Source organism: Astatotilapia calliptera, chromosome 4 (assembly GCF_964374335.1).
Source record: "Astatotilapia calliptera chromosome 4, fAstCal68.1, whole genome shotgun sequence".
Taxonomy (NCBI): Eukaryota; Metazoa; Chordata; class Actinopteri; order Cichliformes; family Cichlidae; genus Astatotilapia; species Astatotilapia calliptera.
This window is the reverse complement of record NC_137425.1, coordinates 2053009-2286040: the sequence shown is the minus strand read 5'-3', so window position 1 is coordinate 2286040 and position 233032 is coordinate 2053009. Positions and strand designations below refer to the sequence as shown.

Below are 233032 nucleotides of genomic sequence, written 5' to 3'. Positions count from 1 at the left end.
TTCAACCACTTTTTAAGCAGAGTGATTCTGGGACGTTGCATCACTCAGCGTGTTTCACAGCTTCAGTTCACACACAGAGGCAAAAACCTCTCTGCTGTTGCACAGATACAGGGATGTCTCAAAAGTAGAATATTGGGTTTGTACGACCTCCGTATCCAGTATTATGCATTATCATTATGATGTTCATTTTGTAAACTTTGGCCCCATTAGAGTAAACAAGCATGATAAAGCAGGGTATCCTGTAGCATTTATGGGGGGAAACACCCTGTAAATGACCGTAAGCTTTTCAGAATAAAAGCACAGCTGTTGAAGACGCATAGAAGACTGTTCAGTCAGTGTTTATTTCCACTGCATGAAAAGTATAAATATGATCCATCCCAGATGTAAATACAATTTAATCTCTATTTTATCTTAGATTGCCTCATTCAAGCTGTTGCTGCCAGAACACTTCATTAATTATGCGTGTAGGTGTTCTTCCTCAGGAGGCTGAGGCGAGAGATGAGTCATGGTGCTATAAAAACAGGCCTGACACACATAATCAAACACACTCTCAGCCCACTACTGTACATCACATTTCATAATATTATTCCTACCGTGGTTACACAACATGAATTATATTCTGGGAAATGGTCCAAATGTATTTTGCTCCCCTACGACAGTGAAAACTGAAAAATGATCAGTAACAGGGCAGATTATGACACTCTCCACAAACATTTCCCTTTCAGTTGTTATTGTTTTAAATACTCTTTGTTTATAGGAAATGTAAAAAACTGCGTGTTTTATGAACAGTCCAGCATTTCAGGGAGTTTTGTCTGATGAGTCACATGAAAGATTTGATGCAGTTTTTCATGTCTTTTAATCTGAGTTTAGCCTGTTTTGTCCGAAAATAATCAGAGATTAAACTGAGCCGATTGTCTTTTTTCATACAGACTGCAAGAAGGCAAACGGGATTTCCCCAAATCCCCCCATAAAAATGATCTTACACAAACATACGGAGGCCCTAAAGTGCCAATCAAATACCTAATGAATAAAAAAACAGAAAAGGATGTGAATTTTGGTGCATAAACCCAGCAACACATGATGGTGGCAGAATTACAACACATGTTATTAAATGCAGCAAGATGAACATTAACTATAAGTTACTGGATTAATTTTCCTATTTATTTACTTTGGTGTTTTTCTATTTGACCCCATTCATTTATTTGATTTTCTATTCTAAGTAACAAAACACAATAAATACACAATAAATAATATAATACTTTAAATATCTAGTGGTAGTGTCTGTTCTTATCAGACACATTTCACTGTGTGTTGTGCTTGTATGACTATGCATGTGAGAAATAAAGAATCTTGAATCTATATAATATTCCACCTTCCACTTTGTAAAAAAAATCACTTTCTGTTAAAAATATCTTATATATCTTCTCTTTATAGTTTTGCTGAACTGAATAAACAAAGAAATAAGTGGTGGAATGAATAAGAGAAAATATTAATACATAAATAAGTAAGTGGTACGGTGTTATTTATGCATTCATATATTTGTTTATATATTGTTTTACTCTTTAACCTAATTTCGTCCATATTCATTTTCCTATCGATTTCTTTTTCATACTGCAGTCTGCACGCACTGAAAAGAATACAGAAGTATACCGTTTATGCATGTATTTATTTCTCGTCCTTCTGCTTGTTTCCTCGGTTATTTTCTGTTTTTCTCACTGACGGGGCGCAGCTTTGATTTGATCCAGTTTGTCCCACGTGATGAGAATTTTCTGCCTTTGTTCTGTTTACACTCACAGAGAAATGAATCATCTTTGTTGTGCACATTCTCTCAGCGCCATCTGCGCGGCGTTGACAGCACGCGTTGATGGGTATTTCCATTGTCCAATGGAAGCCGCGGCTCGTGTCGGCGCGGACCCAATGGGCGGGGCGATGTTGTAGGTGGGCGGGGACAGCAGAGAGCACGGATCTGTCAGCGCTGAACTCGGTCAGTCGTCGCTGTATCCGTGAGCAGCACTGAGGGGCTTTATGTGTGGTTATGACTGAGGATAATGGAGAAAAATGGAAACAGCACGGACTGAGATCACTCACAGAGATTTGGACTGGACGTAGATGCTCCGCGGCCTTTTGATTCCGCCACAGATGTGGGAATTTTCTGGATTACAGTGAAGTTACTGGAATCTTTGTCATCTCGGTCTGAAGAAAGCCATCCAGGCGGCCTGAAATCACTCGGACTCCAGCTGAAGCCCAGCCGCGGTTAGCTGCCTGTTACAAAGCAACATCGTTGTTTTATTCTGTAGAAAGTTATTCAATAAGCTAAACCTGTGCATGGCTAAAATTAGCGCTTTGGTGTCGTTATATGATTACTGTTTTAGCAGTCTGGGATAGCAGCAGCAGGGATAATAGCTAAGCTAGCTAGCGGGGCTGAGGCTAGTCTGTTGTTAGCCGGAAAGCTGCGCTGAAATGACAACAAAAAGACACCCTCCAGGTTTGAGAGTTTGATGTGTCACAAAAAAGATCTGCTTTAAAAATAAGCAACAGCTGCTAGACTTAGTTTAAAGTAAGAGCAGACAGTAATCATATTTTCTTGCAACTACAACAATCATTCCACAGCTCCAGTTACACTTTAAATATGTGCTTTAATCTTTAATCTCGCAAAGAAAAGTCTTTTGTTTTTTTTTTTTAACATAATTTTAAGTTGTCAGTGCCAGTTTTTCTTCCCTCCCAAAACTATTATTGCTCTTATCTTTAAACAATGTTTTACTTTCCACAACCACATTTTTGGCAGCCAAACAGGACATTCCTCTGAGACTGTGACCCCCTTTTTCCTATTTTTTTTCTTTGCCTGAAATTAAACTACCTACAGTTTTGAAGACTGTTAGCAGGCAAAACAAAGACTCCCAGACCCGCATGCGGGACATTCATGGCATAACAGACTGTGTATCAGGGAATAGCAACGCGTAAGGGTGCTGTTTGGTTTCCCCTTCAGCTTCTTGGAGACTACTCCCTCGACCTCCATGTGAGACAGGATGGGCAGCCAGGGCAGCCCAGTGAAAAGCTACGACTACCTGCTGAAGTTCCTCCTGGTAGGAGACAGCGACGTGGGCAAAGGCGAGATCCTGGACAGCCTGCAGGATGGATCTGCAGAGTCCCCTTACGCTTACAGTAGTGGTGAGTCACTCCCACCTCAGCTGATCGGGCTCCTGCTGGCTCATCACTGAAGTCCTGAACATACAAGCTGCGCACGCCACCACCGCTGCTGCTGTGGAGAGCGTACAATGACACATTCACATACACTGAACTTCACAACACAGCAGTGAGTCAGGCGGTCATGGATGTGTGTGCGCATTGTTGTTGCACATAGTGGATAAACAATGCTTTCTCTGATGTCAGTGTAAAAACAGGTTATTATTCAGTGAGCGTAGTTCCTCTTCTTATTCCTAAACACCTTCAGCGGCGGCCAACTGTGGGGGAAAAAACAGAGCCGGCCGTGTTTTAGTTTAACAACATCATCTGTTTTTGAGCTGCTATGGAGGTCAGAAGGTCTCACCTTCAGTGTAGGAGTTCAGTGAGGTGTAACTGAAATAAATGTCTCTCTAATAGATCTCTGATCAACTAACTGCAGCTCCAGAAGTGTGAAACAGACTAAACATGAAAACATTTTTATGACTCATTCATCACCAACAGCATACATGCAAATTCCCGACACAGTGGGAAGCATTTTCAGCTGGAACTTTGCTGCACAGCTTCATCTGATGGCATTAATAAAATATAACTGAACAGGTTTCATGTATAAAATGTATTCCTAACTCTCTGTTGCACTTAGAGCATACTGTCAGACGAGTCAGTGGAAACCAGGAGTCTTTAAACAGAAACTCACAGAACGTAACCTGGGATGAAGCTAAGGTCATGACAGTGGCGCCTGTTATACTCACCTTTTTCATCCTTGTCACTGCCACAAGGCGCACTTTGGTGTCATTTTGGCCACTCGTGCCACCACAAAATACAACTTCACAACTTTACTAGTGCAAAAAAACCATCCATTTATTTTCACTTAAACAAGCTGCTGTTTTTTATGTGCATTAAAGTTATATAAACATTTAACAGTGCAAATGCAAATTCCTTGATGAAAGTTTAACCAAAAGGCATCTCCAGTAGAAATGTGCTGACATATCCTGAGTTAACCATGTATAATATCCACTGAAGTTAAAAAGAGGAGCTTTGCAACATTAAACTGCAGTGTGCAGTACATATTTTTCGGACCATAAGGTGCACGGGATTATAAGGCACATTAAGCAAAACAAAGCAGTCAGATAAATCAAACTTTATTCAGCTCATTCTTCTTGCTTCCTCCACTTCTGTACCATTGATTCATTAATGTTGAATTCTATCACAGCGGCTCTGTTCCCATGTTGTTGCAGTATATTAATGACTAACCTCGTATTGTGGATGGATTATCTCAGTTGTTCTGACTGAAGTTTGGTCCGTTTACAGCATCCTGCCATGCGATTGCATTTGTCCCTAACCATCAGGAACCTTCACGTTAACTTTTATCGAGGGGAAAAAAGTTTCACTGTTTATGTTATGCTAACATAGCTGTGTAGCTAGCGATCACGTAGCACATCGTTATATAGCAGTTAGCCCAACTTCAGTAACCCTACAAATGTCACTGCTGTTTAGTTTTCTGTCTTCATTTATGTTGGAAGTGATAACAGAGCTGTATGTTTATTTTTTTCAGAAATCTCTCAGTCAGAACATGCTATATCATGTTTAGGTAACTAGCGAAACTAGCGAGCTAACTTCCGCTAACGTCTAACTCCGTTAGAAGTATAGCGGGAAGGAGCGCTCAGCCGTCGGGTCTCCAGCTGTCCGTCTGTAATCAAGGTATTATACTTTTTGTGGACATGGTCAGCTGAGGGATGAGCAGTCATTCCTGTTATCCTTCTTTGAAGAGTGCCACCTGGGGCGTATACATAGTTGGTGCACTGATCCAATTTATTCTGTTTCCGATACAATGCCAGCGGCTTTGCTTCAGTATCTGCAGACACCAATTCAATACCAGGGTACATTCAATAAGCTGGTATTTCAGTCAGAAGAAGAAGAAAATGGGAGTCACGTTTTTGTCATTAGAGTCAACTTGATGTTTATTAATGAAATAAATGATAACAAGTAAAGTGAAAAATGCACTCATCTCAGTGTGAGAGTATCCCTGTTGTTATTTTTGGCCTCATTAGTTTCACGGCTCTCAGTCTCACTGCGAGTGCACCTCCTCGCACACAGAGTGGAGCAGATGGAGACTGGAGGAGTAAACTAGTATGAATCCAGCTGACGACAGCCTGTTCTGTTAATATAGGTGCTATAAAAGCTTTAAACCACCTTTAAAAACAGACAAAGTGACAAACTTTTACATTTAAAAAATCACGACCATCAAAATGCTTTAAAGCTTCAGATGGAAACGAGCATTAATTATGACTAATTACCCGGTGAGAGTGCGTCTCCGGCACTGTGTCAGTCTGTTAGTCCAGCTTCAACTTTTCATTTACCTTCCAGTTCTTTGTTCCTCGCGCTAAACCCGCCGTCACTTTAGAAGATAAGGAGGAAGAGAATGAGCCGGCCTGCAAGCAGCAGCAGTGATGCTGTCAAGTGAACCAGTCCATCATAATAACAACACAATGGAGGGCTGAGCTTGGTCGAGTCCTTGGGGGATATTTCATTGTTGTGCACTGAAATAAGAAAGGTTTAAGAGCCTCATTTGTCTAACTGATGCGCTGAGATGTCTTTTCAGCTTTTTTTAATTGTCTTCTCTGCTAAAGCCTGCTGTTATCAGCCATGAAGCATATCTCAGATCAGGGGAAATTATTTGAAATCCTCTTAGAAATTATTAATGCACAGCAGCTGTGCCGCTAACTAGAACTAACGTCAGCCATGTTTTGCTTCTCTTTATTGCCTCAAAATGAAATCATTTTAAAATGTCGTTAATTACCCGACACGGCTCGAGCTTGCAAAGCAGCCTCTCTGAGACCGTGTTCCAGCAGTCTGATCATCAGGTTAACTCGTCTAGCTGCTTTTGAGGCTCCTAAACGCTGGAACAGCCTCCTCCTTCTGGCTGGTCGGCTTAAACGCAGTTCTTCCAGCATCACTGGGATATAGTTCAAAGAAATTAGACTAATGACATCCAGCAAGGATGGAAGTCATTTTGATGAATAAAAAGATTTACTTCATTTATCCCCAGATGTTTGGAAATTCCCAGATCTGGTTTTAATGTGCTCGTCACTGTTGTGACCTTCTGTCTTCTGCTTTGTTTGAACGAGAATAAGTTTAAAAAAGGGTTAAACCCTAATTCCTTATTATTCCTTGTTATCATTCAGTTCATAAGGATTGTTTGTAGAGACCCTCAGCATGAACACATGCATAGATTTGTGAACTCCAGTTATCCTCACCAGAGAAGAAGGTTGCGGTATGGATGAAACGGTGGGTTTGTGAACTGTTCGATCTATAATCGGTTTGATAATGAAAACAGTCGCCGTCTTCTCGTGCATCGCAGACATGTCTTTGTATCTTCTGTGCCGTTGATGGACGTCTGATTTGGGATCGATAAAGCACACAAACTCTAATGACAGAGCAGGAAATGTGACAGACCGGTCTATCCAGCTGGCACCCCCAAACCCGACAGCCAGCTAATCACAGCCTGAGGACAGCGTTATCCAATCAAAATCTGTCCTGATTTTCCCTTCTGAAATATTCAGGGTCCTCGCAGGCACTCTAGCCTGCCTTTGCCAGAGGGATGGAAATCAATAGCAGCGCTTCCGTCGGCACAAACATCCCCATCGAAGCTGCGATCCACTCTGCACTCCATATTTAATGAAGCTCTTTGAATTCTTTTGATCTTCCTCTCATCAAATGGGGCTGCTTCCTCTTTTACAGACTGTTTAGGAGCTGGCCTGACAGCGGGGCAGCAACAAACATTTCATCTGTCATCTGATCAGCTAGCAACAGTCCTGAGTGGATTTTTTTTGTTGTTTTTTAATGCAAAAACTGCTTCCTTCTCTAAGAAGTTGGTCCAAAACCTCAAAGCTGTTTCCTCTCTGATGGTAGAAACAGTTATGATATATACCAGGGTAGGCGTCTGTTCTTTAGTCCGTGGTCCTCCGTGTTAATTAGTTCCCAGTCCTGCAATAGGACGGGCATCGACTGCAGCTGGCGAGGGCAGCTCTGATCTGTAAGATGGAGAGAATCTCCAACTAGCAGGTGGAGAACTGGTTTATGTGCTGCTACACCGAGCTCACACTGAGCCAGCAGAGCAGACTCCACCAGCTTCAGTCCACAGTGGGACTTGGAGTTTGTCTGATTTATTTATTCTATGCTCACTGTTGTTGTTTCTGGGAAACGTCTGTTTTTCAAACTGGCTGGAAGTGAAGGGATCAAGTGGAGGAGAGGACCCCCGTCACAGCCAGGGTTTTATCACCTGCAGCTGTTGCAGTGAAACATTTAATCTGGCTTAGAGAGGCTGAAGTGTACCCATCTCCAAACACACACACGAACTGAGGGAGGGTCTCCGTGATGCTGCTTCGTCCTGTGGCACGATTCCTGAGACGCTGGGAGATGCAGTATTTATGATCACTCTCTGATGGTGTAAAACGGAAGAAGGTTCAGGTGAAAGCAGCTGATGAACTGCGCAGCTGGTCCATCAGTGTTTTCCTGCAGTATGGTCAGGGCTGGTAATGTGATATGTCTGCAGGTTTTATAAATGACAGATGGAAGTGCGCATTAAACTGAAATATGATGCATCAAGCTGCATTTTCATTGTGTTGGACTTGTGAATGAGACAGGAGCAGTCTGCAGCATGTCGGCTTGTGTTTAGTTTCTGGTGGAAAGAGTTTAACTGCGCAGCGCTTTTAGATGAGGCGCACTCATTTGCGACCATGTCAAAGCCTCTTCGACGCGGTCTGAGCAAAAGCTGAAAGCCTGAAGCTTCACACGTCTCTCCCACAAAGTGAGTCCGTTCCCAGAATAGAAGCAGTTTTCAGCTGAGACATTAGAGAAGCTATTGATTATCTGGGATGTCCTAAGTGCACCCTGGATATGAGGGGGAAGGAAGCGCTCGCTACGAAGCCCTGCACTCGCTCCGATTCAATTAGGCCAGCCTGAGCTCAGCACTTTAGCCCGGCAGCAGCTTGATGTTGCCGGGAAAATTGGAAGATCTTAGTAATGTGGTCCTGCTAACCGCCGGAGGCTGACACAGTAACATTTGATAGAGCTATTGTCTCTTTCATTAGTGTTAATAATGGCTGTGGATTGAAGATTCGCTGAGCTTTGCCTTAAAGGGCAGCGAGGAAAAGTGAAACTGTGGGAATGTAACGCAGGACTTGTCTGTGTGAATACTTTTACATGTTTCTGTGGTACAGTGAAGAACATTCATGAGAATTTCATGAGTTTCAAAGAGTTTTACTGAGAAACAAAGAGTCCTTATTTACAGTGTTCGCCCTTCTTATCAGAGCTCCAGGCTGACCCGTTTGTGTGCTTCTGCTCTTTAAAGGCTGAACATACCAAACACAAATAACTTCTTCCAGGAGAAGTTTGGTGGCGGTGTCTGAAGTGAGAACTTTCATTATCAAATAACCTTATAGATCCACAGTCAGGAAACATCCCTGATCATAATCCAGTCTGTGGTCAGCCTTTAGGATTATTTTAAACTGTGAATCATGCAAAGCTAATTAGACTCCAGGATAAAAACACAAAAACCATTTAGTGACACGAGAACCTGTTGAGCGAAAAGATAAACATCTTATCAGAGGTGAGAATCGGAGTATTCAGTGGCTCACCTGTGAGGCCTCAGGTGGAAGCAGGCTCAGTGCAAACCTCAGGAACATGTCCAGACGTGGCGCGGTGGGGTGGCAGGTGTAGCGGTCTGACAGGTTTGTCAGAGCAGAGCTGAACAACAAGGACAGAACAGAACGAGCTGTTAGCTGTGTGTGGCGCCGCGCCACAGTCCGCCTCCATCACAATGGCTAAACGGTAAACGTGGTGTGTAAAGGCTCGTTACAGGTCACACGCAAAAGTTTGTCACGGCATTTTGTGATGGACGGATGAAGGTGTAATGGCTAAAACGGAAACTCAGCTGAAGGATCAGGTGAAGCTTTCAGTCCCAACGTTATGGCAGCACAGCAAAGCGTTAAACTGCCACCTGATTATTTAGGAGTTGATATTTTCTGTTATGCAACTGAAGCCATATGAAATACACTGTTTAGATATAGAATCAGAGCCATGAAAGAGCGGCGTTGTGTTTGTTATCATTCCTAAACACGTGGTTGGGACATTTTTAAAGAACGTCACGGTCGTCTGCGTCGTGTTTCAAGTGTTCATGGTGATGATGAGTCACTTCCTCCAGCCTCTCTCTGACTGAGTATTGTACTTGATTGATTTTTATCGTTTTCTGTGCTTCTATCTCCCTAATGTCCATCTCTCGCTCTCCTCTTGTCCAGGTATCGACTACAAAACCACCACTATTCTCCTGGACGGCAGGAGAGTGAAGCTGGAGCTGTGGTAAGGACACGGTTTTATTTTTGTATTTTTTCTTGCATCCACTCTAAAATCCTGCAGTATGTGTCTGTGGCCTGAAGCCAGAGTTTGGTCACATTAAAGCAGAAATGGAGCATGCCTTTGGTTTAGTGAGGAATGGGAAAAGTTTTTATTGATAGCAGTTTTTTTTTCTTTCTGTTTTCTGTGTTTGGAAAAACAGTTTTATTGTCTCTAAGTCTGAACACAGAGTTGGAGGGAATGAAGAGAAGAAGTGAGGCATGTGACTCAGTTACTGTTTATGTAGCTCGTTTAAAAGCAACAGGAGATGAGCCGAAGTGAGGGGAGCAAAGGCAGATTAACATTTAAGGGAATGTTTTTAAATTTGTAAAAATGAACAAATAGAAGAAGATTATATTAAACAGATTAAGTTTAAACTGGAGTAAAAACAGACTTTAACGATGGGTCTGAAAGTAAAGACTCTAAACTTACAACAGCAGGGACGAGGCCAAACATCACCTGTACAAACTGTGAGTCGTCTGTGGCGCTCCACACCATGCAAAGCATCACACGCTGTGTGGCTAGCATCATCACGCCTGTACAGAGAGTGGGTCAGTAATAAGTGGACTGGATTACAGCTTCTGTGTCAAAGTACTGCAGAACCGTCTTCCACCTCGCTTTGTTTACAACAGCACAGAAACTAGCAGACCACAGAGAACGGGCGCTAACGTGAAGCTGCACAATCAAACCAAAGCCAATGAATAGCTAGCAGCCTCCAGGAGAGAGGCAGTTCAGGAGGAAACCAGCTCGCATCAACTCCCATACAGGTGAAGTCATTTCCTTAGGAGGAAGTAAACAGCACCTCCACCTGCCAGTAGATGGTCCAGTAGATGTTTCTGAAGATAAAGAGGAATCTCACTGCAATGAAGACAGCTTTACTGGCACTACAGTCAGATCTGTTTCCCACGCTGAGTTTTTTCTTATCATCTTCCGTGTCTCAGCCCTTCTGTCACGTGCCCGTACTTTCAGCTCACAGCTTTCATAACTGCCATGATTTTAAAGCTGCGAGGTGCACGTGCACGGTCTCTTTGCACGCTGTCATGCCGGTGACGTAATCCTGTATCTGTGGAGTCGCAGCAGATTCACGTATTTGTCTGCAGTGCTAGGCGAGGCCTGTTTGGTGGAAGTAGGGCAAGGAATTCGACTCCTGAGGGGGGAACCGACGCCTCGTCTTCTGTGTGAAGAAAGAAGTTTGAAGGCAGCTGCGTGATGCAGGATCTTTATTTTGCTGCCTCAGTCTCGCCTCCTCTCCTCGCTGTTTTACAGTGTCAATATCCCGCTCTTCCTCTTCCTCTTTTTTTTTCCTTCATCCTCAGCGTCCTTTTTTTTCCTGTGTGGTGACTCGGGCTCCTCTGAGTCTCTGGGTTGGAAAACAGCAGATGCTGAAAACTTCTGGGATTATTATTACCATCAAATCCACGATAAGACCAAAAGCACAACATGAAATTGTTTCACCTAACAAGAATCACTTTGTTATTCTGAGGCTCCATGTTGTCCATTGTTTACATGTCCCCTCATTAGTTTACTGTGACTCAAGCCCACATACGCCGTCCTGGTGCCACGAATGCTCACCGGAGCACCAGACGTGGATTAATCTGCTGCTGAAAATAGTCCCCAACAAGCACAGGGACTATTTTCCTTGGGAAAACCATCAGCATGCAGCTGTTTTATGAACATTTGGGATTTTTTTAGAAGCACTTCAGTAAGGATGCAGTTCGTGAAGTTGGAGGTGTGCAGGCGTAAAGAAGCCAGAAAATGTTTGTTTTCTGGTACGCTGCACAACAGATGATCCTCTCAGACGGCAGCGCGTAGATGGACTGATGCTGCTTGGAAAAGCAGAGCAGCTGTTTTTTAAACCTGAAAAAAGAGATTTTATTCTCATTCCATGTGTCAATCCGGTTTGCATAAATCTGAGAATCATGAGTTCTCTGGTGTGTACAGCTCTGTGTGAGACTCACGTCTGACCTGCAGAGTATCTGAATAAATAAGTTACTGTGTTGGAGAATAAACCAGTCAGAACTATAAAGTGATTCTGAGTTTGAGCCAAACCCACAGCCTGCACTGATTATATGTAATTTAAACTGCCTTGAGTCTATTGTTATCTTGTGCCCACGGCTCAGACGTCCTTAGATTTACCATATTTTAAGTCTGTGTGCATGCAGTTGTAGGAATGTGCAGTCCTGCTGCCGCTCGCTGTAGTAGGAACTTCCTCACAGACACTTCACACAGTGGTGGGTTGGAAATGCAGTGTGTGAGATACAGCGAACGTCACAGGTTTAGATGCAAACAAAGACCCAGTCTGACCACAGACTGGGTCTAAACACTGAAGCCCCCACCACCATCGTCGTTACCGTCTGGCTGTCTTTTATTTATATATTGAACCCATGTTTGGATGACAGGGAGCCGTAAATGCACTGATAGTTTTATTATGCTTTTCTACTTTTACTGCTTCTGCACTACAAGCCACGTTCAAGAGCTCACACACACCTTAATGCAGCACTTTCTTCCCTGCTTTTAAGAGCCTGTTCTGTGTCACTCACACTTCAAATCGGCGCATCAGGAGCAATTTAGGATTGATCGTCTTGCCCGGGGACGCGTCTGTATGAGGACTGAGAGAGCTGGAGGTCGGATCTGACCTTCCTGCCGGCATCGGCTCGTTGAGCAGTCTGTTAGCACAGTACAGCCGTGTTATTTGTTAGATAATGAGTATAGTTAACCAGGTGGATTCATCCCCAGTGTAGTTGTTATTGAAGCATTAAATTTGCTTCTGATTTCCAGCTGAAGTTTGGGAGCTGTTTTATAATGCGTCCCTGTGGAAGTCTTGTTGGGCACGCACTCCATTCTGGGGTTTGTGTCATAACAGTAACTCCTTTCTAACATCAGGTGAAAGAGGAGAAAAATGCTGGCGCGTCGATGTAGAACTCGTGCTTGTGGAGGGGAAGGGTCCGGGCGTGAAACAATGGGAAAGACATTTTTTCCCCCAGAGTAATCTCCAGGCAGAGAACTTGGAGTGGATGTCATCACCCTGGAATGCAGAGTGAAGGGAAAACTCGAATCTTCTCAAAACTTAAAGTGCAATTGTGAAAAAGCCTGAGAGAGATCCAAACAGCCGTTCCCTCAGAGCTCCGTGACCCATTTAAACTTTGGTGCGCTCAGAAGTATTTTACCAGGAAACCATCAAAGTAGGCGGGACCTTTCACTCTTTAAGATGGTTTCAAAATCACTTCAGTGGTGGAAAAAAGTGCAGTCGTTTACTCATTTTATAAAAAATACTTAAAGCGACTCACAACCAAAGACCAAAGCACTCTTATCTTTGATCAAGTTGCACGTTTTGATATAAATTTGTGGCATTTGCGGCAGATCATGGAGGGTTTGGGTCAGAGCGCGAGCAGGCTGAAAGTGTTGTAGATAGAGGGATGAAGGGGATTGAGTTGCATGTTTTTGCCTCAGTTTGGAGGACCATCGCTGGCTCTGCTGAATCTGAAACCCCCAAAAAGAAGTCGGCTCAGATTTCCGTCCTGTTGGCTGAAGCCTGCTGCTTTGTGCTGTTTACCCCGAAAGCAGAAGAAGGATTTATCTGCTTGCAGCTGCACAGACCTGAGTGTTTAATGTGCTGCCTTTCCTCAGGGACACCTCGGGACAGGGCAGGTTCTGCACCATCTTTCGCTCGTACTCCCGCGGAGCTCAGGTGAGGAGCAAACAGCTGCATTCATTTAAATGCTGCTGGAGTTTGCACGCTGACATCGTTTGTCTCTCTTCAGGGGATCCTGCTGGTGTATGACATCACCAACAGGTGGTCCTTCGACGGCATCGACAGGTGGATCAGAGAGATCGATGAGGTGAGCGTTTGAGAGTTTGGCTTTGTTTCTAATGAATCCAGTCTGACCATGTGACCTACACCTGAGTTATTCTCTGCATTAGCATAAAGAGTTTGCACACACTTTGAGCCTGGTTTCTTTTCTACATCATGTCCTGCTGTGTTTAAAATGATTATTTAGTTTTAATTGATGCTCTTACTTTGATTTCAGATGTAAACAGGTGAGTTATAAAAACATTCTCCTCCTGTACTGTTGTTATGAAGGAGAAATTATCTGTAGAGACAAAACCGTTTCTGTGTCAGGCTGTAAACATGTTTATTTCTGTCGGGAGTCTCTGGGGAGTGACTAACTGCTGGAGCCTCTGCTGGACGTTAGAGGAACTGCAGCCTTTCTTGGCCGAGTCCTTTATAGAGATTCCTATAAACAAGCCGTAACACAAACCAGTGAACATCAGAGGAAAAAGGATAAAAAATAATATATGAACATCTAAACATATATTCAGGCAAATCTGGTGCAACATTTGTTGCAGAAAATTAGTGATCAAATATTTGAATCAGTTTACAGCCAGCAAACTGTCATCAGTTGTCATCTGTTTATGTTTCACCTTCCAGAGATTCTTGAGTCGACTATCTCGTTTTTATTTCTGTCCTTAAAAGTGTTTAATTCTGTGGAGGTGGAGCAGGAAAGGCCAAACGGGAACGCACATTCCAAAGGCCAAAATTACCAACACACACACACACACACAGACAAAGAGGACATCCTCTTTGTTTCCAAATCAGCAGGAAGGACACACACATACAAAGTAACTCACTGCTTACTCATATATGTTTTCTCAGCATCGAAGTTAAAGTGTAAGATCAAACTAATCTAAGATAATCCCTGCAAGATGAAAGATAAAATCTAATGCTGCAGGAACAGAAGAGGAAAGAAAAAACTGTAACACAGCAAAGTGTGCAGGGATGATGATGCAGCAGGTCCCTAATGACGGACGTTCAGCTTTAAAAAGTTTGAAATATTCAGATTTCCTGAAAGTCTGCAGTGCGTCTAATGCAAGTCCTGAAACCCCCAAATCTGTGATGCCTACAGCTACCAGAGTAGTTATGATAACGTTGTAGACCAATCAGCTCCTGTGCTGTGTGGATTTGCAACTTCTGGGTATGAAAAACAAAAACAAGCTTCTGTTCTGGCTCAGTCAGTCAGCATTTCCTGTTTGAAGCTTTAAATGTTTATATACATAAATCAGTACATATTAAAGACAGGAAATACTTTTAACAGTTCATCTGAGTGCTGTTTGAGTCTCATTTGCACCAAAAAGCACCGGGTCTAATGAAAAGTCACAGCCTTTAACTTTTGGCCGTGACCACATTCTTAAGAACTGCACAACAGATGCTGACACATAATTTTTCTGAATCCTCTGCTGTGCTTCTGTCTCCTTACAACAGTATTGTCATTTCATCTCATTTTCCCTTTTTTAAAAACTGATCTCAGATTAGAGGTGATGACTCACATTTCTGTCCTTCTTCTCCTGTTGATTAATGAGAACCGTTCTGGTCAAATAACCTCATCAATGAAATTTAAATCCTGCTGCTGTGAGGATACTAATACTATTACTAAATTGCACACATCATGATTTGCACAGCCAGCAGAAAATCTGTGAATTCAGCCGCAAGACGAGACACGATCAGCCTGCGAGGATGAATCCGATGCATCTGCCACTAAATGTGGTTAAAGAGCGGAGAAAAGTCCCAGAAGGTTTCAATGTGATTGTATTTGCAACGATAGGGCAAAATGAGATAATCTCACAATGGTAAAGAGTCCTTCTAAGATGGTTATCACTCCTGAGTCAGTTTGATTTTAAAATTTTCAAGCATAATGTTTTGAGCTGTCCAGCTAACAAACAGAGAAACTGAACCAATCACCTTCTTCTTCTTTTTCTCTGTAGTAGTAGTGTTCTTTATTTTAACAGGTCAGTTTTGAGATCTAATTTTAAGGGACACCGACACTTAAGAAAAGGATGTGCAAAAGGGGAAAGACAAATACATGTTCCAGTGTTTTTGTTGCTCACTTATAGGTTTGCAAAGTATTTAAATCCAGTTTTCAGTGTGAGTAAAACGTCCAACTAATGTTAGAAGTGTCCTGTGACCAGACAGTGTTATTATATTTAAACGCAACAGCAGGGGCTCAGATGTAAGATGAAGTAGTCTTATAAATAAACATCATGCAGTGCTGCTAAGCAGGACCATCTGGCTTCTTCATATACAGTACAGTAATAATATCACCATCACAGAGAAATTTGTAGGTTGCAAATTTATCGTGCGGGATCATTGGAAGAGCCGGTGGCATATGAGATGGTGTTTCTAATAGTGGAAAACACCTAAAGACGATGGCGACAGGATGTGCCAAACATGAATACAAACATCATCGCCACAATCAAGTCCAGATAAATTTTAGATTGTGGAATGATCTTACAACCTCGGAAAAGGGGAAAAAGATGTATTTCTTTAGCAAAATCCAACTTAATCTTCAGTTTTCTTGGTAGGTGTTCCACATGAGTCAGTGTGGTATCGACTCTGAGTCCGAGGTCTTTACACCAATCAAATTTTTACATTTTAATACCATGAAGGGTTTGAGTATAGACCAAATTATGGTTTTTAGTGACCTCACCAATAACGTGATTAGTTTTATCGTAGTTTAGAATACATTTACATTTGCTGAAATATTTCTTTAATGTATCAGCAGGCTGTAGTTTTGCAGTCATCAGGATAAGGGAAGATCCAGTGGTATATAACGCAGTGTCATCTGCGTAAAAATGTGCATTCGTTTTTGAGTCAAAGATGTAATAGAGTAAATAAAAGGTCCAAGAATACTTCCCTGTGTTCCACAGGGAAGTTCCACCTGCACTAATGACATCCATCCAGAGTCTGAAATAGTTACAGAAGTTTTATATACGTGAATAGCTGAGTACTTTTAAATAATATGATAAATAAAAGAGGACCAAGAATAGGTCCCTGTGGAACACCTGTACCAATGGCAAAGGTAGATGACGTCATTGGAGGTGGTCTGAGTGTGAAAAGTGAGCAGAAACTCTGAGAAGAAACAGATTAGTGGTGACGGTCACTGCAGTCATGTTTCATTCAGTTTGCAGAACAGACTGGGATGAATTAGAGAGAGGTACGCGCTGCATGCTGACGTCCTGTGCTTAACTTGCAAAACCCCTTTTTACTTTCAGGGACTTAAAGTTGCAAAAAGCACCAATAATCCAATTCAAACATCATCTCACTTTTTTTTCTCCCAGCATGCCCCAGGCGTGCCTCGGATCCTCGTGGGTAACCGTTTACATCTGGCTTTCAAGCGGCAAGTTCCCACCGAGCAGGCGAGGGCGTACGCCGAGAAGAATGGCATGACCTTCTTTGAAGTGAGCCCGCTGTGCAACTTCAACGTCATCGAGTCGTTCACGGAGCTGTCGCGCATCGTCCTCATGAGGCATGGCATGGAGAAGTTCTGGAGGCCCAACAGAGGTGGGTGGATGTGGAGCTGGGGTCATCAAAGTGAGGAAAGATGGGTTGTTAAACTGCACTTAAACTGGATTTTCACTACCGCCGAGAGCAAGAGAAAATGAGTCTGTGAAGCACTGTGGAGCCCATCAGCAGATGGATGTCATATCGCCACACAAGCTCAAACTAATTAATTTGAGCTCATTCCTGTCATCGCTCTGTCTCCTTCGTGTGTAATTACAGTATAAAGCAGTGGGAAGTGATGTCCTGCACGTCCTTTGAGACTTTATAGAGAACAGAGTCGGGCTCAGTGTGCTGAAACTCGCCTCTTTCAGTCTGAGCTTCCTCCTGTGTGTCAGTCCTCAGTTTATTTGAGGCAATAAGAGTCGAAAGAGGTCTGATTTCTCTAGTTTTGTTACAATCTGTTCATAAATCGGTAATAAAAAGCATTTATCTAAAACCTGACATTTTCCCTTAACGGATGTTTGACGGTAACCTCGTCTCTGTGCCCTCCCTCTCTGCAGTCTTCAGCCTGCAGGACCTCTGCTGCAGAGCCATCGTGTCCTGCACGCCGGTCCACCTCATCGATAAGCTCCCGCTGCCCGTCGCAATCAAGTCCCACCTCAAGTCCTTCTCCATGGCCAACGGAATGAATGCCGTCATGATGCACGGACGCTCCTACTCGCTGGCCAACCCAGCCGGCGGCTCCAAAGGCAACAGCCTGAAGCGCTCAAAGTCTATCCGTCCGCCGCAGAGCCCGCCGCAGAACTGCACCCGCAGCAACTGTAAGATCTCCTAACAAGCGCCGCTCCCCGGATCGCAGCTTGGAGCGGGCGTGGGATCAGGAGACAGATGTGCAGGGTGTCGTTAGCTGGAGGAAATCCCTGAACCCGAAGAGCAGGAATGATGGATAAAGGGATGCATGAGCGCTACCTCCCACCTACACGAGGTCATGTTTCAAGTGTTTAATGTTCTTTGCAGGTGAAGGGGGAGGGGTTCGAATGGTGCCTCAGGAAATTTAGAGAGTAACTACAAATGTTTTGATCTTATTTACACTAAAACAAGAGGAAAAGACTCCAGAAACTCCTCCCTGCTGGAGAGGCTACTACATGAACAGAGATCCCTCACCAACGCATATTTCGTTACTCTACATGATGCACGCCGCTCAGTGTCTGTGCATCACCGCAGCCTTCACTCTCACACCTTTCCTGTTTCCTTTTTCTGTCCACACCTCCGATATTTTTTGTTCTATGACTGATAAGCTAACCATCAAAACACTAGAAAGGATCAGTCGCTTTTTGTCAGCACACGTGTTTTAAAGTGATTTTATATTATAAATCCACAGAGGTTTAGAGGCCCCACCCCCCCAACAAACCCCTGGAGGACCCGGCCCGAGCCGAGTCCAGACTTGTTAGTGTGCCTTGAGCCCAAGTGAACGAGCATGCAGCAGATAGATTGCTAAAAGCACAACAGTAACCATGAATTAGAAAGAGTTTCCTATTTTTAGTTTGCAGTCCCTTCAGCTTCTGATCTTCTGATGGACTCCATTTGTTGCTTAAATGCAGCCAAATGTGATGAATTATACTGAGGAATTTATTTTAAACACGCTTTTTATATACATTTTTTTAAGGAAAATGTGTTTGTTGTTCAATATTTCACATGTGACAGTCAGCCAATCAAATGTACAAACCCAAACTGAACTTTTCAGACAGGTGGAAATGTGCTTGGGACTATTTTCAGTGGAGGAGTGATCCACATTTGGTGTTCTAGTGTGGAGTGTGGTTATGTGTCAGTGGTGCATCTGTTTTCTTTTTCATCCGAGAGCTTCAGCGACTTGATTTTCCCCCCACTCCTTCCTGACATCGTGCTTTTCAGATTTCACGCCTCACCTGTCGTGTCGCACCTTTCTAACTCAGCAGAGTCTCGTCTGCGCTCACCTGCTGCTTCTCTGACAACGTGCCGCCGATCCAGACTCGCCTCGAAGCGATGCTCCACCCAAACGTGTTGGTAACGGAGCAGATAGTGACACTGCTGCAGTCCATTAATCCATGTGTTGGTTTCACTGAAAACAGCAACGTACGATAAGTTCAGCACGTTTAATGAAGCCTTCACATTCTGAATGTTTTCAGAGTTATCGCATCTTGAAGTACATCAGGGTGGATTAAGAACATTATACATGCGTCTCCTCACACTCGTGCACAAACTGTGACGCTGGGAGTGGGTTTAAAACCGATTCGTTTGCATTTTTTAACAGAGCTTCAACATCTTTTTAAGCCCTGGAAGTTTCACATGGATATGTCAGCTGTGACGGATCAAAAAATGCAGAATAACTGCAAATTTGGACCCTTTCCCATGTAATTAGAGGGCCTGTAACTCTGAAGATATTCATGTGTGATGGTAAAATTTTGCTTGGCTTCATTAAATAAACTAAAGTTATTGAACATAAAAAATTCAGCTGATTCTGAGAGACCCAGAGACGAGGGACCGAGTGATTTTTCATTAAATAATGCTGCTTTTCTGGGGTTTTATTGCATTTTAAACAGATTATTTGTGGTTTTTCGCTCTTTTATGACTCAATCGTCAGCTGAACCTCTAAATTGAGCACAAAGAAGTGAAGCAAATATATGGTGTCACCCTAATGGCTGCAGTGTCACAGTTGATCACTGATTAATAAAACCCAAATCACACTAACTTTGCTGAAAGATGTTCCAGCTGTCATTGAATTTCTCAGATTTTCACTGCAAAAAGTTCAAATTGAATGAACTTAAAGTCATAGAAGACAAAGAAAACCGGCCGATCGTGCAGATTTGAAAACTGCAAACTGTTAATTAGGAGCCAGAAGTAGCACAGAGGAAATCTCCACAGTGTTTTTGTGCTCAGATCTGAACGCGTGGGCAGAGAGCCTCAGCACGCAGCTTTTCTTTGGCCTAAAATGCAGTTTGAAGTTTCCCAACACGGCGCTGAAGCATCGGGGTGCTGTTTCCGATTAAAATGATCATATTTACTGTGATGAAGCTTGGCTCTGTCTGAAACGGTCCTGAAGCTCTGCTGCGACATGATTGGCTCACGTGTTTATGTTTTGGTTGCTGATTGGTGATTTTGGTGGATCGGCGATCACTCGGGCTTCGCTGAGTGTCGCGCCCGCTCTTTGTGTAACAACATGTTTGGTTTTATTTTCACGAGTTTAACCCGAGCACAGCTGCTGCTCTTCATTGGGTGGCGAGTCATTGTAACCATCCGGTCACATCTTTAACCCACACAGTCCCCTCAGCTGTTAGCTTACTGCGCTCCTGTGACTGCTGTAGCTGCGGGCGTCCCGCACGTCTGTCTGCGGAGGTGTTTCCATACGCTTCAGTCTGCCTGAGCTCTCGTGGGGAGAGGCAGCGACGCCCGAGACTTTCTGAAGCTGTTGATGATGTGACAGTTGAAGTTCTGATGAGGGCAAACAGGAAACCAGTCGCAGCGGCTGGTCAGGCTCGTGTTGCAGTGGAAACTTTCCAGTATTGATAGTAAACAGTGACCCGTGTTTATCGGAGCGCTCTGAATGTCACTCGCTGTCTTTCATAACCAACTCTCAGAGCAAAGTGTCAGCCGACAGGAACATTTTCATTTTAATCGACTCGTTTCACTTTTTGAGACGTCGCACAGAGCAGAACATTAATCGGGACATGTTAAAAATCTAAAAAGCCTTTCTCTCAGTGGAAGCATAAACAGTTTCATTTCAGGATGCTTAACTTCCTTTTTTATGCTGTTTGCAATTTTTTATTCTGTGGTTTGCGTCACATTTCAGAGAAAATCAATAATGTGTTTTTGATAAACTGCGACCAAATCAGTTTCCGCCCACTCAGAGTCTCAATCTGAAGATAAAATCTCGCCTTCATTTCCGTCACAACCATCAGCTCCTTTCACGAGTGACAAAAACTGCAGTGGTTAATAATTTAGACCCAGAAGGAGTCGGAGTTAGAAGACGACCGCGGTGTCAAATGTAGAAAAAAGCAGACGTGTGGCCGCGTATCGCACACGTCTGCTGGGATAACTTTTTACCTTTGCACGGCGTCATTAAATAAACCACTCAGCAGAAATCAGCTGACTCTGAGGGGGTCAGAGGTCAGGTGGGAGCGAGCTGCAGGTCCTTTCAGAGGACTGAAGCACAGACGTGTGTTCAGGATGTCTGCTGCTGGTTTTCCTGATGTTTGAAATACAAAACACAGCAGACTGCGTTTAAACGTGAGCTCTTGATAATTGAATTAAGCTGCGACCACGAGGGTGGAATTAAATGACCGTCCGCCTCGTGTTTGCCGTCCGTGTTCCCGCCCTGCTCGTCCTCCTGTCAGCGCAGCGTCGGCCTCCGTGCGCGAGCGGCCGCTCGTGTAGAAACGAGCCGGAACACGTGAAGTCTTCCGAGTCGCTGCGTTTTAAACTCCTCCGACTGGATCTCCCACGGGAACCAAAGCAGCAGGTCTTCTTCTCTCTCTGCCTCTGATCTGCACCGCCGCCTCCGCACGCTGTCCCATGATTCATAGCTGCTGAATAATAGATGCTCCTTTCATAGATCTCTGAAGAGCTTCATCTCTGTCTCTTTCTTCCTCTCTGCTCGCTGCGTGGTTTGTTTCCTCCTCAGTTTCTGCTTCTGCCTTCTTTTCCTTCGTTTTTTCTCTGCGCTTCGTTCCAGGTTTTGTGGCGTCTCTTCAGGCGGTCGGTGGGAGCGCCCTCTCCATCCGCTCGGTTTTGTTTTGTCTCCTTTCTAACCTTTAATGATGCCCGCCACTGATCCAGAGTCAGATTATTCCTCCACCACACACATTAACTGTAGTTCCAGCAGCACCCTCAGGACCAGCCTAATGTTCTCTAAGAATAGCCAAACCATGAGATGAGTCTTGTTTATGGTGGTTTAATGTTCACTGATCTCAGCCCAGTAAACAGCATCTGTGCTCGGCCTCTCACTGAAAGTGTTTTAGTGCAAAGCTTCTAAAAATAGAAGCTCGATCGGGCTGAATGCTGTTCATCTAAAATAACGCACAAGTCACCTGAAAGGTCAAATAAAGAAGAGTCAGAGTTTAAGTTCTCGATAAACTGCAGAGATATGAGTCGCTGATTAAAGGAGAAACATGACGTAGATTTACAGCTGACCTGTTCAGCTCGTTTCCAGCTCCCTCAGAGCAGCTTTGCATGATTCACAGTTCAGAATAACCCTTCTTTATCTGAAACCGAGCCTCTGTGCAGCCCCTCAGCTCATCCTCTGCCTGAAACAGAGTAATTTAGCTCCTCCCTGTTTAAACCAGCTTTCTTCTGATTGGCTACCACGTGCAATTGGATGGTCTGAGATACAATATTAGGCATGTCCACTCTCTGTGACATCATTTTACTAACTTTAATGTGAATTAAGACGATTCATTTTAAATGTTTTTGTGTTTTCAGTCCTAAAAATTTCGACATACCCCTCATTTCATGCAGGATTGTAAACTACACTTAAAGCACTCTGCATGTTTCTGTTATAATGCCAGACTTCTATATTAAACATGTCTATTGGTTCTAATAATGAGGCAACAATATGTAAATGTAACCCTGTTAAGCCAAAGTTCAGCCTCTTTTTGCTCTGATTAAGGTTTAGAGAAGCAGATTTCTTCATCCCGTCCTTTCTGCAGACAGCACAGCTCACAAATACTTAAAACGGCCCCTCAGCAGTCGTCCAGACTTTAGCCAGTCAGAAGAAGGTTCAGGAAGGTGGGTGCCTTTAAGCAACGGGAGGAAAGTCAGCTTGTTTGACAGAAAGGCCGGGCGGCGATAAATAAGGTCATTCCTGATCTGCAAGTCATGTGGCGCTGCTCTGATGGAGTCCCAGGATAAGATAAGATACCTTTATTAGTACCACGAGTGGGAAATTTCATGTTAAGGCTGCCGACCTATTGCACACTATGGAAGATACATGTAAATAATTGGAGGAACTTTTACGTTTGACGCACAGCTGAATAAAAGGAAATCAGCAGTGATGATCACATGGTTTTTAGTAAACGTGCAGAAACTCTCGTAGTCACAACAACAGGAAGTGAAGAAACTGTCCTCCTGATGAGGAGCCTGTGAGCGTGGTTCAGCAGTTTTCTTCTCCTGCAGTTTTCACACGTATTTTAAACGTTTGTTACGGAAGTTCATGAATGGAAAAACACTCTCACCATCAGGTTTCATCTCTTTGCCAACATTTTTAGGTTTTTAGCTTCTCCCACTCTGAGGCTTTTATTTTCTCGACATCAGCACAACAAACCTCGTGTGTTGTTGTGTTTGTTCATCCAGCCACAGTTTTTTATTTGAATAACCACAAAAACGTTCAGAGGATTGTGGGAATGTTTGTAACAGCAAGAAGAAAAATGACCAGTAAAACACTACTCCTGTCGTTTTGGCTGAAGCTGCTGTGAGTGTGTGTGTGTGTGTGTGTGTGTGTGTGTGTGTGTGTGTGTGTGTGTGTGTGTGTGTGTGTGTGTGTGTGTGTGAGAGAGTGTGAGAGTGTGTGTGTGAGAGAGTGTGAGAGTGTGAGTGAGTGAGAGTGTGAGAGAGTGAGTGTGAGAGAGAGGTAATGATCTTTAAACATCAAGCTGAACATTTTTCTTTCTTGTTTTTAAATTATTGATTGTACAGTTTAAGGCGATGTGTATGAAGATTTTTCACAATAAAAGTATTGAATGTTGACGTCAACCTGTCTCAGGATTTTGTTTATTTTACAGCCCAAAAGATAAACACCTCAAAAAAATAAATAATTATAAATCATTTTATGCACATAAAACATGAGCACAGTCCATGAATCAGTGTTTTATTAGAGAAGGCTGCCATCTAGTGGATGGTTGTGTTGCTTTAGTTTGAAAAGAAGTCCAACCGGAAGTATTTAGACTGCAGTTGGAAGTGTTTTACAAGAATAAAATCATTTAGATTACATTTATCTGTATGGTAAGATTGATTGATTAAAAACCAAATTATGTTCAGAGGTGATTCAGAATTATTTCAGAATAAAGTAGATAAAACGTCTCAGTTTAGTATATAAAAGTCTGTGGTCTAAAAAGCAAGTACAATCTTCCAAAATCTAGTATTTACTTTTTGGGTTAATTAAAATGTGTTTTTAGCATTAGAGCAGGGGTGGGCAACTCCAGGCCTTGAGGGCCGGTGTCCTGCGGGTTTTAGATCTAACCCTGGGTCAACACACCTGAATCAAATGATTAGTTCATTACCAGGCCTCTGGAGAACTTCAAGACATGTTGAGGAGCTAATTTAGCCATTTAAATCAGCTGTGTTGGATCAAGGACACATCTAAAACCTGCAGGACACCGGCTCTCGAGGCCTGGAGTTGCCCACCCCTGCATTAGAGAGAGAGAGAGAGAGCGTCCAGCGCCGATTTGATCCCATTCCAGTCCTGTGAGACTAAAAACGAATAAAGAGAAGCACGCAATTGAAAACCCCTCGAATCACCTCCTGGTAAAACACTGCCACCTGGTTTCACTTGCAGCTAAAACATGTAGAGGGTAATTACAAAAAGTACCTGTAAGGGAGAAAGATTACCTTTTAAAATAGGTTATATAACCTGATTTAAAGGGTAATCTTGGTCCCTACCTGCTGATGTTCATGTTAGGAATGCTTTGGAGTTTGTAAAGCTCTGATGTGCGTCAGAAAGAAGTGAGCTCCCTGTTCTGTCATTTTGGTGTTTATCATAAAAACAAACTTAATTTACCTGTGCAAAATCCAACTAAAACCTGCTTTTATGCAATAATCTCAACAGCTATCAACTTGAAGCTCTTATTTTGAAAAGAAGCCCAGCTAACCGTAATTCTTCCTGTCAGACGAACATAGGCGCCATCTTGACAGTAGTCCTTTAGCACATTGTGCTGCTGTTTTCTCTTCAGAAATCAGCGTCTGAAAACAGAAAGCTCTTGTTTCCACGTCTCTGGCTCATCGGGCTCTCGGTCATGTCCAGCATCCAGCTGCTCAGAGTGCTCGTTAACGAGCGGCTGGCCGCGGCCGCCGACGACATCTTGGAGGCGGTGAAGAAGACCATCGCGGGCTATGAGGAGGAGATCCTGCTGTCCAAACGGGAGATCCGCCGCCAGCGACGGATGCTGCAGAGAGAGTCCAGATCAGAGACGTACGCCGGCAAACACTCAGGTCTGTGAGCTGCCGGCGTGTCTTCAGCCCTTCAGGTTGTCCGCTAACAGGCCGCACTGGAAACAGGCCCATCTGGGGCAGCATGTCTGCCCAGTGGTACCCCATTCAAAAAATTTGCAGATTTAACGTTTCCCATTTAAAAGCAAAGGTCCCAACCTCAATAAAAACACATTCCTTAATTTCAAAGTATGCTTTTGAATTCGGCATAAAAGTTATTGACAAAGCTGCCTCACACTCTGAGCAATAGAAACTTTAAATGACTGATTGAAAGGTGACCGTCAGGGCGCCGAACTTTTCGAAATAAATCGTTTCCGCCTCTGAATTCAAAGATGTTCACCTGACAAAGTCTGGAAGCCTATTTCTGACTAGCGTGACTTGCTTTGTTATTCAATTAAGGGCTTTAAGTTTAGATTGACAAACTTTCTTTGGCCTCATTTCAACAGTTCAAAAGACAGTGTTTGCTCATTAAATTCTCTCAAACTATATATATATATATATATATATATATATATATATATATATATATATATATATATATATATTATTCGTTTGTTTGTTACCCAAGCATGACATTTAAGTCTGACAAGTGATTCACCGAGCTGCTCTACAGTCTGAGAAAAATGAACTTTTACGGGCTGGTTTTCATGAAGAGACTGCTGCTGGGACACCAAACTCCACAGACACATTTAGTAAGACAATTTTATTTCTCCACATGCAAATATTACAGTGATCTGCACAAGTCTTGAGCAACACCAATGCTCTTTGTATTGAAACATTTCCAAGCAGAGTCTGTGTAGGTTCTCAGTCAGGGAGTGAAGGTCTCACAGTGGTTTTACCTGAAACCTCTGCTAAAAATGACCCACGCTTCTGTCCACACCTTGACTCATATGATGAGGCACGTGATTAATAAAGAACACACTTAAGGGACAACTCCCACTAGGCCTTAAATACCTGGGCCTCTCCACCATTTGGTTTTAGAACTGAAGAAACTTCTTGCATGAGCGGTGAAATGTCTTCAACACACTTAAACAAGTCCAGTCGCTTTCTATCCAAGCTCCTTAGAATGTGCAAGTGGTGTTCAGGAATAGCTCTGCAGGGTTCTTGAAGGACATTCAAAGATCTTCCTTGGATATTTCTGACTTTCGTTCTGTTTTCTGTCGGGATGATCCCATACTGTGTCAGTTATGTTGAGGTCCGGGCTCTGGGGAGGCCGATCCGTGACTGATCATAACTGTAGAGCTTCTCGAGGCAACTGTTGTTGTGATTTGGCGCCATATAAATAAAAGTGAATTAAGCTAAACTTAAAACTACCAAGTGTAACTTAACTTTAAGTTAGGGCTTAAAAGCTGAATATTGATACAAAGAGAGGGAACCTCAACAGTCAGACAATCCCCTGTGAGGTGATCGTGGCAAGGATGGGAAGGAAGAAATCCCTTTTAACAGGAAGCGACCTCCAGCATTACCAGGATAAGGGGGGGGGAGACAGCATAGAGAGGTGAAACACACTCTATAAGAGAGATCTAAAACCTAAGCACTCATGTGCCCTGAGGTCTAGTGTATTATTGTGAAGTTTGAAGACGATCCATAGAAAACTGGGTAATATGAAGTTTTTACTGATTTTCACATTTGGTGCGACTTTGACCAAATATGCAGCAAAACTAAATCAGCTTGAGCCGTTATTGGTATCAACAATCACACAAAGTTAGAAAATGATATGTTGAAACTCTAGATGCTAGATTACTAAGAGACAGACAAACAGACCTGATTACAGACTCCTCCCCTCCAGGGGGCGGGGACTATGCATAACAAATATTAGGGGAAATCTCTTCATTCTTCCTGTCTGGAAGACAAAATATCAGTTGTCTGATTTTTATTTGTTTGTTTTAAATGTCAGTCTTGAACCATTGATGAACACTTTTGTTTATCTGTCAAATTTGCAGATCAGAATAAAATGTAGCCCTCAGTCAGTTATTTGTGGTGGTATCTGGAGTATAGTTTGTATCATGGCTCTTGATGACATCACTGTTTCCTGAAAGTTTGAACTTTTTTTTTTCTCTCTCTCTGCAGACCAGCCGCAGCTCGCGCTGACTGTCTGGGACGAGGACTTCCCTGAGGATCAGCAGCAGGCAGAGGAGCAGTGTGAGCTGGAGTGGAGCCCCAGTCAAGACTTGGAGAATGAAGAATCTCTACAGACGGACAAGAACCAGGAGGAGGACGAGGAGCAGCCACAGCACCCGCTTCAGGAGCTGAGGGAGGAGGAAGAGCAGGCGCTGCAAGAGGTTGAAGGGGAGGAGGATAGCGCCATCGGGTTCATCTTCAAGCATCAGCCCAGCTCTCTGAGCACTAAAGGAGGCGGTGGCGATCCTCTACCCAGCACGTCCACAGAACAGGAGCAGGCGCAGGAAGAAGTGACTGTGGAAGACAATGACGAGGCCTCCTCCAGCTCCTCGACTGTCAACAGCGATGACGAGTGGAGGGCCAGTGTGGATTCTCAGAGCGACGACAGCGACAGAAGCCACGAGTGGAAGCCGAAGAAGAAGAAGGGGCCTCGTGTACCGATGGCGCCGACACTGCACCTGGCCAAAAAACTCAAATCCAGAATCTGCTGTAAAGTGTGCGGGAAAGGCTTCCACGCCAACATCTCTTTGGTGAACCACATGGAGATTCACCCCAAGGACGTCTGTGGCGTGTGCGGGGAACGTTTCGACAGCGAGGAGAGCTTTCACAGTCACGTGAAAACTCACGTGAAAGCGGAGATCTGCAGCGTCTGCGGGAAGTGTTTCGGGACCTCGAGCAACCTGGAGACGCACATGAGGATCCACACGGGGGAGAAACCGTTCCTGTGCAGCGAGTGCGGGAAATCCTTCAACTGCCGTCACAACATGGTGCGACACATCAGGATACACACGGGGGAAAAACCGTACACCTGCACCATCTGTGGGAAATGCTTCAATGACTACTCGACTCTGAAGCGCCACCTGCTGGTTCATATCCGCAAGAAAACCCGCAATCCAGAAAACTCATCGGTTAACGATGACGGCGACAAGGGGCTCAAGACATCGCAGTCAAAAAAGTCCCGGGCTATATGCGAAGTATGCGGGAAAATGTTCCACTCGGTGGTTTCTCTGGTGAATCACGCCAAAAGTCACGCCACAGATGTCTGCGGCGTGTGCGGGATGAATTTTGATTCTGAGGAAAACTTGAAAAGTCACCTGAAGACTCACAAAAGCGGGAAGGTCTGCGAAGTGTGCGGTAAGTGTTTCGACGGGCACGGAAACCTGGAGATGCACATGAGGATTCACACCGGGGAGAAACCGTTTCTGTGCAATGAGTGCGGGAAATCCTTCAACTGCAGACACAACATGTTGCGGCACATCAGGACGCACACGGGGGAGAAACCGTTTCTGTGCAACGTCTGCGGCCGAGGCTTCAGCGACCAAACGAGCCTGAAGCAGCACAGCAGCACGCACACGGGAGTCAAACCGTACCGCTGCGAGGTCTGCGGGAAAGGCTTCCACCGAAAGACGTACGTGAGGCTGCACATGAAGAGCCACACGTCTGGGAAGTGACTGCTGTGTAAATAAAGATTTTGAAAATGAAGATGTTTTTGAATTTTATTGTGAAAAACTGACAGAATTTATATCGTCTTCATGCATCATTGGTCCTGAATATAATGTTGGAAGGAAAATATCCAAAGGTGGCTCATTGTTCCAAAAATAAGGCGGCTGTGACTCCAAACGTTCCAGTAATATTGAGCTCGGCGTGACTCACGGTGAAGGTAAAGACTAAAGGACGACCCACATTGCACCAAAGAAAGGCAGAGAACACATTTCTGACTCGTCCGATGTTTCTAAGGGACAATTTGAATTATTAGACTTTTTTAAATCTCCAACACAGTTTTGTTTTCTTTTTAATCACTTAAAACCCAAAATGTAAAATAATATTAAGTGCCAGAAAATTAAGAGTTTTTGAAAACGGGCAGTCTTTGAACCATTTGACAAATTTCTTTATAAAAATAATTACATTTTATTTTCATATATGACTTTTAATTTGTATCATATTTGTTACATCTGGGGGGAAAAAATCACACTGATGATGTAGAAGTCTCAAAAACATCAAATATAATGCACTAGGCATTGAGGGGTTAAAGCCATATTTGGTTATAGCAGCCATAATAGATTCATCAGCTTCATATTTCTAATGACTCCACTAGAGTAGCTCCTGGAGTCTAAGAGAAATAAGGTTTCTCTAAGAGAAACCCAAAATTCTGCATGACGCACCTGAAACTTCCCTGAAAGCTGATTTTCTTCTGGGCGAAGTGTTTTCATCGTGAGAACCGAGCTCACAGCTCACTGTCAGCTGAGACTGAAGAAGTCACTTGGATGAAATGCTTCTTCCCAATGCTCCTTACCTGGATGATTTAGCGTGCATCAAAACGCGTCTCACACGTCTGAGAAAATAACTTGAAATTTTGAATTAGGTGTAAATGTCAAAGAAGTTAATGTTTTTGTTTGTTTTTCAGGGAGGAAACAAAGTTTAAAAATCAAATCCAGCTTTTTAGTTTACACACCAAAGGAGAAATTCTGGTAGTTACATTGAACAGCAACCATAACACGCTTTGTTTCGTTAAATGCTTTTCTGTCATTATTCCAACTTCACCCACATATAGGTCGAGCATCAAACGCTAACATCCTGCTATAACGCTATCGCAGAATATAACAAGTTTGCTCTCAGACGTTTTATCCTATTACACGGGCGGCCTCGTGGTCTAACTTTGTACTTCAAGCCCCAAACAAACGACAACAATGTAACGTTTTATTGTTTAGTACACATGCAGGCGGTTACATGATGTAAATCTGTGTGCTTCACATCGTGCCTCTGACGGACTGATAATGTGCAGCAGTTTGGAGTCACGACTTCAGATATTCAGTTAATGTCGAGCTGCTAACTCGAGTTGGTCAAAGCTGTTTGCTGAGAGATGCCTTCTGTATTTTGATGGAGACTAATTTTTAGATTTTGTTGGGGTTTTTTTTTTTAAATCTTTTGCTCAAATTTTCTTAATAAACTCTGAGTCAACTTTGGTTGTTTCCTTGCTTATTTCTCCACAGTGCACAGATGACCAAAGAACTACAGCGAGTTTAAGAAAATGTGATTAAAACCAGTATTTTTCTTTTTTTTTTTAAATTGGGCTTTATAGAATTACGCTGGCATGTGGTTCGCACTTTTGCCTCACAGCAAGAAGACCCTGGGTGGAGCAGGAGGTGGGGTGCATCTTGACCCTGGACTGGATAAGTGGAAGAGGATGGATGGATAATTACAGGGGTCTTCTTTATTCTGCTCAGCTTGGCTGGTTAGCTTTTAGCAGTGCTGAATAAATAACTTATAACACATATATAACATATAAATAAACATTAATACACTTAGCTAAAATCTCTTGTATATGTTTTTTTTAAATTATTTTATTTAATCCTAATTATTCTTTATTTTTATGAACTGGTAAAGCCCCAAAAGCTTACAAACAAACAAACTCTTACTGGTAGCTTTCGTGTTCATGTTAATTGTGTAAATGCTGTGAGCTACTCACAATGTTGAGTTCCTGTTTCTCTTTATTCTTTATTATTCTAGTTTGATTTTAATTCAATTAGATTTTATATGTAATTACTTAAATGGCACATTGTAAGTGAACAAAAATAGCAATTACTGCTACTTCATTAAGCTAGCCTGATTAACCTTTAAGCAGTTACAGTGGGGCAAAAAAGTATTTAGTCAGCCACCGATTGTGCAAGTTCCCCCACCTAAAATGATGACAGAGGTCAGTAATTTGCACCAGAGGTACACTTCAACTGTGAGAGACAGAATGTGAAAAAAAAAATCCATGAATCCACATGGTAGGATTTGTAAAGAATTCATTCGTAAATCAGGGTGGAAAATAAGTATTTGGTCAATAACAAAAATACAACTCAATACTTTGTAACATAACCTTTGTTGGCAATAACAGAGGTCAAACGTTTACTATAGGTCTTTACCAGGTTTGCACACACAGTAGCTGGTATTTTGGCCCATTCCTCCATGCAGATCTTCTCGAGAGCAGTGATGTTTTGGGGCTGTCGCCGAGCAACACGGACTTTCAACTCCCGCCACAGATTTTCTATGGGGTTGAGGTCTGGAGACTGGCTAGGCCACTCCAGGACTTTCAAATGCTTCTTACGGAGCCACTCCTTTGTTGCCCGGGCGGTGTGTTTTGGATCATTGTCATGTTGGAAGACCCAGCCTCGTTTCATCTTCAAAGTTCTCACTGATGGAAGGAGGTTTTGGCTCAAAATCTCACGATACATGGCCCCATTCATTCTGTCCTTAACACGGATCAGTCGTCCTGTCCCCTTGGCAGAAAAACAGCCCCATAGCATGATGTTTCCACCCCCATGCTTCACAGTAGGTATGGTGTTCTTGGGATGCAACTCAGTATTCTTCGTCCTCCAAACACGACGAGTTGAGTTTATACCAAAAAGTTCTACTTTGGTTTCATCTGACCACATGACATTCTCCCAATCCTCTGCTGTATCATCCATGTGCTCTCTGGCAAACTTCAGACGGGCCTGGACATGCACTGGCTTCAGCAGCGGAACACGTCTGGCACTGCGGGATTTGATTCCCTGCCGTTGTAGTGTGTTACTGATGGTGACCTTTGTTACTTTGGTCCCAGCTCTCTGCAGGTCATTCACCAGGTCTCCCCGTGTGGTTCTGGGATCTTTGCTCACCGTTCTCATGATCATTTTGACCCCACGGGATGAGATCTTGCGTGGAGCCCCAGATCGAGGGAGATTATCAGTGGTCTTGTATGTCTTCCATTTTCTGATGATTGCTCCCACAGTTGATTTTTTCACACCAAGCTGCTTGCCTATTGTAGATTCACTCTTCCCAGTCTGGTGCAGGTCTACAATACTTTTCCTGGTGTCCTTCGAAAGCTCTTTGGTCTTGGCCATGGCGGAGTTTGGAGTCTGACTGTTTGAGGCTGTGGACAGGTGTCTTTTATACAGATGATGAGTTCAAACAGGTGCCATTCATACAGGTAACGAGTGGGGGACAGAAAAGCTTCTTACAGAAGACGTTACAGGTCTGTGAGAGCCAGAGATTTTCCTTGTTTGAGGTGACCAAATACTTATTTTCCACCTCTGTCATCATTTTAAGTGGGGGAACTTGCACAATCGGTGGCTGACTAAATACTTTTTTGCCCCACTGTATACACAGTATAAAGCATCGTGTCAGTGCAATTTCAATAAAGGAGTTTCATTCTAACCAATGCCCGCTGGTGGCTACATTTTTTTTATGAACCAGGCAAACTGTTTTATTTTGATCTGGATGGACAGATTTTGCAAATTAAATTTGACAAAAAAAAATCCTACGTACGTGCAGATGTAACTCTAGTGTTTTTTTAGAGAACTGCTCAATTTTTCAGATTTCTGCCTGTTAGATGAGACGATGATGACACAGAGTCCAAACAATGGGAACAACAATAGAAATCAAAGCAGTAAAGCAAAAGTGCACAAACTTCATCACTGATGACTCATGTGTCACATTTGACTCGTTGTTCTGGTAGATTTGAGAAGACGAGGTTTAAAAACAAGGTTTATGTGTCATCAGTTAATTCAGCTGCTTCCTTTTTAACTTCATGCATCTTTAGTTGATTTGCCATCTCCACTTCCAATGCTCGTCTCATCAGGCTGAAACATGATTCTTTGTTTTCTACAGTCAGGACTGCAGGTCCTGTGAAGGAGGTAAAAACACAAACCTTATAAGTGCCTTTTAATCCTGCAAGAAGTCAGAGTTTGATTCAAATAAGACTGATTACAGGGAACGTGGGTCTCTTTAATCGATATCCTTGTTGTCTTGTCAGCTGTTTATTTTTTAAAAAGCATTTCAGAAATCCACGATTGAAGGTTTTCTAGTGTGTTTTATATTTTATATGATTTTACTGCAGTGCATTGGTGTCATCGTCTGAAAAATGAAGCTGTTAGCAATCAGATGCTTCCCAGATGACACTGCATGGTTGATCAAAATGAACTTTTCTGTGTTCAGAATTCCATCAGTTTTGGAAAGATCTCCAACACCACCCACTAGAATTTAGCTCTAAACCACGACAGACACTCCACTGTGTTGGATGGATGTAGACCCTCACTTATACCTCTCTCCTCCACCGTATATACTGACAAATTGAACCAAACATTTCCCTCTTTCCCGTCCTTCATGGATCAGCTGAAGGTCCAGATGCAGTTCTCATGTGGATTGTCAGGATCTGGATTTTTTTTCCTGTTTTTTTAAGGGCATGACTTTCATATGCTGTTCTTCTGTTGTAGATAGTTTGTTATAGGACTGACACTATCTTTTTCCTTTACTTGTCTAGCTTACCCAATTTTTTTAAGAACATACTGCACACCAACTGAGATAACCCACGTTTTTGTCTCTGGGATTTACCTTTTTGAAGCAAAAATACTATTTACACCTGTAAAACTGTTGTCTTTGGCATTTTTTATAAGTTCAACTAAAGAAATGGAAACAAATAGAAGTGTCCTTTTATGCTACAGTGATTTATATTATCACTATTAGTACTATTACTACTACAGTCTTGAATAGTATAATCTTGAATAACAATACTTTGCTTTTATCAGGTCAACAACGACTTGTAGCAGATTACTTTTATTTCTTTCTAGTTAAATTTTACCTCTAATACGGGTCAAGTACAGTGCGCATGTGCAGCCGGTCCCCGACAGTACCATAGCAACAGCAGCGGACATCAGACGCGAACATGGTGAGTGTTTGTGTTTTCGGTTGGTTTTGGAGCTTTTTGCTGTTTTTGAGCTGCTGCTTGAGTGATGGTACCTCTAAAAACTGACAGAAGCTCGGAGTCACCTCATGTCTGAGCGTTTTACCGGCCGGAAACACGAAGCAGCGCCACATCCGCCGGCTAACACGGGCTAACTTTAATTAGCTCCTTAGCTCGTTAAGTAGCCGGAAAACAGCAGCAGAGTCCTGAAGGAGAAGCTGGATTAATCTCTTCTTCGGCTGTGTGTGAAGAGTCAGCATCGAGCCCAACATTAAAAATCTATAGTGAACTATTATTATCATTGATATTAAGATGGTTCTTATTGTTATGTTAGCCCAAACCAGAGTGTTTGTTTGTGTTATCATCACACTTTAAATCGGACATGTTTCTGATTGGTCTAAATGTTGATGTTTCCAGGCAAAAGCAATGACTGTGAAAGACGCGCTGGCCAAATGGGTGCGACACACACACACACACACACACACACACACACACACACACACACACACACACACACACACACTCAATCAATCAATCAATCAATCATAATACAGTGGACTCGGATGTAAACCAAACAAAACATCACATAAAACACATGGAAAAATAATTTCCTTTAGAAAGACAGCAGTGGGCTGTACTCTGAAACAGGCTTTGAGACTCATTCAGAAAACTTTGGCTTTATATCACCATGGTTACCAGTGCTGCAGACCTTAACCTGCTTCCCAGCAGCTCTAGTCCAAGATCAAGCATGAAATCACTGCCTATCAGACCAACCAGAGCTCTGAAAAATAATGTCAACATTCTGAGCTCAGAAGGCAGATAGTCCAAAGATTTAAAGGTCTTTATGAGCATTATTCTTTTCTGTCCACCTGAAGCTCATCACTGATTCACGTGCCAAGATATTTACACTGCTACACAAAATAGTTTACCACCACAGGAGAGACAGTCATAGGATTCATCTTGAATTCCACAATCAGCTCTGCAGATTCAGACACCTTAATGTCCAAGAACGACACCACCCAGACTCACACATTGGCTGCCACAGTGTGTACATGTATGTGACTGTGTGTGTGTGCAGGAGGAGAAGTCAGGCGAGAAACGAAGCGAGGCAAAAGCCGTCAAGCTGTACGGTCAGATTCCTCCTATAGAGAAGATGGACGCATCGCTCTCCACGCTAACAAACTGCGAGTGAGTCGTGCAGACGGGACGCCGTCTCATAAAGTCAGAAGTACTTCACTTGTTCATGTTAAACTGTGCGGGTCAGCAGAACAGGAGGACACCCAGAAACAGCCTTAAAAACAGCAGCAGTGGCAGGTTTGGGCCAAACACTCATCCTTCAAATCCATCACGTGTTGTTGTGTCGCTTTCTTCACAGGAAACTGTCTCTGTCCACAAACTGCATCGAGAAGATAACAAACCTCAACGGCCTGAGTGAGTGCTGACTACACACACACACCCACACACACTCTGACCACAGATGGAAACGTGTTGTTGTAATGGGATGTTTGGTCCTTCCAGAGAACCTGAAGATTTTGTCTTTAGGAAGGAACAACATCAAGTCGTTCGCAGGGCTGGTGAGTCACACGGGACACTGAGGCGTCCTGGGGACGTGGGTGAGACAAATAATGCACGGCCACAAGTTAAGACGCATGATGACTGAGTTGTTGCCGGGTCTAAAGTTTCCAAGCACTTTAGATTTGACAAATCACGAGCACCCATGCAAAATGTTCTCCTTTATCTTTTCATACCTGTGTCATAAAAAGAATATTACCACCAGAAACTCTGTGTTTATCCCGACATTATTAACATGACAGCATGTTGACCTGAAACCTACGACACAGGTTCAACAGATCCAGGATGTCTGTCTGTGATCTGGCTTCACTTAACCCAACATCATCATCAACAACCTGGCAAGAGGTCACATGAATAATAAGATAACGAGATGATTCTTCATCATATATTTGGAAAATGCTTTTGTTACATTCATAATCATAACAGTAAAACTAAAAGTAATAATAATAACCAAGGTTTTTTTTTAAATTCCAGGATCCATTTTTTGTGTGAATTATTTTACATTGATTCTGTGTGTGTGTGTGTGTGTGTGTGTGTGTGTGTGTGTGTGTGTGAGCAGGAGGCTGTAGGTGACATACTGGAGGAGTTGTGGATCTCTTATAACCAGATAGAGAAGCTGAAGGGAATCCAGTGCCTGAAGAACCTGAAAGTCCTCTACATGTCCAACAACCTGGTCAAAGACTGGGGTAAGCGGGGGTTAGAGCAGGTGTGGTGATGCTCGCTCAGTAATAAGAACACAAAAACATCCCGCGGTCCTTTTTCCTTCATCGCTGTGACGGGTTCATGGTGCCGATGTAAAGTTGCCGTTGCTGCGCCTTTAGCCAGCTACAAAAGACTAGCGAGCATGAATAGAGTAATATTTATATAAATGTCAGGTGATTTCAAACAGCTCGACAATGATCACACACAAACACTTTGTCTGCAGTTTGTCTGAGAGATAAATGAACAGTTGCTTTGTTTTCCAGGGAGAGAAAAAATGTCAATGTGTGAGATGGATGGAGGAAGATGAAAGAGGACAGGAGGGGCAGATAAGAGACTATTTTTACACTAAGGACTGCGAGATCTTACATGTATTGGCCTCATTCATTTTAGTTTAGTTTATAAATCAAACGAGAAACATTATGTTTCTCTGAATTGTGTTTTTGTTACATTTCTTGCAAAACAAACTAGTTTTACTGATTTTCTGGATGAACATACCAGCCAGTTTAGTGCAGACCGAACTGGTTAGTTTGCAGTGATGTGATGAAGTTTACAGGAATCAGAATCAGCTTACTTTATTAATCGATAGGGAAATTATGTGGGTTACAGTTGCTTAGGCACGGTAACATGAACAAAAACAGGCTAGACTATTTAACAATACAACATGTTATGTGTATCAGATGGAGGAGTTGTACAGGGAGATGGTCACAGGCAGGAATGATTTTGATTTTGGTGATCTCAGTCTTGCACTGTGGTGAGTTATTGTTACATCAGTTTATATTTAAGGTGGTGCTGATTAGGTTCACTGACTGAAATCTGCCTTTCGTATAACCTGTGTAGTGTTTATAGCGTCCAGAGGCTTCACAGCAGCAAAACAAATCAAAATACTCATTTCATAGTATTCGAGCATTACTCATGAAGTAAAACTTCTATCATTTTCCCTCTGTGAAACACCCGGAGCATGGCACATTGCTGTGCAATTGCATTAAAGCTCTATCGTATTATTAATAACACAGTGTTTGGTAACCATCGAGCTCCAGGCCTTCCTGTTTGCTCACCGGCAGGCTGATCCGATTCTGGACGCTCCCTCTGTCAGACAGCCTCCTCCTCCTCCTCCATGCTGGACTGCAGCTGGTGATGACAGTCGTGGTCCTCTAAAGTGGGATTTATAATCGAGCAGAGCGCAATCAGCTGTAGGACAACATGGAGGACGGTCGGCTGATATTTACTCAAGTCCGTGTTTTAAGATTTACTAAGGTATCTATAGAGCGCCGGTGCGCCTGCTGTCTGTTCTACTGTGAAAGTTTTCTTTAGGTGAAATAAGTTTTTATTTTTCTTGAATCCAGTGTTGTTTTTTTAACTTGTTGATTTGTGAAGTTGCTGTGGTGAATGTTGTGTTTTGCGTGCGTTGCAGGAGAGTTTGTGAGGCTGGCGGAGCTGCCGTGCCTCGTTGACCTCGTGTTTGTCGGAAATCCTCTGGAGGAGAAACACTCGGCCGAGGGGACGTGGATGGACGAGGCCACGAAGAGACTCCCTAATCTGAAGAAACTGGACGGTACGAGTGTTTCAGAGCAGGAATGGATCATAGTGCCGAGCTGCAGCCTGCAACTGATCTCTTCTTCTGCATTATTCAGGAACTCCGGTCATCAAGCAGGAAGTGGATGAAGGAGAAGGAGAGAGCTGAGAGGCGTGAGCCCTGCGTTCCCTCAGAGTCTTCCTCTTTTTTTGAGTTTTCTGTGGTTTGTTACGGTGCTTTCTTTTATATGAACCATTTTTTAATGACAGCACAGACTTTGTTGTAGATCAACAAGCACAAGAATGTTTGTTTTAGAGTTTTTAAAGCTAATTTCCTAAAAGCTGTTTACAGCTTTTTACTGACCGACTGGGAAGGATTTTAAAGCTGATTGTTGTTAACTGTGACGGTGCAAGAGCATCAAATCCTCCGTGTTCTCAGACTGTTAGCATCACACCAGGTGTTTCTGGCTGTAAATACTGAACTCTGTGTTCCCTCCGTTCACATCACACTGGACTAAAACCAACTTTATAAAGTAGACACTACATCAGACAAGGAAAACTGCTCAGCAGTGGTGTCAGCAGCTGTTTGAGTAATAATAGAAGAAGACTAAACACTGGAAGAGTCACTAATGGTTAAATAGTTAACGCCACTTTTTAACGAGTGCTGCTCCCTACAGAGCCTACCTCCCACCTCCCTGGACTCCAGCCTTTGAGGCTGAAAAATGGAGCTGTAGTTCCTCTAATGTCCACCAGAGGCTGTCTCCAAACGTGCCGCCTGCCTTTCATTGGTTACTGTGTGCGACCTGTAAATGACCCCTTTAGTGCCTGAGCTTAACCACTTTTGAAACTGCCACCCCTACAACCCACTAACGTTGAGGTCGTAGGTCTAAAAACGACTCACGGGGTTGATCGTGCATCAGAGGATGTCGATGTGGGAGTGTGAGGCTGGGCCAGGTGAGGCTCCGCCCACTGGCTCTGGAGTGAGCAACCTCTCAAATGTGTCAGTCACAATCCAGCCAATAGTGGCGTCCTGCTGTGCACTGATATCAGCTGACCTCTCAGAAGTTGAGCTTCTGATGGGAAACAAAGGGAATATCTCTGTTTACGCTCTGCTGCTGCCTCAGATCAGCCTCCTCTGCTCGGTGTGTGTCACTCGGTGTGTGTCACTCGGTGTGTGTCCACCGCAGAGGCTGCAAAGCTTCACCAGACAAATCTGAAGAAGAAGGTTTTTCCTGCTCGTTTATCCACCACTGTCTCTGTAACCTCATGTGTTTTAAGTTATTTCATGTTTGTACATTATTATGGTCTTTGGAATGATTTAATAAATATTGTTGATGTAACATGTCTTTACTCACAGCAGACAACAAACCTACGCCCAGAACATACCCAGTGCCCTGCACCACCGATCAGCCTGTTAGTGGTGCTGTTTTGTTTCTGACTGCATCGTGAGCTCCTCTTCTCTTCAGCCGTGATCAAAGTTGCACAGACCGTTCACTGGCAAACTGACAGCTTTAGGTTTAATGTCTGATTTAACTCATTTGGACTTCAACTTCAGCTCCAACATGCAGAAATGCTCAGGCTGCGGTGCATCTGTGGAAGGTGTTTTATATGAATCCAATCAAATCACGAGAGGCTGTCACAGAAGCAAAAACACACAGAAATACTAATTTCATAGTATTCGAGCATTACTCAAAGCATACAGGCACTGAGGCAAATAATGCAACGATTATGAAGTGCAAAGCTGGATTTATGAAGTCAGCACAGAGACTTTGGGCTGTGAAACCACCTCACAGATGCTGATCGCTGACTACCTCTTCATTTCGCGCTCTTATGAGCAGCTGTGTCTTTCGGGGTGAGTCACAGCCTGCAAAACTGGCATCAAAAGGCATCTAACTGTTAATAACACTGGCAGCTACACCCGCTTTATAAACAAGGTTGCATGAGGTGAAAGTTTATCCACCACAGATCAAACTGCAGGTGCTGCCAGCGTCCACATGCAACTGAAGTCAGGGATGCATTTAAACTAGGAGGTGTGGTCCATGTTCAAAAGCAGACAGATATTTAAACAGCCGCACGTGCAGGATGGACGAACAGCCTCCCATCACAAGTCTCATGAACACTGCTCAGCTTTGAAGTCACCGATGAAGTCCTGTGTGCTACATAAAGCTGCTTCTTTGTCTTTGGAAGATTATTATTGTTACTCAACACAGACACTAAAGTGTGAGCACAGTGTGACCTGATGTAACGTGACGTCCTTGAAAAGCCACAGTGTAAGACTGCCTTGGATGGTATCAGTGAAAAGCAGTGTTTCATTTGTTTCTGTAGCTCAAGGACGAAGCTGCAAAAGAATGTGTCATACAAAGTTAACATATGTCCACTAAGACGAGAGAAAGTGTCTTTCTCAGCCTGAAAATCAGCTGTAATTCATTGTGCTGACACCGTGTGTCTGATTTTTAGAGCCGAATGTTTTAAAGACGTCTTAATTTAAAAGTAGAAAATTACAGGTCGCCCAGGCCTTCATGTCTTTAAGACATACCTGTAGTTTCACCTGGCTTCATATATGACTGGTTCTACTGTATATAAAAATCTTGTTGAACACACACAGAGAGCAGCTCAGTTTAATGACACGTTTATTCTTCGGTTACAGTCACACGGTTACAGAAGAACACGTCATTTATTTTATCCAAATATATAAAAATACATTTGAACGTACAAAATAATCAGAACCTGCTCCTGAGTTTACCTATAGCCCCATGCGCTGCCTCCAGCGCCCTGGACAGGTTTTGGTTTGATGGTGCCGATGATCGAGATTCGAGTCGGGTCCCAGACACAATTCTCCTCCAGGCCGCTCTTCACCATCCCACAGCCGGGCGGCACCCAGGCGGTGTCATAGCCACTGTATTGCCAGGTCTTCTGAAGTGGGTGGTTCTGATAGTTGATGACGATCACCCGTCCCACGTTGACCTTAACTTTAATGACAACTCTGTCATACTCAGGGTAATCAATGGGATAGCGACTTGCTTTCTCCAGGTCTCTGCTGAGGTAGACCCCCGGACCGAGCATCCCATCTTTAGACTGGCCAAAACCCGTCATCAGGATTCTTTTAGCATTCGCACTGGTGGTACCGTGGTACATGACGTAGGTTCTACCGTCTCTTGGCCCTTCACAATCCAGTCGGATTACCCCTGGAGGCAGGAAGTCATCTTCAGCCCACTGGAAGTACATTTTTCTGATTCGGATGTTAGTGTGATTGTCTCTGCAGGAAATCATGAGAACATCACAGCGTTAAGAACAAGAAGCCTGAACTTTAAAATAGAGAGTTAGTTATATTAAATGGGGAGTTATTATAAGAAATCAGGTGTTTTAAATGATTTTTACAGTATTTATAACTCATTATAAAATAACAGTGGTTAATCCTAAATACTTTCCAGTCCAGGCAGGTGTTGTGTTTCATTGTGTTGCGTCAGATCTGACGATATGAGATACATTTAATCTTTTTTTTGTTATCTCTCAAATTGGGAATTATCACTTCATTATCAAAGTGGGCATGGACGCTCTGCTGGCTGCTGGGCTCCTGTTTCTGGCTCATGCCGCTCTCTCTCTCTCACACACTCACAAGAAGATTGTTGATTTATGTATCTGTGCATTTTCATGCTTTTGTGTTTCAGGTGCTGTATGTTTGTTTTTTCTCACAGGTGCAGCAGCTGGTGATACATCGTGCATTTCTATCTGTGCTCTGTCATGTTCTTATTTTCTCCCCTCTTCCCCCCTTTTTATTTCCTCAGATCTTTAAAAAGCAAACCGTATTTGGCACAACAGTGTGTTCAGATTATAGTTCTGACTGCAAAAGTAAAAACAAACAAAAGATAAACTTGCTGTGCCAAAGATGAGTGTCTGGCCTCAGAGGTCAGCGGCTCTTCCTGACTTAATTTGACTGTTATTAATGGAAAAATGAATATTTGTAGAAAAATAAACATGTAATAGAATAAGTTTGAATTGGCTCACTGTCCATGTAGCTGTGAAAGCCTGATGACGATGTTCTGTTTAATGTTCACGTTTATTTCACAAATCATCACCTCACTGAAAAGTTGTTTCACAATAAGTAGAATTTCAAACTCAGGTTTTCTGAATCACATTTCCTGCACGGAAATGTGATTCAGAAAACCTCTCGCTGGACTTTCACACATTTGAAAAGTTCATCATTAAGTCCTGATAAAACTGACATAAATCTGCTTTTATCAGTCGGAAAGTTCGCAGCTGAGTGTAAATATGTCCTCATTCACACAGTACTGACAACGTTTACTGCAAACATTCAGACTTTTTAAGGAAAAAAGAAGAAAAGTGTGTTTGCTGAGTCCACGTACCTCTCTGCAGGCTGGTCCAAAAATGGAGTCTGTGCCTCACTCTGCTTCTTTTTCAGGAGGAAATACCACAAACAGACATCCTCCTTTCAGTTTCGTTTCACGTGCTGTTAAGTCCTTCACTTTAGGTTATAGGCAGTATGTGCTGGATTACTTAGTGTGAGTTAGGTTTCACTCCTGCCATCCAGCAGCTCATAGATCAGGGACTTTTTGGCAGAACAGGAATTTTGGTTCTTTCCAGTTTTTCTCCATGATCGATTTAAGGTTTTAAAGGAAATTAGTCTCTTTGATATTTCTAAATATATGCTCTTGCTCAGATGCAGATGAGCTCTACAGCAGGTTATCAAAAGACTCAAAAGGAAACAGGAAATTCCCGTCCACTCATTTTCCTGCTGTATTTGCAAAAGTTTCCATTGTCCTGCTGCAGACTGACTTACGTTTGCACAACATAAACCAGCTTACAGGGATACAGCTGACATATTTCCCATTATCAGTGTGACTCTAAGGATCAACATCATCACATTGATGTCCTTCTGTAGCGATGAGGGCTTGTGTGCAGAGACATCGACGCTATTAGATTATTCTGTTATTATATGTTACCTTATATATGTAATCAAAGTAGTTGAATTAGAATACTGCTGTAGATCACATTATACCCTTTAATATAGAGTGTGTGAGCTGTATGTAGTTTAGTTCTCATTATACTTTTGAGTTAACAGAACATATTTACATATTAGTTCATTAGATAAATGTGCATCACTCTGTATCCTTGATCTGCTGGGAATGTGTTACACTGTTTTCTTGACATGCTTAATTGTTGAATCATGAAGAGAAGATTGTAAGCAGGAGACTCTGTGTCTAAAGACAGGGGAGATAGATAGACCACATTCCACACCCCCACCTTACAGAAAGCAGAGAAACAACTGCCGAGGTCATAACTTAGGCGCTGTAACAGAGAAAAAATGTGATGTTTTGGCTTTTACGACTAGCTGGGGGCCACTAGAGACTATAAAAAGCTGAGCAACCCGTCACCATTTTGAGACATGTGCCTGACCCTCTGGTAGCATCTCTCCCGTCCGGACGTTGTAATGCTCTGACTGTTGAATTGTACGGAAATAAATGATTGTTGATTGAGCATTTATACACCGAGTATTGTCCTTCCTTCAGCCCAAAGATTCAAAGAATTGGGAGATTTCAACAACGCTGATCTCTTTGTGTTGTTTCATACGTCTCTTTTATCGTCCTGCAGTTAATTTGTTCATTGTTGTGTTGCTTTGTAGCTTCTTGTGGTCGCTGAGCATCTTTTTAAAACTATATTTTTTCATTGTTTTGTGTGCACAGACATGTAAAAGGTGACCCAACACAGACTATGAGCACAGTTTGTGTTTGTGTCATTCTTCTGTCTGTTTGATACCATTGTGTATTTCCTGACAGTCATTTTTCCCTCTTTGCTTTTTTAGTGTCGATACTTTTACATCTTTGCGTGTTTTTAAAATTTTGTACCTTTGCGGTTGTGATATTTTCTTTCTTTTTGTACATCTTTGGTCCTTTTGAATCTAACTGGTGTCACTTTATTGCTTTATTGTAATAACTGGAAACCCTGGTCAGTGGTCATTTTATTGTCCCCAATGGGAAATTGATTTGCAGCATGTCTACTCATCAAACAACTCAGACATTTAAGAAAAACAAACAGAACAGCCCAAGTTTTATCAAGAGCTGCAAGAAAGTGCCGTGTGTGACAGTGTTGGCAACAACAGTTATGGTTTAGTGTTGTTAAGCACGATAATAGCAGCAGGTATAAAGACACTATGTCTCGTGGTTTTCTCTGCAGGCACTTCACACCGATGACCTGAAGGAAGCAGCTGAAAATCTCTAAAGAGACGGTTTGTTTGAAACTTAACATGACAGAGGTCGCCTTCCTCAGCACCTGCCTGTTATAAAAGTCCAAAAGCTGGACCTGAGACCTCCCTGAAGTCTGACCAGGCACTTTAACCAGGTTACCCAGTCCGGTCTTATTGGTCAGTGTCATGGTCCCTGTGTCTCTCCAGCTCGCTCACTCTTGGCCACATGTTTTGATATTGCTTTTCTCTCTCTGGCTGTGTCCCAATTAAGAGACTGCACGCTTGAAGTACGCATTTTAAATGCGATTACGTCACCGCCACGCGACGACGGCTGTCCCAATTCGAAGTGTACTTCAAATGCATACTCCAAATGCGCCGTCGATTTCCCCAAATATCAAGCGTGGTCCGGTGCACGCTTCGTGGTACCATATATCCCACAATTCATAGCGCGGCGGTGGGTGTGGATAATTTTGCCGCAAAATACGGCAGAAGGGAGCGGCTGAAGAGGGTTTTTTTTTTCCTCCAAACTTTATTGAACTTATAAAGCGAACAGTCAGTCATTCCAGTTCAGTTTGTACAGTAGACATACAAGGCAAATAAGAGTAACAATATACAGCACAATGAAAAAAGAAGGAGAAATAAATAAAGGAGAAAAAAGGAAAAAAGGGGGGAATGTGACAGACTTCATAACAACTTTGTACTTGAAAGTTGTGACAGCTCATTCGTTAAACATTTCTGAATGAATTTCAATCAATGATAAACCTTTTTTATTGGAAGTTAATTTAAGAGAGTTTAAGTAATATTCAATTTCAATCAAAAACAAATTAAATGATGGGGTTGAGTTTTGAAATTTACATTTATGTATGTGGAATTTCCCTAATAAGATGGAGCGGCCGAAGAGTGAACTGTCAAAAGTACTGAATATGACGTCACTTATTTATGTGCGAATGTTTAATAATTAAAGTCAGTCATATATCCACAAACACAACAAGCTGAAAGTCAGTGATTTATGTATATGTGTGTGCGTAGATATATATACACTCAACAAAAATATAAACGCAACACCTTTGTTACTGCTCTCATTCCCCATGGGATGGACGTAGAGACCTAAAATTCATTCCAGATACACAATATAACCATCCCTCCCAAACAGTGGTCACAAATCAGTCCAAATGTGTGGTAGTGGGCACATCTGCTATATTGAGATAATCCATCCCACCTCACAGGTGTGCCACATCAGGATGCTGATCTGACATCATGAGTAGTGCACAGGTGTACCTCAGACTGCCCACAACAAAAGGCCACCCTGGAATGTGCAGTTTTTGCGCTATTGGGGGTCTGGGGACCCAGAACCGATCAGTATCTGGTGTGACCACCATTCGCCTCATGCAGTGCAACGCTGTCGTATACGCCGGTCAAGCACATCCCGAACATGCTCAATGGGTGACATGTCCGGTGAGTATGCTGGCCATGCAAGAACTGGGACATTCTCAGCTGCCATCTGCCCTGAACAATGTGAACCATGATTCATCCGTGAAGCGCACACCTCTCCAACGTGCCAGACGCCATCGAATGTGAGCATTTGCCCACACAAGTCTGTTACGGCGACGAGCTGGAGTCAGGTCAAGACCCCGATGAGGACGACGGGCATGCAGTTGAGCGTCCCTGAGACGGTTTCTGACAGTTTGTGCAGAAATTGTTTGGTTGTGCAAACCAGTTGTTCCAGCAGCTGTCTGGGTGGCTGGTCTCAGACGATCTTGGAGGTGAACCTGCTGGATGTGGAGGTCCTGGGCTGGTGTGGTTACACGAGGTCTGCGGTTGTGAGGCCGGTTGGATGTGCTGCCATATTCTCTGAAACGCCTGTGGAGACGGCTTATGGTTGAGAAATGAACATTCAATGCACGGGCGACAGATCTGGTTGACATTCCTGCTGTCAGCATGCCAATTGCACGCTCCCTCATTGCTTGTGGCATCTGTGGCATTTTGCTGTGAGACAAAACTGCACATTCCAGGGTGGCCTTTTGTTGTGGGCAGTCTGAGGTACACCTGTGCACTACTCATGTTGTCAGATCAGCATCCTGATGTGGCACACCTGTGAGGTGGGATGGATTATCTCAATATGGCAGATGTGCCCACTACCACACATTTGGACTGATTTGTGACCACTGTTTGGGAGGGATGGTTATATTGTGTATCTGGAATGAATTTTAGGTCTCTACGTCCATCCCATGGGGAATGGGAGCAGTAACAAAGGTGTTGCGTTTATATTTTTGTTGAGTGTATATATATATATATATATATTAGGGGTGCAACGATATTCGTATCGATATTGAACCGTTCGATACAGTGCTTTCGGTTCGGTACGCATATGTATCGAACAATACAACATTTGTAATTTATTTTATCAACTTTCCTTCTGACGATGCTGTCTGTGTGGAGCGCTCAGTGAATCTGCGTTCGACTACTCCGCCTAGGCTGCACTGTCGAGCGCAGATCCACTGAGCGCTCCACACAGACAGCATAGTCAGAAGGAAGAGCGCAGGGCACCTCCCCCACCCTCATTCAGATCTGGCGTTTGGAATTATTTTGGTTTTCATGTGACGTATGACCCTGAAGGTAAGCGAGTCATGGACTAAAGTAAAACAGTATGTTGGATGTGCCATGCAATGCTCAATTACATGGGTGGGAACTAGTATGTTAGCGCAGTTAGCTCGTTAACGTGTTAGCCGTCTAGCCCCATGCACGGGGCGATCGGCGGTAGCTCGTTAACGGAGATTTGCCGTGTTGTGGTGTTAAGGTCATTTCAACGAGATTAACCTGAAAGCACTAGTGGGAACACAACGAATATGACTGCACATTTACGCCGACATCATCCTAGTGCAAAGACAAAAACAACAAGCATGCTACTAACTTTAGCCGAGTCATTTAGACAGCTGTTAGCACATGATTCTCCTTATGCTGCTGAGAATATAGCCCAGAAGAAGCGGATAGTATAGCTTTTATTTTGGAAAGAGACATTTCTCTGTAATAAACTCTCTTTTCCAAAGATGAGTGATTCCTCAATCAGATACAGGGCTTGCAATATCGCTAGCCTGACATCCCGGGGCTAGCGATTTTTTCAGTCGGGCTACCAAAATCTATCTCTTCCCTGCCCATCGGGCTATTGTAGGAAGAAAAATATATGTCAATGCTTTTGCATTCTTTCAGAAATGTAGCTGGGTAATTATGTCATTGGCATCGGTGAGCCACTGTCAATATGTGACATATTGAAATCGCGTTTGAATTTGCGCTTGTTTTTTTGCTTTCACTTTGCAATCGCGCGAACTGTGTATAGAGAGCTACAGCACTGATCTGTGAGTGATGATAATTTGTGCACCAATTCCTCTGACATCGTCTTATTAATCGTTAGCTTACTATGCAAACATGACAAGTGAAATCTCCCGCAGCTTAAACATGTGAGAGGTTGATCGCGCAGAGAATCGCTGAGCTTATGTGAGTGCGTGTGTAAAAGCATTTCAGTTCTGCTGAGCCAAATAAGACAGGTCAGGGTGAAGAAGTGACAGCCAAAGAAAAGCTTACCACAAAACGGAGAAGTTATGACAAATCAGACTATAAGGCAAAAAGAAAGTGCAGCTTTACGGTTTCATGGACAAAAGAATTTCTGTGGCTGCGATATGATGAGCTAAATAACCGGGGGTTCACATAAGTGGTCCGCAGGTGCGCATTCGCTGTCAAAATAAAAAACACGCACAAGGGTTAGGGTTAAATTTAAAAACTGTACTTTTGAGTTAAAATATATATTTATAATTTTAATAAATGACAAATTAAAAAGGCATGAACATTTTTTTTGTATCGAAAAAATATCGAACCGTGACACCAAAGTATCGAACCGAACCGTGAATTTTGTGTATCGTTGCACCCCTAATATATATATATATATATATATATATATATATATACATATATATATATATATATATATATATATATACATATATATATATATATATATATATATATACATACATACATACATACATACAGTGGGGCAAAAAAGTATTTAGTCAGCCACCGATTGTGCAAGTTCCCCCACCTAAAATGATGACAGAGGTCAGTAATCATTTCTATGGCACGTTTATTTTTCAGGTTACACTGACATGGTTACAAAATATGTCATTTTATGATTTCTTATCCAAATATATAAAAATACATTTGAAAGTACAAAATAATCAGAACCTGCTCCTGAGTTTACCTATAGCCCCATGCGCTGCCTCCAGCGCCATGGACAGGTTTTGGTTCAATGGTGCCAATGATTGAGATTCGATTCGGGTCCCAGACACAATTCTCCTCCAGGCCGCTCTTCACCATCCCACAGTTGGGCGGCACCCAGGCGGTGTCGTATCCGTGGTCATGCCAGGTCTTCTGAAGTGGGTGGTTCTGACAGTTGATGGCTTTAACCCTTCCCACGTTGACCCTAACCTTAATGACAACCTTGTCATCCTCAGGATGATCGATGGGATAGCGACTCGCTTTCTCCAGGTCTCTGCTGAGGTAGACCCCTGGACCGAGCATCCCATCTTTAGACCGCTGAAAACCTGACTTCAGGATCAATCGAGCACTCTTACTGGTGGTGCCGTGGTACATGACGTAGGTTCTACCATCTCTTGGTCCTTCACGGTCCATTCGAACCACACCTGGAGGCAAAAAGTCATCTTCAGCCCACTGGAAGCTCATTTTTCAGATCCAGATGTTGGTGTCAGTGTCCCTGTAGAAAAAAATATGTTACTGACATCAGTGCCAATAAGACAAAACAGATAAGATTAGCTATAAAATTAAGAATTTATTAGTCAGGAAGTTCACAGCGGAGTCCAAATATGTCCTCATACACACAGAACTGACAAGATTCACTGTAAACATTCAGACTTTGTTTGAGTCCACGTACCTCTCTGCAGGTTGATCCAAGAATGGAGTCCGTGCCTCACTCTGCTTCTTTTAACAGTAGACGTCCTTCTTTCAGTTTTGTTTCATGTGCTGTTGCTCGTCCTTGTCTTTAGGTTACAGACAATATGTACTAGGTGTGGTCAGTGTGTGAGTTCGGTTTCACTCCTGCCACCCAGCAACACACAGATCAGGTGTTTTCAGCCAGAATGAAACGTTTGGCACTTTCCAATTTTCCTCCATAAAAGTTTTGTGATATTAAAGGAAATTTGTCTCCTTAATATTTATAATTTTATGCTCTTGTTCAGATGCAGATGAGTTATATAACAGAAACACGTAACAGGAAATTCCCGTCCAGTCAGATTCCTGCTGTATTTGCAAATGTTTCCATTCTGCTGCAGACTGACTTTCGTTTTGGACCAGTGAAAGTTTACGGGAATTTGGCTGATATATTTCCCATATAGCGAGCTCCTGCTGTGGCTCTAAGGCTTCTGCTAACTTTGCATTTATGTAAAGCTGCAGATGCTGAAAATGACGGCCTGAATCTATTATTACACTAAATTGGCTTCTCTCAAAATATAAAAGAGCCCATCAGTGTCTTTAGTCACACATTTGCTAGCATAGATAGCATAGAAACTGAACATTAAACAGTCTTCTTTTGTCTTTTCATTACTTAAATTTATGATAATGGGTTATACAGCTGTGGGGTATACAGTTCATTACAGCAGACGTCTTTCTGAAAGTGCTGTAACTAATAACCCTTTCCCACTACCACCTACTCGAGTCGGCTCTGCACACCTCGACTCCTTTTTGGGGTTTTCTATTAGGTGGTGGTGCCTGGTACCTACTGTTAGTACCTACTCGGCTGGGGATCCAGGTGATACGAAAATGTGACGTCACCAGACGGCATGTCACCGATTGGCTAGTCAGTGGCGTCACTCGATGAGTCTTGAGAGCTTCTCCTTTACAAAAATCTAAACCGCCATTTTGAACCTGGCAACGAGGGAAATGTGTACAGAAAAAACAACACTGTGGCCCCCAAGTCTGACACAAAGGCCCAGACTGAGCAGCAGGTTTACCATCACCTCAACGTGCTGTTGTGGCGTTCATGTCGCACAGAAATTACATCAACATGACCGGAACCGAGTTAAGTCAAGTTGAGCCAAGTAGGTACTAGTGAAAAAGATCTATAAGTTTAATTCAGATCAAACTGAGGTTATTGTACTCGGCCCTGAAAAGCTTAGAAATATGGTCTCTAAGCAGATTCTTACTCTGGATGGCATTACCTTGGCCTCCAGTAACGCTGTGAGGAACCTTGGAGTCATGTTTGACCAGGACATGTCCTTCAACGCTCATATTAAACAAATATGTAAGACTGCTTTCTTCCATTTGTGCAACATCTCTAAAGTTAGAAATATCCTGTCTCAGAGTGACGCTGAAAAACTAGTTCATGCATTTATTACTTCCAGGCTGGACGACTGTAATTCATTATTATCAGGATGTCCAAAAAACTCACTGAAAAGCCTTCAGCTGATCCAAAATGCTGCAGCAAGAGTCCTGACAGGGACTAGAAAGAGAGCATATTTCTCCTGTTTTGGCTTCCCTTCATTGGCTGCTCCTCACATACAACCTCATGTATCAATCTCACCTGATGAATTACGTAATCAACTAAAAAATGCTCTAAGTTCCGTTCAAGGTGGTCTAGGTGAGGAAGACCAATGTAACCTGGAACAAAGAAGGGGTGGAAAGGGAATAAATAACTCACCTGTGTTTCACTCTGCTCTGTTTAAAAAAAATCCTTCTTTCAGTTTTGTTTCACGTGCTGTTGTTAAGTCACTTTAGGACCACACCCAGTAAATATTGACTTAACAACAGCACGTGAAACAAAACTGAAAGAAGGATGTCTCAGAGTGGTTTGAAAGGAAGTTTATTAAAGTGGATTTACAAGTGCAGAATTCATTCTACAAATTATTATTTAAGCACAGAATTCTTTGTTTTGATGCGCGTGGCTCTTGTGGTCCTGCATAGTCAGTGTGTGAATTAGGCTTCACTCCTGCCACACAGCAACACACAGATCAGGTGTTTTCAGGCAGAATGAGACTTTTGGTATTTACCATTGTACCTCCATAAAATATTTAGAACAAAGAGAGGGTGGAAGGGTATAAATAACTCACCTGTGTGTTTGTTTTGTTGCTTAACAATAAGCTACCTGTCATGTCGTTGAATCTGTTGTAAATCCATGTTTAACTTTTTCTGTTGCAGATTTCTTTGTCTTTCACTTTCAGGCAGACTGGATGTGTCGGTTAAGAGTGGCAGACTCATTGTTTTACTTTCCCCAAGAGGGCACACAGATTTACGTTTATAATGCCTTTGTTTTGTTGTTGTTTTTGTGATTGATACCTTTGTCCTGTTGTTGGCAGACCAGGCGTGTGATCGGTCATATGATGTGTACACTGCTTCTTTTTTTGATTGTGCTTTATAGGTGGACTGGGAAACCCTGGGTCAGTGTATAGAGCTGATAACAATGGTCAGTGATCATTTTATTGTCCCCAATGGGAAATAGATTTGCAGCATGTCCACTCATCAAACAACACAGACATTTGAAAAACAAACAAACAGAACAGCCCAAGTTTTATCAAGAGCTACAAGAAAGTCCCATCCTCTAGTTCGCAGTGATCGGTCGCATCACTGGAGGGGACGAAGCCGCTTATAGGAGAGAGGTGTGATGGTCTGATGTCATGGTGTGAGGACAACATCTTCACCCTCAACACTAACAAGACAAAGAAGATGATAGTGGACACGAGGAAGAAGAGGAGGCCTCACCAGCTGCTGTTTATCCGGGGCCTTGAAGTGCAGAGGATGAGCAGCTTTAGGTACCTGGGCGTCTACATCAGTGAGGACCTCACCTGGACACCGAACACCACACAGCTGGTCCAGAAGGCTCAGCAGCGGCTGTATTTCCTGAGGAAATTTGGTATGTCGGCCAAGATCCTAAGCAGCTTCTACAGCTGCACTGTGGAGAGCACACTGACCAGCTGCAGCGCTGCATGGTACGGCAGCACTGCTGCTATGGACCAAACGCCTGCAGAGAGTGATAACAACTGCGGAGAAGGTCATCAGGACCCCGCTGCCCTCTCTGCAGAGCATCAACCATCGCAGAGTCCAGAGGAGAGCTGCCTCCATCCTCAAAGACCCCACACACCCCCAACATGGACTGTTCACACTTCTGCCCTCGAGACGGAGGTTTAGGAGTGTGAAATCCAGAACATCCAGACTCAACAACTCCTTCTTCCCCACGGCCATCAGACTCGTGAACAGCTGACCTATTTTCGAACAGTAATAATAACTTTTTGCACATCAGGCCATCCTGCATATTAAGCTACGGCTCTTTTGCACACATCTGTTTCAGAATTAAATATTTTTGTCTCCCTTTCTGTCTTCATTTATTTATTTGTACTATTTGTATTTTAGCTGTTCTATTTCTATTGCATATATTAATCGGCATCTGTGGGTGGACAGCAAAGAAAGAATTTCATTGCACAGAGAAATGTCTTTTTTATTCTTTGGACACATGACAATAAACACTTTGAATCTTTGAATCTTGAAGGAAATGCTGTGTGCGACAGTGTTGGCAACAACAGCAGGTCTTCACTGCAGGCACTTCACCAACGACCTGAGGGAAGCAGCTGAAAATGTGACTTTTCATTCTAAGAGCCTGAGTCCGTTCGGTCCCGTGGCGAAGAGACAGATTACCGTACCAAACAACGCTACAAAACATTAGAACAGATTAAAAATGTATCATAATTTCAGATGAAACATAAAAATACCAGTCTTGGTACGAGGTGGTTCGGGCATCTGACAAGGATGCCTCCTGGGCGCCTCCTGGGCGAGGTGTTCCAGGCATGTCCCACCGGGAGGAGGCCCCGGGGCAGACCCAGGACACGCTGGAGAGATTATATCTCTCGGCTGGCCTGGGAATGCCTTGGTATTCCCCCGGATAAGCTGGAGGAGGTGGCTGGGGAGAGGGAGGTCTGGACCTCTCTGCTTAGGCTGCTGCCCCCGCGACCCGGCCTCGGATAAAGCGGATAAAGATGGATGGATGGACATAAAAATACTCAATTTCCTTACAAACACAGCCGTTGTTGGACCTTTTTTTGTAGCAGCAAACTGTGACTCAAAGGGCAGAACATCAAAAACTACCCTCCAAATACTTGTAACTGTCCACCAGTTCAATGGCTGCTGGCACCGTTTACTATTGTTAGTGCAGGATGGGGCCTGACCCCCTGGAGTCAGTGGCCATGTCTTCAGTTTTCAGGGTGTTGATCTTTAAAAATGACGCCAAGAAGCAAACTCATCCACAGCCCCATGACTTACAATGACTGTTATCATGTGTACTTTGACAGTCATTCTATTACAGAATATAGAGCAGAGGAGAGAGACAACATCACTGTGATGAACCAGTAGAGTATATACAAGGCCTGTATGCAAATATCAGTGGAAGCTCTTCCACCTGCTGCAGAATCTCCTCCCTGATGTTCATCTCTAGAGACGTTAAAGCAGCAGGCCTGAAATCATTTAGTGATGTGGGGTTTGTAGTCTTTACAGCTGGAGCATTTTCTAAAGCTCTGGAACCTTTTGCTTCTGGAGTGATAAGACAAAGATATAAGAAAAGGTAAAGTAAAAATCTGTCAGCTCATTGGCCAACTGAAAACCAGGAGACTTCTTTCTTAGTACTGCTGCACATACACGACCCATATGAAGTGGAGATGTGACTGAGCTGCAGCAGACAGACTCAACCTGAGTCCAAACCTTCGGTGAGTCTGGGTAAAACAAATAAAGTGAATATATCTTCTTATCTGCACGTCGCTTTGGCCCAGGCCACAGTTTCCTGCTCAGCTAGCTCAATCTGACTATTCTGGACTTTTCAGACTCTGCTCGTATCTTTATTAAATTCACAGTAATCTTCCATCTGCTTCTCAATTTCTGTGCTTGACTTTTCCACTTTGGTGCTATTTCACATCCCTGCTCTCCTGTATATGAAGAAACCTCCAAACTAACTCTTAGGGTCCAGTCGTCAGTTTGTCAGTTTTTATGAACTTTAGTGTAAATTCTTTATATTTTCCTTCATTTAAAAATTCTTTTTTTTTTTGGATTAATTTAAAGTAATGCCTGCTGTCATGTCCAGGGGGCGCTGTGGCTCTACAGTAATCACTGCCACATGGATGAACTTGTTAGTCACTCACATGAATCTACTCATTTAAATTCTGTTATGAATTTTTTTCATGTTCACACGTTTTCAGATCTTCACTATGACTCCAGGTTTTATGTGCTGTAGATGACGATTTCATGCTGTCATTCAGAATCAAAAGACTCAAAAAGGACACTTGTAGCAGGCACCGCCCATCCAGCCAGATTCCTGCTGTATTTTCTGCTGCAGGCTGTCTTACATCTACACAACATAAACCAGTTTACCGGAATAACATATTTCCCATAAATGTGATCACTGTAACTTTAAGGTTACTGCTAACTTTGTATTTACACTTTCAAATGTCTCGGAGTATTTTTTAAGCTAAAAAAGCAAACCCATGCCTCCTAAAAAGAGCAAGATCCCCAACAAATCCCCTTTTGTTTTTTGGGGGCTATTTTATGTCCTCTTTGCTATTAAAAAAAATCTTTATAGGCAATTTTTCCCGTTTTGTGTTGTTTTGCTTGGATTTTTGAACATCTTTGTTTCTTTTTTATACTGGTGGTGGTCAGAGGGCCCGGTGGCGCCTGTGTCCGGCAGCCTCGCCTCTGTCAGTGCGCCCCAAGGCAGCTGTGGCTACAACGTAGCTGCCATCGCCAGTGTGTGAATGTGTGTGTGAATGGGTGAATGACTAAATGCAGTGTAAAGTGCTTTGGGGTCCTTAAGGACTAGAAAAGCGCTATACAAATGCAGGCCATTTACCATTTTTTTGATTTTACATTTTTTAAGATCATTATATTTTTTAGTTTTGTCATCTCTGTGGTCAATCACTTGGGAGGATTCAGTGCATTTAGGCACTTTGCTGTTAATGAATATATGAACGTTTACCTTTTTGAATAAAGTATGAAAAGTCTCTTCCAGTCAGAACTTTTTCCTTCCCACTGTCACCAAGTCCTTCTTCACTGATGGGGTCTTCTCACTAAGATAGTAGGCTCTACCTTACACTAAAAATGTTTTAATATGAATAAATATTGAACGGATGTTACCGAGATAACAATATCCAGTTTGAAAAAGGAGACAGGGAGGCAAAGTTGACAATAGAATAAAGGTTTTATTAATAAATAAACAAAAAAGACACATAAGCCTGTATTTTACCCCAAAAGAAAGAAACACACAAAAAAATAAGTGTCGTTCAAAGGCTACATGAACCAAGCTCAGTCTTTATGACCAGCACGACCACGGCCAGCACGACCAGCACCACCACGACCAGAACCAGCACGGCCAGAACCAGCATGGCCAGCACCACCACGACCAGCACCACCACGACCAGAACCAGCACGGCCAGAACCAGCATGGCCAGCACCACCACGACCAGCACCACCACGGCCAGAACCACCACGGCCAGCACCACCACGACCAGCACCACCACGGCCAGAACCACCACGGCCAGCACCACCACGACCAGCACCACCACGGCCAGCACCACCACGACCGCCTTCACTATCAGAATTGCTGTCTGGCATTGGTGCGCTCCACCCCATGGCCTGAAATCCTGCTGGACTACAATGACACATACAAAACTCAATGTCTTTTTTTTTACATTAAAATATATAAAACGCTTCCAAATATGCAAAATACAACAATAACTGCTTGTGGAATTTACCTGTAGTGCATCCATGCACACCATGCATCATAATCATCATCATAATCATATGAGTAGGGATCTGGGAGGTCTGGGAGTGAGTAAGTTAATTCTCTCATCGAGATCGGTCTTGAACCAGCTCGAGTATCCCTGACAGGTTTTGGTTTGATGGTCTCAAGGATTGTGATTCGCTTGGGATCCCAGACACAATTCTCCTCCAGGCCGCTCGACACCATCCCACACTTGGGCGGCACCCAGGCGGTGTCGTATCCGTGGTCATGCCAGGTCTTCTGAAGTGGGTGGTCCTGACGATCTATGCGTTTAACCTTTCCCACGTTGACCCTAACCTTAATGACAACCCTGTCATGCTCAGGGTGACCGATGGGATAGCGACTCGCTTTATCCAGGTCTCTGCTGAGGTAAACGCCCTGACCGAGCATCCCGCCTGAAGACTGGCGAAAACCTGACTTCTGGATCGATGAAACATTTGCCCTTTTTGTGCCATGGTACATGACATAGGTTTTACCATCTTCTGGTCCTTCACGGTCCACTCGAACTACCCCAGAAGGAAGACCGTCATCTTCAGCCCACTCAATGCTCATTTTTTATTTCAGTCAGTGTCCCTGCAGGAAGAAGAATCATTATGATGAGGACATCATCAAATTAAGACAAAAACAGGGTAAGAGTTACCGTTCAAAAAGGCTTATTATTATTATTATTATTATTATTATTATTATTATTATTATTATTATTATTATTATTATTATTATTATTATTATTATTATCATTATTATATGTCAAGTAATTTAAAGGTGTGTCCAGAAAAGCAATTTGAATTTACTTTAAATTAATTTTTAAGTAAAGTTAATCTTAAATAATTTCCAGTCCAAACATATGGAATAAAAATCCACATATACAGTAATATACTAAGAAAAAAAAAGGAAAACATGAATCTTAAAAAGACAGAAACAAAAACACTTGATTCATTTCAGTTGGAGTTTGGCTTTATGATGTCAACATAAAGCCAACAGAAAATAATGATAAAAAATATATATATATAATAATAATAATAATAAAATGCAAATCTCAATAAATCCAACAACTGTCCCCCCAATTTTAAAATATCATAAGATGAATATATTCTATATATTATTTAACACAGTTGGGTAGATACCAAGTATACCAGTGTTGGTATCTTAGTGCAGATAAAAATGAGACCTCTAAGTGGAGCCTCACTGGAGGCCAAGGTAATACCATCCAGTCAGTATCTGCTTAGACACCAGGTTTCTGAGGGTTATTCGCAGGAAGTACAATAACAGTTAAATCAGAATTTAGAAGCAGAAAAAATAGTGGTCATCTAGACCTTTATGTCTTTAAGACAGGCCTGGGTATGTCGTATGTATTATTGTAATAAGCAGCACCTAAAATAAAAAGCACTGGTCCCAACCCAAGAACCATGTGCAACTCTGTGACTACGTTTTGTGGGTGAAGAAGACAGACGAGAATATTTACATGAAAAATTACTAGAATCTACTAGAACCTATTAGAAATTATCCAAACAGGTGCATTGCATTTTCTTCAGCACCAACACCCACAGTACAAAGTACTCGACTGTCTGCAGAGGAATATTATGGTCACTGGTACTGAACGCTGCCTAGCAGGACAGGTCCAGAGAGTGCACTGTCAGAGGCTTTCAGAGGGTCATTGGTACCCTTCACTAATGTTGTTTGTGTTCTCTGATAATCTCTAAATAATGACTGAAACTCTAGAAATAAACAATTCATCTGAAAGAGTCACAAAGCTGATTAGTCAATAAGCAGCTAACTGGACTTTAATTGGCACTTTATGTACACAGAACTATCTGTGAAAATCTAGACTTTGAGGAAAAACGTACGTCTCTCTCCAGGTTCATCCAAAAGTGCAGCCTGTGTCTCAGTCTGCTTCGTTTAAATAACAATGTTCAGCCTTCAGGAGGAAGTACCATGAATAGAAATCCTTCTATCAGCTGTTTCACATTCTGCACATTGTTACGTCCTTCACTTTAGATTGTAGATGATGTTATTTATTGGGAGTGGTCTGTACAGGAGTTATCATAGGTTTCAGTCCTGAGAACCAACTGCACACCACCCAGGGCCTATCAGACAAAACGGGCTTACGAGAACTTTCTTTTCCTCCACGAAAGATTTATGATCAGCACAAATTTGCATTTTCAAAATGTACATTTTCCTATAGGTCTGTAAGACGAATTACAGGCAGTCAGAAATATCAGAAGGACATGTGCAAACGGGAATCACCTGTCCAACTACATTCCTACCAGTATTAAAGTTTCCATTGCTCTGCTGTGTCCTCTCTTACATTTCTCATCACATAAAACATCTTATGGGAATATGGCTGACATGCTGTTAGGCCTGGACTTTTGGAAAATGGCACACGTTTGTAATTTTGCCTCTGTACACAACCACAGTGGATTTTAAATCCAGTCAAGATTTTTAAAAATCAAGATCTGAGTCAAATTAAAGTGCACGCCCACAGCAAACTGCAAAAGTAACCTCGAGGCAAAGACATGGAATATTCTTCAATCGCCAAATACACCCAATAAATGCACTTTGAATGAAGCAGGAGTTGAAAATGCTGTTTCTTCTTTAAGGTGACGAACAGGGAGCAGGAGAAGCAGATCTAAAGGGAGGACGGGGAATAAAAATCACTGGCCCGTTGTTTTGTTTCTCAGTAACACAGCCACCTGTTAGCTTGTTCAACCGGTTTTAAATCCAAGTTTCACTTTTGTTTCAGGTCTTGTACATTTTCTTGTAAGTCACACGTCATGGTATTCATGAGGTGTGGTTAGCAGAACAGCAGGTCCCACATCCATGTTTTTGACAGGAGACCACAAAGATATATAGTTATACGGCCTTTCCCTAGAAAGAAAAGGTGTTGTTTAATTATGATTTTTACCCTGCTGCTAGAGGAGAAGTCAACATATTCTCTTTTACAAAGTTGATAACGACCTTCATGTGCCTGTCAGGGTTACTGTGAGAAGGAAAGGATGTCCTGATAATAATCCATTTGTTTCTTAGTGCTGAATCCAGATGTTGTCCAGATGTCACCACACAATTGATCCATAAATGATTCACGTGTGCCTAAATCCTCAGTCAAGGCCAAATGTGAACCAGAGGAAACTGCAGGTGGGGCTATGTTTAGGTTGAACATGCTGGCACTCAGATAATGAAAGCAGTAACAAATATTACTTAAATATCATGTCGAAAATCAGGTTTGACTCCTACTATATGCTCATTCAAAAACCAAAATTTGACCAGCTGTACTGGGGCTGCCTTATAAAAGAAAACTGGAACAGCAGTGAAAAAACTCCAGTGTGATCACGGTGACAGAAACAGAGACAAAGTAGCAAAATGTTCATATCGATGCTATCAACAGGGTTTCAGTGCTGGGTCGATACTTTGTTTCTATCGTCTAAGATCAGCACTGAAAATGATCCATTATTTTTTAAGTGAAAAAAATATACGTCAAACAGGAACTGTGAAAAATGTCCCAACTTTTCAGCGTTCCCCGTCACGTCTATTTTATTTAACGTCTATAGCACATTTAAACAACAGAAGCTGGCCTAAAGTGTTTTAGACACAGACACATTTCTGTTCCAGGTCTCAAACAATCTGTTTAATTATGTACATGAAAGCTGAAAGATGTGTTCACTGTGTTATTTATGGCAGAAAGTGAAAATCACAGTGATTTAGTGATCATTCAAATGTGTTGATGATGATTCACCTCATAAATCATGAAACACTGCTCTCCTCTATAAAGCTCCCTTTATTTATTTGGTATCACACAGCATTACAATTCAGGCAAAGTTGTTGGTATTTTTCCTCGAAAAGTAAATAAAAATATCAGTTTATAATTTTTCAGTGTGTGGTTTCATGGGGGGGGGGCAACAACGGCTTTCTGCTCCTGTCTACAGAAATGCAGCTCCGGCCCTGCAGAGGTGTCGCTTCACAATCAGATTCAGAACATTTTATTAATCCCAGAGGAAATTATGTGGTTACAGTCGGTCCAAGACAATAAGAACAGCAACAGGCTGTATATACGATATATCACAACGTTACAAAATATAAGAAACAGCTCCAATGTATATTTATAATTAAGATATTTGCGTATCCAGAAAATTACAGACATTTTACTGTAAAACTTCACTGCAGCATGTGATGAAGGGTGCAGCTACTGGATGGGGGAGTCGTACAGATATGTATCCACAGGCAGGAAGGATTTCCTGAGTCGTTCACTGGTGCATTCGGGGAATCTCAGACTTTCTCTGAACTACTGACGTTAAATGGCCGCATGAGGGCCTCTGCGTCCTCTTCACCGCCTCCAAAACTCTCTCCTCATTTCGAGTCTGTGCCAAATTCCCTCCTCCTCCTGCTGCTCTCTGCCAGCCAGTAGCAGCTCTCTGGCCGCGGAGGGGAGCATTCACACCCCGCTGTCGGCGTTTAGCGGATGGAGCTCTCAGTCTGAGTCTGACCCGGAGGGAGGGAGGAGGAGAAGATGAACGGTAACCCGTGCGCCCGCAGGCTGGCCCGGCGCTCCAGGTCCGCGCTGCTGCTGGTCGCTGCTCTGGCCGTCCTGCTGGTCCAGACTCTCATCGTGTGGAACTTCAGCAGCCTGGACTCCACCGGTGGGGACGGAGGCGCCAGGAGCCGGGAGAAGAGAGAGGACCGGACCGGGGGGTTCAACAAAGCCGACATGGAGCACCCGCGGAAGGGGCTGCAGAAGAGGGGCGACCCGCCGCCGCTGGTCGGGAAGGCGGCCGATCAGCAGCAGCTGCAGGCGGTGGGTTTGACTGATGTGCCCTTCACGAGGCGCTTTAATCAGATTTTTACACGCGTGTTTTCGGGGAATGAGCCGAAGGAAGCCGCATGGCAGCCACGGAGAAGATGCTGCAGCTGCTGCCTGTTGTTTTGGCTTTCCCGTCAATAGTTTGCCCGCTTTCGTCAGGGAGATGGGTCTGTAGGCCAAACTTAATTTAAAAAACAGCCAATTTAAGGTGTCGATTATTGGTGGCTGTGGCAGGTTAACTGCGCCACCTTCTCATTCGTAGCTACAGTTGAAAAACGTATCAGCACCAGGTAATCAATTCATCACTTTAAGCTGTGAGCCTCACACAGTTTCCATTAACGCTTCATAACAGCTGATTGCTGTGACAATGAAATGAAAACTACGGGTGACCACGCGCTTTATTCATTGTAAGACCAATGCCGAATTAAAGATCACGCAGACATTTAAAAAGAAATGCCCCCAGTCTTGTTCAAAAATCTAATTTTAAGGGTCGACAACCGAGAAAATGTGCAAATGGCTGTTTTTGTTGTTGGAGTTTGGTTTGGCAGCGTCTCACGTTTTAAACGTCATTTGTGTTACTTTCAGCGTGAAAGGTCACCGTGTTTTTATGAATCTGTTCATTCTGCAGTCCCGTTTAAATCTCTGGTACTTTGGTGTTTTTGCACAGAATGAGGTTTGGGCCTGAAATGCTCCTCGGTTTAGGTGTTTGCGGTTTCCTTGGTAAATTTAAAGAATTTTACTGACACTTGAGGAATTTAGGAAATGATTAAGCCAGTTTTGGTTAAGAGAAGTTGCTCCCCTGTAATATCGGCTTATGAAATATGTTTATAAAGGGAAAACATAACATTTAATATTAAGTTAGAGGTAAAATGAACACTTTTACTCCTTAAAGCAACTTTTTGGGTGTGAGGTTTTAAAATTAAACGGGTCCTCAAATTAAGCTCCCTTTCCCTCATAAATTTTAATCACATTTGAGGAAATTAGTTAACAATTTTTATTGGTGGAAACTGGTCTTGTGTGTAAAACTTGGTAATTATGACAAAGACACAGCTCATCAAGTGAAAGCTTTGGTGATGGCGTCCATTCTTGCAACAATAAAACTTTGTGTAATTTTTTCATCATATTTTGATAAACTGTTTCATTTCAAGCTCTAACACCTATTTTAGTGTCATGTAATTTTGCACAGAATCAGTAGTTCTTAGAGGAAAATGTTCTAAGCTTGGATTTTGGGAGGTTTCCTTACTAAAATTAAAGGATTGTTGCGACACTTAAGAAACTAGGAAAACAGATTTAACCTTGTGTTATTAATGGAAGTCGGTCTGCTCTGACATTAAGTTGTAAAATCACTTTTACAAATGAGGCTTTGTGTAGAATTTCTTTAGCAAACCTGTATTTAAGTTTGACCCGAAAGCTAAAATTTAAAGCAGTTTTACCTTAAAGGCAAAAACCAAAAATCTCTATTTTAGCAATTTTCTGTCTTCTCACATTCATAGTTAGATTTCCATCTTCATCTCCACGTGAATGCTCCACAGCTCATTTCAGGCACAGCACAGTACTCACTATCATATCATAAATAATTTCCCCCAGGGATCAATAAAGTATTCTGATTCTGATTCTGATTCTGATCATCCTGCTGAGATTCCTGTGTTTGTATGTTCAGAAAAACCTGTTGGGATCCAGCTGTTCTCACATGTTTTAATGGTGTGTGTGTGTGTGTGTGTGTGTGTGTGTGTGTGTGTGTGTGTGTGTGTGTGTGTGTGTGTGTGTGTGTGTTAGCAGGAAGCAGTGTCCCATTTCCAATAAAATATCACTTGCTGGGACTCAGTGAAAACAGCCTCCTCCCCCTGAAACACTGAGTGTGTGCTTTTATGTTTATCTTTGTGAGAACATGTTGGCCCGTTCCTTAAAAGCTGTTTGATAACTAAGAGTAGATGTTGGTGTTGTTCTAGAAAATACATGACGTGTTATCCGTGTCAGAGAACAAGAATGTTTACGGGGTCCAAACAGCCACAGTCTGGACTTCTCGGGAGAACACTGATAGCGCCGATTCACCGAAGAGCACTGTGGGAGTCGGTTTGTGATGGTGATGGTGGGGTGATTGGAAAGGCACAGGACTTATCTCATATTCTGATCGTACTGGAGGTATGACTGTAATGCTGAGCCTGTATTAATGTGGCTGTTGATCCAAGTCGTTCCTCTGTGAGTTGGGAGGATCCTGCGACCTGTCTGTCACAGACTTGGACACGTCAGCCTTTCTGTGCTTATAGACAGAAATAAAACAAGTATATTTAATTCTTTCGTTACTCAGAAATGTCCTATTTTAAATAGTTGGCAGCCTTCAGAAACCTCGATGTTTACATGCAGCGTTATCTACTTTTCTATCGTCTGCACTTCCTGTCAGAGTGGAGCAGAACCACCAGGCTGCGACGGTTCAGGCCAGAGTTGAGGCTCGGTGTGAAATTTGTGGTTTTTATTGTTTACTTGGTTTCCCGTGTTGTAGTTGTGTGTCTTATTTTGAAAAAAATATTTACTCGTTACCATAGTGACCAGAGAGCATTAAGGGGCAGAGAGGATGTTACTCTCAGTGTTGTTGGTGCATTTATATTATCTGACATTAAAACGGTCTGCGGCTGGGGACCGCTGCAATGGTGATAAGCCTTAAACTTGCATTCTTTCCAATGGCCAGCAGGAGGCAGTGACTCTGGTTTCAAAAAGATTTCGGGTTGTATAGAAGTCTGTGGGAAAATGACCCCACTTCACCCTCATCTATGAGCTCAGTAAACACTTTCCTGATGACCTTCTTGTCTCAACCAGTAGTTTAAAGAGCTATTTAATACAACACAATCATGATTTATTCAATTTTTGTCCCATTAGGTTAAACAGGAGCTGCTTTAGCTTTTTAAAAGAGAGTTCAGCCTCATTCGTCCTGTTTCAGTCTTGTTTCCGTTTTTTTATGTGCCCAAGAGCCAGTTTCAAAATCTTTACCTTTCTTTGTCTTGTGATGTATATATTTAAATATTTAACAGGTTCTAACTGAGGGGACGGCAGCTACATGAATGTTTAATGTTTTCATTAAATATTTTGGGTCTTCCTGGACATCAAACCTCAAAGTTTTTATTTTTTATTTTTTTAAAGGTGAATGTTTTCTGGCTTTTTAACTTTTCTATAACATTAACCGCTGGGTGTTGGAACAAGACGAAGATAGCTAGGAACCATCAGACCTGGGACGAGTTGCCCTTAACCCTGGTTACATTTCTATCTGGGCATGTGCAGAAACAGAGGAAACCTGCTTCAGTGAAACACAATCATAGCAGTCGCGTATGAGTGCGGTCCTCCACCTCAAAGGTGTGATGAATGCGGGAGTCGTGTCACTGTGGCGCCTTTCAGGATTGTAGTGAACACACTTGACTGGATGTTATAAACGAGGCTGCAGTGTGTTGGACACACACACACACACACACACACACACACACACACACACACACACACACACACACACACACACACACACACACACAGAGCCATTGCTGGAAAGCTGAACACTGCTGGTATTTAAATCTGCAGCTGTGTCTTCGTGAGGACTTTGACATAAAGCTTTCCCAGGTTGCTGACCGCAGCCTAATCCTGATTCTAACCTGAACTCTTAAATCAAACGTGAACCCTGAGAAAGCCCCGTGGAGCCGTCTGTGCGCACACGTGTACAGTGCTGACCACACTGTGCGTGTCAGAGCCGATACACACACTAACAGCCAGGTCAGATCAGATTAGAGGATTTCTTTGGATCGTGTTTCTCTGATGGGATTTATACTTTCTAATCTAGTTTAGATTGTACAATAATCCCTAAATGCTGTGTTTGTGTGTCTGTGTGTCCTCGCTTGTATCTCTGCACCGAACATTGTTTAAAAAAGGAGAGTGAGGACAGTTTAAGAGAGTGAGGACAGTAAGGTTTCAGATTAGCAATCTGTCAGTCTGCCTCTCTGATGTGTGCGGCTGATTGTCATGAAGATGAACGTGTGGCGCTCAGGAGTCTCAGATATCCTTTAAACCAGCTGTAAACCTGTGATGGCCCCAGAATGAAACCAATAAGTTGTTCTTAACAGACACAAAGTGAGACGGGAGCTCTGTACGTTTATCTGCCGTACGTCATGCTTGATGGTGTAATGAGGCTTATTAAGGCTCAGGCCGAACTCGACATCGGCTCTGTTTTTGGACTTGGTTCAAACTGAGTTTGAGTTTGGGTCATGATGTCATTACGTAAATATTCTAGCGTTGTTTTAAGTTTTTTTTAAACATCATGATGTTGAGATAAGGGCTCTGTTTTTGGACTTGGTGACAGATATTGAATCTTGATCGTGGACTGGTTTTGGTCTTGGTCCCTGACTCATTGATGCTGACGTGTCTCTATTTTTGGACGTCTTGACAGGGTTGTTGGCTCGGGGGCTGTTTTTGGATCATCAGTGGTTCCATGATGTTGAGATCAGGGTTCTGTTCCTGGACTTGGTTCATTGTGAAACATTTGGGGCTGTGTTTTAGGGTTGGGTGGGGGCTTTCCAACACCATGATGATGAGATCAGAGCAAAACTTTTGGACTTGATTTCAAAGTGATTTGGGAAAAAGTAAATGTTATAATCTTGGGTCCTGACTCTGTGGTGTAGACGTTGCAGCTTTGTTTTTGGGCCTGGTGTTGGACTTTTGTTGATTATGGTCATTTGCACAATGATTTGAGATCAATCAGGTTTGATCTAAGGTTTGCAGACCCTCTGTTGCAGGGCTCTCCTAGTTATTGAAGATGATTTGTTTGACTCTGATTGTATATTTGTGCTTACAGATGCAGAATTAATTGGGATGATCTGTCTCTCTGATGCTGTTAATGATGCATATATACATTTATTTTAAGGAGAAACCTGCAGAGTCTGGTAGCAGTGCCTGAAACCAGCAGAGCAGCTGTAAATTGATGCGATGATCCAGATCTAATTCAGTATATGTGATTTAGCAGCGTAGACTGCTGTCAGAACCATGAAGCTGCTTTATGTTTTTCTGTATTTTCTTTGATATAATTCTCAGTAAATCTGGCATTGATGGATGTAAATCCCTGCTGTAATCCTGGGGCGCCCTGTTGGTGCCGCGGTGGTTTCAGCCAGGTTTCACAGCACCATCCTAACCCTCATCACAGTCCATTTAGCTTACTTTCTGTCCATCTGGCTCTGGTTTTCCTTTGTCTCTCAATCTCTCTATTTAGACAGATTACTCCATTCATCTCCTTTGGGACGTGATGCTCTTCTTTGTCAGTTTGTTTCTTCTTTTTTTTGCTTTGGCAGACTCAGTTTCTTTTTAAAGATGAGATAATGATCATCCTGTATGGATAATAAATTAGCATTCCTAATTAAAAAACCCAAAACTGTCACTCAGTGTCATAGTGACATTCATCAACTATGATGAATATTATAATTTTACTATTCCCATATTATTGTGTATTTAGTGCCAGTGTGTGTTTTGAGCTACAGTGCACTTATTGCCAAATATAGTAGTCTGATTACTCAGATCTGTTTATTCAGGCCCAGAAAAATCACCAACTGTTGTATTAAGACTGGCCGAATCTGAAAAATATTTTTAATTCATACATCTGGACGCGGCGCCGTCAGAGAGAAACGTTTCTCCCTCTGACGGCGCCGCGTCCAGATGAACAGAATCAACTTTTGGGGATTTACTTACCTGGATGATTGAACATGCATCAAGACGTAATTCATACAATATTCCCACAAATGTTTAACAGTGAAGAACTGACAGTCTGGTGTCAAAGTTGCTCAAACTGTATGAAGTAAACTACAACATGATCTTAAATCGGATTATTTTCATTGTCACGTTTCGCTGCAAAAAGATGAGGTTGGCTCTTACACTCGATTAAACATGTTAACAAAAACAAACTGCGGTGGTGTAGGAGACTCGATATCATAATCCCATTACCAAGCTATAACATGCTACTCCTACAATCCCACTTCCTAAGTTGGGAAGTCAGTGTCCTGACTGGTGCGTTGAGGTTTTGCAGAAATGTGACCCCGAAACATGTGAATGTGGCAATCATGGCCTGGGGACCCGTCTGCAGCCATCTGGCAAACAACTGTTCCTGGGAGAAACACGCATTCGCCACAAGCTGGGAATTAACTAAATGTTTTTGAGCTTTTGATGTTTTCTTTTTACTCGCGAGGACGTTCACATGAGCTTGTAGCTCATCATTTTCTTTAAAGCATTTCGTATGTCTTCTGTGTTTAGGCTCCACTTTCATGCAGAAGTGAAATGATCACAGCTTGAATTCAGCATGCATTAATTACAAAAGACATGAAGATGCAGTAGAAAAACTAGAAACGTCTGCGTAACGGCTCTCGCTGTGAGCCATATAGAAATCTACAGGCCTTATGAAACGTACCATCTGTGAGTTCAAACATCTCAGGCACCACGGAAGCTCTTTGCCAACCTTTCCTGCTTCATGCATGGATTTGTAAACATGACCAACATAAGGCAGCCTATAAGATTTTCACTGCCCACCAGTCGGCATTTTCCCGCAGGTATACTGAGGGTAAACACACCTACACAGGAGCTTGATTAATGCATAACCAGAGCTGTGTACAGATGCAGCCTACAGCCATGTGAAAGGGCTCTTTATCGCGTTATATGAAGGTGTTTTCTCGCTCTGTCTGTCACAACACACCAAATCACTGCTGCCAAGAAAACAACAGCCTCTTTCTACCCTGCCTGTGGGGGCCATTTGAGCAGACGTTAGAGACATCATGTACTGGATATTTGGTAGTTGGAATCATTAAAGAACCATTTGATATGAAAAATGTCCATTTCTGTGGACGAATGCAGACTTTGGTCCGAACTGTAAAAGCAGTAACAGAGACCTGTGGGCTCATTCATAAGACTGAATCATGACTTTATTGTGTTTTACTGGGTGATAATAAAGGGTGAAGGTGGCATTTGATGTGAATTGTAGGTCCGTTAGTATCCATGATCATTCTGTGGAGAATTGACTAACTTTGTAGTAGGGCTGCCACGATTAATCGACTATTAAAATCGTCGACGACTGATTTAATAGTCGACGCCTCGTTTGAAGCTTTGTAAGATCCCAAAGACGCAGGAATAAGTAGCAGGATTTAAGAGTGTAATAACGGACTGAAACAGAAGATGGCAGCACTGCATGTACAAGGATGCCAACTGCCGTTAAACCCCGAAGAAGAAGAAGAAGCTGTGTCCCAGAATTCATAGCGCAGCCCAGCTCAGTTTCCAACAATGGCAGCAGCTAGTTAGTTTTAATGTTACTCTTATTATTCTTTCTGGGTCATAAAATAAACGTTTAACATATTTTCAGGCGAGAATGTAGCTGTGTAAACCTCAAATATCTGCTCAGTTTATCAGGACACCGCATATTTTCAAAAGCGCTCCGACGTTTTCGGAGGCGTCTGTTACCCACTAGCTCGATAGCTAGCCGGGGGCTAGGCTAACTAGAGCCGTGAGAACACCGGACTCCCGGCAAATCGTTTTCAAACCCACCGCCATCTTTCGCTACTCAGGTTAAACATGATATATGAGTCACTTAGATAACTTGAAATGTTATTGTTTGGCATTTTTTAGTATTTTATTTGTTCCTGAGTAAATCGGTTTGGCTGAGATTAAAGTTATAGTTTTTACACAGCTGAATAAACCTCAAGCAGACAGCTGATTATCAGAAGTGTGAGATGCTGGAGAATTTACTCCGGTGTCCTGTTATATTTTAGATAGCAAGGAGTTTATTAAACTTCACCGAAACAATCAGCAAATTTCATTAAAATTTAATAAACTATCATCTTGTCTTTATTTTTAGTTAGCACACTTAAAGCTGTAAGCTAATGATAGTTATATAAGAGCAGATGCTGCTGGTGCAATAAGCTGTAGTTTTACGTCCAATGGATGATGATCTGATTAGTCGACTAATCACATAAATAATCGGTGACTAGTCGACTATCAAAATAATCGTTTGTGGCAGCCCTACTTTGTAGTAAGAAGTAGAAGTTCTGATGTAAACAAACGCCTGCATTTATCTTTGCATGGTCACCTTTGGTGTGCCACAACCTTCGCTCACATTTGTGACTTTTGGACCTACATCATGTTCCTGTTGTGTTGATGTCGTTGGTGGATGTAACAGACCAATCCCACTGCTGACCTGTATAACCAGTCAGGCTTTTAATCCAGTTAAATGTGTTAATGTAAACGTGGCTATTGTGAGGCAGGCGTTTCTAATGTTGTGGCTCACTGGTGCATATCTCGGAGCAGGTGTCTGTGCACTCTTGCCGTTTTTGTCAACACTTCAAGATCTTTTACAAGATGTAGATAAATATGAGGAGCACAGCAGCTTTTCGCTGATAGTCACACATGTGGAAGTGGCTGTTCTGCTCTCACTTCAGAGAATTCCCAGAAAACACCACCGCACATTCTTGTCACCACACCAGATCCAGGCATTCTCAGATTATCCTTATTAGTGTGAACTCGTAATCAACAGATGTCAGAGCAACAGGTCTCTTTCCTCCTACCCTTTCCCTGCCTCGCCCCCGGCGCCCGAGGGAACGGCCTCTCCTGTCTCTTGTGTGTCTCCTTTATCGCGGAGCAGCAGGAGGTCTGAAGGCTTCAATAGGAACCTGCTGAGAAGGAGAGCGGCTGAGAGCAAAGTGACTCACACAGGAGCACCACGAGCAAGAAAGCAGTGACTCAGTCCCTCTGTGAGTGTAAAGAATGATGTCTTTGTAGGTAAGCGGTGGTATTTTAGCTGTGGCCGGTCTCCATGGAAAGCACGGCCCTCTGGGAAAAAACGCTCTGCTTTTCTTTGGAGGTGGATCTGTGAAGGAGAGACAAACTTGTATTATTGTGTCGAGCGAATTACAGCCTGAAACGCTCGAGGACATTTTGGAAAACTCCTGAAACTGCATCAAATCGGCCTCATTACAAAAAACATTTCATTTACAAATCTCTGACTTCTTGTTTGCACTGAAGGAGCTGTTAGGAAAAACATCATCATCATCATCATACGCCAGTTTTCTACCTGCTGTCCTGCTTTTTTATGTTTGTAGTCAGTTTGAGTCATTTTGTTAGTGTTTCTGAGCCGAGTGTGTCGGCATCTCGTTTTTCTTTGGTCATTTTTTTGTTTCTTTCTGATAATGTTTTTGTCTGTAAGGTTATGGCTGCTCCAGTCTGCATGCCAAATGTTCTTGGGTAAGATGCGTAACTCCAAGCAGCTCTCCAATGCATCCATCAGAATATGCATGAGTGTGAATGTTGGACAGGAAGCACTTGAATGGGTGAAGGAGGGATGTTGTATAAATCGCTGAGTGCTCAGGTGGAGTCAGGAAGCGTTGTATAAGAATCAGTCCATTTCCCTTTGTTTTGTTTTTGTGTAACAGTTTTTCCTCTCTGTGGTCATTTTGATTTCATTTGTGTGCGTTTGGCCTTCTGTTGTTGTCACTTTGCATTTCTTTGAGGTTTTGTTCCTTTGGTAGTTTTGTGTCTCTGAGATGGCTTTGTGTTTGTGGCTGTTTGGTTTTCATTGTGTTTGGGATTTTTTTTTGGGGGGGGGGGGTCTTTGAGATCTTTTTGTGGTTATTTTGTGTTTGCGTGTAAATTGTTGTTGGCAGGTTAATAAGTTTAGACGTTTTTCACAGTTTTCTGTTGAATTTCGAGACTTTGGTCCAGACCGACATATTTCAGAGGTAAGAAAAAACCTCAGTCAGATGTTTCAAGAAGGAAAAGGTGTGTGTGTGTGTGTGTGTGTGTGTGTGTGTGTGTGTGTGTGTGTGTGTGTGTGTGTGTGTGTGTGTGTGTGAAATCTATCTCTCGCTGTACTCTGGAGGTTTTGTTCCTGGATATCACACTTATAATAATGGCAGGAGAGCTGAAAATGTTCACTGCGGCAACACACACACACACACACACACACTCTTTCCTCTGAGCTGATATTACAGATGAGATAATGAAAGGTTGACTGAGAAGCAGGTGGCAAGAGCTGATATTACTGTCTTCCTGCTGGGGCTTAGTGTGTGTGTGCGTGTGTGTGTGTGTGTGTGTGCGCACTCTTTATCCTGGGAAAGACAGATATGGGGGAGATCTGTGGGATTAAAATACTCATCGAGGTCATGTGGCGATGCTGCTGAAACACAGACGCCCACCAGGCTCTGATTGTAGCGCTGTGGACCCCGGCGTGTGGACGAGTCTTTGCTTCTGCTCTGTTTTATTGTGATGTGCAGGAACAACACTTTGATTCATTCCAAGGAGATAAACGAGCTCACGTGTGTGTAACACGTGGAGCTCCGTACATTTAACATGTATGTGAAGCAGGGAGAGCCTAAAGGGTTCAAATGTCTTCCTGACTTGAGCTTTGCTCCCGTCCTGTCCAAACTTTCCTTTCTAGCCTCATCACTTTCAGATTTAGCTGGAAGTTATTTATTTCCTTGCAGCTGGTCCACGTCCCTCACTTTAGTATTTGGATTCAAAATGACGATGCAAATTTTTTTTTTCTTGAAAAATGCATCATATAATTGTAAATGGATACACAGCCTGTCTTTGTAACTGTTAAAGAAGAGTTTTCTTTGATTTAATTTATTTAATTTTTGCTTTATGTAAGAACTATATTTGTCATTCCTTGCAGAACGTTTACCACTCGCACCGCCCCAAAGAGAAAGTCCGCCTGGACAGCAACAATAATGAGAACTCGGTCCCCAAAGACTTTGACACCATCGACAGCAACAGCAACCTGGGGGCCCGATCACATAGCCAGCGAGTGCCGGTCGGAAATGCCAAACGTAAGCTAGAAAAGAGCCAAGCGCAAAGCATGCTGGGAAAATCTGCCAACGAGGTCCTCAAGTACCCTCCCATCCAACCGAGAGTGCCGGGCCACAATCGCAACCACACCCACACCCGTAAAGCCCACCCCAAGCTGCCAACGGTTGCAGCGCCGGCTCAGGGGTCCAATCCGGATTCGCCGTTCTACCAGACCAAGAAGCCGGCTTCTCCTCCGCTGCCGCCTGGTCTGGAGGTGAGGAAGGAGCAGCTGCAGTGTGAGATCAGCGGTAAAGAAGCCATTTCAGCTCTTTCCAGAGCCAAGAGCCGGGAGTGCCGGCAGCAGATAGTAGAGGTGTACTGCAAACACAAGGAGGGGACGCTGATGCCCGAGAAAGTTCCTCGCTACTGCCCCGCAGAAGGTAAGATCACATCTCAGTGTGTGCAGGTAACAACAGACGCGTTTCATATTATTCACATAACCAACAACAAAAAACACAAAAGTCATAAAAATCCTTAAATTGTAGGTTAAAGGAATGTTTTATTTTCTGCTGCATCAATGTTGTTCAAACCTTCTCTTTGTGAGGGAGAGCCAATCAGAATAAAGGGAGGTGACTGTGCGAACGAAGCTAAAACAGATGAGGATGAAGACGAACTGAGGACCTCTGAATAAAATAAATAGAATAGTGAATCATAGTCATCCTCATTACTGTCATGAATGGTGAAAAGCCCAAACGCAGGCTCCAGATCGATTTGATGAAGCAGAGGTTGAACAATCTGTTATGTTTATAAAGTCCAAGAATAAAACAGATGGACACAAAGAAGCAGAGAGGCTCAGAGAAACACATGAAACAGGAGGGAGGAAACAGCTGAAACTCATCAAAGACACTATACTGTCAAAATAAAACAGGAAGTAACCTAAACAGAACAACTGACACAGACGAAGACTCGACAAAGATGCAGGAAGACACAAAACATCAGACATGCTAAACACTAACACAATCAGATTACAGAGATTACTCGACATTAATGGAGACATGCTTACTCTTACTATGATTGTAGCGCATGTAGACATATTATTCAGTCTGAAAGAAACTTACTGTATAAGCTGCCCTGGATACCAGGATTGACAATTGCCCGGGGCGAATAAACCTCACTTCAGACGGCTTTCACATTGTGAGCTGTCTCACAAGCATTTATTTATTTTTAATGTGGCAAAGATGATAAAATGTTTTTGTTGTTTACATGACATCAGTTACAGTGAAGGTACCAGGGATGTATTGTCATGCAAATCTGTGAAATGATTGTTCATCAAGCGGTGACGGTAACAGTGCCTGTAATCCATGCTTTGGTTTATATAATGAACATGTAGCTTGTGAAGAAGTATATGTATTTAGTATTGTTTATTGTTTGGTGTCTATGAACAGCCGTTTATGCCATCTGAGTATAAATGGTGACATGATGAAGATATAAAGAAAAACATGATAAGTTGATGCATGTCTTTGTTTTTAATACGTTTGCAAATGTCCAAAAATACGAAACTCAGGGCTCAAAACACAGGACGTTTCTTCTTGACCATCTGAAGGATGGATGTGTAGGTGGCATCAAGATGAAAGCTGCCCGCCCTCTTTGTCTGAAGCTGGCATGAAGATATAAACAGATCACTTTGATAATCTGTAAATTGCACGTTCAGTAATGTGCTCTACCTCGATGTAGCTGACAGCTGCGGTGCTGCGATCCATCGCTTGCAGTCTGCTCCGGGTGTCAGTGCGACTAAATTTCCACGTGTATGAGCACCTCGAGATTTATTCGTAGTCTGCATGTATTAACCTATGATTTTAGGTCTGAAATATCCTTTCATGTTAACATAGTGATTCATTCGTCAGCAAATGAATGGGCGACAGATTTCAAGACAGAAAGGACATGAACAAGTGGCTGCTTTGAAGTGGCAGATTGCAGTAAGTGGAAAAGGGATTTTTGCCTTCCAAATTTACCCCTTCAGAAACATTTTTAACTGAGCACGTGCCGTAGATGCAAAGAGGCATCCCTCACGGGTGCCAGCTCTATTTTCAGGGACTTGAAGCATGAATGGACACAGAGGAGGACGATGCTCATCCAGCATAATTACACCCTAATTAAACAAGCAGTTTGTAGTCTTATTTTTGGAAAGGCTGACTAATGATTTACTCAGGGCCGTTTGAGGGTTAATTTATATGATTATAGGTTGTTTTGATGACACACCAGTGGTTATATCCTCAGAGTGAAGCCGGGCAGGGGTTTGGTTTCAGATTGCCGGGCATGCGTTCGGTCTTTTAAGGAGTTTGGTGTTTCTGTGCACGTCCCTGGGCGTATTTGACGCATCTCTGCCTCTGCGTTCGACTCAGCCGCCTGATTACTGTCATTCCCCCCTCAAACTCCAATCCCAGCATGCTCCACGGCCCAAAAAGGTCACTAATTAAAGCCAAGCAAGCCAAGGCCGGCGGGATGATGAGGAGGCATTAGGATGTCAGAGCGTTTGTATGTACAAGATTGGGCTCGACCAGCTGCAGACGGCATGACTAGGAAAGGCGGAAGTGAAGAACTGGAGTGAGGAATGGGCTTAGAAGTGACGCTGATGTCTTAAAAAGGAAACGTTCTGCTTATTTCCAGATCCATATTGGTATTTTTGGGGTCTATCTTTGTATGACTGACAGTTAAACACAGCCCTCTTTACCTTACCTGTCTGAATTGAACCATCTTAGCATCAAAAAGCAGAGAAGCAGGAGGATGGATTTTGTTTGTTACTAATTGCTAAAAAAGGACTATTATTCATAAGACCATGAAACTCACCTGCTAGTGTGAAGTGGACGGGAGGAACACTTTTCACACAGGCAGAGATTCATGGATTTATCAGTGAGATGTTAACAGACCTCCTCCTGTCCAGGTAAAGCTAATGTGAACGTACAGTGGGACGAGGACGCCTCCGATGCTTCTCCGCCTGTACGGATCGCCTTCGTCCTGGTCGTCCACGGCCGAGCCTCGCGTCAGTTCCAGCGTCTCTTCAAAGCAATCTACCACACCTCACACTACTACTACATCCACGTGGACCAGGTAGGACTGCTGACCGTCGCCCAGAGCAGGATTTTTTTGCAATATCTTAATTTTAATTTATAAATATTAAATTTTTTCACTTAAAAGCTGGAGAAAGTTTGAGACCGGCTTCAAATGATCTGTTAGGGAGGATCTGTTCTTTTGCTCAGGTACTTCCTGTTTGTGTGATCGAGTGTGCTGGGTTGGTAAAGGTCTGATTTGTTTTAACTTCAGGTTAAACTGCTTTTGGAAGCACGTCTCTGCTCGGTTTGTTGTTTCAGCCTTGGTGCTTTTAATTCTCGTCACATTTCTTTTAGATGAACTTAATAAAAAAGTCACGCTTCAAGACAAACCCGTAGGCGGAACGAGGCGGGAATCCCGCTCTGCTACGCTGAGACGTCAAACTCATTAAAATGTGTGGTTTTAAAAAGGCAGGAAAGAATAACACAGGGAACAAAACGTAATTAATAATTTAAAATAATGAATGCCGACACTGGGACAGAGATCTCACTTCTGCAGCAGGACTTGGACACACTGCAGCTTTAAAGAACAGTTACAGTCAATGAACGTCAGCACAGTCGCCTCAGTCATCAGTAGCTCATTGCTACCTGAACTTAACACTGTCGTAATTAAGACAACGATCAGAGAACAAACACAAACTGTAGTAATGATGGAGCGTCACAGCGTTTTCTATACTTAATAACACTAATCCTGCAAAACATCTGAACTTAAACAGGTTTCTGATGTAAAGAATGCAGAGACTGTGTCATCTTAAGACTGCTGTTGCTGGTTTAGATCATGTTGTGTAAGCTCCACTATAAATTGTATCTGTTGCATTTTTATTATGTTGAGAGTTTGCGTGGCTTCAGCCTCAAACAGGTCTCCCAGGGGAAACAGATTTCCATCTCTGTGGGACTTCCTGCTACAATAAAGGTTGAATAAATAACACTAACAGTCCCATGAGTCTGTGCACGCTCTGTTGCAAGGCTGTCCACAGTCCTAGCGAGCGCCCCCACCGCCGGGCCGTCACTTTATCTGAATCTGTTATTTTCTTCACGTCTTCAGCTGAGAAGCTTTAAAACTTTGTGCAGCATTAACCGGCTCATAATCAGACTTTTACATCGTAACACGCCACTTTTAGGCAACGTTTCTTGTTCCCTCATTTAAACCTGCACCAAAGCATTTAGCAGCAGTGACTATAAAGCCGGCAGCATGACGCCCAGTCCACATCTCTTGGGACGAGTCCGACACCCTTGATTTCACAGTCTGAAAAATGGAGCTAAATGTGCGTTTATAGTGAGCTTTATAAATCCTGTGGAATGGTTGAGAAAGCAGTTTTGAAGCTCTGTCGATGTCCACAGTAACAAAAGTGTTTGAACTGCTGAAAAAAATCCATCTCCAGTGGATCCCGGGGGGGTGGAGCCTATCACCGCTGTCATATTTCTTAATTGTGATCCTTTCCCTCTCTCAGAGGTCCAACTACCTCCACAGAGAGGTGGTGTCTCTGGCCAGCCGGTATCCAAACGTGCGGGTGACTCCCTGGAGGATGGCCACCATCTGGGGCGGGGCCAGCCTGTTGACCATGTACCTACGCAGCATGGAGGACATCCTCAGCATGGCCGACTGGTCCTGGGACTTCTTCATCAATCTCAGCGCTGCAGACTACCCCATCAGGTAAGAGCCTGAGCTGAAGTTTACACCTGATATTAAAACGTGTTTCTTGATGTGATTACAGTGTGAAGATGAGCCCCAGCTGAAAGTGCCTGTAGTTCATGTAGTTTATGTCGAGTTTGCAAATGTGATCTGACTGATTCTGGTGATGTAAGAAAAGGTCCGTTTGCAGAAAAACAAACAGCCTTTGGTGGATAAAACACCACAGATCTGTTTAAAATAGACTGAAGTTGGTGAAATGAGGTTTTAATAGCTTTTCCAAAACTACCTGCTCACCATTTAATCCCATGAGCAACAGTACCACCAATGCTGGAAGATGTGTCAGACCTAAAGTTGCTCTAAAAGGTCATTACGTGACGACCTTTTATAAAATTTGTAAGTCAGGCTACTTCCTGGTTTGGAGTTGGTTTGCTCCTGAATGTAAAAGCCTGACACTGTCAGTCATCATTTGAAATCCTCTGTTTAAAGAACACAATGGCAGCGTACAGAGTTGTAATTACAGTCAGATCTTCCTATGAGCTGTGATGCTGATAATCTGTTAACTGACACATTTCTTTCTGCCAGTGTTTCTTGCTGGCTTCTTCCTTCCTCGTACTTCCTCGGCTGCAGGTGTAGCTTCCCGACTGTACCGCAGGTAGAGAAGATAACCTGCGTACGTTGAGCTTGCTTCGTAGTACAGATGGCTGTGGAAGCTGTGCCACTCATGTCAGCTAACAGCCACTAATCTGCCCAGTCCTGTGGGCCTTGTTTGTTTGAGTTGATGCTCTTGTGGTTTATTGGTAACTTGATCTATACGACTGTAAACCAGAGCGAGCCGTGAGCCTGCAGCTGTGAAGCGGAGCATTTCTTCTTGGCTGTCCCGTGTCTCGGTTTGAATCGATCGGCAGTGATCAGCAGAAGTCCTGAATTATGTGAAGCAGTAACGAGGTTACATAAAGAGGCCGGTGGAGGATACGTTTTGGCTCATCGGTGTGTTTGAACTGGTGCAGGGATGTGAAGCAAGATGAGATCCAGCTGCTTCTCGCCTTCCTGAGTAAACGCCTCAGGCAGGTCTTCTAGCAATTTAGGAGCAGGTGTGAGCTGGCTTTGGGGATGTCAGAGGGTCACAGATGGGTGACGTGTGAAAGGAATCAGCTCTACTGCACTTTAATGCACCTCAGCCAGGATGTTGGTTTAAGTTTATCAGGTTTCATTGTGACCTAATCAGTTTCCACAGAGTCCAAAATTAGGTGCAAATCTTAAGAGAAAAGTATGCATGCAGACGAATCAATAGCCAGTGTCTTTGTGCTCTTTCTGAGTAAGTGTTTATCTGATCCACATTCTTATTTCTTGTAAATATTTATGAATGACTTAAAGTTTTAAACCAGAGTTCAACCCTGGAAGCAGACGAATCTCAGAGCTCACATTTCCACTCAAGCCTGTTCTTAATGTTTTGGCATTCAGAGCTACATCACACAGTTGTTCTAATTGGTTTTAGCTCCATCCATCGCATCCACAGGCATTTTGTATGTGCCTGTGTGACAGAGGCATATCATAGCTTTCTTCTTATTGGCTGCCCCTCATAAACAGAGGGTCGGCGCAGCAGGTGGGTGGAGCTTCTGTTCCTGAGACCTATAACGCCTCTCTATGACACTATATATCGAGAAGAATAAAAACGGCATCAAACAGCATAACAGTATTTGTACGTGTATATAAATATAAAAGCCAAGTTATTAGGTACACTTGTTCAGCTGCATGACCGAAACTCATTTAGTGATGTAGACACAGAAACGCAGGTAGTTTCCACGTCTACTTTGATGTGGCGTGGCTGGTCTGAGTCTTTCAGGATCTGCCGCTCTGGTGGAATTGTCCCACAGGACCATATCTATGGTGTACAGATAATAGTCTGAAAAAGAGAGAAACCAAATTTTCTTTAACGTTTATTTAAAGATAATCTGTCCTTTGGTCGTTAACAGAAAGAGACAAAATAAGAATCAGTCTTCACATTCAAGTGAGCTTTTATTCATTTTCCCGCTTTTATAATCTGTGAAAACAGATTGGCTCTGAGCAGTGACCGGCCACGGTCCACAACATGAGCACAACAGTGCAGGCAAATAGCACGATGGCGTGCACGCTCGCAGCACACCAACATGTCATTAGCATGTGGCTGCGGCCCTCGCTAATGACATTCTTCTCTGTGAGGGAAGAAGACACAGCGTTTGTAATGCATCGATCATTTTCTTTGATAAAATCCATGAAAGTTTCCGTCCTGCTTTCCTCTCAGGATGTAAGTCATTTGTTGTATTACCTCCAGCGGTTAGTTTGCTGTTTTAATAGAAATATAAACTATACATGAACTAATTAAGTCACACACAGCAGAAATCCAAACATAAACAAACCGTACGTGGAAAAGCAAAGAGAGAGCTGTCACCCTGAAAGGCCTGAGGCTACTCTGATATTAGCTTTTAAATGGAAAGTTAAAGGTGACTGAAGGTTGTTTAAACTTTACTGGTGGACGGCTGAGCAGCTGAGGTCATTGTTTACTTTGTACACAGTGAAACAGCAAAGTGGCGTTTTCAGATTTCCACACCCTGGAGTCTGGACCGAGAGCTAAAAGCCTCACAGATGCAATCAAATTTATTTACTTCCCCAAATCAGACCTGGAGTCGTAATGCTGACTGTTTAAAGCCAGCGTTCATCTAAACGAAGCAGTTTCTGTGGAGAGCTCCAGACTGATGACACGTGTTCATCTTTCAGTCTTTTTTCTTTCCCATCGTTCTGTCCTCGTGAGCTCACGAGCACCGGCCTGCTGTCCTCCATAACAGCGATGGTTTGAACATGCTTCTGGCTAAAATCCATAACACAGCTGCAGCGTTAGCACCACAGCATCCATCGATAGCTGTGACGTCATGAGCGATGGCGGCTCTCTGGGGAGAGGGGGTCACACAGCTTTCTCTTTCTTCACTTAAACATTCAAACGTTTCTTCCAAATGGCTAAACGGTAAGACTGCAGATCAGTCTCTGCAGTTTTCAACTCTTAAACTGTTAAAGCAACAGAAATGTGCATGAGCACAGCAGGAGGGCGCGTCAGGAAGTCCGCTCTGTGAGGAGGACGTTCAGTTAATCGGGACAGAGAGGAGCTCAACGTGAACCCGTCACACTATATATTATTCTTGGACTCTACGAGAGGTGCTTTGAATGAGTCGCAGCTCCTCGTTTATCTTCTCACGGTTCTTTGTGCAGCTCCTCAACTCATCTTCTAGCCCCGCCCACTTAAAGCAAACCACCTTCTGATTGGCTGCCCCTCGTAAGCAGAGTGTTTGTGCAACATGCTTGGATGTTTGCAACATGTCTGTCATAACTAGACCCGCCCAAAAGCATAATCTGATTCTTGGACCCTAATGTGGATCATAATTCATAAAGATTACATCATTTTGAATTTAATCAGACCTGAAACTGGAGATTGAGACCATAAAACCATCAGAAAGGTCACAGATCAGCAGATTCGAGACCTGTTTTCTCGTCAGTCTTAAGATCCACTGTGGAGTTTGTGGTGCCATGAAGTGTCCAGAGTCTGGAGCAGGGGTGAGGAAAGGTTTTGGGAGATGTGGATAAGTAGGGAATGAGTTTATTGATCGCTGGTCCTGATGAACACTGGCAGAATAAGACTATATTGTTCTGACAACGAGATGACGGCTAAACAACAGAGGCTGTGGAAAAATCCGATTTAGCAGAGAGGGGAACGCCCTCATCCAGCTGAGCAGGAAGGTGAAATAAACTTAATGTATGCAGTTCTTTCAGCTTTCGCCGTCACGCTGTCTTTGCACGTGTGTGTTGAACGTTGGCACACTGCAGGGAGTCATGGACGGCCCGTCTATCTGCAGGCAAAAACCTAATCAGATGTTTTTTAAAACAAGCGTAGTGTTTGCATGTAGATTGTGGCAAACAGGTTCTTGTTTTTTAAAAAGATAAAGGTATGTTTCCATGAATAATTGGGGCCAGCTGTGGGCCAGCTGTGGGCCAGAGGCCTCACCGAAGGAAGAGACACAGCACTGCTCTGTGGGATCATGTTTTTATCTTTGTTCTTGGACAAAATAAGAGAAAAAGATGATTTTAGTGTTTTGTCCATGTACTCACCACTGCAGGCCAGTTTGACAGATGTACCAACCCAGTAACTGTGATCAGCTCAGATTAGGAGCTAAATACAAACTGATGATTTTCCAGCTGTTTATGTTACAAATGTGTCGTTCATACATTTAAGAAACAAATGAAAGAAAACAATAAGACTATGACATGAAACTCTTCTGTTATTGTTGAGTTTCCTCCTAAAATGATTGATTTATAGTTAAGGTCACATTATGTAGAAAAAAAGGTTGGTGCATATAAACAGTGAGTCAGCAAAGAAACACGAGTTCATGCGTCTCAACACGAAGGGAACAAAACAGTTTCAGCCCTAACAGATGTCAAAGCATCCGAATTCACAGCAGCCCCAAGATACAAGTTCTGCTTCCGTGCGTCCACGCCTGTTTCCAGGTTTGTTTGTTTCTTAGCTAAACGTCACTTAACGACCACCAGCTGTCAAAAAGTGAAATTATTCCTCAGCTAACACATCTGTAAATATAATCTGTACATGTGAGAAATCTTTGGTGATATACGACCAGCTATAGATTGCTGTGCCTCTGCACAGCAGCAACACAAACACGGCCACAAATGCACACATGCACGCCTGCGGTTCGTCTTAACGACTGTAATCAGCTGTAATCAAAGCGATCTGTGCGTCTGCTGTCCTGTCTGCAGCTCGGCTCATGCTCATGCTGTGCATGCTGGGAGAGTCGTTGTGAGCGTCTCAGCTTCAGGCCTCGCGCTGAAGCCGAGATGCTTCCCCTCGCCTGGAAGAGGAAGTAAACAAACTGGGGCAGCTGTCCCAAAAAACAGCCACGCAGCATCACCTCGATTCCCCTAAATGGAAGATTGTTTTTGCACAGTTTACAACAAGAGCCGCATCCTGCGTCAGCAACAGCATCCTGCTTAGACGTACGGCCGTCAAAGGAATTAAAGTCCTCATCAGACACCTAAATGTTTGGTTTGGTGTTGTTTGTGTTCTTCAGGAGGCCAAAGGCTCACGACATCATGTCAGGATCAGATATGAATGAATTATTACATAATGGGAGACTGAAATAAAATAACATACTTATTTTTATTTTAATCCCCCCAAGGAAAGTAGAACAGCTCATTATGAGAAAATAACTCTACTGAGGTAAAAATTACACAAAAGAATTAAATAGAAAAATAAAGTAAAATGAAATACATGATCGCAGTCAGTAAAAATCTAAATAAAAAACAATTGAACACCATGTGAAGGCTGAATATAGAACTATAAAGTAAAATGGGTCAAAAAGTGCAACAAAGCCAAATAAACAGTTACTAAATACAACAGAGTGTAGAGAGTAGATGAGAAGAAAACACAATAAATCAGCTCTAGAAGATAAAAATTTGCTCGATGGATGAAATAGAAGAATGAAAACTTCTTGCAGTGTTGTTTCAGTGTCGTCTGATTTGGTGATATGAGCAGCTGAAGTCTGGATGCTTTCAAAAATAGTCCTATGAATAGTTTAAAGTTGGGGTCACATGACAGGTGGGCTGTTATTATTACACCTGGTGAGCCTGGATTAGGACTGCTGCTGTTTAAAAGTGTTTTTATTTTCTAACGGAGGATATTTAGAGTAATTTTAAAGAGTAACACTTGACAAAATGAACCGTCTTTTATCTTTGTGAGAGCACGCTGTTGTTTCTGATCGCTTTTATATTATTTTAGTTAATTACGGTAACTTTTCACACACCAGCTTTTACTGTAACTGTAAAAACAAACACCTAGACTCTGTTTTGGATGAAGCTCCAGCTGATGTGCTTCAGACTCACGTTAGACTTGTTTAATCCAGGTTTGGTTTTAGGTTTTTGTATATCTGATATATTTTCCTGTTCCCCTTTCGTCACGGCAGACTAACTTCCACGATGTTGAGATCAGAGCTCTGCGTTTAACCGAGATTTGTTAAACTGTTTGCTAACAACAGGGATTTAAAACCAGCAGACGTTTCATTTTACAGCTCTGACCTGATGCGTTTCATCTTCATCTTTGCCGTAGTTGTCCTAATATTACGTTCTGAACAGCAGCACTGAAGCTCATGGTTACATCACAACATGAACATTATAAACCTTGTTGCTGTCAAACTGCTCGTCTTCTAGACATAAACAGACTGAAACTGTTGATACTCAGGTCCAAACACATAAGTCACAGCAGCGTTCGCAGCATGGGGCCGGGTGTGTTTGTTTCTGTGACCCACACCTCCCGGTCAGATGGAGTCTGATCTGATGATTCACAGCTGTCGTCTCTCCTCAGGACCAACGAGCAGCTGGTGGCTTTCCTGTCCAAATACCGCAGCATGAACTTCATCAAATCTCACGGCAGAGACAACGCACGGTAAGGCATGCGTGCCCCACGGGCCTTTATTAAAACAGTGCAATGAAGTGAAAAACAAGCTGCACAATAACTCAGCGTAACGTTGGGCTGCGGTCCGAGCCGCTGAACCTGAATCGTGGATTCATGGAACAACGATTTGAAGCTCTCTGCGTTTGTGAGCGTAAAGCGGGGAGATTCTTGGAAATGCTCCTGCGCTTCGAGAAAACGATCCCAAAATTATATCCAAGTTAACCAAAGCTCGGTTCCTGGAAAGCCCTCGAGGGGCCAGCGCAGTTCCACTGAAACATCTTTGGCTGGATTCACAGAAAGGAAATCTATGTGAAGGAAACACTGCTCGCTTTCAGGTTCTTTACATAAGCCTGTGTGTGTCGCAGTGTCAGATGCTGATATGAAATATCATATTAAAACAGACATAAATACAACATGTGGGCTAAACACCGCACTCTGTTAGGGTTAGCACTGGCTGCTGCCCCTCATCCTCCAGCCTTTGAATCACAGAATAGCTGATGGGAGCTGAAACGGGATTTCAGACAGAGAATAGACTGATCAATAAATCAATAATAGATCAATAAAAACTGGTCTACTCTGCATTAAGTAAAATAAATAACATTAAAGGTTAAAAGGTGTCATTATTAGGGCCTCATTACAGCACGCTTCAGGCTGAGTAATCGTAAGCGTCCTCTCAGTTTCATCCGTAAACAGGGCCTGGACCGTCTCTTCTACGAGTGCGACACCCACATGTGGCGTCTTGGAGATCGAAAGATCCCAGAGGGCATTTCTGTGGATGGAGGCTCTGATTGGTTCCTGCTCAACAGGCGCTTTGTGGATTATGTGGTCAACTCCAGGGACGAGCTGGTCGGCAGCATGAAGCGTTTCTACGCCTACACGCTGCTGCCCGCCGAGGTAACGCACACGCACACACATGTATAGAACTCTTCAGACACGCCACGCCGATGCAGAGTCTGTCATTTTAACAAGAAAAAAGTATTCCAGCAGAAACGATCCCGGGACATCCTCCAAGTCTGTTCTCTGAAAATGAGGCAATATTTCAGTTTTATTTCACTTTAGGAATATTTGAAAAACCTGAAACACTTCTAATTTTTTACATGAGTCTCTTTATCATCACAATCTTTTTATATATTTGATAAGTCAAAAAGCAAAATGAGATTTTGGTTTTTTTCTGCATTAAATGCATAAAACAGCCAAACGATGATGACTGATACACGTACCTCTCCCTCCTCCAGTCCTTTTTCCACACCGTGCTGGAGAACAGCGCCCACTGCGAGACCATGGTGGACAACAACCTGAGGCTCACCAACTGGAACCGCAAACTGGGATGTAAGTGCCAGTACAAGCACATCGTGGACTGGTGCGGCTGCTCACCCAACGACTTCAAGCCCTCAGATCTGCCGCGCTTCCAGGTAGGACGCCACACTGTGCAGCATCATGTGACATCACAGCTGGCTTAGAGCCAATCAGGGCCCAGCATAAAACTTGCATAAGTTCAAAAAAATACGTGGAGACTTGTCACTTACGTGTAAAACCAGCACAGACACGAGTGAACGCAGGTTTGTGTTTGGAGTGAGTTGTCCTGTAACACCGGCTCACATCCCAGCAAACACTTGAGTCTGAGTTTAATGAGTTGCTGACTGTGTCCATGAAACATGATGGTCCAGTAGAATTAGCTCAGCCTGAACCAGCTGCACACAGCTGGACTTGTTTCTGTCAGGATGATGTGTACAGACGTCTTTTGTAGGCTAACCTGGACGTTAGCATTGCCTGGTTCCCTGCTGGGATTTTCTCTGTAAACTGTTGTTACTGCAGAAAATAAGTCATTGCATTACATCTTCACACATTAATACAACTTTAATGATTCCTGAAGCATCAATAATATCATTAACATTAGTGTGTAAGTGACTTAAACACTATCACCGCTAACTGTTTAATGTTCTGGACAGTTTCTTGTTTGAGCGTTCAGGGTCAGCAAAACCCTTCATCTTAACCAAAGAGCTTCCTCCATCACATGGGACACAACTAACCAATCAGAGACTCGGACTGAAACGTGACATATGAACATGTATATATTTTTAGTAAAATGATTCATGAGTTAACGTTTGAATCTTATATAACCACAAACGCATTAAAAACATTTGCTTTGAGGAATAAGAAGTACAAATTGTTAATTTCCAGGTTTCCTGTATACAGGCAGTAATCACACAAGCAGCACAGCAACACCAGTGACATTTGTGTGGGTTTGTTTTTTTTTTGTTTGTTTTTTTTAGCAGAACTACACAAAAACTGATTTGAATTCCAGAAAAGTTCATTCGGACGTCTTATTGTAGATTACATTTTGGTGGGAAACTGAGGGACTGTTTGTGTGGCTGTTTTTGTTTGTTTGTTTTAAATAACTTGTGAATTTTAGGTCGACTCTGTGGGTATGAATTAGCTGCTAAAACATTAGCATTTTCTGTCTCTTGATTAATGTGTACTGTCCCCTAAAACCCCGAAAGAAAAACCTTGGGAAGCCCTACAGAGAAATCTGTTAACAGTTAAAGATTGAACTGAATTTGAAAAATCAGATTCAGAAGTGAAGATGCCTGCAGAAAAGAGAGACCCGATCTGATGTGAACAAATAATTCGTCCTTCAAAAATTCGTAACAACGAACCAAATCCCTTCAACAGTAGTTCCCTGATAGAGGCAACTTTTGCTCCTAATATTTACCAAACTTACATCATTAATTTACGCAGACCAGTGACGAGTGAAGCTCACCGTTTGCAGTTTAGCGTGCATACAGTTGCAAGCTGCTTTGGAACCCACCCAGCCTCCCGTTTTCCTGCTGTTCCCGACCTAAAGTCAGATCTGTTGTACTGATGCAGCTTTTTCCACCTCTGGCTAAAAACAGAGTCTCGGCCATTATGAGCGGCTGTGAGAAGATCCTGTCACAGTTATGATTGGTGGTGTGAGAACACATGAAGGCTGGATAAATCCACACTTGAGATTTACTCATATGAAATCTGGTAAGTTTGTGGCCGTATCATGTCTCAGAAGCTCCGCCTTCTTTTCCTCCTGAGGTCACCAGAGATCAGAATAGCTTCGCATTCACAAATTAGCAGTGCTGCTTTTACTTCCAGCAGGCGGGCCTCAGCTCGCTGTAACAACAGACCTGAGGACAGCGCCTGTGGTGGGGCTGCTGATGGCTTCTATAAGGAGAGCTGATCCTGGAAACGGCTCTGCACTTATGGCAAAAATATTTTTAGAGCTCGGTAGCTCCCCAAAACTCACTGCTGAGGTTTCTCAAGGTTGTCATTATTATAATGTCGGGTTTGCCAGTTGGAAAAGCAGCTCAGAGTCCTGGATATAAGGGTCACAGGACATATATGTACATACGCTTTAGTTTTTAGACTAGGCCCCAATGAAAAATAATAAAATGCACTGAAAAATCAGTCATTTGTAGCAAACTGTTTACATATACAGCATCAGTTACTGCTCGTTTAGTTGTTGACTTCTTTAAATCAGTTGGAAACATTTCACAGATAATGTGCAGACTTGTAACTGACCAAAGTACGTGACGAGCAAAGACTTCACTGGTGCCGGCGTCTGAAATGTGAATACTGTGGTTTCATTAGGTTCCTCTGATGGGAAGCTTGAGTATGTTTGGCTTTATTTGTCACTTTAAATGTCAGGTTGGGAGTTTGAAGGCTTAGTTTGGTTTCTGTTGGACAAACTGCTGCCAACAATAATCGGTAATGGGAATAATGAGGGAATACGGCTCTGCTGGAATAACCTGAAGGATAAAAGGGTTAAAGATGATATATCTGGGCTAAATAAAGCTCCAGCATCACAGTCTTGCCTGACCTTTGTGGGCACAGCGGAGAGCTTGCAGTTAAGGTAGATTTATATGATTCCCTCTGATCTGATGATGGATGAAACAAAAAGGCTCCCTGACTCTGTAACTAGTGGTTTCCACTGTTGTTTAGCTACAAATCGCCCAGAATAACTTCTCAGAGGAACAAAGCTGCAGGCTGCTCAGGCCTTCTCATTAGTCTGGGGTTTCCTGGCTCGCCGGTGCTGCCGGAGCCCACCGAGTTGGCGTGGTGAGGTCACACCCTCCTGGTGACATCATATAGCCACGCCCTTCTTTCCTGCAGTTCTTCTTCTTGCTCTCAGCCTCTTCGTCACTTCTGTCCCACATGTTCTGAGCACTTCTGCTTTTTATGATCGGCAGCTAAACCAAGAGCTCTTTGAATTCTCAATAATAAGGATCCAGTGTATCAGTGCAGGTCATACACTGCACACCTTTATGAAAGAGCTCCTAAACTCCAGCCTTTTGTGACCTGCGTGAAGCGATAGCCCTCGCAGGACCTGAAGATCTGATTTGTCTCTGCTGAAAACCAGCAGAGCTCAAAGCAGATGTGATGCCGTCCCATCATCACAAACCTCAAAATGTTTTAAATGTTTATTCCTTTATGAGCTGAACCATAATACAGATTATTACAGCAGCTGTTTCTCTGCTGTGGCATAAAAATTACATTCATGAGCCGAGAAATTTCACCAGTTAATATTTGATATGATTCACCTTTTTACTGGAAACCAGTCCAGGTGGCGACCTCATAAAGTTGTCAATGCGAATGTTCGCTCGGTACTTTCATTACTACCGTCTGATTTGATCATTTTCGTGTCTTTTTTCCCATCACAGCTATTTTAGGAAAGAAGGAGCCGTTCACGTCTCCTTTGAGATCCCAGCATGATGTCAGGCTTGTCTGTTGGGAGTGGTTTGAGTTTGGAGCCTGGGAGTGAGAACATCATATGGCAGACCTTCAAAATGCTGCTTTTGGTTTCCAGACTTGGTTTTAGGTTAGAATCAGGTGTAGGTCGGGGTAAGCTGTCTGGGAATGTGCTGACTCACAGGGTTTTCACATGGACTAATGTGTTCCCGGGGAGGTGCCGGGCCGTCCTTCCACTGAGAATAAAATGATGCAAAGTATGTTTTTCCCTCAGTGCGCGTTTAAAAAATGTGTGTGATGCTGAGTCTTTTACTGCAATGACAGTTTTTAACGTGTGAAGCTGCATGCTGGGGGTTTCTGACTGAAATCGTGATCATCAGTATGAGCTCGGTGGCTCTGTAGCTGCCGAGTGATGAGTTGATGTTTGTTTACATTTTAATTTCTATTTATCCGTATAGAAATTCCAGAGCTAAAACATCTGGACATGTTGTCATGTGACTAAAAACAAGTGAAAACTAAATATGTGAATAGAAGCATAAACTTTAACGGATAAATTGTTAAAATACTTAAAAGGATAAATGGTTGAAATTGTTACAAGAAACAAGGACATTATTTGGTTTATTATTTCTAATGCTTTAGTGATAAATCTTCCATGCTTATAATTGTAAATGGGTGAAACAGCAGAAAGTAAAGGGTAAAAGGTTTAAATGTGCATCGTCAAACGTAAATGGTTTAATGTGGCAGTGAGTTAAATCGCTGAAAGTGAAGCTAAGTGGTTGAAATTGTTATCTGTGAGTGGTGTTGATGGATGAATGGCTTACAGTGCAGTGGAGACATTATAAAAGAGGTTAAACATTGCATTAATGGTCAAAAGCAGAGGTAAAGTAAAGGCTTCAGTGTTGGAGCTGTTGGGCTGGTGGGAAACTGACTCATTTCATTACAACGTTCATCTCACTGCACCACAGCTGCAGAAAGCAGTGACTGAGGCTGCTGAGCTTCATGTTTTTCTTGGTAAACATCAGTGATCCTGCAGGTATGCTGGACGTAAACAGCATGAATAAACCTGTTTGTGACAGCAAGGCACCATGGGATTGTATTCCTTGTGTTTGGACTCATTTCAACCAGTGAGTCAGTGAAAACAGTAAAATATCTTCTTTGTGACCATCAAACTGCCTTTTATTGTGCACATATCTTCATCCCTCCTCGCCTTGTCTCTCCTGACCGCAGCAAGCGTCCAGACCCACCTTCTTCGCCCGGAAGTTTGAGGCCAGCGTCAGTCAGGAGATCATCAGCCAGCTGGATGCCTACCTGTTCGGAGCTCTCGCCTCGGGAACACCGGGTCTGCAGGCCTACTGGGAGAACATCTACGAGGCAGAGACAGACGGACCCGCAGGCCTGTCGGACTCTGCGCTCACCCACTACCACGCCTTTGCTCGTATGGGACTGTCCCGCGCTGCCAGCTCGCTCCAGGGACATCCCAGCGACAACAGCTGCAGGTACGAACAAGGGTGCTGGGCTCCAACCACACGGAAATCCCAAGCGTGCATGTGCATGTATGCACTGGGGTTCAGAATTGTCCCAGAAGCATCCAAAGGCTCTTTTGTTAACACCAATAACCACAAATGGGAGCATAAACGTTCAGAGTGCATCGAATCATGACGTGTAACTTCAGAGTAAACAAACAGGAAGTGTTGTGCTTCACGGCATCAACAGAAAAACATTTTCGGATTAGCAGAAAAATGATTCTCACAGCTCAGATTATTGACTGTCACCGTTTCACACATGGACACTTCTGTGAGGATATTTTCCACAAACGCCACACAGCAGGAATCGATCCACTTCAGAGCCACTCGATACTGGAACCGCTCCGTGTGGTTTCGTTGAGGGGTCTGCATGCATGGAGCTTGCAGGAATAATGCCCACTCAGTAGCAGTAAATGTGCCCGACTGTGAGCTGCGGTGTTCGCACACTGGCCCAGTCTGACGTCACTGACGGGTTCCAGCCGGCTAACGTATGATCGTGTGATCCATCTGCATCAGGCATTACGTTCTCTCACACCTCTGTCAGATGATGTTTACAGAAGCTCAGGCTGGAAAGGATGTGTGAAAATGAGTTATGTTGCTCAGGTTTCCTGCTTTCTCTATATTAATCAAATGTAGTGCTGTGCAAGCTTTAATTAAAATCATACTGAAAACTTGGCCTACATAAAGAGTCCAAACACGTCAGCCAAAAAGCCTCTTTTTGGTTTGTAAAGAGGGAATTTGGGTTGTTTTGCTCAGGTTATTTTTCGAGCTCAGCTCCTCACCTGCAGGCAGGAAACGAGATAAAGACCTCGGCTTTATCAGGGGCAATCAGGCTGGGAATAGCACAGGGTGTTGCATGGGCGAGCATCCATCTACAGGCGTAATCGTGTCTCAGGATCCCTTTTTTCCCCACAGTTCTCATTTATTATCTACGTGATCGGCCATGCAGTGCAGTGTTTGCAGAGCCTTCAGGTTTGAACTCCAACAACTTTGAAACTGTAAAGTGAAGATGAAGCTGTTGTTGGTTTGAAGCATTCGTCTCATCAGGTTCAGCTCAGTGTTTGCACGGCTGTCAGAGGCTGGAGCAGAGGTGCAGGTATCACCTCCATCAGTCACTGTTATTATTGGCCGTGCCAGTAAATCGTGCTTTTTGCAGAGAAAGAAACTGTGCAGTCGTCTTCTCAGGGGAAAGGGGAGGACTAGCAGATGAAATGTCTTTCCGCCAAACTGGCCACCGCTGGTGTTTGTGCAGTCCAAATTAAATATGAAGATAAGGCGAGCTTGTTCCTTTGTACAATCAGGCTTCAGTTTCTGCACAGGCTAGATTTTTCCAGCTCCGTCTCTCTCACAGACCCACAGTAGGTACAAGGAGGTACTTGTTGCTGGAGCTTGGGTGGGGACTGGTGGCTGGCATGGGTGGGGGCAGCATTATGGGAGTGTGTGTGTGTGCAAGGGGAAGTAGGGGGTGGTTAGAAAGGGCCAGTCTGTTTCCTTCAACCTGTGATTTCAGTCGGAGACCTCTAAAACCATGTCTGCAGTAACATAGATGCATTTGAAAGCAGGCAGACACGGTTCCCTTCACAGTGGTGCTTTAGTTGGTTTAACAGGTCCTTGGAGATTCTCCACATCCTCTGTAGAGATTCAGGGATTCAAGCTGTCACGTTAAGAAAAAGTGTTTTCCAGGAAAAACATTCGCCTGCCCGTCCGACTGGAAAAGGAGAAACAGACATAAACACCTGAAAGACGATTTTGATAATAAGGTGAAGCCATTCATCAGGAAATGAATGATAGCCGACCTGATGTCATTCTTCAAAGAGCTGGTTTCACATTTGGAGCAAAGTACCTTTGCATGAGTCAAAATAATCCTAATCTGTGTCAGTAAACGCTGGCCGGTCCATCCTCTGTCTGTCTCAGCGCCCTTCTTCTTTGAGTTGTCTTTAATGGGATTGGCTTCCCCTTCAGAGCAGAAAGTCAGAATCGTAGCAGGATGGGGGGAAGTGCAGCTCACAATCAGAGCAGAAAAATGAACATGTTAAGGACTCTTTTACATAAAGATTAAAGAGCAGAAAACTGTCTGAATTTGAGCATTTACAGAGTTTAAAGCCTGAGTTTATTATATATACGAGCACTACTGCAACAGTGTGTACACAACAGAAGAAAATGCAGAAAAGGCTGCAGAAAGGGAGATAACAGACTCCATAAGCCTTAAAATCTAATCATCAGAAGCTCTGAATGTTGTAATTGAGGCTGGATCCAAATGATTGGCATTACTGTGGAGAGCAGTCACATCCTGGGTGCATCTCAAAGACAACAAGGGCAGCATTACCTGTAATTTACTACCATGTTGAATTAACCACAGACAGTCAGTGCTGATGTTTCCGTTGTCTTCTGCGAATGGGGACATGTGACTAACGACAGCCAATCAGGCAGCGAACCTGAGCGTCAGCATCATTCCTAGGGAGTCTGAATTTCTACCAGTCCAACAATACTTGGAAAAAAATTAATTAAAAAAATTAAACAGGAGGAGTTTTTTAGGAGAATGTAGGTTTAAGTTTTTAAAAATATTTTTGGAAAAAACTTGGAGTAATTTGGAGCCATAATCCAGCAGCTGCCTGTGACGTTACAGTGCAAAGCAGGGAACTCCAGGCCTCGAGGGCCGGTGTCCTGCAGGTTTTAGATGTGTCCTTGATCCATCACAGCTGATCTAAATGGCTAAATGACCTCCTCAACATGTCTTGAAGTTCTCCAGAAGCCTGGGAATGAACTAATCATTTGATTCAGGTGTGTTGACCCAGGGTGAGCTCTAAAACCTGCAGGACACCGGCCCTCGAGGCCTGGAGTTGCCCACCCTGCTGTACAGTAATGCTTAAAGCGTTTCCTGTATCCATCGTTTGCACTGAACACAGACCATCTGTGGAAACGTCACTGGTTTTCCTGCACATGAAATGTCAGATGATCACCAGACTCATTAAGATGAATTTTTATGGATAAATAATGTTTGAATCAAATGTTCATTTGATCCATTCTGTAGTTAATGGGAAAACGTAGGATTAACATAGACTGTACATCAAAGACGGCTGTCGAGAGCAGGATGGTTACATTTTGAAGGCCCAGCTTCAGCCATGCTGGCTTTTTTCACAGACAGAAATTACCATATGTAGACGAGCGGGTGGAGTGCCAGATAATTAGCCGGCTTGGTTAGCAAACTGCATTCATAGACTATGTGGGCAGACACGATACCTGCTAATTAGTGCTGAATAACATCCAATTAAAATCCTAGAATTTCACACATCAAAACTGGAGCCCAGACTTCTTGGGTGGCATGTCAGTACAATTAACTGCGCAGCAGGAAAAGTATTGGTCAGATGATTGTATTAAAAATGCTCCAAATACTCCAGAGGTCCAATTCAGGGACTCCAGTGAGGTGAAGCTTCACAGCTACAGTTACTTGTGCCATCCACCTGACGGTCAACTTAGTGAGATCCTTAAAAAAATCATTTTATTTAATTGATTAAATTAACAAACATTTTTGTGTTAGTCTGTAAACATCTTATCTGTAAAGTTGGGTATTTTAAACCGACTCGCTTTGAGACTGCCTCTAGTGGACGTTAGAGGAACTGCAGTTTGATACATTGTAACAAACTGCACTTCCTGTCCAAAGCATCATGTGTTCTCTGGTAAATGTCCTGTATTTGTATAGCGCCTTACTAGTCCCTAAGGACCCCAAAGCACTTTACACATCCAGTCATCCACACATTCACACACTGGTGTGTGACCACCACCAGTAGGCAACGGGTGAAGTGTCTCGCCCAAGGACACAACGACCGAGACTGTCCAAGCCGGGGCTCGAACCGGCAACCTTCCGATTACAAGACAAACACCCAACTCTTGAGCCACGATCGCCTCTGATACTAATAAAATAAGATATTTTGTCTTGAAGGATAACACGGGTTTGATCCACTTGGTGAAAGTGGGAAGGAAAAACTTTTTAACAGGAAGAAACCAGGCTCAGAGAGGGGCAGCCATCTGCTGGGACCAGTCAGGGGAGGAAGTTGTATCTACTTTATTGTATATGTGATTTAAATATGCTTTTTCTTTTTTTTCCCTCTCCTTTCTCAGGTACGTCGGCGTGAGTCACCCGGTGTCTGTGCACCTTTACTTCCTGTCCGACCAGTACCAGGGCTACCTGGTCCATCATGTGGCTACCAACCAAGCCTCTAACCAGTTGGAAACCCTGGAGACCTGGGTAGCCGCCAAAGACCACTTCACCCTGACCAGCTCTCCACATGCCGCTAACAGGCTCCAACACATCCAGGTCAGACTTGTGTCTTTATGAGGGCTCTCTTAACTAAACATAAACCTGGACATCGTTCTGCAGTCACCGTTTTGGGTTTATTATTACCTCAGTTTACATGCCTTAATATATTCTCAGTTACAAAAATGTCCCAGGATGCTTTAATGTTTTTAAGTCTAAGAAATGATTGATCCCTGCAGGGAAGTAAAAACAAGGACTAAAAGCAAATATTCAAAAATTAGAAAGCAGGTAAATAGAAAAACGTGTAGGTGAAAATACAAAAATTTAGAGTGAATCTCCAATCTCACAGGATTACAGAGAAACAAAAGACAGCAGAGACGTGAACAAGAGCATCCCACACACGGCCGATGTGACTGTGACGGTTGTACCACGCTGGGACTCCAACAGTTCAATATTTCTGCTGCAGAAATGTTAAGTTGTGGTTTTATGACCGGCTAGAACAGGTTAATTAAAGCCAACAGTGAACGCTAACAGATCAGCCCCCTGCAGTGACGCTGACGTATTCTAGCCCTTGTGTCATACTTTAAAAAACTTACGTTGAACACCCTGGGGACCGTTTTCTGCCACGCCCGAAAAATGCTATAAAAAGATTATATATTCATATTTTTTTCCACTTTAAATTAGCCAGTCTTTTAAAACTACTTCTCCCTGAACTAGTCATGTAAAGTTTTAATTATATTTCGGGGGTTTTAACCCTTTTAATCGCAGTTTAATTACATGAGCGCACCGTTTTTTTTAGCCCCCCGAAACAAAACGAAATATTAAAAAAAAACAAAAAACATTTGAAGTAATATTTGATTGTTATTATAATTAGGCCTTTAGATGGACTAAAGATTGGCACCAACCTTCATTTCGATCGCCTTTTATTTTTTTTTCCAGAACCAGAAAATGGTCTCCAGGCGGCAAATGCTGCTCGTCGAGGCCGAAATGAGTGCATTCTCCCGGGTTAACTTGCGACGATGATCGGGGCATGTTGCGTCGGACTCCTTTTTCCAGCGCACACTTCCGGTACCACGTGACAACAAATACGTCATTTCCTGTTGATTTAAAAAAAAAAATTACACCCTCTCATCACCCTAGGGCCCGAAAATGGTCCGGGCCGATCAGCGGGCGAAGCCGCTGCTGCACGCGGGGAATCAGGCTTCATTTCCCGCAGGTCCGTTACAGCAGCCCGCTGTTTTCCAGCCCGGGGTCAAATGTGGAGCAAGGGCGCCACCTGGTGGACAAATAAAAAAATTACAACTCTAAGGCCAGTACTGCAAACGGAAACGGAAGCATAACAGATCACGATCGATTTGACCGTAATTTTTTTGCCGTGAAAAATAGCGTTTATAATGGGTTTCAATGGGGCACAAAACGGTCCCTAGGGTGTCAGGTGTGAGTATTTTTGCTGCTAAGCCGTGTTAGGCTTATGTAAGAAAATCAGACTGAAATTTTGAATTTTTTACAAAAACGAATCCGGCTGGCAAGTTTGGCTATATTACACCCAACACAGCGGAAATGGCGGAAGGGCTAGAGCAGCTTTCACACATTTTCAGCCAGTTTCAGGAGAAACCAGTCGGAATACTTTGTAAAGTTTTCCTTTGTCACAAGACAAGAGCCAGAAGGAAGCGACATCACGTGTAACAGTGTGACGTAAAGTCTATAAAAACGAGTTCTTGGATAGAAGGAGGTCACTGATTGTGCGAGCTCGATCTCATCGGCCGGGTCAGTTCAAAGCCGGGGCCCTGGTGGCAAAACCAGCCAGCTTTAGATTGGATCAGCCACGAGGGACCAGCCTGAAGCTCTGAGGCCCAGGAGTCGACACTTCTGCGGTGTAGCTTGGGGCCAGACACGACATGCTTTAAAAGTGATCAGTAAAATATTAAAGTGAACTCTAAAAATATACAGGAAGCCAAAACCGGCCTGAACTAGGACTAAAACCAGTAAAGAAGCTGAGTTGGTGCATTCTGGCCTAACTGGAGGTGAGAGAGTGACTTTTTGTTGATGCCAGAGAGGAGAGAGTTGGAGGAATCGAGCCTGGAGAACAGCTGGTAGGCTCCTATCAGTAAACGCGTCTCACGTGCACCTTTCTCTAACCGATGTCTAAACTCTGTCAAGCTGCAGCGCATTCGTATAGACAGCTTTAAGAGTCGTCTCTGACCTTTCTGCTGTTCAGGTGGGGACCGACTGGGATCCTAAGGAGCGTCTCTTCAGGAACTGGGGGCGTCTCCTGGGGCCAGAGGACGAGCCGGTGGCCGTGCAGCGCTGGAGCCGGAGCCAGAGCAACCTGACGGCTACGATTGTCTGGATCGACCCCACCAACGTCATCGCCGCCACCTACGACATCCTGGTGGACGCCTCCGCTGAGGTCACACACTACCGGCCGCCTCTCACCTCCCCGCTGAGGCCCGGCACGTGGACACTGAGGGTGCTGCACCACTGGAGCCCGCTGGGCCAGACCAGCTTCATCGTGGCTCCTCTGGAGTTTCACAGGCAAAGGCCGATACAGCAAGGTGGGTGATCGGACCTCATCCTGCTTAGAAGCACGAGTGCAGGGTTTCCAGGAAATATACAGGACCAAGGGAGCGCTACCTGCAAAGAATAAGTGCAGGTTTAAAACCTCCCTGAGATGGGAAGTCTCTGTTTTGTTCTTGTGAGTCAGACTTGGACTTTTACACATCATTGCAAGTTTTCTCATCTGTTTTGGCTAAACCAAGTTTACAGCCTCATACTTTAGTAGAAATTCATTGGTGGTTAAAAGAAAACGTGTGTTCTTAGTAATCAGAGTACTTTTATCCACTGGATTCATTTCACTTACATGCACAGCGAGTTATTTCATTTCATTTATTTATAAAGCACATTTAATAACAGGTTGGGCTTAACCCTGGCACAAAGTGTCGGCCTGCAGAAACTCTCCTGGAAACAAGTGTTAACTATATGCAGGATCTTCATACTTGTTCATGTCAATAGCAGATACTTAAATTACACAGAGCAGAGGCCCTCCTGTCACAGCTGTCAGCACCATGCAAACATATATTTATAGTGGCGTATCCAATCGCCCTCTTGCGCCCACACAGGGTCACCTCTGTCCGAATTAGCCTGCCCCGGGTTAACGCTCGGTTTGTTTGACCTCCTCGGGCCATGTGTGGGTATCCAGGGGATAACTGCAGGACTAAGTAAAGCTCGGCGCACGAATAGACACCGAGGTTTTACAGGGCGCTGCTATGAAGTGCAGGTGGTGCGTGACGTGATCCGATCGGACTGTTGTTGCACAGGCATCTGTAACTGGTGGCTGTACTTTAAAATAACAGCATTCACCTCCAATTAATTTAGAGAAGACTCCTCAAGCTTCTCGCTAATGAACTATTCCACCGATAATCATTAATTACATTTAAGCACTTTATTAAAAAGTTAAACAGTTCACAGTAAAGTTTGCAGCATTTTTGTTTGAAATGTCCACTCCTAGCATGGTTTTTATAATTAATGATAAACTAAAAACGTTGAGTGGTTTGGATTTGGTCAGATCTGTCTGCACAGCCCGTCTGAGGCTTTGCTGCACATGCACAGGACTGCGGGTCAGCAGGCTTCAAAAAGTGGCTCTTCGTATTGTAAGCTCCTTAAATTTTACTCTTGAAATATGCCTCATGTTGCAGTAATTAAAAAGATGAAGACTTACTGTGAAACTTAAAAACATTTTTAAGCAATAAGGACTAAAAAAAAAAAAACCTTTAAAATTCAGAAAAATGTTCAAAAGATAGAAAGCTGTTATAACTGTTATACTTGTTCTGTAGTGAAACCAGCATTCCCTGTCATGACCAGCAGGGGGCGACTCTTGGTTGTGAGACTGACCCTTTCCATGACGTGAAGCAGAAGCTTACAGAATGCGAACCTCGTGTGCAGCAGCCGTTAGTTTCTCACTCAGATCCTACTCTTGCTTCCAACTTTTATATACAGTCTTTGGGCCGCGGGGAACCAAAGAAACCTGAAAACAAAATGAAATGTGCGTCTTTGTTTGGATAAACATTTTCTGTGCTTACTGTTGTTACATTTGATTTGTTTCCTTATTTCTTACCTGCGTCTTACGTAGACGATGTTACTTTTTGTGGCAGCTCAGGTCCCAGTTTAACTCAGACTTTCTTTGTCCTTCTGCTGTTGGACTCCAGAGGACGCTCTGCGGCTGCACGGCGGACCAGCCAAGAACTCCTACATGGAGCAGAGCTTCCACGGCCTCAACCCGGTCCTGCAGCTGCCGGTGAGCCTGGGCGCTGTCGAGGAGGCCGAGGCCAACGCCAGTCTGACGGGGGCGCCGTTGCGTCGCTGGCTGGACGGGCTGCTGGAGGGCTACTGGTCCGCCTCAGACGTCTGCTCGATGGGCCCCAGCGCCTGTCCGGTCATGCAGCGCTGCCGACTCACCGCGTGGAGCTCCGCCAGCCCCGATCCAAAATCCGAACTGAGCCTGCCCAGAGAGGATGGGCGGATAAGGTAGCAGGCGGACGGACTGAGGGAGGATGAGGCGAGGGAAAATGAAGGAAAACACGGGGCTGACGTCCCGTTTGTGTCCAGTATTTATTTATTTAAAGTCTGTGAGCGTGAACAGAGAGGACAGATGGAGCATCAGAGGGAACAGTGGGAAGAGACACTGAGGAAAATCTTCTCCTTCAGTCCTCATTCGGTCTGCTCTCACTTTTATTTAGGACTACAAAGCTGTGCGTGCTCGAGTGAGTGAGTGAAAGTGTGTTAAGAGTGTTCGCAGAACTTTATACCTCTTGTTGTACGAGTGTCTCCCTGAGTTTAGGGTCACATGCTGAGAACAGACGTGGTTGCTCGTTCTTTAGGCCCATTATTTAAAATCTCCAACATAAACCTGAATCAAGCCTCAGAATGAGATTTTTTTTATGCTACTAGTTTAAAACCCAAAATCAGCCTCTTAAAAAACAAAATCTGATTTAAACTGTGTCACAGGTTTTTTTTTTCCTTTTGGCTCTGACGTCAGCGAGAAAGGATGTGCACAAAGCCTGTGAGATAAACAGATTATTTTGAACACTGAATCATGCAAAGCTACTCTGATGGAGTCCAAGAATAAAAATAGAGCTGGAAGGGAGCAGAACAGCCCACTTTAAGCACAGTATGTGATTTCTGAAAGCTTTTTTTTAAATGTCCTGTTGAGCTGGAAAAATTTCTGTTTTTTCTTCTTTAAAAAGAAAAATCGGTTTAAGTAAAATCTAGAAATATTTAACTAATAACTGCTGACATTTAACTGTAAAAATGTTCTTTTTTACATCAATGCCGTGTCTGTATGAACCATCCACAGAAGCAGCTGTAGATGCAAATCCCACCGCAGCGACTGTATCGATGATTTTGCCTTTAACCAGCTTTCCAGAGATAATGAGCCTGAAATCAGTTCTCAGCAACCACAGATCTTCTCACAGAGCCAGTTGGGTATCAGGGGAAATTATGATTAATCTTTTAAAGTGATCATCTATGGACAGAATATATTTAACGAGTTTTCTTAAGTTGTTCGGACTCTGTGTGTTTTCTTTCTGTGCCATGTCTGAATCCCTCAGACTTGAAGTGAGACGTCTGCGTCCTCTTTCCTTTAATCTGCACACGTTACAAAGCGACAAACTTTCTGCTGTACAAACGGTTACCCGATTAATTTATTCAAAACTTTTTCTTTTGTTTGTTTGTTTTTTACATAAATGGGACCAAAGCTGGAGCCCAGCAGCTCTGAAGAAGTTCTAAGAGTCTGAGCGTGTGGAGCACGAACGTGTCGGTTCTACGCAGGTCTGTGAGGGTTACATTTATTTACGGTTACATTAAGCGGCCATAATGAGTTGAATTTAAAACCTCTGCAGTTTAATACCAAATTCAACTCATTTATTTTTTTCTATTCAAACTCAAACTGATTCAGAGCCATTTTTACATCCGGTGTGTATTTTTCATATATCGAGCGAGTCTACGTAAAGCTGTGTTTTGTAAAAACCTGACAGATGATGTACAGTTTTTAAGTTAATGAGTATTAAGATCCAGATGTTTGGACTGTGACGGTGTCGCAGAAGTGGTGGCGTTGTGTGAAAACGTTCCTGAGATGTTCTGACTCTGGAGGACGGTCCCAGGCGAGGGCGTCCCGCTGCGCTTCGCCGCGGCGCCGTCCATATGTCCGACCAGCCCGTTCCTCCGTCTCCTCTTTGTCGTCGTCTCTCGCTGGGAGCTGTGCTGCTGTGCCTTAGCTGTTCTCCTGTCTTTAGGAAACCCTCCTGAAAGCATCTGTAAAGTCTAAAAACTGAAAAATTAAAGACAAAGATTTGTTGTGAATGCCTTACAAACGATCTTGGTGGTTTTAAAGTACAATTTCTAAAAAAATAAAAACAATCTCCCTTTAGTTTGTGTCTGAGCTCGTGTCAGACGTTCATGTGGCCCAGAGTCGCTGCAGCTTTGTGTTTACTAATGTTTGTCATTTTCTTTTGGTTTTTAATTCAGTTTTGTTTTATAGTTTTTTTAATAATGTGTGGAGGGCGTGTGTCACACACCAGGTTTAGGAGAATCAGCTGTTACAATAAAAACTGTTACGTTTTCTGTCTGTTTACATCCAGAGTCACACATCCATCAACGCCTCATCAGAAACATTGTAATAACTTTATCAAACATATGAAAACTAACGATATTTACTGTTTTTTTGTTTGTTTGTTTTTTTTTAATAGTTTAAGTCACAAGGATTGTTCCAGTTTTACAGACTAGTTTTATTTGAACTATTTTTTTTCCCAATCTAGTCTCAGTTGAACATAATGGCCTTGAATTGATCTTCAGTAAAATCAGGATTTGAGGCTTGCTGATTGAAAACACTTGCAGATTTGCGTTGCCCTGTGGAGGCAGGGCAGGATGATTGTCTGCCTCTGAACTCGGCCGACAATCAGAACTACAATTCCTCTTCCAGGTACGACACTTCATCAGCCTCCTCAAATTCACCACCACTGATACTATTACTGCTGTGCTACAGAAGCCAAGATAAAAATCCTCTCCCCGCCAGAGATGACCTGATTTCTCAGGATCCGGAAGGAAGTGCTGATCCTGATCAAACAGTTTCCTTATTTGTATTTTGTCTAAAAAATAAAAATCCTTTAAAAAATAATAATGTGGGATCAGCTCTCCTGGATCCTGTCATCCTTGGTCCAAGTATCTACTAAAGCACTTTGAATACAACTTCGAGTGATGCTGTTAATAACAATAATCACATGAGCTCCTCGGTGAGGGTCAAATAGCGCACAGATGTTGAGGATTTCAAATCAGCAGTGAATGAAGAACAGCCAGAGGAGATGGCGTCATCACCACAGCTGATCGATGACACACAGCCGGAAGGACAGGCCTGATGATCGGGACCACGTGACACCGATTATATCTCAGTCACATTTACGCTTCAAGGCAGTTTTTACAATTTCAATAAATACCATTTTAATTCATATATTTCCTATTTTACATAAACGATTTAATCTCTTAAGCGTGTGCTGTAGAAATAAAACTTTAAGTTCTTCACAATGAGCAACTTCTTCAAAGTCCCATCAAAACACCAAAGGAGGGAATATTTGTGTTTTTGTTATAGCTCATTCTTCCAGTCCAGTCTTTTCGTCACCCACCTGCAGTTTGTCACAAATGTTGCACCAACCATTCAGACGTCGGCTGAAAACAGAACATCCCAAACACAGTAAAAGAAAAAAGAAAAGCAAGTCACTTAACAGCACTGCCGCCCTCTTGTGTTCAATACTGGTACTACACCAGCCCCGGGACAGCTGGCTGGACGTGTTTGCGTCTCACAAATTAAATCTTCTGCTGCTTTGAGGGCCGTTTGACAAGCTACAGCTACAGCCTGCAGTGGAGGAAAGCCTCAAGAAATAAAACCAAGAAAATCTTAATTCATTAAACCAACTGTTGCTGTGACAGCAGGTAAAACTCACCTGTCTGAAAATAACCTTTTCTTCAGCACATCAGCGGGACGGTACCTGCGCACCGAGCTCAGGTGTAACTCATTAGTCCTGATGGCTGCTCCTCCAGCATGTCATCATGAGGAATACCAGCTGATTGGAGCTGGGCACGTGGACTGCTGTTTGTTTGTTTTTTATATAAACAGCGACAGAAATATTGAAAACGTGAAAACACGTTTCAGTTTGAGAAAAAAAAAAAAAGACTTCAGATGAAGCACAAACCAACCGTCCTGAGCCTGGTTCTCAGAGTGGTAACAGGCGACTTTACCTGACTATATAAATCATATTCATACATCCAGGGAGGCCCCGGAGATTCAAACCAACAATCTCATGGTTCACCTGATACAGACATGAAACCAACCTCTGAGCCTATGAAAGAACAAAACCTCAAGTATTGTTTAAACAGAAAGTAAAGAGACTACATGAAACATTAGAAACCAGAGTGAAGTGTGATCACTGTTTAGTTTCCTGATGAGCGAGAAAGTGACTGAAAAAGAACACCAAGGTTTTTATTCGATCGTAAACATCTTCTGTTCCTAATTAAAGGAATATTTCATCCTTGCAGCAAATATTTCGTTTCCTCAGTGATGTTTAACGTATGTAGGAATCAGATCAGGAGACGAAGCTTTATTTTAGAGATTTATTTAAAAAAATACAGACAGGAGAGACTAAAAATTATGTACAGTAGTGACACGAGCGCCCGGCGGGTGATCACACGTCGGCGGCTCCGTTCCTCACTTCTTGGACAGCTTGGCCTGTTTGTTTTTTGGAGGCGCCCACTTTAAACACATCGTGTCCACTGAGAGCGAGACACAATCACACCTGACGTTAGCAAATCAGCTGCGGGGTAAAAACCCGACACGAGAATCCTCGAGATCTGAGAGCCTGACGCCATGTTTGTAATAAGATGAGAAGATTTTTGGAACATCTGTGCAGGTACCTGTGATTGGTGGTTTCTTATACTGGGCGCTCTTCAGGTGCTCCTCCACCAGTTTGGGCGTCACACAGATGACGTGCTGACCTTTCCAGTACTTCACCATGTTGAGCGACTGCAGCGTGCTGATGATGTCACTCTGTGTGATGCTGGTCATCTGGCTGGGAGACGCAGACGGACACGAAGGTTAAAATCAGAGAGTTTGTTTTTTAATTCCAGGTTTTGTTTTTAAAAGTTCTGATCAGAAACTCGTCGAGTACCAAGTTTCACATCAACACGTAAACTTATAAAAGTTTGTCTGCTGTAAAATTGAAAACAGCAGAGCTTTCACACTGAGTGCATCTCTGAGCTGCCAAACAATCGTTTTGGTTCTTAACCTTCACAGCGTCTACAAAACAAGTGGAAAAGCAAAGCCGAATCGTCCAGCTTTGCACGTGTCTGCGTGTCTACCTGAGGTCTTTGATAGACAGCGTTCCTCTGAAGTCCCTCAGGATCTCCAGCAGGACCCAGGACCAGTAACTTCGGTAGCTAAGCTTCCCCAGATCAGAGAGCGGCTTCTCCGGAGACCCCACTGTGTTCTCCAGCTTAGATAGCTCATAGCCTGCAGCAGAAACGGGCGATATCAGAGCTGCTGCCAGCGAGCGTCTCTCCTTCAGTCACTCGCTCTGTTGGTGTCATGACTACACCCCTGCCATCCATCCATCTGCTGCACTATTCCCATCTGCACTGTATTTTACTCAACATCTGTTGTGTTTTGTGTGCTTTTGCAGGGTTTTTCTATTTGCTCGTGTTTTCTTAAGTTGGAGTGTGTTTGATCTCTTGGGGCCTCAATCCACAAAGCATATCTCTACAGGAGACAAAAATCTGATAATTTAACTCAAATCTGATATTTTATAGAACTTCAGATATGCCAAACAAACACAGCTTGGAAAGTTACCAGGCTGGAGGACACCTGGATCAGCTTGTGATACCATTGTGAGATTGAAACAGTGACTCCTAATTTATCTTTTCTCAGTCTGATGTACATTCATTCATTCATCCATCCATGTGAAAGCTGAACCAATCACATCAGCTCTTTGGTGGAGGTCAGGAGTTGCAGATTTACTGACTTCCTTTCGGTTTTATTATAAATGTGAAACAACTTATTTGTGTCATCTCGAGTCCATCTGAAACTCCCAACTTAACATTTGAAATCCTGTTTCGCCTGAAAATTTTTTCTGCAAACATCTTTAAAAAGCTCTGATTACAAACTCCAGGCTCTGGTATTCCAGGACGCTCCCTCATCACTCATTCACTGTCACTTACTGAAAGCTATCAGGAACTTCCCGTAGCCTCTGCGCTGGTAAGGCGGCAGCGTGAGAATACAGGCCACGTTATTCCCGTCTGGAGACTCTTTCTCCTGAAAAATAAAACCACAGAAGTCGTGACGATCAGTCTGAAATGAATACGAGGAAACGACCTTTGAGCCGCGCGCTGAGGACTTACTTTGGAGAAGTAGCCGACGATGTGCGCTCCCTGTTTGTTGACCTCAGTGAGGATGTAGAAGATGAAGGGCTCCACATCAAAATAAAGCGTCTTGTGGTCGAGAAATAATTTGGCTAGTAGACACAGATTCTGACAGTAGATCTGCAGACAGAGAGCGAATGTCAGCAGCAGGAACACAAACCCACGTTAGCAGCTCGGTGTTCAGCCGGGCTCACCTTGTGGTCTCTCCCGTCCACCTCGTACACAGATATGTTGCTCCTCCTGTAAATCTCTTTGCCTGGAGGCTGCCTCCACTGACAGTGTGACTGAGGAGGAAAAGGTCAAAGGTCAAAGGTCAAATAAACACTGCAGTTTGATTTAAGAGTGAAACTAAAAATTTCCGGTTAATACTTGTACAGCTGCTGTTATTGTGTATATATTTATTTATATTTAGATTTCTTCATACATTCTTATATAGTTCTATATTGTGTATTTTGTTGTACAGTTATTTTATTTTCAACTTTAATTTATATATTTTATCTTATTCTTCCCAGTTAAATTTACCCTTCATTCTAATTTGTGTTGTACAGTTATTTCATTTTTAACCTTAATTTAGATTTTATTCCTTCCTAGTTAAATTTACCCTTTTTAATTTTTCATATTTATTTCCTATCTTATTCATAGCCTTTCCTTTTTTGTTTTCTTTAGGTCACGAGCAGTTGTCCAAGCATTTCACTACATATCGTACTGTGTATGACTGTTTGAATTTGAGGACAAACATGCATACGAATGAAATTACATATTCATTTGTTTTACGCCTGAACTGCAGCTTTCACGAGAGACTTTCACACTGGTGGGTTCGATAAACAGCAAAGTCTGACACTTTTATTTAATAAGGACAGTTTATGTAGAACAGCATTAAAATATTAGATCTAAACATGCTGAACTGCAGCAAACACAAGCTGTGGATGTATGAATGAGGCAGGTAACAAAGACGGAAACATCAGAGTGTCGTATTTCTTCCATTGAAGGATTCTGACGTATTCCTTCTTAACATGTCTTTTGTTGTTGTGCATGTTGAGCTCTAAACCTCAAAGATTCCAGTAAAACACGAAGCTCTGAGCAAAAGAACAGATTTGAGGCTTAGCGATTAACCTCAGGGTTAACTGTTTCAATCCAAGATATTAAAGCTGAGGTGGAAAAGTGTGGATTTAAAGCAGCGCTTTTAAACGCGACCTCTGTCTCAGTGCAGCAGCAGGTGACGGTGAGTGTGAGTGGTAGTGATTTAGTGGTTTCATGGTGGTGAGTTTTGTGTGCTCAGCGGCTCTACGGCGTTACTGACAGCTGCCGTGCAGGTGAAGTGACGGGACGCTGCTGTCACGAAAAACATGGATTACACCCGGACAGATCCACAAGTAATTAACATCTAATGTACCCGAACACAAAGATACGTGCTGGGATACGGAGAAGCACCCAGCTTTGGTTTGTTAACAGCAGATCGCTAAAGTCAAAGATGCATCACTTCAAAGCTTTTTTGGTTTTTGTGGAGAAGCACCATCACACCCCTCTCGCTTTGCTGAGCGGGGATGACTTTACTTATTTTGTGGCACCAGGTAGGGCTGTGCGATACGACCAGAATCTCATATCCCGATATCAGACATCTATCGTCCGATAACGATATAAATCACAAAAATGTAACATTTTCTGTAAAGTCTGTGAATCTCGGGCAGCTCGACTTGCGGGAAGTTTTAACCGATGCATGAAACGATACATTTTTAGACATAAGTTGTAACGGCGCCGTTTTCTTTGTATTTATTACACGGCGTGCTGCAGGGAGAAGCCTGTTCTAACATTTGAGTCTAAGGTCTATTTTTTAGTCTACTTTTTTGCTTCTCATCTGTAAATGATCTGCTCTTTCACGTGATTCAGTTTATTTTGAAAAGTCTGAACAGGATCTTGAGCTTTATTGTGAAAGGTTTATGTGGAACATAAACAAGCGGACACGCGATGCTGTCACCTTCATTGTTGCTAACGACAACACATAAAAACAGGCGCTTGTCCGTCCGTAGTGTGGTTATATTAAACATTAAGAGGAAGAGAGAACTTTAAGAAACTAATACAGCCACTACAGTGACATCAAAACCATGAACAAATATTGCCGTAAACAGTTTATTTTGCGACACCACGAAACAAACGATAGCGTAAAATGAAACGACAGACGTTTTTATATCGTCATCCGATATATATGGTTATATCAAACAGCCCTACACCAGGCTGCAGCACACAGCACACATTTATCAGATTTGTGAATGACTGACATTTTTTCTGAGTAAAACGAAGGCTGACAGAATCATGACAGCACAACGTTTTAATAAGAATCTCATCAGGCTGGATAACAATCCTTTAACAGTCTTCTGTCTCACACATAAAGCCATCATTCACTGACTCAAACAAAAAAGCAGGTATGACTCTATGAGACACAAACGTCCTGAACTGAGGTGACTGACCAGGTGATGTCTGAACGTCTTCTCGTACTTCATGTATTTGAGGCAGTACTCGCAGATCCACAGCTTGGGTTGCTTCCCATAATCCTCAGGAAATGGTGAGAAGTACCAGGCATCGATCTCAAAGTTTCCTATCTGGATCTTATCCACATACTTCACTTTGGTGATCTGAAAGTGAGGGAAACAGTTAGCTTATTGACCAAATACTGGAAATAGTGAAAAAACGTGGAAGAAAAGTGGTTGTGACTACACACCGCCTCGTGCTCCTTCTCCAGTGCAGCTGTCGTTGGGTCCATCTCTGCGTATGTCTGCAAAGAAAAGCTTCATTAGAAAACTGTAAGTTATGCAACGCTCCTGGTGTTATTACACACACTCTATACCTTCTGCACATGGTTGATCTCATCGTGCTTGCGCTTCTGGTTGCGGGTGATCTTCCTCTCAGGCTGGTCACCCAGATCTCCAACGCCACCGATCTCTGTGCTCTTCCTAACCGCGTCCTTCACTGTCTTGGTAAGTGCCAGGCGAGACTTACCCACCCATTCGTCCAGCCGCCTGTTGACTGCACGAATCCCAGAGAAAATTAGATGTAGATACAGCAGCTGGATATGAACGTTTAGCATGAATTAAACAGAAGAAACATGCAGTATAAATCAGAATTTAAAAATATGAAAGTATTTTTGTACTTACACCCCACATAGTGGACATAAAACTCTTCTCTGCCCTCCTGTTCGTTCAGTCTGGACTGAATAACCTCTGCTGTGTCTGTGAAAGGAGCAACAACCATCAGCTGGTGCGACTCACGGCAGTACAAGCAACTTCCTGCCGAACTCCCTTCAGATTTCTGGGACTTAAATGCGGGCTTGCCTTAATTCACCATAAACTTTGTATAGATTTGGCTGTTAAAATCTCACCTTATGTGTATCGAGACGTCATTTAATTCGGCAAACATAACTAAACACCTTAGTGTGTTTATTACGTTTCAGTGCTAACTTTTAGATGTGGGCCGTTTGTTGTTTAAAGTGTCACTGTTTAAAGATCCATAGAGAATTTTCTAGAAAGCCCTAAAAATCTTCAGTTAGTAAGCGATCGCTGAATTAAGTTTTTGGACCAAAGCCGTTTGGGACTTTATGCGAGTCATTTAGATTTTTAACTGTTTGATGGCAGTTTTTCACCAAAACAAAAGCACTGAGTCCATATCCAAAATAATAAGACAGCTAGCATGCCAACGAAATTGAGAAGGGAAAAGCAGAACATGGTCTTTACTCACGCCATGTCTTATCGGCTCTTTGACATAAATACGTCTCTCCGATTGCCACCGACACCTCCTGCTCCCTGCCACCGAGCACCCCTCCTCTATCCGGAATGTGCTGACTACTCGAACTCCCGGCCTCCCTGGAGCGGCCGAGGGCCTCCGCTTCATCCTCCTCCCCGCCACTGCCGTTGGAGGAACACGCAGCCGGGATGCTGCCGTCCAGCTCACCCCGCTCGCCTTCCATATGACTCGAATCCATGTCCACGTCCATCGTGGGCTCCGAGTCCTTGTTATTAGCGTAGCTCTTGTGAAATTCGCTCCCGCCAGTCATAACCTCCGAGGTTTAAAAACAGCCACACACCTCTGCGTAGTTTAAAGAGGGGCTTAACAGGACAAAGTGCCAAGATGGCGCAGGTTACGATCCGCCTCTTTCACGGTAAAGTAACTGCATCTCCCATGATCCTTAGCGCTGTGACGTTGGCGATTTCGCCTCACTGCTTAACGGTAGGTGTATATATATATATATATATATATATATATATATATATATATAATTAATTATAATTTTCTAATGAATATTCACTTGTTGAGACTTGATTTAAGCAAAAGCTCAGGAATACACTAAAAAAGATGGTTCATAACTCCCCCAGGTCAAAGTCTGTCAGTACAATGGAAGAGTAGCTTATTACTATTATTGGGTTTTCTTTGGGGTTTTTTTTACACTTCACATCAGTTTTTGATTTGAGGTAAATAAATACTTTAAATGTAATAAATGAAATGGTACCTAGTGATCGTGTTGTGCATGCAGTTTTAAATTATAGTACCATATGTTTATCAAACTGACATTAACAGTGAAGTTTATGTTGATAAGTCCTGCTCAGTGACTGCAGATCTGTTCACAGATCTTTTTATTCTTACGTTTGTTCCCTGTTTGCTGAGCAGAGTAAAAAAAGCTGAGTGAAAATCATCCCCTCAACTGCCAGGCCATGGAGACAAACACATCACAGCAAGATGTCAAGCTGGAGTTCACCTAAAGTGTAACAGTCGTGTGCCAGAGTTTCAGAAAGAGTTTGAGTTTTCCAGTATTGCTGCACTGTTGGTAGTTTAAGGTGGATCAAAGTTTTGCTGCATATTTTAAAGGCAAAGTCAAACTATCTTCTTATGCTTCTTAAAACTCTTCGTTTGCCCACTGTTACCCTCTGGATTTGACACGTGCTTGTCTACCTGCCACTACGCTTTTTAAGCCAGTCATTCTACATTTGTTTGCTTTGATGCAGATGACACACTGCTGTATGTGTCAGTCTAATGCGACAATCTGAGAAAGATGTTCGATCGAGAGGTGTTTCCTATCAGGTCTGAAAGTCTGAAATCATATCTCAATCCAGGAACCCATCAGCTCTCACTGAGGCTTTTCAGAACTTTAGGTCTGACAACAGACATCCAGTTAATGGTTATCAAAGGCAGACTTCCTGTTTGGTGCAGCAGGCATACTAACACAGACACTCAGCCTCTCTACCGTCAGTTTTCTCTCCGGTACCTGGTTGCAGCACTTTAATGCAATATCAGTATATCACAGAGGGTCCACATACAAGTTATTTACTGTACTAAGAGAAAAACACCAAAGCTGCCATCCAGAGAAATTTGGATTTGTACTTCTTTTAATTTATATAGTGCCACAACATAAAGCAACAACCATCTGGACCCGATAGCGTGCGTGAAAGTGCGTACCAAAGCGCAGGGTGATGGCGATGGACAGGAGGATGGGACACTACAGTGAACGTCTTTTCTGCTGCAGGACTTTGATCTATGCACACTGACAATGGAGGCACATGTAAGTTTGTTCATTGGCCCTCCTGTCGCCCTTTGTCATAGCACCTCCTCTCTTCCCCTCTCCACCACCTTCTGCTGGAAGCCCCTGCCGTGACCACGACGGGGACCGCCTCCTCTGCCGCACAGGTTATTGGCTCCTCCTCTGCTCCTGGAGCCACGATCGTCCCAGTGGTGCCGTGCAGGTCCAGCAGCCCCGGAGTGTGGGGCAGGTCTGTAGTGGCCTCTTCTCCGTCCACGATGGCCTCGACTGCCTGCAGAGTCTGCAGCATCTTTTGGGAACTCTGTTTCCAAACCCGACTGACATGTGGGCACCTGCGCCTCTTGTTCCATTGCCTTGACACCCCCGTCCGTCTTTGAGGGACATAGTTCTGGGTTTCCTTGCACCTGTTGGCCACGATTACCCTGAGCTTTAGCTGGCTTCTCAGTACAGTCTGAAGACAGAGAGAGTTTGTCCAGGTCCTCTGCGATGGGGGCGACTCTCTCGTGATGGGGTCTGGACCTTCCTCCTCTTCTCTGCCCCCTCACCTGGTGCTGATGCCTCTGTCCCAGAACACCTTTACAGTGGGAAAGCCCGAGAACAGACTGGTCTGCTTTGTCACCAGTTTCAGCAGGAACGTTAGAGGCTGAGGAGATTGGAGGGCCTGGAGGCTCATCGGCATCCAGATTTCCATTTTCAGCAGCAGGTGGAGCCTATGAATGTCAAAAAAAAATTATACATTGAATACATTCAAAACATTGTTTAACACATTAAAGTCAACGTGTTCTGCTTATTTCCGGTTACCAAGTGGTGTTTGTTCCTCTTTCTCTAAAGCAACTCTTCTGATTGGCTGCTCCTTTCTCTCTCTCTGCCTGACATGACCATATAAAGTAAATCCCCTCTGGATGACATCACACAGAGCCAAGAGTAGAAAAAAAACTGTGTGAAACTGAGTGTTTTGTTCACAAGGATTACTCTGATCTTCTCTGAACTCAGGCATGTGCGGTCAGGGTCACAACGCATCCTTCGCCATTACCCCCGTTTACACTCGTAAACGTCCCCGCAAACCACTGCAGACAGGGACCGAGTGCCTCACACACATTCTTACCTCGTTGATGTGGATGAGAAAGCGGTTGGACTCCACTTCGGGGTCAATGATCCCTCCTCTAGACCTCTGACTTTCCAAGAGCTTCTGGAGTTCACGCCACTTCTGCTGGAAGTCTGAACCGATCGCTGCCTCGTCGAGCTGACAGGAGAAACACGAAGCCCGGTAACGTTTACTGGCGACATCAGACAAACATCCGTTAACAGGTGAATTAAGAACGAGCTTTACCTCGGGCAGCTGAGGTGCGGGAGACGACAGAAGCTGAGTAACATCGTACGTCAGCGGCTCTCTGCACACCGGGCACACCACGGTGAGCTCCTGTCAGAAGAATCAAAGGCAGAGTCAGAAAGTCTCAAAGTGATTAATCATCCGTGCAGCTGCTGACGTCTGACCTGGTGGTCCGCTCTGTCTCTGGTCTTGTCCTCCTCCAGCTCCTTCTCCCTCTGCTGGAGCTCCCTCTCAGAGTGGCTCACGTAGCGGCCGAGGCAGTGTGAGTGGAAGTAGTGGTAGCAGCTCGTCTTGGTGAACGTCTCTCCCTCCTGACAACCAAAGCATGAATGACTTTACTCATGACTCGTTCCACTAGACTCTACTCCATCTCTGTCGTTTTCCAGTACGACTGAGTACCACCTAATGTGCTTGGGGTTGTTATAGCAACATGGCCAAAAGTCCCGTGACTTCATTTGTATTTGACACAAACAACAACAATGGAGGGCGTTGGGGCGGTGATAAGCATCTGGACTGCGTGTGGAACCTTTTCTCTCACTGCTGGGTTTGATTTTTGTGAAAGAGTCGCCCTCCTGACTCATCGAGCGATGCTCCTGACTGGCCAATCGGCAGCATGCAACCTGCTGATGTCACATTTTCAGATTTTCTCAGATCGTTCGGAAGTAGGTACACTAGGTACTAAAAAAGTACCTGAGAACAGGTACTAATGGAAAACCCTAAAAATGAGTCGAGTCGAGCTGATCTGAGTAGATACTATGTCAGGCACCACCTACAGAACAAATGGTCACAAAAAATGTTCAGGCGTCTCTTTCTGGGTCAGGATTGAATATCCAACACAACAAATTCAAGACAAAAACAAAAGTCTTTGTCCTAATTGTGTCACTTTCACAGAGGCGAGCACCAGAGATGCTGACCTGTTAAACAAGTTGCTCACGTTTATTCATGCCAGCTAACTAGATGATGATGATGATGATGCTGATGGCTCTCTCTGTGACACCAAGCTGCAAACAAGCGAGGTGGAGAGTAAGCAGATGGTCGCCGTGCTTTAAGCCCCGCCCTGCAGCGCTCTGATGTAGACACGAGGAGAAGCGTGACACCGTGTTGAAGTATAACCGCTCGACCACCATGTTTGACCACGTTCAGCACAAACACCAGGACGCTAGCCTGCACGCTCAGTTATCTGAGTGTTTTGTAATCCTGTTTAATCAGCTGCCATAAAAAAATAAACCCCCACAGCACAGATGTTCCTGGTAAATAATTTACTTGTAATTTTAATGGCCCAGTTCCACCCACCCACCCACGCACCACAGGCAGCAGGTACCCATTTCCTGTGAGTGGGTCCTCCACCCTTTTCCCTGAGAATCATAGTGTCAGACATGGAGGTGCTGATTCTCTCTGACAGGTGGAGGTTCTTGTTTGATGAAGCCACAGAACCACGTCATCTGCACAAAGCACAGACGCTATGCTGAGGCCACCAAAGCGTTTGTCCATAAACGTCACAGAACAGGTGACACAGGGCAGCGCTGCTGGATCCAACACCCGCCGAGAACAAGCCCGACAGAGTCCAAACCAAACTCTCGCTGCAGCCGTACGGAGACGGCAATCAGAGGAACAAGAGCAGGCATGGAGACACGAGCAACACGGTCAGAGCTGAAATGACCTCTAAACGCAAGCTGAGGTAAGACTTAGACAACAAAGAGCTGTGACTAAGACCACAAGTGTACAAACAGCCCCGTGGGAAGCATTCAACACAGGAATGTGGCCACATTCAAAGAGGGAACTCCAAACTCTGATGGAGGGAAGCGACTCACCTTAAAGCCGTAGAGACAAATGACACAGTTCCCATGAGGAATATTGCTTTCAGTCAGGATTTCTTTAGCTTTCTGCAGGAGAAAGATCAGAGCAAGACTTTAAAATAAACCCAGCGAAATGACACATTTTATCCTAATGAGAAACAAACAGCACGTATAACAACCTCAATGAGCTGATACAACATGGGCGAACCCAGACAGGACTGAGCCTCGAGCTGAAGACACTTTTGGACACTAAGAGAGAAGAATCAGAGGGTTTTACACTCAGTGCTGAGAGTTTGTGAGCAGAAGGGACTGACGCTGGGAGATGAGTCACTTCCTCACCTGCTGAGTTTGTCATCAGAAAGCCCGCGGGGGTTCCGGATGGAGATCCCCGGAGACGATGAGGGATACTAAACACAGAAGAAGAAAACACTCATTTCAGTTCAGTGAAAACTGCAGAAAGATGTCAGCTGTTCAATCAGTGCAGAGTGTGATGTGACCATGAACCGTGACCGTGAGATTTGTTAACACCAAAAATGTAAAAATGAGCTTTTTTATCCCTCACAGCACATGACTGTTAATAAACCGTCCACTAACGGTCTTCTGTGCGTTTCTGTCTCGGAGTTAACAAACGTTTCTGCGAGCTGAGCCGGTGAAAGGCGAACCTGCTGATCGAGGCTCAAAGTCAGCGTGAGCCGGACGAACTGTGAGACGGAGTCCTCGGCTGTGGACGGGTACAGGTCCAGGCTCACCTCCCAGCCCCTGAAACAAAAACAAAACTGCATCACCGATCACAGAACCTCCCACCAAACTCTGTCGAGCTGACATCACTTCCTCCAAACACAGTCAGAAGCATTAAAAGAGAGACACTCTCAGAGTCCTGAAGTCAAACTTTTTAAATTTAAAGATGATTTTTTCCCCAACTTTTATGGAAAAAAAACTTTTTAAACTAATTTGAGGCAAAATCTGAATTTGTTTTAAAGTGCGTTTTACTCAGACTTGTGATTCTCTTGGAGCTTTGGTACGTAGCAGTCTGTGTCAAATATGATCATCAATGCCACAACTCCAGATGTGGTAAACCGCTGGCCACATCTGGAACTCCTTCGTGTCTCCTCTGATCATCGAAAGTAAAATGAATGAAGGCTAATGATTCAAAAGGAATTCTCTAATTCTGCAATTAGAGAATATTCACAAATGGAAAACATTCAAAACATCATCCACTCTTCCAGGAGTGGAGGAAACTAAGCCATAGCAACATGGCAAAGCTGCGTGGGAAGAAACAAGACTTCAGGAGCAACGTCGTCTGGACTGACTAGAACAAAGTGCACCACAAACACCTCAGGCCAGCTGTCAGCACGTGGTGGGTGAAGATGATGATGATGATGATTTGAACACCTTGCAGTTACTGAGTGGACCATAAACTCTTCTGTACATCAAAGTGTTCTAGAGTGTGAGACCATCTGACCCACAGCTAAAGCTTGGACCAAACTCGGTTTTGGATTATCCCAGAGCAGCAAATCTCCAAACAAGGAGCTGCAGTGATCCAGAGTCCACACCTCAGGCTGAGCTGGGACCTTCAGAGAGCCAAGAGCACTAACTTCCTCCAAATGATGACATTTAACACCTGTACAAGTCTCACCTGTCCAACACCAACCAGCACTAAAGCTAACCCAGCTGCTGTTAGCTCACCTGTCCTCTCTCGTGTCCACCTGCAGCTCGTCCAGGTAGATGGACTGCAGCACCTCGATCTCAGACTGGACGCTGCGGACAAGAAAACAGCGCAGTTAGTGTGTGCGGCTGAATCTCTGCGACATTTCATAACCGGCTAAAATTAGCGTTAGCATTTTAGCTCGACACAGCAGCAGACCTGCGGTCAGATTTTACTGCGCGGCGGCACCGAGCGGGTTAGCACACACGCGGACACGACATTAGAGAAGCTTAGTAGTCACACTTCACACACTCATCCAACAAACTCACTCGCACTCGGCCGCCGTCATCATGATGCTGTGCGAGCCGGCAACAACTAGCTGTGGCTAACCGGAGGTTGCGTATACACAGACCTTTCAGAATAAAAGCATGGCAAAACAGACCGTGCTAAATACAATAAAACGTACAAGATATTTGTTGACAGATTCTCAGACATTTATCACAGAAAACACCATACAATGAAAAACTACACTGAGGCTGTGAAACCTTTGGATCGTAGTGAAAAAAGCAACAAACTTCATGTGATATCGAACAAAGAGTAAACCACAGTGAGAGAGTCGGTGTGTTCAAAATATGTTTATGAAATAAAATATTTTTATTTAAAACGGATTCAAAACTCACTCATAAAATTACATTTAAAATTTTTGTTTTACCTTTTAAAACAAATTCAGAAAAACTGAAAATGTACATATATAAACGCAAATAATCCGTATTTATTTTAATCCACAGACTGTAAGTATTGCTCTCTAGTGGTCACAGAACGCAACTGCAATTAATTTAATCTTATTAGTTTTGTTAATCCTAAAATTCTTGAAGGACTTGTGACTTCAAATGTTGAGAAATTCAAGTAACTTTTGAAAATACTAAAATATTGCAGTAATGTCTACTTAATGGGAAAAAATGTATGACTAAATGATTAAATTATTTTTTAGTAATATCATTACGAAATCTATGATCAGCTGTACTTAATGTAAACTGATGTATGCAGTTCCCCAAATGACCAGCAGAGGGCAGACAACTCTCAAGATTTAATGTATAATGTCAAAACATGTCTTGATGCATCTCAATCATCCAGGAAAGTAAATCTCCAAAAGTTGATTCTGTTCATCTGGACGTAGCGTTTTGTGGCAGAAACGTTTCGTCACTCATCCAGGTGACTTCTTCAGTCTCCGCTGACTGCAGGTTTCCCCAATCTTATAAACAGCACATTTGCATTGGAGAATGTCAAAACATATCATTACCATATGTTTATGAAGGAATTCAAGATGATGATAGGCGATTTAAGGGAAAGGTGGGTTCTAAACCATCTGCGCCCCCTGGTGAGGTCTTCATTGGATCCGCTGCAGTTTGCTTACCAGCCTGGCATCGGGGTGAAGGACGCCATCATCTACCTCCTGCACCGAGCTCTGGCTCACCTGAAGAAGCCTGGAAGCTCTGTGAGGATCATGTTCTTTGATTTCTCCAGTGCTTTCAACACCATCCAGCCACGACTTCTGAGGGAGAAGCTGGAGCTATCAGGAGTGGACCACCACATGTCCCAGTGGATACTGGACTACCTCACAGGACGCCCACAGTATGTGAGGACACAGGGCTGTGTCTCTGATACGCTGGTCTGCAGTCCGGGGGCCCCATGGGGAACAGTGCTGGCACCGTTCCTCTTCACCGCAGACTTCTCCATCAACTCCCCACGCTGCCACCCACAGAAGTTCTCTGACGACTCTGCCATAGACTCTGAGTACAGACAGTGGACTCTGGACTTTGTGGACTCGTGCCACAAAGTCTAGAGTCCAGATCAGCAGGTGACTCGTGCCACCTGCTGATCAACGCCGGGAAAACCAAGGAGTTGGTGGACACACCACACTGACACTGGTGAACATCCAGGGAGTGGACATTGAGATAGTGGACTCGTATATGGTAAATGGCCTGTATTTGTATAGCGCTTTACTAGTCCCTAAGGACTTTACACATTCAGTCACACACCCATTCACACACTGGTGATGGCAGCTACATTGTAGCCACAGCCACCCTGGGGCGCACTGACAGAGGCGAGGCTGCCGGACACTGGCGCCACCAGGCAATGGGTGAAGTGTCTTGCCCAAGGATACAATGACCAAGACTGTCCAAGCCGGGGCTCGAACCGGCAACCTTCCGATTACAAGGCAAACTCCCAGCTCTTGAGCGATGATCGCCCCGCATGTATAGGTGTATAGGCACCTGGGTATTCACCTGAATAATAAGCTAGACTGGAGCCACAACACTGATGCTCTGTACAGGAAGGGTCAGAGCAGACGCTACCTGCTGAGGCGGCTGAGGTCATTTGGAGTACAGGGAGCGCTTTTAAAGACCTTCTATGACTCTGTGGTGGCATCCGCCAGCTCTGTTCTGGGATGCACCCTGGACCCAGTGCAGGTGGTGGGAGACAGAAGGACTCTGGCCAAAATAACATCTCTGATGGACAGAGTCTCCCACCCCATGCATGTAGATGTTGCTGCAGAGCTACTTCAGTGACAGACTGCTGCATCCTCGATGCATGAAGGAGCGTTTCTGCAGGTCCTTCCTCCCTGCAGCTGTCAGACTATACAATCAGAACTGCTCCCAGCAAACACAGATGTTTACATCAGCGCTGTAACTGCAGTATTTTATCAACTGATTCACTCTACAACCTGGGTTTGCCTCTTACCTGTATTTTATTTTATTTAATAATGGTACAATACTCTGTTTTTGGTAACCATTGTCCTCAATGTAAATATGTAAAACTTGTGTATGTTTCTGTTCTGTGTCTTGTGTACTGTTTCTTTGTATATGTGTCTTTTTTGCTGCTGTTACACCCAAATTTCCCCTTGTGGGACAATTAAAGGATTATTCTATGTCTTCTTCTTCTTATGTCAGCGTGTGATGAGATGAGATGAGATGAGATGAGATGAGACTTTATTGATCCCACTGTGTGGAAATTTTTGCATTACGTCAGCTCAGGGACAGAAAGCAGAAGGATAATACAAAAAATACAAATAAAATACAAACAAATATAAAATAAGTAAGATATTAAACTATATACAACGGTAGCATAGACAGTATGTGACTGTGGATATAGCTGTAGAAATATGCAAGACATAAACTATAAACTACATAGTTATAACATAATTTTTCCATGTAAGTAATAGTTATCTATAAGAATAGACGTGTACACGCACACTCACATGCAATATGAGTGTGCATCTAAATGTACAGCATCTAAATATACATATACATACACATATTCCTGCAAACGTCCACACACATAGAATGTGCATTATGCATGAAGTGACCGTGGATGTCCACAATGTCCAGTGACTTATGACACTGTGAGGAAAAATGTTAAAGTATTCACATTTTTTTCTTTCTCCATAAAAAAAAGTTGATTTTGTTTTTCTCTAAATTCTTTGATCATTTCTGGATATGAACAACCGAGTACAGAGCCATTTTAAAACGTTATAGCGGCAATTTTGTTCCTCATGACAAGTTCGCCATTGTTATGACAAACACCAGCCCACAGAGACACTTCCTGTGAACTTCAAAATAAAATCTGCGAGGATTTACAATGCGCACTGTCTGACAGTAGAGGGCAGCATATGACTCCTTGGCGTCAAAATCACGAAAAGAAGAAGAAGATCGTGATCACGAAGAAGAAGTAAACCCGCGATACTGAAGAACATTTAGTTCAGAGTAATAACAGAAACTGGGGCTGATTTCAAGCAATATTATTCTTAGACATGAGTAATACCCACCGGAAACATGGAGCGTGTTTGTAGATGTTCTGGAGCGACGTTATAACCGCATAGAACCTCCACAGTTTAAATGTGGGACACCGAGAAGCTGCTTCGCGGTTTGTGAGGAAAAGTGTGAGAAAATGGAGGAAAGTGCGATGGAACCGGACTCAGTGGAGATGTCTGGATCCGGACCGAGTCCCGGGGTCGCTGAATCCTGGGAAACCGTCACTGCGGCGCTGGTGAGTGGCTTCCCACTCTGGACACCTGCAGCTATGTGACTGTAGCATAACGAGCAACCGAACTCCATTAAAAAATCTCTCGATTTAACGTTTTGTTGGTCGTAGATGTGGTTTGTTAGCAATTTGAGAGGTTTTCAGATGTCACATTAATCAGGAGAAGTTTTCGGTTAAATTCGGCTTGTATGTATCGATGTCTTCTTAATGGTCCTAATCTGTGTTGTTTCCTCTGTCTGCTTCCTACTGAGTTCAGTATTGGTTATCAATCCTCATAAATGTAAAGTAAACTGTGACGTGACGTCCATAAACAGCCAAACTTACAAGTTACAAAACAGAGGTGAAACAAGTGTGTGAAAAAACGAACTTTCACAGTTAGAGAAAGACCACAAAGCTACACAAATTCAACTGTAAGAAATGTAAAATGAACACAGGTTAATAAAGCAAGTGCAAAGACTCAAAAGGAGCGCACGGAGACTCGGAGCAAGATGCAGATCAGGTCAAAAAGAAGCAAAACAACCACAAGGGTTAGTGGAATTGAACCAAAAACACAAGCTGAGACACAAACTCGTCTCCTCCAGTCTCGTGGTTTTGCTCCTCTGTACGAGGGTCATCGGTCAGTCTAAGAAATCCAAACTGAAACTGGCTGTGAAGAAACCCTGTCAGCCAGCACCAGCACGTGTGCATCCTGTGTTTGTGTAACGCTGTGTTTTGGTTGCGTTCAGGTGTCTCCGGGTAGCTCGGTGTCAGAGCAGAGCCTCTCAGACTCGCTGGCCCTGCTGAACGATCAGGGTCTGGGCCGGCTGCTGGGCAGCTGGCTGCTGGAGACGCTGCAGATGCGTCTGTCTGCCTGCGTGGTTCCCGAGTTCTGGTCTGCCCTGAAGCAGCCGGAGAACGAGATGGAGGAGAAGGACAGGGTCTGGGTTCTGCTTACGGCCTTCAGGACTCTGCTGGACAGGCTCGAACCTTTTCTGGGTGAGTGGACCATCAGAGAGTTGATGGGTTTTCTCTGTGCGCAGCATTCAAACTTCTCCTCCTCCTTACAGCTGGTTTGGAGAAGCTGGGGGCGTGGCAGGATGAGGGCCGTGGAGGTCTGTGTGGCCCAGGATCCAAAGCCCTCATGGAGCGAGCCTTCACCACCATCAGGGCCCTCCTCCTCTTCTCCCCGGCTCCCGTCCTCCAGGAGCGAGTGCTGGAGTTTTACAGCCGGACCTTCTCTGTCTACATGAACCGGGAGGGCAGCGGTGAGGACGCCACCGAGGCTCCCGGTGGCGGGGCCTGCCGGGGCTGCTGGGTCCCCGTGCAGCAGTGCTGGTGTCAGCAGGCCCTGGAACACCTGCAGGAGCTCAGCCACATCCTGTGAGTCAGGCTTTTAATTTGAAATAATTGACGTAACGAGGCAGGAAGTTGGCATTATTTCCTTGAATTTTCAGAGTAAAAAAAAAAAATAAAGTTGTGACTAAAATAAAATAATAATAATATAATATATAGCAAATATAAATCTTCGATCATTTCTAACAGTTGTATTTATGATGCTGAAGCGTGGCTCAGATCAGCTGTTTGTTCTCATGCAGTCTGAAACGCTGACGTCTGATTGGTTGTTTCCAGGTCGAAGCTGCAGCTGCTGGAGTGGGTGAGCTCCGAGGCCGTCACCACCATCCTCCACAAGCTCATCGAGATGCGGATGGAGCAGCTGTGCCGGGGCGAGTACGAGCGCTCCTTCCTGCTGGAGTTCCAGGAGGTGAAACATGTGCAGCATCTGTCCACGCTGAAACTCACTGCGGCCTGCTCCTCATTTACTGTGTGTGTGTGTGTGTGTGTGTGTGTGTGAGGGAGCAGTGGTTGGAGCTGGTGCTGGGCTGGCTGGCTAAAGTGTTTGCCAGTGAGGCGGACGGAGATGCCGCTTCACTCCCAGCGGCCCCCGGCGGTCTCGGCGTCCAGGTGGTCCCGGGCGGCGGCTCGGTGCTGAAGCAGTGGAGGTGCCACATGCATCAGTTCTTCTGCAGGATCTATGTCAACATGAGGATCGAGGAGCTCTTCAGCATCATCAGAGGTGGGAGTCTGCAGCAGGTTTACAGATCCACGCCAGGCTGAACTCTGACCTCTGAGCTGTGATTGGACGCTGACGCCTGCTGATTCTTTAAGTCTTTTCTTTGCCGCGGAGCTCTCGTTTCCTCTACGGCAGTGTTTCCTGTCATCGCCTAGAGCTCAGCTCGAGTCAGGACGACGGAGCGTTTCAGCTAGCCACCGCTATAGAACAGGGTGGTCAAACATAAGGCCTGTGGGACAGAATCGCCCCAGGAAAGAATCCACTCTGGCCCACTGAAAGGATTCGAAAACAATAAAGAAGGGCATGAAGTTTGTAGAAAGAGCTCCCCGACAAAGTAATAAAGTAGTAGATAAACATTTAAAACACAGAAAAACGTCATTTAATCAGTTTCTGTTTGTAACAGAGCCACAGTCAAAAAACAACAATAATAATTCTCTCTCTCTGTAAACCAGATTTCAAACTCTTCTTGGCTCTTGTGCTTCCTTTCAGATTTCCCAGAATCCAAAGCTGCTATTGAGGATCTGAAGTTCTGCCTGGAGAGAACCAATCAGAGACAGCAGCTCCTCACCTCGCTCAAATCCGCCTTCGAAAGCCGCCTACTGCACCCGGGTCGGTTTCTGTTGGGGTTTATTTTTGTGACCTGATGAGTCGCGGTGGCAGATTTTTTTAAGTTAAACGCGATTCAATGTTTAAAGTCAGGATTAGAGAAGAAAACAACAATGAGATGAAGGTGGAGGAGGAAAAGAGCCCAGAGGAGGTTCAGTGAGGTGGTGAAGGAGGAGGTGGAGGCGGACCATAGAGCTGATGCAGCTGTTTAAAAACAGCATTTGTTGATTTGCTTATTTTGAAGCTGTTTTTCAGCTCGTCGTGCACACGTGTGATTTCTCAGGTCATCCTCATCATCGTGTAGGGAAGCTGGTCTCTATGGTAACGTCTGTGAAACTGACTGATCTGTCTGCAGGCGTTCACACGTCAGACATCCTCACTGTTTACATCTCGGCCATCAAAGCGCTCCGAGAGCTCGACCCGTCCATGGTCATCCTGCAGGTCGTCTCCCAGCCGATCCGCAAGTACCTCAGGTGAGTCCACGCAGGCGCCGGCGGGATTCGCTTTCAGTCCTGCTCTGATCTTTTGGCTCTGATCGTGCACTTTTTTGTGAGTAAAGTTCTACATGAGTTTAACATTTGACGTCCTAGCAGAGGATCAAACGTCCGTGTTGTGTTTCAGGACCCGGGAGGACACGGTGAGGCAGATCGTAGCCGGTCTGACCGGAGATGCAGAGGGCTGCACCGACCTCGCCTCCGAGCTGTCCCGAGGAGACCCGGTGACTCTGGAGATGCAGGACAGCGACGAAGAAGGCAACGACCCCGAGGACTGGACTCCAGACCCGACCGACGCCATGCCCGGTCAGTGAACGCACCGCGCTGAGCGCAGAGAAGGAGACCGCAGCTGAAGAGAAAGATCTTACTCGTGTGTTTGTTCTCAGATAAAATGGGCTCGAAGCGCCGCTCGTCCGACATCATCAGCCTGCTGGTCAGCATCTACGGCAGTAAGGAGATCTTCATAGACGAGTACAGAGGCGTGCTCGCCGACAGGCTGCTGCAGCAGCTCAACTACAACACGGCCAGGTACGACCGCACCAGCGCCCAGCTTAAAGCTGAGAGAAAGTGTTGGTACTTTGAACATGTCGGGTCACTGATAGCAAAGTAAACGCTCACGCCCGTCCTGTTTTCTGCGTCTTCAGGGAGATTCGTAACGTGGAGCTGCTGAAGCTGCGGTTCGGCGAGTCTCACATGCATTACTGCGAGGTCATGTTGAAGGTAAACATCTGGAATATGGATCGTTAACCAGATATTTTAGGACATTCCCTGAAAGGATGAATTTCTGAGAACGTTGTGATTACCCGATGGATGCAGGACATGGCGGATTCTCGCAGGATCAATAGCAACATCCGCGAGGAGGAGTCAAAGCTGAGCGAGGAGGAGCAGCCGCCGCTGCCCCTGTCGGCCATCATCCTCTCATCTGAGTTCTGGCCCGCGCTGAAGGAGGAGAAGCTGGAGCTCCCTCCTGTCGTCTGCCAGGCCATGGAGGCCTACACCCACCGCTACGAGAAGCTGAAGGTGGAGTTGACCCACTGTGGCGTCTCTGGTTTGGTTTGCAGTAGAAACCAAATGCACAGCTACGCTTTTACCTGCTGAGTCGAGTCCCGTTTGTGTTTCAGGCCATGAGGACGCTGAGCTGGAAGCCTCACCTGGGCTCGGTCACTCTGGACGTGGAGCTGGAGGACCGGGTCCTCACCAACCTCACGGTCTCACCCATCCAGGCTGCCACCATCATGTACTTCCAAGAGAAAAGTAAGGACTTTCATTTCAGAGCGCTTTCATGCTGTGAAATGTAATTCTGCGATGACCCCTGATGTTTTCCTGACATGGCGATGTCATGGTTGTAAACTATCGGCTCTGACATCGCTCGTTACGCTGCGTGGAGTCGAGGGAGATGCAGTTTGATCGTCGTGTACCTGCTCGTCCTCTCAGGTTCTTGGACGTTGGAGGAGCTGAGTGCGAAGCTGGGCGCCCCGAAGGAGCTGGTGCACAGGAAGCTGGCTCTGTGGCAGCAGCAGGGCGTGCTGAGGGAGGAGGCGGGCGGCCACTTCTACGTGGTGGAGAAGGGTTCGTCGAAAGAGAAGCTGGACAGAGGCGTGATGCTGATCGACAGCGACGAGGAGAGGGACTCCAACACCGCCACACAGTCCGAGCAGAGGGAGGAGAAGCTGCAGGTACGCACTTCATTCATCCTGCTGTCTCAGGGTTATTTACTTAGTTACTTTAAGTATTTGAAACCTGGCACCTGATGATGTGCCGCTTCTTTTCAGTCGTGTTATAAAAATCACTTAATAATGAATGACAGTGGGTGTTTTAGGATCACATGCTCCATAAATCACGAGCTTATTGTTGTGAACGACTTGGTGCACCCGCATGATCCCAGGAGGGTAACTCACCCCTGGTTGGGTCTCCTAAGGAGGTCTTTCATGGGAGAGCGCCTGAGAGCCGGGATCTTAGCCATTGAGGCACAGCTGTGGACAGCCCACCTCTTGTGGGAGGGGCCGTAGGGGTTCAGTGCTTTGTGAATCGCGTGGTGTATGTCTTCAGCTGTCTGGAACGTCACCGCTCTGCTGGGGAAGCAGCTCAAACGAGCGCTTCAGCCTGAAAAGTATCAGCTAGTTCTAGTTAGGTCTTAAACTCTCACAGTAAGCACACTGGGCCTCTGTCTCTGCAGCTGTTCTGGGTCTACGTCCAGGCCATGCTCACCAACCTGGACACCATGACACTGGAACGCATACACACCATGCTGCGGATGTTCGTCGCTACGGGACCCGTCGTCACGGAGATGGACGTGAACGAGCTGGAGGCGTTCCTGCAGAGGAAGGTCAGGGACCATCAGCTCATAATGTCCGGCAACGTCTACAGGCTGCCCAAATCCAACTGATGACTGTGCTGCGTTCAAGTGCGTCGGAATATGTGGAAGATTCCAGCGTTTGTTTTGCTCTGAGGGATTTTTACTAAAAGGGCTCATGGAGTAAATATGGAACAATTCTAACTTAAATTTCCTGGATTTTTCCATATGATGTGAAAGCAGCATGGATTTAAATAAAAAAAGGAAAAGCAGTGTTTGTTTTTTCAAAATAAAAGCACTTCCACTCCTTTAAGCATCAGTACGGACAGATTTGATGCTGCACCTGGAGATAACTGTAAAGGTGTTTGGTGAACGCCGATGTGTAAAACTGGTTAATAAACAGAATCATTTCAAAACCACTTTCATCTGTGCCTTTTTCTAACAGCTGCAGTTCTTCCCAAAGTATAGAGCAAACATTTCAGCCTCTCCTGGTTCTCTCTGTGAGATGAAAACCACGGGCGGAAGGGCCTGCAGCTGCAACAGTGGGAACACACTCTTTGACAACAAAGAAACACCAACAGCTGCAGTTCCTCTAATGTCCAGCAGAGACTCCAGGAGCGAGTCAGTCCCCATGTTAAAGCTTTACAGCAGTAATAAAAGTGTCTGACACAAACTGATCTCTGTAGAGAATTTCCCCTTCGTAATCGATTGTCCCAAAAATCAGAACAGAATTGGGGAAAAGGGCTTTTAAACACGCTGCCCCGGCTTCCTGGAACAATCTGCAGAAGGAACTGAAATGATCTGACTTGGTTACCTTGGGAGAGTTTAAGTCTGTCTCAAAGGAACGAGAGAACAGCTCTTTGACTCAGTGTGATTGTTTTTAAATGTACTCTTAATTTGATCTGTTATTGTATATTTTCCACATGGTATGGGGATATTGTATTGGTTATAAATGTTATAGTGCTGTGTGTATTTGATGATGCCAGGTCTCTGTTGGAAATGATTTTTTTTACCTGGGTAAATAAAGGACTAATAAAAAATAACACCTGTACAGGGGACGATGTTTTTATAACTCACCTGTTTAAAGTTTGCATTGTTAGGGGCGTGGCACAGGTGACTGTCTGCTCCGCCTCACCTGAGCTGGACCTCTGAGCCGTGTTTGTACTGTTGGAGCCTTTTGGGGCATTTTAAAGACCTTCTATGACTCTGTGGTGGCATCCGCCAGCTCTGTTCTGGGATGCACCCTGGACCCAGTGCAGGTGGTGGGAGACAGAAGGACTCTGGCCAAAATAACATCTCTGATGGACAGAGTCTCCCACCCCATGCATGTAGATGTTGCTGCAGAGCTACTTCAGTGACAGACTGCTGCATCCTCGATGCATGAAGGAGCGTTTCTGCAGGTCCTTCCTCCCTGCAGCTGTCAGACTATACAATCAGAACTGCTCCCAGCAAACACAGATGTTTACATCAGCGCTGTAACTGCAGTATTTTATCAACTGACTCACTCTACAACCTGGGTTTGCCTCTTACCTGTATTTTATTTTATTTAATAATGGTACAATACTCTGTTTTTGGTAACCATTGTCCTCAATGTAAATATGTAAAACTTGTGTATGTTTCTGTTCTGTGTCTTGTGTACTGTTTCTTTGTATATGTGTCTTTTTTGCTGCTGTTACACCCAAATTTCCCCTTGTGGGACAATTAAAGGATTATTCTATGTCTTCTTCTTCTTATGTCAGCGTGTTATGAGATGAGATGAGATGAGATGAGATGAGACTTTATTGATCCCACTGTGTGGAAATTTTTGCATTACGTCAGCTCAGGGACAGAAAGCAGAAGGATAATACAAAAAATACAAATAAAATACAAACAAATATAAAATAAGTAAGATATTAAACTATATACAACGGTAGCATAGACAGTATGTGACTGTGGCTATAGCTGTAGAAATATGCAAGACATAAACTATAAACTACATAGTTATAACATAATTTTTCCATGTAAGTAATAGTTATCTATAAGAATAGACGTGTACACGCACACTCACATGCAATATGAGTGTGCATCTAAATGTACAGCATCTAAATATACATATACATACACATATTCCTGCAAACGTCCACACACATAGAATGTGCATTATGCATGAAGTGACCGTGGATGTCCACAATGTCCAGTGACTTATGACACTGTGAGGAAAAATGTTAAAGTATTCACATTTTTTTCTTTCTCCATAAAAAAAAGTTGATTTTGTTTTTCTCTAAATTCTTTGATCATTTCTGGATATGAACAACCGAGTACAGAGCCATTTTAAAACGTTATAGCGGCAATTTTGTTCCTCATGACAAGTTCGCCATTGTTATGACAAACACCAGCCCACAGAGACACTTCCTGTGAACTTCAAAATAAAATCTGCGAGGATTTACAATGCGCACTGTCTGACAGTAGAGGGCAGCATATGACTCCTTGGCGTCAAAATCACGAAAAGAAGAAGAAGATCGTGATCACGAAGAAGAAGTAAACCCGCGATACTGAAGAACATGTAGTTTTAGTTCAGAGTAATAACAGAAACTGGGGCTGATTTCAAGCAATATTATTCTTAGACATGAGTAATACCCACCGGAAACATGGAGCGTGTTTGTAGATGTTCTGGAGCGACGTTATAACCGGATAGAACCTCCACAGTTTAAATGTGGGACACCGAGAAGCTGCTTCGCGGTTTGTGAGGAAAAGTGTGAGAAAATGGAGGAAAGTGCGATGGAACCGGACTCAGTGGAGATGTCTGGATCCGGACCGAATCCCGGGGTCGCTGAATCCTGGGAAACCGTCACTGCGGCGCTGGTGAGTGGCTTCCCACTCTGGACACCTGCAGCTATGTGACTGTAGCATAACGAGCAACCGAACTCCATTAAAAAATCTCTCGATTTAACGTTTTGTTGGTCGTAGATGTGGTTTGTTAGCAATTTGAGAGGTTTTCAGATGTCACATTAATCAGGAGAAGTTTTCGGTTAAATTCGGCTTGTATGTATCGATGTCTTCTTAATGGTCATAATCTGTGTTGTTTCCTCTGTCTGCTTCCTACTGAGTTCATTATTGGTTATCAATCCTCATAAATGTAAAGTAAACTGTGACGTGACGTCCATAAACAGCCAAACTTACAAGTTACAAAACAGAGGTGAAACAAGTGTGTGAAAAAACGAACTTTCACAGTTAGAGAAAGACCACAAAGCTACACAAATTCAACTGTAAGAAATGTAAAATGAACACAGGTTAATAAAGCAAGTGCAAAGACTCAAAAGGAGCGCACGGAGACTCGGAGCAAGATGCAGATCAGGTCAAAAAGAAGCAAAACAACCACAAGGGTTAGTGGAATTGAACCAAAAACACAAGCTGAGACACAAACTCGTCTCCTCCAGTCTCGTGGTTTTGCTCCTCTGTACGAGGGTCATCGGTCAGTCTAAGAAATCCAAACTGAAACTGGCTGTGAAGAAACCCTGTCAGCCAGCACCAGCACGTGTGCATCCTGTGTTTGTGTAACGCTGTGTTTTGGTTGCGTTCAGGTGTCTCCGGGTAGCTCGGTGTCAGAGCAGAGCCTCTCAGACTCGCTGGCCCTGCTGAACGATCAGGGTCTGGGCCGGCTGCTGGGCAGCTGGCTGCTGGAGACGCTGCAGATGCGTCTGTCTGCCTGCGTAGTTCCCGAGTTCTGGTCTGCCCTGAAGCAGCCGGAGAACGAGATGGAGGAGAAGGACAGGGTCTGGGTTCTGCTTACGGCCTTCAGGACTCTGCTGGACAGGCTCGAACCTTTTCTGGGTGAGTGGACCATCAGAGAGTTGATGGGTTTTCTCTGTGCGCAGCATTCAAACTTCTCCTCCTCCTTACAGCTGGTTTGGAGAAGCTGGGGGCGTGGCAGGATGAGGGCCGTGGAGGTCTGTGTGGCCCAGGATCCAAAGCCCTCATGGAGCGAGCCTTCACCACCATCAGGGCCCTCCTCCTCTTCTCCCCGGCTCCCGTCCTCCAGGAGCGAGTGCTGGAGTTTTACAGCCGGACCTTCTCTGTCTACATGAACCGGGAGAGCAGCGGTGAGGACGCCACCGAGGCTCCCGGTGGCGGGGCCTGCCGGGGCTGCTGGGTCCCCGTGCAGCAGTGCTGGTGTCAGCAGGCCCTGGAACACCTGCAAGAGCTCAGCCACATCCTGTGAGTCAGGCTTTTAATTTGAAATAATTGACGTAACGAGGCAGGAAGTTGGCATTATTTCCTTGAATTTTCAGAGTAAAAAAAAAAAATAAAGTTGTGACTAAAATAAAATAATAATAATATAATATATAGCAAATATAAATCTTCGATCATTTCTAACAGTTGTATTTATGATGCTGAAGCGTGGCTCAGATCAGCTGTTTGGTCTCATGCAGTCTGAAACGCTGACGTCTGATTGGTTGTTTCCAGGTCGAAGCTGCAGCTGCTGGAGTGGGTGAGCTCCGAGGCCGTCACCACCATCCTCCACAAGCTCATCGAGATGCGGATGGAGCAGCTGTGCCGGGGCGAGTACGAGCGCTCCTTCCTGCTGGAGTTCCAGGAGGTGAAACATGTGCAGCATCTGTCCACGCTGAAACTCACTGCGGCCTGCTCCTCATTTACTCTGTGTGTGTGTGTGTGTGTGTGTGTGTGTGTGTGTGTGTGTGTGTGTGTGTGTGTGTGTGTGTGTGTGTGTGTGTGTGTGTGTGTGTGTGTGTGTGTGTGTGTGTGTGAGGGAGCAGTGGTTGGAGCTGGTGCTGGGCTGGCTGGCTAAAGTGTTTGCCAGTGAGGCGGACGGAGATGCCGCTTCACTCCCAGCGGCCCCCGGCGGTCTCGGCGTCCAGGTGGTCCCGGGCGGCGGCTCGGTGCTGAAGCAGTGGAGGTGCCACATGCATCAGTTCTTCTGCAGGATCTATGTCAACATGAGGATCGAGGAGCTCTTCAGCATCATCAGAGGTGGGAGTCTGCAGCAGGTTTACAGATCCACGCCAGGCTGAACTCTGACCTCTGAGCTGTGATTGGACGCTGACGCCTGCTGATTCTTTAAGTCTTTTCTTTGCCGCGGAGCTCTCGTTTCCTCTACGGCAGTGTTTCCTGTCATCGCCTAGAGCTCAGCTCGAGTCAGGACGACGGAGCGTTTCAGCTAGCCACCGCTATAGAACAGGGTGGTCAAACATAAGGCCTGTGGGACAGAATCGCCCCAGGAAAGAATCCACTCTGGCCCACTGAAAGGATTCGAAAACAATAAAGAAGGGCATGAAGTTTGTAGAAAGAGCTCCCCGGTGGTCATTCGTGCTACGACAAAGTAATAAAGTAGTAGATAAACATTTAAAACACAGAAAAACGTCATTTAATCAGTTTCTGTTTGTAACAGAGCCACAGTCAAAAAACAACAATAATAATTCTCTCTCTCTGTAAACCAGATTTCAAACTCTTCTTGGCTCTTGTGCTTCCTTTCAGATTTCCCAGAATCCAAAGCTGCTATTGAGGATCTGAAGTTCTGCCTGGAGAGAACCAATCAGAGACAGCAGCTCCTCACCTCGCTCAAATCCGCCTTCGAAAGCCGCCTACTGCACCCGGGTCGGTTTCTGTTGGGGTTTATTTTTGTGACCTGATGAGTCGCGGTGGCAGATTTTTTTAAGTTAAACGCGATTCAATGTTTAAAGTCAGGATTAGAGAAGAAAACAACAATGAGATGAAGGTGGAGGAGGAAAAGAGCCCAGAGGAGGTTCAGTGAGGTGGTGAAGGAGGAGGTGGAGGCGGACCATAGTGCTGATGCAGCTGTTTAAAAACAGCATTTGTTGATTTGCTTATTTTGAAGCTGTTTTTCAGCTCGTCGTGCACACGTGTGATTTCTCAGGTCATCCTCATCATCGTGTAGGGAAGCTGGTCTCTATGGTAACGTCTGTGAAACTGACTGATCTGTCTGCAGGCGTTCACACGTCAGACATCCTCACTGTTTACATCTCGGCCATCAAAGCGCTCCGAGAGCTCGACCCGTCCATGGTCATCCTGCAGGTCGTCTCCCAGCCGATCCGCAAGTACCTCAGGTGAGTCCACGCAGGCGCCGGCGGGATTCGCTTTCAGTCCTGCTCTGATCTTTTGGCTCTGATCGTGCACTTTTTTGTGAGTAAAGTTCTACATGAGTTTAACATTTGACGTCCTAGCAGAGGATCAAACGTCCGTGTTGTGTTTCAGGACCCGGGAGGACACGGTGAGGCAGATCGTAGCCGGTCTGACCGGAGATGCAGAGGGCTGCACCGACCTCGCCTCCGAGCTGTCCCGAGGAGACCCGGTGACTCTGGAGATGCAGGACAGCGACGAAGAAGGCAACGACCCCGAGGACTGGACTCCAGACCCGACCGACGCCATGCCCGGTCAGTGAACGCACCGCGCTGAGCGCAGAGAAGGAGACCGCAGCTGAAGAGAAAGATCTTACTCGTGTGTTTGTTCTCAGATAAAATGGGCTCGAAGCGCCGCTCGTCCGACATCATCAGCCTGCTGGTCAGCATCTACGGCAGTAAGGAGATCTTCATAGACGAGTACAGAGGCGTGCTCGCCGACAGGCTGCTGCAGCAGCTCAACTACAACACGGCCAGGTACGACCGCACCAGCGCCCAGCTTAAAGCTGAGAGAAAGTGTTGGTACTTTGAACATGTCGGGTCACTGATAGCAAAGTAAACGCTCACGCCCGTCCTGTTTTCTGCGTCTTCAGGGAGATTCGTAACGTGGAGCTGCTGAAGCTGCGGTTCGGCGAGTCTCACATGCATTACTGCGAGGTCATGTTGAAGGTAAACATCTGGAATATGGATCGTTAACCAGATATTTTAGGACATTCCCTGAAAGGATGAATTTCTGAGAACGTTGTGATTACCCGATGGATGCAGGACATGGCGGATTCTCGCAGGATCAATAGCAACATCCGCGAGGAGGAGTCAAAGCTGAGCGAGGAGGAGCAGCCGCCGCTGCCCCTGTCGGCCATCATCCTCTCATCTGAGTTCTGGCCCGCGCTGAAGGAGGAGAAGCTGGAGCTCCCTCCTGTCGTCTGCCAGGCCATGGAGGCCTACACCCACCGCTACGAGAAGCTGAAGGTGGAGTTGACCCACTGTGGCGTCTCTGGTTTGGTTTGCAGTAGAAACCAAATGCACAGCTACGCTTTTACCTGCTGAGTCGAGTCCCGTTTGTGTTTCAGGCCATGAGGACGCTGAGCTGGAAGCCTCACCTGGGCTCGGTCACTCTGGACGTGGAGCTGGAGGACCGGGTCCTCACCAACCTCACGGTCTCACCCATCCAGGCTGCCACCATCATGTACTTCCAAGAGAAAAGTAAGGACTTTCATTTCAGAGCGCTTTCATGCTGTGAAATGTAATTCTGCGATGACCCCTGATGTTTTCCTGACATGGCGATGTCATGGTTGTAAACTATCGGCTCTGACATCGCTCGTTACGCTGCGTGGAGTCGAGGGAGATGCAGTTTGATCGTCGTGTACCTGCTCGTCCTCTCAGGTTCTTGGACGTTGGAGGAGCTGAGTGCGAAGCTGGGCGCCCCGAAGGAGCTGGTGCACAGGAAGCTGGCTCTGTGGCAGCAGCAGGGCGTGCTGAGGGAGGAGGCGGGCGGCCACTTCTACGTGGTGGAGAAGGGTTCGTCGAAAGAGAAGCTGGACAGAGGCGTGATGCTGATCGACAGCGACGAGGAGAGGGACTCCAACACCGCCACACAGTCCGAGCAGAGGGAGGAGAAGCTGCAGGTACGCACTTCATTCATCCTGCTGTCTCAGGGTTATTTACTTAGTTACTTTAAGTATTTGAAACCTGGCACCTGATGATGTGCCGCTTCTTTTCAGTCGTGTTATAAAAATCACTTAATAATGAATGACAGTGGGTGTTTTAGGATCACATGCTCCATAAATCACGAGCTTATTGTTGTGAACGACTTGGTGCACCCGCATGATCCCAGGAGGGTAACTCACCCCTGGTTGGGTCTCCTAAGGAGGTCTTTCATGGGAGAGCGCCTGAGAGCCGGGATCTTAGCCATTGAGGCACAGCTGTGGACAGCCCACCTCTTGTGGGAGGGGCCGTAGGGGTTCAGTGCTTTGTGAATCGCGTGGTGTATGTCTTCAGCTGTCTGGAACGTCACCGCTCTGCTGGGGAAGCAGCTCAAACGAGCGCTTCAGCCTGAAAAGTATCAGCTAGTTCTAGTTAGGTCTTAAACTCTCACAGTAAGCACACTGGGCCTCTGTCTCTGCAGCTGTTCTGGGTCTACGTCCAGGCCATGCTCACCAACCTGGACACCATGACACTGGAACGCATACAGATGCGGATGTTCGTCGCTACGGGACCTGTCGTCACGGAGATGGACGTGAACGAGCTGGAGGCGTTCCTGCAGAGGAAGGTCAGGGACCATCAGCTCATAATGTCCGGCAACGTCTACAGGCTGCCCAAATCCAACTGATGACTGTGCTGCGTTCAAGTGCGTCGGAATATGTGGAAGATTCCAGCGTTTGTTTTGCTCTGAGGGATTTTTACTAAAAGGGCTCATGGAGTAAATATGGAACAATTCTAACTTAAATTTCCTGGATTTTTCCATATGATGTGAAAGCAGCATGGATTTAAATAAAAAAAGGAAAAGCAGTGTTTGTTTTTTCAAAATAAAAGCACTTCCACTCCTTTAAGCATCAGTACGGACAGATTTGATGCTGCACCTGGAGATAACTGTAAAGGTGTTTGGTGAACGCCGATGTGTAAAACTGGTTAATAAACAGAATCATTTCAAAACCACTTTCATCTGTGCCTTTTTCTAACAGCTGCAGTTCTTCCCAAAGTATAGAGCAAACATTTCAGCCTCTCCTGGTTCTCTCTGTGAGATGAAAACCACGGGCGGAAGGGCCTGCAGCTGCAACAGTGGGAACACACTCTTTGACAACAAAGAAACACCAACAGCTGCAGTTCCTCTAATGTCCAGCAGAGACTCCAGGAGCGAGTCAGTCCCCATGTTAAAGCTTTACAGCAGTAATAAAAGTGTCTGACACAAACTGATCTCTGTAGAGAATTTCCCCTTCGTAATCGATTGTCCCAAAAATCAGAACAGAATTGGGGAAAAGGGCTTTTAAACACGCTGCCCCGGCTTCCTGGAACAATCTGCAGAAGGAACTGAAATGATCTGACTTGGTTACCTTGGGAGAGTTTAAGTCTGTCTCAAAGGAACGAGAGAACAGCTCTTTGACTCAGTGTGATTGTTTTTAAATGTACTCTTAATTTGATCTGTTATTGTATATTTTCCACATGGTATGGGGATATTGTATTGGTTGTAAATGTTATAGTGCTGTGTGTATTTGATGATGCCAGGTCTCTGTTGGAAATGATTTTTTTTACCTGGGTAAATAAAGGACTAATAAAAAATAACACCTGTACAGGGGACGATGTTTTTATAACTCACCTGTTTAAAGTTTGCATTGTTAGGGGCGTGGCACAGGTGACTGTCTGCTCCGCCTCACCTGAGCTGGACCTCTGAGCCGTGTTTGTACTGTTGGAGCCTTTTGGGGCATTTTAATGACACCACCTAACCAAAAACATGGCTGCTGTGAGGTCACTCTACTAAAGGTAAGTGAAATTCTAGGATTTCATTGCATACAGTCTCATCACTGCACAAAGAATCACTGAATTTATTGCTTTTATTGTATTTGGACACATTTGCTTGGCATCAGATTTACATTAAAACATGTTTTGGGATTACTGGCCTCATTCAGACTGAAATAAGGCATGCAGACAGTTTGTACTCATCACACACGTTAATGTCACAATTGAACAAACAGCTCCCTTTCACTGGTTAAATACATGTTCTGTATTAAGAAAAAATCTAAACAGTGGTTTAAGACCAAAGTTAAAGGACCATGCTGGTGTTTGTTTTTGCATGTTTTAGTTCACTGCAAATACAGATGTAGAGTTTCTCAGTGTTACTCCCTTTTTTCCACTAACATGAGAACTGGCGACTAAAGACGTGGAGCGTGATATGGCTTTCATCTTCCACGTGTCACAGAAGGTAACAGAACAAAATAGAAACAAATCCCTGCAGTTTTATCTTCAGTGAAACCTACACAACTAGAACCTGTCATTGTGAAAGGTCGCAAGGTCATTATTTTCCCACTTTCAAAACCTCTGCTGATGAGCCAACCGGAGAAAAACTGACCTAACAGGGGAGAAGCTATCGGCTTGTTTCAGACAGGATGGAGCCTGTCTGAAACAAGCCTACCACGAGATAAGTGAGTAATCATGCAAAGCCGCTTTAATCCAAAAACATGGAGGGAACGAGCAGAATCGGAGCACTTTAACATAAAAACTGATTCTCCCTAAAGCGCTGTGCAGCTGTGGTAGGAGCACAGACTCGACATGTGACCAAATCTCCGGGTTTTCCACCAATCAGGACGCATTATTGACTGACGCAGTGCCCAATCAAACACGTTTCATGCCAAAAAGGTGGACGGTGTTTGAATGGTCACCACAGAGGTCCCCGGCTCTAGAGCTCAAGCATCGGGGCCATGTTGGTGGAAAGTTCTTTGGCTACATGTGACCATGAACTGACTTCTGTCTTTGGAGAGATGAGTAAAAAAGAATCAGTTTTAATGATGAAACCAGGTTTGTTTCCTGCCGATTGAAGTGTTTGAAAATTGTAAAAGCCGGGATAGAAGCTTCATTTTTGTGGTGTAACTTGAATGAGAGTTTTACAGGTGCTGATTAAGCTGATGATCACACACCACCTCATAAACCAGTGCAGCTCAGACTGAAACGAGTCATTTAAGGCGAGCTCAGGAATCCACTCGTTTGAATAAACGTCACAGAAATGTTTCTTCTGGTTAGCATCCACAAACCAACCTGCACATTAGTCGCTCTTTAGCTTCAGTCCAACACACGACACGCTGCAGTCTGGTTAGAAGAAAAAAAAAAAAAAAAAGCATAAACACCAGAATGATCCTTTAGGTCATGTGACCTCCTGGCTGCTACTTGCATTCAGTGCTGGCAGACTGTAGACCCTCAGGCACAGCGAGAGCTACAGCCTGCTGTGCTGTAGCTCCACACATTCATATCTGCAGTGAGAGACGGCCTCGAAGGCGCCGAGTTCAGTCTCAGCTGAATGCTGTGGGCAGAAGCGGCGTCTCAGCAGCATTTCTTCCCCCTCTTCCTGCGGTCTCGGTCTCGCTGGGCGTTGATGTTCACCGTGTCCTTCTCCCGCTCCCGCTCCCTCTCCACTCTGTTCTGGCTCTCCTTCTTGGCCCGGAGCACCATGAGGGTGAACGCCATGAACATCTGAGCAGAGCAGCAGAAACAACACAGACTTCAGGATTATCTATCGCGGCCCCGTGTCCCACTCCCCGACCCTCAAACGGCAGCGACACCGTGCACGAAACTGTTCGTGTCACTGAAGACATTTTAAAAATAATAAAGCAAATATTCATGGATAGTAACAACAGGAAGCACAGTCACATCTGATCCTGCCTTTACTTTAGTCTCCGTTATTAAAACAGTCTGAGCGTTCCATGGTGAATATATCTGAGATCAGTCACAGGGTCCCTGCTGGTGGTTTACCAGCATTTTTATCAGCGGGATTGAGGACGAACCGCCATCTCTGCTGTTACCACAGTCTCCGTCTTTCAGCTCAAATCGAGGCTAAACAGACCCCTCCTCCTCATCGCTACCCTCTGCAGTGTAATAATGAGATGATGAGGTGCATCTTCATCTGCAGGCCTGGACCATCCAGTATGAAGGAAACCACTGCATTCAACCTGAAGCCCCATCATTATGAGACACTTCTGCGTCACTGGGCCTGGATGACAGCAGTGAAAGGACACTGCCCCCCGCAGGTCACACTGAGAACTACGACCCCACGCTCTAATTTACCTGCCTGTCATTTCAATACCAACCTTACAGACAAAACATTAGGAACAAAGGCTTTCGACCTTGTAATGGGACAAACTGCACACCAAAAAAATCTTTTTAAATCAGGATGTTAATCATTTAAAGCTTCACCTCTTCAACATTTATGTTCTCTTTGGCACTCGTCTCGAAGACACGGACACCCACCGACTCCCCAAAACGCAAAGCATCCTGGGTATCCACCTGCCTCTTGGAAGGGTCGTCATTCTTGTTCCCCACTGAGGAAAGAAGGAAAATCCATCTGTAAACGCTTCCTGCAGACGTCCCCAACCAGGGTGAAACTCAAATGCATCATAAAAAAAGATATTAATAACTGATGCTGCAGGTCTGAAATGAACCAAAGCATCTCTAAGTGTCAACCCTGATTCACCTCCCCAGAGTCAGACCTGCACAATAACCTTCCTGTTTAAAATTACCAGTAAAACTTCACGTTTACTGAACCTGAGAAATCATCTGATAACAACAGTTTGTCTTAAACACAGTAGATCTACAAAAGTGTTTATGACGACTCAGCGGGACGGCACGTCTCACCATCAGGAAGTTTATAAACTGTTGGTGAGGGGAAAGAGGCTCTCCTCACCAGAGATCTGCCTGCATGATATCATAATAGATAAAATATTCGACCAGTGTTCAAGCTGACTGCATGTGGACTTTAAAACATATCCAAACTCAATTTTCCAAGTCTGGACATTAAAGTGGATAATGGAGCTGAATGAATGCAGCTGCATCTTTAACAAACCGTACGTCACCTGGAAGCAGACGGAGCCTCTCAGCAGCTTTCGGCACACCTGTGAGCAGGTCAGAGTTCACACTGAAACACTGATATTCAGGATGAGTTTAGGGTCGACCTACCCAGGATCTTGCAGACGTTGTCACAGTTCTGGGAGATTTCATTCAGCCACCTCTTAACATTTACGAACGACTCTGGATTTGTCACGTCGTAAACTATGATGACGCCGTGGGTGTTTCTGTAGTACCTGGGGACAGGTGAAGCGGAATAAACTGATGACCTCAACGATGACGCTGCAGCGGGCTGCACGCAGTCATACAAAGAAACTCGGGGGAGAAAGTTTCAGAGATCATTACGTCGAGGTGATGGTTCGAAACCTCTCCTGCCCCGCCGTGTCCCAGATCTGCAGCTTCACCCGCTCCCCGTCGATATCCACCGTCCGGATCTTAAAGTCCACGCCGATGGTGGTGATGTAGCTGCCTGCACGAGACCACACGAGAAAAAATAAAAGCCAGAGTGAGGCAGACGTGCTGCACAGCAAGGCGAGTGCAGACGCACTGCGTGCGTGCGTGTGTAACTGCGTGTGCGTGTAACTGCGTGTGCGTGTAACTGCGTGTGCGTGTAACTGCGTGTGTGTGTAACTGCGTGTAACTGCGTGTAACTGCGTGCGCGTGTAACTGCGTGTAACTGCGTGTGCGTGTAACTGCGTGCGTGTGTGTGTGTAACTGCGTGTAACTGCGTGCGTGTAACTGCGTGTGTGTGCGTGTAACTGCGTGCGTGTGCGTGTAACTGCGTGCGTGTAACTGCGTGCGTGTGCGTGTAACTGCGTGCGTGTAACTGCGTGTGTGTGCGTGTGCGTGTAACTGCGTGTAACTGCGTGTGTGTAACTGCGTGTAACTGCGTGTGTGTAACTGCGTGTAACTGCGTGTGTGTAACTGCGTGTGTAACTGCGTGTGTGTGCGTGCATGTGCGTGTGTAACTGCGTGTGTGTAACTGCGTGTGTGTAACTGCGTGCGTGTAACTGCGTGCGTGTGCGTGTGTGTGCGTGTGTGTGCGTGTGTAACTGCGTGTGTGTAACTGCGTGCGTGTAACTGCGTGCGTGTAACTGCGTGCGTGTAACTGCGTGCGTGCGTGTGTGTGTGTAACTGCGTGCGTGCGTGTGTGTAACTGCGTGCGTGCGTGTGTGTAACTGCGTGCGTGTGTGTGTGTGTGTGTGTAACTGCGTGCGTGTGTGTGTGTGTGTGTAACTGCGTGCGTGTGTGTGTGTGTGTGTAACTGCGTGCGTGTGTGTGTGTGTGTGTAACTGCGTGCGTGTGTAACTGCGTGCGTGTGTAACTGCGTGCGTGTGTAACTGCGTGCGTGTGTAACTGCGTGTGTGTGCGTGTGTGTGTAACTGCGTGTGTAACTGCGTGTGTGTGTAACTGCGTGTGTAACTGCGTGTGTGTGTGCGTAACTGCGTGTGCGTAACTGCGTGTGTGTAACTGCGTGTGTGTGCGCGTGTGTGTGTGCGCGTGTGTGTGTGTAACTGCGTGTGTGTGTAACTGCGTGTGTGTGTAACTGCGTGTGTGTGTAACTGCGTGTGTGTGCGCGTGTGTGTAACTGCGTGTGTGTGTAACTGCGTGTGCGTGTGTCCTGCTGTTGCATCTGCAGGCCCTTGTTAACCCCCCCTCCCCCCTCACGCACCACTCCACCACTTCAGATGTTTTGGCGTCCTGTCAGGAGCGCCTGGCCCACTTCCACTCGCCCCACCCGTTTACATCCTCTCCCCGCCTTCGAGAACTATATTTGATTCCCGCTGAGCGGCTGAGACACGGAGCGCCATTCCAGCCGTATGTGGGAAAAACTCTGCTAGAAACCCTCGATATTTCCCCACAGACTGCAGAAACGTGGCCGAGGCTCCAAAACGGTTTCTCAGACGGGATCGCAGCTGGCCGTCACTCTGACCATCTGTGGCCGCAGCTACAGCCCACTGAACCACCACCACTCCAGCTTACATGTTTGTGATTCCAGCAAGAAAAAACCGAGCCGTGTTTCTGGCTCCGTCCTCCAGCTGTCGTGAGAACTTTTGGTCTGTCATGTCAGGACCAGACAAACCGTCCAGTGACACGCTATATTCGACCGTGAGATGCGTGTTCCATTCGGTAAACAAGCCTGAGTGTGAATGCTGCTGGTAGCGCTTCATAACTAATGACACATTCAACGACCACGTTTCTCCAACACCTGAGCTTCCTGTTATGAAACGATCAGCAAATAAAAAAAACTGCAAATAAACTTTGGACTCTTGCTGCCTGACGCAGTCGCTTCCTCTGCTGGGATCCAACTCGTCTTTACAGCATCATCACTTTGAGATTTGGCGCACGACAGACATCTTACTCTAGTTTCACGTCGGCTTTCAGTTCAGCAACTTTCTGCTTCTGTTCCACATCCGTGGCTGTGTACCCACGCCACAGAGTGGATTCAAAACGCCGACACAGGTTATTAATATTCCTAAAGGAGGGCAGTTATTGTTTGACACTTGGGTGCGAGCACACGAGACCGTTCAGAGGAAATGGATGAAGCATTTAAACGTTTGATGATATAGACCTGCCTCTCCTGCAGCTCCTGACGTGTTAGGACAGCTCTTATGACTCCTGGAGATAAGATGACTCCTGGAGATAAGATGACTCCTCCTGATAAAATGCTTTTAATTCTCGGCCTATAACTGGAGTCTGCTGTGTGTTTAGTGTGAGCAGGTATCACCTTTCATGTAACCAACTCACCTGAGAAGGAGTTATCTGCGAAGCGGAGCAGGAGGCTGCTTTTTCCCACATCTAAAGGGGGGAAAAGATCAGAGGGACGAGATTAATATCTGTTTGAGTAAAGCCTACTATGACCCCCACTGTAACTTTAGTGACAGCCACATACCAGCAAAACACACAGACGGGAGGAGGTGAGATAAGGAAAGTGAAACAACACAAAATAGGACAAAGGTTGAACTCGCACTGGACATGTGTGAGAAAAGCATCTGAAGAAAACCTGACAGAGGAGAGCCGACGAAGCAGGAAGACGTCGGGCTAAACGGAGAAATCGATGGGAAAGTTACAGTTTTCTCAGAGCATTAAAGTGTTAGAGACTACACGCCTGTAAAAACAAGTCCTGCATCTGCTTTGCAGGCTGGATGTTTGCAGCTGACACTTGTGCTGTCTATCAAAATCAGATTCCAGAAGCTGGAGAAAAAAAAAAAGAAAAATCACTGCTTGGTTCAATCATTTAAGCGGTTTTCCAAAACAAGACTGGACTAGACTCGTTCAGCAGGCTCGGAGATGGAGCTCGTTTATCAGGAACTAAAACCTCTGCCTGCTACGCCTCAAACAGATGGACGATAAACGTGACAGCATTACTCCTCACAGAAACAGCTCTGCCAACGAAAGGCACGAGAACTATGTCGAGCTGAAAACTGGAAACTCGCAGCAGCTTCCTGAAACCGTCTTTCCATCCAGGCACACGTCTCATGTGCAGCGATGAAATCCACCCACTGCTCTAAAATAAGTTCCTGCAGGGAAGAAGGTGACCGACAGTGACTCAGCACCTCCTGCAGGAGGCCTGACACCAAAAGCCCTGAAACTACAACATTCGATCAATAACTGGAGCCTGCTCTCTCCAAAGCAGAGGACCAGGTCCGTTTGTTTTATGGAGTCATCTTTGTTTTACTACGAGCTTGGAGAGAGTTTGTTTTCTTGTTCTCGTGCTGAGAAAGTGACATTAAACGAGTTTTCCTGGGAACGCACTCCCAGCACAAAACCAGGCTCTGCTGAGGCCCGCGGTGCTGGCATCCCAACATGCTTTGCAGTGTCTGAACTCGGACTTTGTGCTTTCAAACAACATCTGGATTCATGAAATGTTAAAGTTTAATTATCATTATTTTTATTTAGGTACTCAGTCACTCTTACTGGTTTGAGATATATCACACCACCCCAGTCCTGGACTCTTTATTTTATCGATGACCTTTTAAACTAAAAGCTGTGCTCCGCCCCTCATGGGGCCTAATCTGCAGCCAAAACACAGAAACATTCACACATGCATCAGACACGCCCACTACAGCCGAGTCCGATACCCGAGCTGTGACGTCTTACACACATCTATCTACGTTTCATATCTGAGACATTGGAGCACATTAGGAGATAAGGAAGACAAACAACATCACAAAAACAGTGAAAGACCTCCTGTGGAACATGATCCCCGACTGCTCTGTTTCACAGTTTTTTCTGCTCTTGGATCTGTATGATGTCATAAAGAGGTGATCTCTCTAATCAGGAAAGCTCCACCCACCCAAAGCTCAAACCGGGCAGCCAATCACAAGAAAACTGATTTTAAAGGGGGCGGGGTTTAAACAGCTTGTTTCAGTCAGAGGACAAACTGAAGGCCCGCAGCAAGGCTCAGTATGATTTAAGGGGGGATTATTTTGAACTGTGAATCATGCAAAGCTGCTTTAGTTGCGTCGAGAAATAAAATTATGGCGCTATAAATAAATAAATGTTTAGTCCTTAATCCAGCCTTGCATCTGGGCTGGCATGAGCTCAGGATTAATCTCTATGAACTGTGCATAATATATTAGAAAACAAAGATGAATTTTAACTTTAAATCACATAAAGCTACTCTAACTGCAAGGATAAGCACATGGAGCTGGGAATGAGTACAGGTCCTCTTTAAAGCAAGTCTATAAAAGCAGGCAGTAAGAAGGCAGTGAGTCTGTGAGGGGTCCCGAGGGCTACAACGCCAACACCTTTGAGATTCATGCAGTCAAGCTTCTTTCACATACAGGTGAAAACCAGACCAGGTGATCGGCAAAAATCAGCTAAAACCAATTCTGAAACAAACTGGAAGCCAGGACAGGGATGGTGCGATTTCGACCAGTAAGACCTCCCCAGTTCATCAGTATGGAAACGTTCCTATTAATAGGTTTATTATGGTTCTACTGGCCCACAGAGACAGCAGCCTAAATGTACTGGAAGTGTCTGTTTCTTGCAGGGCTCCATTAAAAAAAGAAAAGCTTTGACTGCAGAGAGATGTAAACAAGTTAAAATGTACTAACTGGAGTCTCCAATGATGAGCAGCTTAAAGAGATGATTGTAGTCCTTCCCTGCCATTTGGATGGCCTTGTTTTGGATTTCCAAGTAAAACCAGTTTCATAGGAGGAAGGTGAGCTTCCTTCCCTCCAAGTGCACATGCGGCACTCGCCTTGTTCCGCCTCCAAACGCTGACCACCTCAAGAGTTTGTCCAGAAATCACAGGTTCGCTTCCCCTTTGGGTGTGAGGACATTTCCAGTTACACTCTAGTTTCAGTTCTGATGTTCACATCGTTTTAAAAGCGAAACCGCAGCAGCCGGCAGAGTAGGTGGCACTTCTCGAGAGCTCTGCATTTATGATTCACGCTTGACGGCGAGGGCCGGCACCGTGGATCCACCTTACTTCCAGTTCCACCCAGCGACACTCCTGTGGGGGATTTCCAACAACTCCTCCACAGTTGTGTCAGTGCAGCTCCAGCACTCCTCTGGATGCTCAGTCTTCACATGTACGGCTCCAGGATGGGCACATTTGGCATTTTGTGGTAGTGCTGATCATAAATCCCGTTACTGCCCTTCTCCTCAGAATTCCTGCCCCTCACCTCTTTTTTTTTTGGTTGTTGCACTTGAAAGAAACTAAGATGTTCCTCTTTTTTTTAACAGCAGCGGTTACATCTGCAGAGGTTTCTTTGACTCAATCCCTTCGGTTCCTCTGGTGGTTGGCTAAAAAGTCACCCGTTCCCTGTTTCATTGCACGAGGAGGGTTCACCAAAAGGAGCTAAACAAAAACAAGGAGAAAAGGTAATGAGAAGTCAGACCAAATCACATCAGACTTCACAACTTTTTGCTTGCTGTGTCCCGCCTTAACTCCCTGCCTGTTACTCGAACAGCAGCTGAGTCACTAAATATAACTTCCTATTCCTGCTGTATCCACCCCCATCCAATGCCTTATCTGTGTTAGCAATATCAGCAGCTCACTGACGGCCATCGTCCAGATTTGGTTGTTTTTCTAAATTCTTCAGGTAAAACAGCGGAGCTGAGCTGGCTGCTGCTGGGTTCGCTTTCCGTGAAAACAGGAAAGGCTGGACTTCGCTAATGCGAGCTAATCCAGCCCCAGGACGCTGTTCTGTCGTGAGTAGAGCGACGCCAATCTCCACTCCAACAAACGCACATTTAAATGTTCGTAATGTGGCGGCAGAATCAATGCCTTCAACAATAAAACTACTCACCCCGGAAAGTCTTGGACCGATCGGCTTTGATTCGGCTCACATCAAGCCCCCAAATGTATACGTGATTCAATAAAGAAAAATAAACCTAAATTTAAAGTAACGGACTGGCTCCTTTAACTAGACTTCAACAACCATGTAAAGGCACAGCAAATTATTGAATAAAAGTATAAATTACGTGCAACCTTGTGTGTCTATACATGCCGAATTGAAGTATAATACATAACGTTGGAGCAAAGAAGTCCCAAATCTGTGTGACTCAGGTTTAAAACGCTTGGGCGTAGAAAACTGATGTTTTCGCTTAGATTTTTGAAGCAGTTTGGCAGATAATTCCATCAAACATTAGAAGAGATGGCTATTGGTCTGTGGATGGCCTCAGGTCACTGATTCAGCTTTAAAAATCTTTAACGGCCGTTACTGGCAGTTTCTGACCCGCTGCTGGGACAGCACGTTCGAAAGTCTCTTATTGCGCGAGCGTTTGTAGCTTTTGGTGGAACGACACGCCTGACTCCACGCGAAATATATTCATTTTTCGTTAAATGAAATCAAACTATGCCAATCCAAGACTTAGAGTCACTTGTGAAAACATTGTAAAAATGAATCAGGGACGTGCTTCAATACGGCACAAATAAAATAACACAGTGCTGGCGTTAAACTGTAGTTTTGTTCAGAGCTCGATGGTTTTAACGGCCAAACCACCGACCTGTTAAGGCACAAACGGGACAAAACTGGTGAATAAATAAATATTAACGTTAATTTAACGGGTGTAAATAAAGAAGAAAGCAATGACCGCTCGTTATAAGGCTAAATGTGTATTTGGTACTGGGTGTACCGCTGCAGACTAGCAAGAAAACGTTTAAACTTCCAGATTTGTTCATCCAGCCTGGAGTGACGGTGTCCGGGCCCGACGCTGGCCTGCCAAGACGTCGGGAAACTTCAGTGCTCGGAGAAACTTTCAACCCGCCGCCGTTTATTTAAAAAACGAACTTACTGTGGTCATGATGCGGTGCTTGGCCGGTGGGTCATGCTCACAGACCGGTGCTACACTCTGACTTGTGCCCGTTGATTCCGCTGGCTCGCCGCTCCGACGGTCGGACCGTCTCCCTGCCGACCACACCTGACTGACTGCAGCTGATGACCCACTCTCATCATCTGACGCTGCGTTCACGGTCATGTGGGAAAACCCTGCACCCTTCAACCGCAAAGTGCACACCGACACAGAGTACTACAGCTGCTCTTTCTTTCGTTTTATAATATCTAATCAAATCATCTTTACCCATGTACTGAAACATATGATAAGGAAACAAGCCAGGGGCGTCCAGCATACGACCGGGAGAAACAGATCTGCCCCACAAAAGGGTCCAATCTGGCCCTCGTGGACTATTTTTTCAGATTCTCAATTTAAAATTTCCACATTGTCTATTTTATTTCATGCATTTAATGTACATAATTCACTTACTTGCTGCATATAATGTCCTCCTGTATATATTCACTTAATGTACATAATGTTCTCTCTCTTTCTGCACAGCCAAGGAGCATGTCAGGATACATTTCACTGCGTGCTGTACTCGTATAACTATGGATGTGACAAAGAAAGATTCTTGAACCTTGGAGGGTTTTACAAAATATTACAATTAAAAAAAATCTTCACTTGGAAAGAATCATGAGAGTTTGAATCATCATAGGTTTTACAGCCTTCTTACTGACAAATACTTACTGTTTCCCCCATTACAAATGAACCATTGAATGAATTGTTTATTTTCTACAGTGGGAGCATAGTTACAAGAATAATAACAATAATTTCACAGTAATAACTTAATAACACAGATTTATTTGTTAAAGTTAAAACATGGGTAGTGATGCTGATTTATCTTTGAAAGGGTAAAATTAAGAAAAATTAAAGAGAGAGACAGAGAGAAGTAAATGAATAATAAAATCAATGCAGAAAGACAAATAACGTACAATCAAAGGTGAAAAACAGATGCAAAATGGTCACTATGACACTTTAAAATGACCCCAAAGCAACTAAAAGAATTACAAAAATTACTGAAAGGAGGAGTCTGGAAAGAGGCTCAAACCCATCAGACAAAAAGGTCAAATGAAAAGGACGTAGGGTGAGTACAAAGTACATAATAAAACTACAAAGACGCAAAAATGCAAAAAGCAAGTCCACTGGAATGACATGCTGTTAATGAGCTTTCCCTCTGTGATCAGTAAAGAGTGAATGCTAAAGAAATGTAACCAAAACTAAAATTCACAGTTTGAACTTTAACCAAAATATTTGAAACACGGAGCTCAGAATCAGAACTTGTCTGTGTCGTGTGTGAAGTCAAAGTAGTGAGAAACACACACTGAACGATGGCGTGTCACCAGTTTTAGTATTACAACAGCAGCTTCCGCTTATGTCCGGTCACACCAAGATTTCCGCTGGCAGGTCACTTTTTTACCAACAAAAAAGTATTTCACAAGAAATTCTACGGACATTTAAAAAGCTGCTTAAGAAACGAAGCCAAAGGAAAAATGTCACAAACGACTGCAGGAAATAAATCAGCCGGGTGACCCACATACATGTGACCCACATACATGTGACCCTATATCTGTAAATGATTTGTAACAGTATCCTGTTGCAAAACTCTTTATTTTGAAATTCAGAGCTCCAAGCTTTTATTTTGTAACGTTACACTTGTTACTCACTTAATACTTTGTGTTAAACGTTTTTTTTTTCCACACTTGTAATTTTCAGTAACTTGCAGATTCAGCTGAGCTCATGTTTTGGAGCCAGAGGCTGGTCTGCTGTCACCATGTGAGAAACGTAAAAATGTGTGAACACGTCGTGTTGCATTTGGTGCTTTATTGCTCCTCTGGTGAATCATCTGCGCACAGCGGGCAGAAAGCGGCCTTGATTGTCGTTTTTAAAATTACTGCATTCATAAAATGAGTCACTGGTTTTTCCAGGAAAACCTGGGCTAATTATACAACCTACCTGCTCAAAGACACTTACAGTTACCATCATTATTAAACTGTGGTGTAGCGGTTCTCAAACGCTGGGGCGTGGGCAACAAGAAGGAAACATGAAGTGAAACTCAACTGAATGAACAGGACTTTTTTTTTTTTTCAGGAAAACAGATTGTTAGGCAACAACTGCTCAGCTCCTGTTTTTGTTCATGATAAATGTATAAAAAGACTTTTGTGGCTTTTTATAGAACAATTGTGGTGAAAACTGAGCAATTATGACCGTATGTTTACACCATAAAAATAAACGTGCACTGCATCATTTTTTTAAATTAAATCTGTTACTACAGTACAAATACTTTTACATTGAAAGACTTAGATTTAGTGTTAGGAAATTAAAAACTAGGATTAATGTATGAAAATTGCTTGTTACATTTTCTGAATAAGAGGACAAAAACTGAAATTGTTCAGTCAAAAGAAGCAAACTGAAGTAATTCTCTGCACTACAACAAAACCTTGATTACTGCTACTTAAAGGTGCATTTCCTCTTTGACACTCGGCGTTAACAGAACGTGACTGCTAGGAAGTTTCAAAACATCTTTTTACTGTTAAGAAATGCAAGTTGAAATAATGCTCAGTTGTACTTCTCATACGCAGTGAGTCGATGTGACCGTTATTGGACCGAGTGAGCTGTTAAACATTCGTATTTCCAGCAGAAGCCTGTTGAGAAAATGGTGTTAAAAGTTAAAAGAACAGCAACACACCCGCTGCTCAAACCTGGTTAAAGTTGAAGTCACAAATTGCAGAAAAACAACAAAAGTACCTTTAAAGTGTGACACAAAGCACAGCAACAGAAAACTCCCAGACAAATAAAATGTACAATTGCCTTTTATTATTGTTATTAATCATTTGCAACAAAGAAATTAACCACGTTTCAGTTTCCGCTCACATTAAATGGAACTCACATGATAACCAAAATACAGACAGCTCATATCTACAGGTGAAACGCAACACAGAGTACAGGTACAGAGGAACAGTGCTAGAGTTACGCTTTACTTAACTGGGTGAACTTTTTACTGAGCTCATAAAAAGAGACGTACACGCCAGCCTCGAGCCATCGCTGCTTAAAAAAAAAAAAAAAAAAAAAAACCCCACTAACACTGGAGACCTCCCGGCGACGCAGATCTGCTGGCTCTGGCGTTTGTGTTGTAGTCCAGTTCAAACACCACAGAAGAAGAAGGGAGGCGTCTGCTGTCGGCTCACTTCCTTCGTCTGCTGCTCGATGATTGGTTCGGTGACCGTCTGTTGCTGCTTCTACCAGCAAAGAGTTTAAGAAAAAACAAGTCATTTCCAGACCTTTTTCCACTACTACTCCACTTTAACCTTTATTCATACAAAATCGTTTCACAACAGCACACAGCTAATGTGAAACAGGTGCATTAGATACAAAAAGCACCAGCTTCTGCAGATATATCTGCATATATGAACAGGGAGGTTAATTTGAGATGTTCCATCTTCATTTTTGTACCCTGACAGGAAGTGGTGATGTGTTCATTCCTATTTGTTTTACAGTTTATGGCAGGTGTGTCAAACACGTGGCCCGGGGGTCTGAAACCGCCCGCCAAAGGGTTTCAAAGGGCTTCAAAGTTTGGTCTCCACGTCTAGCAAATCTCCTGGTCTTCTCGCCCTGCATCACTTACTGCTGCACATCTCACTAAACAGCACTAAACACAACCTGTTTATTTTTTAATAATTGTATTCAGATATAAGCCTGCTGAAGCAATCAGGACATGTAATCACAGCAGGCTCTCAATATATTTTAGATTCAGCATCATTTAAAAAATACATTTACAACTTACTCCACAAATTTTTCTAATTCTGTAAAACCAACCAAAACGAATAAACGACACCATAGGCTGCTGTCGCTCTATGTCAAGTTCAAATGTCCCGGGTGGTTACAGACCTGCGGCTCGGTGAGGACGCCACTGGTCTCACGTGACGGGGAGGAGAGTAACTGAGGGAGCGAGAATCTCTCAGCGAATCAGCCGGCACCCGCTGAGGCCTGATGGGGCTGCGAGCAAAACACAAATCTGTCATCAGACTACTGCGCTGCAACCTCGGTATAATCAAACATCACTGTAACCATTAAAGCTGAAGCAGGCCGGTACTCGCCTAACGGCTCAGCGAGTATGATAACAATAACTTCCAGAGAAGTGGTGACTACACAGGACAAAAAAAACATTCATTGGGCAACAGTTCATTTTATCTGCCTGTTAATGCAGTTTAACATTTTACAGGACCAAAGGAGCTTGCAAAGAAAAGCGTCTGGACTTCTTTAAGTTGCTTGAAGACGTTTCACCTCTCATCCGAGAAGCTTTCTTCAACTGAAGCAGCTTCTTCAACTGAAGAAGCTTCTCGAATGAGAGGTGAAACGTCTTCAAGCAACTTAAAGAAGTCCAGACGCTTTTCTTTGCAAGCTCCTTTGACTACGATGACCTGGATGACTGAGAACCTTCACAGACATTTTACAGGACCACTGAGATGTTTTTCATGAAATCTTTAAGCTAGCTGCCAGCTCGCCACTGTTGCCCAAAGCGATGTCACAACTGATAATTAAAAACAAACAACAACAAACTATTTTGCAACTTCCTGTTTCCACGTGTTCTACTCCTGAGTGTTTCTTTCTTTCCATCTATCCGGAGACTTTCACTTCAAGCAACAGCATAAACGTGTCGTTGCTGTGGTGAAGGTATTAAACAGTGTTTGTGTGGTCCTCCCTTCTTACCTTCTCTTCTTTGCTTCCTTCTCGTTGTCAGAGGAAGAGGAAGCAGAGCTCTTAGCTTTGGCTGCCTTCCTGTTGGAGAGAAAACAGTCTTAGTTCATTAATGGTGTGACGGACACAGTGAACTCCACCGTCAGCTCAGATTATCAGTCTGCTCACCCGTTCTCCTGCTCGGCTTCAGAATCTGAGCTGTCTGAAGAGGACGAAGATGATGATGAGGAGGAGGATGATGATGAAGAGGAGGAAGAAGATGAAGAGGAGCTGGAGCTGCTGCTCTTCATCTCTGCCTCCTTCCCGTTTACAGCGCTCTCGCTTCTGCCCGTTCGTTCAGGTGGCTGGCGGCTGGCTGGCGGCGACCGCTTTCCACTTTGACCCCGATGCGGCTGCTTGCCGTCTGGTTGGCTGCTCCCCAGAGATCTTTGCGGGGTCACTTCAGAGCGGCGAGAATCGGACTGTGAGCCTCTCCCACCTGAGGGTGGAGCATGAGAAGAGTCTCTAGAAGCGCCCTGTGAGGCAGAGGGGCGGCTTTTCTGCTCCCTCCTCTCGTCCTGCTGATCTGCTCTCCTGTCCCTCTCTGATGGTCCTCTGCTGTCTTTCCTCTCTGGCGGCGGTGACTGTGAGGACGCAGAGGAAGAAGAGGAGCTGGAAGAAGATGATGACGAGGAAGAAGACCTGCGGGGTTGGGGAACATCCTTTGGCTGCAGGCTTTCTTTCTCCTTCTCCCTTTCTCGCTCCTGCTCGAGCTCCCTCCTCCTGACCCTCTCACGTTCTCTCTCCCTTTCTCTTTCACGTGAGAGCGAGCGACTTGTCCTTCTTCGCCGCTGTGGAGACGGAGACCGCCGAGGCCTGGGGGGGAGAGATTTGACTTTACTCTGTTACTCTGCACAGTCAGCATGGCAGAAATCATCATTGGATCGCCGCCCACAATACACACAATGATGTCAGATTATAAACTTCCATCTGAAGTAAACTAAGTTTTTATTTATAATGACACGTTAGTACATACAAGAGTTCAGAACCCTAATTAATATTAGAGGGGGCTGATCTGAAGTTCATACATCAGGACAGGACCAAGGTGTTTTTAGGCCAGCAGACAGAGGTAATCTCTCCAGCGTGGTCTGGGTCTGCCCCAGGGCCTTCGTCTGACAGGACATGCCTAAAACACCTCGCCCAGGAGACATCCTCACTTACACTTAGCTGTGAACTGCTGCAACGCGAGCTGGAGGTGAGCTGAAGCCAGCCTAACAGCATCATCTGCAAAAACCAGAGTTGAGAATCTGAGGCCAAACTGGAGGCCTCCTGCCAGCTGGCTACGCCCACATGGCAATCCAGAGACACCACCCAAAATGTGACTTTGTAGAGGCATGTCAACCAGGACAGCCCTGCAACATCCAGAGCTTTCAGGAACTCAGGGGAAAACTTTACACACCCCAGAGGACCAGAAACCAAGGAGTTGTTAGCTGCCTCAGTGACCTCACCCCAGGCTAACGAAGTCCAACAGGACTGCATTAGCTTGATGGATCTCTTCACCTCCAGTGCTCACCATCTGGTATCGTGGATTACTACCGCAACAGGGAACAACCATCATCGCAGCTCCTGCAGCACCCACCCTTGAAGAGCTCATAGACCCAGGCCTCTGCCTCGTGTTTCCAACACACCCTCACTTAAAGGTTTAGGTGTGCCAGCTCTGTCCACCATCCCCCCCCCCACCACCTGATCACCAGCACTGCAAACTGACTAATATTAGGAAAGAAGACGACCGAAAGAAACATTAGTTTCACATTAGTGATCTCTGTGTTTTCCAAAGATTAGTGCATCTTTGGAAAACACTGACTGACAGAGACATGCAGCTGCCATCACATGTCCACAGCTTAAGCATTTGATATTTGTTCGATTGTGAAAGAGTTTGATATTTGCACATCATTGGATTCTGTTTTAATTACATTTTATTCAGCGTCCCAACTATTGGGGAACTGTGGTTGTAAATTTGCCCCCTAAATATTCATCATGTGATCTGTTACCTACTCAAGATTTACTTCGTACAATTTTCCCTTCTGTTGCCGACGACTGGAACTCTTAGGATTTGGTGCGTGCTGTAGCCGTGTACTGCTCTTAGACAAGCTCAAGCACAGTCACAGAAAAAAATAAAATAAAACATAAGATGATGACGTCCCTGTGAGGTGTTCATTAACGTGAGAGAATATGGATGTTGCCTCATGACAACGCTGCCCTGCAGACCCTGCACACTTACATGTAGGCTTGTCTCTTACCTGTTGGGGGGGCTTCGTCTTCTTAGACCTCTTGAAGTGGACCTGCTACGTCTCCTTGGACTTCTGGACCTGGTCCTCCTGATGATCCTATCTCGCTCCCTCTCCCGGTCTCTGTCCCTCTGCCTCTGCCTGTCTCGGTCTGACCAGGCTGGAGGAGGTGGAGAAACTCTTCTGGACCGGGCTGGGGGGTCCTGATACTGCCTGGGTGGAGTGCGACGGGGGGGTGAGACGGTAGCTTTCCTCTGGGGTGGAGAGCGTGACCTCCGGGCAAAGGGGCTAGACCTTGTGGCTCCCCTGGTTGTGTCTTTGTCCCTCCCTCTCTCCTTTTCCCCAGTCTTTACCTCTGCTCTCCCCCTCCCACCATCAGCCTCAGAGGGAGAATATCTCCTGCCTGCTCTGGTGCCTGCTCTGCTGGGTGGGGAAGGAGGTGGGCTGGGACTGTCCATCTGTGTGGGGCTGTAGCGTTCCTGGCCTTTGGTGCGGCGTGAGCACTCCTCTGTCGGAGCTCTTTGAGGCAGTCTTTCCCTCTCGGGTGCATCTCTTCCCCCTGCTCCTCCTCCTCGCTCCCTCTGGGAGCTTTTGGGTGTGTCGCGCTCAGAGGCCGAGCTTTGCTGTTTACCGTTGGCTAAATGTCTCTGGACTGCAATCCCGATGGCGGACAGTGCAGCTTTTCCTAGGCTGTCCTTCTCCCTCTGTGGGGATCCAGCCTTTTTTGACTTGCCTTCATCTTCAGAGGATGAGGACGAGGAGGAGGAGGAAGATGATGAAGAAGATGAGGAGCTATCACTGTCACTGTCGCTGCTGCTATTGCTGCCGCTACTACTACTGCTGCTGCTGCTGCTACTGCTCTCCCGTTTCTCAGCAGGCTTCTCCCTCGCCTCTGGTCTTTCACTCACCGCCTTCTCGGCAGGCCTTGATTCATCTCGCCTGATTTCTGAGGACAATCGAACCTCGTCCCGCTTCCTCTTGCCTTCCTGGACTCTGTCTTCTTCCCTCTGCTTGTTCAGATGCCGGTCCTTCTCCTTGTTGCTCTCTCTGTCTGTTTCTCCTCTCCTGTCGTTCTCCTTTTCCCTCTGACGTCCATTGGTGACAGGTGAGTGGGAAGCAGGTGACAAGGAGCCACGGGATGGTTGTCCGTCCCTCTTCCTGTCATTTCTCTGCTGGCGAGGAGGCGTCTCTCTCGCAAGTCTCCTTGCATCCTTCCTGTTGTCCCTTTCGTTTGGCACTGCTGACTGCAGATCATTAGTTCTGCGCTCCCTCTCTCTACTCCTCTCCCTCCTTATTCTCTCTTTTTCAGGGGGAGGCGAAGGCGTGGAGGAGGAGTCATGTCTTGACTTTTTGTCCAGTTTAATTCCGTCTTTGCTCCTTTCCATCCTTGTTTCCTGTTTCAGAGGGGAAGGGGAAGGGGATGAGGAGGAGTCATGTCTTGTCCTCTGAGGGATGCTCTCCTTTCCTTTGTCCCGCTGTTCTCTGCTCCTTGAACGCCTCCCTCTCTCCATCTCTGGACTTGCTGTTCTTCCCCTCTCCATGTCTCTGCTTCTGGAGCGCTTACTTCTCTCCCCCTCATTTTCTCTGCTCCTTGATCGTCTCCCCCTTTCCATCTCTCGACTCCTCGATCTCCTTACCCTCTCCGTGTCTCTTATTCTTAAATGCTGCCCTCTGTTCCTTTCCATGTCCCGACTCCTTGATCGTCTCCCCCTCTGTATGTCTCTGCTTCTGGAGTGCCTATTTCTCTCCTTCTCCTTGCTTCTTGAACGTCGTGATCTTTCCCTCTCATTTTCTAAGCTTCTTGAGCGCCTCCTCTTCTCCATCTCTACACTCCTCGAGCGCCTCCTCTTCTCCATCTCTACACTCCTCGAGCGCCTCCTCTTCTCCATCTCTACACTCCTCGAGCGCCTCCTCTTCTCCATCTCTACACTCCTCGAGCGCCTCCTCTTCTCCATGATCTCCACACTCTGGGAACGCCTTCTTTTCTCCACTTCTCTGCTTCTTGAGCGCCTCCCTTTCTCACTCTCCTTCTGCTTGCTCCTGGACCTCCTTCCTCTCTCTGTGGCTTTTGCCAGCTGTGGTGGGGGAGAAGGGGATGAGTAGTTGTGTCTCCTGGAGGTCCTCTCCATCTCGCTTGGTCGCTCTTTTTCCCTCTGAAGATTGGTCCTCTTCTAGAGGACATGAAATAGCGTTTCCGTCACTTTAAGGTGTCGATCAATATTTAAATAGTATTAGTGACCACACACGCTCAGCCTTACCCGTTCGCCCTGTTCTGGGCTCTGCTCCTCATGGCCTCGTCTCCTCCTGTCTGGAGAACTGCCTTTTCTACCTTCAACAACGTTTCTTCCAGTCTGGTCCTGTTGGCGTGATCTTGGTGGCGCCGGAGATGGGCTGCTGCTAATGTAAGGGGGAGGGGATTTAATAATTAACAATTTGATCCAAAATGTCAAAGCTGTTTTTAAAGTTAAGGGATTCACTGATGTATTGCTTTGTCTGTAAAACTTTCTATCCAGTTTACTGTGACGTGGCAAAAAAAGCCTTCACATCCTCACATTTCTGAGAAACTATAAGCAAAAAACGTGATCTCCCCCCATCTGTTCCTTTTATCTGTTTTTCAGTCTGTAGTCATGTAGAACAATACTTCGTGATGATCCATGAAGCAGAATCAAGTCAAAAGGAAAAGAGATCATGACCTTATGACTAGGAATTAAAAACATGAATGTCACATATTGGGTCGAGGTCAGAGTGACATGAAACAAAGCTATTCCTTGTTGGTTAGATCCAGTAGGACACGATTTTACCAAATACAATAACAAAGCTTTTGTTTTTCTCAAAAGACAAAAACGAAGATAAAATGAGAAAAACTTAGAAAAACTCCCTCAAATGATACAGTAGGGAAGATAAGTGGTGTCAAACTGAGTACGAACGGCACTGTAAGGTTAATTATGAACAGCCAGTTCCTCAAAGCTGGCCCTGCATGTCTCCTGTTTGATGTCATACCTGTGAGCAGAGCTGGAGGAAGCGCTCCTGCCTCGTCCTGGCTTTGCTTTTGGAGGACTCGCGCTTTCACTCTTTTTTCTGTTTTTCTTCGACACCATCTCTTTTTCCTCTGACGAACTTTAAAGAGGGCGAAGGACAAAGTTAGACACAACACTGTTTAAACAGCGACAAAATCAAACGCTGCCGATTGGCTGTCAAGTACAAGAGTCTGATAAACACCTACCTGTCTTCTTCCTCCTCTGACACCTCTCTGAAAAACAGATTTTCAGGTTAACAGTGACAGTCTGTATGATATAAATGAATATGAATGAAAAAAATAAATGGTGGTGTATAGGGCTGTCACGATTACAGTCGACGACTGATTTAATAGTCGACGCGTCGTTTGAAGCTTTGTAAGATCACAAAAGACGCAGGAATAAGTAGCAGGATTTAAGAGTGTAATAACGGACTGAAACAGAAGATGGCAGCACTGCATGTACAAGGATGCCAGCTGCCGTTAAACCCCGAAGAAGAAGCTGTGTCCCAGAATTCATAGCGCGGCCCAGCTCAGTTTCCAACAATGGCGGCAGCTAGTTAGTTTTAATGTTACTCTTATTATTCTTTCTGGGTCACAAAATAAACATTTAACATATTTTCAGGCGAGAATGTAGCTGTGTAAACCTCAAATATCTGCTCAGTTTATCAGGACACCGCATATTTTCAAAAGCGCTCCGACGTTTTCGGAGACGTCTGTTACCCACTAGCTCGATAGCGAGCCGGGGGCTAGGCTAACTAGAGCCGTGAGAACACCGGACTCCCGGCTAATCATTTTCAAACCATCGCTGTCTTTCGCTACTCAGGTTAAACATGATATATGAGTCACTTAGATAACTTGAAATGTTATTGTTTGGCTTTTTTCAGTATTTTATTTGTTCCTGAGTAAATCGGTTTGGCTGAGATTAAAGTTATAGTTTTTACACAGCTGAATAAACGTGAAGCAGACAGCTGATTATCAGAAGTGTGAGATGCTGGAGAATCTACTCTGGTGTCCTGTTATATCTTAGATAGCAAGGAGTTTATTAAACTTCACCAAAACAATCTGCAAACTTCATTAAAATTTAATAAACTATCATCTTGTCTTTATTTTTAGTTAGCACAGACCTTAAACACTTAAAGCTGTAAGCTAATGATAGTTATATAAGAGCAGATGCTGCTGGTGCAATAAGCTGTAGTTTTACGTCCAATGGATGATGATCTGATTAGTCGACTAATCGCAAAAATAATCGGTGACTAGTCGACTATCAAAATAATCGTTTGTGGCAGCCCCAGTGGTGTAATACCGTTTCTTCTTCTTCTTTTTAGATTTCTTCTTCTCTCTGCGAGGTGATGGGGAGGGACTCTCTGAGCTGCTTGGAGAAGAAATAAAACCATCAGACCATCGCTCAGCAGCCAAAACCTTTTCTGCTTTCCCCTCATTTATCGTCTCACCTGTCTCTGCTCTTGTTTTTCTTTTTCTTCTTGCGACTGCGCTTCTTTGGAGGAGAATCTGATTCATCTGAATCTTCCAGCAACCTGAGAGAGAAAAAAAACAAACAAACCAGACTCTAAATAATAATCAAAACATTAATTAATAATTAATTTGATGTGCACTCAGGCTCTGAAGGTGTTTTTATGTCCTCCTCACGTGTATTTCTGTTGCTGTTGCTTCTCCCTCTCCAGTCGTTCCTGCTCCCTCTTTTCCTTCTCTTTCTCCTTGCGGTCAGCGTGGAAGGATGATCCGTCCACGTAATCGCTGGCGATGCCAAAAGCAGCGCGAAGGCGGTCATTCTTCTGCTGGTTGGCTGCAGCGAGGGCATGTGTCTCTGTCACCCTGAGAAGAAACCGTAAAAACCCACCAACACGCTCTGAAGGATTAGAAGTTTCTGTCATGCTGTTTTCCACAGTTTAGGCACCTGGGTAGCACGTGCAGACCAAGCTTCCTGTAAATTCTGCAAATAATGAGCTGGTGCCCCTGAACATCACACTGTAGCTCTAATATTAAGACATGGCAGGATTTTACAAATGTAATTAACTGGACGTTCTTTTAAATTAATGGACACAAGACAATTTTAGCCTTATTCCTTCCGCTGCAACCCTCTTGCTGTCAAATGAGCTCACGGTAAGTAAAAGAAATAACAAACTGACAGGTGTGATTATCCTCCGTGCAAACTGTATATGAGGTCAGCAAGTACGAGGCCGGGTGCTGGTTTATAGAAAAATATGTTTCTTGAAACCAATAAAAGAAAACAGGCAACCAAAGTTGCTTCAAGGAATCAATTTGTGATTTCTTTTGTTATTAATGAGGACATAAATGCTTACGTTGGTCTCTCGGTGGAGGCGGGTGCAGGCTCCTCCTTCTCCTGCAGCATCATGCGGAAACTGTTCACCTTCTCCTCGATCTCCTCAGCAGAATACCTGAGCGTTCACACAAAGAAGATTTAGCAATATGCAGAAGTCGGTGTAACAGCATGCTGCACTACCAGTACTTTCTTCCTCCCACTGAAGCAATCTGGGTGGACTGATTACATATTTCTAAAGACACGGTTCAATATTTTTGTGAGAGAGAGAGAAAAAAAAAACTCAGTTAAGAATAAGCTGGAAATCCTCACGATTCAAGAAGCAGAGACCTTCAAACACACAGCAGCTTAGATAAAGAGATTCATTTTGAGTTCAATAACCATATTTACCCTTGCTCCTCCATCATGTCCTGCAGCTCAGCACACTTCACCTCCAGCTGCCTCTTCCGCTGGTGCTCCAGGATGTCGGCATTGGGCTGCCTGTTGAGCTGGCTCTCCAGCCTCTCCCGGTCCTTCTCATCCCGCTCGCCGCCACGCTCGTCCCGCGGCCGCTTGACCCGCAGACTCGATAGGTTGCGCTGCACGTAGCCATTGGTGCCACTCCCGCGCGGAGTCGTCAGGCCAATCCCATTGTACATGGCTCTGAAGACGTGAAGCAAGTGATTAAACATCAGATATCAGCTGCAGTAAAACGTAATAAACATAAGTAGAAAAAACACAAACAACAATCAGGATCATTGAAAGGACCTGATATGCTGGTGAGGTCCAAGTGAACACTGAATAACAAATATGGAGCTCAAGAAAGGAGACGACCTGAAGATTAAAAAGAGAAAAAAAAAGACTCACTGCAATAGGGGTGGGCGATAGAAACGATATAAATTTGGCCAACGACAGAGATTTTGACTATACCGCTCTATCGTGATAGCACATGTTGATGATGTCATCAAGCTGTGCCTGTTTTGGTCGAAAGCGTTGCAGCGGCTACAACCATTATCTTCTGCAAATTATGGTGGGCGACAGTCACAGCAAAGAGATGAAGCACTTTTGAAATATGGGGAAAGCCAAAAACTGCGCTTCCTCCACTTCGGTAACATTGATTCATTAATGCTGAATTCTCTCGCAGCTGCTCTGTTCCCATGTTGTTGCAGTATATTAATAACTAACCTCGTATTGTGGATGAATGATCTCAGTTGTTCTCCTGACTGAAGTTTGGCCCATGTATAGCATCCTGCTATGCGATTGCATTTGTCCCTGACCACCAGAATCCCTCACGTTAACTTTTATCGAGTGGAAAAAAGTTAGCGTTCATCCTCCAGCTTCATTGTGCTAATGTTATGCTAACATAGCTGTGTCGCTAGCAATCACGTAGCACAACATTATATACCAGCTAGCCCAACTTCAGTAACCCTGCAAACGCCACTGCTGTTTAGTTTTCTGTCTTCATTTATGTTTGAAGTGATAACAGAGCTGTACGTTTGAATGTGTTTCAAAAATCTCTGATATGAAATGTTTAGGTGGAAACTAGCGAGCTAACTTCCTGTTAACTTCTAACTCCGTTAAATTTAATAAATTCTGTTTTCATGGATGTCTGGATGTTAAACTTAATTGTTACACCTGCTAAAGCAGCAACGCTGATGATTTTATTAAAGATGAAAGAATTTAGACAGTTTTTAACTCTTAGTGTTCGTTTGACTTTGGGAGCTGAAGCAGGCGGAGTTTTGGACCCAGATTGCTCCGCGAAGCTCCTCACTACGGCAGCCGTAATGCTCTGACAATCCATCAAGCAGTGCAGCTTACCAAAGTTGTACTAAAACATTTTTTAACAGATTTCTGCAGCCAAAATCGGTTCGAGGTCAGTAACCACAACCAGAATTCATACATAAGGCACACTCGATTTTTGAGAAAATTAAAGGATTTTAAGTCCTTATAGTGTGGAAAACATGCTATACAGAAGAAAAGAATATATCGCGATATATATCGTTACCACACATGCTTCAAATTATATCGCGATATGAATTTTAGGCCATATCGCCCAGCTCTACACTGCAACACTAATGTGAATGAGTGTCTCAAAAAGCCACCTGGTGTTTTCCCTGCATCTGAAAAGGCAGTGTTAGAACCTACATTATCTAAAAATAAATGATTTAAACTTTGAAGCGCGTGTATGCAGACTCTATGCACACCGACCAATACAAATGCAAATAGATCAAATGCTGATTGGTTAAAAAGTGGGTTGGAACAGGGAAGGGAGCAGCAGTGGAGTCCCCACAAATGACAGAAGACCAACAAATATATAAAGAAACACAAACAGTGGCAGCAGAGGACACCGTTTATTGTTCTTAACACTTGGTTTCATTTCAGCTCTTTGAATGTTGGACCTCTGCTCTTCATCACAGGTCACTAATGGACCAACAGCAGCACAAACAAGACAATGTGCAGACTACTGTCTGCAAAGCTGTCCGAGGACCACCACACTGGCATGTTTGAGCCATTACCTCTCACAATTTCAAAAGAACAGGGTTCACCATGTCATCTACTATTAGGAAGGTTAGTTGGGCCGATCACTGGCTGCTCTGTATACAGACTGTACAGTCAAGATACTGATCTGCAAGTTGCTCTCTAATGCATTTGGAGCCTGAATGTATAGAAAGCACTATGATATGACTGCTGTATAAAGTGCTTTGAGTGCTCATGTAGAGTAGAAAAGAGCTTTAAAAGAACTTTAGTGTGTGTCATGTCATTTCCATGTTCTGGCTTTGTTGTAATGCGCTTGAAGGACATGTTTAACGTTTTTAAATTGTGCTTTGTGCTTAAATAAAAGTCTGCAAAAGCAATTAAGGGTAAATATAAAATGTTAAAAATCAAAAGAATAAATATTTTAAAAATGTGTCTGGAATAAAGTACTGTAGAAAAAGTAAAGATCAAAGTAAAACCAAATTAAATTAAAAATAATAGTAATTGTAGAATTACATTAAAAAAAAACATCTAAAAATACTTCAAACTAAATAAAAAAAAATACAACGATATTTAGGTAAAATAGAAACACTAGTATACGGCTTAAAATAAATAGATAAAAATAAAATAATAAATAACTAAAATGGTAGGAGTAGAAAAACAATTATGCCGACAGCTCCCTGATCCTGAACAGCAGGATGTGGTTACGGTTCGACAACTATAACTTTTCTCATAGTCTCGCTTTCGCTGCTAATAACCAAATATTCCGACGCAATGGTAGGCGTTAAAAACTGGCAGTGATTATTAGTCCTACCTGTTTCAAGCCTCAGACTGTCACAGGTGTATCATTAAATCAGTCTCTCGCACTCTTTTTGTTTTTTGTTGACACGGGTTTGTTTGAAGCTTCGGATCACCGAAGGCTGGAGCAGCCTCTGAGCCGGGTAGTACACGCTGTGTGGGTCGGTGTGCGTCTCCGCTAATGTTTAACGTCAATTCTTCTTCATTTGATCTGAATTTATTACCGCTAACAGTAATTTTTTGGCGCACTAACACGTGCGCCATAACAGGCCTGCTGTTGCGCCTGATTGTTAAATAAACTCATTTATGATAACTAACGCCAACAGAACCGAAGGGACACGCAGATTATATTTATATATAAAAAATTAAAGGAGTAAATGCAGCTTCTCTGACATTTGGTTTCCTTACCAACTGGCGAATTTAAACGCCATGTTTCTAAAGGCCTCTCAACACACAGCGAAGCTAATATAGCTAACGTATTTGATACGTACCAGCTTGTTCTCCGGGCGGGGGCGAAGAGAAAACGGCGTCTGAGATAATTTGGCGGTTAATAAGGTCCCTTACAATCACACGATCACAGAAATTAGATTATAACAACAGTGTCTTTAAAACTATGCAAAGATAAAGAAACGCTGCTAGCTCCGTTTGCTTTCAGATAGCCCCTCTGGTCTCCAACCGCAGGAAGAACGAGACTCCCAGTGACGTCAGACGCACGCAGGCGCGGATAAAGACTGATGCGTTCAGGTTCTGAAAGACAGAACCATATTCACAAAAACTACACCGTTCTGTCGTTAACTATTATATTGAGCTTACTAAGCTACCTGTTAAACTCTCTGAATTCCATAAACAGGTCCTTCTTTATTGGAAAATGTTATTTAAACATAATTTCACTCCACATAATAGCCCAATTTGGAACAATAGATATAATGATGAACAGAAAATCTATTTTTATTCAAGATTGGTTATCAAAAGGTGTTTGGGCAATTGCCCATTTCGTAGAAGAGGAAGGACATGTTCTAGGACATCAAGATTTTTGCCAAAAGTTTAATATCCAATGTTCTAAAAGTAAATTTAATCGGGTTATAAATTCCATTCCATTGTCACTTAAAAACATAGTTGTAAATGATATAATATATTCTGACATCTCCCCCAAGTTAAGGCAATTATATATAGATGGTATTCGATTTTGTGATGTTAAATGCAATAATAAGTTTCTAAGATTGTCATTAAGGAGTCTTTATTCTCCAAATTTACTTAGATGTAATTACATATTAAAAGATTTCCAAAGGGAAGAAATTTAAAAAATAAGAACTGATTATATCACCTTCCCTATCCCTCCTAAAGGGAAAGAAGTCCAATTAAAAATAAAATTTACCCGACAAATAGACTCCTTGGTGATAGATTCAAAATAGAAACGGGTAATTGTGTATTTTGTGAAACAGAAGAGGAGGATTTGGACCATCTATTCTTTTTGTGCAATTTTATACAAATATTTTGGTTGGATTTTCATACCTGGCTTTATTCCAGTGGGATTCAAATTACCCCGTTTACCTTAAATATGATAATGTTTGGAGTGTTTTTGAAAGAAAAGAAAGCTAATTATGGTGTTAATGTGTTATTAATCTTGTGCAAGCATTTTATACATTAATGTCGTTTTTTCAAGACCAAACCAACACTGGCTCACTGGAAAAACGACTTAAACCTGTTGGTTAAATCTTTGACCTTAGTTAAAAAGAAAAAGGCTGCTTTTTTGTTTCCTTTGTGGAAGATTTTGATTTAGTGAGTTAATAATCTGTTAAATTATGTGACCCCATCTTTATATTTTCTTTTTCCTATGTATGAAAATTGCTAATATGTAAGGAATGTTTATTTTCTGAATGTGTAATATATGGTGCATTTTGTTTGTATATTAATATTACTAATAAAAAAAACTATTATATTGAGCATTAAATATCCCCAATACACGAAAGCCTGGAACAGCCCGTTTGCAAAGTCCGAGTCTCTGATCCTATGAGTATCATCCAGTAGGCACTGCATAGCTTGGATGAACTTATCCAGCTTTATAGTCCTCAGAATGTCGATCCTGCTCCCTCTTAAGGTGTGCTTGCCTGGGTGGCCTTGTAGGTCAGGTGCAGTCCTTCAGATACATCCGTCATCATCCGTGTCGATAAAATCCAAATTGGAAGGGAGCCAAATCCTTGGAAGTTGCAATCCAGCAGGAAACAGACAAATGCTTTGACGTTATGATCCAACAAAAAATAAGCAGAAAAAAGCCCCAAAAATATATAAATGCAATTTGTGAGTCCACAGTATTGCACTTTATCTGCTGGCGGTTTTTGTTTTTGTTGGTTTTTTTGCTGTAATTTTAAACTGTGAATTCCCAATCCGAGATCTTCTGATACTGAAACTAGAGGAAGAACAGCTTATTCCGTCTGCACGGGGTGTTTATGCGTTTCTTCTTCTATCTCCTCCCCTCCTTGATCTCCACGAGACATCTATGACAGCTACATCAGTCCATGCTGCTCTCTCTCTATACATGATTTAAAGCAAAGTTCAGTCACTTTCATTATTCGTCACAAATGAATAGACTTTACTTTTCATTCAGTCTTAATGTTGTTGTAGGATGATTCTAACATGATCTCTTTTTAACTCAGGAATACTTTTTCTCTGCATGACTCGACGTTTGTGACTCACAGTATACTCAATATCACTTGTTTTGTTCAGAATCATGCATGATGATGGGCCAGAGTCACATTTCACTCTTTTGCACACACACTCTGTCCACTGTACTCTCTCTCTCTCTGTCTCACACACACACTGAGTCAAGGATACATCACAGTCATAACAATGCTCCTGGAATCTGGGTGGAAAAAAATCAGGCATGTCAAAAACTGAAATTTGTGATTGTAAGGGATGTTGTTACGCTAAGTTTTCATTCATTAGATTGATCAGAATTATACTTGGTTATTTTCTGATTATAATTATAAATCATTAACTGTTTCAAAATCACATACTCTGTTTAACACTCTGTGTGTCTTTAACCATAAAGAGATGGATGTTAACTCCTTTTACTCCACTTGTGGGTAAAGATGAGCCTGGGGTGTCAAATCTCTTTGACATTATTTATATAAAGATCAGAAAATGAGTTTATTTTATGAAATATTTTCAAAAATATGAAGAGAAATGTATTGAGAACATAATTTTCAATAGACCTAACTAGGCTTGTGTCCTTTGAGTGCAAAAAACAGAAGACAAGCTGCATCTCTCTCCTGTTTAAAACGTTATACAGTTCTGTTGTTTCCCCTTCCTTCTGTCTTAACACAAGGCTGGAATAAATTATTTTTATGTTGTCTATGTCACATGTTAAGAGGATGAAGGAGGACAGTGATGAGGTGTCCCGAGTTGTGCTATAGACATGAGGTTCTAGGTGGGGGAGATTACGGGGTTATGGACTATTATGTTTGAGAGTAGCATGATCTGAAATCCCCGTCTTGGCGTTGTTCCTACATCATCATAACGATGGTGGTCAGGGTCACAACTGACCAGTGATGTTGTCTGCGCGTGGAGTTGGCATTAAAAAAATAACCAAAAATTGGCTAACACTAAACCAGACTTGATAATATATTTATTCTATTGTATAAATTGTAGGCAGCACGGTGGCACGGTGGTTAGCACTGTTGCCGCACAGCAAGAAGGTCCAGAGTTCAATTCCACCATCAGGCCGGGGTCTTTCTGTGTGGAGTTTGCATGTTTTCCCCGTGTTTGCGTGGGTTCTCTCCGGGTACTCCGGCTTCCTCCCACTCTCCAAAGACATGCAGCTTGTGGGGATAGGTTAATTGGATAATCCAAATTGTCACTATCTGTGAATGGTTGTCTGTCCCTGTGTGTTGCCCTGCGACAGACTGGCGACCTGTCCAGGGTGTACCCCGCCTCTCGCCCTATGACAGCTGGGATAGGCTCCAGCGCCCCCTGTGACCCTGAAAAGGATAAGCGGAAGCGAATGGATGGATAAATTGTATGAAAACACTTGGACTGCAGACCATTTGTTCCAGATGAAAGTTTTATATAAACAAAGGAATTAAAATGATAATGTAGGTACAACACCGAGGAGTAGACACAGAAGTCCCCTCTTGACCACAGCAGAGGATGTGAAGAAGCTGGATTATCACGTGAAGAAACAAAGCAAGACCTTTCTGTAAGGAACCATTTTCCTTTCATTTTACATACGAATTTCTTTTTAATTTATAAAATCTCCCCCAAAATAGTAGTTTCCATTAACCTAATAACATTTCAAGCTTCTACTTGTCCCAGACGACTGAGATGAATTTGGAATTTAAAAATGATCCTTATCCTGTAGAGGGGGCTGTTTAATGACTGTGTTAACGCGCTGCACATACTTCATTACAAACTTTAAACTGTAATAAAATGCAATTAAAAAAAAACGTGTATTTTCTCAGCAGAAAGTGTCAGTAAAGCTCAAAAATGAGCATACCTTTAATTTTAATGGTGACATCATTTCTGTAATAAAAGTAAAGACAATCTTATAGAAGTTTTTAATATTTTCTCAAAGTTTTCTGTCTTTTTTCCTCTTTAAAAATGGGATTTAACTTTATTCTTAAAATGCAAAATTAAAATAAGCTCCTGTAATACTTCTTTTTTCTTAATGTGTTTAGCTGTTGTTAATTTAAAATGAATTTAAAATGCTGCGTTTCATTTTAAATTCTATTATTTGTTGTTAAATTTGAAATGGTGTACTGTTTTAAATGCTCTATCATTAAGTAACCTAATATTTTCATTTAAAAGTATGCTTTAACTCTCTTTAATTTTTATATCAGGTTGCACCCTATTAATTATTATTAAGTAAGTAAGTAAAATTTTATTTATATAGCAAAATATCACAAAGTGCTTCACAAGGTATAAAACAAAAACAGACAAAAGATAACAAAATGCAATTCTAAAAAGACGTGTTTTTAGTTGCTTTTTTAAAAGTCACCACTGAGTCCGCAGATCCTAAGTTCTGAGGAAGAGAGTTCCACAGTGGCAAAAGCTGCGTCTCCCTTGGTTTTCAGCCTTGTGTGCTGAATAACAAGTAGGCCCTGATCACAAGATCTCAGGGACCTGCTAGGGACGTAGGGCTGTAAAAGTTCAGTGATGTAGGCTGGTGCTTGTCCTTGAAGAGCTTTAAATGTCAGAACCAGTATCTTAAAATGGACTCTGACTTCAACGGGGAGCCAGTGCAGCTGTATAAGCAACGGTGTTACATGAGAGTACTTACATGTTTTAGTCAGAAGCCTTGCTGCAGCACTTTGGACAATCTGCAGACGCTCCAGGGAGCTTTTGTTTAGACATGTAAACAGTGAATTACAGTAGTTCTGTTAGATTTGTATTGTTGATTGTCATTTATGCTTAGAAATATTTAACCATATATGCTTAGAGGTGTATAATCATTTGTAGGTTGAAAGAACGTCTCATCCTAGAAGGTCTGTAACAGCTCTGTGTAGCATGAAGGGGGAGTGCGTTCACTCCCTCTGCAGAGTGTTCCGGCATAGATTACACACCTCCTAGGAAAGGCCGTATCTTCTCTTGCTGATTTATGGTATAGCAAGCACACGTATATCTGTTTAAGTATAAGAGCCTTTTGTTCAGATGGACCGCCAGACTCCTGGCACCAGCTCTGGGGAGTCTTCACAGGGTCACATCTGGACCCCACACACACACACACACACACACACACACACACACACACACACACACACACACACACACACACACACACACTATTCTTTGTTCACATGTATACCTATGTAAGATGTCATATGTTAATGACCCTATGCATATTCATGTAACCACAATAAAAGGAGTGCTATGGGGAGCCTGGCTGAGAGTCTGACGGAGGCTAGGTGGTGGGACGACACTTGGCCCCAGCCAGATTTCCCTCATGCATGAGTAAACCAGCCTACTTGTGTCTTGCTTTGCAGTGTAATTATATTGTCTTCAACGTTCCAGCGGATAGGTACAAGCTACAAACCTATCAAGTTCAATCGTGATCAAATGAATGCATAAATAACAATCTCCAGTTCAGTATGAGATACTATGGGGCTCAGTTTAGAAATGTTTCTTAAATGATAGAAGCAGGACCGAACCAGAGATTTGACGTGAACATCCAGGGTAGGAGCAGAATCAAAGGTTACCCCGAGGTTCCTGATGGACGATTTCACAAATGTTGAAAGAGGACCAAGAGCATTCATTATGTCAGGTACGTGTCTGTCTGGAGCACATACAAGGACTTCAGTCCTTTCTTCATTAAGTTGGAGGAAGTTGTCAGCCATCCAACCTGTGATGGTTTCTAAGCACACATTTAGAATCTGCAGCTTAGAAACATCTTCAGGTTTAAAAGACACGTACAGCTGGATGTCGTCTGCGTAGCAGTGGTAGCAAATGTCCTCAAAGGGGCTCAAAATATGCTGGAGAGGAAGTAGATATATTAAAAACAATAAGGGCCCCAGCACAGAACCTTGTGGCACACCATAGGACAGGGACGTGGAAGATGACCTGTACTTAGAGACCGCCACAGAAAAGTATCGTTCATAGAGATACGAGGAGAACCACTCTAAGGCAGACCCAGATACAACAACCCAGTATTTCAGCCTTTCAAGCAAAATGTGATGGTCAGCGGTGTCAAAGGCTGAGGGCCAACATTAGGAGTACAGAACACTTTCCTGCGTCAGAATGTCACTGGAAACTCTAAGAAGGGCTGTCTCAGTAGAATGAGCTTTAAAGCTTATTTAAAGAATAATAAATCATTTTTGTATCTTGATTACATTTATGACTGTGAAAAAAAGATGTTTTCGAAAGGTTGTAATCAGCGGGCGGGGAAGCAAGGAGCGGCGCTGATTTTGAACTTTGGAGAAGGCTTGGTTTTGAAGGATTGGATTACGGATTTTGGCGGTTGGCATAAACTGGTGTGTGACTGGACTGGAATGGCAACTCAGGTAGAAGACGATGATGACATGGATTTAGGAGACTGGACACCGGTTAGTGGGAAAGGGGCGAGGAGAGGGAGAAGAGGTAGGGAGGATGAAAGTGTCATAGGAACTCAGGGCAGCAAACGAAGTTTGGAGGGGAATAGTTCGGATGATGGGAGTGTTATCCGGAAAAGGAGTGTCAGAGAAGAGTTTAAAATAATATTGAAATTTAGGCTGAAGGGGTGCAACTTAGCCCAATAGTTTTGTCAAGAGAGCTGAAAAAGAAGTTTGGAGAGGTAACGTTAGCCAAAGTACTTAGAGATGGGAATTTGTTGATAATCGTTAAGACGGAAGAAGAGAAAAATAAAGTGTTGCATACTGAGAGCATCTGCAGAAAGACAGCGAGAGAGAGAGAGAGGTGTTGGGGGAGTGTAAAGTGGTGCGAGGGGTAATCACGGGCATGTCAATAGAAGAAGATTTAGAAAAAATTAGACGTAAATGTTTCAGAGTGGTTTTAGAAGAGGGAGGGGTGCAATGGATCCAGCGTTATGTTTAGAACATGAGATAAGGAAGGCACAAGTGAATAAGGAGAGTGTGCTGGCGGTCTTTTTTGATATAGAGAAAGCGTATGTGGAGGGAAGGTGTATTAATTAAAATGAGGGAAATGGGTATAAATGGTCGAATGTTCAGATGGATTAAGGATTTTTTGGAAGGCCGATGAATAATAGTAAGGATTGGGAGGAGTTATTCGGAGAGTTTGCCAATAGAAAATGGAACGCCACATGGAAGCATAGTTAGCCCGCTATTGTTTTCACTGCTGATTAATGATGTGTTTAAGAACATAGAGGGTGGGATGGGGTTTTCAGCTTTTGCAGACGATGGGGCGATGTGGGCACGAGGACGACGGTTAGAGTTTTTGGTGAAGAAAGTACAGAACAGTGGTCATATAAATGAGGGTTTAAATTCTCAGTTGATAAGACTAAGTTGATGGTTTTTACAAGAAAAAGAGGTGGGGTTGACGTCAGGGTCAGATTATATGGACGGGAACTGGAAAGGGTAAAACAATTTAAATTTTTGGGGGGTTGTGGTTTGATGAAAGGGTGACATGGGCTGTACATATTCAGAAAATAATAGACAGGTGCAAGAAAGTGTTGAATGTCATGAGGTGCTTAGTGGGAACTGACTGTGGGGCTGATAGGAAATCTTTAAAAGCTTTATATACTGGGTTGATTGGGTCAGTATTGGATTATGGGTGTGTCGTATATAATTCTGCTGCCGGAACAAGTCTTTGTAAGTTGGATAGTATCCAATATCAGGCGTTAAGACTTTGCTCAGGTGCATTCAAAACAACATCTGCAGCAGCACTACAGGTAGAAATGGGGGAAATGCCATTACAACTAAGAAGAGAGCAACTGACATTGAATTACTGGGCAAATTTACAAGGACATGGTCAGGATCATCCGACAAAAACTGTTTTCCAACCATGCTGGGAAAAAGAGAAAACGCAATTGAACAGTGGGACAGAAAGCAGCTGAACTTAATCTGGACAAGATCAACATGTCAAACAGTACCGTTGCCTACAATACCACCATGGATGCTCGCTGATGCAGTAGTAGTTCCTCAAGAGCAGAATACGACACAAAATGAAGGAAAGGTGGCAAAAGCAATGGGAGGAGGAGAGGAAAGGGCGATGGCTGTAAACATCCAAAGGAAAGTGGGGAAATGAGAAGTACTGGACGAAACAGGAGAGAGGAGACGATTATATCTCGACTGAGATTTGGACACACTGGCTTAAATAGCACATTATTTTTAATAGGTAAACACTGTGCAGGGGAGTGTGACTGCAGTAGGGAACAGGAAAAAAAGAACATGTTTTATTGCATTGTCAGAAGTATGATATGGAAAGGAGACAACTGATCAAAAAGCTGGACGATATGAAAGTGAAGTTGGACTTGTTTGATTTATTTCGCATGAGCTCTATAAGTGAAAGTTATCAGGCTGTATTTTGGTTTTTAAGGCAGACCGATTTGTTCCGGAGAATTTGAATATTTTATTTTATTTTATTTTATTTTTTTAAATTGTCATTTCGGTCCACACTCCACACCACGTGGTGGCGGTAATGCACAATTTTGCTGTTTGCCAACCGCCAATAAACCCTATACAAAAGAAGAAGATGTTTTCGAAAGGCAAGGATTGATATTGGAACTCTATTACCCAGAGTTCCTCATGTGTGACGTAGGTTTTTCAGTTAAAAACATCCTGCCTCCTCGGCTCTACCGTTAGTGGCGCTGAAGCTAACGGGAGCGGAGGGTGCTGTCCTTCTGTTGGTCGTTTCTCCGAAAACTCATAAAAGAACTCCACATTAGAAAGTAGGCCGCTCAGTTTAGAGATAATGGCGGAAGGAGACAACAAAAGCGTGAACTTGATGGTAAGTATGAAGCATTTTTAAAACACAGTATGGCGAATTTAAGGGCTCGTGTTCGATGTAGGCGTGTTTGCAGCAGGAGAGTTAGCCTCGCACGTCGCTGCTAATCTGACGGCACTAACACTACTGTGGTGTTTAGAGATTCGTGTAAATAGTGTGAACTTTGCACATGGGGGCAGCTGAAAAGTCTAAGCTAAGCGATTTAACCCTGATCGCTTATCCGTCCGTCCGTGCTGACCGCAGCTAACCTTAGCTCGCTGACTAGTTAGCATGCTTATTTTAGCTTCAGCAGCGGGGACGCTTCCTTTTTGTGGAGGTGCTGCCTCGCCCTAACGCAGAAATCATTTTAAAGCTTTAAAACAAACTGAGATCGAGTCATCACACGCTCATTCGACGTGGTTTGACAGCCTGTGTTTGTCCCCGGTTATTTCTACGTGTAGTGCACTGTCACTGCGCCGTCTTATCACCAAAGATACACACCCTGTTTATCAATTTGCTTCTCAAATAGACTTCTAGGCCACAAAACACACAAACTGAGAGCCATATAAAGGAGTATCGTTACATTCAGGTGTTCTGTGTGTGAAACAGCAGGATAAACCCACATTATATGACTTTAAAGGTGCTAGTTGCTCTTCCAGAGGCAGCACAGTAATGTCACCTTTATACTAACTCCTGGAGAGACTGCCCTCCTGAGTACACAATCCCCTCAGATTACACTGATATCGCACAGTTTGATGGTCAGTTAGGTAATGTGTAAAGGTTTGTTTGTGTGTTCAGGCCCAGGAGACGGCCCAGCTGGAAGAGCAGCTGCAGTGCTGGCGTGAGGTGATCCTGGCTGGGGATCAGGTCCTGCGTTGGGAGAAGCCCTGGTTCCCCGGAGCGCTGATGGGCGCGACCACCGTGCTCTTCCTGTGAGTCTGCTTCAGAGTGGGCGCTACACAGCTGGCACCACACATTTCCTTCCTCTCAGCAGTGATAGCTATCTGTTACAGGAGAGCAGGGAGAGGCTGGCCATGTCTTATATTCAATTTTTATAGTTTACATCTGCCAGCGACTAAAAGCATCCCGGTTTGATCTCAGATGGGCTGAGCAAAGTAAACCAAGGTGGAATTACTCAGATTTATTTCTTCCAGTGTAAAACTAACAGTACAAAGTGTTATGTCTTTGGTCAGGTATTTTTCTGATTTAATCAGCAGTCTGATGGTTGGTTGACCAAAGATTTGCATCACAGTATTTTAAGATTCTGGTGGATTCCCTGGATTAATTATTTTGTAGTACATTTTGTTTAAGTGTGTCTTTATGTAGGTTTACCTTCAGTCAGGAGTATAAATTATTCAAAAACTACTTTAAGTATTTGACATAGGGCTATAATCACATCATAACTGTAAGTCTTTTCTGGTTTTGGGTTGGTTGTAATGTCACTTTTTGTTATCCATTTGCACTTTTTCTTACAACTGTTGTGTGCAGGTGATTCTGTCTTAGGTAAAATCTCCTCTCTTGGAGTATCTCTGCTCGTTTCCCATCCTTCAACTGTCTGTACTGCACAGAGGCCTTCCTGTCTGCTAACATACTGCTAGAATTGCGCAGCAGCTCTGGATGGTGTAATTTAGGATGTGTAACGTGTTAGTGGTGCACAGCAGCCATTTCTATCTTTGCCCTGTGGAACTGAGTTAGCTGTGGAGTCTTGTCTGCTTTTGTTAACTTAAATGAGTCGTATAATTACAACCATGAGTGAACAGGGTGCAGAGCTAATACAGGTCCGCTTTCAGTGTGCGGCTTCTGGTCAACACACACACACACACACACACACACACACACACACACACACACACACACACACACACTGTCTCTTATTTAAACCACTAGAAAAACCATGGTAGACATTTGAACTGTTTCTTGTAGTGTTCAAGCTCAGACCGTGATGTTGTCAGAGGAGCACTACGATTACAAAACCGCTAACAAACAGATGTTTTTAGTTTTCAGATCGATGAACCAAAGAAATCCAAAACGACGATTTTGTCAGTCAAACTCGACAAGTCGCACTACTCTCTTACTCTCTTCCAGACACTTGTGCTCTCGGTTAGTAAAGCAGGCGTCACCACAGAAAGAACAGCAGTGTAACCTGTATCCTGCGGGGTGAAATGGAGGCGTTGGCAGGCTGATTCTTGAGGCCTGATTTATTACTAAATAAGATAATAATTAATTGCCTGTGACAAGTAATATAAGCCCACACTGATGTAAAACGAGTGTCCTAATTACAGTTTTCCAGCTGGTTGTCAGAACACTCAGCTTAATGTTAATCTTTTCCACATTGTTGAAACACAAAGCAAAACAATGCAGATTAGCTTCTGCTAAATGAGCTTCGGTTGGGCCGTTATTAGGTTATTCCTGAAATCTACTGAAGGTGAATCCAGACTGGAACACTGCTGCACTGTTTCTGATGCCTTCCTGCTTGTTTCACACACCCTCAGTGTTCATGTCTTTCAGCTGCAGGTGCTTTGTACGCTCCAGCGTTCATGAGCAGAGATCCCCAAATCGTAACAATCGTAACAAAATGAAGGCGTGATTTTAAACAATGAAATGTTCAAACCCGTTCTGCCTGTTTTGTGTTCATCCTCCAGGCTCATCTACTACTTGGACCCATCAGTGCTGACCGGCCTGTCCTGCACCGTCATGTTGCTCTGCCTGGCCGACTATCTGGTGCCCACCCTCGCCCCCCGAGTGTTTGGCTCCAATAAGTGGTGAGAGCTCTGTCATATTTGCTTCGCCCCTATGTAGACAGGTTTTCCTGTTTTGTCAGTCAGTTCTGAAGGCTTCCTACATCACTCTGGCTTCAGAGATGACCTCCAGCTTTGGTCTTTGACTAAACTGAGTTGTGAAAGAGGAGGATATATATTATCGCAACGTTCAACAGACTTCCACAGGAGGATGAAACTGGATGCTTATCAGGGTTTCAGGATCGTTCCAACTCAGCCTTAACTATGAGCGAAGCAGCTTCATATGACTTTGTTGCTGTGTCTTTGATTCTTGTTTTTTCTGCAAATCAGAAGTGATGAAGCAACAGAGAGGGTGATCTCAGATGGTGTAATGAGAACAGCTGTGTGAGTGAGCACAACACATGTCATGGTCTAACTGGACGATAACCAGTTAAACAGTCCACTGAGGAGGAAGATAATAAATTCTGAGGCAACATGAAGCTGAAGGGGAAAGGTGAGCGGAGAAAAGGAAGACGTATGGTTTAAAAAAACAAAAACAGGAGGGGGGGGGTTCCCTCCAGCTGTGCCGGTTTAAAGCAGTGGTGGTCTGGCCTGCTTTAGAAGCCAGAAACAGTTCATGCCTCACACGGGTTTTGTTTTTATTTACTGCTATTTAGGGCTGGGCCATATCATACCGTTCATGGTAATACCGCTACAATGTTAGCCAACGATAAGAAAATGAAATATGGCGATAGAAAGTGGGTAAAACGCGCATGCGCTGTGCCTTTGTTTTCATACGCACATGGCGAACGAGAAGAGCGAAAGCGGATTGTTGAATGAAACAGATGAAACTGAACTGGTTTGTAAAACGTTGCAGCTTCACTGGTGTGGAACTGGTTTAGCTTTCGTCCGTCAGATACACAACAAAGCACTATTTTTGGTAGCGCATGCTAGCGGGCCGTCGTTATTACCGTGTTGTTTGGAAAATACGGCGCACTTAAAATCAATCCTTTGATTTTTCTGAAAGTCGACAGAGCCCCTTATAATCCCGTGTGCCTTATGTCTGAACTCTGGTTGTGTTTACTGACCTCGAAACCATTTTATGTGCACGGCGCTCGAACATCTGTCAGATGTTTCAGTACGACTTTGCTAAGCTACGAAGCCGCACCGCTTGATGGATTGTCGGAGCATTACGGCTGTCGTAGGCGGAGTGATACGTACTGTGCTTCAACATAATGTTACCGTATTGTGTGTGTATAACCTCGTTAAGTTTTGTGGATGTTATACATGGTTATGCTGAGGCTGTGTCGGCCAGTTTCCACTGGAAATGCCTTTTGGTTAAACTGTCAGCGAGGAGTTTTCATTTGCACTTTAAATATTTATATAACTTTAATGCACATAAAAAAACAGCTGATTGTGTAAGTGAAAATGCATTGACTTGTTGTTTTTTGTTTTTTGTTTTTTTTTTGCACAAATAAAGTTGTGGAGTTGTAAAGTATTTTGTCTGGTGTCAGTTATATCGTTATTGCAAATTTTCAAATGTATATCCTGATAAATATTTTTGGTCACGTCGCCCTGCTCTACTGCTATTTACATCAAAATGGGTCAAAGCTGAATTTTGGACCGTCCTAGTATGTTTTCGGAGGATGGTCATCAGTAAGTCCACGCGACCTGCCCAACAAAACGTGCATGTGTAGGGAAACCGATGGTTTTGAAAGCCTCTACAGAACTGACTGTGTAAAATTGCCCCGCCTTCATAATGAGGGCGGCTCACCTGGAGAGTTAGTTGGTTAAGACGAGTTGTAAAGCCTGTTGGCTGAGCTGCACCTGGAGTCCTCTCATCCTCTTTGTTTGTTAGTAAAACATAACAAACTAGATTATTAGAGACCTGCAGCCAAAGGGGCGTTTCATTTTCAGTTCGAGGTAAATGGCAGACTGTCCCACGGCTTCACGAAGCTTCGGCAGTAGCCAGTACTCGGCGAGCAGCCCGTTGATTCAGCTGTTTGTGTTGGATGGTGACAACCAGACACCCAGGACAGGATAGGATAACAGCCTTCAGTTGGCACGGTGTGCTGCACGTCATCCTCCAGCTGATATAAAAGCTTGCATCAGCAGAGCGTGACCTGCACTGCTTCACACTCAACACAGCCTCTGGGTGATGATGTACAGTTTTTGAGATTTTCGCTTGTTTTTAATCTACCGCTGGGGGCTTGGTTTATGTAGGGAGATTAAAAAGCCTGTTTACATTTTCGGTTACAGCCTCGGGATGATGAGCTATTTGTCTGCAGAGCCTGACAAATGTCCTTTGATCTCACTGAGACGGCAGAAAGCTGGCGTATCTGTGCGAGTCTGTAACACGAAGCTGGTCACGGTCCCTGTTTGGCTCCCCGACAACAAGGACTGAAATAGGGAGTGATGGCGAAGCAGAAAATAGAGGTCACACTTCCCAGCTGTCCCCTCTTGTCCTTCACTGTTTGATCTCTTTAGCCTTCACAGCAGTGCAGCGTGCGATGTGGTGTTCCAGTTTATTGGCTGTGAGGCAAATTATGGTCGGAGATTGTTGTTGGGTGATTCCCAAACAGTGAAACTTCCACCTGTCAGTGATTTTGCTTGTTTGTCTTACTGAACTCCAGAATGTGAGAAAGTTTGGAACTGAACTTCAAGCAGAGCTGGTTTGTGCTGCGAGCAGCCCGGGAGAGTTTACTCTGTACCTGTAGTGATGTTGATGGGCAGCACCTCTCCTGTGTGTCCTTTATGTTTTGTCAGGTACACGTTTTTATAAATGGAGGATTCTATTCTCCTGCCTCTTATCCAGCTGGTAGCTTGTGTTCAATAGACCCAGTTCTTCCCCTGATCAGGTTCTTGGTTCTGGTTCTGCTTAAGCTCAGAGCAGCACAAGTTGCAGTCAGCTGGGCTGCAACTCAGTGCTGTTACCTGGTGACAGGAGGAGGTTAGGTGGACCTCCTCCTGTTGTAGGTTGGATTTTCTAAAGCAGAAAGTGAGGAAGTTTAAATATGCTGAGAAGCTGATATTGAAGTTTTTTTGCCCCGTGATCTGAAATATTTGTGCCTGCTGCAGCTGATCATCTGTGAGTCAGCTGATCATTTCAGCTCTAATGGAGCTTAGACATTTATTAGGTCACATTAAAAACGTTAATGCAACAACACTGTTTTTTTTTTTTTCTCACTCTCATTGGTTTAAATAGAGCTAAGTGTTGCAGGCGGCTGTGTGTGACTCACTGGCTTCCTCTTGATGGTGAGATTAGGAAATGTTGGTGAAAACCTTTCTTCAGGCCTGAGCTTTAACTCAGCAGAAACTCTGCAGCCAGGACCGTTGAGTGAGTTTTCTCATTGTCTGTAACACCTTGAACTCTGCTCCTGCAGGACCACCGAGCAGCAGCAGCGTTTCCACGAGATCTGTGGGAACCTGGTGAAGACTGAGCGCCGCATCGTGGGCTGGTGGAAGCGCCTCTGCACCCTCAAGGAGGAAAAACCCAAAATGGTACGCTCAGAGCTTTCACTTTGATCCCAACCCCTCCAAATCCAGCATTTTTAAGACATAAATTCCCAATCCTGCATCTGATGTTGCAACTAAACACCTCACTATAATAGTTGTAAGTGTAATCAGCTGCCTCTTGCTGGTCTCAGCCATGCTGTGTGTTTGTAGTTGGAAGCTTTTGACTGTGTTGCAGTCGGTGAAGAAGAGGCACAAAACTTTCCACAATGTTCCCAGGCTCCAAAATGAATCACATTTGCACAAAGTTCTGATAAGCTGATCTTTGTAGGCTAGCTTAGCGTGCACAGTGAAGGGGCTGTATCTGATTGGCTGCTGAAGGCAAGCGTTTAGTCCCAAAAACAGTCTGTGACCTTTGCTTTTCAGTATTTATTTATTTATTGTCATTGTCAGAGAACAATGAAATTGCATTTGGGGCTTCCGTACAACCCGTAAATAAAATAATGAAGAAAATAATAAATACCCCTTAAAACCCAAGTGTAAATATTTAACCCAGTGTGACTCCAGTGCAATAAGACAACCCTTAGCAACAACATGAGAACATGAGAACCTGACAAGTAAGTTCATTGCTATTAAGAAGTTGGATATGGTTATTGTCCGTGAGAGGGGGGCAGAGAGTTCAGGAGCCTCACAGCCTGTGGATACAGGCTGTTGGCCAGTCTGGATGTTCTGGCCTGTATAGACCTGTACCTATTTGGTCTGAGCAGAGTTAAAGTCTAACTTGCCCTGAGCTACAGGGAACCTGAATGAATCAAATAAGCTGCAGTAAATGGAAGTTTTATTACAACAGGGAGCTCTCTCTGTGCTCCAGATAAAAATATCAGCTGATCTGACTTTGCTGCTCCACTTAGCAGACCTCAAACTGGGTCACGGGCAGCCAGAACAGAGTTTTTCACAGCCTGTGTGACTCGTTCTCATTCAGTGGCCATTCTGACTCTTCCTTCTGAATGATGACTTGCTAATGAAATTGAGCTGAATGTAACCTGACCTCCTGATCTCCACAGTACTTTGCCTCAGTGATCAGCAGCCTGCTGGCTGTGGCCTGGATCGGACAGCAGGTGCACAACCTGTTCCTGACGTACCTGATCGGTGAGTATACCTTCACTTGACTACAAAAAGACTGTTTTGTTTATCGCCACTGTTATCAGCCATGTTTCACTCATATCTTTGTGGGTTTCCTTCCTGCACTCTCCCCTGCTGGCTGCTGTCCAATCACACGCTCCTTCATGTCTCAAATTGTTGAGCTGTAAAGTCACTTTTAATAATACTATTAGGCAAACATCTGGTGAGCGGTTCAGACCCGGTGTGACTACCAAAGGTAAAGCACTCGTACCTCGTGTGCCGTCAGGTTTGGGCTTTGTATCAGTAATCGGGTCTCACTGTAAACACGCTTCAATACCACTCTGACATTAAAACGACACAAGTCTTACTGTAATGCCAGATTTTATTTTAAATGTGCTCTTCACAGTTTGTTGTTGTGCATTAGATGTTTTTGCACAAACTCCACATCAGGTCAAAAACAAACTCCGATGTGGCTTCAGGGGTTTGTGATAGAGACGATGTAGGAGAGCAAGCTGAGGGTGAGCCGTGTTCCCGGCTTCCAGGTGAAACTCCCGCGCTCAGCTGCAGACCTGTTTGGATGATGCCAGCAACCTTTAAAGAAGGTGTTACACTCTTCTCCTTTTAGAGAGAGAGAAACAAGAGCTTGCTGCTCATCCCACACTGCCCGTTTCTTTATTTTTCTGTCCTGGGCTGATTTTCTTTCTTTTTTTCAGTTCTTCTGTGGGGGGGGGACCCGGACAGTTAATACTGGGAGACTTGTTCACCTCTTGGTTTGGCTTCCTCTGCTCTGTCGCTCCAGAACACAATGATTTATGTCCTTAAACCTCTGTGTAATCCTTCACACACAGGCTGAAGTGGACATAGTCTTTGACATTTTGCTGAAGGCGTGCCTGCAGACCCCGCCCAGCTTCATTCTGTTTTAAGACATTTCGGTTTTAATGAAAGGCTCGCAGAGTGTCGGGATTAAAATGAGAAATCTTAAATGCTCGTCTCTGCTCTCGGGTCCTTCTTTAAAACTGCTTTCGCTGAATGTGGAAGTTGAGCCTTTCGTGCATTTTCTGCGGACAGAAACTCGTACGTGACTGAAGAGGAAGAGGCACTCGTGTTCATCAGCAGTTTTAAATGCTTCTGTGTTCAAGTTAATTTAATGGCCGATGGTGCTTTAGACTGATATTTATCTTTGATATTTGGCAGGTTTTTGCATGTTTGAAGCTCTGCATGTGGCTCTGAGTGGATCAGGGGTATTCATTATTAATGGGGCTGATTGTGGAAGTCTTTACAGAAACGTGCAGTAAAACTTGAAACCATGTCTCACCGCTGCAGAGGGCGAACACGTCTTAAAGCTGCCGGGGGGGGGTTAGATCAGCAGGTCTGGCGAGCTGTGAGTGGGCTAATCCCCACTTAGATAAGCTGAGACATGTCGAGTGTTCCTCTGACAGAAACCGAGCAGAAAGGCAATCAGAGGTCATGTGACTGTGGGTTTTAATCTGGTTGCTCTTCAGGCTCGTCTGGTTAAGCAGCTGCTTTCATGTGAAGACTTCATCTGCCAGCATCGGGTGGAGTACAAGCAGCGGGTGGAGTACAAGCAGCGGGTGGAGTACAAGCAGCGGGTGGAGTACAAGCAGCGGCTCCTCACCGTCTTTCTTAAATCAGTGGCTAATGTTCCTCGGGCTGTGCGGTGTCAGTGAGTCACTGCTCAGAGAGCTGAGTGAAAGCTGTGAACAAGTCACTGATTGTTCTGACATGAACACGGGGAGTGATGCCAAGTGAGCCGTGAAAACCAACGCAGGTTTTCAGCCGATGCTGGCTTTGAAGGGAAACGCTGATCTGACAGAGTGAAAGTATTTTTCATATCGGTCAGTCTTGCAGGATGCAGCAGAACCTGAAACCATCGACACGCCGTCACTTTATCCCTGCTGTGATTGGTGGTTGGAAAGCTCGATGCAGCCACGCTGAAGTCGTCCATCGGTCTGTCCATTCAAAGCGATCCTGGTGGATTGAAACCGGACGCGTGTGCCGCCTGATCATCCCGGATAATCCTCTCTGGTCATTAGACTGAGCGCGTGCAAAATTAACCGTTTCATTAATTTGACCTCGCAACCATGAGGTGTTCTTTCTCTACTCGATGCCCCCTGGTGGCAGTTTAAGAGCATTTTCTTTTCTTTCTTTTTTTTAAATCTGTTAGTATAAATTATGTTTCAAAATAAGAGCCTGCAGGTGTTTCACTATGAGATTATTGGCAAGTAAGAAAATTAAAACTAAAGCCACTTTCACCTTTGACCTTCAAACAGTTTTGTGACAGTCAGGTTTGGATGATTTCATTTTTCTCACAGGAGCAAACTGTGGTTTCAGACACACACAGGCAGCGTGTCAAAGTTCATCACGTGCTGTCTGTAAACGTTTCAGCGCTCAAAGCGTCCGATTTAAAATCTTTGCACACTTTTTTTGTTCTTCTCGTTGCAGTGAGCTTCCTGCTGCTGCTGCCCGGCCTGAACCAGCACGGCATCATCACGAAGTACGCCGGCATGGCCAAGAGGGAGATCAACAAACTGATGAAGCAGAAGGAGAAGAAGAACGAGTAGATGAGCGTTCGCTGTGAAGAGGGGAAGCTCTGCAAGACGAGAAAACGCAACAAGACGATGGGAAAGTGGAGGAAAGTGAAGAAAAAGGAGCAGGGGAGTTTAAAAAGTCCTCCTGCTGCCCGGGTCTCTGCACTTTGTTTTGATTTTCACACAGTTTCATTTCTCACACACACATTTAAACCTCATCACACACAAGGTTTTATTTTGCTTTTGAATTAACCTGCCATGCATGCTGCCACCAAATGAAGGTGATCACACGTGGAAATGTCCCAGTCAAACATCATCCTTCTGTTTCTTAGATCAGCTGTGCTTCGCTTGGAGGCATCGATGCTTTCAAAGCCGTTCCCTCTACTTAGACTACTGAGCAGTTTGTGTAGCATTGCTGCCTCATTTTAACCTCTCAGACAGCAATGATTTTTTTTTTTGGGGGGGGGGAATTAACAGCAGGTCTTTTTACGTTTTTGTGCTTCTTCTGCTTCACTTGTGTTTGAATTTAGTGCTGAAAACAAAACTGGATTTGAAGCGGAGCTGAAACTGTTGGTAGAGACAGGCCTACTGCTGTACCGCTGCTAGCTGGACTCTGTTAGTGCTGGGATAAAACCCCACAGTGCGTCGGTGACGTGGGGCGTCTCTGTAAATAGGCCCCACCCTTTCTTCTCTGTCCCCGTCTGTCCTTTTCTTGTTATTTATGTGTTCGTTTCTCCTCAGTCTTCTTATTTCTGGTATTTCAACTCATTTCATTATTTGTGTTTATTGGAGATCTTTACACACGAATAAAGTGATTTAAATGAGGTTGTTTCTTGGTCTTCATGTGTGTGAGCCCTGCCCTCCTTCCAGACCTGCACTGTCCTGACCGTTGGCAGCACACCTGCGCCGTGTATTCTCTCAGGACCAAACACCTCACAGCTCCACAGTGATCCGACCCACTGATCATTGGCACGTTATTGGACCACAGTGGGAGTACAGGATTGAATATTTCTCTCAGATTTGAAGCTTTTATTGTTGGTTAAACTGGGTGGGGGGCTTTCATTAGTGGCTTAGGACCCTAGAATTTTGGGTCCAGTAGTGATATTTGGATGAGAGGGTGATGGCATTAGCTGATAACTTAGCAATCACCACACACTGTATGCTTGTATCACACAGACCTGCTGATTAGTAACAGCCAGAATTTCACCAATATTTCTTGCCGTGTCTGTTAGTACCTCACAGCAGCCATATCATTGGTCAGATGATGCTATAAAAATGCTAGCAGCTACAGCCACCTGTGTCTCACCTGTCCGGCTGTAAACGTGTTTATGCTGTAAAGCTGGCGGTCGACTCCCTGCTGGAGCCTCTCGTGGGCTTTGGATTTTAGTATTTCTGTGTTTTCCTGCCCATCTGAGCCCCTTCAGTTAAAGTTCACTTATTGTTTCTGTTCACTGAGTCCTGGAGGAGAAATGCTGTTCCTGCATCATATAGGAATGCTCTGAGAAGCATCTGCAGACCACAGAGTCCTGACAGGGTTTGCACATTTAATGGAGGTTTGCTGTGGCGTTACTTTCTATCAGTAGAGTCTGAACGCAGTACAGTCCGTCTCCCAGCGTCTGGTCGCCCACAGCTGCTGATCTCTGGACCGTCTGCTGGACTTCCCCGGCTCAAACACCTGCGTCGGTTCACCTGCAGACAGGGAACAAATGTCCAAACAGCAAAGCTAACTAAAAATCAGTTTATTCCTCTGTGGAATACTTTGAAAGTGTATGCACAGTTATTACTGGTAGTTTTTATTATGTTGCACACAGCAGAGATGAATTATCCTGATATTCTGTTTTTGCTGCATTTTTCTGTACAAAGCAGGATTGCTAAAACAGTTTGCATTGCCTGTTAAGAAACGATACGATTTTTATGGCATTACTGTGGCTGAGCGTGCCGCTCAAAGACGGCGCTGCGCGGTCCGTTATTACTGTGACCACAAGGACACAAGCTGTGAGCGTTACCTGTCAGGATGTCGTGTCGGTGCCGCTGTGTCTGTCTGCCGCTGGCCTGCAGTGACGAGCCGTCGAACTCCGGGGTCGGGTGCTCCGTCCTGTAGGTGCTCTGGCACTCGGGTGGATGATGCTGATGCTGACTGATGAGCTCTCTGATGGCGCGGCTGCTGTTATACCGAGTCCAGTTTACCAACTTTGGGTCGACTCTCTGGAGAGAAGCAGAAGCTGGTTCTGTCCTTAATATATAGTCATAATATTTCATGACAGGCAGTAGCTTTACTTTAATTCATGTATAAGTTATTTTAAAATTTAGATAAGTCTAAAATAAAAAGTTGAAATTAAAGAAAAGTCTCCCAAACATAATTTTAATTATAACTGAGGGAAGATTTGGCATTAACTGATTTCTTCCCCTAATAAAATATGCTTCTAATGCAGGGTCCAGGCAGCTCATCACCACCAGGATGGTCATGTGACAACTTACTGAGATAAAAGCTGGGATGAAAAAACTGTGACTACAGAAAGACAACAGATCGAAACAACTCTGACCTCTTAACTGCATCAACACAAAGAAATAAAGCATGTTAATATTTCCTCATTCATGCAGGCACAAAAGAAGAGTTATAGAAATATGATGGAAGTAAAAATGTAAGTAGATAAGACTTAAAATACTCCAGAGTCTGTCTTTAACCATCTGAAAGATGGTTTTCCGCCTCACCGGAGTCACGTGCTGGGGCGCGTACACCTCTTTGCTGTGTGACTGCAGCACACTCTGCGGCGGCATGCTGTTGTCACGGAGATCCAGCTGGCTGCGGTGCTGGGAGGGGAAGCTGGGGTCTCTGAGGCGGAAGACGAGAGGACGTCCATCGGCCGACCTGCCGGAATAACTCTGACCAGGAGAAGAGGAGAGGGAAGGGCTAGAATCGTACCCGAGAGCTGGATTTGTAGGACGTTTAAACGTATACATTACTGACATGTAAAATAAAACCATTAGAACCTGTATTCTATTTTTAGTGAAAACATAAAATCTAAGATGGTAGAGACTGTGGATGCGTGATGATCCACACGAACAGCGACTGCACTGAGGAGACCTGGGTGTGGGTGGTGGTGTAGCAGGGCGGCGTGTCGCCCAGGCTCAGGGTGCTCTGATGCATGGGTCTCGGTCTAAAGCGCTGAGGTTGATGTTGGCAGCGAGGACCACAGCGGGCTGAAGCCGGGCTGAAGCCGTCCATCGTCTCGTCCTGTGCCTCGGTCACAGTGCAGTCAGACCTCTGCAGCTCTGTCAGGCTCAGGTGTAACTGCAGCTTTTCACTGTGTTTGTACAGAAATCAAAGGACCTGCTTCTTTGAGCATGAACAACACTTCACTGTTAACACTTAAAATGTCATTCATCTACATTTAGAATAACAAAAGATAAACATAATCTTACAGGTACAAACCAATCATCTAATCACAATCGCAACAATTCACACACCCTGCCACTCTGTTAGGAACACCTGTTCAACTGCTCAGTGACAAATGTCAGTCAAACACATGGCATCAGCTTGTGTGTGTGTGAGAATGCTGTTTTTCTTTTAAGTGCACACTTAACCACCTTTTTATTAAAAAGTCAAACTTAACAGCAGGGCCGTGCAGAGAGGTTTAAAGGGGCGGGTGCCCAAAGTTAAAAAGGGGCACATTGAACCAGGCTGAATAACAACACACATTCATCAAGAATCTAATATGGGAAGGGCAGGGCTGTGTTGATCTGAGACTGTAGACATTAAAAAGTCCACAGGAGAGATGGTAGCTGATTAAACAAGTGTCATGAGATAATAACAAAATGCAAAGATTGGTGACAGCGCTTGGAACCATAAGGACACAAAAAACTGTGAGAAATAATTTAGGCTCTGCCTGTGAATCACTCTTTGCTTCTCTTCTTCCTTCCATCCCATCATTTCATATATCACTCTCCACTTGCTGTCTATCTGAGAACAAGGCACAACTTGCTATTGCAATAAACTATAATCTAATTATCCACACCTAACAACTCTTGCACTTAATCTATAATAAAATGATGACAGAAAAATGTTATAGCCCTGCCTTTAGTAGCCTCACACAGCTCCTGCTGTTTCCTCCTCATGTCCTTACCAGCCATGTCTGCACAATGTTATATCATGAGTAATAATTTAAAAAAATCTATATACATAAAACACACACATGCACACACAGTGACACTTTAGACCTTCTTCAGAATACTGTATATACTATGGGCATCACTGTGCTGATCCAGAATCCTTACATTATTATTCATTACTAGAGCTACAATAATAAAGCAATGAGGAGGGGGAAGTAATAAATATGAAATAATGTATTTATGATGATTCCATTTGTTTCACTATCCACTCTGTGCAGGGCAAAGCTTATTACATCTTTAAACTGTAGAGATACAATCATTTTACTGCTGTAAAATCCAACTTTTGTCTTATTTAAAATATAAATCTAATATAATCTGCTTCTTAATGTATGTTCTTTAAAATACAGCTTGTGTTTTTTAATATATTATAATTATAATAATTATTATGTGGACATGCATATTAGATCGTTTTTTAGTGAAATATAATCCCTCCAGAAAGGCAGGAAACTTACTTTAAAACGAAATATGTTCCCTAAAACGGTGACAGAGCTACAGACCCATGACAGCCTTACACAGGTAGCCAGCAGCTGTGACCAGCACTACTTGTGTAGTTAATAAAAGGACAGGTAATGTTTGTCGCGCTGTTGCACACACAGCACGCTCGTTTGTTTCAGTTCGTCAGTTGCAACAAGACATCTTACCAACGTGTACGTAATAAGCTGATACTCCTGTGTGCTACACACTACAGTGTGCGCTGTACACCTACTTACTGGTTGTGTCGCATCAGTCTGTGTCTCTGAGTTAACTCGTGTTTCTCCTACAGCTCCGGACCGCTAAAAATGCGCGTGCTCTTTGTGAGCTCGTTCCCGGCTCGTAACCAGCGCGTTCTGCCGTCAAGGGCGATCATTGGTTAAATGTGATCATGTGACTGATGCAAGCCAGATCCTTTTATTTAGCAAAACTGTGATTAATAGTTAAATATTATTTTTGAGGGGCACAGACAGGACTCCGCACGCACACACACATAAAAAATAATAATAATTTAAAAAAAAAAAAGTTACCTCAACAAAAGGGCACTTTGGGCACCCATCAGGAAAGGGGCGGGTGCTCAAGCCCCTCTAGCCCCCCCCTCTGCACGTGCCTGCTTAACAGGCCCAAAAAGACAGAAAGATGCTTCATCCAGAACTAGGAAACAAAAATATCCAAAAGTAAAACAGTAAAAACTGGAAACAATAAAAGACTTAGGGAGAGGGAACAGTGAAAACAGACAGGAAAGAAGGGAGGAATATACGAGGAAACGATAACGAATAAACCAACCGTAGACCTGAAACACATCTCTGGAAAGATCACACAGTAAAAACAGGAAGCAAAGATGGCGTCACAAGAACTAAGAAACAAGAATCGAAAACTAGGAAACACCAGTGACTCAAGTCCAAGTTCCCAGACCGCTGAAAGGGACACGACCATGGCAACCCCCGCAGACAAACTGCCTGTTTCTTCCTGTTGACAGTGAACATGTAGTAAAATCACAGATGTGGTGACCTCAGCACAGTCACCACACAGGACGCTCTCATATACAGAAAGCTGACAGAGATGTGTTCGATCATTACAGCAGGAATCACGCCTGCTCTGTAGCGACTTACCTGTGATAATGAAGCTTGTTTCTGTGGAAACATGTTGCCACGGTGATGAAAACAGACGGGTTTACTTTGACATTTTCTCTCAGGAAAGTGATCCTGCTTTATCATGTGCAGACCTGCCTTTTACTCCTGGACTGTTAGATGGAAAATAAAAAAATTAATTTACTGTATCTTCAGAATAAAACATTTCTGATGAAACTGAATGCATTTATTTGCTCTCACAGGTCTCCCGCTATCCAAATGAAGGCACTTGTTCCTTTGTCCATGCATGTTCAATGCAGTGATGGCCACTTTTATGGATTCTCCTTCAGCAGTGAGATCTAAAGGACAGAGAAACACCCCCTGAAATGTGACCAGGTTTTCTCTGGAATAATCTGCCCTCACACATAAAATCCAGTGTTTACAAATTTAAATCAGCTCTAAATTATATGGAATCTATCTTATCTTATCAAGTCCACAGTGTGTGTTTTCTGACTGGACTGACACCTAAATAGATTCCCAATTTATGGCTTTTAACCCCCAGAAAGATTTTGATCTCTGACCTTCAGGACAAGACCCCATGGTGGATGGGTGGAAATGACTTATAGAGCATTTTAGAATTATGTTTGCTACTCAAACTAGGTTTGTCATAACTATTATTTCCATCACCATAAATGCACTCACTTTCCTTCTGAAGAAAAAACGAAAGGAAATGATTAAAAATGATTTTTACTGTTGTTGTTATTAAAATGATACTGTATTACTATCATTACTATTAATCTACTACTATTTTGTGTTATAAGAAGTCACATCTCATCACATCTTGTGATGATGGACCATTTTTCACCTGACATAAAACTAAACATCATCGATACTGCTGCGCTCCCCCTGGCGGGCGGCGGAGGAACAGCAGCTGAAGACGGCGGCGCTAGTGGGTCGAGCTTCGTGTCGATTCGTCCTCTTCTTCGGTTTAATCATCCAACGACGCGTTGTTTGACCGAGAGAAAGGCCGAAGCGGCGCTGTCTCCGTGTAAATGGCGTCTAACGGTAAGAGAAACGGGCAAATCTGTCTGGGGTCTGGGCGTCGGAGCCGGTTAGCTAAAGATAGCATCACCTTCACCTGCCGGTGAACAGAGGACAGCTAGCGGCTAGCTGCAGTTTAAATGGCTCTCTGGGGGCGTGGCGTCCATCCTTTATTATCACATTTAATTCATGCAGGCCTTACGCCACCGTTTGTCCGGCTGCACGACCGCCCCGCCGCCTAGCTTCGGTTAACTCTGAGTAACCGAAGCTGCTGCGGTCCGATTAGTTCGCCGTTAGCCCGGTTTTGCTGCTGACCCAGTTTCTGGTGGCTCACTGCGGTCTCGAGCAGAGTAACCGCCCCCCTGTGCCGATCGCGCTGCTTTAACCCCTGTCCTCGGTTTATTAGAAGGACATCAGAGCGGAGACCGAGCAAACCCAGCTCACCTACACCGGGCGGGTTCAACTCAACCCCAAATAATGAAAGACATTTCATTATTAATTTTTTGGCATCTGTGGGCTGGATTATTAATACTGTCAGGTAAAGAGCCTGCAACAACACAGAAACAGTCACATGGCCCCCTGTGAGGAAAAGTCCTGTTAACAGGAAGAACCCTGCGTTAGTACCAGGATCAGGGAGGAGCAGCCATCTGCCTGATGGGGGTGAGGGGAGGGAGCAGCAGGCTGGGTGTTTGAACTGGAGGGTAACCGACAGGGAGGGCTTTGCTATTCCAGAAAAACACGAAACAATAAATAAACAGGCCGTAAATATTTCCAAACATATAAGCACAGGACACTCAAAGTTTATAGTTATAAAAGGGCGACTGTGTTTGATTGGATCAGTGAACTCACAACACACACACTAGGGCACAATATCCTGTCACATTTCCATTTGTGTTGCCATTTTCATGCAGTGTCATGCTTTAAAGCTCGCTGCACACACCGATGAGACACAGAGATACTTCTGACCTGCACAGGAAGCTCTAGACTGATGTGAACTGCATCATTAAACTGAGCTGCACTGCAGCAGCTTATCAGCAATATGGGTGTTTTTCATTATCATGTGATTTAGTGTAACTTATAGCTGAAGTGTGTCATTAGGATTCAGCAGTACAGTGACTTGATTGGGAGGATCAGGACCCCCGAGGCTTGTCCATAACACCGAGCTGGGGGTAAGAGAGCAGAGACAACAAATGATAAGATGCAGAGTGGTGTGAGCGAAGAAGAAATGCTCAGTGCATCATGGGAAGCCTGTCGGTTCGGGATCACCCGATCCAGCCCTAACTATGTCACTAAACAAAAGTTTTAAGCATAATCTTAAAAGTACTGAGTGTGTCTCTCTCCCACATCCAGACTGATCTGACAAATTTGAATTCAGTGGATTTGGTGTCTGGTTTTTAATGTATTCATAAATAGTTTCACAGTGTTGCATTCTGAAACACTTTAAATCGTCTGTTTTTGTTAATTATGTTCGGTTTGGATAGATCTCCCGGACATGGATTGAATCTAGTCCCAGACTAAAAGAGAATCAGTTTTAGTCCATGTCATGAAAACTGAGCCTAAGTATTACCAGTTTCCATTTCTGGATGATAAAAAGCAGTGACGTGGCCTTCTTAAAAAGTGTTTTTACAGATAGAATATAGTTTATTCATTTAATAATTACCATTAAAATGTGTCTTATATAGTTACTGTTGAGTTTGTGAGGTTATAGATTATGTCTGACGCTGTTTGGATGTTTTATTGCTATCATCAAAACTGACTTTAATATTAACCCTCTCTGCTTTTTCCCACAGATTATTCCCAAACATCTAGCCAGGGGTAAGTTATGTAAATCATGTCTTTATTCATTCATGAAGCTTTCAGTCATTAATACTCATTCAGAGTAAATACATTTAGGTTTTGAATTTGGGTTAAAACAAGAAAAGTAAGTCCTTGCATTTAACCGTGGAAATGATTTTGTTTTGTAAGTCAATGAAAACAATTTGAAACGGTGTATTCTTGGTTGGTGTGTGCAGCTATCCATCCTATGGTGGAGGTGGCGGTGCTAGCCAGGGCTACGGTCCGTCGTCTGGCCCGGGTTACGGCCAGCAGGGCTACGGAGGCTACAACCAGAGCTCTGACAGCAGCTCCAGCTCCTACAGTCAGGGAGGCTATAGCGGCTACGGCCATCCTCAGTCAGGTAGAGGAAGCCCCAACGTCCGCCCAAATCCACAGTCACCGTTTTCCAGTCAACTGTGAATCAGTTTCCTTTTCCCAGGTGGATACGGGTCTCCATCCTCCAACCAGGGTGGTGGTGGTGGTGGTGGTGGGTATGGTCACTCAAGTCAGTCCTACAGCTCCGGTGGCTATAACAGCAGCAACCAGCCGTCCAGCATGAGCTACAGCCAGCAGTCGTCATTCTCCGGGTACAGCCAGCAGCAGCAGCAGCCTCCTCCTCCATCCTCTGCGAGGTATGCTCACGTTCACCTCGCCTTTAATTCACTGATTTCTGCCCCATCTGCACAGCGGTAGTGTTTAGGAGCAACCACAAACCTCACTGACTTTACCTGCGGTGTGAGAGAGGAGGATGCTGGGATAGCAGGAGATGGAGGCAGGTGAACTTTAGCGAACCTTCATAGAAGCAGTCAAAAAAAGAATAATTTAAAGGCCGCATTCGTCTTTAGTTTTAAATAATTTTGGAGTGCAGTTAGTTTTTGTTGTTTGATGGTGGTCAGAACACTCCTGTAATAAAAATCAAATGTTCATACTGGTCCCCAGTATAAAGTACAACATAAGCCGAGCTCAGTCTCAGTAATTCAGTGCTTATCTCTATGATACTAATCCTAATAAAGCAGGTGCTCTGTTTTTCATTATATTATAGGTCAGCCTAGAGGCCGAACTAGTTTAAATCGAATAGAACTTTAAAAAGGCGCCGTTACTGCAGTTTCATGTGAGTACAGCAGGGGGCGCTCCAGTTATAGGAGCAAACTTCCTCTGTGGCGACCTCAGCTCTCTGCTGATCGCCAGGTATGTGTCCTTTGAAGCCAGCGTGGACTTGCAGACGGTGACCCTTTTAGCTAATTTCATCACACAAAGCCTCTTTTTAATTAGTTCAGGTGTGTCGACGTGCACGTGTCCGCTGCCACCTGAACTTCTCTTTACCCCTCTGTTACTGCGGAGGCCAAACATGCTTTCATTTGCATTGTGTTCATTTTGAGGACATTCAGACATGTTCAAGTTCAGTAAATGTTTGTTCATTTACAGTCAAATCATTTTTGGCCCTTAGCGGTAAAAGGCTGATGAGCCGCCAAGTGAATGATTGAGATTACAGCATTGAACAAAATAATCAGGATTAAGGTTTTCACCATAATTGAGCAGCTGCAGTTTGAGTCTCTCGTATGTGAGCTGCCATGTTGCTTTGTAGTCTTTAACACTTCCTGTTTTCTAACAGCTATGAAGGCAACTCGCCAGCTCCCGCCTACCAGCCACCGAGCAGCGGAGCGAGCGGAGGCAGTTACGGCAGCAGTGGAGGGCAGCCTGGTGGTAACTACGGGGGCAGCGGAAGCCACCCACAACCGTCTCAGCACGGAGGAGGTCACTACAACCAGCCGCCGAGCTACAACACCCCTCCTCCGCCGAGCTACAGCCAGCAGAGCCAGTACGGGCAGAGTGGAGGTGAGGGGTTGTGTAGCTGTTGATTACTGATTGAAAGCACATCAGTGTTTGGTCTGCTGAGGTTGGAACTTTCTCTCAGGATATGGAGGCGATAGCCCGCCGATAAGTGGAGGAGGAGGCGGAGGATACGGTGGTCCTGATGGAGGTTATGGAGGTCAGGAAGGCCGTGGGGGCAGGGGCCGCGGTGGAGGCGGATTTGGAGGCCGCGGTGGTGGCGGATACGATCGAGGTTTTGACCGAGGCGGCCGAGGTGGTCCAAGAGGAAGAGGAGGCATGGGGTAGGTGTCATCAATCATTGACTTATGAGTCACAGAAGCTCAGGGCTGTGCTACATCTTAATGTCTCCACCCATCTGGTTTTACATGGAGCCGCACTACTTCCTTCTTTTCCTGTAAAAAAAAAAAAAAAGAAGTAGTGATTCATATTTACACCTCTGACCTCACCTGCTTGTAAGAGTATGTAATCCTCAGTGCTGCAAGAGATCCCGTGGAGCGCCTCTCCACCCAGCCCAAAAACGCTGAAGACCACATTGCTAAAGGTCCAGTGAGTCGACATGTGGTTGAAAAGTGAAAGAGCCAAAGCTGTGAATCATCTTTGCAGACTCCTCACACGATAAAACAGATTCAAACCCAGACCCTGCTGCTCTGAGGCCACTGGACCACCTTACCACCAAATCAAAAAGAAACGTGAAATGGCCACAAAAAAGCAGTGTGTTCTGAAACATTACAGTACTCACAAGAACAGGTGAATGAAACTCATCTTTGAAAACAGAAGGTGGAGGCAGCGAGGAGAAAGTGTGACCTTAAACAGGCTTATTTCATCTGCCTGCAGGTGTGTTTTTTACACATTAAGAGCACAAAGGTAAAAGTTTTAAAAGCCAACATCTGTGCTGTGATATCAGCTCGTCCTATAAAAGAGAGGACGTCCACTCAGCTGGGTTTTCTTGGTTCATGGTGGTTTGCGTTGTGGTCCGGTTGACCCTGTGCAGACCCGCCTGACAGTGTGATGAGGTTAAAAACAAATAAAAAAAATCTGGTCAAGAATGGATCAGTAAGCCAAAAATGAGAGGTTCACAGCCAGAACACAAAAACAACACTGCAGCCAAACTCGGTTTCTTTTATTTTGAAAATCTGCGCTTACTCAGCGCTACTTTGTGGCAACATGGGTTGAAAGTACTGTTTCCTGTTCTGCTTAGTCAGTGCAAACACAACAGAATGATCGGTGCTCTCTGATCAGAGAGGATGAAGTAAATCTCACATACTGCCAATGTATGGATTATTTGTTCATTATTGAAGTATTGATGTTATTTCTATGGAGCTATAATGTCTGACAGGGTTCATTCAGTGTTTTGTGCCATTAAGCACAACAGGTGGCACGCCTGTCTATTCCAAAACAAATTCATAAATAATAAAGATACAGCTTGAGACAATAAATAAGGAAGCTATTATCAGCTGCCTCTTCAATAAGATCCTCGTCACGTGGCTGAACTTCGTCTCGTCTCCAGCTCTGATGCCTCAGTGAGCTCGGCGTCGTGGCAGAATCTGGTTAGTGTGGACCTCCGTTTAAAAAAAACAAAACAAAACAAGAACTGCCACCAGCTGCAGTCCAAGAGGGTGGAGTCAGGCGGAGGTGGAGTCAAATGTACTCCAAGCTTGTTCAAGTCTGTCCAGCTCGAACTCCAGAGTGATGGTGACACACAGTAGTGATGCGGCCATCGAACTATCGACTGTGAAAACGCGAGCATGGCCCGCTATGTTTACAGTGCCAGCACTTTCAAAATAAAAGCAAAGGAATTGTCTATGAATGCTGATGAGGCTGTAGTCTTACATGGATGTGTTAGGGTTATTTTTAGGGTTAGGATAACCCTAAAGTATGGGACACACTGAAGATGCTGGGATGTGATTCAGATTTGTCATTTTCAATAGAATGATTGTTTTAATACCACTGACTCGATTCATCTATTCCAACCTTGGAAAAGAAAAGATGCAAATGTAAAAACGAAGGCTCCGCTATGATACAAATCAGAAACCACAACCACAAAAATTCCAAACAGCTCAGGAAAAACTGAATTCAATATCATTCATTCATCACACATTACTGTGAATTGTTGTTGGTTATTCTCTCAGCTCTGATCCAGCACTGGGAAAACTACGTGTTAGTAAAAGTTACAGGTGCACTAGCAGGATGCTGTAATAAGGCTAATGCACAAAAGAGAAGTGCACGGCCACGGGTAATTGGTGTTATTACCCAGAGGTCTGAATACTTGCAGAGGCCTCAGTGGTTTTGGGTGAAGCTGGATTAAAACAGCAGAAATGGATAATGGGTTGGAGCAAAGCTTCGTAAAGCCAATGAATTAAATGTACAGAACAAAGAACATCAGCACTGATTGCTTGAAGCTGTGAAGCATAAACCGGTAAGTTGATGTTTTTGTTCTTCTTACGAGGTTACGTAGTCTCTCGTTTTCTTCTTTGTGACCTCATGATGTTAGAGCTGGACTCAGATAAACTAGTTTCCCATTCCATTATGTATTTTCTCATCCATCGTGTACTTCCTGTACATCTCCTTCCACACTGGGTCATCTTGATATTCGCCACAGTGAGAACTAATCAGCTGATAAATCCAAGTTTACAAATGACTTTGGGGTATTATCAGTTTTACGATGGATGAACACGTCAAAGAAAGATAATGGTATGTGTGTTGTGCCACATCTGGAGTTCAAAAATGCCATTCAGCTATAAATAGTAAAGTATACAGTTGCTTCAGAAAGTATTCAGACCCTTTGCACTCTTTTTGTTTTAAAATACATTTTTTATCTGTAATTAATACTTTGTCCATCGATCTATTTTCTGCTACTTACTTGGTCCAAGTCATTGACCGGGTAACCAAAGATGCCGTACGGCGAGTTTTTCATCTTTGCTTGTGTCTGAAATGTTTCTATAGAATAAAGTGTGACCTTCACTCTGCCTACAAACTAACACACCTCAGTATATCACCATCACCTGCCTTTTTCACCTGTTACCACCACCTTCCCCACCAGCCCTTGCAGGTTTACTGTACCATACTCTGCTTTAATCACTCTTTGAATCTTCTCCTAGGCTTTTACCTTCTCTCCAGGCTGGCTTTCTACTCTTAAGCCATCATTTGGAAAATCACATTATGGGGAAGTCAGATTTAATAGTCTTCTAATAACACAGGATATATTACTTAAATACTAATCAGTCATTTTGGAGAAAAGTCTCAAACACTTGGGAATTGCTGCAATTTGTGTAAAGACAGGGTGTCTACGGGTCCTTAAAAAAGACTTGAAACTCTAAAAACCGCTGAAGAAGAATAACATTTTCTTGAATTCAGTTAAGTGGGTCTCAAACATTTTAAAATCATGTCACTGAGACAGTTTCCAAGACACAAAGCTGCTATTTTGGCCTCCTCTGCATAATTAGGTAACAACAATGTGACCGCATCAATTTTTAGAAGCCGACGCTGTACCTGCGAGAGCAAATGATGTGTAATCTACCTGGTGAATAGCAGCTAATGGTTTGGTCTGCTGGAAAGATATCAGCTGAAGAGAAAACGGGTGGGGTTGGGTTTGCTACACACTTTTCCACTGGCGTGTTCTTACCAGCTTAATTTTATAGAAAGGTATAAATATCAAAGTGCTTTCAACCGCTGGGTGAAAAAATTGTGCCTCATTCAGTTCGGTTTTATTTATATAATGCAGTTTAGAATGAAAAGCATGTCATGGATAATTTTACCCTTTTAAAAGTATAATTTTTAGCTTTACTTTGTGTAAAAAGCATTGCAGACAGTAACTGTTTTATCTCAGGATAAAAATACATAAGTACTTTAAGTTAAAGCCCAGTGAGACCCAGCCTCAGGCCTGAGCACGGTAGAGAGGCCCTGCTGTCCAACCTGCTCAATGATCGAAAAGGAAAGAAGGTCAAACACACGTGAATAGGAATAAAAATACTTTTGGCTGTTAAAGCCTGTGGCTGAAAATGCTGATAGAGCAGTCTGCGCCGTGTTGTTCAGACTCGGGAATAAAAACAAATGAAAATTTGACCTGATGTCAGTGTGTTTTCACCTTTGTGTTACTCAAAGTGAAATCTTTAAGGTCTGAAGGTTCTAAATTGAAGTCGTTCATACCTGTAGACACCCTGTGTTGAGTGAATAAAGGTTTTCCGAGACCTTTAAAGAAACAAACAAACAGCACCCACCAAGGGATCAGAGCTCTGATGTTTGGGTTTGTTAATTCTCTTATGATGAAATAAATGGAACTTGAAAGTTTTTACACCTTCTGAGTCAGAAATGCAAATTTCAGCTAACAGGGTTTGTACACTGGCCTCTTGTCCATGGGTTACATCAACATGCAGTAAGGGTACATTTGGACAATGCCAGCGAGGAGGGGTGGGTTTAGCAAAGACGCTGTGAGAGTGAAGGTTAACCTCAGCCCATTGAGAGAAATCGCTGTCAGCTCCAGCCTTCAATGCGTGTCGTTTTTCTCTTCCTCTTCATCAGAATGGGCGATCGTGGAGGATTCAATAAGTTTGGTGGTAAGTGACAAAAAACTTCAACACTTGAGTGAAAAGGTGTGTCAAAGCTAAAAGGGAGTAAGCTCAAACTCTGGTACTTCAAGTGTGGCTTGGGGGATAAAACTTGATTCTGTCTGAAAAGCTGAAGAAAAAACAGCTATTTAACAGTGAAGGTCAGGCGAATGTTAAGACTTTTGATGTATACTGTCTCTAGCATGACTGTACAGATAATAACACCCATCGTGTTTTGTGTGTTTGACTTGAAATGTCCATCGGAGGGAGTTAAAACTGCATCATTAGCCCTTCCACTGCTCCTCTGGCACTCGGTGTTTGAATTTGAAGTGTGGATGGTGACAAACTCAGTGACTGAAGTGAGATAAGTGTTGCTTACCTTATCGTGTTGTGCAAATGTGACAAATCGTGTTAAATAGATGAAATGACCCTAAATGGTTTTTAAGGCTTGGCTTGAAAACCTGTTGACAGATGTTTTGATTCTGTTGTACTTTCCACCAAAGACGGTTGAAAGGTAAAAACTGGTTGGGTTGCACACACTGGGAATTTTTTTCACATGACACTGACTCTGGAACTCACGGTGATGAAAACTGAAAATTCTTGGTTCAGTTGCAAATCCATTTGGAACAATAGAACAAGAGGCATGAATGCTTAGTCATACCCTCAGATCTGGGTTGATCGTATAGAAAGGCGGGCATGCTTTAGCTTTGTTAAAGTAATTACAGTAAGAAAGCCCCTATCTAAATTCTTACCACTGCATCCGAGAATATGCTCATTCAGGCTGAAGAGGGTTTTGCTTTTGTTCTTTTGTGATCATAAAGAGATTAAGTAGTAATGGCGGTAACTTGATGCATTCCACTGTAGTTCTACTACATGTCTGTGTAGACTCTGTCAGTGCGCCCCAGGGCAGCTGTGGCTACAATGTAGCTGCCATCACCAGTGTGTGAATGTGTGCGTGAATGGGTGGATGACTGGATATGTAAAGCGCTTTGGGGTCCTTAGGGACTAGTAAAGCGCTATATAAATACAGGCCATTTACCATTCTCAGTCATCCAGTCATGGTAGTTTTGAGAGCTCGAAAAGAAGGTGACTGGACTTCGTTGGGTTTGCAAAGACGTTTCACCTCCCATCCAGGAGGTGAAACTCCCTTCAGTTCTAGAAACAAGAGGTGGAGAGTCCCAGGTATTTAACCCACAGTGGGGTAGATTTTGAGAATGTTGAGAATGTCAAATTTGAGAATTTGACAAGATGAACATTGGTTTGAAAGAGGCCATCTATGCCTACTCTGAACGACGGCTCATGTGACACCTGCAACGGTCAGCAGTGGGAACTGAAGAAGCCTTTTGGATGAGAGGCGAACGTCTTCACAAACCCAAAGAAATCCAGTCATCATCTTTTTTTCAAGCCCTTCAAACTGTTTGGACAATATTTCTTGAAGGAAATGTTTTCAGTTGTTTACAATCCTGCTAATAAGAAGCACAAACTGATACGGATCGGAGAGTTTATATAAATGTGGGCTTTTTATTTAAATTACCAAATTATTTTAGTTAAAATTTACAGGTAGCACGCCCAACAAGGTTCTAGCAATAAATGGTGTTTACCCCGCATGGCCACTGTGTCTGTATTGGTGTCATTCACCACCCAAAGATTACCACTCCAAGGCCATTTTGAAGCAGCACAACAGCTGCGGAAAAAGCAAACGTATGCTGATTGAAAGGTGTTTTCATTAGAGACATTGTAAGAGCAAAACAGGGTTCAAAGAATGCCTTGCAAAAATCTCTGGGTAACTGCAAAGATGCTGGACGTTCTGCCCATCAATTATCTGCTTTAAATCAGCTGAACCTGAAAGTATGAAAAGTGTTCACATTTCTAGTCATTCTTTACTGGTTTTACTGGTGATTCTGTGATTCGGGGACTATTACAAAAACATTGCAGGAGGAGGCTCAAATAATCCTGAACAGAAATCTGTGGGAGCCTTCTGCATGGTCAGATATGGCGGTGGGCCACCCCTCCCACCATAGAGCCAATCAGAGTGCTGACTGTATCACTGGACTGGACTGAGCCAATCAAGAAGCTTTTCAAACACCAATCTGTGATCAGACTCATAACATCTTTTGAATAATTCAGTTGGTGAGAGTATTTTTTTGGAAAAGTTAGAGCTCTTATTTATTCAGACAGAAACTTCATAATAAACTTGCTTCTAGGATGAGTTTTGTTTGTTTGTTTTAAATCCTGACCTTTAGATTGATGTTACGGCACTTCTTTTTTTTTGGATTGTTTCAGTAGGGCTTGGCCTTGTTTGCCCAAACTACTTGGAGATGTTGACTGGGATTCCTGCAAATGGCGAGACCCTGTTGTAGAAGGGCTGTAGTAATCTAATACATACTTACTTAACTCGAACTTTCTTTAAAGATTGTTGAGTAGTTTATTGTAGGGTTTAATCTCCCAGGCTCTGATTCTGCACCGTCCTCAGTGTGGATGGGCTCGAACACCATTGTCTGCCCGCCTTTCTGCAGAAAACTTTGGAATCAGTTTGGAACAATAGAACAAGAGGTACGGATGCTTAGTCACATCCTCAGATGTGGGTTGATCATATAGAAAGGTGGGCGTGCTTTAGTATAATTAAAATAATCACTGGTTATGTGTTTAGTGTAGGAAAGTCCATATCAAAATTCTCACCACTGCATCTGAGAATAGATGCTCATATTCAGGCTTCTGGTTTTGGTCCGTTCTGATTCTTCCAGTTTACTCATTGCTGGGGTGGGATGTCTTTAAGATCCACAACATCACAAACATCACAAACACCAACGAGGGCGTATGCTTTCTAATGAAAAATCTTCAGTTTAGCTGCAATGTAAAGTTTTTTATTGTGCTTATGTGGAAGAGATGTAATAGAAAAAAACGTTTGTATTTGAATTATTTAAAGAAATAAAAGGTCATGAAGTCATTGACCCCTGTTAGGGTTGGGCATTAACTTAAGGTTTTCCATCCAGCCAATAAAAGTTCAGCTATCTGCGACTACTGATATAATTGTGGAGAGGGTGGTGTCTAGTTTCCTGATTATTTCCTCATAAGATTCTCAGGGAGCCAATGCCAGATGCTCCACCCTAACCGATAGTTGTTTAATGTCAAAGATAGTTGAAAATGAGCTCAGTGAAAAATAAACTGGAAACTGAAATCTTGATTTTTAGCTTGGGACACTGATGCCTGCTCATGTTAGTTACGGATCAGATTTTATTTTCTATTTTGGTTTTTTTATTTTGGTTTCCTCAGTGAGTTGTGCCCAAAGACTGGTTCTCCTTGTTTGCACAGCCACAAACTAGAACAATATATTAAAAAAAGCCCCCAAACTAGTCTTTTAATGTCAGATGGACACGAGCAGATCTGCTCCTGCAGGCGGTTTGCCTTTGGCGTCCGATAACCAGTCCCGTGTTTGTTTAAAGAGGGAGCATTGAGCCCAAGTTCCTTTCAGAAAAGTGACGGGACCTGATGCACTGAAGCGCTTCGTAAGGTGTTTGAGGTAATGTCTGAAAACCTGCACAGGTGAAGATGGTTTTCTGAGCGGGTTCAATTGTCAGAATGGCAAACATGGCGTTCGTGTTCCCAGGACGTATGTTTGAGCAGTTTGCAAGAATCCTTTGTTGAGCTGTGGGAAAACTGAAGTATCCAATGGGATCAATTAATGACATGTAGGGCTGTTCCATAGAAATTAAAACAATTGTGTTTCAGTGTGTTTGACTGGTTCAATGATTCTGTAATGTTGGTGTTAAAGAAAACGCTTCAACATGACTGCAGCAATTCTTAAAAAACCCAACATGTAAACAAACCACCTTTAAGGCTCTTTCCAAAGAGTCTGCTTGTTCTCGTTGGAGAAAAAAAGGACCAAAGCCAATGCACAGAAATAGCTACAAGGCAGTATCTCAATCAAGTGGACGGTTGTGTTTTTTACACTTGTTCCTGGGACTTGGAGCCACTCGCTGACCTCAGTGGAGCGTGATAACGATGAAGCGAATGAGCCGAGACATGAAAAACGTTCAGACAGATAAACCTAAAGAGAGTTTGATAGTAGTGCTGGATATACCTGTGGGGATGAGGTGTGCATGAAATGAATTAACTATTAGTTAGACCATTGTTTGTGTGTGATGGAACAGCTGACCTTTTCCACACCTAACATCTGTTTGTTTTTGTCCTTAAGGACCAAGAGAACCAGGACACGGAGGATCCGGCTTCAGTAAGTGTTTCCTGTTTTCTTTGTTCAGCTACCAGCAAAAGCCAGTTTCAGTCGTTGGTGTGATGTCAGTCTGAGAGATGAACTAAAGCCAATAAATTCAGAAGAAACGACTACAAATATTTCCTCCTATGCCAAGAATTTACCAAGACATGGTTCTCTTGGCTTTATAATTGGCAGACATTTTTCACTTTGTTTTAGTTTTCTTCCGATAATAAAGCCTACATTTACTGAGCACTTTTAGAGACACTTCTAGAGAATTAAGCCTTTTGGTAGTTCCTTTAGCACAGAGGTCTCTATCCCCTGTCCTCGAGAGCTGCAGTCCTGCAGCTTTTAGATGCGTCCTTGTTCCGAAACCCCTGAATCAAATGAAAGGCTTGTTGCCAGGCCTTTGCCAAATTTGATGGTATGCTGCAGAGCTAATTCAACAATTTTATTCGCCTGTGTTGGAGTAGGCATGCATGTAAAAGCTCCAGGACAGTAGCTCTCAAGGACACCCCTGCTTTACGCCATTGTTACTGCTTGAATTACATCACTTTATATGATTTTCTAACAGTGCAGGACCAGGATAACTCTGATAACAACACCATCTTTGTGCAAGGCCTGGGAGACGACTACACTGTTGAATCAGTGGCTGACTTTTTTAAGCAGATTGGGATCATTAAGGTAACATATTGATTTGTGTTTGGTCAGTAATCAATAAAGCATTTATTTGGATGTGTCATGTATAGATGACTGGTTAAAATGGTAAAGAAGCGCCGGCTTGATGTTAAAGTTTAACAAAAACTGGAATGAAGCCATTTTCTTTCTTGGTTCCCCGATCGCTCGTCATAAAATCTTATGTTACACTTCAGAAAAAGAAGAAGAATTTCATCATTTGGAATCTAAATGAATTTCTATCCTTTAGTCTGATTTCCATGGTAACACACAGCACCTGAACTGTTGTGCTGTTCACAGTTCTGGTCCATGGACTTTCATCCCTTTCCTTCTGTCCTCTTAGGTAAACAAGAAGACAGGCCTGCCCATGATCAACCTGTACACGGATAGAGAGACGGGGAAGCTGAAGGGGGAGGCCACGGTCTCCTTCGATGACCCCCCCTCAGCTAAAGCTGCCATCGAGTGGTTTGATGGTGAGTTATTACCTCTGAGCTTTGGCTTCCCCACTGTTTGAGTTTCTGTTGGTGGTTTAAGTGGTTTTATAAGGTTTGTATCTGGAAACTAGGCTTTGATGGAACTGACTGCTAAAGTATAAGACAAATAAGGATTATGTTGAACTGTAACTCATGCAAAGCTACTGTTGGAAAGTCCAAGAATATGGAGCTAGAAAGGATTATTGATTTCATACCTCATATCTGATCCTTTGATATTCATCGCTTTACTCCAGGTAAAGACTTCAATGGAAACCCAATCAAGGTGTCCTTTGCCACACGCAGAGCTGACTTTGGAGGCCGAGGAGGCATGAGGGGAGGTAGAGGGCGAGGAGGCGAGTCACTTTCTTTTTACTTTTAGTTTTATAAAGTGAAAAATTATAACCTTGTAAACAGCAGTCGGACCACACGGTGCACTTCACAGGTGAACTTTGAGTCGTAACAAAAATGCTCGTTTACTGTTTGCAGTGAATTAAAAAGCTTCAGCCTCGCACTGAACCATCAGTCACGTGTCCCGCTGACAGATGCTGTGGCGTTTTCTTCCGTGCAGGTCCGATGGGCCGTGGAGGGTTCGGAGGCGGTCGAGGGGGAGGTTTCCCAGGAGGCAACGGTGGCAATGGAGGGGGAGGAGGTGGTGCCAGTGGTGGAGGAGGGCAGCAGCGAGCCGGAGATTGGAAGTGTTCAAACCCGTGAGTTTTGATGACTCCTCTATGACAATAAATTAGAATTAAAAACACAACAAAAACATCTTGTACAATGATTGCTTAAAATATGATGCCAGATGTTTTAGTTTTGCTCAGTCTTACCTTTATTTAATGTAGTAATCTTTCTACGGATCTGTTATCAACATATAACAGTTCTTCTAAAGTCTTCCTTTCTTCTCTTCAGTAACTGTGGGAACTTGAACTTCTCCTGGCGTAATGAGTGTAACCAGTGCAAAGCTCCGAAAGCTGAAGATGCTGGTGGGATGCCCCCCATGGAGCGAGGTTAGATACACCTGGATAAATATTAGATAAATAAATAGGTGAACATTTGTTGACTCACAGAGTTTACTCAGACACTTAAAAAAGGCTTTATGTGTTTAACCGGGCACGCTCTGTTTTGCGTAACTATTTCTAAATCACTGCAGAACTGGGACCACGTGAGCTAGCACAATAATTTGTTTTGCATATGAAACCGGAGGAGTTGCACTTACATCTGATGCCATCAGCTTGTCCCAGGTCCTGGTTTCCTTCCACATATAGCTTTGAAAAACTGCATAAAAAGCGCTTGCAGCAACAAAAACATAATATTCCAGAAACACGCTTTGCCGATCCCATCAGCTGTTCGTAACACTTCCTACGTTGGAATATAGGTCAGCGCGAACTTTTGCATGTCCGCCATTACCTGCCCGAAACCGGAAGTGACGTCATTTTCATGGAAATTTTAGTTTTTTACCCTCGGGGCCTTATAAGCCTGTACTGGTGTTTTTAAAAGTCATGTTTGACTTTTCTGAATAGTTTCTGGGATGCTTAGAACTCAAATTGCACTGCTGAACATTTATTTTGATGCAGATGCTGTTTTTTTGCAAATTTGCAGTATAATATTTATTTTTGTTTTTCCTGCAGTATATAAAAATTAGTGTATCTCAAAAATAAAACTATGAAGACACTCAAAATAAATTTCCTGTAGTTAGAAACTATTTTGTGCAACTTTTTTGCATTTACAGTTTTGAGGGATAAGCCTCTTAAATTTCTCTAAGTAGAAATATATGTAAAAAAAACAAAAACCATTTCCAATTTTTGTAGTTTATTGCACATTTTTGCAATTTATGTAATTACTATGCACTTAATGCAGACATATTATCAAAATTTGGGCTGTAACAGTTGTATTGATGTATAGCAACTTGAAATGCTCCCACAAATGGCTCCACAGCATGTAAAAGTATAAAGATAAGCTCTGGCGGACTTGGTTCTATGGTAGGTCTTAAAGGGTTAAGGTCAAAACATGCATTAAATAAATAAAAACACATGTAGTTATTATTAAAGTGTGTAGTTGTTCCTGTTTCTGCTTCACCCACGCTGTCACGAACACCAAACAGCGGAAGCAGAATTTTCCAAGTGAGCTGACCTGACTTCCTGTCACAGATCACAGTTTTGAAATAACTTTCACGATACCCTAAAAGTTCACTTCAGTTAAATTCCATTCACTGTTATTTATATGAATCACGGTTCTCTCAAGGCGCTTTATTGTTTGAGGTCGACCGTACAATAATACAAAGAAACCGAGAAAACGCCAACAATCATATGACCGCCTGTGAACAAGCGCTTTGGCGACAGTGGGAAGGAGAAACTCCCTTTTAACAGGAAGAAACCTCAAGAGAGAACCAGGCTCAGGGAGGGGCGGCCGGTTGTGGTGAGGGGAGGAAGACAGTACAGAAGAAGAGAATTAGCAGCCACACGTGGAGGTAACTTTACTTCCTGCCGACCAAACGCTGTTCGATCAGCTGGTTTTTAAGTGAGGCGCTGTTTGGGTATCACTGTCTCCTGTAATATCACAGTTTCAGTTCGTGCCTCAGTTGTTTTACACTCAGAGGATGAACAACAGAAATCATGCGATCACATCGATCGGATCACGAACAAAAAGAGCACGTGCAGACTTTTATTATGGAGTGAGAAAGCTGAACATGTTGTTATCGTTCGTGTTGTTCAGTCGTTCTGAGTGTTTGTTTTCAGTCTGACTGAAACAGAAGCTGAGTGTGCCCTCCGACCCCGACGTTCGCCCGGCCGGCTGCTTTGTTGTTCTGGAGTTCGTCCTAAAGCCTTTGTCTCGGCTGCTTTCAGGATGTACTCTGTGTACACTTCTACTGCTTGTGTGTTTAGCTGTGGGAGCTTTCTGTGGTTTAGCACAGCTGTAGTTTACCTGATCAAAGAGAAGAGCACGCAGACATGTGTCCGCTCATTTTTATTTTTTATGTATTCTGCAGTTAGATATGTGATAGGTGGGCGGGCTGTAGATTAAATCATGTTTTATTTCATGTCATTGTCTGATGATATAAAATCTACTGAGATCTGCTCTCTGAGCTCTACTGATGGCTGAAATGAGCGATGACGAGTGAACGCGCGTTAGCATCAGTATTTATCTCACGCAGGTCATGTTCGTGAGATAATCTTGAACTATTTCATAAATGTGGCTGAAGAACACATGCTTGCAGTGGAGCGTAGCTGCTTATCGCTGTTTCTGGATTACCGGATTACAAAAGCAAAAAGAATGAGGATTCAGGTGACGTAAACTCCTCCCTGAGATAACTGATCTCCACACGAGGCGGCTGCAGGACAAAAATGTCTTCTATTTCCAGTAGTTGTTACATTTGGAAGTAGTGTGTTTGTGACTTGAAAACAAGTTTACATTTGGTAATTTTTAAAGTTTTCTCGTCGTGATTTTAATGATAAGCGCATCCTCGCAGACTCTGGCGACCACGTTTCTACATCTGCATCAGGATGGTCGACTTGTACTGTGCGATCGCGTAGTTCTGATGACTTTGTAACACGCAGACACACAGTTATGTGCTCAAACACACACACAGCAAGAATCAGAATACTTTATTAATCCTTACAGAAATTATGTAAAAATTCTGAATAAGGAGAAAATAGCAGGAGCAACTGAAACAACCTGCAGCTGCCGTTTGTCACATGCAAATGTATTCTATGATGCACGAATGATTAAAGAAAACCCAACCTTTTTAAAAAAAGAGTTTTTAGCAGTCGTTTAAAACAAGCTGCAGATTCAGCAGAGGAAGCTGTTCCAAAGTTTAGGAGCTTCTTGATTCAACAAAGAACGAGGAACCGTTAAAACTCTGATCGTAGCATCTGAGCAGCCTGGACACGCTCTGACCTTCTGAGTTGTAAATTGTTAATGACAAGTAGCTAAACATATGCCATTTTATGACCAGTAGTCAAGGTAGTAAATTAGCTTAACAGCTGCAGGCCATATATTATCCTTTAGTTCTAATGGTGTGCTATGTATGTAGTTTAGTCTCTATTATACTCTTGAATAAAAGAAACATAATCATTTGTAGTTCATTAGACAAAATGTGCATTACTCTGTATCCTTGATCAGCTGTGAATGTCTGACACTGTCTTCTTGAGAATGTTTTACTGCTGAATCATGTGAAGAAGGCCATAACAGGGAGACTAGGTGTCTGAGCAGAAGAGATAAAACCACATTCTTTACCCCCTTCCAGTTTCACACAGAAAGACAGGGAGGCAAGGTCAGGAGCCAGACACACTAAGAATTAGAAAAACATGTGAAGATGCAGCTTTTATGACAAGGAGGGGGGCCAGGATTAGCTATAAAAGTCTGTGAAAGTTGCCACCATTTTGAGACATGCTGTCGAACCTCTGCAGGCATCTCTCCCGTCCGGACGTTGTAATGCTCTTGTTGTGAATTGTACCGAAATAAATGTTTGTTGATTGAGCATATATACACCGAGTATTGTCCTTCCTTCAGCCCAAAGATTCAAAGAACTGCGTGTTTTCAACAAAATGTAATTAATGATATTTGAAAAAAGGGGAATTTCATCATTCATAGTTTATCTAAGATGGAGAAGAAGAACAGGGTGACCTGTGAATGTTTAAGACATCTCAGGAGGATAAACTTGTAGCTGTGAGGTTAATATTTCAGCATATTTTACTTTGCTGTAGGTTTACATTAGAGTAAAAGATTGCAGATATTGAATGAATGATTGCATTAAATCATAACAGACACAGTGCGGTTTATGAAGGAATCCTTCTGCTCTGTAGTGGTTTACTCTGGTTTCCTGTAATCACCTATATGTGTACAGCAGAGAAACATTTCAGTTTGGTGAGTCATGCATTCCCGCTCACCTCATTTGTTTCCTGGCAGGAGGTTACGGAGGAGGCGGAGACCGCAGAGGGGGGTTTGATCGGGGCGGCTTCAGGGGCCGCGGCGGCGACCGCGGCAGCGGAGGCTTCAGAGGAGGCCGAGGAGGCGAGCGGGGAGGATTTGGCCCCGGCAAGATGGATGTGAGGTGAGCAACAAGATGCACGGCAGCTCTGTGAGGCGGCGTGCCCGCGTGTACGTCAAGTGTTTTATGATTATTCATTTGGAAATCGATGAGTAATCATGACAGTTAACCCCTGGCCTTACAGATGTTTCCAGTGTCGGTGGAGTCAACGACACTTGCACACACGACAGACAGCAGGAGAACTGCTTTAAATGATTATAGACACACACACGTGGGAAAACAGATGTCATCAATCATAAACTCGAATTTTACTCACAGCAGATGTTCAAACTGAAAATGAACCATTTAAATAAAATCTGAGCTCCTGTTTCCCAGTCTGCAGGTTCCCCTCTTCTTTTCATGGAGCTCATGCCGCTCTGAAACCTGTTTGTACCGATCAGCACTGACGGAGCCTTCCCAGACGTGCCAGCACTTTTAGCCTGATTTGGAGTGTTTTGACTGTAAATACACGAGAAACAGGTTTCACGGGTTAAGATTTGGTCCCACTGATCAGATTTTTTAAATTCATTTCATTTAAAAATCTGTTTTGTTGATTTTGAAATCATTTATTTATTTCTTAGTCTGAGTATTGACTTGTTGAAGTCCAAGCTCAGCAGTGCCTCTGTGGTTTGTGTTGACTTGGAGAAACTCGACCGCTGGCTGGAAACTGCACTGATGTTTTATGTCTTTGTGTTTGGTTTCCAGGGGCGACCGCAGGCAGGAGCGGCGGGGCCGTCCCTATTAGCCCATCCCGGCCGCTCGCATGACGACCTACGTGTGCACAGGTGTCCGTGCAGCCCGCCCCTCTCACCTTTTATATCACTCCTTATTCAACACGTGACTCTCCCTGTGTTAGTGTTAGCTGTCGTGATTCATCCACACTGTCTGCTCAGCGGGGCGTCGTTTACCAAAACAAGCTTCAACATTTTAATTGATCAGATTTTATATCTGCCCGACTCTCCGGGATCATCACCGCTCTGTTCAGCTTCACGCTTTCACTCTGTCAGAGTAGCTTTGCATGATTCCCAGCTCAAAATATTTATGTCTGAGACGTGAATAAAGATCATCAGCTGGCGTCACTATCTGTCCAGATTTTCAGAGAAACGTGTGCTCAAAGTGAGCACCGTTACCGGTGTTTTGATCCCTGCTGATGAACGCGGCACCTCCTCCTGATGTTCGGCAGGGTCAGTGAGCGACGTACGACGGCTCAGACCGTTTGGGATCAAGAGGCACAGATGCCACACCTGCCCGCTGATGCCAGCTCATTCTGATCATGGCCAGTGTGCGATGTAAACGAAGCCCCGGCTCTACAGCTGTGTTCAAGAACTTTTTACTATTTATTATTGGTGTTTTTGTATCGTGCTCGTGCTGCTTTTCCAAATGAAAGTGTTGGCCAAGTAACTCGTTCTTCTGTGGTTCTTTTTCACTGTGATGCTTTGAGAAAACCGGATCACTAAACGCTCCAGGCTGATAGTTTCAGAGGCTTCGAACAGATGAAGCAATTCCAGTTCTTAGAAATGTTGGATCAGTGTCAAACATTTCTTTATCCACCTCAAAGACTCCCGGTACTGTCAGTTTGTTTTTTTCACGCCTGGATCAACCCGTCGATGTTGCTCGTCCACTTGGCACAGCTTTGAATCACTGACTCAGCGCTCTCGTCTGCAAAATGTTTAAGGAAGGAGAACGTCATCATCTTCAGAAGATCTTGTGAACTTTTTAATTATTTTCAGTTGAAATAGTTTCCAGATTTTTATTTTTTTTACTTTAATAGAGGGTCACATCATCTCCTCCTGAGACGCAGCCTGATCCTTCTGTTCTAAGTTAAACACATAATTATAAAATCTGATTTAATATATACACAGAAATGACGCTTAAAGACATTAAAAACTGAAAAGGACCCAAGAGCAGTTCAGTCAAAGGCCTTATTAAATGTAATAATATTAAAGTCAGCTGGGGGACCAAATCGATGCAGCAAGTGAAGTAAAGCAAAAAGATGGATTTTAACCCACAAGAGTTTAATACCTGTTCTTAGAAACCTACAGTTGTGTATGATGAAGAGAAGCCGCACAGAGGGCTCGTTACACACAGCAGGGTAGTAATAAATGCCAGGTTGTAGTGTGGTTGGAGATCAAACCCACATTATTCTGTTACAGCCCCAAACTGCAGACATGATGGTGAAACATAAATGAAGGACCCTTCATGTCTCAGCGAGGGCTGTTTTACATATTTTGTTGAAGACTGCAAGGACAACCATCAACATTAACTGGATGAAGCCCAACGCTCTTCCGATAGCTCGGGTACAAAAGCTGTCCTCTCTACCATTATTGAGGTAGAAAGTCACCTGTAAACTTACCTGTAACGACAGGTTTGTTCTGCCTACAGTTTATTTATCAGCATGTACAGGGAGTGCAGAATTATTAGGCAAGTTGTATTTTTGAGGAATAATTTTATTATTGAACAACAACCATGTTCTCAATGAACCCAAAAAACTCATTAATATCAAAGCTGAATGTTTGTGGAAGTAGTTTTTAGTTTGTTTTTAGTTTTAGCTATTTTAGGGGGATATCTGTGTGTGCAGGTGACTATTACTGTGCATAATTATTAGGCAACTTAACAAAAAACAAATATATACCCATTTCAATGATTTATTTTTACCAGTGAAACCAATATAACATCTCCACATTCACAAATATACATTTCTGACATTGAAAAACAAAACAAAAACAAATCAGCGACCAATATAGCCACCTTTCTTTGCAAGGACACTCAAAAGCCTGCCATCCATGGATTCTGTCAGTGTTTTGATCTGTTCACCATCAACATTGCGTGCAGCAGCAACCACAGCCTCCCAGACACTGTTCAGAGAGGTGTACTGTTTTCCCTCCTTGTAAATCTCACATTTGATGATGGACCACAGGTTCTCAATGGGGTTCAGACCAGGTGAACAAGGAGGCCATGTCATTAGTTTTTCTTCTTTTATACCCTTTCTTGCAGCCACGCTGTGGAGTACTTGGACGCGTGTGATGGAGCATTGTCCTGCATGAAAATCATGTTTTTCTTGAAGGATGCAGACTTGTGTGGAGAAGTTCTGGCAGGTCATGGGCTCGTATTCTAATCTTCTTGGAGAGAAGTTTCAGTAATCATGTCCTGACTCTGGAGTTTCAACATCTCTAAAAACCTTTGGGAAAAATTTTAGGACTTATCCAGATCAGTTTAACTGTACAGATAAATATTTCCCAGAGGAACTACCTGAAGTTCTGAATGAAGTTCTATCTGTCTATAAGCTAAAAGGCTCCAGAAGGAGGTAGGAAGACAAAGGTGGGAGAAATGGTGCCATTATAAGTTGGTGACCTGTCGTGGGTGTGCCCTGCCTCTCGCTCGATGACATCGCTTTGTTGGATAAGCAGAAGAAGATGGATGGAAACACAGGTGTGAACAGTTATTTTAACCCTTTAGCTCCATTCACCGCTCTTCATTGAGGACTCGACGAGCGACCCCGCGGTACTCTGGTTGTTCCTGGAAATGACATCTCTGCTTGGAGGATCGCACATGGGCAGAGGAATCGAAGAAGAGGAGGGATGACATCAGGTGATGAAGACTACCCCACCACCTCGAACATTTTCATCAAAGAAATACCTGGAGCACACCAATATGAACAGACTGCTGCTTAGAGATGTGGATCGATAAAGTAAAGGGGACTCACAGAGGCTCAGATCCCTGTGCTACGCCTCCGCCTCCCCCCGTCAATTATTTGAATTTTAGCTACACCAGTTTTCTTTACAATAATGTAACTCGTCTGTAAACTGTTTATTTGCACATTTTATTTTATTCTTTTTAACTTTTTATTTAGTAATTATTGTGCTAATAAACAACCAAACAAGCAACATATTAACATTCTCTGACATAAGACCATTTAGAAAACACACACACACACACACACACACACACACACACACACACACACACACACACACAACAGACCAAGATTAGGTCAATAACATGTCGTGGGGAAGAGTTATGGCTTCGTGCTACAATGTTCCAGAGTTCTGGTTCATATCCATCTTCAGTTGAAAGCTTGCTGTCATTCTGTGTGAACTCTTTTCAGTCTCTGTTTCATTGTGTTACGGATGGTGAGCTTGTTTGTTTCACAGTTATCATTTTCTTAGCTTTTAGTTCAGACTTTACTTCTTAGGTTAAATTCGTAATTTATTCTGTACATCGTTTAGACCTTTGTTCATCTCTTATCTATTATGTAACATGCATGTCGTACTGTGTATGATTGTGTATGTGACAAATACATTTGAATTTGATTTGATTTCGTATGTGTGAGTTTCAGTTCAGTTCATGTTCTCGGTGACTCAGTCTGATATTTCTGTTTCTAAATTTCATGCGAGGTTTAAGATAAAGACGTGCGGAGGGAAACACTTTTGACACAACACGATGTGCTCAGTGGAAACATCAGCGTTTCACTCGTTCTGAAACACTTCCTGTTCATTCGTTGATTCTGGGAAACCTGATGCAGTTTGACCAGTTTATTCCTGACTGGGCTGCAGGCCTATTGTTCACAGTCCCCAGTGTGCAGGTCCCGCTGTCACTGCAGATAAATGAAGCATGGAAATTAATTGGTTTCATTCACAAAGCAGATGTTTGGCCTTTTATAATCTCTGGGTGAGTCACAGAAGATGCTTCCTTAAACGATCCCCCCAAAGGCCATCCTGGATCCTCGTGCACATTTGAACCTTATATCAGAAATCCTGCTTTCCACAGATTTACAGGAATGTTGTTCTGTTAAAGACGTATGCTGGGAAGGCTTATCTGCTTTTCCCGATTCTAGTGAAATAATGAGGTCTCAGAAACTGACTCCCATTGTTTTGGTTTTATTTCACAGTCGCCGACGACAAACAGACACAATAGAGACACAATAGAGCTCACATACTCTGTGTGCTGCTCGTAAGTGGCCTTCAAGAACTCAGCCAATCAGAAGAAAGCCCACTTTCTTAAAGAGACAGGAACTAAAGCGGCTTGTTTCAGATAGTTTCAGTCCTTCATGAGTCCTCCTTTAATCCCTTAACATAATTTTTTCTTCCTTGTTTCTTTGTTCAGGATGAATTTGCTGCCATTGCTGCTTCTTGTCTTCAGATGGTTTTTCAGTCATCACCTTTCTCGTTGGTTTCAATTAATTTCTTGTAATAATTAGCCTGCAATAATCCATAATAATACAATAATCGTGTGCTGACTCTCAGATTGCTCATATATGTGAAAAACGACCTGCAAACATGGAAAATCTGATGTTGGTGTAACGGACTTGAATGTTACCACCGTCTGCTGCTTATTTTAATTTACTTTAACCTGACTTTAGTTAAAATAGAGTATTTCTACATCATTATATTATTGATAAACAATCGTCTGCTGTGTAAAATTGTGAGTAAATGTGTAAAGTTTGACGTCTGAGTTGATTTGGAAGGAAATCTGAATTATCTGAAGCATCAGGTCAAACTGCGCCGTACAAAGTTGAAAGGAGGCTGTGTGGCGTTCAGCGAGAATGTTGACAGGTGAGATTCACCTGATAGCAGCCTGTCGTTGTTCTTCCTGATAATAGGACTTTTAAAAATGTTCCATTACCCTTTACTGTTTATTTTACGTAACTGTGCAAATATTTATTCTGATCTGAGTGAATAAGGAAAAGTGCTGAAGACTCATTGACTGATTTATTTCAATTCGGTGCAGGAAATAGTTTAACCTAAATCTAAAAATACTATCATGTAATTACACCACATTACAAACGAAGTAACATTTATTTTCTGATTCAGTGTCAAGTGACTTAACAAACAAGTAAGACGGTTTTAAAAAAGGCCCAACAGCGTCTTCAGTTTCTGAAGAAGGAGCTGCTGATCGTCTTCTACCGCTGCTCCATTGAGAGTGTGCTGCACTGCATCTGTGTGTGGTTTTCCAGCTGCACTTCAGAGGGTCATCAATATGGCCCAAAAAATCATTGAACATCCTCTTCCCTCCCTGAAGGACCTGTACAGTACTCGCTGTGTCAAGAGGGCACGCAGCATCCTACAGGAATGTACACACCCAGGACACCGGGTGTTTAAGCTGCTGCTGTCTGGCAGACTCAATGACAGCTTTTACAACACGGCAACAGCCCTAATCAATGCAAACAGCTGACCTGATTGGATACCTCCCTGGACTTTTTAAGTTACTGTGTCGTGTTGTTTTCTGCGTCGTGCAGACGCAGGACAGTTTCCAATTTCTTTCTACTATTGTACTCGGTATGACCGTGCAATGATGATAGAGAGTTATCTGTTATCTTTCAGAGGTTGTCACCATGGCGTCCCTCAGGGCTCCATTCTTGGCCCACTTGTTTTCTCATTGTGCGTTTTGTTCCTCAGGTTCAAAATGCAATTTTTCATTCAAATATGACAAGCTGTATCACAACAACAAAAGTCTCACTAGATAGTCTGACTAGAACAAAATAATTTCCAGATAGACCTGCTCTATTACCTACCATGTTGAGACTTACCGCTCTGAAGAGTCTGATAATTCAAGTTAAAAGATACAAAAAGGCAAAATATGTATATATTTTACAAAATGGTCTCAGGAGGAGGTGCTGGCTGTCATATTGTGGTCTGGGATGTGGGGCCTCCCTCTACTGCAGATATGGACGCGGTCTGCTTGCCTCCACTCAAGAGAGAAGGGTTACACTTCCTGGGTCCGGGTACGGGTTGCCCCTCTGGGGGCAGGGGTACCTGGACCTGGGATATAGAGTATGTTTGGGGAGTGTGAATGTGTGCACAGTGTCTATTTGTGTCTGTCTCCATGTGTCGGATGAGTGCCGAGTATTTGTTTGTGTATATGGGGGTGGGAATGCACCTTTGTGTCTGCGTGCGCCTGTTCGTCTGTGTCTATATGTCAGGTAGGGTCTCAGACTCCGCCTCTCTGGGAACATCTCAGGCTCTCCGAGGTTTGGAGGCCCATCTCCCCTCACCACACTCCCTGCCGGTGGCTGATGCCCTCAGACGTTGGTATGTTGGTGGCTCTTGGTGTCTGGGGCTGGGTGCTCATGTATGTACCGACTCACTCCTGGTGGCCGATTGGCCAGGTGATCAAGGTGTTTTGTTTTTCTTTTTTTTTCCTTTCTCCCCATCTCTTCTATTTTTCTTTCTCTCCCTCTCTTTCTTTCATTCCTTCTCCCTGTCCTATCCCTCAGTCATGTCTGTCCCGTCTGTAACAACCGAAAATCAAATCAAATAAATACATAATTATAATAAAGGTCAATCAAATGGACCAATATGGCGAGGCCATGATGATCCACTTGGTAAAGTAAATCCACTTCGCATCTTTCTCGGCCCTCAGACAACAGTTTTGATGGTTAACGATCCAAACGGGAAAAAAAAAAAAAGGTCTCAGTTATAACTAGAAGTGTAAACATCTCAGTAAACATTATAGATGTCCAAACTCGATATGTTCTTTGAGTCTACATTTTAGTTTATATTGGTTAAACGTATCTTTAAATAAATTTTACTTGACCTTCAGTAATAATAATAATAATAAAAAAGGATGATACAGCCTTTATTAATCCCACAGCTTGGAAAACAAGAAAATGCATTAAATTAATGTCTGTGATCTTGTTTATTTTTAAAAACAAGATTTTGAAATCAAGGGCCAAGAGCCTGTAGACTCTCATGTTAATGAAATTCTGCTGAGGGGATGAAAACAAATGACATCTGAGAAAAGGTCCTCAGGTAAACACAACAGATTAAAGAAAATGCTTCAGTCTGTAGCAGTCTGTTTGATTTCCTGATGTGAAATCAATAATTAATCCTAAAAAATTAAATAATTACTTCAAAAGTTCAACATTGCTGCCTGAAACCTGAAATTCCTGTTTAATAGAGCGTGTCTGATGGGGGGAGGATCAGGTGAGCTGGAGGGAAGTGTTGGGCGTGTCGTTAGACAGGTGTCTGGCAGAGGTGTGTTTAATGCAGACAGAGAGGAGGAGGAGAGAGGAAGGGTATTTATGCCTCAGCAGGTCTGGAGGTTTGGATCTTACAGCGATGGCTTTCTACAAAGTGATGTGTTTGGCTGCTGGGCTGATGCTCCTGACCCAAGGTAAGAGCTCTCTGCACACACCTGCATCAGGAACGACTCAGAGGGTGAAAACACTCAGGAGCACAGCGCTTCACTTTAAAGTGGCACTGCTGCATAGTCATCACATTTATTGAAGAAAAAATGTGTGTCGGTTTATGGTGACGGCTGAAGCAGTGATGACAGGTTCCTTCATCATGGTTCAGGGCAGGAATTGAGCGACTTACTGTGATGGCAATACACCTCGCTATGAGTGCAAAACGAATGAATCCACAGAGTGAACCTAATGAACCACGTAGTGTTTATGGAGGGTGGCTAAACATATATTCAGCTGTAGAAACATCAGGCGCTTGTGCTGAGCTGAATGTTTGAACTACAAACACACTGATGGTGATGGTGATCTCACACACAGGTACTGCCTACGTATAACCAGTGGACTCCTTTAACATCTCGTCAGGAACTGCAGTAATACTGCAGTAGTATTAGTATTACAACGTGCAGCGTGTGTACAGTATTTCTCTGTGTGGTTTCTGTCTGAGAGATAAACATCATCAGTGTTTTCATCCTGCTGAGTCACACAGTAACCAACTCCCCAACTCCCCCCCCAACCCACACACACACACACACACACACACACACACACACACACACACACACACACACACACACAGAAACTCTGTATGTTAATGATCTTCAGAACAGGTGGTAAAACCAGTCTGCTGTAAGAGCGAGCTGATCTGGACCAACAACATTATGAGATGAATAAATTTTGCATTGATTTTAAAATTCTTTTACTCACTTATAAAATCTTAAATAACACTGCACCTTGCTATCTAAAGAACTTCTCTATGTGTTTAATCCTAAAAAAGCACTAAGATCTTCAAACCAGATGCTCTTAATGCAACCTAAGTCTAGGCTGATCATGCCTTTGCTATTACAGCACCTAGACTGTGGAACAATCTCCCTATTGCCATTCACACTTCTTAGTCTATGAAGCCTTTAAATCTTGCTTGAATGAATCTTTTTACCCTGGCGCTGTCTTAACTTAGTTTGACTATCATTTGGCTGGCTTCTAACTTTGTCTTGTCTTGTGTTGCTGTTTGGTCGATTTGTCTTATTTTATTTATTTCCTAATTTGTGAAGCACTTTGATTGACATTGTTGTTTTTAAATATGCCATATAAATACATTTTGATTTGATTTGATAATCAGCTAATGCAAGCTAGCTGTATGGGAGCATCACTGACACCTGATAATTAGTGCTCAGTAACACCCAGTTAAAATCCTAGAATTTCACCTAAACTGGAGATCAGCCTTCTTGGACAGTTTGTTCGTACAGCAGCCATATTATTGGTTAGATGATGTCATTAAAAACAGTCCAGAGGTCCTGCTCAGGGACTCCAGTTAGCTGAGGTGAGGCCTAGCAGAGAGCTAGTAGCTACAGCCGCCTGTGTCGCCATCCACCTTTCAGCCAAAGAGACCACGCCACTAATAACGTAAACTTATTAGTACAGTTTAAATAGGTGAGTTATAAAAACAGGTGTTTTGAAGGAGCAAACTATGGGGACTGACTCACGGCTGCCTCTACTGGACAACAGAGGAACTGCAGGGGTTGGCTTCATTTCTCAGAGGCTTGTTTATAACTAACCACAGACAGTCAATTTTCCACTATTATTACAGACAGTGAACTAATCACAGACAGATAAATGAAGATTTTTAGTTTTAAAATGGTTTGTTTCTGTGTTTCAGAGTCTGAGTCACAGCTGGATGGTAAGAAAAAGCTTCTTTGTGTAATGATTTAGTTTTATGTGTAATAAATCTTTAGTTTCATATGAATATTAGTTTGTGAGTGAACTGTAGACTCCAGGATCACTGTGTCCTCACTCAGCAGTTTGTAGTGCTGAGAGTTTACAGCTCCTACAGTAATGCTCACTCTGTGTTTTAATGTCTGTCTTCAGTTTGTGGTAAGGCGTCTCTGAACACCAGGATTGTAGGAGGACAGGTGGCCCCTGTTGGCAGCTGGCCCTGGCAGGTCAGTCTGCAAACATCTGGGTCCCACTTCTGTGGAGGATCCCTCATTAACAGTCAGTGGGTGCTGACTGCTGCTCACTGCTTTCAAACGTGAGTAATGAGGCTGAAGCTGCACTCTAAACAAGATTTAAAGACGCTGTGAAGTCAAACTTTATATATGTTTTCTCGTCTATAACAATTGTAACAACTGTGCACTGTTCGTGTCGCTCCTGATGATCTCAGCAGTACTCCAACCGGTCTGACTGTGAATCTGGGCCTTCAGAGTCTACAGGGATCTAACCCCAATGCAGCGTCTCGGACAGTAACACAGATCATCAAACATCCAAACTACAACTCTGGTACCAACGACAACGACGTCTGCCTCCTGCAGCTCTCCTCACCGGTGACTTTCAACAGCTACATTTCTCCCGTCTGCCTGGCAGCTTCAGACAGCATCTTCTACAGCGGTGTTAACAGCTGGGTCACCGGCTGGGGCAACATAGGAAGTGGAGGTGGGTCATAAAGACACCAGATTGGTTTTAGAGAAATGATGACAATATTACAGGGAACAAGTTTGCTGTCTCAGAAATATTTAGAGCAATAAGATGTTTCCATGAGGTTAAATCTGTGCAGAGTTCAAAACCAGAAAGAATAATTATGTGAATTAAACAGTCTGGAAGTGCTGGACCTGCAGCAAACATGCTGTCTGCACGATGATGTCAGGTCAAAATGATCCTTGGTTAAAAGAAAGTATACTTTCTGTGTATCTGACACTGCCCCCAGGTGGTGTTAGACAGTTACTACATGATGACGACCATCTACTGTCTGTGTGTCAAGTTTATTTCTGTATCACGTTTAAAAACAGCAGCTGTTGTGCTTCATCTAAAATACTCAAATAACATAAAACAGGACAAGATGACAGAGCGGCATCAAAGTCATGTGACTGTGTTCTGCAGAGAGCTCCAACCCCAGCGGACAAACATGTTTCCCCATCTTTGTTTGCACACATGACTACACTTTGTTTTTAAGTTTGGTGGAGCCGCCCTTTTGTTTGAAGGTTAATCAGTCACATGTTATTTATTACAAACTGATATATTTATTTTACCCCGTTCAGTGTCCCTTCCTTCTCCACAAAACCTGATGGAGGTGGAGGTTCCTGTTGTGGGAAACAGGCAGTGTAACTGTAACTATGGAGTGGGAAGAATCACTGACAACATGATCTGTGCCGGGTTAAGTGCAGGAGGAAAGGACTCCTGTCAGGTGATTGTTGTTACCTGTGTTTGGCACATTTTCACCTTCTAGAGTTTCTTCTCCTCAGCTAACAGTAAATGTTTCTGCTCTCAAAGGGGGATTCAGGAGGTCCAATGGTGATCAAGCAGAGCGGTCGCTGGATTCAGGCGGGAGTCGTCAGTTTTGGGGAAGGTTGCGCCTTGCCTGATTTTCCAGGAGTCTATGCCAGAGTATCCCAGTACCAGACCTGGATCAACAGCCAGATCTCCTCCAACCAGCCGGGCTTCATGACGTTCACGTCCACTGGGACCGACAGTGACCTCAGTGTCTCCTGCACAGGACTGCCACCAGTGCCAACCACCACCCCTACAACCACCCCAACTACTCCTATAACCACTACAACTTCCACCACCACAACCACCTCCTCTGCAAAAGCCACCACCCCTACCACCACCACACCTACAACCACCATCACTCCCACCACAACCACCACCACTACCACCACAACCACCACACCTACAACCACCATCACTCCCACCACAACCACCACACCTACAACCACATTGCCTCCAACCACTCCCCAATGTGAGTTTCCATCACATTAACACTTTGTTTCCTCTAAACTTTTAGATAATACAGCTGCTGCTCTCTGACACTTTCTGAGTTCTTCACTACCTGAACTTGAAGTGATGGTTTTGTGTGATCCAAGTTTTTCCTGCCTCTTTCTGTCTCTCCCTGGTTCTTCTCCTCAGCGGTGGTCTGTGGACAAGCTCCAAGAACTTCTGGGATTGTGGGAGGAACCTCAGATGCGACAGCCGGCTCATGGCCGTGGATGGCGAGCTTACAGAAGAATGGAAGTCACGTGTGCGGTGGGACTCTGGTGGCCTTGGACTCAGTGCTGAGCCACGCCAACTGTTTCTCAAGGTGAGTTGCAGCTGAAGTTGAAGTTTGTACAGACGATAATTCAGTTCGATGGGTGAGTTAGTCAGTATGTTACCCTCTGATTAGTAAATTCTCTTTCTGATGTTAAACTGAGCAATTTTTAAGAGTTTTGAGTTCAGACATCAAGAGAAAGGGTGAATCTGACAGAAGAACTAACACACTCATTGGTGACTGAGCTTCAACAGGGAGATCAGTTTGAGAACAGAAAAGTTTGCAAAAACGGTAATTAGATTACCGTTACTTTCCCGTAGGAACGCTGCGTTACTGCGTTACTAAAACCGTGATTTTTTGCGAGAATGTCTCACGACAGTGACGTAAGCGAGTGCGACGTTCGTGACAACAGCTGTGTGCAGATCAACAGTGGATCACATATCGATTGTGGGAGAGAGTATGAGCGTGCAGCGTTTAAAGTGTGGAAGTACTGACCTTACTTTGAGTTTGATTCCATAAAAAGTGACAAAAACATTAGTGTCCGCTGTGCGTGGGAAGAAAACTTCTTTTTACAGCGAAAAAACCCCTAAACTTCCAACAAGCACCGAGTAGCTACGACGTAATGGGAAACTCACAGAGACACTGGCGTATCCTTCCACTGACCGCGGCACACCTGCACCAGGGTAAACCTCCGCCTGCCCCACTCCTGCTTTACAGGTGAAAATAGAGCAACAGGACCGCTGAGTCTTTGACTTTATTTATTTTCTGCTGTGTTTTACTTGCATCTATTTGAAAGACTGAGTGTAAACACACAAAATATTTTATTTTATTTGCTGGAATGTGCAGAAAATAGGTTTAAATGTTAAACTAATTTATTCAAGTCAGAGAATGTTGCATATAATTAAATTTTTGCTTGATGCATAAAGTTAAAAGATTAAAACTAATAAAACAAGTTAAAAAAAAGAGACTTTTCCATTTGATTACATTTTGTATGATGGATTATACAGAAAAAGTAGAATTGGGCTGAAAGATCTATCGCTTTATTACCTCTTCAGGTTGTAAATCGTGTTTTAAAAAAGTAACTAAGTAACTAAGTAATTAATTACTTTTGAAAATAAGTAATCAGTAAAGTAATGGGATTACTTTTTGAGGAAGTAATCAGTAATTAGTTACTGGTTACTTTTTTCAAGTAACTTGACCAACACTGGTCACAACACAGTTTTGTTATCTAAGAGAGAGTTATTCCCGCCAGCTTTTGCCTAGAATAGAATAGGATAGAATAGAATAGGATAGAATAGAATAGAATAGGATAGTCCTTTAATTGTCCCACAAGGGGAAACTTGGATGTAACAGCAGCAAGAAAGACACATATACAAACAAAGAGTACACAGGACAGAAACATACACTTTTTTCTTTTACATATTTATATCAAGGACAATGGTTACCAAAAACAGAGTACTGTTTAGAGGTAATTATTAAATCATACAGATAAGAGGCAAACCCAGGTTGTAGAGTGAATCAGTTGATAAAATACTGCAGTTACAGCGCTGATGTAAACATCTGTGTTTGTTGGGAGCAGTTCTGATTGTACAGTCTGACAGCTGCAGGGAGGAAGGACCTGCAGAAACGCTCCTTCATGCATCGAGGATGCAGCAGTCTGTCACTGAAGCAGCTCTGCAGCAACATCTACATGCATGGGGTGGGAGACTCTGTCCATCAGAGATGTTATTTTGGCCAGAGTCCTTCTGTCTCCCACCACCTGCACTGGGTCCAGGGTGCATCCCAGAACAGAGCTGGGCTTCCTGATGAGTTTATCCAGCCTCTTCCTCTCAGCTGCCGATAAACTGCTGCTCCAACATACCACACTGAAAAAAATGACAGATGCCACCAGAGTCATAGAAGGTCTTTAAAAGCGCTCCCTGGACTCCAAATGACCTCAGCCGCCTCAGCAGGTAGCGTCTGCTCTGACCCTTCCTGTACAGAGCATCAGTGTTGTGGCTCCAGTCCAATTTATTATTCAGGTGAACACCCAGGTACCTATGAGAGTCCACTATCTCAATGTCCACTCCCTGGATGTTCACCAGTGTCAGTGTGGTGGGTCTGCGTCTCCGGAAATCAAGGGTGTAGATTTGGTTTTGGTATTGGTGGGGACGGATGATTCAACCACCAAACCCCGCCCTGTTTCTTTTTTGTCCTTTTTGTTTTTGCTTCTTGATAAAAGGAGAAATATACTTGCCTACATATGCTATTCTACATGCTTTTAAACCATTTAAAATTACAATTCATAGTTTTATATGTGAATTATATAATGTTAAATTACTATTAAACAAATGACTAAGTATTTTAGACTTTAGGTTACTTCAACCATATTCCATAAAAATCAGGTATCATACAAAAATAAAAACAGCTTCAAATACAGTCATGACAATAAAAGAATATGACTTTAAGGATTTAACAACATTACCTCAGTTATAGTGCACCAACATGTCTTATACATTAGCAGTAAGGGAACACTGAATGACCTGCTGGGTTTTGTCAATAAAACGACTCATCTAAGATGACCACAGAGTAAAACATCTCTCAGCAAAATTATGCAACATTTTAGGCACTGTTGCCCCGATCAACTCAGTGAGCTGGATTTTTTTTATTCTAAACATGAACTACTGTTACAGCAACAGACATGGACACAACAACTCAATGTTCACTATGTGAAGCAGCCAAACACATGCCTGCTCCTCTCGTTAACTGAGATAAACTGCTGGCATATTGGTTTTACATCTATACTGTCCAGCCTCTCCTGGTGTACATGGTACAGCCTCTGTAAACTAATATCCTGGCTGCTCGAGGCTGCAGTTTTCTCTGACAGTTTCAATCAAAATTAGAAATGCTGCTCTGAGACTGAGATAACTGATAGTGCTGCCTGTTGTGCAGTTAGTTTCCAAAACACGTTATTCATGGTTACATACACTTTTATACTGATGTGGGCCAAAGCCTAGCATAGCCTGTAACGTTATTATGACGGACACATTTTATGAGTGAACTTGGCTTTAAGTGACTTACAGGTTTCTTTGAAAAATACTTTCTTATATCCAGCTTCTTCCTTTTTGCTGCCGTCCTCCTCCTCACAGCGCAGGTTTGCCGCTGCTAAAACTAAACAGAGCTCCCTGAAAGGCTCAGCCAATCACATTGGCCATATTTGTCACATGACGTAGGACTCCAGTAGAGAACGTAATTTCACTCTTTCTGCACCGCTGGGTGAATGAGACGCTGACAGATCGTTTTTTTTCTTTCTATCGGGTTTGATTTCTTTACTCGAAGAGATCAAATTATTGGTGGGGACAATTCAATAATCGCTGGATATTGGTGGGGACATGTCCCTTCCATCCATGCCAAATCTACACCCTTGCCGGAAGTCCACCACCAATTCCTTGGTTTTCCCGGTGTTGATCAGCAGGTGGTTCTGCTGACATCAGTCCACAAAGTCCAGAGTCCACTGTCTGCACTCTGAGTCGTCTTCACCTGTGATGAGGCGACTATGGCAGAGTCGTCAGAGAACTTCTGTAGGTGGCAGCGTGGGGAGTTGATGGAGAAGTCTGCAGAGGGTGAAGAGGAACGGTGCCAGCACAGTTCCCTGTGGGGCCCCCGTACTGCAGACCAGCGTGTCAGAGACACAGCCCTGTGTCCTCACCAGTGTTGGTCAAGTTACTTGAAAAAAGTAACCAGTAACTAATTACTGATTACTTCCCCCAAAAAGTAATCCCGTTACTTTACTGATTACTTATTTTTAAAAGTAATTAGTTACTTAGTTACTTTTAAAAACACGATTTACAACCTGAATAGGTAATAAAGTGATAGATCTTTCAGCCCAATTCTACTTTTTCTGTATAATCCATCATACAAAATGTAATCAAATGGAAAAGTCTCTTTTTAAAACTTGTTTTATTAGTTTTAATCTTTTAACTTTATGCATCAAGCAAAAATTTAATTATATGCAACATTCTCTGACTGGAAGAAATTAGTTTAACATTTAAACCTATTTTCTGCACATTCCAGCACATAAAATAAAATATTTTTTGTGTTTACACTCAGTCTTTCAAATAGATGCAAGTGAAACACAGCAGAAAATAAATAAAGTCAAAGACTCAGCGGTCCTGTTGCTCTATTTTCACCTGTAAAGCAGGAGTGGGGTAGGCGGAGGTTTACCCTGGTGCAGGTGTGCTGCGGTCAGTGGAAGAATCCGCGAGTTTCTCTGTGAGTTTCCCATTACGTCGTAGCTACTCGGTGCTTGTTGGAAGTTTAGGGGTTTTTTCACTGTAAAAAGAAGTTTTCTTCCCACGCACAGCGGACACTAATGTTTTTGTCACTTTTTATGGAATCAAACTCAAAGTAAGGTCAGTACTTCCACGCTTTAAACGCTGCACGCTCATACTCTCTCCCACAATCGATATGTGATCCAAGTCTGTAAAACTTGGGTCCCATGAAGTTGAGCGTAAAGGTGTAGATCTTGTTTGAAGCTGATGAAGTTTATGTTTGTGTGCTTCGTTCCTCCCACAGCTCCCCTGTAGCGTCCGAGTGGACTGTCGTGTTGGGGCGTCTGAAGCTAAATGGATCCAACCCCTTTGAGGTGACGCTGAATGTGACAAATATCACTCTGAGCAACACGACCGGGACCAACATAGCCATCCTCCGTCTATCTGCCCAGCCCACCCTGACCGACTACATCCAGCCCATCTGCTTGGACAACGGGAGAACCTTCGCCGAGGGCTTGGCGTGCTGGGCGGCCGGTTGGAGTCCTGGAAGAGGAGGAGGTGAGTCAGCAACATGAAGGCTGACAGAGTTCTGCCCAGACTCTGCACCAGTCCATCTCTCAGATTACACATGTGGACCACTGCACTTACAGTTTCTTTAGTCAAACATCAGGATTTTCTTATCTTTCATGATGTTAGCTGAGGAAGTTATGCAGCAGTTTCAGACCTCGGTGGTAAACTGTGGGAACTCATCATCGAGTGAGAGCATCTGTACAGACGTGTTTGCACTGCAGCAGGTAAATGACTGGATTCTTCTTCTTATAACACTGTCTGCTGACATGTTGTTTATTCTGGATCTTGGATTTAGCTGCTTAAAAGTAAATATAATAATCATAGTCCAAACTTTCTGGTAACAAAGGTGTATTAAACTCTTCCTTTGAGTCGCAGGAAAATATAACATATAACATTAAAATAATAACTGACCCTTTCCGTATGTTCAGGGTGATTCTGGCGGCCCGCTGATGTGTAAGCAGGGCGGCTCTTGGTTCCAGGCGGTCGTGTTAACAGATCCAAGCCCCTCTGCCAGGAGGACACGAAGCTCAGTCATGACCTTCACCAGAGTGAGCACCTTTGACTCCTTCCTGACGAAGACGCTGGGGACACTCTTGTCTCCACCCTCCACGACCACCACCACCAACCCCACCAGCGCCTCCAACACCACCATCAACCCCACCAGCACCTCCAACACCACCACCAACACCACCACAACTACCTCACGCCCCGTATCACAAAGCAGCGGGGGTCGTCCTGCTCACTCCTTCATCTTTGTCTTCTTCCATCTCGTCAGCCTCACCGTTTGTCTCCAGCTCTTCCTGTAGAGAGTCTGACTTGATCGACATGTAATGGACACAAATGAATGTGAACAAGCTTTGACTCTAAGACTTTACAGGCTTAAAGCTCTGCCTGCTAATCTTTGACTTGATTCTGAACTGATTATCTACAAAGAGCTCAGTGGTGACGTTTGGGCGAGTTTACTGTCGGCTAACGGCGCCTTAGGTGCTCCACTTCCAAGAAAAGGAAGCTGGTTGTACAATGTGTGGCTTGAGCTCTGACTGACAGGGGCTTTGAGCTGGACTCTGGTTTAAGGGTGTAAAAATGAAGAAGTTCTTTAAACTTGCACTGAACATTAAACGGTAGCTCAAATGTTTAGAAGTTCATGTTTTCTTAAGCTAAACAGATCATTAGTGTGTCTGCATCACTGTTACTGTTTCATATATATCTCTAGATTTTAATTAATGCAACAATGAAAGATGTGAAATCTGCATATTTTATAATTTATTTAATTTTTTTTATTATCAGATACTGATCATTGTACCTGATCATCATTGTGAACTCTGTTTTCAGGACAGAATAGATTACTTGTAACCTTACAGTCACAAACATATTGATGATTACAGACAGAACTGAAGTTATTCTTGCAGTCTTTGGTTACGTCCACACGTACACGGGTATTTTTGGAAACGGAGATTTTCCGTTTTCGTTTTAAAAAATAGTCCCGTCCACACGTAAACGCAGAAGTGAAGGAAAACGCTGCTATGAACATGCCAAAGCAACAGGTGGCGATATATTCCTAACCGTGTAGAAATGTTGGCCAATCAGAAGTCTAGAAGCCTCAGTGGGAAAAAGTAAACAAAGCTGGGGCATAGAAGCAGAACAGAGTCTTATGTGTGGAGGGACAGTAACTGTGTGTGTATGTGAGCATTTAAACACTGCAGAGAGTAGAAGTAACAGTATTTTGTCATTTCACCGAAACAATAACGTGGCGCACAGTGTGACGTCAAAAAAGGCGCACACCTTTGACGCTGCGTTTTCTGTGTTTTTCTCGTCCACACTAAATGCAAAAACAGAGCTTTCGAAAATATCCACCCTGGCAGGCGTTTTTAGAAATCTCCATTTTCAGTGACCGAAAACGGCGTTTACGTGTGGACGAAAGGTGCAAACGCATAGAAAAATCTGCGTTTTCAAAAATACCCGGGTATGTGTGGACGTAGCCTTTATCAGATTTAAAGAAGCATCATTTAGAGATGCTGGAAACAAGGGGACATGATCGGACTGTCCCTCTTCTACCTCGCATCTGGGCCACAAACACTTAAGCACTTAAAGAATATTTGCTTTGAAAACTGTTAAATTGCACTGAAAAAGAAAGTTATTTGAATGAAGAATAAACAACTAAAAAACTTCTTGTAAATGTGTAAATGTAAAAATACAAAAACAACAACAAAGAGCTTTGTTTTTTTTTTACTCTCCGCACAAACTAAAGAGACAAAATAACGTGAATAATTTGCTTCCAGTTTGTGGTGCATTGATCCGTCTCTGTTGCTTTTGGGCCTCCTTTGCTCACTTCCCTTCTCTCCCCTGTCTGATTACCTCTGATTACCTGTTTCATAGGTGCTTCCCTGCTGGTCTCGCTGCTCTCATGTCAAATTCTCAGCTGAAGGAGGTTTGTTGGTCATCTCACCTGCTTTTCGTGTTGTTTAAGGCTGAAGAGATGCCTCATTACTCACCAGATCGCTGCATCAGCAGGGACCTGTCCAGTATTCAGAACACCTCTCGACTTCACAACAGTGTTTGTGTCCACGGAGCTGCCTGCGATCGCTCAGTCAAAGCTCTCCTGTCTGTTGAAAACAGAAATAAACCCTGGTAAACCCTAAACACTGGTTTTGTTAAAGAACAATCTGGACAAACGGATTCTGACGCAGGCTGTCTTCAGGAAACCAAGGAGAGCAGCGGGGCGAGCAAGGCCAGGTACTCCGTCGCTTTGATGCCAATCCAGCTCTTCTCAGTCTCCACCTGCTCCAGCAGACCCCATTGGAAACAGCCCTGCTGTCGTCACAGCTTTTTATTCCAGTGCTCCCCAGCGTGGTATGAAAAGGAAAAAAACAAAACGCTTGGACAATGTTAGCATAATGGACAGGTTCACACAAACGCAAAGCAGGAGATGAAGCATCGCTGAACATGTTTCCAAACCAACTCCATTCCAAGCCAAAGACTAGAAAATATGGTGAAGCATATTTTCATATACTTTGGTTTCACCTGCACAAGTGCCGAGGTAGGTCTCCCTGCAGAATTAGTTTTCCCTGTCGGGAGCAGCGCTGGGCTGTTCAAATCACGGACAAACAGGATCCCACATTCTTGATTTTTAGTTCACAAACACTTGTTGTAATGACTAACTACTCCTGACATGTTGGAGATGTTTGCTCTTTATACAGTAAAGTTACAGCTGGATACAAATAACATCAGGCTGATCCTGCCACGATTTGTCTCTCGGTTCAAATCACGGACAAACAGGATCCCACAGCTGTTTATGTTTTTGAACCCATTTTGCACAGAGAGGCATTTTTTGAAAAATGTATTGATTACACAGGAAAAAAACAACTACACGAAAAATAATCACACCGTGACGCCTCTGCCTTTCTAAATGGAGGGACAGTAACTGCGTGTAAATCTGCAGACAGTCAGATTAACAGTATTTTGTCTCTATCTGCCATTCTGCAATTCATCCCATGTAAACAACGTGGCGCACAGCGTGACGTGAATAAAGGCACATACCTTTGACGTTGTGTGACGAACTCTGTGATTCCTCGTCCACACATAAACGCAAAAAAGGAGTTTTAAAAAATCTCAATTTTCGGTGATTCGAAACGCCGTTTACGTGTGGACGAAATGTCCAAGCGCATAGAAACAGCTGCGTTTTCACAAATACCCTTGTAAAATGTTTGGGGTTTGGAAAAACAAAATATGGGTGTGTGTGGCGGATGTGTTTGTGCGTGGGGGGATATTTTTCTTGTAAAACAAAGGGGTCCTAGCAAAAAATGTTTGGGAACCACTGGTGTAACCGACGATGGGAAACATCTGTCTGTTGTAGGTCATCCTGTGCTGTTCCACTGGCTGACAGTTGGTGGCAGTAAAACAAATAAATGTAGAAATGTAAATGTAACCCCTTCATGTGATACACCTGTGATTGTGTTGTGTTCTGGCGTGAAAGTAAGAGGCAGGAGACAGCACTGGCTCTTTACTGCACATCTGCAACACAGAAATACAGCTCTGATCTGTGTGTCACATGCTTGCCAGGACACCTCTCCTCCGGCCATGCTGAAAGGAGCTGTGTCTGCAGCTTCATTAACACTACAATAATATAATAGATCAAATACAACAAATTGTTTTACAACATTAACTTAAGCTCTCTGAAAACAAAAAGCACAAAATAAATAATATGTCACTGAAAAATCATCAAAAACAACTTATAAGAACAATAAACAAAATAATTAAAAAACAAATAAACAGTCAGACAAATACGATTGAATAACCAGGACCCAATATTCTAGTGCTTATAGTTCAAACATTATACTTAAGTACAATCAAAATAATAATCGCCATCCAACAGGCAATAAAACACTGTACCATAAAAACAATGAATGAAAGACCGCATCCCCAAAACATAAGAACATCTCCATATCTGCAACACAGAAATACGGGTCTGAATGAGAACTTATCACTGCCGTCATCCCTGAAAACTGGCGGCCCCTTGATGTCTGATTGCAAGACAAGTTTCACCCCAGACAAATTTAGCTCAGGAGGTCCCTGCTCAGCCTTAAAGGCCCCAGTAGACATACTGGTCTCCTTATCACCTTGCAGCTGGGCTACAATGGACTGACCAATCTGATTGGCCAAATCTGAGATGAGTGTACTCAACCCAGCATTGGAAGCTTTCTGCGGGGTCTGAACGTCACAGGGGGAACCTGGAGACGAGTGGAACAAAACTTGGGAACAAATGATACACCAAGTTTAGGTGTCTGAACCCCATCCCCAAGAAACCACCCTCGCCCCAAACTCACATGAGAGGAAACCTCCCCATCAGGAACACCACTTGCCTCTGAACCAGATGCTGACTCCATAATGATGAATAAAGCATCTGGTTCACAAAAAAATTCCAAATAGTGTAACTGTACAAAACCAAACACAGTATTTGTAACTAACACTTGATGTTATTCAGGATCAGAATTGAGCAGATTAAATATCCAAGCTCATTCAAAAAGTCTTACACAAGCTAGGAAAAGTAACCAACATGGAACAAGGGCAATTACGAAGAGCTCCCCACAGTGATCAAGATTACGTCGATGCTTGACAAATCCACAGTGTCACGGCACCAATGTAACCCCTTCATGTGATACGCCTGTCGTTGCGTTGTGTTCTGGCGTGAAAGTAAGAGGCAGGAGACAGCACTGGGTCTTTACTGCACATCTGCAACCAGAGATGGGCAGTAACGCGTTACGCGTTACTGTAATCTGATTACTTTTTTCAAGTAACGAGTAGTGTAAGGGATTACTATTGCAAAAACAGTAATTAGATTACCGTTACTTTCCCGTAGGAACGCTGCGTTACTGCGTTACTAAAACCGTGATTTTTTGCGAGAATGTCTCATGACAGTGACGTAAGCGAGTGCGCCATTAGTGACAACAGCTGTGTGCAGATCAACAATGGATCATATATCGAGTGCAGGAGAAAGTATGAGCGTGCAGCGTTTAAAGCGTGGAAGTACTGACCTTACTTTGAGTTTGATTCCATAAAAAGTGACAAAAACATTAGTGTCCGCTGTGCGTGGGAAGAAAACTTCTTTTTACAGCGAAAAACCCCTAAACTTCCAACAAGCACCGAGTAGCTACGACGTAATGGGAAACTCACAGAGAAACTCGCGGATTCTTCCACTGACCGCGGCACACCTGCACCAGGGTAACCCTCCGCCTACCCCACTCCTGCTTTACAGGTGAAAATAGAGCAACAGGACCGCTGAGTCTGTGACTTTATTTATTTTCTGCTGTGTTTTACTTGCATCTATTTGAAAGACTGAGTGTAAACACAAAAAATATTTTATTTTATGTGCTGGAATGTGCAGAAAATAGGTTTAAATGTTAAACTAATTTATTCAAGTCAGAGAATGTCGCATATAATTAAATCTTTGCTTGATGCATAAAGTTAAAAGATTAAAACTAATAAAACAAGTTTTAAAAAGAGAGACTTTTCCATTTGATTACATTCTGTATGATGGATTATGTAGAAAAAGTAGAATTGGGCTGAAAGATCTATTTATCACCTCTTCAGGTTGTAAATCGTGTTTTTAAAAAGTAACTAAGTAACTAAGTAATTAATTACTTTTGAAAATAAGTAATCAGTAAAGTAACGGGATTACTTTTTTGGGGAAGTAATCAGTAATTAGTTACTGATTACTTTTTTCAAGTAACTTGACCAACACTGTCTGCAACACAGAAATATGGCTCTGATCTGTGTGTCACGCGCCTGCCAGGACACCTCTCCTCCGGCTATGCTGAAAGGAGCTGTGACGTGGGCAACCATGCAGCGCACACACACACACGAACGCACACAGACTCAGATCATACAGGCAGGAGATTAAAATGCAAAATGAATTTTTTTTTTTTTTAAAAAGGGTTTTGGGTGAAATACACAAGTATTTAACAAAAATGTTACACCAACAAAGTTTGAGACGCAAACTGTATAAAAGGATTGATTTGATTGAAAAACACTAATATATAATTTCCAACTGGTTACACATAATCAAGTCAATTTACAGTCAAAGTGGAAAAAAAAATCATTTATCCCCAAGGGGCACTTAAGATAGATGATACCTTGCTGACCATACATACAGTCGTGGCCAAAGGTTTTGAGAATGACACTAATATTAGACATGGGGAAATAGCTGCAGAAGTGTTTCTAAAACTATGACTTATGAGTATTTAAAAATAACTCCATCCTCACAGGACTGTCTCATGTTTTATTGCCATTAAATTTCATGTTGTGCAGTTTTTTGACACTCGCCCAGCTGTGAGAATGAAATCAGACCAATGTAAACTGAGCTACTTAATGACAAATATATGTTTGCAGGCCAGATGTTCAGACATGAATCAGAAAGGCAAAGATGAGTTGAATCTCCAGTTTAGTCAAAGAGCTTCTGCTGGTTTGAGTAGATAAAGATCAGGGCCCTGTTTCAGGAAGCCGGTTTAGTGGAAAAACTGAGTAAGTATACCCTGAGTTAACGAAAACTCTGGGTTTTCGGTTTCACAAAGCGAGTTCAGATGAAGCCTCAGTGAGTCACTATGACGACACACTCCGTGAAGCTAACCTGCCCCCTAGCAGGTTTACTACAACTAACCCTGACCTTCTCCGCCTCTTTGTCGGAAACCTGACAGTAGGAAGTGTCAGACATGGCGTGCTCCTTCCTTGAAGAGCCAGTAGATCGTGAAGCCCAAATTCTCCGCAGAGCTCTCCGCCGGGAGAGAGTGATCAGAGCGCGTTTGGACATTTTATCATTTCCTGATGATTTTCTGTGCGAACGTTACCGTTTCTCAGCACAATCTATAAGTTATTTGAATAACATCCTCAGGCCTAATATTGCTCATGTGACACATCGCGGACATCCTCTCAGTTCTGTACATATTATTTGTATTGCACTTCGGTTTTTTGCAAACGGGAGCTTTCTGTATAATATTGGTGACGCTGAGCACGTTTCCAAGGCTACCGTCTGTCGGGCAGTCAGGAATGTTACAGTTGCACTGAAACGTCTCCTGTACTCGTCTGTGGTGTTCCCCGGTCATAGACCCACAAGATTTATCAAAGAGGGATGCCACAAAATTGCAGGTATCAGGATGAACAAAACTCAATTCATGATGTGGTGATACTTGGACTACTACTTAAATTTTACATTTATTCTCAGGGTTCCCAGGCGTGATTGGCTGTATAGATGGCACTCACATTCCAATCATTGCTCCTTCAGTAAATGAAGGAGACTATGTGAACAGGAAGTCTTTCCACAGCATTAATGTGCAGGTACATAGTTCCCTGTAGCATTTCAAACTAACAAATTATTTCATTATAGTAATGGATGCTAATTTGTGTTCTCTGCACTGTGAAGATCATATGTGATGCTGCCAACATTATCACAAATGTGGAAGCCAAGTGGCCAGGCTCTGTCCATGACTCACAAATATTCCGTGAATGTACACTGAGCACAAAATTTGGACATGGTGAGTTGAAAATACTTTAAAATATATAAAGACCAATTGCTTCAGGGACATTTGAACTGAAGTGTACCCTTCTGTCTTAGGAGAGTTCACTGGCTACTTGCTTGGTGATAGGGGGTATCCATGTTTACCCTATTTGCTTACCCCTTACTCTGACCCTGAACCGGGCCCACAGCAGCGATATAATCTGGCTAATTGCAGGACCAGAGCCAGAGTTGAAATGACTATCGGAATGCTTAAGGCCCGGTTCCAGTGCCTGCAAAGACTCAGGGTCACCCCAGAAAGGGCATGTGACATTATTGTGGCATGTGTGATTCTTCACAACATTGCCACAATTAGAGGAGAACACTGTCCTTCTGAACCAAACATCAGCAGTGATCCAAACCATGAACATCCTGACCCTCCCACGGACATACAAGATGGAAGCGCAGTCAGAGACACCATATGTCACAATCATTTCTTTTGACCCATCACCTCAACATGTTGAAAGAAGAATAAACTGATTTTTTGTTCAACTGGCTTTATTGGTCGCCTGTGTTTCCTGTACACAAAGTATTAAAAGATGTAAACCTCATAAAGTGTCTCTGTTGCTTCCTCCTCTGTAACAGCTGTCAATGTTTCTTCATTATTTTCCTGTAGTAAAGAAATAAACAACATTGCTGTTCTACTGTAACCTCATATAATCTGTGGAGTATTACTCACAACTGCATGTTGGTCTGGCTCAACAGGAGGCTGCACCAGATGCAGTACACCATCACCATCAACTGATAGAATATGAGGTTCATACAGGTCACTTATAACTTACAAGGGACCAAATGGCAATTAACAAACATACCAATCACCTTACACTTCATTGTCATTATGCTCTCAAAGACAACCAAGACTGAGGGAAGGCAAAATCAGTAGGAAAATAACTTCACTACAAAATAATTCATTATGGTAAAGAGTTTATCAAATGAATGAGCAGCACTGCAAAGGTGACTGTGAAGAAAGGATGTATGCACATCATGTATTATTTTGAATTTACCCCTTATGTAGGCACTTGTGTCTTGCGGGGTTATTGACTCAGAGGATGTCCCCGCAGAGATGCCTTCGGCCACAGGGCGCCCACTGCTTTGGCTGAGGGCCAACTGCTCAGCCTCTGTGAGTGGTGGTGGTGGAGGACCCCCACCTGTTTTTCGGGCCTCCGCTTTTTTTCTGTTGGCTATAACGGGCCACATTTGAGCATACAGAGTAAGCAAATATGTACTTGTAATGTGCTCAGATAATTTCAATAAGTGCTTACAGAAAGAAAATTAATGTAGCCTCTAACTGCAATTGATTTACATGGGACAAACAGACCAAGCACTATGGCTCATAATACAATTACACCTTACCTGTTTGGACTATATTTTTATATTTCATTTTTACTTGCTGCCAGGAACGTTTGGGGCCTGTTGGGTTACACCTGCGCTCACATCACGTCACAAAATAAAATGTATGAAATAACAAATAAAATAACATATGATAAAATAACGTGTTAAATGGGTGGAAATCCCTCGATCAATGTTTATATTAACACTCTCGCATTGACTCTGTCGGCTATGTTTTGCCATGCATGCTCCCTTTCTTTTGCAGCTGTGGCTGTGTTACTTTTTTCCGCGGAATTTGCATGTTATCGGCATATGCTGCCATCAGAATTTCGGCCTCAAGCGCTGTAAAATACATTGACCGCGCCTTCTTTCCCTCCGTCTCCATGGTGACTCGCTTAATCTGTGCTCCGCTGATCAGGGCTTTATGTATCCTCGTCCGCGCGCTTCACTTGGGGTTAAAGCAACTCCGCGTTGACTGAACTACTTGTTATCAGCCTTTCTGAAACCGAATATTCTGAGTTGGACAGTTCGGGGTTACTCAACCCTGCGTATCGTTTTTCACTCTGAGTTTTCTAAACCGGCTTCCTGAAACAGGGCCCAGGAAACTCACTGGTGGCTCAGTTTACTCAGCGTTTGTGAGGTTGTTTTTGGACTTTCTACTTTAACTATCTTTTGTAATTCCCAGTTTGCTTAATGTTTGTGGTTTTTACGTATTTTCCACTTACTTTATTTAGACCTTTTCGCAGTTCTGAGCTGTGTTGCATCCTCTTGAGTCTCCTGTATCCAGTTCCCTTGTGTGTCTGTGTTTTCCCATTTGCTGCTTTACTTTGAGAGTCAGTGTTACTTTTGCTTTGCTTTCAGTTTTGCTTTTCTTCATGTGATTCGGTGATTTCGTTCAGCCATGTCTCATTCTCCCCATCTGCCTCCACTTCCCTGGTTGCCCTTCTGAATGTATTATTTCAATAAAAGGAGTAGATGTTACTATCCCTGATAATGAATTGCTTCAGATGGAGAAGGTCTTGAGGGATGGCTACTATGAGGGAAGGCAGCCTGGAAACTTCACCAGCGGGACTCATCATTGTCTGCCGCAACTTCACAGGCTGTTTCGGTCTTTTATCAAAAGCTATTCTGCCATTTTGTTAGGCTTTTTGTTGTTTTTTAACCTTCCTTGGTTAGGTTTGGGGATTAGGAATCTAATTTAGATTGTAATAGATCGTCAGTAGTGGACCTTGGATTCATTGGGTGTTTCGGCCATTATCATTAGACATCCTCATCCAAGGAAGCCCTGCCAGGGGCCAATACCGATATGTAATATCGGATCGGTCTATTGCTATTTAAAAGTAGAATGGGAGGCAGAGCCTTCAGTTTTCAGGCCCCTCTTCTGTGGAACCAGCTTCCAGTTTGGATTCGGGAGACAGACACTATCTCTACTTTCAAGATTAGGCTTCAAACTTTCCTTTTTGTTAGTATATATTAAGCCCATATGGAAAAGAAATAGAAAAAACGTATAAAAGACTTGCATAAGATTTGGCTTACTTCATAAAGTGAATCATGTAAGGCTTATATGATTCACTCATGAAAGTGGCCACTTTCTCATTACTTTTATATATTGTTTTGGTAAGTATCCAAAACATACAGGTTTCATTTATATAATTTTTCAATGGATCTTATATCTGTTTTCACTCTTGTATGCTTTTCATACAACTTTCAAACAAGACAGATACAAACTTTATAAGATTTATATATATCTTTTCTATATGGGAGGGCTGGACCAGGTGACCCTGAACCCTCCCTTAGTGATGCTGCAATACGTTTAGGCTGCCGGGGGATTCCCATGATGCACTGGGTGTTTCTTCTTCACTCACTATGTGTTAACAGACCTCTCTGCATCGAATCATTAGTTATTGTTAATCTTTGGCTCTCTTCTACAGCGTGTCTTAAAAATTGAATGGAAACCAGCAAACCTAAATTCTTCATATGACCTCAGTTTTTCTTCCTTCTATCAGTTTGAACCAGTCTGACCAGCCTGTCTGGCACCAGTGTTACATGTTACCTTCCCTTAAATGGCCTTCTTCCTTATTCTGATGCTCAGGTTGAACTTCAGCAGGTGGTCTTGACTAGGGCTGGGTATCGTCACTGACTTCTAGAATCGATTCGATTCCGATTCACAAGGTGAATTTTGACAGTCAGAAATATTATAATTCAGATCAGCACATTTACATATTTTTGTATCTATAAAAAGGAAGCTGACACACGCAAGACTTTATCACAGGTGTGAGCGTCACAGCAGAGGCCTTTGTGTCAAAGCAGCTGAGGATAAAACAGAAAAACATGAAGGAGATTTTCCTGTTCTGGATTTTATAAAAATATTCTGCAGTCGATCAAAAACGAAAGAAAACCATTAATCAGCCCATGAACATCACCTCTGAAGTTACAGCGGTTTTATTACAGACACAGCGTTTTGCATTTTGTATCATTTCAAAAAGTTTAAATTTGTTCAGTATTGAACGGCAGAAATTAGGTTTTTCTTTTCGGAAGTAAGTAAAAGGAAACAAACAGCGTCCGACAGCCTGTAAACAACGGCAGAGAATGTGCATGAAGTGTGATTTTATCCTGGTGGAAGCAAAACAGCAAAAGTCAGAGTGAATCCATGACGATGTTTGTGTGAAGCGTAGTTTGGATCTTCTTTTGCTGCTGGTTCGGTCAATGTTGTTTGGAGAGAGATCAAACTAACAGCTTCAGAATCAGCGCAAAAAGGGCGTGAACACAAAGCTCGACCCGCCGACAGAGTCGGCGAGCTGTCGGCTTTCAGCTCCGACCGTGTCCGTGCCGTCGGTGAGAAAGTCACAGCTCGCTGATCCTGATGCGTCGGCGGGTCGAGCTTTGTGTTTACGTCTCTGTGCAGAAGCCTGTTCCTGCTCTCAGTTACTGTTTTCATCTTTGGTGGTTGTTGAAGTTTTGTGAGGTTTCACCTGAGATTCTGGCATTTCGGGAAAAATTCATTTAAATTAAAAAATCGATTCAGGATTTTAATGAATCGATTTCACGTTATCCAAGCCAGAATCGATTTTAATCGATAAATCGATTAGAAAAACCCGCCCCTAGTCTTGACCTGTTATTACCATGTGATTGGCTGACTAGATATTTGTATTAACAAGCAGTTGAACAGGTGTACCGAACCAAATGGGTGCTGTTGTCATAAACACTGTTGTCCTGATCTGCTGGAGACTGTAGAGTACAGTACTGTACAAAATGCTGGACAGATGCTGCAGCTGTGTCCCTTTTCATGGCTCCAAAGCAGTGATGTGTCACCACCTCTGCTCAGAGACACCGAGACACGGGGAGCCGTCAGACAAAGAATCGACAAAGGTGCCAGCGGTGGGGACGAAGGTTACCCCACCTCACTAAGTTTATCCAGAACTTACTGAAAA

At 43.6% G+C, this 233032-nt stretch overlaps 15 protein-coding genes and 4 long non-coding RNA genes across 32 annotated transcripts; 10 read left to right on the top strand and 9 right to left on the bottom strand.

Annotated features, from left to right (window-relative positions):
* The first annotated feature begins 1986 nt into the window (after positions 1-1986).
* rab40c (RAB40c, member RAS oncogene family) lies at positions 1987-18515 on the top strand. Its single transcript, XM_026163967.2, has 7 exons — positions 1987-2253; positions 2987-3168; positions 9480-9540; positions 13201-13261; positions 13335-13412; positions 16687-16909; positions 17410-18515. The coding sequence occupies exons 2-7, from the start codon at positions 3027-3029 to the stop codon at positions 17682-17684; spliced, it is 840 nt and encodes a 279-aa protein (XP_026019752.1). The 5' UTR covers positions 1987-2253; positions 2987-3026; the 3' UTR covers positions 17685-18515.
* A 5698-nt stretch (positions 18516-24213) lies between these two features.
* Positions 24214-30108, top strand: LOC113020200 (uncharacterized). Its single transcript, XM_026163962.2, has 3 exons — positions 24214-24343; positions 24769-25027; positions 27095-30108. Exons 2-3 carry the CDS (start codon positions 24832-24834, stop codon positions 28594-28596), a joined length of 1698 nt encoding a protein of 565 aa, XP_026019747.1. The 5' UTR covers positions 24214-24343; positions 24769-24831; the 3' UTR covers positions 28597-30108.
* Positions 30109-32345: 2237 nt separating this feature from the next.
* Positions 32346-33967, bottom strand: LOC145428498 (uncharacterized). Its single transcript, XR_013908781.1, has 2 exons — positions 33747-33967; positions 32346-32791 (listed from the first exon to the last, which is right to left on the bottom strand). It is a non-coding gene; the product is annotated as an uncharacterized LOC145428498 (long non-coding RNA).
* On the top strand, positions 33758-38974 carry dnal1 (dynein, axonemal, light chain 1). Of its 2 annotated transcripts, XM_026163961.2 has the most exons (8): positions 33758-33833; positions 34266-34304; positions 34927-35036; positions 35224-35279; positions 35367-35422; positions 35980-36106; positions 37534-37674; positions 37754-38974. In XM_026163961.2, the coding sequence occupies exons 1-8, from the start codon at positions 33831-33833 to the stop codon at positions 37801-37803; spliced, it is 582 nt and encodes a 193-aa protein (XP_026019746.1). In that variant the 5' UTR covers positions 33758-33830; the 3' UTR covers positions 37804-38974. The 2 variants fall into 2 exon arrangements, with proteins under 2 accessions (XP_026019746.1, XP_080156846.1); XM_080300720.1 differs by lacking the exon at positions 34266-34304 and having other exon boundaries at positions 33796-33833.
* Positions 38975-40247: 1273 nt separating this feature from the next.
* LOC113021442 (uncharacterized) lies at positions 40248-57525 on the bottom strand. Its single transcript, XM_080300661.1, has 8 exons — positions 57496-57525; positions 55623-56224; positions 55176-55519; positions 51807-51856; positions 51598-51735; positions 49636-49767; positions 48144-48573; positions 40248-40837 (listed from the first exon to the last, which is right to left on the bottom strand). Exons 2-8 carry the CDS (start codon positions 56201-56203, stop codon positions 40374-40376), a joined length of 2139 nt encoding a protein of 712 aa, XP_080156787.1. The 5' UTR covers positions 56204-56224; positions 57496-57525; the 3' UTR covers positions 40248-40373.
* Positions 57526-60025: 2500 nt separating this feature from the next.
* Positions 60026-99367, top strand: LOC113020195 (xylosyltransferase 1-like). 2 transcript variants are annotated; one of them, XM_026163958.2, is made up of 11 exons: positions 60026-60437; positions 71113-71665; positions 74167-74333; positions 75784-75986; positions 82360-82440; positions 83127-83343; positions 83685-83861; positions 88393-88661; positions 92808-93003; positions 95162-95498; positions 97149-99367. In XM_026163958.2, exons 1-11 carry the CDS (start codon positions 60153-60155, stop codon positions 97469-97471), a joined length of 2808 nt encoding a protein of 935 aa, XP_026019743.2. In that variant the 5' UTR covers positions 60026-60152; the 3' UTR covers positions 97472-99367. The 2 variants fall into 2 exon arrangements, with proteins under 2 accessions (XP_026019743.2, XP_080156205.1); XM_080300079.1 differs by having other exon boundaries at positions 60300-60733.
* Positions 82425-83805, bottom strand: LOC145428223 (uncharacterized). Its single transcript, XR_013908455.1, has 2 exons — positions 83670-83805; positions 82425-83469 (listed from the first exon to the last, which is right to left on the bottom strand). It is a non-coding gene; the product is annotated as an uncharacterized LOC145428223 (long non-coding RNA).
* Positions 99368-101587: 2220 nt separating the features above from the next.
* On the bottom strand, positions 101588-107553 carry kat8 (K(lysine) acetyltransferase 8). 2 transcript variants are annotated; one of them, XM_026163959.2, is made up of 11 exons: positions 107131-107553; positions 106551-106625; positions 106244-106422; positions 106118-106171; positions 105867-106031; positions 103596-103685; positions 103381-103521; positions 103201-103294; positions 102346-102496; positions 101902-102056; positions 101588-101760 (listed from the first exon to the last, which is right to left on the bottom strand). In XM_026163959.2, the coding sequence occupies exons 1-11, from the start codon at positions 107444-107446 to the stop codon at positions 101696-101698; spliced, it is 1485 nt and encodes a 494-aa protein (XP_026019744.1). In that variant the 5' UTR covers positions 107447-107553; the 3' UTR covers positions 101588-101695. The 2 variants fall into 2 exon arrangements, with proteins under 2 accessions (XP_026019744.1, XP_080156206.1); XM_080300080.1 differs by having other exon boundaries at positions 101588-102056.
* Positions 107554-108755: 1202 nt separating this feature from the next.
* Positions 108756-124286, bottom strand: rnf25 (ring finger protein 25). Of its 2 annotated transcripts, none has more exons than XM_080300077.1 (10): positions 124255-124286; positions 113738-113809; positions 112714-112810; positions 112391-112458; positions 112231-112300; positions 112067-112138; positions 110420-110566; positions 110256-110345; positions 110031-110168; positions 108756-109635 (listed from the first exon to the last, which is right to left on the bottom strand). In XM_080300077.1, exons 1-10 carry the CDS (start codon positions 124269-124271, stop codon positions 108982-108984), a joined length of 1425 nt encoding a protein of 474 aa, XP_080156203.1. In that variant the 5' UTR covers positions 124272-124286; the 3' UTR covers positions 108756-108981. The 2 variants fall into 2 exon arrangements, with proteins under 2 accessions (XP_080156203.1, XP_026019745.1); XM_026163960.2 differs by lacking the exon at positions 124255-124286 and adding an exon at positions 114026-114111.
* Positions 117436-123593, top strand: LOC145428222 (anaphase-promoting complex subunit 2-like). Its single transcript, XM_080300076.1, has 14 exons — positions 117436-117740; positions 118460-118709; positions 118781-119093; positions 119343-119475; positions 119574-119787; positions 120274-120393; positions 120746-120863; positions 121012-121190; positions 121271-121412; positions 121529-121604; positions 121701-121904; positions 122006-122138; positions 122319-122560; positions 123061-123593. Exons 1-14 carry the CDS (start codon positions 117642-117644, stop codon positions 123268-123270), a joined length of 2433 nt encoding a protein of 810 aa, XP_080156202.1. The 5' UTR covers positions 117436-117641; the 3' UTR covers positions 123271-123593.
* Positions 124287-125670: 1384 nt separating the features above from the next.
* On the top strand, positions 125671-131963 carry LOC113020193 (anaphase-promoting complex subunit 2). Its single transcript, XM_026163956.2, has 14 exons — positions 125671-126018; positions 126738-126987; positions 127059-127371; positions 127621-127753; positions 127932-128145; positions 128650-128769; positions 129122-129239; positions 129388-129566; positions 129647-129788; positions 129905-129980; positions 130077-130280; positions 130382-130514; positions 130695-130936; positions 131437-131963. The coding sequence occupies exons 1-14, from the start codon at positions 125920-125922 to the stop codon at positions 131638-131640; spliced, it is 2427 nt and encodes an 808-aa protein (XP_026019741.2). The 5' UTR covers positions 125671-125919; the 3' UTR covers positions 131641-131963.
* Positions 131964-132841: 878 nt separating this feature from the next.
* On the bottom strand, positions 132842-143268 carry LOC113020194 (ras-related protein Rab-35). 2 transcript variants are annotated; one of them, XM_026163957.2, is made up of 7 exons: positions 143106-143268; positions 140918-141666; positions 138606-138656; positions 136203-136326; positions 135969-136093; positions 135210-135334; positions 132842-134489 (listed from the first exon to the last, which is right to left on the bottom strand). In XM_026163957.2, the coding sequence occupies exons 2-7, from the start codon at positions 140970-140972 to the stop codon at positions 134340-134342; spliced, it is 630 nt and encodes a 209-aa protein (XP_026019742.1). In that variant the 5' UTR covers positions 140973-141666; positions 143106-143268; the 3' UTR covers positions 132842-134339. The 2 variants fall into 2 exon arrangements, with proteins under 2 accessions (XP_026019742.1, XP_080156204.1); XM_080300078.1 differs by lacking the exons at positions 135210-135334; positions 143106-143268 and having other exon boundaries at positions 140918-141118.
* A 2670-nt stretch (positions 143269-145938) lies between these two features.
* srrm2 (serine/arginine repetitive matrix 2) lies at positions 145939-159373 on the bottom strand. 4 transcript variants are annotated; one of them, XM_026163952.2, is made up of 14 exons: positions 159165-159373; positions 155812-156063; positions 155444-155539; positions 154770-154955; positions 154574-154657; positions 154426-154494; positions 153330-153356; positions 153107-153223; positions 152365-152503; positions 150119-152277; positions 148008-148694; positions 147852-147920; positions 147030-147137; positions 145939-146380 (listed from the first exon to the last, which is right to left on the bottom strand). In XM_026163952.2, exons 2-14 carry the CDS (start codon positions 156057-156059, stop codon positions 146326-146328), a joined length of 4044 nt encoding a protein of 1347 aa, XP_026019737.2. In that variant the 5' UTR covers positions 156060-156063; positions 159165-159373; the 3' UTR covers positions 145939-146325. The 4 variants fall into 4 exon arrangements, with proteins under 4 accessions (XP_026019737.2, XP_026019739.2, XP_026019738.2 ...); XM_026163954.2 differs by having other exon boundaries at positions 152365-152500; XM_026163953.2 differs by having other exon boundaries at positions 154426-154491.
* An 8194-nt stretch (positions 159374-167567) lies between these two features.
* arl6ip1 (ARL6 interacting reticulophagy regulator 1) lies at positions 167568-178707 on the top strand. Its single transcript, XM_026163950.2, has 6 exons — positions 167568-168066; positions 168841-168974; positions 170685-170804; positions 174143-174260; positions 175277-175361; positions 177798-178707. The coding sequence occupies exons 1-6, from the start codon at positions 168031-168033 to the stop codon at positions 177914-177916; spliced, it is 612 nt and encodes a 203-aa protein (XP_026019735.1). The 5' UTR covers positions 167568-168030; the 3' UTR covers positions 177917-178707.
* Positions 178353-184599, bottom strand: LOC113020189 (uncharacterized). Of its 4 annotated transcripts, none has more exons than XM_080300071.1 (7): positions 184460-184599; positions 183856-183953; positions 183637-183767; positions 180969-181214; positions 180596-180766; positions 179890-180088; positions 178353-179572 (listed from the first exon to the last, which is right to left on the bottom strand). In XM_080300071.1, the coding sequence occupies exons 4-7, from the start codon at positions 181107-181109 to the stop codon at positions 179460-179462; spliced, it is 624 nt and encodes a 207-aa protein (XP_080156197.1). In that variant the 5' UTR covers positions 181110-181214; positions 183637-183767; positions 183856-183953; positions 184460-184599; the 3' UTR covers positions 178353-179459. The 4 variants fall into 4 exon arrangements, with proteins under 4 accessions (XP_080156197.1, XP_080156196.1, XP_026019734.2 ...); XM_080300070.1 differs by having other exon boundaries at positions 180969-181188; XM_026163949.2 differs by lacking the exons at positions 183637-183767; positions 183856-183953; positions 184460-184599 and adding an exon at positions 183055-183605 and having other exon boundaries at positions 180969-181188.
* fus (FUS RNA binding protein) lies at positions 184518-204609 on the top strand. Its single transcript, XM_026163946.2, has 15 exons — positions 184518-184659; positions 186426-186450; positions 186648-186811; positions 186890-187082; positions 188063-188286; positions 188366-188564; positions 192802-192836; positions 197023-197058; positions 197612-197721; positions 198056-198185; positions 198440-198538; positions 198754-198892; positions 199092-199189; positions 203088-203232; positions 203914-204609. The coding sequence occupies exons 1-15, from the start codon at positions 184647-184649 to the stop codon at positions 203951-203953; spliced, it is 1650 nt and encodes a 549-aa protein (XP_026019731.2). The 5' UTR covers positions 184518-184646; the 3' UTR covers positions 203954-204609.
* Positions 204610-211181: 6572 nt separating this feature from the next.
* On the top strand, positions 211182-222396 carry LOC113020191 (transmembrane protease serine 9-like). 3 transcript variants are annotated; one of them, XM_080300065.1, is made up of 11 exons: positions 211182-211320; positions 213045-213065; positions 213254-213416; positions 213549-213817; positions 214420-214565; positions 214652-215120; positions 215288-215459; positions 219963-220216; positions 220355-220452; positions 220657-220865; positions 220896-222396. In XM_080300065.1, exons 1-11 carry the CDS (start codon positions 211191-211193, stop codon positions 221032-221034), a joined length of 2070 nt encoding a protein of 689 aa, XP_080156191.1. In that variant the 5' UTR covers positions 211182-211190; the 3' UTR covers positions 221035-222396. The 3 variants fall into 3 exon arrangements, with proteins under 3 accessions (XP_080156191.1, XP_080156190.1, XP_080156189.1); XM_080300064.1 differs by having other exon boundaries at positions 213552-213817; positions 220657-222396; XM_080300063.1 differs by having other exon boundaries at positions 220657-222396.
* On the bottom strand, positions 221643-225034 carry LOC145428216 (uncharacterized). The gene is made up of 2 exons (XR_013908449.1): positions 223250-225034; positions 221643-222831 (listed from the first exon to the last, which is right to left on the bottom strand). It is a non-coding gene; the product is annotated as an uncharacterized LOC145428216 (long non-coding RNA).
* Positions 225035-227210: 2176 nt separating this feature from the next.
* LOC145428218 (uncharacterized) lies at positions 227211-228827 on the top strand. Its single transcript, XR_013908451.1, has 2 exons — positions 227211-228252; positions 228333-228827. It is a non-coding gene; the product is annotated as an uncharacterized LOC145428218 (long non-coding RNA).
* Positions 228828-233032: the final 4205 nt, after the last annotated feature.

Coding starts and splice junctions, on each gene's coding strand:
- LOC113020195 (XM_026163958.2), top strand. CDS start 60,153: ATGAACGGTAACCCGTGCGCCCGCAGGCTGGCCCGGCGCTCCAGGTCC. Junction 74,334..75,783: donor ACTACATCCACGTGGACCAG/GTAGGACTGCTG, acceptor TCCCTCTCTCAG/AGGTCCAACTACCTCCACAG. Junction 95,499..97,148: donor GCAAAGGCCGATACAGCAAG/GTGGGTGATCGG, acceptor GTTGGACTCCAG/AGGACGCTCTGCGGCTGCAC.
- LOC113020191 (XM_080300063.1), top strand. CDS start 211,191: ATGCAGACAGAGAGGAGGAGGAGAGAGGAAGGGTATTTATGCCTCAGC. Junction 213,417..213,548: donor GCTGCTCACTGCTTTCAAAC/GTGAGTAATGAG, acceptor TGATGATCTCAG/CAGTACTCCAACCGGTCTGA. Junction 214,566..214,651: donor GAGGAAAGGACTCCTGTCAG/GTGATTGTTGTT, acceptor CTGCTCTCAAAG/GGGGATTCAGGAGGTCCAAT.
- LOC113020200 (XM_026163962.2), top strand. CDS start 24,832: ATGTCCAGCATCCAGCTGCTCAGAGTGCTCGTTAACGAGCGGCTGGCC. Junction 25,028..27,094: donor GTACGCCGGCAAACACTCAG/GTCTGTGAGCTG, acceptor CTCTCTCTGCAG/ACCAGCCGCAGCTCGCGCTG.
- fus (XM_026163946.2), top strand. Junction 197,722..198,055: donor AGCAGATTGGGATCATTAAG/GTAACATATTGA, acceptor CTGTCCTCTTAG/GTAAACAAGAAGACAGGCCT. Junction 198,893..199,091: donor GATTGGAAGTGTTCAAACCC/GTGAGTTTTGAT, acceptor TCTTCTCTTCAG/TAACTGTGGGAACTTGAACT.
- LOC113020193 (XM_026163956.2), top strand. CDS start 125,920: ATGGAGGAAAGTGCGATGGAACCGGACTCAGTGGAGATGTCTGGATCC. Junction 127,372..127,620: donor CAAGAGCTCAGCCACATCCT/GTGAGTCAGGCT, acceptor GGTTGTTTCCAG/GTCGAAGCTGCAGCTGCTGG. Junction 130,937..131,436: donor AGAGGGAGGAGAAGCTGCAG/GTACGCACTTCA, acceptor CTGTCTCTGCAG/CTGTTCTGGGTCTACGTCCA.
- LOC113020189 (XM_026163949.2), bottom strand. CDS start 183,083: ATGGGTGCCCAAAGTGCCCTTTTGTTGAG. Junction 180,767..180,968: donor ACACCACCACCCACACCCAG/GTCTCCTCAGTG, acceptor TCTCCTGGTCAG/AGTTATTCCGGCAGGTCGGC. Junction 179,573..179,889: donor CCGACACGACATCCTGACAG/GTAACGCTCACA, acceptor CCCTGTCTGCAG/GTGAACCGACGCAGGTGTTT.
- arl6ip1 (XM_026163950.2), top strand. CDS start 168,031: ATGGCGGAAGGAGACAACAAAAGCGTGAACTTGATG. Junction 168,067..168,840: donor ACAAAAGCGTGAACTTGATG/GTAAGTATGAAG, acceptor TTGTGTGTTCAG/GCCCAGGAGACGGCCCAGCT. Junction 168,975..170,684: donor GCGACCACCGTGCTCTTCCT/GTGAGTCTGCTT, acceptor TTCATCCTCCAG/GCTCATCTACTACTTGGACC.
- kat8 (XM_080300080.1), bottom strand. CDS start 107,446: ATGACTGGCGGGAGCGAATTTCACAAGAGCTACGCTAATAACAAGGAC. Junction 106,423..106,550: donor TTATGTCCACTATGTGGGGT/GTAAGTACAAAA, acceptor GGATTCGTGCAG/TCAACAGGCGGCTGGACGAA. Junction 106,032..106,117: donor TGGAGAAGGAGCACGAGGCG/GTGTGTAGTCAC, acceptor CCTCACTTTCAG/ATCACCAAAGTGAAGTATGT.
- LOC113020194 (XM_026163957.2), bottom strand. CDS start 140,972: ATGGCAGGGAAGGACTACAATCATCTCTTTAAGCTGCTCATCATTGGA. Junction 136,327..138,605: donor CGCAGATAACTCCTTCTCAG/GTGAGTTGGTTA, acceptor GGTCTCGTGCAG/GCAGCTACATCACCACCATC. Junction 136,094..136,202: donor TTTCGAACCATCACCTCGAC/GTAATGATCTCT, acceptor ACCTGTCCCCAG/GTACTACAGAAACACCCACG.
- srrm2 (XM_026163952.2), bottom strand. CDS start 156,059: ATGTACAATGGGATTGGCCTGACGACTCCGCGCGGGAGTGGCACCAAT. Junction 154,658..154,769: donor CAACAGCAACAGAAATACAC/GTGAGGAGGACA, acceptor TTTCTCTCTCAG/GTTGCTGGAAGATTCAGATG. Junction 152,278..152,364: donor GCCCAGAACAGGGCGAACGG/GTAAGGCTGAGC, acceptor CATGTCCTCTAG/AAGAGGACCAATCTTCAGAG.
- rnf25 (XM_026163960.2), bottom strand. CDS start 114,048: ATGATGACGGCGGCCGAGTGCGA. Junction 112,139..112,230: donor TGTTGTATCAGCTCATTGAG/GTTGTTATACGT, acceptor TTTCTCCTGCAG/AAAGCTAAAGAAATCCTGAC. Junction 110,567..112,066: donor TTTGTCTCTACGGCTTTAAG/GTGAGTCGCTTC, acceptor TTTGGTTGTCAG/GAGGGAGAGACGTTCACCAA.
- dnal1 (XM_026163961.2), top strand. Junction 36,107..37,533: donor CAACCTGGTCAAAGACTGGG/GTAAGCGGGGGT, acceptor CGTGCGTTGCAG/GAGAGTTTGTGAGGCTGGCG. Junction 37,675..37,753: donor TAATCTGAAGAAACTGGACG/GTACGAGTGTTT, acceptor TGCATTATTCAG/GAACTCCGGTCATCAAGCAG.
- LOC113021442 (XM_080300661.1), bottom strand. CDS start 56,203: ATGAGCATTGAGTGGGCTGAAGATGACGGTCTTCCTTCTGGGGTAGTT. Junction 51,857..55,175: donor TCGTGCTGGTCATAAAGACT/GAGCTTGGTTCA, acceptor CACTCTCTGCAG/GCGTTTGGTCCATAGCAGCA. Junction 40,838..48,143: donor GAATCGAATCTCAATCATTG/GCACCATTGAAC, acceptor AGTGGGCTGAAG/ATGACTTCCTGCCTCCAGGG.
- rab40c (XM_026163967.2), top strand. CDS start 3,027: ATGGGCAGCCAGGGCAGCCCAGTGAAAAGCTACGACTACCTGCTGAAG. Junction 9,541..13,200: donor AGAGTGAAGCTGGAGCTGTG/GTAAGGACACGG, acceptor GCCTTTCCTCAG/GGACACCTCGGGACAGGGCA. Junction 13,262..13,334: donor CGTACTCCCGCGGAGCTCAG/GTGAGGAGCAAA, acceptor GTCTCTCTTCAG/GGGATCCTGCTGGTGTATGA.
- LOC145428222 (XM_080300076.1), top strand. CDS start 117,642: ATGGAGGAAAGTGCGATGGAACCGGACTCAGTGGAGATGTCTGGATCC. Junction 121,191..121,270: donor CCCGACCGACGCCATGCCCG/GTCAGTGAACGC, acceptor GTTTGTTCTCAG/ATAAAATGGGCTCGAAGCGC. Junction 121,605..121,700: donor ACTGCGAGGTCATGTTGAAG/GTAAACATCTGG, acceptor CGATGGATGCAG/GACATGGCGGATTCTCGCAG.